The sequence below is a fragment of the Adiantum capillus-veneris genome, chromosome 15 (genome assembly GCF_014529385.1).
Source record: "Adiantum capillus-veneris isolate H3 chromosome 15, ASM1452938v2, whole genome shotgun sequence".
In the NCBI taxonomy this organism is placed as follows: Eukaryota; Viridiplantae; Streptophyta; class Polypodiopsida; order Polypodiales; family Pteridaceae; genus Adiantum; species Adiantum capillus-veneris.
In genome coordinates, this window is record NC_140945.1 from 82,923,649 (window position 1) to 83,212,006 (window position 288,358).

The following is a 288,358-nucleotide window of genomic DNA, read 5'->3' on the forward strand; positions in this document are numbered from 1 at the left end:
TATAGAACCAATTTACATTGTTGTTCACAATCTACAAAATTGACATATACATGTTATCTCCTAATATGCTATATAGAAGTAAGACTAGATAGTCCTAGATAGTGCTAGTTTGACGTTTGCTACTCTAATGTCTTATCACAACCCAACGAGGTATCTATCAGATTGTGCAAAAGAAAATTAAAAAAATGTAAGTTTAAACATACAAATATAAATCAATCTAGCACCTTATATTTGATATACAATAAATTTTAGAGCTTGAAATTATGTAATTACCAAGCCGGGTCAAAAGCTCAAAATGTCCATAAGGGAGTTTAAGCCCTTCTCTTCCCCACAAACTCTTGCGCATATAGTGTGGGATTATGTCCAGTCACTATTCAGATCATACAAAGAAAATGTTATGTTAAAATATAAGATTACAAATACCCAAAACTACTAAACATAGAGACAAATGCAGCAACTGAAAGGAGGGGAGTAATGAGGTGTGCTAGTCTCCACCTAACCATGCTATCTTATTGCCTCCCCCTAGCGTACACACTCCCAACCATGCCGGTGACCTTGCCGGTAGGACTCGTGTACTTACATTACCCACCCCTTAGAGAATTGTTTTTGTCCTTGAAAACAAACTTAGGAAAGCATTTCTTAAGTGCGGAGACATTCTCCCATGTAGAACCTTCTTCAGGTCTATCTAGCCATTTTATCAACACATGTTTCTAGCATGACGTCTGGTGCAAAGCTCATGAGAATCCAAAATCTTTTCAAGTTCATGAGGGATGCTTGGTGGTTCTATAATCTCAACTAACACACTTGTGTCAATGACATTATAACACTCTTTTAGATGAAATGGGAAAATTCCACAACTTTGGGGTTGATTTCAATGCCTATGGATTCCTGTTTCCCATTTGATTTGGGAGAATTTCATTTATTTTGGAACTTGTCTTGAGGACTTGTGTTACATTAGACAAAGAGATAGATTCTCAAGAAAATGGTGGTGTTGAGAAACACCTTTTTTTGTCCCATCCAAAATGGTGGTATTGAGAAACACCTTTTTTTTCTTGTTAATTGATACTTTAGAAAACATACATAGACATGGATAGCAAGAAAAACAATATATGAAAATGAAATGCTATTCAGTTTCTCCTATTAAGCTAGCTTCTGCTTTCTCCACAACATTGGATGGGATTTTAATTGCTTCTGCAAGTCTTCCACCCCTTGGAGTCCATGAGCACACAACTGCATCAACACACTCCCAACGCTTTGGGTCTGCAAGATTGCAACACCATATCTTTTTCCAACAATCCTCATATTGTTCTTGTGGGATTTTTTTCCAATCTTTTGGTGCCTAATATTGAATGAAAACTTTCTTGTAGTTAGGAGATGAGTTGTCTACATCAACATCTGACTCTGCAACTCCTAGCCATACCGGATATTTTGGATCTGCGGGTCTCACAAGACCAAAATTCCCTTTCCCTACATCAATTTGAGTCCTAACAGCTTCCTTTGGCCTTGCACTTTGAGGACCAATGTAAGAAACTAGGAAACTAGGCTACTCTAGATTCTCCTCCCAACCTCCCTTTATAGGGTGGGCTCCTAGCCTCTTGCCCTAGCTAGACGGATCCCCTGTCCACACTGCCTAGCCGGGCCCATGGCCGTAGTCCTTGTGCTTAGCCTAGTTCTTAGGGTTCAGGACCTGTGTCCTAACATTACTTCCCCCTTAAGGAAGAGTTTTCGTCCTCGAAAACACAAGTAGTAACATCTTCTTAAGAATACTAGTGTTCTCTTTATTGACGTCCCATAAGTGAGTCAGTTATCTGTATGACCGATAATTGGTGCAGTGAGGAGGTTCAATGAAACCAAGATGAATATCTTGATTTTCAACATTGTTGTTCGTTTGCAACCACTTGGGTCTAAATGGTAACTCCATTTATAACTCACTTGAGTGTTGTAAAGGAGTAACCACAACTAAGAGTCACTTGGGTCTAAATGGTGACTCCATTTATAACTCACTTGAGTACTGTAAAGGAGTAACCACAACTAAGAGTTGTCCAAAGGCATAACCAGTTTTCAGATCTTCTGAAGGTACTGTAAGAATGCAAGGAAACCTTGGTGTAACTTTCCATGCAGTTGTGAGCCAGATTTCCTACTTGCCTGAGTATCTTGAATAGTCCGTTACATGTTCATCCCTAATGAAGGTTACTTGCCAACATGCTCTGTTAGCACACCTGGTAAGTCCTTGACGTATGAAAGTATTGACACAATCTCCAACCCCACCACAAGAGGTGTTCAAAGTCAAAAATCGTACTTAAGCAAATTCTAGAATAGGGAGAAAATCATCTATTTAGAAATGTGTTGTGTTAACGTATGCTCTTAGAAGATCCTTTAGCACAAGATTACTCTTTGTAATCTTTGTAATCTGCCTATCCCCTTGGATAACTGACAGTACTGAGGTATGTTTTCCTTACGGTTTACAGATAGTCTTCTTAGATGACTGGTAAACGGGAAATCACAGTAGTGTTTAACATTGGTGAAAAATCAATAATGTCGATCTGAAATAACCGTCATGGTTAACTTGAAAAAAAAATCCAGAAATGCCCAAACCGATCCATGACCTCTATTGGTGATTAGTGGATTTAAAAGTAATCTCATAGAGATAGTGCACATAGAGTGCAAAATGCTTCATAAGCAACAACCTGTGGAATATGCATGCCGTTCCAAATCAGCCTTTGCTAAACACTAGGGCCCATAACACCTAGTGTGCATGCATTTAGCAAAAACAGATCCGAACCTATATAACCATGTTGATCCCTGCCTTCAACTTGTGGCAAATGTGATGCACCTAGCACACATTAAAGAGGATTGTAAATAGTTCTAAAAAGAAAGTATATACTTTCAGTTGCAATCTTTTGCAAGCCTTGCTGAAATGTCTGAACCATAATAGAAGGTGAAACAGTGATCACGTCTAGGTACAAACAATGAAACTTTTTCATTTGCTATATGTGTAAACAACCATCTGTAATGTTGTTTAGCAATACTTGTACCTTAATAAGTCATTCTAAGTATCCGACAATTTCTGGCCACGAAATTGCTCCTGATACGTCGTCCTAAAAATGGTCTAGAAAACAGATGTGACCAGCACTTAGGGACTTTGTCGTGACACATATTTGAAATAGGGGTGCCAGTGTCAGTCTCAGAGACTCATATTCGCCACATGTGGAATATGTCTCAACTAAGGATGTCTGAAAAAGAACATCCTACAAGTACAAGATGTACTTGTGTGTGGAGGTAGCTCTTAACACTTTACAACAAGAGTGAGAGGGACCCTCTTTATTATGCTCCACACTGGCTAAACCGAACTCCTTGAGTTCCTAGACCATGTTGTATCCCATGTGACAACATGTGCCAAATTGAACCCTACAAGTAGGTTCGTAACAACATAAGGCAAAAAGATAGATTGGCTACTTGGCCCAAAATACTTTGTGCCGACATGCCCTTGGCATGACTCTGTAACATTCAAGCGTACTTATACGTCTTGAAAAACCAAGCAAAGCATACTAAAAATGGAATAACACCAAATCAATAGATGCATACCTAGAGATTCGAACGTAATGTTCACTTACCCGTATTCAAATGGGGAGGAGCACATCCCCTACCTGAAAAAACAAACAACATTGCACTGGAAAGCTTGGTTGTTGCCTTTGCAATCCAATCTCTTGGAAACGTAGTCAAACCCCTTGATAAGACTCTTTGTAGAAACTGCTCAACTAGCAGATAACGGTAACCAACATAGTTAACTGTGTACAGATTGAGTGGAATCAACTTGAAAAGTGTGTTTGTCTGCTACTGCGTGGTAGATTGTGGGATTATTTCCTTGAAAGTATAACTGGGAGAGATCAATTGTGATCCTCAATGCAGATCAAATTGTGATCCTTAATGCCTATGGGGTGATGTAGCAATCACCTGTCGGGTCTTACCCCAAAACAATATGTCCATAGACAGTCCGTAGTGCTATAGAGAGAGTTGGAGACCCACACAAGTTAACTACCGATCTCTTATGGACAGCCATGCTGTCACAAATGATTGCTGCATCTATACTCCATGGTAGAGAGCAGCTGGTGTGAGTTTAAGATTATCAAAAACTCAACTTGAGTGTCGCACTGAAAACATGTAGTGCAAAAATGACACCCTAAACATCCGTAATGACAAGACTCTTGCTTGTCCATTAATGTCGATGTGTACTTCCGTGGGTATATCTTGAAAACAATCACCCCAAGAATGCCAGTAGTTGGGTCTTACCCTTGTCCGGACATCGGCGCTTAGCCTGTTTGGCTCATAGCCCTTCTGCAAAATAGTGTTCAATCGACGAACCGATGAAGACTAATTTGAGTAGCATCTGAAGCATGTGCTAGCTGTGAGTTAGAGCGCCTTGGCTCAAGCTGACTCACTAGAAGAATATGTATTAAAAGCTTGTTATATTATTCCCTTAAAGAGAGAGAGAGAGAGAGAGAGAGAGAGAGAGAGAGAGAGAGAGAGAGAGAGAGAGAGAAGAAGAACATGCTAGGCTGAGGAACTTTCCTTAAGGTTGTAGAGTGTGTACCCAAGCTGTGTGTCCTGACGCATCTTATGCCTGACTTGCAGCTTATCGTATAAGCATTCCACAATTTGCATGTATAACGCTCTGATCAAGAGAGGCAACAGAAAACACAAGTTAAATTTTGATCATCTACCGTGTAGGGGCGTGATTGTATGAGGATGACTTGAAAGGGGCACATTGCCGTTGAATCTAGTCGAAATTTGAGGTTCTTTTTAGTATTGTTGAGTGTTGATAACAACCAAAAATCCATCCATACTCTGGCCTTGACAGAGTTGCGAGTGTGTTAGCGGAAGCGTAATGCATGAAGCGGTAGAATTGAATTCACGTCACTAGCATGCCTTGCATAAAGGAATGGAAGTCCTTGTAGAGAGTGAAGGATTCCACCATGAGAACCACCTCCATAAGTACCTTGTACAGTTTAGACTGGTAGGGAGTCTAAGAGCTGAGATCCCCTATTTGGCCAATTTTTTCAGGCTTGTGTGCCCTTGCTCGTGATTGCAAGCACCGTGGCACCAGGGAGAAGCCTTGCTTTATGTAAAATTGTCAAAGCACTTTGCCTTACACAACCAACAATATTTTCCAACTGAAATGTATAAACATGGAAAAATAAACAAAACTGAATATGGTCTAACCTGGTCATCCTACTGTAACCAGGTGGCTGGAGATGTCGAAAGAAAAACTCACTCCAAAACGGCTCATAGCCATATCTGTACAGACACCCTCGTATATCCTATACCGTCTGGTACGTGATGAAATAACCTGCAATATGAAATAGCGTGCAAACACATTTCCAATTCCTGCCCAATTTTGGATGTTCATAGTAGATGCCAAACGTGGCCAGCTTCAATGCAAGATGTATAAATTGAAGCCTTGCTTCATAGAACTTTGTCTGGCCTCATTGCCAACAAATGCTATTGACGACAGATTGTCATAGCAAAGAGACTCGACCTGGTTAGCTTGATTACGGTTGTCCTTGACGAGATAAGTTTTTCGTGAGTAAAAACGCGGATAGACTTTCCCTAGGAACCATGTTCGTAGCAAAAAGGAAAATCGAAAATAAATAGCGTCGCCATTTGTAAAAGTGGCAGCCCTGTTGAACACCTTTTCCGCCTGCAACAAGTCGAGCAATATGCGGTGCCTGTCTCGAGTGCAGAGCGTAGCCACAACGCGTCTTACGTGATCGAGTAAAAAATCCAAAGTGCATGTTGCATGACCATGCATGCTAGGCGGTTCATATCCTTGCCGATATACCATGCGGAGGTTTGAGCCTTGCTCGTGCACATAAGAGCTTGTTGTATTCTTAACCATGGTCATATGTGATCCATAGATTTTCATACAATCACATGCAACAAGCTATGAAAACCGCAAGAACATCAAATCTCAAACCTGATAATCATTGTGTGTCCTTAGCCGAGGTCAATCACGTCCTGCAAATTCGCGTGTCACCTCCAAGTGCCTTGCCGAAGACTTTTGAAACAGCCTTTGGCGACCTTTCATGCCGTTGCATGCCCTGCATCCATGGTCCACTTGACGAGGCTCTCGCAGGACGTCTCTGTCCTTGGATTTTGTATTGATCGTGACTATCCTCGATGCACTTTCGTGCAGGAGAACCGAAAAAAGAGTTGATAATAGAAATAAATCTATAGCATAGGAAATTTCTGCAACGCATGGCCGCTTAGCAGGCTTTGCTTGGGTAGCATGCTTCGCATCTGCCCTGGCGGGAGTCCGACCATGGAAAAAAAACCTTCAAGTCCAAAGGGGTTGGCCTACTGTAGATGGCTAACCTCTTAAGATAATGCAAAAAAATAAAATTTAAAAAAATAGAATTTATAACGAAAACCTCTGCTGCTGCAGACGATGGCCGCCTGTGCGAACAAGAAAGTGGAGGCAGGGCACGCTAAAGTCTGCTTTTTGGGGTGCTCCAGAGACGTAAAATCCCTGGCTCGCCGATGCGCTCCCTTCAAGCTCCACCTTGCATGGTTTGGAGGTGGAAAAAAAAACTGCCCCGTCCCGACTTAGGGTTGCTACCCACGGTGCTGAGAGTGCGAGCCTTCCTCCCTGGCTTAGAACGGTAGCACACGAACCAACACACGTCGGCTTCTCCTTCCTCCCCGGCTTGGGACAACAACCCACACAAAATCGCCTCGCTTCTTGCATGCAACATGCAGAGAGAGCTCCCTTGAGAGGCCATGCCTCGGCTGAAGTCGATCGAGAGAGAGAGAGAGAGAGAGAGAGAGAGAGAGAGAGAGAGAGAGAGAGAGAGAGAGAGAGAGAGAGAGAGAGAGAGAGAGAGAGAGAGAGAGAGAGAGAGAGAGAGAGAGAGCGAGAGAGCGAATCATGCCTTGAGAAATCCATCTTCTCCCCGCCATGGCTCCACCCTCCTTCCTCCTCTCCACCTTGCTCTGATACCAGTGTAAGAAACTAGGCAACTAGGCTCCTCTAGATCCTCCTCCCAACCTCCCTTTATAGGGTGGGCTCCTAGCCCCTTGCCCTAGACGAATACCTTGTCCACACTGCCTAGCCCCTTGCCCTAGACGAATACCTTGTCCACACTGCCTAGCCCGGCCCGTGGCCGTAGTCCTTGTGCCTAGCCTAGTTCTTAGGGTTCAGGACCCGTGTCCTGACAACCAACATAGTGATCATTCAATTTTTCATATCCTTAAAAATGATATGTGTCTTCCTCTATCTGTTGCATTCGATGACTCCCTCTAGTCTTTGGCCAAAATGATGTATATTCACCAATTTGTTTAATGGTTGGTTGTTCAAGATCACTAATTATTTTTTGCCAATAAATAATAATTGGCTGCATGTATTTTGTAGAATCGTGCTCCTTTCCCTTTAATAGAGTCCATCTTTTCCAGAATTCAAGCTATGTCTTAATCCCTTGAATAACAAGTAGACTATCCCTCACATAGTCTGCTACTATAGGAACCACATCTAGAAAGCCTACTGGCAATTTTTGTTTCCCTTTATCATCTTTTTTCCACAACTCAATTCCTGACTCCCTCGGATCCAATCAAGTGGTTTGCGGTGAATTTTGTACTGCATTACTGGGATTTCACCTTGCATAAAGAAACAAAATTGAAGTGGCTTAGAGTGTCCAATAAGAGAATCTTGTCCATTACACATGTACCCTTTAAAAAAGGATTTGAAGTCAGGAACTTGCGTCATCAGAAAGGGCGTTGCAGCTCAACTTTCACATTTTTGAAAATATTCCATCAAATGTGGAAAAGTTTAGGTCATTCATGTTCGTAGTCTCTCTGAGAACCTGCTAAACATTGCATCTATGTCCTCATGTGTATGACCCACCATTAAGAATCCCAAATACACAGTTTTGAAGACACCTTTTTCTACTAGCAAGGATAAGTATGCAAATAAATATCGATTCTTATTCTTTCTTGCACAATTATCTAGCTATAGTAGAAGATTCGCAGGCAATTTTTGAAACACGAGAATGGACATGGTATCCACAACACATTGAGAGGAGTCTGATTGTTTGCAAGTTAGAAATCTCTTCATTACATCCTTCAATAGCCAACGGTGGCATTACTGCTGTTGATGCACTCCTCTCACACTCTTTTATCATTCTGTTTTGGTGGTCTAGAGCTATCCTTGAATTCAATGCATTGAACAATGTTACACTGTTGCATGGCATACCATCATGGCATAAATCTCCTAGCCCATGGTTTTTTGTTCTTTCCAAATTCTATAAGCATAATGCAAGGGAACCAATTGTAGCATTCGGATCTGAAGGCCATAGACCATTCAACGAAAAATGACCATACATCCCATGCCCATGCCCATGTGTTATCATACCTGTTAATGATACTTGCAACTGATATGCATTCGCATAGTTTTTTGAGTTCACTCGCAATCTAGGTATAGCTATCTTTTTTTGGTCCATTTTACCATGTATAATGCATAAGTACTTATCCTTTTGCATTTGCGAGAACTTACGCCAAGTGTAGTACACATTTCTATAGCTTTGTTTTTCATCATGTGACGTTCATCCTTCAAACGTGAAATCAGCTCGTCATCCTTTGTTGACTCTAGTTGAGACTTTATCCACCTACACACAATACATTTGGAGAACTCGCTTGTTTTTGACAAGGTCACATTAGCAAACTTTGTATTCCAAACCCTATTGAATGTAGTGCTAGACATTGGCTTGAGACTCATACTCTCAAGTTTTTTATTGACATCATGTAAGATGTCTATTTGCTTGTACGTGTTTGGTATTGCAAGCAAGGTTTCTCTGTACCATCTTCCATAGTTCTACTCTTATGTGGCATTTTCTCTGAGTTTTCATCTACAAAAGAGTGCATCAATGACATTCCCATTTTTGCATGGTTTCTTCCTTTTCTTATGACACCATCAATACCATGCACTGAGCGTCGAACCCCATTTTCAAATTGTTCAAGGTAACGATAAAATGAAGTTTTTGGAACGCCATGAATTTTGTACCAAGCTCTACTATAGACCTCATTGCCATTAAAAGAAAATACATAGAAAATATTTGAAGTTGTTTTGTTCTCACGTCAAGCATTCAATATTGTATCATACACATAGTTGGTTCTATTTTGCAAACTTTGTCCCCAAAATTCATTGCGCATAGCCATGACCTTATCTCTATTGGCATATTGACAACACCTCTTAGAACAACAATCTATGGTTGAAACAAGCTGGATAGATGATAGGGATGCTTGATTGGATCTCTTAGAAGGTTTCGCGGACATTTTTGGCTTCCTATTCATAAAGCAATATTTTCATTTTTTTGAAATAGGCTCTACCAAACAATCTGATTCAATGCATGTATCTTGTGATGCGTCACTAGCATGTAAATCCTCATATTGTAACAACGCTTTTCCATCCATAGTTTTCACTCTCTTGATAGGCCAACAAACCATATTGATGCTACATACATCAGAGTGTGCAGAAATAGTAGCCTCACAAGCATAGGATGTTTCAATACCAATACCAATGTTAACTTCACCTAGCTCACCAAAGTTCACCAAATCAAATGGACACACATACATGACAACCCCTTCGGCTACTACATGTGTTTTGATTTCATCCAAAAGTTGAACCCTCTTATCCTTCCAAACCTCCCTATAGCTCATTCCATCACATTGTGCCTCAAATTCTCCCATTCCTTTGTGAGTCTCAGACATAGAAACCCCTTCGTACCGTATCTCATTCATATGTTGTAGCAACCCAATACTTTATTTCACAATGCTGTGAAAAGCATCTCCCACTGTCAATGCATCCATTGTTGAAAATAGAATAAGTGCTTTCTTTTGAAAAAACAAATCAATTTACACCGATACATTTCTTTCCCCAATAAGCATTACTGAGCAATATGTGTTTGGGTTTGTCTCACATACACTCCCAACGGCAACCTTTTGTGTGGCTACAAACATGCATACTCTATCACCTTGATTAAAATCCATAGCTGCAAGAAGGTTTCAACAAATATTTGTTAAGAAAACCATCACAAAGTCATCTCATTCTGAGTATATATGTAGGTGTTTCATGATGAATACATACACACAAGGCACTATATGTGGTATTTTCATGATGGGTATACATAATCATACGGTCTTAGGGCCATAGGATGCTATATGTAGGTGGTGGATGTTGAGTATGTATTCATCCTATGGCCTTAGGGCCATAGATTTTTTACGTAGGTGTTTTGTGCTGAGTATATATAGATCATATGGACTTTAGTCCATATGATGTTTTATGGAGGTGTTTTGTGTTGAGTAAATATACATCCTATGTCCTAAGGGCCATAGGGTACTATATGTAGTTGTCTCATGACAGGTATATAACATCATGTGGCCTTAGGGCCATAGGATGCTATATGTAGGTGTTTGGCGATGCAATTGTACACATCCTATGGCCTGAGGGCCATAGGGCACTATATGTAGTTGTCTCATGATGGGTATATAACATCCCGTGGCCTTAGGGCCATAGGATGCTATATGTCGGTGTTTGGAAATGCAATTGTACACATCCTATGGTCCGAGGGCCATAGGGCACTATACGTAGTTGTCTCATGATGGGCATATAACATCCTGTGGCCTTAGGGCCATAGGATGCTATATGTAGGTGTTTGGCGATGCAAGTGTACACATCATATGGCGTGAGGGTCATATGATGTGTACACATCATATGGCGTGAGGTCCATAGGGCACTATATGTAGTTATCTCATGATGGGTATATAACATCCTGTGGCCTTAGGGCCATAGAATGCTATATGTAGGTGTTTGGCGATGCAATTGTACACATCCTATGGCATGAGGGTCATAGGGTGCTATATTTAGTTGTCTCATGATGGGCATATAACATCATGTGGCCTTAGGGCCAGAGGATGCTATATGTAGGTGTTTGGTGATGCAAATATACACATCCTATGGCCCTCAGGCCATAGGGCACTATGTGTAGTTGTCTCATGAAGGGAATATAATATCTTGTGGCCTTAGGGGCATAGGATGCTATATGTAGGTGTTTGGTGATGCAGCTATACACAACCTATGGCTTGAGGGCCATAGGGCACTATATGTAGTTGTCTCATGATTGGTATATAACATCATGTGGTCTTAGGGCCATAGGATGCTATATGTAGGTGTTTGGTGATGCAACTATACACATCATATGGCTTGAGGGACATAGGGCACTATGTGTAGTTGTCTCATGATGGTTATATAACATCATGTGGCCTTAGGGCCATAGGATGTTATATATATAGGTGTTTCACGATGCAACTGCACAAATCCTATGGCGTGAGGGCCATAGGGCACTAATGTAGTTGTCTCATGATGGGTATATAACATCATGTGGCCTTAGGCCCATAGGATGCTATATGTAGATGTTTGGTGATGCATATGTACACATTCTATGGCTTAAAGACCATAGGGCACTATATGTAGTTGTCTCATGATGGGTATATAACATCTTATGGCCTTAGGGCCATAGGATGCTATATATAGGTGTTTTGTGCTGAGTTATATAAATCATATGGCCTTTTGTCTATATGATGTTTTATGCAGGTGTTTTGTGTTGAGTAAATATACATTCTATGGCTTGAGGGCCATAGCTAGGGCACTATATGTAGTTGTCTCATGATGGGTATATAGCACCATGTGGCCTTAGGGACACAACGAGTTGTGTTGATATGATTCTATATATACATCATATTTCCTTAGGGCCAAAGGATGCTATATGTAGGTGTCTTGATATGATTATATATATACATCCTATGGCCTTAGGTCCATAGGGACCTATATATAGGTGTTTCATGATGAGTATATGAACATCCTACGGACAAAAGGCCATAGGATGCTATACCTTGATGTTTCTAGCTAAATATATATAGATCTTATGGATTTATGACTACACGGTACTATCTATTCATGTTTTGTGGTGAGCTATATATGCATCCTATGGAATTTGGGCCATAGGGTGCTATATATAGTGATTTCAAAAATCTAGAGCCCGCTAGGACATAAGGGGGTACGTATGAGACACACATATGCCACGTGGTGCATCCACATTGATTGACCATATGCCATGTGGTGTATCCACAACCATTGATTATATATAGAGACCGTGTCTCAAATATCCCTTGGATCCATATGATATGTTTACGTCTTTGACGCATGATCAAATGTTTGATCAAATTGCGTATGTACACCTTTACAAGCCTCTTCACAAATGCGCACCAACACCTTTGCAACCTGTTCTAGTATGTGGCCTCCTCGTTTAAATAATATTTGTATAAAAATATATATGTTGCATGTATGCTCACACTTTCAAAACACGTGCAATTAGTGTGCAATTGCACGTGCAGAAAAAAAGGCAAAAATTATTGATTACCCCAAATTTTTCCAAAATGTGTTTTCAAGTCTCTCGATCAATATTGCACAAAATAATATCGCATTTTTTTTGAGGGAAAATTCTCTAATTTTGAATGCTTTTTAGTGTATTTTTTAGTATGGGATTATGGTCTTAATAGTGGAGTCCTACGGGGCTTTCCAATGGCTTAACCACTATTGAGCTATTAGAAGCTTGATAGGAGCCAGTGTTGTTTTGGTGTTGAATGACCCTCTCTTCTATTCCTTGCAATTAATGGTATTGGAGCCATTGGTATAGTAGCTTGAGTTCCTTTTCTAAAGGGGTAAAGAGGGAGTAGCAACTAGGGCTTGAAGTGCCAAAGTACACCTAAAAGTTGTTAGAATGGCTGACAAAGAGAATGAAATTAATGTTGATAACTTTGATTTTGCTAATGAGCAGGCTACTAATGATGCCCTGATTCTTGTTAACTATCTTGTTTCTAGGCTTCAACAATCCATGGGCAATCCATCCCTCCAAAGTGAAGTGCAATGGCAACTTCGTGCTCATGAGATTCTCCAAGATCCCCACCATGACGAGAGAGCACCTAGGAAGAGTCCTTATGAGACTTCCAAAAGGGGCCTCTCTCTGGTTCGGGAAGAAGAAGGGGATCCATATGAAGGGCCTAAAAATTTGCTCCTAGATGACGCATCTCCTTCTCAAAGGAGAATCCAAGAGCCTCCACCAAAGGAACGAGAAAGAAGTGAGTCTCGTGCCACCTCAGTGGAGATGGCTCAACAAGGACGGCGGGCTAAACGCTCTCCATCACCTCCAAAACAGAGAAGACCATCACATACTTCTCCACACCATACTTCAAAGAGGGATGACAAAAAGCAAGAGAAGAAAAAGGCGAGAAAGAGGACACCCTCTTCTGCATCTTCTTCATCCTCTTTCTCTTATGAAAGTGATGGTGAAGACAAAGAAGATCAAGGCACAAAAAAGGAGAGAAAGATTTCACCTCTACTCCATCTTCCTCAAATTCGTCACCTTTTGGAAGAAAGTGATGGTGCAACCTTTGAACCATAAAAAAGAAGAGACCATAGGAAATCCTATGCCATGTGGAAGAGGTCGTCCAAGCTCAATAAGTTCAAAGAGGGAGGGAAGAGCATCTCTTTTCTTACCTACGATGACACCTTTGGTACTACAGACAAAGTCTTGGCCTTTATCCAACAAATCAATGCGGTGTTTAGAGATGAGGGCCTCACGGAGTCCTCTAAGCTATGCCATGTAGCTATGCACTTTCAAAAGTCCGCCAGACAATGGTGGCCTAGCCTACGAGCTAATGGTGTAGCTCCACGAACATGGAAAGCTTTAAGAGCTTCCATTATGAAGGAGTTTTTGGCCACCTATGCCAAAGACAAAGTACTCACCGAATGGCAAATCTTGAAGCCCTCTCCCTACAAATCCATTCACAGATATGCAGACAAGTTTTGGGACTTACAACTCAAAGTCACTGTCTTCAAGAAGTTGGATTTTGGAGAGCAAAAGCAACAATTTTGTGCAGGCTTAGCTGAAGAAATGGTGGATTATGTCAACTCCCAAAGGCCACACACCATATCGGCGGTTATACACTATACTATGGTGGCTTCTTGAATCAATTTCCTAACGGGGGCTAAAAGAAATTCTACGCCCACAGAAAACAAGGGTTCCAATGAACCTAAGGGGAAGGAAAATTTCCAAAAGTCTCCTAAGGGAAACTCCAACAAAGCTAAAGAGAAGGGAGTTTACAAAGGCAAAAATAAACTCTCTCCTGAAGAGATTGAGCATTATCGCAAGGATAACCGTTGTTTCAAGTGTGGCGAGCAAGGGCATGCGTACCGCACTTGTCCCCAAAAGAACAACCTCCATGAGCCTCCTAGAGCTACCTTGGTTGAAATCCAAGAGGAGGAAACTCACCACAAAGGATCTCCTCTATGCCATGCTTGGGGAAAGGTAAGAGAACATGATGATTTTATCCTCTTTGACCCTAGTTCTACTCATAATTTCATATCCATAGAGTTGGCCACCAAGCTAGGCATACAAGCCTATGAGATGGGAGATGTCCTACCCGACGGTGCTTTCAAGGGGCAAGAAGCTTCAGTCACTCCCTTAATTGAGAAATTGAGGCTCCATGTCCAAAGCTATGTGGACAAAGAGGACTTCTTTATCTCTCCTCTCAATCATGAGGATGTAATCCTCGGGGCACCATGGTTTGATCACATGGCTGCCAATGTTAAATTCCCTGAAAGGAGAATCTCCTTTAGGTTCAGGGAAATGAAGGTGCCATGGGAAGCGTGTGTGAGTGCAAGTGCGAGAACAGAGAGAGAGAGAGAGAGAGAGAGAGAGAGAGAGAGAGAGAGAGAGAGAGAGAGAGAGAGAGAGAGAGAGAGAGAGAGAGACCTGCTTTGGGTGGAGCGCATAGCAACGTTATTCTGTTGTTGCAGTTCCTTATTTTGTTGTATTAAAGAATAAGTGTATACATGGTTAAGTTAGTAGATGGGTTAGTAGTAAGTGGGATGTCCGGCCAGTTTGCCTGAATCCCAACAAACTCCCACTTGAAGGCCAATGCAGCCCAAGTGACTTGGTATGTACAACCATGAAGCAATCTAGTGGCTTCAACGTATACCCATCAACTCACTGCAATGTGTAAACCGCTCCAAAGCTAAGCCTTTCATCAAAGCATATGCTAGGTTGTCTTCATTGTGTACCTTGACCAAATCAATGAGCCTTTTGGTCAAGAAATCTCTCATGAGATGATACCTGACTTCAATGTGTTTTGATTTGGAGTGAAACACGGGATTCCTTGCCAATCCAAGATAACCATACAGCCTCTTTACTTGCATCTGACAATTCTACGTACTGTGCTTCCGTAGTGGAAGACGACGTACAATCTTGAAGACGTGACCTCCAAGATACTGCTGCTCCAGCATATATGAAGACACAGTCAGATGTCGATCTCTTATTGTCGACACAACCCACATAGTCTGCATCCGTATAACCCACGATGGATGCATCACTGTTCCCGAAGCGTAAATACCTGCCGACCATACCTTTGAGGTACCTAAGAATGTGCTTCACTGCTTCCCAATGCTTGCTACCAGGATTTGCCATATATCGGCTCACCACTCCCACTACAAAAGCAATGTCTGGTCTTGTGGCCACCATAGCATACATGAGACTACCCACTGCCAAAGAATATGGTACGTTATCCATTTCATCTCGCTCAGCATCAGATTTGGGTGCATTTTCCTTGTTTGCTGAGTTTCAAGAATGCCTACATTGGGGTACTCAATGCTTTCCCCCCCTGCATATTGAAACGCTGCAAAACTTTCTCAATGTATGTTTCCTGAGATAACTCAAGAATACGACGTTTGCGATCTCTTTTGATTCGCATGCCAAGAAAGTGTGTAGCATCTCCCAAATATTTCATTGCAAAATTATTGCTAAGTGTTTTCTTCAAGTTGGAAATTTCCGCAATGGAATTCCTAGCTATAAGCATGTCATCAACATGCAAAACTAGAATGATCATTGAGCCATCATCTAGCTTTCTGTACAAGCAGTGATCCTCTTCGCTCCCTTTATATCCTTGAGACCTCATACATGCATCAAAATTATGATACCACTACCTTGAAACCTGCTTTAAGCCATAAAGTGCTTTTTTGAGCTTACATACTAGCTCCTCATGAGATGCATTCTCCTGAACAAACCCTTCAGGCTGCTGCATGTAACCATCCTCATAGAGATCCCCGTGAAGAAATGTTGTCTTCACATCCATTTGGACAAGTTCCATGTTCTCAATCACTATAAGACCAAGTACGGTTCTAAGAATTTTCATCTTGACCCCACAGGCGAGAAGATTTCATCAAAATCGACTCCCTTTCGTTGTTTGAACCCTTTGGCTACAAGTCTAGCCTTGTACTTTTGATTTGGATCACCTGAGGTAAATTTTTTCTTGTAAACCCATTTGCAAGGTAAAGCTTTTGCATCATTTGTCAATTCTACCAAGTCCCAAGTGTCATTAGCCAGAATCAAGTTATACTCAGATTGCATAGCCTGCTCCCACTTCACCACACCATCCGCCATCATGGCTTCTTGGTAGCAGCTTGGCTCATCGCAATCGATCAACATGATGTAATTAACACCTGGCACAAAATGCGTAGATGGAAAAGAGACTCTAGTAGACCGTCTTACTCCTTGACCATTGCTATCCACTCCCTCTGGAGCATTGCTAGTGGAAGGTACATCACTAGCCCGCTGAGTTGATTTCACTGTCTCTGAGGCAACATAGTGACTCTCCGAATTTCTATTTCCTTGATAGGTTGTTTATGCATCATTGACTCATTGAAGATCACATCTGAACTATGGAGGACTCAATGAGATTTTGGGTGCCAAAGACGATATCCCATCTCTCCATCTGCACCATATCCAATGAAAATACATTTGTGTGACTTTGGCTCTAACTTCTGTCAAAGTTTTTTAGGCATGTGAGCATAAGCTTCACAACCAAAAACACGTAGATGGTCATAGTGGGCTTATGTTTAGACCATAACTCTTCTGGAATCTCATAATTCAATGGCGTACTAGGCAAACGATTTATAATGTGCAATGTGGTCAATACGGCTTCGGCTCGAAAGCCTTGTGTGAGATTTTCCCTAGAAAGCATGGTTGTGACTCTTTCCAGAATCGTACAATTCATGCGCTCAGCAACTCCATTCTGAGATGGTGTGTATGGTGTAGTAAACTACCTTTTAATCCCCCTTTTAGCAAAAAAATTGTCAAACTTCTTAGAGACATACTCTCCATCGTTGTCACTCCACAACCTCTTGAGTTTCTTGCCTGACTGATTCTCAACGAGTGCTAAAAATTTCTGGAACACAGGAAGAACTTGATCCTTATGTTTCAAAGGATATGCCCACACCTTTTGAGTAGAGTCATCTATGAATTTCACAAAATAGTTGGTCCCCTCTAGAGATTTGGTTGCCATAGAACCACAAACATCACTATGTACTAAATCTAGAGGTTCAACTCGCTTTTGACCCAATGGTAAGTGCACGGACCTAGTCTGTTTTCCATAGATACGGTGCTCACAAACAAGAAAGTCAACATAAGACAAGACAGGTAAGTAGCAAAAACAAGTCAGAGTTCTCATTCCTTTTTGGCTAATATGACCTAGCCGCAATGCCACAAATCAGTAGACGGCAGCTCGGCTATAGATATGTAATCATGACCAACATCTGACACATGCATGGAATACAAGGTACCATGCTTCTGACCTCTCAGTACAACAAGATTACCTTTGTGTACTATCTACGAACCATTGCCAAATGTGGTGTTGTAGCCCAAATCATCAAGCTGACCAATAGAAATCAAGCTTTTAGTCAACTTGGGCACATGTCTGAAATTACATAAAGTAAAGTGCGTGCCATTTCTTAGATGCAATTTGACATTTTCAACACCCTTAATGTCTAGTTCATAAGCATCACCAAGTCTCACTTTGCCACAAGAGTGAGCATAAGTAGAGAACCACTCTCTATGTGGTGTCACATGGAAACTCGCACCAGAATCTACTATCCAATTCTGTGCATACTGCACATATTCTATAACAAGTTGAGCCTCAAAAAGTAGATCTACTATGAAGACCAATACGGCAGAGGTAAGTCGCATAACAACCGCTGGAAGAGTCTATACAATAGGAGCATTTGAGGAATCTAGCACATTGATCTCCTCTAACTTTGCTTTGCCCTTGTTTGAATCATCAGACTTAGAAGTCTCACCGAATTGTTTATACTTCTTGCTTTGCAACCATTTCTTGCAATCCTTCTTCACATGCCCTCTTTTATGGCAGTGATTCTTCACAACCCCGAGACTTACTGCGTGAGCCCCCACGTTCCTTGCTTTTGGCACGACTTTGAGTGCGACCCCTCTGTCTATCACTAGGAACATATGCATCACCATCCTTCTTGCCTTCGAGAGATTTCCTACGAATCTCCTCGGTAAATAGACTCCGGATCCCAAGGGCGTCATAGTACGCTAGACTGGTACCAGGTGCTGAGTTGCTAATCGTAGTATTGATTTCCTCATCGAAGACCAAAACCCTGAGTGGTCAACTGAGTGAAAATGATATTGAACTCAGTAATGTGAGTAGAAATAGTGCCCTCTTCCTTCATACGAAGGTCAAACAGCTTCTTCATCAAGAAAACATTATTAGTGGCACTTTTGTTCTCATAACTGGAACCCAATTTATCCCATACATCTCTAGCAGTTCTTTCTCCAACTATAGTAAAGTACAAAAATTCGGCCAAATGCAAACGGACGGTAGATTTGGCCTTAGCATCAAGTTTCTCCCACTCAACATCTGTATACTTGCCCTCTGGGTGCTCCATGATAGGATCCAGCTGGCCTTTTTGTATAAGAACATCTTGAATCTGCTCTTTCCAGATAGCAAAATTCATCCCATCAAATTTCCGCAATTGCAAATATCCTTTTCACCACTAGATGACATGGCTACAAGCTAAAGATAATATGGCGATAAACATTGGTAATTCTGGAAAACATTTGGCATAGTTTCCCCTGAAAAATTGACAGAATCTCAATCCAAAACTGTCACAAGAGATCAGTAACGTATAAAAAGTAATGCTCTCAGAGCATAAGACATGCGATCAACCACTAACTATTCATAAAAAGTCAAAAGCTAACCCAAGACTGCCAACACAGCGTCAAATGCACCTAGCCCTCTCTATACATGTCCTATGGCGAGGCCACAAAAAAGGGATACTCCATCAACCTGTATCACCAAAAGGATCTCAACATTCGAGAATCCCCCAACTCAAGAAAACCTCACCCTATAGACCCTCACAAAAGGTGATGCAGACAAGAAACCAGCCCAGTCTCAGAAAGGGCCTCCAGACCGAGTCTCAAAAACGTTCAGGACTGCCAAAAACAAGCCAAATCGGCTCCACAAAAGGTACATATGGCAGTTTTCGTAACTCAACGTACACCCACTGTCAACAATACTGCAAGGTGCAGTATACGCGCTCAAATAGGCACCAAACAAAATATGCAAGCAGTAAACAAATCCCTGCGGGGAGTAAACTACTCTCAAAAGAGCTCAAGCACTATCAAAAGTGCCAAAACAATGCATATCTGCATCAAATACTCCCACTAAAATCTGAGCTAATGCTAAACACTACAACCTGTAAGAAACCTGGATGTCCTGTATGTATGCAAGAACCTATGAGGAGATGGATGCCTGAAAAACCCAAGACAATGTCAATGCCAAAAAGTGCTCATAATCATCCCATAAACACCATCTCAAAATCTCATAATAGCCATAAAGCGGCTATATACCATCCCAAAATAGTCTCTGAACAACCTGCACCTATGTCATGTACCTATACCTATATCTGTAGCAAAAGTGGAGTTGAAAAAATACAACTCCTGAAGCATAGCTCTAATGAATCTTTTGATTGCACGAACAGCTTTGAAAGGGGGGTAAAACACGACACCTAATGAAACGCTCTTCGAACTCTGAATTTGCCGATGCCAAAATTGGAAACCTGTTTGCACTTTTGAAAGTGCGTGCGCACGCGGACGTGAAAACGGCAAGCACAAACCTTGCTCTGGTACTAGTTGAAGGTGCCGTGGGAAGCATGTGTGAGTGCAAGTGTGAGAGCAGAGAGAGAGAGAGACACCTGATTTGGGTGGAGTGCACAACAACATTATCCTGTTTGCAGCTCCTTATTCTGTTGTATTAAAGAATAAGTGTATACACGGCTAAGTTAGTAGATGGGTTAGTAGTAAGTGGGATGTCCGGCCAGTTGGCCTGAATCCCAAAAGGAAAAAGATATGTATGTAGATGCTAAGGAAATGGGTGACACCATACCCATTGTACATACACAAGCTTTCAATAATTCAATAAAGAGCTCTATTTCCTTGTACATGATTTTTGTTAAAGACTCTCAAAATAAACCTAATGTTTTAGCAAAAGAAAATATGCACAATAAAAAGGAATTAGAGTTATCCAATTTTCTCAAGGGGTTTCAAGATGTCTTTATTGACAACATCCCTTGTGAGCTACCTCCTAAACAAGGCAATGATGACCATGCAATTGAACTTATTCCAGGAAGTTCACCGCCTAACAAACCTCCTTATAGAGTTTCTCAAGCTCAACAAGAGGATATTATGCGACAAGTGCATGAGTTAGTTGAGAAGGGCACGGTTAGGTGTAGCTCATGTCCATTTTGTTCTCCTGTGCTATTAGTGCAAAAGAAAGACGGCACATATCGTATGTGTGTCGACTATAGAGCACTAAATAGGATCACTATCAAAAATAGTTTTCTCATTCCATGGGTAGAAGAACTATTTCATAAGCTACAAGGGTCCACCTACTTCAGTAGGATTGACCTAAAAAGCAGATATCATCAAATAAGGATAGTTGATCAAGACATTGTAAAGACCGCATATCGCACTACGTTTGGTCTTTACGAATATATAGTCATGCCCTTTGGCTTGACCAATGCACCAGTCACATTCAACCGCTTGATGGAGAAGCTATTCAAGCCTCACCAAACCTTTACTGGAGTGTTCTTTGATGATATCATCATGTACTCTAATTCATTAGACGAACACAAGTAACACCTCTAGGTAATATTTCAAGTTTTAAGAGAGAATAAACTTTATGTTAATCAAAAGAAAAGTGAATTTTTCTTACAAGAGATTCAATATTTAGGTCACATTATCTCTCAAGATGGCATCCAAATGGATCCATCAAAGTTAGAGGTATCTTGAGAGAACCAAGGAATCTTCATGAACTAAGAAGCTTTATAGTTATGTGTGCATACTATAGACGCTTCATAGAAAAGTTCTCATTAATATCAAGACCATTACATGACCTAAAAAAGAAAAATTTTAGGTACTCATGGTCTGCCAAGGAGAACAATGCTTTCAAAAAGCTTAAAGAAAATCTTATCTCTCAACCTGCACTTACACTACCAGATCTCTCAAAGCCATTTGAGGTCCAATGTGATGCTTGTGGTGATTGCCTTGGAGCTGTTTTTCTCCAAGAAGGGCACACCATAAGCTATGAAAGTCAAAGTCTTGACGCAGTTGAGCAAGCTCTAGGTATATATGAAAAGGAACTCCTTGCAGTTCTACATGCCTTAGACTCATGGAAGGACTATTTATTGGGGACTCCTTTCATTTTGCAAACGGATCACCAAAGTCTTAAGTACTTCATGACACAGACCAAGCTCTCCGACAAACAAATGAGGTGGGAAATTTTTGTTTCTCAATTTCATTTTCATTTACTCACATTGCTGGCAAGCATAATCAAGTAGCAGATGCATTGTCAAGACATAGCAACTAGGTTTCCATAGCAACTCACAATAGCAACTTCCATAGCAACTTCCATAGCAACTCACAATGATCTATCTTCTATGATATATGAGTATGCTATTGATCCGGATTTTAGAGATGTTATTTCAGCCCTTGCACTAGGGAAGAAAGAGGAACCATTTACTTTACAAGATGGTTATCTTATCTATGGCAATAGACTATGTGTTACTAAATCACTTTGTGAGAAAGTAATGTATGAATCTCATGCTCCTCCTTATGCGGGGCATAGAGAGATTCAGTCTACCCTAAAGGGGATTGAAACATATTTCTATTGGCCTATCATGAAAGCAAACATACAAGAGTATGTTTCTAGATGTGTGGTATGCCAAAAGACGGAGTCTAATAGAGGGAAGCAACCTGGATTGCTTCAACCTTTTCCAATCCCTAATTCACCATGGGAGAGCATGTCCATAATTTTATCTTTGGATTTCCTAAGTCTATCCATGGGAATATGGGAATATGGACGATAGTAGACAGGTTCAGTAAACAAGCTCATTTTATACCTGTCAAAAAGACTATCAAAGCCCATCAAATGGCAACCCTCTTCATTTCACAAATCTTCAAGTACCATGGCTTGCCAATGTCCATAGTGTCGGATAGAGATCCTAGAATGACCAATAATTTCTGGAAGGGTCTCTTTGAGAATTTAGGAACAAGGCTAAACTTCTCTTCGGCCTATCACCCGCAAACGGATGGCCAAACTAAAATAGCTAACCAATTATCGATTTACTAAAAGCCTATGTAATGGAAGTATACCAAGGATCCCAATGGGAGAAGTACTTACCCTTATTGGAGTATGCCTACAATAACACTATACATACTTCCATGGGAAAAGCACCTTTTGAGGTCATTGAGGGAAGATCAAAAAGTCCCCTGCTACTTAAGGTACACGGGAAGACCTTCGCTGTAGATGAGTATAGCCAAGACCTACAAGAATATTTCCAAAAGATTAAGGATGCTATCTCTATCTCACAGGAAATGAAAAAGGCTGCTTCTGACAAGCAGAGAAGAGCCCAAGCCTTTAAAGAAAATGATTGGGTCTTACTCAAATTTCCCAAGGGTCGATTAAGGCACATGACAGGCAAGAATCCTATGGGACATCAAAAAGCACTATGCTAAGTTAGCAAAGAGGTACTATTGTCCCTTCCAAATTCTTACGCCAATCAATGAGATGGCCTATCAACTCAAGTTGCCCATCCATTGGCTCGTACACAATGATGTTCATGTGAGCCTATTAAAGCCTTACAAAGGAGATCCACCTCAAGAACCAACTATTGAAGACCCACCGGAGATTGCGGACCAAGAAGAGGTGCTATAGCCCGAGTCCATACTCCGACATGAAGACAAGGTACTAAGAGGCGATAAGACTATCCAACAATATCTTATTAAGTTTAAGAATTATCCTTTTGAAGATGCTAGATGGATGCAAGGCATACAATTAAAGGATAACCTAAACCTTGTCAATTCTTACAATGCTTCCCAAGAGTAAGCAAATGTACAAATGTTAAAAATGAACAAAGTTTTGTCTTGTAACACTATCTTTTTCTTTATTGTGCACAAATGTGAAGTAGTATGCATGCTTAGATCAAGTTTGCGGAGACGACGTCTCCCAAACACCAAGTAGATCTTGTCACTCTACTATGAAAGATTGATAGGACTAATGTGCAGACATGCTTGCGGAAGCTTAGGCTCTCAAGTGCCAAATGGACTAGTCATCAATTCTGGAACAATGTCGTAGGGTAACATAGGGATCCTCTACCCGCTAGAAAAAGGACTAATGAATATGCTTTATCTTCTCTACCCCATAGTCGAGGACGACTATGATTTCAAGAGAGAGGTAATGTCCTAAATGATTCTCTCATGTTAAACTGATCATTTAAATATGGGGAAGTTCCAGAATATTGGTTAAGCTAGCAGATCAACCATAGTAGGGATCCAAAGGAGGGAAAATAAGGATCCAAATGGGGGGGGCATCCACAAAAGAGCAATGTGAAAATGAGAGTTTAGTTTCATTAATTAATTAGCGAAATCTCTCACAAAAGGGGAAAGGGGCACATGTCAGAAGGCTATCACTTATGCTGCTTAATTTCCATTGGCTGAGCTTGGGGAGGTCCAACAGGGAGTGAGCATGAGCAAATAGCAAGGGGGGTCAACCAAGAGAGAGAGGAGGAGGATTTTTCAAAGGCATTATTCACTTACACACTCACACAATCTATCTGTGGAGTAAGAAGACTCTCTCTCTCTCTCTTCTCAAGCTTTAATGGAAAGCTTATCACCTACTCCAAGCTTGTGAAAAGGGAGGCCTACACCAACGAATCTTGGCTTTGTGATGTAAATCCAACCAAGAGCCAAGCTTCAAGGCATACTCATCTCCTCTACCATGCTAATTACTAAGCTAATCTATGCTAATATTAGTGATTATGTGATGAGATGTACATCCTTCTTGTAAGACTACTCCTTCTTCCTCTCAATCTACTCTCATATCCCACTAGCTCTCACCATCTTCGAAGGGGTGTGAGGTCTTGGGTATGAGACCATGAGGGAATTGATGTTGTGGTTGGTAAGTGTTTTTCTTAGTGCTTGAAGTTTCCATCTTCATTGCACTAGCTAGTATTGAAGGAACACAAAGAATTGTATTCTAAACTGTCTTTCTTGATGGGAGAATCCATAATACAAAGACTTTTGGAAGGGGGACCGGCTCCATGCAAATTTGGTCCTCAACTGTTGTTAATTTCTAAATTTCTCTCTCTTTTGAAGTATTGTTCATGCTATCTAACTAGGTGTTATACTTTTTTTTGCTCTCTCTACCCAAGCACTCTTGTTATTCTCATTAAGAATCTATTTTAATTAAATGCTCACTATGTTCATGCTATTTAACGCTACACACAAGTTACTAGACCATTAAATGTTACAAATAGTATTTTTCACTAGCATACAGAGCACCCTTGGGGCCCTTGGGGGCTACCCTATGGCCTTTAGGCCTTAGGGTGCCAATATAGAGAAAATAGTGCTTTATATCGGCATAGAGAGCACTCTATGGCTCTGGGGCCATAGGTTGTCAAAAAAATGAGAGTTTCTTGGAAACAATGAGGTCACCTTGTGGACTTGGGGCCATAGGATGTCAATAGAGACCGTAGATCATAGATCACAGCGCATAGAGCACAGAGAGTTTCTTACTAGCATACAGGGAACCCTATGGCCTTCAGGCCACAGGGTGCCAATATAGAGTAAAGAGAGGTTCTTACTAGCATAGAGGGGACCCTATGGCCTTCAGCCCACAAGGTCTCCTCAATATAGAGAAAATAGTTCTTTTTACTGGCATAGAGAGCTATGGCCCTGGGGCCATAGGCTACCAGAAAACCCTCACGAAGGGTTTCTTCAAAACATAGAGGCCACCTTGTGGCCTGGGGGCCATAGTGATGTCAATATAGAGCATAGAGAGGTTCTTACTAGAATGCAGTGGACCCTATGGCCTTCAGGCCACATGATGCCATATGGTTTTTTACTAGCATGTAGAGCACCCTATGACCCTAGGGCCATTGGTTGTCAAAAATCCAATTGAAGGGTTTTTTGCTGGCACATAGAGCACCTATGGCCCTAGGGCCATTGGTTGTCAAAAATCCATCATGAAGGGTTTCTTCAAATTGAAAACATAGAGGGAACCTTGTGGAACATAGAGAGGACCCTATGGACATCACGCCTTAGGGTGCCAATATAGAGAAAATATTTCTTTCTACTGGCATAGAGAGTACTCTATGGCCTTGGGGCCTTAGGTCGCCAAAACCTTGGGGCCATAGGATGTCAATATAGAGCATAGAGCATAAAACATAGAGCATGGAGCATAGAGATCTTCTTACTAGATTGAGGGAACCCTATGGCCTTCAGGCCACAGGGTGCCAATATAGCGTAAACAGAGGCATAGAGGGGACCCTATGGCCTTCAGACCACAAGTTCTCCTCAATATAGAGCAAAAAGTATTTTTCACTGACATAGAGAGCACTTTTGGGGCCCTTGGCGCCAAGCCTATGGCCTTTAGGCCTTAGGGTTCCAATATAGAGCAAATAGTGCTTTACACTAGCATAGAGAGCACTCTATGGCCCTGTTGCCATAGTGTCAAAACAATGGGTGTTTTTTGGAAACAATGAGGGCACCTTGTGGCCTTGGGGCCATAGGAAGTCAATATAGAGCACAGAGATTTTCTTACTAGCATAGAGGGAACCCTATGGCCTTCAGGCCACAGGGTGCCAATATAGAGTAAACAGAGGTTCTTACTTAGCATAGAGGGGACCCTATGGCCGTCATCCCACAAGGTCTCCTCAATATAGAGCAAATAGTTCTTTTTAATGGCATACAGAGAACCCTATGGCCCTGGGGCCATAGGTTTCCAGAAAAACCCTCATGAAGGGTTTCTTCAAAACATAGAGTCCACCTTGTGTCGTGGGGGCCATAGGATGCCAATGTAGAGCATAGAGAGGTTCTTACTAGAATGGAGGGGACCCTATGGCCTTCATGCCACATGATGCCATATGGATTTTTACTGGCATATAGAGCACCCTATGGCCCTAGGGCCATTGGTTGTCAAAAATCCAATCAGGAAGGGTTTCTTCAAATTGAAAACATAGAGGAAACCTTGTGGAACATAGAGGGGACCCTATGGCCTTCAGGCCTTAGGGTGCCAATATAGAGCAAATATTTCTTTATACTTGCATAGAGAGTACTCTATGGCCCTGGGGCCATAGGTTGCCAAAACAATGAGGGCTTTTTGGAAACAATGAGGACACCTTGTGGCCTTGGGGCCATAGGATGTCAATATAGAGCATAGAGCATAGACCATAGAGCATAGACCGTCTAGCATAGACAGCTTTTTACTAGATAGAGGAAACCCTATGGCCTTCAGCCCACAAGGTCTTCTCAATATAGAGAAATAGTAATTTTCACTGGCATACAGAGCACCCTTGGGGCCCTTAGGGCCAACCCTATGGACTTCAGGCTTTAGGGTGCCAATATAGAGAAAATAGTGCTTTATACCGGCATAGAGAGCACTCTATGGCCTTGGGCCATAGATTGTCAAAACAATGAGGATTTTTGGGAAACAATGAGGGCACCTTGTGGCCTTGGGGCCATAGGAAGTCAATATAGATCATAGAGAAAAGAGATTTTCTTACTAGCATAGAGGGAACCCTATGGCCTTCAGGCCACATGGTGCCAATATAGAGTAAACAGAGGTTCTTACTAGCATAGAGGGGACCCTATGGCCTTTAGCCCGCAAGGTCTCATCAATATAGAGAAATAGTGCTTTTTGTTGGCATATAGAGCACCCTATGGCCTTGGGTCCATAGGTTGCCAGAAAACCCTCATGAAGGGTTTCTTCAAAACATAGAGGCCACCTTGTGGCCGGGGGGCCATAGGATGCCAATGTAGAGCATAAAGAGGTTCTTACTGGCATGCAGGGGACTCTATGTACTTCAGGCCACATGATGCCATATGGTGTTGGTGTAGAGGCTCTAAAGGGGGATTTAGGCCATTCAAGGTATACGACTTCAAGGTTACTCTAATGTCATAAGAGAAACTATGATCACAGTACCATAGGGTGGCGTAGGTACACTTGTAGAACCATTTTGTTGGCACCCTTTGGACCTAGGATCACATGGTTTAACATAGAGCGGACTCTATGGCCCTAGGTCCATATGGATGTATTAATATCCATCTTGTCTAAATATATGTCATTCTTTTTACAAAAAATGTCTCACAAAAAATGTCTCAGAAGATAATGTCAAAGTCAGTTGATGCAACAGGATCAACACCAAGATCTTGATATCTAGATTTTCACTTACCAAATGGTGGAAGTGATGAGAAAGTCCACTTGTTCTTTCAAAATAAAGAGAAATTTCCATTCAAGGATTGTGGTATTGTCAAGGAGATAAAGAAAGATTGTTGAGATCTTGAAATGTCTCCATGCCTTGGAGTAAAATTACTCAATTGTGACTCCTACTTGTTGGCGCCTGTGGCCTTCGCTCCAAAATTTGTAAAGGTTAATTATGACGGAGTAAAAATGACAAAAGCAGGGCGGGTGGAGCTTCAAGACGACACTCCAAGTGAAAAATTTATAGAGTTATATATTGAGGGCTTTACAAAACTCAATCAATATTTAGGTAAATTGAGCAGCACAAAGAAGAATAAGCAGCGAAAGAATGAAGACATAGGTAAAGCAAATCAATCTAAGACTTTCAAGGAGAGTCAGACTCCCTCACTTAGAGACAATAGTAGAAATGTGGTCGAAGAAAGTCTTTTAATTATACCCTTACAGACTAAAGAAGCAGGAGATTCTAGTGGATTTGCAACCCTAACAATTGAAACCCCCTCAATGGCAATGGCTGTGGACTCAATATCCTTAGCTGTGCTGGACTCTATTATACAGGCCAAAGAAAAAGATCTTGATAAAGAAGTTGCCAAAACTTCTAAGAGTGGGCTAGATGGATACGTTGGAATTGCACACTATTTTATATTTGGTGTACAATTCACCCAATTGATCCCAGTTGAGAAATTCAACCTTGTACCAGATGGCTATAAATGCAGACCATTGTCAGAAGTGTATGTGAAATATCTCTTGAAGCAATTTGCAGGGCACTCTAGGCCAGTCCCTAGTGCAGCAGAACTGATGCCGTATAACCCAATTACAAAAATGCCTTTACAAACAGCTAAATTTCATGGACACAAGCTATCAACATACCCCTACTAGATTCTAACAGCGGCTAGAGCGTTTTTGCGTAGCAACAACACTAATATGCTTTGAGAAAAGAGTTGTACAAGTTTAGAACTGCAAGGATAGTGGTAGGCACTCCCAAAGAGGTTGATGTTCGGATTTTCAAAATGGAGAACATGGAGAGAATAACAGCAATGAAGCATGGTTGTAGTCAATGGCTTGCATACTCTAAACCAACAAAAGACAAGGCAGTATTTCCTATCGGTCATTCAATTTGAGCACCTTGGGATGTAAGTTCCACTTCCTTATGCTTGTTTTTGTTACAAATATTTCTTGAAATAAAGTTAATTTTCTTTTCTTTATTTTGAAGGCCTTTGTAAATGTGGTGAACATCACATTCAACCATAAATCATTTGCCAACAAAGAAGCACACATGGTCATGTACAACGATGAAATCTATGATCAGCGGGTAAACATCTTGGAGAAGCATCAGACATCAACTGCTCGTGAGTGAAAACCAAGAATAACAACCTTTAGATGCCTAAATGGTTTAGAAGATAATGATGTCAAGCTACTACAATAGGAGCTGACAGAAGAGAAGATCTGCTTAGTGAAGCAACCACATCCAGCGGGCATGCTTAACCTCAATGCACGTGGAGCGAACTTAAGGCAGACCAGGGTTTTTGAGCCTCAAATGTTGATGTCATTTAAAGAGAAAGATACTTCATGGAATGAATGTAAGTCTCATTATAACATTACAGATGAGATTTACAAATCTCTCCACGAGTTGTATGCAATGGCTAAATCTCCCGCTACAAAAAGGAAAGGAGAAAGAGCCGATTCCTTAGATCACTAGGGGATATGTACAGTGGATCATTGCACAAAATAACGGTACTTTTAGTTTGCAATTCATTTTACCATGGAAAATCAAGTGTGCTGAAAAGAATTTGGAAGGCATTGAGTTTCTCTGCAGTGAGAATAGCTCTACAATTTGTGTTGGTGTTTGCATCATAGATGCAACACACAAAAGTCTTACATCTAGTGGTTGGAGTACTACCCAATTTGGTAAATTAATTGATGGAGTATGTAGGGTTGTACATCAACCATCAGAGTTTTTAGTTGCCGGCTTAGTGAAGTATCAGCATGCTGCTTCCCTAGAGAAGGCAAATTCTGAAAAAGCTAAATGGTATGAAATGCATGTTCTACCTTTGAGCTTCTTATTGGGATTTTATACCATCCAAACATGTTCTCTTCACGAAGTAATTTTTGGGGTTTGGGGGTTCTTCAGTCAAGAAGAGCAGTACACCAACTACTCTAGTGTTAAAGAGTCACTATTGGAGCCAATGCATACACTCCGTATCAATGACGACGAGTATGATGCTGTGACCACGTCCAAAGACTTTTTTGTGCGTCATGTAATCAAATGCATATGTGTCAAAGAAGATGATCAAGTAATAGAAATCTTCTCATTATGCTATGGGACTAAAGAGGCACTACAACAACAGAGAAAGGTGATATCATCTGCATGTACTAGTGATCAAATGATACAATTGGAATCTCTTTGCCATTCCATAGTGGAATAAGACCTTGATCTTAGAAGGTGGGCAGGTGTAGATACCATACATAAAGTCAATGATTCCAAGGATTTAGAGGAAGAAGAAATTGAAGAACCATTCGATGCAAGTGCTGAGGCCATTCTAGAAATTCTACAGGAAACAGGTTAAGCTAGCCACCCATGATATTACATTATTGACATTTAGATTATTGTTGTTGTCATTTTATTTTATTTGTCCCATCTCAAATCCACCTATGATGTTAAAAACGTTGATGTTTGGCTTGTTATTTTTCTCAATTTATTTTCTTTGAAAAAATGTGAACTTGTGAGTTTGAGTTTTTTCACAATAAATGGATTAGACTTAAGTGTATGATATTACATGGACATGTTGTGGAAAATAGAATTCTACATATATATATGGTCATAAGAAATATTAGGTACTACTTTAAAGTTAAGTGGTCATATGAGGTTTGGGAAGGACACTCTATGACTTAAGGATCATAGAGTTCTTTGTAGACGTGGAAACCTATGGCCGTAGGGCCACAGAATCCCCCAAAATCAAATGGGATACCCTACAACCTTATGGACGTATGCTGATTACATCAAGTCTCTAGAAGGGCACATAAGTATTTGGGTTACTCTATAGCCTTAGGTCCATAGGGTGTCAACTTATAATCCACCAAAAGCATTTGGCCTACCCTACAATCTTACGGATATAGGGTGATTACATAGAGTCTTTAAAAGGGCACATAAGAATTTGGGCTACTCTACAACCTTAAGTCCATAGGTCGTCAACATAGAATCCCCCAAAAGCATTTGGGCTACCCTACAATTGTACAGATATAAGGTGATTACATAAAGTCTCTAAAAGGGCACATAAGCATTTGGGCTATTCTAGAACGAACATAAGTTATCCAAGAGCATTTGGGATAACCTAAGGCCTTAGGGCCATAGGGTGCGGACATAGTATCTCCACAGGGACACTTAAACCACCCCATGGATGCAAATCACTTAGCTCTCTATGTACACATCTTATAAAATATCACATGACACCCTATGGACTTTAGACCATAGGTTGGTTATTCTATGTCACCTAAAGAATCTTTAAGTGTTTCAAAAAAAAAAAAACTTTGGCCTTACTATCTTGTGTTCATAAACATTAGGGACATATATTGCTTATCTTGTGAACAATTGATGTATGATCATTTTTGGCTGGGTGTAAGTTCTTCTATTGTGAATTCATGGTGTAAGCGTTTGAAATAATTATCTTTGTATTGAACTAACTAGATTAAACATATATTCAACATTTGTTGTAAATGCCAATCATTTGCTTAGATAGTAAACATCGAATAATAAAGTGAAAATGGTTTATGAAGCATTTTTCCTTTGGATTATGTGAAGATCTAGTTCTTTAATTGTAACAAGATTTTATTCAAAGATATAAAGTGCGAGTATTTTGTTCCAAACTATGATTTGTTTTTCTTCTAGATGATGCAGAGAATTGGAATTTATATCTTGAGTTTTTTTCAATAGAGGTAAGCTAGGACTAGTACAATTTTTTAGCTTGTCATGTAGCAATCTAAACATTGTATCAAGGTTTATTGCAAAGAAATGATTGAGTAATGTATGACAATTGTTTAAGTTTGTAAATTGGAAGTAGAAGGCAATGAAAGTTCTAGAACATGTGCAATGCTAGAAGGAGAGTCCAACACAAATATTTTTTCCCCTAGGATTTGAAAATCAAAGTTCATGGTGAGCCGGACCTTCCATCCACCAACAGATCAATGCATTTGTGAATTGAAGTACTTGCAAATTTGATTTAAATGTTTAAATGTTATGTTGACATTTGAAGGCAAAGATCCCTTTAATTGTGTGGCAAAGCAATAGTTGTATGATGTATGATAATGATTCAATTTTTTATATTGGTTGCATATTTACTACAGCATTAACTTACACAGTTTAATAAGATCATAAATACATTGAGATTTTACAAAAAAGTTAACACTTGGATTTTTTCATGACTATCATTGTCTAATTAAGTTGATATATACCACCTATAATTATTTTAATGTGTATATACAGTTGGAGTTTTTCATGACTATTTTATTTTCTTCTTGCTAACATACGCTTGTAGCATATCCTCTAGCACTTGATTAACCCTTTTGGTTTAACCATTTGTTTGTGGATGACAACCATACTAAGATTAAGTGTAGTTTCCAACTTTTGGAACATAGCTCTCCGGAAGTGATTATTGAGCTTGCGATCTCTATCACTAATGATAGTAGTTGGAAGATCATAGAGTCTATATATATATCTCTACCACAAATGGCTTAAGTGGGTCAATGATTGCTAGGATGGGAGAAGTGGCTACAGCTACCTTGAGCTGCTCAAAACTGTCCTATTGGGCTTCTTCCCAATAAAAGGTCTTACCTTTTGCTTTAAGTTTATCCATCATAGGAAAAACAATTTTGACATAATCACAAATATATTGTCAATAAAATCCAGCCATGTCTAAGAAGATTTGAAGTTCCTCAACCCTATTGGGATATGGCCATCGAAGAATGGCAGCGACCTTCTCAGTGTCCATCTTGATGCCAAAATAATAGATCACATGACCGAGGTAATGTATCTCTATTTTAAAGAAATTGAAGTTGATTGGCTTAGCATACAGTGCATGATTTCGTAGCTGTTTGAACACTAATTGAGTGTTCTATGTGTTCATCTTCAATCTTACTATAAATGAGAAAACCACAGCTAATTTTCCAAGATAGGGACATAAGACACCATCCATAAGTGTCATAAATGTATTTGGAGCATTGGTTAAATCAAAAGCATAACCAAAAATTCATAATTATTGAACCGTGTTCTAAAGGCAATCTTAAATATAATTTCAAAAGGATACGCACCTGGTGGTATCCTGAACGAAGATCTATCTTTGTATAATATCTTGCCCCATGGAGGTGATCAAACAACTCATCCACTTGAGGTAGAGGACCAATAGAATTGGCGGTGCCCAAGGCAAAGTGCTAGGTCTAATGAAACCACGGCCAAGGTAGTGAGTCAAATGATGCTCAACCTCCTTAGCCTCACTAACACTCATACAATAAGGTGGTTTAGTCATCGGTTTAGTGCCTGGTAGGAAATCTATGCCATGTTTCACATCACGTGTAGGGGGTAAACCTAGCAATAAATCACTTGAGAATACATCACTATACTCCATGAGTAAGTGAGTCAACTTTTTCCGTGCAAAAGGAGAAAGTAAAGTAGAGTTACATTGGGATGGAGAATCTTGTAATTACTTTAATGTTTGTTTTACAATAGCTGCATGTTGCTCAACATAATTAGAACTGAGAGCAATTTGCTCTTTAAACTTGTGAGCACTTTTCTTTTCATTAAAATTCATTGCACTTTGCATACCATAACTAGAATCCTTAGCACTTTGCTCTTGAGAATTCACAAGACTTAGAGACAAGCAATAACACAAAAAAGATTCATTTATTAAATTTTCTTTATGTAAAATAGAAAGCTCGGTTGTGCATATAAGAGGTGGAAATGGTATATTTTTTTAATCAAGCAAAAGCATATGTTTACCATTTTCCATAAAGGATAAGGAGTTGTGTTGGTAATGATAGCCGATTTTCCAAAATCAAGAAAAAAAAAAGGTTTATCATTCCTCTGCTCGAAGCACGGAAACACCTCCGGAGGGCTTGACAATTCCCCGGTCAATTGGTGAGCCAAAAATTCTCTCTCTCTTTTCCCTACCCCCACCACGGCCCATGTGGCCCAGCTCTGGCGGCACCCCTGGCCATGGCCCGTCACTATCCATCATTAGCCCTGGCTTTCGAAACCACGGCCGCAAGAACCAACCCCAATTAGGGGAGAGCACATTACCAAGAAAAATGATAAAAAGTTATTTTTTTAACATTCACACCCCCTCTATGCTTAACCACCAGCGGGCCACCACCAGTTTGGCCACACTTCCCTCCATTATCACCAAAAGACAGAGGTCTCTCTCTCTCCTACTCCGCTCCTCCAATCCACCACCATCCTTTATCCCTACTCCTGTGTCACCTAGCCCCGCGGGCGCATAAAACAAGTCCTCGCTTGTCTTTCTTCCATTGGCGGGCCGCCATGCATGAACCAGAGTCAATCTCTCTCTCTTGCATTATTTATACACACACACACACTTTCACATTTTTTATTTCCTCTCTCTCTTACCTCTCGCTCGTCCATACTCCTCCGGTGGGCCGCCATACCTTCCCCCTCCCTCTCCCACCTCGTCCACACTGCCTCCACCTCACTCTTCCCTCTTTTTTTCCTCCCATCGGCGGGCCACTGTGCACCCAAGCACAATAATATTCTCTCTCTCTCTCTCTCTCTCTCTCTCTCTCTCTCTATATATATATATATATATATATATATATATATATATATATTTCTCTCTCTATCTTTCTCTCTCTCTCTCTCTCTCTCTCTCCCACCATCCATTTACTCTCTCTCTCGCTCTCTGTGGAGACGGCCCATGCAGGAGCATAATAATATTCTCTCTCTCTCTCTCTCTCTCTCTCTCAACCCAACACCCCCTACTCTCCTCACCCTATTGATTTTACCCCCCTCCCCTCTCGTTCTCTGTCGGCTTGGCCATGCAAGCCCGCTACCCACTCTCTCCCTCTCCCTCTTGATTTTTGTGTAGCCCATGAGGCCTCTCTCTCTCTCTCTCTCTCTCTCTCTCTCTCTCTCTCTCTCTCTCTCTCTCTCTCTCTCTCTCTCTCTCTCTCTCTCTCTCTCTCGCTCGCTCTCGGCCTATGTAGGCGCAAATCACAGGACTGCTCTCTCTCTCTCTCTATAAATACATAGACACACCCACTATGCACACACATACACACACAGCGCACTCTGCCCTTCTCTCTCCCAGCACCTGCTCCGTCCCTCTCTCTCATTCTTGTTCTCTCTCTCTCTCTTTGTTTCCCTGCGCACAAGCACCATTAATATATATATATATATATATATATATATATATATAATAGTCCCTCCTTCCCACACACACCCATTCACACTCACACACACCCACACACAACCCTGAGCCATATGCACACACACTCACAACACTTTTTATATATAAAAAACACTTACACATTACTCACGCACTCACATATATAGCACACACACCTACACGCACAAACTAAACACACCAAACACGCATGCATATACGCACACACACCTACACGCACAAACTAAACACACCGAACACGCATGCATATACGCACACACCGGAAAATTAAAAAAACGAAGGAATCGACACCATCAACAAAAAAGAAGAAGACCGACTCGTGCGCCGTCGACACCAAAATAAGAAAAGGCACCGAAGGCATGCTCCGACCGGTCCCAAAATTGGCGAACACATTATACTGACGCACCAGTGAGGCCCGCTGTTCGCCGGCATCTCGTCCACAATGCCCTCTTCAGTGAAATTCGTAGGTTGTCATCATTTTTCCCCAGTTTCAAACCAAATCTTGTAAAAATCCCAATTTGTAAATTATCACCTCTCTCTAGGTGATGGCCAAAAAGGCCCACCTAGGAGTTTTCATTTTTAAAACTCCCCAAGACAAAGCAAGGGTCCACCATCCAGGACCCACCATCTTGCTTTGTCTCCCCGGATTGGGACCCTAAACCTAATCAGATTACCCTAACCTAAAGCAGCCAACACCTATAAAAAGGCACTGAGAGGTCACTATCAAGGGGGATTGGAGAGATTGGGGGGGGGGGGGGGGGGATTTTATCGGGGGTCAGCACTTGGTAGCATTTTGGTGGGATGGATTGGAAACACTTGCATCACGAGAGAGGGGATTCAGTGTAGATTTTGGGAATGAGCACTATGTGAAGAAGCCATGTCTACACCTTGACTCCAATGGTCGACACACACACACTCACGCTATAAGGAATCTCCGTGTCTGTGAGTCACCTCTAGAGAATGAAGAAGCCATGTCTACACCTTGAATCCAATGGTCGACACACACACACTCACGCTATAAGGAATCTCCGTGTCAGTGAGTCACCTCTAGAGAATGCACTATTAGGCTCACTATCTCTCCCTCTATCTCTCTATCACCATGGTTGCCACCTCGTCAAAAATAAGGTTGCTATAAATATTGCATGAAAATAATTTTCCCTCACACCCCGAGGGTTTTCATCACCTACGTTTCTCTCTCTCTCTCTCTCTCTCTCTCTCTCTCTATCTATCTATCTATCTATCTATCTATCTATCTATCTCTCTCTACGTGTGTAGAGTTTCTGTTATTTCCAATCACCATTGTCTGTGTCCTAGCCGCTCAAAGCTAGGTGGTGCCCCCCTTGTTCGCTTCACCGTGGCCGGCTCCGCGTGCGTCGGCTCTTGGAGTTTTGAGACCATCGAGGTCCTTGTCGCACTTTGCGCTCATCAATAACTACTCCCATCCTAAAACTACATCAACACGGTCCTTGTTCATAACTTGAAAGTCAAAGGTCATCGTATGATATTGAACCATAAGTTGAACACCTTGAACTACCATGTCTCATACTACTTTATCATTTCTAGACGTCTGTTCTACCACATACTTGTGGGACTAGGGAGCCTGTTTAAGCTTCAATTTCTTGACTAGCTTATAGTTCAAGATGTTATGAGCTGCACCATCATCCATTAAAATACAAAAATGTTGTCTGTTAATAGTGCCATGCATGCGAATCAACTCATGGGGGACAAAGGTGGGCTACCACATTGAAGCAGGTACACAACACTTGTGCTTTTCTTCCATATGAAGAACCTCTACAACACAATATTTAGGAGATGATTCTAATGAGGCATTGCACCATGCATGGCCTTTTCTTCGCTTTGCAAAAGAGGACAATCCTTCTTGTTATGCTAGTCCAAAAGACATTTGAAACACAAATTGTGTTTCTTTACACGCTCAAAAATGGCAGTATTGAGAGACCCATGTGGAGTATCTTGTGATTTAGGCTTCTTAGCCTCTTGAGGTCACGAAGAGGTAGAGTATATCTTGTTCCTCTAGGAACATGTTGGAGATCTACCACGCCATTGGCTCTTAGATGCCGACTGCTCTTAGCAAAAGTATTCTTAGAGTAGGGAACATTTCCCTTCCTCTCTTGGTCATCATCATACATTTGGACATGAGAGATGGCTTCTTCCAAAGTTTTTGGATATTGGGTCTTGAAATGAAGACGATAGTCTTTGTCAAGACCCTTATTGAAACCCCGTATCTTTTAGAATTTATCTAGATCTTTTAGTTTTAATATGATTTCGTGATACTTTGAAAGATACTGCGTGAGAGAGAGGTGTGACATGCGGCATGCATCCCATGCTAGCCAATTCTTATCTGCTTCATTGGAGTCCAGAAACTCTTTGGAGAAAGACTTGAAACGTAGAACTATACTGAGGAAGAGCATCTATTGGAAATTTTATCCACCACTTATAGGCCTTGCCTTTAAGAGATAGACTTGTTTCCAGAGTTGTCTTAATATTTGGGGTTGTCTCAGCCTATGAATATCACTCCATTTGTGTAAGAATTTATTGATTGCATCCTTGTTGCGATCACACTCTTTATCCTGAAACTCAAGAATGGTGATATTCTTAAGTAATGCACTACTACCTTTTGCATCTTCTGCCTCATGTGCTCCTTGAATAGTTTGAAGATGAACTCCTTGAATTGTGCGAGCTTGGGTTCCTTGAATTGTGTCAACTTGGGCTCCTTCATCCGTCTGTGAATTCATAAATGTCATAAGTAGCTCAATAAGGTTTATAAAATTTTCATTTAATGCAAAGTTGTTGCGTTTAAGTACGCTTTGGTAATCTTTTAAAGTCTTGAAAGCAGCCATATCTATAAGACCATGATCTCCTAGACCATCATCGTCATGCATATCAGTGTCGACAGTGCCCGTGATTGCCGAATTTTGATGTGCGTGCTCAAAGTCAAAAGTGTGTGTATGTGGGATATCCTTGCCGGCCATGGTACATACACGCTAATGTAGACCAAGAAAAAAAAAATGTCAACTTGTACCTTTTCTAAAGCTTGAAGTCATTGTGTTTTTTATGCTCGGCAATTTTTGTGTTGCATGCGATTGCAAAATTTGTAGCGCTTCATGTCTTGTTCTTTGTATAACACCTGCGTTGATTCTTCACAAAAACTCGTCATTTTTTAGAAGGCTTTTGTTCACTTGTGAATCTTGTTTCTTGAAGAAAAAGGAATTTTGGAACGAAACTCGTCTTTCTCTAAGGAGTGAAAAGGAAGGGTGTGACTACTTCCTTGAAGTTTGTAGCTTTCCCTTCCTTCTAGCTTTCTTAAACAACTCAAGTATGCTATACTTTCTTCTTGTATACAACAAGTCTCAATAGCTTGGATGGTAGGGTGTTGGCCTCTTACCCTCATGGGGTAGGTTCAAGCCTCCTTCAAGCAAGGGTTTAAAAGGGCCTTCCTACGTGCGCATCCAATGGAACCAATAGAGCCTCGGTGTCGTAGATTTTTTGGTTGAGTTTTCCTTGGTCACCCGTCTTAATCGCCCGTGGTGGATGCACTGCTTATGGACTATTCTCATACCAGGCACAAGACATTGTGCATGTCTTCTCTTTTGCTGCTGCACCCATTCTTTATTTATTTCTCCACTTTGGAGCGCATATGCTTGCAGTACTTCTGCATCCGCATCATCATAAAGTCTTCATTGAAGCGCTCATCCCTATTTTCCATGGGAATTTTGCCATGAAGTATGCTAGGACAACTCTCTCTTTTGATTCATTGAGAACTTTTGATCATTTATTTAATATGTAGTGACAAAAAACCTGACTTCTTACCATCCTCATCGAAGATCAATCCACTGCTGCTGACATCGATCGAGGATGGCAAGCCCTCTTGCCTGGGGCAGCTGAACCTAGAAGGTGTCAGTATAGGCATCTTGAAAGGGGTCTCAAGTGGTGACTCGAGAGGGGGTTGCTGTTTGCAGGTGTCTTCATGGGAGTTCGGGCTTCAAAGGGAGGAGTGTCAAGTGTGAGTCCTAGAGGAGTAGCTATTGGTGTATAGAAAGGAGTGCCCAAAAGTTGCACAAAAGTCAGAGTAGAGAGGGACTCCATGGCCAGTGTGGGGGTGAGAAAACAAGGGGGAGTTAAGGATCCTCGACAACTACAAGGCAATGTGGAATGTCAATGGCACCTTCTCCACAGCAGACACCACCTCCACCACTAGAGCATTGATCTCTAGAGGAGTGTGTAGACCGTCTAATCAACATCGAGATCTTGGAGCATGTTGATCACTTCAAAGTATACGGAGACTCTGAAGGAGTGGAACGACATGTCTGTGCACCAATGCCATGGTGGATGTTGTCGTGTTGTGACACGTACATAGTGGGAACGCATGCTACAAGATCTATCTTGTAACTTTTTAGATACATAATTATCTTTCCTATAATGTACATATGCATATTTAAGTATAATAATAAGCCTTCTATCTCATCCTATTATTTTTCTCAAGGGTAACCTATCCTTACTTTACCATCAGAAAATACTATGGGAAAAGCTCAATAGCTCCGCCTCTTTAACTTGGGGCAAAAAGCATTGATTCTTTATTTCTACTATCTCATTATCATCTCACACCCTAGCTAGATCCTATATCTAGGGTAAACTCCAATATATATATATTCTATGTATTTTTTATACTTTTCTTATATTTCTTTTTAAATAGCTACTAGGAGGGAATCAAATCCTAGTGGGACACTAGGTGGCATGATTTCAAAGATACACTTATTTTAATGCATTATTGCAAGCATGATTACAAAACTTTGTCAAGAAGAAATGTCATGCTTTCATATGGAATGAGGTGTCCTTTGGAATTAAATGAAAGTTTAGGCTAAGGGGACCACGGGAAGACTTTTGCTGCCAGAAATGGATCCTATTTTGATGAATTTTTTACACAAGGTTCCAATCCGAATTGGAAAATGATTTTAAAATGAAAATCGTAGCTAATGAGCTGAAGTTTCTTCCCATATTTTTACTTTTTTATTTGGAGCCACGGTTGAGGAGATATGATCAAAATACTGGACCCCAGTCTGCCCACATCATGCACGGACAGCTCATTTCCAACTTTTCCAATTCCTATTCACATTGTCTCCTCTCTTCTTGTGTAAACCCTTGGGGGTTCCCTTCACCTATAAAAGGGGACCTCTTCTTCCTTGAAAAGGAACTCAAGCATTCAAGCCATTGATGAGAGGAATTCTTGATGGAGTGAGTAGTAATGCCTAATTGTACTTAGCCCCATTAACATAAGCCCAAGCCTACACTTTCTCCTAGAGGAAAACTAGCCATTCTTGTACGCTATCCTTGGAAGATCAACTCTAATCAAAGAAGGTGTTGTACTTGGCGTATCAATCAAAGTGGAGTGCTCCCCTCTTCTTCTCTCTCCATCAATAATGGTGCCGAAGGGTTTGTCAAGTAAGATGTGTTCTGCATTGATGTTTTCTTGATTTCTTGTTGTTTTCTTTTTCATCTTTAATCCGACATATATATATGTATATATATATATATATATATATATATATATATATATATATATATATATATATATATATATATATATATATATATATATGTATGTATGTATCTAATCTCATCTCCTTAACCAAACCTATCCCTCTCATTCTTAGTAATTCATCCTCTCTGCAAATTCTAGGTTCTCTTTTCTACAGGTACATCTCTCCCCGCAGTATCCTTATTGCCTACGGACAAGAATAGGGCTTGGGAGGGAAACTTCTCATCTCTTCACTTCTCTCATATCTACATTTCTCACATACTATCCTAGATGAATAACCCACATGATGATCATTTCTATTGCTTTCACTATGTACGATCTATTAGAATTAACGTATGGATTAGTCAAAAAATACACTTTCAACAACGTATAGTGTTTCTCTTTGGCCCAGAAAGGCTTAATGAAATACTTCTATCACCGGATCCCATCATACTACCTCTCATAGACTATAACTTTTCTTTTGACATAAGCGTAGTTATCTTGCTATGAACCAAGAGGATTTGTACACACAATTAATCCCAATCACTAAACAAAACATATATATTATGGTAAGCACAAAACTATAATTCCAAAGAACAATTTGTAGCCTATTTGGTCAGTCAAGATTGAATGCCATCAACTCATCTATTCATTAGGGGAATTTTGAGGTCACTTTTGTGCCCTGTAAGAATATGTAGAGAGAGAATATATACTTTATTTTAAAAATAGTGAAATGTTTGTAAAAAGGTGAGTTTGCGTCCTTTTTACCTCCACCGAAACATGTCATTGTCAAATCTTTCTAGGATCTTTCGTATTCTAAAAAATACTCCCTCCAAAACTAACGAAAACGTCAGTTTTGGCCCAAAATTCAAAATTTTCAAAAGCTGAAACAAACCTTTTCTGTGTCGTCTTCTTCCTCGTATCTGCACAGCTTTTTCCTATAGTACTATCTCTAACAAATACTGTTAATAGAATTCCATGAGGAAGAGAAGAAGCTTATACCATCTACACATTGAGCTAAATGAAGAATATTGTCCAGTGCGCAAGAGAAACAAATTAATGTGCAGAGGTGTCCTCGTCCATATTTGAAGCAATGCGGCAAGATCAAAAAAATCACATTGATCTCTGGACTGATGGAAGATTGTATCCACTGGACCCAATGACAAAGAGCACTCCCCCATTCTCAAATTGTTCATCTTTGATAAAATTTGTGGGTGATGGTCAAAGAGGGTTGCTGGGTTATACACAGAGTCTTGCGGCAGAGAGAGATATTCTTAAGTTAGAAGATCATTTGACCAAACAAATGATAAATACTCTTAAACAACAACTTGAGGAATGTAAAGAGAGCAACGAAAGCTACAAACTCAGCTCAAACAAGCTAGAAGCAAGAATACAATGTTAGGAAACAGACAAAGAGAAAAGAAGTTAAAGAACATTGAAGCCTTGAGACGTGGTGGAGGAGGTTGCAGCAGGAGAATCAAAGCAGCAAGGTATTGTTATTTTATATGATTCTGCTTATGTTAGGTTGTTAATCTTTATGTTAGGTTGTTAATCTTTTTGTTAGGTTATTATGCTTATTTTTGTTAGGTTGTTATGCTTATTTTATATGTTAGGTTGTTAATCTTTTTGTTAAGTTGTATTGTGATTCTGCTCCACATTATTATGCTTATGTTATTGTTATTATGCTATTGTTCTTTATTAAATGATTAATATTCAGTTAACTTTAATTTAGTTTGTTTATTTTGTTGGTGTCATTTGGACAATAATCAGTTAATTTTGTACCTTTTGATTTAGGACTTTGCTACAACCAAACTCTGCATCAAACATGGAAATGGCAGCTAAAAATTATTGTGATGTTTTACCTCTCAAGGTTGCCAAAAAGATTTTCACAGAGAAGAAGTTTAAAAAGGCAAAGGAGCAGTGCATTGAGGGATTTTTGCAGAGCTCTTGCTTGGACAAGGAGGATGTGCAATATACTATGGATAAGGTAGGCATTAGCAAAGATGGTTATAGCAAGCTGTTCAGAAATATGAAGTCAAGGTTAAAGCAATTTAAGGTCAGGTCCTCTTTGCTTCCAAAGCCATCCATTGTGCAGCAGGCAAGGAAAAAGATCAATGAGAGGATAATGGAGATGTTGGGTGAGCCTCACCACATTCATGGTACCTATCATGGTAAAAAGAGGGATCTTCAATTTGACGAGTTCAATAATATTTTCCTTGACTTGAAGACACTTCAGAAGGAAATGATAAGATTCTATGAGCTGGAGCATACAAAAGCAAATGGTGTTGTCAGTTTTGTGATAAAGCTTGATGAATGTGAGATTGTTAAGAACAGAAAAATTGAGAGGATTTCCATAACTTTAATGAATAGAGCATTGAAACCGAAGGATACCAAGTACTTCAGCGTGCAATCGGAGAAGAATGTCTGGTGGCTAGGTGCTTTTGAAGTAGAGAGTGAAGACTTTGATGTTCTGGATTGGGTTTTCCATCAAACAACAATACCCGAAGTCATTAATGCACAAGAATTAGGGGAAGAGCTTGAAGTTGAAGGGTTTGGAAGTTACAGGGTGGAATGGCACATGGGAGGAGACCTTAAAACCCTTAAATGTATGTACAATGTCTCCAAAGGAGCTCTGGCAAAGAGCCCTTGTCTGTATTGTATGGCATCAGCAAAAGAATGTAATCCTGCAAATTGGAACAAAGCACCCAATAGGCATACTCAAGATCCAAACTTCAAAGCAGTTTTAAATATTCCACTTGCTAATGTCCACATATGCACTCTGCATGCTCTTTGCAGAATTGTGGAGAAAATTGTACATCTCTATGTGGGGTTTGCCTAGAAGTTACAGCCAAAAGCAGCTAGAGATGCTGCAATCAAATGTATTGAAACGGTTTTATCAGAAATTGGCCTTCACAGTGGTAAGGTTAAGATTGAAACAGACCTAAAGAGGTCTTCAAATGGAAACAATGTGCCTAGAAAGGTCTCTGTTGGTGGTGTGAAGGCCAGAGCTTTCCTAGGGTTTCATGGCAAACTAGGAAAGGTAAATTCCAAGAAGGGTTCATCCAATGTGAAGTATAACCAGTGGAAAGCTCTCCACAATGCCATCAAAGATCATGGTCTTGAAGGTACATCAAGAAACAAAAAGGCAGAGGTATGGGAATCACTAGACAAAGTATTTTCCTACTGTGATAAGACATCCTGGGGAAAAAATGATATGCCAAATTTCAAGAAAGTGCTCAATAACTTCAGAAGTGCAATGAAAGATGCTTGGGATCAGGAATTCACACATTACATGGTAAGTTTTTTATTCCTTTTTAATATGTACATACTTTTAGTTTGGAAGCATATGATTAATCTCATACGTACTAATTATTGACACACTTTTACTTTGCCAGCATATAATTTACAATCACACTCCTTGGTTTGTAAAGAGATGGGGTTCCCTGTCCATATGGTCTACACAAGGCATGGAGAAATCCCATTATCAAGCAAGAACCAAGTTTTTCAAGCATACAAGACATGGAGGAGGTGCAGTGAAGGCAAACAGCTTGCTTGAGGTTTTCCAATGGTTCTATAGACAAATATGGCATAGAACCAGATCAAAAATGACAAAGAAAGCACTACTGAACTCAGATTTAGCAAATGCCTTACACAGGAACAAGCAGAAAAGACAAAATTCATATAATAGTTCATCTGCAAATGAAAAATTCTTACAATGGCTAGCTACAAGAGAGAGACAAGGTAGAAAGTGGGCCAAAGTACAGGTTTGAGCAAAGTCAGTCTTTTGATGAAGGTACATCAACTTCACCCCTAAACTTCAGAAACTTCTGCTTATTGTAGCCTATCATTTGTCTCTTGAGGTCCCCAGAGTGGGCAAGCACATAGGATGCCATTGTTGCAAAATAACCAGCTCTATAACCAGTAAGGCCAGGGAAGAATCCAAAAATTCTGATGGCTTCCTCCTTTTCCACCAATATTAACTTCTCTAACCCTGGAGGAAGCTGATATGAACCAAAAACCTTTGCAAGTGCTTTAATTGCAAGCATTGGCAGCAATGGTTCTCTTGTAAACTTGTTATGGAATATAATGACAGTCTCTTTGTTGAGCTTCCCAATAAAGTGTCCCAAGCTCTGGTTCCTTCCTAAATTTAAGGGTCTGGAACCCTTCCCCCTACCAAGGAATTTGTCTGTGTCCAGTATTTCAATCTGCAAAAATATGTCTTGGTTAATTGTTCAGCACATTAATAAGACAGGGCAAAATGGTCATTAACATACCTTAGGAGACTCATCCTCCTCAAACAAGGTAGGTTCCCATATATCAATGGATCTAGTTGGCCTTACTTCATAATCTCTGGTCTTTTCCTCTCCCATATGCTCTATTTTAAGCCTTTTCTGGATCTCATTGAACTCCTCTTCAGAAGGTACACCCTGTTGCTCATATCTCAGAACAATGTCCTGCACATGCTTTCCAACACTTGAGCTGTCAATAAAATTTTCTGCCTCTGTGTCCAAGACTGCTAAGGGGCAAGGTGAGTAATCAATAAATCCTATGTCATTAGATCCCCACTCAGCCAAAACTGCCAAAGCATAATCTTCCCTTATATCAAAAAGATGCTGAATGTCATTCAGCAAAACATATTCCTTTTTGTTAACTTTGTATGTGGGAAATGTTGCTATGCAATGCAAAGGATCAACATCTTCATCCTCAATGTCAACATTCTCCACTTTAGTGATGTTTTCTGCTTTAAATTTTGCAATGTCCAGCATCTCAGTGCTTTGTAGCTTCTCTTCCTCTTCATGGAACTCCATCTCTATCTCCTCTTTCTCCTGGTCCTCCTCAGCCTGGGAAATCTGCTTTGGAATCTCTTTGCCCTCTGGTGTTGGGAGTACACTGAAGAAAATGATAAGTCCAAGGTCATAATCTACCAACTGGCAATGCATATTACCATGAAATTTGCAAGGCTTTATGATCTTTTGCCAGTCTGGATGAAGGCTTGACCACTTCTTTGCAATACCTGTCCTTGACAAGCTACCTGCTTTGCATATATCAACAAAATGAACAAGATTGTCAAGCCTGTGATCTCTGATCAATTCTGTATATATCTCTTTCAAGTCACTAATTTGTGTAGAGAAGCCATCCACAAGTGCTTGAAGATCAAAGGCAGCATTAAAAATCTGTTTGACACTTTGAAATCTTGTAAGTTCATTAACTTTGTAAAGAAAAGACATCAGCCTATCATCAACGGTCTCTTGTATATCCTCTGTATCCATTATGACAATCCACAAATGCTCAGCTGAAAAAGAGAAAAGAGAAGTCTATCAAGACATTAACCACCCTTCTTTATATCAAGTCTACAAACAAATTAAAAACATAAAATTGTCAAGCAAATTAGGCGCACAAATTAAGCGTAAGCAAAAAAGAATTACATAAAATTGTGACATGCTATGTTTGTCACTTGCTATGCGAACTTTGAGAAGTTAAGAGAAACTCGTCACTCACTAACAACGCGCACAGAGTGACACTTGGTACGCGATTTCCTATTGCTAGGAAGAGGTTGACGTCCACCAAAATCGTGCACGGGTGTCGCGGTGTGTCGCTTGGAGGGTTGGAGGCTTAAATTCGAAGCCTTGTGAATGACAATAAGCGAATCAACGGGTTGGGTAGGTTCCTTTTATGGCCAAAAACGCCGCCTCGGGCAGTGTGCAAATCGGTTGCCACCTCGAAGTTTGGTCCAATGGCTAGTTTTTATGCGCCTAGGGACTTGCGCCATGCACCCTATATAAACATCCTCAGAGCCCAAACTAAGCGTATTTTGAAGGAGGTTTTGAAGGAGGTCCACAACCCAAAACTTTGAGCGCTTTGAGCGTCACACCGTGCGCGATATTCGTAAGTGAGAAGACATTGCCTCCTTTGTCATTTCGCATACCGAGTTTCAAAGCAATGTGTTCCACTATGTCCACATATGTGATCATGTTTACGATGTGTACCGCAATGTGTGCCATTATTTTCACCATGCGTACAATATGTGTCTCAAGATGTTTAAGAGGTTTTCACCGCTTGGGACTCCCGTCACCCCGTGCGCGAATTTGGTAAGTGGGAGGACTGTGCTCCCTTCGAAATTTCGCGTACGAAGTGTCACCGTATCTGTGTAATGCTCCGTCACCCCGTGCGCGATCACCGTTAGTGTTAGGACATTGGTCCCTTTGTGATTTTGCGTACCGGGTGTAATCGCAATGTGTTCCACTATGTACGGAAATGTGTGCCACTAAATATACATTTTGAAGGAGGTTTTGAAAGAGGAAACTTCGAGCGCTTTGACCGTCACACCGTGCGCGATATTCGTAAGTGAGAAGACTTTGCCTCCTTTGTCATTTCGCTTACCGAGTTTCAAAGCAATGTGTTCCACTATGTCCACATATGTGATCATGTTTACGATGTGTACCGCAATGTGTGCCATTATTTTCACCATGCGTACAATATGTGTCTCAAGATGTTTAAGAGGTTATCACCGCTTGGGACTCCCGTCACCCCGTGCGCGAATTTGGTAAGTGGGAGGACTGTGCTCCCTTCGCAATTTCGCGTACGAAGTGTCACCGTATCTGTGTAATGCTCCATCACCCCGTGCGCGATCACCGTTAGTGTGAGGACATTGGTCCCTTTGTGATTTCGCCTACGGGGTGTCACCGCAATGTGTTCCACTATGTACGGAAATGTGTGCCACTAAATATACATCGTTTACTTTTTTTTACTAATGTTTGTTGTGTAACAATCATTCCTATCCCTTTTGAAGATGGCAAGGACCAAGAAGACTGCAAGGAAGGTTGATAAGCCGGTTGATAAGCCTCTATCCGAAAATGAAGAAGAAGCTCAGCCTAGCAAAGCTTTAGCTGGTACTTCAAAACCAAAGGAGAGCACATCTCAGAGGAAGGACCCTAAACCAAGTACACCTGACCCTCAACCAAGCAAAAGAAAGACTACACATCAGAGGAAAGCTTTCAAGCCAGTGCATCTTAAGCCTCTCCTTACAAAGAGAAAGTTCAAGCAGGGGGTCAAATGTCTAAGAGAGATAAGGAAGGCCATAAAGGCCATCAATCTTGCAATTCCCAAACTGCCCTTCCAAAGACTATGCAGACAAGTTGTAGAGGAGTACAAGATTGACATGAGGTGGACTAGAACTGCATTAGCATGTATCCAGGAGGCTTCTGAGGACTTTATGATTGAGCTTTTCCAAGATGCCTATATCTGTGCAGCTCATGCCCATAGGGTTACTTTGATGGACAAAGACATGATCACCCTCAGGAGGCTGAGATACAGGTTTTCAAGAATGTTGGAGCCTGTCCCTATGCATGATATTAAGGCCTTTAATATTCTCAACATTCCTCCATGGAGGAAGCCCAAGGAGCCTGAAGTAGGAGTAGTTGATATTACTGAAGAAGAGGAAAAGGAAAGGAAAAAGAGAGCAAAGGAAGACAAGGAAATTGCAGAGAGAAAGGAGCTTGACCTGTTGGAACCTCAACTAGTGCCCCTCTTGAGGAGTGTCAATCCTACTGGTTTTGTTGTCGCTCTATTCAGTGAGGAGGATCCTAGGGAGGATTACAATTCACTTGACTCTGAGACCTTGGAAATTCTCAAGGACTGGACCAAGGAGATCAATTCTCCACTCCTTATCACATGCCTCAGGTTGTTTTTGTTTTCCTATGTATTTTTGTTTATAGCAAGAACTCTTTATATAACAATATCTTGTACCAGGTTAATGATGCATACATATGAGCCAGACCTTCAAAAAAAGGTGGAATTTTTAGACCCTTCTATCTCCCACTTTCTTAGGACAGAGACAAATATTAGAGAGCTCACAAAGTGGTTGATTCATGTGGACTTGGAAATCTGTGAAATTTTCTTGATTCCTTATCATGAGAGGTAAGTTTCCTACCTACACCTTGTGAAGAGAATTTACTAATTCATGTTAGAAGGCTAACTGAGGCTTGTTTTTATAGCTCACATTGGAGTTTAATTGCAATTGATATTGTGAAAAGAAAATGCTACTTTGTCAATTCTCTTGCTGGAGTACATGGTCAAGCAAAATTGTAAGTATAGTAGCAGACACATTTTGTAAACCACAAGCAGAACCTCAAGCACATACTTTTAATAAAGAATTTTGGACAGTGTTGCTACAAGATTTATAGAGACACTGGAGAATTGTCCACCCATGCCAAAGATGCTGACTGAAATCCAATTTTCAGTTGTGAAGGTTGGAATTCTTTATGCTTTGTTCACTTCAATGGATTATCCTCAAATAGTTTTTCCCATAAATACATGTAATGAGTTGCAGGTTCCAATCCAGCTTGAAAGCCATTCATGTGGATGGAGGGTAGTGACAAATGCCAAGCTCCTCTTGGACTTCATATACTGCAATGACAATCAGAATATAGAAGTATAGCATATTTCATATTTGCTAGCTGTATTTTTTCTCATTTTATTGTTCCTAAAACTTGCTTTCTATTGCCTTGTATAGATCAACAGAGAGTGCTATAGTGAGAACCATGTATGGTTGACAAGAGCAAAGATTATCAAGTATATGATTGAAGCAAATGGATGACTACAAGAGGTATTTAAAGATGATGATGCTGAAGAGCTAGAAAAGGCAAAGGGGAAAGCAAAACTAGAAAAGGCAAAGGGGAAAGCAAAACTAGAAGAGGCAAAGGGAAAAGCAAAGCTAGAAAAGGCAAAGGGGAAAGCAAAGCTAGAAAAGGCAAAGGGAAGTGAAGAGGAAGAAGAGAGTGGTGAGCAGGAAAAGGCAAGTGAAGAGATGGATGATAAGAGAAAGAGGAAGCAGCCCTCAAGCCCTCCTGTCAAAGAGCCCACAAGAAAATCTCCCAGTACAAAAGATCCCACTGCAAAAGCACCAACCCCTAGGGACAGGAAAACTCCTGGCAAAAAACTATTCTATCTTTTTGTAGCCCACTTGTATCAAGCTTCCCACTTGTATCCAATTGTCTATTCTATAGCCCTTTGTATCAAGCTTGTATCAAGCTTGTATCAAGCTTTTTGCAGCCCACTTGTATCAAGCTTCCCACTTGTATCAAGCTTCCCACTTGTATCCAATTGTCTATTCTATAGCCCACTTGTATCCAATTGTCTATGTAATTGCAAATATTTGAAATTGAATACATTTTGATCACCTTGTTTTAAGACTCTGTTACAAAATCAAATCATTGAAGTAAAATCATTGATGTTTGGAAAAGTTGCATTTCAATAACAAAATAAAGATCCTTTTAGATCTTTATTTCAATAAGATCCTTGCAGGTCATGTGATACAAAACAAGATCCTTGCAGGTCATGTGTTACAAAATTGCATTAAAGGATGTTCAAGGCACCAAATGTACAATGCCATCCAAGATGTCCTTGCACTGTAGCCTCTTTTCATTCCTTTTTGATACCTACAAAAACAGCCCAAGTTAAATAAAGAACCAATAAGAGAACAAGAGACTTTTAGGGATAACAGTTACCTTTCCACCATTTATTTGAAAGCAGAATGTTGTGGGCAGTTCAATTTCATCATTTTGCAGGTCCAATCTCAATTGATGTAAGCTACACATGCCTCTTATCTTTACAATTGACAGATGCTCATTGTTTACCCATATATCAATGTCTTCTATTGGGCTGTCAATGAAGTCCTCCATGTCTTGATCAAGTGGAGTTAGCTGACCACCAACATAGTGCCATCTTCTGTAATAAAATGACATAATGAAGTTTTGTGTCCCTATCATGTATTTGCAAGCAATTGAGCCAGCTTGCACATTACAAGTGAAAATGGCGGCTCCGTAGCTCGCGTAGCAAGTAGATAAGACTCTCTCTCTCTCTCACACTCTCTCTCAGACACAGTCACGGCACTCAAAAACTCACTTTGATTAATAATCTGAATCCCCTTAGGTTACAAAAACTTTGGCTTATATACCTCAGCCTTGGAGGTGAGAACATCTCTAACTAATTACATCAGCAAGTGAAATTACTTCAGAATTACAAGCTGGAAACTCAATTGAGTCCCGTTACTTAATGAATGGCTCAAATCAAAATTAATGTCGGAAAGACATTTATTACAATCAATGGTTACAAAATGATGAGTGTAAGCAAAAATGTGGGTGTGATCCTCTGCTGGCTCAACACTCCCCCCCTCCGCGTTCATGTCGTCCCTGACATGACTTTTATGCTTGGTCAATAAAGTCCTGTCGTCTTGAGCATCTGCAAATGTGATTCGTATCGTAGGTTGCCGATGGTCAAGGTTGGGCCGAATATTTTGCTTTCGTGGGTGAAAAAGCCGGTGTAGAAAGCTTCTTCGAATGTTTGCATGTGGAAGCTAGGCAAAAACATAATCCTTTGGTATAGGAGGTGCAACACTTTTGGAGAAGGCTGCAATGAAAGATCATATATCATATCAGTCACTGTGTCGGCCGTCGATAGTAGACTCGAGGTCGTGGCTTTATCTGGCGCGAACACTTCAATGCAAGCTAAGAGAGTCCTGCAGATTTTCTTGAGCATCTGACACGAAAGGTCAGGAGAGCCAGTAAAGAGCTTGATGGTGCCTATTAGGGTTTTCACCATGTAGGCTTTACCTATTCTCTCTCCTGCCTTTGGTCCTGGCATCCTGGGATAATTAAGCCAATTTGGCTTCTTTTCTGCAATCTTGCCATGCTCTTTCCAGTTTCTAACTCTTGGCACCGGGCAGAAGGTTGCATTCTCCCGAATCTCCTTTGGTGCCTCCACCAAGTAGATGAGGTAGGCTGGGTATTTGTTCAGCCAACCTTTCCTCCATCTAGGTTGTGAATCTACTATCCTCTTTGACTGTTCCTCCTTTGTGATGTCGCCTTCGTAAAGAGCGACATACTGCTCCTCCTCTATTCTCTTTTTCGTCTTTAGCACTTCAAATTTCATCAAAGGGAAAGGCAGGCTGGGTTGCATCCACTCTTCATGGAGCACTTTTGTGTCTAATCCCTGAAGTCTAATGGAGATGAGGAGTCTCCTCTCCCATTCCATTTCCGCCTTGGCACTCTTCTCTGCTGACTTTTCTATTTGGTCATGGAGCCTTTGTTCTTCTTCTTCAGAGATTCCTGAAGTTGAGACCACCTCTTGAGCTGGGGCTGGATCTTCAATTGTGGTTGCCTCTCCAGTTTCTGGTAGCTCTATGGCTGCTCCACCTGATTCTTCGTGTGGTGTCTCTGTCTCTCTTCTTTGTTGCTCTTGTAGATCTTGGAGCTGTTTGCGGAGGGCCTCATTCTCTGTCCGTAGTGTTTGATTTTCTAATGTGAGCCTCTCCTCTGCGGCCAATGATCCCTCCGCAATGTGCAACCTTTGCACTTGCTCTAATCTCAGCTCTCTTTGTAAGCTTCGGACCTGGTCTTCCAAAGCTGGTATGATAACTCCCTCTTGTTCGGTTCCTGCTCTGCTAGCTCTAGGGGTAGTCCTGAGTCTAGTGATTGTTCTTTCTTGGAGCTCAACTCTTTCCCTTAGCTCAATGAGCTCATCCTTGGCTGCCTCCAACTCATCTTCTATCCGCTCCTTTGCTTCCTGTGCACTTGTTACCTCTCTTGAAGCCTCGGCTAGCTGGAGTATCAAGCCGTCTCTCTCGTTTTCCGCATCATAGAGTGATGCTTTATGACTTTCAGATTCAGTCATAGCATTCTCTAATTTCCTCTACAACTCTGCTTCCCTTTGTTTTGCTGTCTCAATCTCTACTTCCTTTGCCCTGGATCTTTCTTTGATCTTGCCTAGCAGTTCATGCACCATGTGCATGTCTTTTTCATCTTCATCTGTCAACTCTAAAGCTCTTTCTGCCACCACCTCCACTGGCTTCGGCTCTTCTAGTACGTTCTGTTCGTCCAGTTTCTCTTCACTTTCTTTTGTACTCTTTGTTTTTTCCTTCGTTCCTCTCCGATCATCTTGTTTTTGTAGGGTGATCCCATAAACTGCCTCAAGGGCCTCTGCTTCAGTGTATCCTATTGCTACCAGATCCTCATAATCATTTCTCTTTTGCTGAACTGGATCTATCTCCTTTTCTTTGGTCTCGGCCTTCGGCTTTTTCAAATCATCTGTGTCCATCTCTATTGTGGTCTCTTCCACGATATTTTTCGTCTTCTTCGGGCTTGGTACATCAGTCATAGAGGGGTATCTGTCCTCAGCTTCCTTGGCTTTCCCCTTGTCGGCTTGCCCGTCTTTCTCTTGAGATTTAGTAGACTCATCTACTTTCCCTTTCCCCTTGTCGTCCTTTTTCAGCTCAGTTTTTAAAAGCTGTACCTCCTCTTCAGTGTATGGCTCGACAGGTTGCTGCTCTAGTATAGCCTCTGACTCCTCATAAGCTTTAATATATTGATCGTATTGATCAACATGTGGCCTGGCTGAGCTAGTTTCGATTTTGGTGGGGTCTGGCACCCACTTTTCTTCAAAGTCACCCTTTAGAGCTCTTTCTGCTCTAAACTACTCCACTAGTCTTTCCATTCTTACCACTTTCTGACTTTTGGTTTGCTTGGGAGCAACCTTCTTCTTTACTTTCTTCATAAGCGGCTCGTCCACCTCCTCTTCAGGTTCTGAAACTATTTCTAGTTTCCGGCGTGCTCTTGTGGACGCCCTCTTGGATACTTCGGGCTGTTCTTCCTCCTCATCGGCTTCTCTAAGCCACTCATTCTGGGAGGGAACCTTTGGCCACTGATCTCTAGCTCCAATAGCTTCATAAGCTATTCTTGTCAGAATTTCCGCTCCTCCTATGTACTTTGGCTTCTCGTTGTACATGGCAATTACTTGCTCGTGGATGTGTTGAGCGTAATTCACCTCTTTTGGCATATTGCTCTTTAATGCCCATGTGATGGTGGTCGCAATGGCATGGGGCGGTGTCGTATACTTTTGCGGTCTTTTACTGCAAACATGGAGAAACTGGTTGTACAGTCAGCAAAGGGTTGCCGCTCTTTGGTCCGCCATATCTCCATACGTTGCATTCTGTTTCTTGGATCCATAGACCTCTATGGCCTCCCTTCTTTCCCTGACAGAGCTCCCTTTGTTGTGCAGCTTCAATGCGTCTGCAATGAGCTGTGGAGTGATCTGTACTTCTACTTTCTCTCCATCCATGGCTGTCAATGTGGCTTTCCCATCCTTCTGAATGGATGTTTCCAACTCGTACACTCTTCTTGTATCCACACCTGATGGTCTCGAGGTGAAGAAACTGTGCAAGTCTGCCCTTTCCAGGTACCTGCTGATGTCTTCTGACCTGCTATAGTCTACCAATTCCTGTGGGATCATCGGTACATCCACCGCTTGCCCTTGAGGATCTCTGAAAGTCCCCTGGTAGATCTTTATTCCCTCTTTCTCCAATACTGCTTCCTCCACCCAAGTTTTGGTTGGCTTGAGGGTTTCTGTTGGAATGTCAAAGGGTTCCGCTTCTGCAAGAGCATCTTTGATTGTCGGTCTTTTTCTCTTCGTTGCCGATAACTTGGCGGAATCCATGGATCCTGTAACTCCAATTTCAGAAGTTAGCGTCTTTTTAGTACTGAAAGCCGAAATGAAGATTTTAACTATCCAAATGACTTGAAAATTGAAACATGAGCTATTCAGGGCCTAAGGATGCAAGGTAGGTGAAAAAATATGCAAAATGGGCTCAAAATCATGCTGGAGACATCATACGCGTATGATGTCTTTTGTGTCAAAATGACTTCATATTGGTTGTGCTTGTAGCTGATAGTGTACTTATGAGTATCATATGCTTGGATTTGAGTTTGGATCCCATTTGGTCAAGTTTTGGCTAGTTTAGTCCAGTTCTGGCTCTTGGAAAAATTTTGAAAGGGAATTAGATTTTATGATCCAAATTGGATAAAACTTGGTGGTTCACTTTCAAATGGCATGTAGATCACTTCTGTTTGGTGGTTGAAACCCTGAGGTGCCAAAATCACATAGTGAGACATCATACGCGTATGATGTCTTTTAGTGTATTTTTGGACCAAATTTCTCTATAAGCTTGGATTTGGCTTTAGATAGGCTTATTCAGTGGATTTATGAAGTTTGGATAGATTTTGGGCTAAAAATGGCTCTGGAGACATCATACGCGTATGATGTCTTTTTCATCAATTTTTCATGGGATTGGTTCTGTGGACTCCCCATGTACTAGTGAAGGACTGTCCCTACTCAAATCTTGGTTTGGACTTGAGTATGTTGGATTTGGGCCAAAAATAGGCTTTATGTGAAGGATTTTCCCTCAATTGGGCTAATGGGGTGATCCACTTGACCAAATGGTTCCAAATTTCATATGTAGCATGTATTAGATATATATAATGGATGTATGATGACAAATGAGCAGTTTTGGCTCTGTAAGTGCAAATAGACATCATACGCGTATGATGTCTTTTGTGTCAAAATGGTGCTTTTTGGTTCCAGATAGCTTATAGATGTGTTAATCAACAATCCTACAAAGTTTCATTGAGTTTGGAGTTATTTTGACAAAATTAGGACCAAAAATCAATTTTATGGCCTAATTTGCGTCTTTTTGGTTTTCCTTGGGTTTTCTAACTCCAATTCTCATGATACTTGGTTCATAGGATGTGATTAACATGTGGAATGAGGCTATGCACTCAAATGTTGAAATAGATGTGAAATTCATGCTGTGAGACATCATACGCGTATGATGTCTTTTCTTGAAATGTTGGTCTTTTTGTGCAAAGAATGCTTTGTGCTAGTGCCCTAAGCCCTGCTAACTAGTTTTCAACTTAAAAAAGTCATCAGTTTAGCTAAAAAGGCCCCTTATAGGCATTTGAGTCTCCGAAGTCGTCTCTTTGCCGTGGGGTTGAATTTCTTCAACTTTTCTTCTCGAGAGTTGCATTTCCAGCTCATTGGATATGTTGTGAAGCCATCTATTTGGTTGAACTTGACTTTGGCTCCCCGTTCTCCATCTTTCTCCATTTGGTTGCCCGAAAGCGTCTTTTTCACCATCGGTAAGTGAATCAGCTTTCTTTTGGGTTTTGCTTGCAAACATAAGTCATCCATGTATATTTGAAGCTGCTTGTGAAGTTTCATTTCATTCGGTCGTCAATTTCAGCCGTTATGCCAAAATGACGCTTTGTGTGTCCGTAGCCGAATCGGTTGTTCCGACCTACTTTTGGTGGTCCAAACCTGGAGATACTCCATGGTTGCATTGTCCTTGATGTGGTTGAACTTCCTGTGAAGTTTCGTGTCGTTTCGACAACTTTTTCCTGTTTGCCTCTTGCAGGCTCTGTTGACCTAGGGTTTTTCTAGTCGTTCTTTCTCGAGCTTTGAGTGTTAGAAACCCATCTTCTATACTAGGGTAACCCACCTATAAGTTCTTGCAAGGTTTGATTAGGCGGTTGTGCCACTACCTAGCATTCTACCGCATTCCCCATCTGCTCTTGTTTCTTGGTTTTGGTCAGTTTTCGCGACAAAAGTTAATGATAAGCATCAAAAGCTTATGGAAACGAGTCTACCTCTCATGTATGGTGTCCTCTGAGCTCTCGTAGCAGTCGTAGAAGGTTGTAGAAGGTTGGATGCTCCTGTGTGCTCTTTGCTCTCTCCAAGAAGGTAATAGTGGAAATGAGCTTGAAAGTGAAGTGAAAAATACTTAACTTCGGACTTCCCGGATCACTTGTTACCAAATTTGACATGTGCTCCTATCTCATCGTGAAATGCACTTTAGGATTTGAAATTTCTCAATTTGGACTCCGTTTGACCTGTTTCTGAGAAATCTGTCCACTTTGCCAAAATTCTGTCATTTCGGGCTTCCCGCAACTTTTCCCGAATTGTACTCAATTCTTACCATGGGTTGCCCTTGTCATTAGCATCATCACCATCTATTCTTTTCTTTTTTCTGATCTCGTTTCACCTGCTTTTTTATTTTTCTTTTACTTTTATTAAGAAAATCATAAAAAATAAAGAAAAATAGCAAATTGAAGCCAAAAAATTCCAAACATACACAATAAATAGCTGGTAACCCTGTGTATATGAATATACACTTATTTGTGATTTCTGGACTTGGATTACCACTTTTTTCCACTTTTTAGCTCCAAACACACTCTTATTTAGTGATATTTACACGTCTAGAGACCCAAATTCATCATTTGATCTCTTCTTGTTGCAAAACAAGGTATATAAGGGCATAAATATTATCAATATCTGCAATCAAACATAAAAATTGCAAAATCATGTAAGACACTGCCCTTGTAATATAATTTTTGTTTTTCTTTGTTTTTGGCGCTTGTAGCTGCTTTGTAACTCCTGTATACCTGTATACCTCCCCCCCCTCCTAGTCTGAGTCCTCCCGGACGACTATGAAGTGTCTGTGGGCGAAGCATTGTAGTTGTTTTGGTCATAAGTTCCCAATGCAATTGTAGAGCGATGATACAACAGTCTTTCCAATAAAGCTGCTCTTTGTTTGATTGAAGGATTGGTGGTCGGGTTTTGGGTTGGTTTTGGCACTTCGGTAGTAGAATCAGTAGATGGATTCTTCTTTATTTTGTTGTTCTTTTTGACAATCCAAATCTGCTTCCGCTTCACTTGTGCTTGCCACAAACTCTTTGCGACCCAAACCTGCTTTGTTCTTTGTGTTGATTTCCTCGACTTGAAATACCTAGGAGTTTCCGTTGATTGTACTGAAGGGAGTTCCTGTTTACAAATCTTTGGGATCCAAATTTTCTTGCTATAGCTTTGTGCCGTCATGAACTTCTTTGGAATCCAGATCTGTTTCACTGTCCTTGATTGTCTGGAATCACTCTGTTGTCTGGTATTGAAGACTCTGTTTTCCACCTTTGTGTTCTCCGGCACAACCTTTTTTGGTCTCCATACCAACTTTGACTCCGTTTTTTTCCAAGGTTGAGCTGTTATATTATTGCTTGTCTTCCTTATCCACTGTTGAGAATTCCTCGTCGAAGAGTAATCCGGTTGTATAGAAACTTTTGGTTGCCATTGCTTCTTCTTTTTCTCTGGTTGCTGTTTACCTTTGTCTTTGGATTCGTCCTTTGGAGTTGGCTCTTCTCCTTTGGTGAACTTAACTGATTGACTTTCACCTTCGTATTTGATAAGCACTGATTTAGAACTCCAGTCAATCATTGCATTGTATTGCTTCTGCCATGGTTGTCCTAGCAATAATGGATGTTGTGTAGCTTGGTCTTCAACCACGTAAAACATATGAGGATACACATACTGGTTAATCTGTATATGTAAAACTGTGCATCCGACAGTTTTGATTGAATTCTCAGAGTAACTCTTTAACTCTTGCTTGGCAGTTTGTAGTTTAGTGTCATTTGTCAATTGTCTATACAAACTGAGTGAAAGTAGGTTAGTTTGAGCTCCTGAATCCAATAGTGCTCTGGCTTTGATTTGGTTGGTTCCTACTTTGCATTCAATGATGGGTTCTTCTTTGTCATTATCCATTTCTGTTATAATGACTGCGTTTATTCGTATTGCTCCTTCATTGCGTTGTTTCTGACGTAGTAGTCTTCTTTTCTCCATTCTTTCCTTCGCCTCGGCTTGCGCTTCCTCCAAAATCATTTTCTTTTTCTGGACACGCAGCTTTTCTTGATGTATTTTGAGAAGCATTTCTTGGGTTAGCGGCAAAAGATACTTTTTCACTCTGCATCCACTAATCCAATTGGGCATTTCTTCTCCGTCTAATGTAGCAAGCTTGACGGCTCCACTTGGTGATAGATCTTTAATCACCATAGGTCCCATCCCTCGCCTTTTAAGCTTCTTAGCATGCTGTTTCAGAGTGTAAACTAGGACATAGTCCCCAACCTTAAACTCTTTAGTCCGCACATGCTTATCAAAAGATTCCTTTTGTCGCCTTTTTTGAGCGTAGATAGAAGCTACTGCTTTTAGGCGAAGCTCGTCTAGCTTTTCCAGGTCATCTATTCTATCAGAAAGCTCGTGTCCTGTCCACTCTAGATCCTTAGCCACCCTTAAGGTTGAAATCAAGAATTCTATTGGTAAGATAGCATTTAGCCCAAAAACCATGTTATATGGGGTCGTTCCTATTGATGTTTTATATGCTACCTTATATGCCCATAATGTTGAATGCAACTTCTGGTCCCAGTCAGTTCTCGACTCAGATACAATCTTCATGAGGACCGTGCATATGGTTTTGTTTGTTGCTTCAGCTTGTCCGTTTGCTTGTGGATGATACGGGGCTGTAAGATAATGAACCATCTCACTATTCTCCCGGTATTGCATGGTTTATTCACTAGGTAGAGCAAGGCTTGGTGATCCGTAAAAAACACAAACTTGTTGGCTAGAAGATAATGCCGAAATTTCTTCATAGCATATATCATTCCTAATCCTTCTCGCTCTGTTGTGGTGTAATTCTTCTCTGCATTGTTGAGCTGTCGACTGGCGTAACAGATAGGAAAATCCATGTTTCCTTCTTCTAGCTGAGCCAGAATGCATCCTATTGCATATGCCGAAGCATCTATATGCATATAAAATATCTTCTCCCAATCTGGTGATTTCAAGACTGGAGCAGTAATGAGTGCCTCTTTCAATTTCTTGAACGATTCCTCACACTCCTCTGTCCATTCAAAGTTCACTATTAGCCTGTAAAGTGGTTGGCCTATTATAGCGTACATGTAAATGAATCGTCTATAATATCCGCAATGTCCCATAAAGCTCTGTACTTGTTTCTCATTGGTTGGTCTAGGCATATCCACTATAACTTTTATCTTCTCTAAATCTGTGGATATTCCGTTTTGTGAGACAATATGTCCCAGAATTCTGCCCTGTCGGACCATAAACACACATTTCTCAGGATTGAGACAAATGCGATATGTCCTACATTTCTCAAATACTTTTCTTAGGTGTTCTAGATGCTCATCTCTCAGAAGAGAATGTACACATAAATCATCCATGTATATTTCTAGAAACAACCTTAAGTATTCTTTGAAAGCATGTGTCATCAGCCTCTGGAAGGTTGCGGGAGCATTGGTTAGACCAAAAGGCATAACCCGATAAGCATAAATTCCCCACTCCGTTGCAAAAGTTGTTTTATGTTGATCTTCCAGTGCTATGGCTAGCTGGTTATATCCTGAAAAACCATCAAGAAAGGAGTATGTTGTTTTCCCTGATACACGCTCTAGAACATGATCAGTTATCGGCAAGGGATAATTGTCCCTGATTGTTGCAGCATTCACTTTCTTTAAGTTGACACACACTCGGAGTTTTCCACTCTTCTTGGGTACTACCACAATCGGAGATACCCAATCGGTGTGTTCAATCTCGTATATGAATTCAGCTTCCATTAGCTTATCTATCTCTTCTTTGATTCGCTTAGCAAATGTATCATTATATGTGTATGGTCTCTGTCTGCTAGGCTTTGCGTCTTGTTTCAGTGGGATTGTGTGTTGGCATATCGATGGGTCAACTCCCTTTAAGTCCTTATAAGACCATGCAAACACATCCCTATACTCTCTGAGAAGACTCAAAAGTCTCTCTTCCTCGCCTGAAGACAAATCTGTGGCTATGTACACCGGTCTAGGTGTCTCACCTGGAGCTGCTAAATCAACTTTTTTTGCATCCTCCGGTCCGTCATAAGATTCGTTCTCCCTTCTCTCTCGAATAGGTTGGGTTAATACCACCTTCCTATCCTCTATTGTGAATTTCCTATAGTGAGAGGGAACATCCATGTTTTCCTTGATTTTGGCGTTTTCGTCCTCTCCACTCTCAAATTCTGTCGTCCAAACTTCTTTCAGAGTTTTCTTGAGCTCTCTGTACTTGTTTCTACGTTCTAACTTGGACTCCGTGTGTTCTCTGTTGCGCTTGTTCTTTTCTGATTTTTCTGTTTCTGTTTTCGTTCCATTCCTTTGAACTTGATTTCTTGAGCCTCTTTTGTCTTTTCGTAAGCTCTTTTGATCATTGCCTCTCATTCTTCCAGAAATCTTGTCCTTAACACAATCTTCCGTCTTTACTAGCATTAGGAATTGATTTTTTCCTCTTATTCTAAGCATCGGATTGGTTCTAACCCCCTTTGTTTTTCTCTTTGCTCTATAGCGTTTCTGGCGTTGTTTAGTTTGGTTCGGAAAATCATAAAATCGGACATCCGTTATAGTTTCTTCGTTTCCGCTTGAATTGTCCGTTGACTCGTTGTCTGCTTCATTTCCCCACTCAGGATGATCGGGAATGTCGTGAAACACCTCCTCTTCATCTTCCTTTTCCAGTGTATCGTTCTTTTCAGTTTCTTTTTCGAGTATCGTTCTCAGCATGAAGTATGGAACCACGTCGTACCCGTCCTTGTCGCAAAATTTCGTTGTGGGACCATCCGGAATTGCACAAACATCTAGGGTTGCTAGAATGTGTGTCCATTCTAATGGTTCAAGTGTGTCCTCTGGAAAGGGTTCTCCTATATAAGTTTCTTCTTCGATAGCCCTTTCTAAAACATATTCTTCTCGCCTCAGACTTCCACATTTCGAGGCTCCACACATCCATAACTCCTTGGGCTTACCTAACCAAGCTGGAAATTTGGATCCCGCCAAAGTAGCTGAATCAAACTCCTCTACCGGTGTTCAGTTCACATCTTTGTAGCTATGGTCTCTCAGGTTCACACGTGTAGTGGTTTCCATATTTCTCAGGTATATGTGATCGTAGCCCCAATCTTGGACCATTTTCAACTGTCTCATGAATGGTCTTCCCAATATGATATCATAGTTATTCTCCTTGCCAAAATCGACAATAGCAAAAGTATGTTCGTATTCAATGCCGCAAGAAGTCACTACGACTTTCTCTAATAACCCCATAGGTTTCTCCATGTGTCCATCTGCTAATTGGAGTTTCAACCTAGTCTTCCTTATTGCTGGTTTCCCCCATTTTTTCCAGATTTCTTTTGTAGCAATGGCTACCCCAGCTCCGCTGTCTAGTATTGCCATTGTGTTCACTCCTTGGAATTCAACTGGTAAGGTTGTATTCCCCTCTTCACCTTCGCAATACTCTCCGACCTTGTTTAAGGGTACAGGCTTAGCGTTCTTTTGTGGTTTACTCAGCTCTTGTATACCCTCTTGTAGTCTCGATGTTGGGTCTTTTATCCCAAATTTCTCCAAACATTTTCCTACAGTGGTCCACATATGTGGTCTTAGCCTCAAAAGCTCAGCTAGAGTGATAGTGCATGTCACTGGTGTTGACAAGATCTCTATCAATCCTTGCGAGTCCATGACTTTTTCTGATGAGATTCTTCGCGAGGGAAGTACTCTAGTCTCGGATTTTTCTTCATACTCTCCTAAGTATGAAGGTAAGGTATTCAGTGAGTGAGGTTTGCTCTCCATTGTTCTAACAGAGCCCCCATCTCCCCAGTAAGATTGCAGATCCAAGTCCACTTGAGATCCTGCCTCAAATTCCACTATGGGAGGATTCCTGATGTCCTTTTCCCAATTTGTCTGATTAGCTTGGCAACTTAGCTCGTTTGCAAAGTTTGCCTCTCTCACTTGTTTCCAAAATTCATTGTAATCCTCATCTCTTCCGTAAGACCTCTGTATGACAGGATGAAAACTCTCTATCTCCTGATCGGTTGTGTTCAATACTATGCGGTCATCCTTGTGTGTATTTTCAGGCTTTTGTGCACTGGGAGTCTTTTCAGCTACCCGTGAAACGATAGTCTCTTGCTGAATTGGGTTTTCCGTTCCACAATTCATTGTTTCTTTTGGTGGTTCTAATAAGGCTTGTGCAGTCTCGATCATTCTCTGGCACATTTCAAGTCTCTGCTTTTTCAATTCCGCGTTTGGGTATGTCATCCACCTCTGTTCTTGTGTTTGGTTGGTCTTTAACCTAGCTTCGTAAGCTCTCATCAGTGCGTCCAATGGTTCGTGTACTTTGTCGACTAGCACTGATCCCCCTGAGCTTAAGCTCGTTGTTTCTTTGATACTCTTTTGTTTCGTTCTTTCCGGGCTCATCTCTCGTTTCCCGTTTTGACTCTCAAGTTTTTCTAATCTATCTTTAGTTCGCTTTAGTTCCTCAGCTAGAATAGCGTCTTCACGTTCTTTTCTCAACTTCATGCGTGCTTTTCTAGCTTTCCATGTGTTTCTTTGACTCCGCGGTCCTTGACTAACCACTTCGGTCGCTAACTTTCCATTCTCAGGTTCTCTAGTGGTTTTCTTAGCTTGAGCTCTAGTAACAACTTGCGTTGGTATCAGAGTTTCATTTTCAGACCCACTGCTGGTAGGAATAGTTTCTAGCATATTCAATGTCGTCTTTTGCACTTTGTTTGGATTCTTTGAACAATCCTCAATGAAATGAGTAACCCCACACTCAGTGCAATAAGCGTTAATTCTAATGATTTTCGTATATGGACAAACATTCATCAGATGGTCACCTCCACACTTGTAACAGGGTCCTAGTGCTGGTCTTGGTCCCATTTGATTCGTCCTTTGTGGATAGGATGGTCTTTGTCCTGTTAACCCTCCATGAGCTATGAACATCAATGTTCTTGCGTCCAAATTGTATCTCTCTTCATCAGAAACACTTGTAACTGTTGGTATTCCAACATTCCCAATCATGCCCCATGGTTTTGGTTGTTTGGGTTCTTCTGGTGGGTAATACACAGTTGGAGACATGTGTGCACTAGATTCTTCATAATAGGCTTGAACAGGCACTAAGGCTTGTTCTTCCTGATTCTCTAATGCCTACTGGTCTTGCTCCTGGTAAAGGTGGTTGTTGTCCCAATACCGGTTGCAGTCTTTCTATCCCCATAGGTCCTGGTACATTTCCCGTTGGGTATCGAGGTACTGGATGTACTTGAGGTGGTGCTAATTGAGCAGGAGGTGCATACTGACGCTCCCTTACATACCCTTTGTTGTAATGGCACTCCTCTGTTGGATGGTTTGTCCATTTTTATTCAATAGCACACCATTTCAGTGTTTTTGGCAATGGTTTTTGGTATGGTGCCATCCTTTTTAGAGCATCTTCTATCATTTGCTCTACATTTGGCATGGTTGTTGTTTGAACATTCTTTTTAGTGGTAGTCTCGCTCGCTACGGAGGAGGAGCTACTTGATGCAAAATCTGTATCCGCTGACACCTCTCCATAAACCGTACAGTTATCCACTAAGTACAATGCCTCTCTCGTTACTTGCTCGAAACTTGTACAAGCTTTCAAGTGCAAGTCCTTCTTGAGAGTGTCGTTTCTCAGTCCCTCAATAAAGAGAACAGATAGTCTGTCATCTTGTGGTCGTTCACGTACTGGACATCTCTCAATGTATTGTTTGAAGCGAAGTGAAGCTTCCTTCACTTTTTCGTGTTCTCTCTGTTTAAAAGCATATATTTGTGAGACCGTATTGTGCTTAATCCCTCGTTTTGAGAATTCCTCAGCAAACTCTTTTAGCAAATGGTCAATGTCATGGAATCCCCCTATGTTCAGTGGTTGAAACCATGTCAATGCCGTAACTTCTAGAGTAAGACCAAATCCCTCGTATTGTGTATGGAAATCTGTTATCTGCTCAGCTCTTAAGACTTGCTTAAAGAGTGACACATGTGCATACGGATCTCCTGAACCACCATACTTCTTTGGCATACACTTCGCTACTTGAGATGGTCTCATACGTCTATGGTCTGCTACCAATCTCATTGCTCCTGTGTCCCGGCTAAAGCTTTCTCTAGCATCATGGACTTCATGGGTTTCCCTTGTCGGTTCCCCTGCCCTGAATCTACTACTAGGAGGTAAATGTGATGGTTCCGCTTCGAACCTTGGACCTGGAGTGGTATATGTGGGGATTGGAACTGCACTACCTCGATTCGTATCCATTGACTCTCTGGAATGTAATGATCCCATTGGTCCGGGCTTCGAGTACTGAGGTTGACTGAAAGAGTCAGCAGCCTGAGTTCTTTGTCCTCCTGTCGTCAATGGGTTTTGCCCTCCATTTGTTGGTGCTGGTCTTTGTGAGCTAGAAGTAACATAATACTGATGTAGTGGTCCCCCAAAGTATGTATATCCTTCTAATTCTTTCTTGCCCATTGTTGAGTATTGCCTCCCATACTTGTCGTAAGCAGCAATTTTCACTTCCGATCCCTCTGTGTAGGTAAAGACATAAAGTCTTTTTTGGTCTGTCAACTCTCCGGTGTAGGGTTCTTCACATCTATAATAGAGATCTTGCTCCCCATTATTATATTTGTATAGCCCCACATAGATGTTATCAGTGTTGATCCTTGTAGTTTCATTCTCTCTTCTTAACCTCGCATCAGGGAAGTTCATTATTGGTGCTTTCTCCTCAAGTTCTTCATCTACTTTGGCTTTGGTGCCCATCAATCCCCACTTGTCCACAATGTTAGGGTTTAGGACTACCAAGTACATGGTACCCTCGTCATCTAGATATCTATCTCCGCTATAGCTCACAGGCACTAAGTCCTTGAACTCACTAGGTCTCTCTTCTATCTTTACACAATAGCGGTCCATTCCATCTTTGTAGATCTTGGCACCTTGCTCATTGTCGTACTGGTATTTTATGAACAATAGCTTCATTGTGGCGGAAGGGTTTGATGATCCTGCTGCCATATTTTCTCTGTTGTTCAGGTTCAAGTGTTCCAAGTGTTCGGTGAAAATCTCGTAAGATCTCTCCGAAGAAGTATCATAAACACTTCCTTCAAAGATCGGCTCTAATGGTTGCACCCAACTTTGGTTTACACTTCCCTCGGTTGATATGACACTTGCTTGTTCCCCTTGTTTTGGTTGGTTATTCTGGAGATTCCTGCCCGATCTCAAATTCATCAATTCCCCTAAAGGACTTTAACTTCTCCGTCTCGGCAATTTGTGTTCCCAAGTTTTTGTGGTCAGAATTGATCCAAACTGATTGATACTTGGTCAATTGTTTAATCTTGTCAGTTGGACAACTTTTGTTTCATCAAGTGAGAATTTTGTTGCAGTTATGCTGAAAAAGACATTATACGCGTATGATGTCTTTTTTCACAGATTTAGACTATTTTGGTTATGCTCACTCTCAGTAGCCCCCTTATGCTCTTTCCACTCACAAAATTCAGTTTGAACTCTGTTTGAGCAAGTTAGGGCTAATTTAGGCTTTTCTTGGCAATTTTCCGCTTTTGACTTGTTTTGGGTCAATTATGATCCAAATGGGATGAAACTTGAAATATAACCTCTAGACAGCTATTACAATGGATCTGTGTTGGCAAAGTATCAAAATATGTCCAAAATTAGGTAAAAGACATCATACGCGTATGATGTCTTTTTCATCAATTTGGGTCAAGACTTGATATTTTTGCTTTCTACAGTGTTTGTAACAATCTTGTCAGGTCAGCTATCAAAAATAAGTAGTGGATGTGCTAAAAGACATTATACACGTATGATGTCTTTTGTCCCAGATTTTGACTATTCTTGGTTTTAAGCCTTCTCCAATGTTTATAATTGAGTTTCAAGTGTTTTTGTCAGGTTTGAATGTAAAAACAAGATCTGAGTCCAAAATTTCCTATTCTTTGCGTTTCTTGGACTCCGACTTGTCTTTTTGGGTTTCTTTGAGTGTTAATGCTCTTGTTTTAAGTTGAAATTAGGATATAACCCCCCTTTTGAACACTCTGGTAAAGTCAAAATTTTTGTTTTGGTCTCTGTTTGGTCATTTAGACATCATACGCGTATGATGTCTAAAGTTGCAGATTTCCAGTTTTTTGGCACAAAATCCTTCCTAAAGCTTTCTCAAGTGCTCAGCAACTCCCAGATACACAGAAAATTTCTCTGGCTTTTGTTTATTGCAAGTTTCACTACTAACTCGACGGTTTAGTGATCTAACATGCAATCAATCATATCAAGCAAATACTCCAATGATTACTAGCTCCAGATCAGGATCAAATGAAGTCCTACCTAAGCTATTCCTAATCATAAAATGGGTTTGGTAATTGTGATTTTAAAGAGATCCACTGCCACTCACGGACTAGCAAATTCTTCTTCTATCAACAACTACTCAACACCAACAAAATAACAAACAAATCTAAGCTAATCTAAAAATACTGTCAACACGGAAGACCCAGGAATACCCCACTTCCTAGTTATCTCTCGAGATCTTCTCCACCACTCCTAGATCTTTTCTAACTAAAGTATACAAAGTAGTTTATCGACTCACCTCGTAGGATTAGTCTAAGGTCACCTACTTAGGGCTCTCGTCCCCGGCAGCGGCGCCAAATGTTAAGGCGGTTACGCCGCTAGCGAAAGCTAAATAGCGAGAACTCAACCAACAACAGAATTTGTCAGACGAGAACGGAGCTTGACCCGCAGGCGCATGGAAACAACTAGGTGGGTGTCAAATCACCTACTCGACCTTCTAATGACCATCACTACTAAGGAAATCAAATCTAAGTTCTAAAATACGCAAGTGACTGAAATCCTTACTACGAACGAATGCTATATGAAACAGGATCTAGAATCATTGAATCGATCTCAAACTCAACGGGAAGTCTATACACTAGGTAAGAACAACACCCTAAAGACTTGAACTGCAAAATCAACCTATAACCACTCTGTGCGACAAACGCGCATGAAGACAGGCCGAAAAATACAGGTGATCGAAACTTGACCCCGATGGTACCAATGTGTAGCTCTACTCGTTGTGGTTCTATAGATATACTGCACACTCCATTCTGACACACGAGTTGGAAGAAAACTCACACCGAAGCTCGTAGGAACTTACCACACATAGAAGCCGATAGCGCGCACTCTTGGTATCTGTGCATAGCTCTCGCCGTTGCTAACACAATGGCGGTGTCGCTTCTCCAATGGCGGCTCCATAGCTCGCGTAGCAAGTAGATAAGACTCTCTCTCTCTCTCTCTCACTCTCTCTCAGACACAGTCACGGCGCTCAAAAACTCACTTGAATCCCCTTAGGTTACAAAAACTTTGGCTTATATACCTCAGCCTTGGAGGTGAGAACATCTCTAACTAATTACATCAGCGAGTGAAATTACTTCGGAATTACAAGCTGGAAACTCAATTGAGTCCCATTACTTAATGAATGGCTCAAATCAAAATTAATGTCGGAAAGACATTTATTACAATCAATGGTTACAAAATGATGAGTGTGAGCAAAAATGTGGGTGTGATCCTCTGCTGGCTCAACAGAACCTCGAGAGAAGAAATTAACTTTACTACGGATCAGGAAGAGAGATATCGGGCGAAACTGCAAGACAAAGCACATATTTGGATGTAAGGAGCTCCCAAGAGTGTAAGTCTGAGGAAGGAGGATTGTATTCTCGATCGGCGTGTGGAGGACATAGGCTATATTCCATAACCTTTTCCTGAAGAAATGTTCGAACCATTTGGATGGTAGCAAATTCTTGGCACTCTGGATGTGTGTGTGAATGAGGTGACATTAACAAAATTATGTGACAAAAAAAGTTATGACTTGAAGTTGTAGATTGTAGACGCATAAGGGACGAAATATCCATCATAGACCTTAGTGAGAGCGATGACGAAGTATTCCAAGATTCCCAAGACAAGCCGTTGGAGAAGACGCTCAGGATGAACGCTCCAATTGCTCTGATCATGGCATCAAATGCAAGGAGCTACAAGCAACCTTTCACAAGTTTCCAAACAAGAAACCATGACGACAACGAAGTTATCAAAAAGACGTACTAACAAACTAAATCAAGGAAAAGAAAAACCCATGCCTTTGTTAGTAGAAAAAATGCAATACTTAAAGCTGCTAGGAGAAATCAATTGTCATAAAGACAAGATCTTGAGAAAATGCAAGAAACATATCTCAACAAGAGGAGGAGATCCGATCATGAAAAACAAACCAAAACCAAAATCCGAAAACACCTCTGAGAAATCAATGAATATGTCCAAACGAAACGCAAACAAAAATACAAAGAATTGAAATGAACATTGAAAGAAGTGTGGACTATAAAGACTGAGATTGAAGAAGAATCTGATGATAAATTCGACGTGCCATCCCACTACAAGAAATGCACAATCCAAGACAAAAAAAATTGAAATGCCAGAACAAAACCCTAAAGAACCAGGAACCTCATACGATGGGCCGAAAAAAGCTAAGTGTATAGACCTAGCTGAACCAAGAGAGGAACCAAAACCAACATATATTGCCACAGATCTTACGGAAGAAGAAGAGCAGTTGTTGATAGCAACGCTCCGACAATATAGAGACGTGTTTGCCTAGACTTGCAAGGATTGTAAGGGAATAGATTTAGAAATGTGTCAGCACACAATAACCCTCAAGAGTGATGCCAAAGCTCGCAAATAAGGCCCCTACACATTCAACGAGACATTTGCCAAAAGAATTAAGGAAGAGATAGACAAACTCAAAGATGCAAAATTCATCTACAAGATTGAACATACTGATTGGGGATCTCCTATTGTGGTACTACCCAAGAAAAATAGGAAGTTAAGAGTCTGTGTGAATCTCAAATAGGTAAATTCAGCCACCATTAGAGACAACTATCCCTACCAATAACAGATCATGTGATCGAAAGAGTTGCAGGCAAAGAAGCATATAGTTTTTTGGATGGGCTTTCTGGCTATAGATAATCAGTTAACCATAAAACGAGAAGACCAACATAAGATGGCTTTTGCAATTGAATGGGACATATTCGCATACAGAGTGATGCCATTTGGCGTGACCAATGCACTAGCCACCTTTTCCAGAGATTGATGAGTCATGCATTCAAAGAATATCTCAGACAATTCTTGGAGATTTACATGGATGATTTGTGTGTCCACTTTCAAACAAGAAATGAGCACATAGAAAACCTAAATAAAGCCTTTGAGAATTGAAAATCTTATTGTATATGTTTAAACCCAAATAAGTGTGTCTTCATGATAAGGCAAGGTAAGATTGTGGGGCACATTGTGTCCAAAAATGGGATTTCTACCGATCATGATAAAATACAAGTGATTGTGGCACTTCCGAGACCAACCAAAGTAAAAGAGGTACAAGCTTTTATAAGACACTGCGGATATTATTGACGATTCATATACATGTACGTCATTATAGCTAAACCTCTTTACGCTCTCATCACCAAGTTCGAGTGGACAAAATAATGTGAAAAGACTTTTCAAAAATTGAAGCAAGAATTAATTATGCTCCAATATTGCATGCCCTTGATTGGAATAAGATCTTTCACGTCCATATAGATGCCTTAGCCTATGCCATAGGATGCATATTAGCACAACCGAGAGAGAACAACATGGATTTGCCCATTTTTTACTCAAGCAGACAGGTAAACAAGACAGAAAAGAACTATACCACTACGAAAAGGGAAGGTTTGGGAATGATCTATGTTGTTAAGAAGTTTAGACAATACCTATTTGCGAACATTTTTTTTTTTTTGTAGATTACCAGGCATTACTGCACTTAGTAAACAAACCTTGCAATACAGGAAGGATCGTTCGTTGGTTCATCATATTGCTTGAGTTTGATTTCACAATGGTTGTCAAGAAAGGAACAACGTATCAAAGAGTAGATCACCTTTCAAGGCTGCTCCATGGAGAATCACCCATAGGTATTGATGTGACGACCTTCAAGATTCCTATCTGTTCAACATTGAAATGGTTCCAAGTTGGAGTGAAGAAGTTATTCCTCTGCTCACCATAGGATCATTACAAATAGAGAGGCAGCCGTCGATTATTCATCAGACCAGAACTCTACAGCTTTTGGCTGGACGACTTTACAAGAAAGGAATCGCAATATCATGAGACTATGTATAGGATTGAGCAAGCAAAAGCAATACATAAGACTTACTCACATACAAAACACGGGGTTTCATCATAGGAAAGCACAAACATTCCAAATCCTGATGAGACTTGGGGTCTATCAGCCACACATGGGACGAATCGTCCATGATTACATAAAATCATGTGAAACATGTAAAAAACAACCACCAGTGGAGCACGCAACACTCTTTAGACTAATGGCAGCTCCCAAATGGGGTGTTGGCATTGTGGAGTATTTACAAAACAAAATGACCTTGGGGGGACTATCTAAGGCACAACTTAAAACCTTTGAAGAACAAACAAGACACTATGTGCTAATTTCAAATCAGCTATACAAAAAGGAAAAGACGATCAATTGCGACTATGTGCCACTGAAGGTGATATTACTCCATTCTAGAACAAGCACATGCAGACCAGTGGACATTTCTCTCTTGACAAAATAGCCAAGTTGATACTTCATGCGAGGATATGGTGGACAACCTTGATCTCAAATGCAAAAATGTATGTAAAATGGTGTGATGAGTGCCAACTCACTAAGACACCCATGCGTAGAGACAAAATGCCATTACAACCAATTATGGGAGCTCGAGCTTTTGCCAAGTGGGGCATCAATTTTGTGGGCCATATAATGCCGCCCGCATATCGCACACATGCTCAATATATTATAGTCACAACGGACTATTTGAACAAATGGGTAGAAGCCAAAGCAACATAGAGGAATGACGCACGCACGACAACACATTTTTTATTTGAAAACATTTTTACCAAATACGGCCTACCCATTGAGATAGTAAGTGATCGGGGAACACACTTTTTGAACACTTTCATTGAGATTTTGTTAGATGAATTCATGGTGATCCATAAAAAATCTTTCCCCTATCACCCCCAAGCTAACAAATAAGCGCAGAGTACAAATAAAATATTATGCACAGTGTTGACTAAAATCATTAGTGACTCAAGAAATGATTGGGATCTAAAATTGCACTCAGCATTGTGGGCATAGAGGATAGCATATAAAACATCCATTGAAACCACCCCATTTAATCCTGTGTTCAAAATAAATGTTGTACTATCTATGGAATTCTTGATACCAACCCTCCGAGTTGCAACCCAACTAGGTTGGATGGGGCACAAACTCTCAGAAAGATCAGACATCTTAGAACAATTAAATGAAACACACTTAAAGGAAATCGCAGGGATCTAAGCGCACAAACGACAAATGAAGTCTTGCCATGACCACCACATCATAAGCAAGGAGTTTCAGAAAGGGGATTACACACTTGTTTATAACCTGAAGCAACAATCCAAGAAACTCAAAAAGCGAAGGAAGGGACCATTTGTGATTCATGATATATCACAAAGCAATGCCATCAAACTTGCAACATTATCATGAGAGGAAATGCCTAATTGGATAAGTGTATGCAGGTTAAAAGAATACCTTATTCCTCTGACACCAGAAGAGTTAGCAACAAGGATTGATGCAGCCAATGAGAGGAAACGACAAATTACTGCTAGCTATTCAATCACATGCAAAAGAGGAGGCCAAATTGCAAATATTAAAGTGAAAAGAACAAGACAACTACAAAGCATCAAGGACGCATCCTCCTCAAATTGCATACCTTCAAACGGAGCCTACATGGTTAGGTGGAATAGATTTACATTTTTTTCTTCAACTTCTTGATGGTTCCACCGAGCGTGCAATAGTGGACACTGGAGCACAAGCAAATGTCATCAACTAAACATTTTAAAAAATGACAAGGGAATCTCTAATGCCAAATACTATAGAGTTCAAGGTGGCTAATCAAGGAACAACGAACAGCCTGGGTCACGTCAATTTATTAATAAATGTTGATGAAAATACTTATCCTCATCAATTTCATGTAGTCGTGGATACCAACCTTAATGAGGCAGTGATTATAGGAGTGCCGTGGATGCACACATATAAAGCCACACCAAATTGGCATGATGATACCTTACAACTCATGTTAGATGACACATCCTTTGCCACCCCATTCGCATAGATAGATCACCTATGGGAACTATAGACATGTAGTAGTGTTAGTGTGTATACGCGCTTCACCAGGGGCACTTTTCTCCCACTGGGTTTTTCCCCCTGGACATCTGGTGTGAAAGGACACCTTATCTCTTACGGTCTCATATAAGCTTTGTAGCTCTGAGTTTGTATATACTCTACTATTCTAATACAGAGAGATAGACTACAGAGATCTCGTACGCAAGCTCTCTGTCTTCTCCTTCTCCATCTTCTTCCTACTCTGAGTTGCTATCTTCCTTCTATTTCCTGTTTCATCATCTTCAACAATTGGTATCAGAGCAAGGTGATTTCCAGAGACTACTTGCATTTTCGCGTCCGCGCGCGCAATCGCAGTTTTCAGGCAGTTTTCAAAAAATTTGCTCGTGGGAGCATCCTCGACGTTCCGGGAGTATTCTGATTAGGTGACCTGGGGTTTTAGCCCCCTTTGAAGCCGTTCGAGCCCTCATAATTTTGTTCTGAGCAGCGTAGCAGAAGTTACTTTTCAGAGGTGTTTAGATCAAGAGGGTGTGCTTTTTGACAGATTTTCTTCAGGTAAACAGTTCTTTTGGGAAGCAGCTTGTCTTAGCTTTGTGCTGAGATTTTGTGTAGAGTTTTGCTTGCAGTGGAGAGGAGATTTGTGAATCTCTTGGAGGTTCTTTTGCTCTCTTGTGTGCATCCACAGTATGGCTCAATCTACGGAGAGAGATTTTTGGTGCGTTTACATCCGAAGACAAATTGGATGGTACCAACTATTCTCTTTGGTCTTTTATGGCCAAAAATGTTTTGGTTGGTAAAGGATTGTGGGATTATGTATCTGGAGATGAAGTTCGTCCAGGTAGCATTGCACCTGCCACGCCTGGTCGTGGTGCAGCTGTTGGTGCAGAACCCTCACAAGTCACTCCAGAGCAAAAGAAATGGGATACTAAAGATGCACAAGCTATGGCTGTGATTGCCTTAACCATAAAGAGGACAATCACACCACATATCAGATCTTGCAGAACTTCTGAGGATGCTTGGAACACTCTGCAAGCTATGTTTGGAGGAAGAAACGCTACAAGAATAGAGTTTTTGAAGAAACAACTTGACAAAATACAGATGGACGAAGGTGACGATATCGTCGAGCATCTTACAAAAATCAGGGATCTTAAAGAGCAATTGCTTAGCATTGATGAAGTGATTCCAAAGAAGGACTTGGTTTCCAAAACACTCAATTCACTACCACCATCTTATTTGACTTTTCAGACTTCTTTGACTCTGTCTTTGCGAGCTAATCCTGAGCCTCTTCGTTTTGAAGAGTTAGTGGCTTTGCTATTGCAGGAGGATCAATCAAGTAAGAACAAGTCTTTACAAGTGGATGGTATGGATCATGCTCTTGTTGTACATAACAAAAACAAGGGTAAAGAGAGTGCTCATCACTCCAAGTCTGGTGCAGGACAGTCTTCAGAGAAGTCTAAAGGTGATTCCGACAAGTCCAAGAAGAAAGGTAAATGTCACTACTGCAAGAAACCTGGTCACTACATTAGTGAGTGTAAAAAGTGAATTGCTAAAGAAAAGAAGAAAGAGTCAAGTTTGGTTGTTTCAGCTTCTGGTGATTCTTCTACAGCTAAAGAAGAGTCTGCAAACTTTGTGCAGGATTCTTATGCTTTCTTAGTATATTCAGATTTTTTTGCTTACAGTGTTGACGAGACACAAATGATTTGGTACTTTGATAGTGGTGCATCCAGGCATATTACTTCCAGGAAGGATTTGTTTTGTTCATTGGATGCAGCTCCAGCAGGAAAGAAGGTGACATGTGCAAATAATGCTTCTTATCCAATCAAAGGCGTTGGTAAGATTTTGATTACCATTTCAGATGGTTCAGATTTATGCTTGCCAGATGTCTTATATGTTCCAGGGATCAAGAAGAATTTGTTGTCTGTATCCTCTCTTGCAAAAAATGGTCTTCGGGTCATTTTTGAGGATGACAGATATGTTGTACGAGATTGAGAGAATGGTTATTCTCTTATCACTACAGGTACGTTGGAAAATGAACTATTTGTGCTAGATCGTTATGAAAAGTAGATTCAGGTATGTATTGCAGAAACAAAGACTCAGGCCATGCAGGATGCTGAGTTGTGGCATGCTAGATTTGGGCATGTTAGTTATGGCAGTTTGATGACTTTACAACGTCATAATATGGTGCATGATTTGTCTTTATTGGAGATGCCACCAAGACATGTATGTGAAGGTTGCGTTCTTGGAAAGATGCACAGATTTGCATTTTCGCAGGATGGTTCAGTTAGAGGGACACGAAAGTTGCAGCTTGTACACAGTGATGTATGTGGTCCTATGAGGACGCCATCTATAGGAAACAGCCTTTATTTTGTGACCTTCATTGATGACTTTTCCAGGTTTTGTTGGGTGTATCCACTCAAAGCAAAGTCAGATGTGTTTGCAGTTTTTCAACATTATGTCACCATGGTTGAAAATGAAACAGGTTGCAAAGTACAGACTCTTCGTACCGATCGAGGAGGTGAATACATGTCAGGTGCATTTAAGGATTTTTTGGGAAAGAAAGGCATTAAACACCGATGCACTATGCCATACACACCACAATAGAATGGTGTTGCAGAAAGGAAGAACAGGTCTTTAATGGAGACGGCTAGATGTATGCTCAAGGTTAAGAGTTTGCCTCATAAGCTATGGATGGAGGCAGTTGCTTGTGTAGCACATGTTTTGAACAGGTGTCCTACTCGTGCCTTGAAGACCATTACTCCATATGAAGCTTGGTATGACAGAAAACCTTCAGTCAATTATCTTCGTGTTTTTGGTTGTCTTGCTTATGCTCACATCCCTCAGCAATTACATGGGAAACTTGATGATAAGGCAATCAAATGTATATTTGTGGGGTACAGTAGTGGAAGTAAAGGTTATAGACTTTACAATCCTGGTACAAACAAGATTTTTGAAAGTCGTGATATAATTTTTGCAGAAACTACTGCTCAACCTATGGTTGCTTTTGATGTACCTCATATGCAGACACATGATGTATTTGAAGGTTTGCTTCCTTCTTTTGTGGAGAATCAAGAATCACAACAGGTTGATAATCTTGATCAATCTTTTGATCAGCATGTGACACCTCATGATGTAGAGGAAATTGTGCGTGAAGAGCAAGAAGTTCTCAGGGAAGAAAGAACCTTGCTTAAATGGATTCAGAAAACTTTGCAGGATAGCAAGTTGGATGCACTGTTGCCACGAAAAACACGTGCTGGTACTACTTTTGGCAGAGAGCAAGTAGATTTGGCTTGCTTTAGCACTCTTTGTGATGCAGATGAGCCTCATTCATTTGAACAAGCTTTAGAGTGTGTTCAGTGGAAAGATGCTATGCAGCAAGAAATTGATTCTATTCATAAGAATCATACATGGGATCTAGTGGACTTGCCTACAGGTAAAAAGCCTATTGGTACAAAGTGGGTTTTTAAGGTAAAAAGGAAACAAGATGGTATTGTTGACAGGTACAAAGCAAGGCTTGTGGCAAAAGGCTATGCGCAACAGAAAGGCATAGATTATGATGAAACCTTTGCTCCTACTTCTCGTGCGTCCACAGTTAGATCACTAGTTGCAATTGCTGCTCATCATGGTTGGAAAGTGCATCAGTTGGATATCAAAACTGCTTTTTTGAATGGTGATTTGCAGGAAGAAGTTTATGTAAGTCAACCAAGTGGTTTTGTTGTAAAAGGTCAAGAGCAAAAGGTATGTAGATTGCGTAAATGTTTGTATGGTCTCAAATAGTCTCCAAGAGCATGGTATGAGAAGATACATACTTATTTGATTGGCCAGGGATTTCAGAATAGTCCAACAGAAAGTACTTTGTATGTAAAAAAGAGAGATGGAGTTCTCATTATGCTAACACTTTATGTGGATGATATGCTTCTTACAGGAAATACTGCAGATGAAATTGAAGCGTTTAAAGATGCTTTGAGAAAAACCTTTGAGATGTCTGATCTTGGTTTGCTACATTATTACTTGGGTATTCAGTTTGTGCAATCAAAGGATGGCATATACATGTTGCAGGCAAAATATTTGCATAAAATTTTGGACAAGTTTGGTATGCAAAATTGTAAACCAATCTCTACACCCATAGAAATTGGATCAAAGTTGAGCATGCACGATGCTGGAGAACCTTTTGATGTACATAATTATGCAGCAGCGGTTGGTTGCTTGATATATTTGGTAGGCAACACTCATCCAGACATTCAATTTGGGGTTTCACAAGCAAGCAGATTTATGCACAGCCCAGGTATGCATCATTGGCAGGCAGTGAAGCACATACTTCGTTACCTTTCAGGTACCCCTAATCTTTCCATGTTCTTTCCAAGGGGGGATATGTATGGAAATCACAGTTCTATGCAGCTTCTTGGTTACAGCGATTCAGATTGGGCTGGTGATTTTGACACACGACATTCCACAAGTGGGAATTGTTTTTTCTTGGGAAATGCATGTATATCTTGGCTAAGCAAGAAGCAACCCACAGTGGCTACATCAACTTGTGAAGCTGAGTACAGGGCAGCTTTCACGGCAACAGTTGATTGTGTATGGATACGCAGGTTATTGGCAGATCTTTGTGAGTGTCAACAGGCACCCACTACCATTTTCACTGACAGTCAGAGTGCTATGGCAGTTGCAAGGAATCCAGTATTTCATGCAAGAACAAAGCACATAGAGGTTCACTACCACTATGTTAGGGAAAGGCTACATGCAGGGGAGATCACACTAACTTACTATCCTACACAGAATAACATTGCAGATCTATTTACGAAGGCATTATCACGAGAAAAGTTTGAAGCTTTCCGAAAAGCTTTGGGCTTGCTCTCATACACATGATGATCTGCTACCTTGTACGGATTCACACTATCACTACAGGGGGGATTTGTAGACATGTAGTAGTGTTAGTGTGTATACGCGCTTCACCAGGGGCACTTTTCTCCCACTGGGTTTTTCCTCCTGAACATCTGGTGTGAAAGGACACCTTATCTCTTAGGGTCTCATATAAGCTTTGTAGCTCTGAGTTTGTATATACTCTATTATTCTAATACAGAGAGATAGACTACAAAGATCTCGTACGCAAGCTCTGTGTCTTCTCCTTCTCCATCTTCTTCCTACTCTGAGTTGCTATCTTCCTTCTATTTCCTGTTTCATCATCTTCAATAGGAACCTCTTCTACCAACACCATGTTCTGCAAAGGCGATCAGGAAAATATGGGTTGAAAAATCCATTATGCAAGCCCATCCAAAGAAAATATGGATATCCAAAAGACGTTGTACTGAAATTCAACCCACGCCAATCCACTCAACTTCAACAAACCCAAACAGAAAAATCTACAACTTTCGTTAAGACCACAAAGCCATTTCAACCAAACCATCAACAACCCACAAAAGTCACTTGGAACTGGAGACCAAAACCAACTCGCCATAACTCACAGCCTTCAAACTGCACATCAAAGAATTTTTAGTGGCGTCCAAAAAAGAGCCATCAATCTAAACAAGATGCAGTGTCACAACTACGAGGTTTCACCGTCAAAGACAAGGTGTGTCTTTTTCAACTTCTTTTGTTTAACCACGAAGCTTCAAACCAACCTCACCATCAACATCCCCTAAACATACAGTTCAAAACCCACATCTTGCACCGCATTTTGTTACCCCATGCATATCTTCCATTCGCATCCTAGAGCCATAGTATACAGCTATGCATAAACACTTACTTTGTACCCATGCACCTTGACACATGTTCGTCCGGGACGACTCACTATGGAAAGGGGGGAGACTAGCAGCAAGATGATCATCATTCTATATATATTATTTTCTTGTTATTTATTTTCTTCTCAAATTTTCACAGCTTTTAAGCTCTTAGCATCCATAATAATGAGTGTAGAAGGCGAGGACAGTCCTAGCAAGCAGGAGCTGTCTCCTAGAAAGCCAAACAGTGGATCAGTCACACATCAGTAATTACCATGGCGGTTACTACAGTAACTTCTAGAAAGCTATAAATAGGACCCATTACATTGTAATCGGGCTTCTTACTTCTTAGTTCTCTCGGCTTTAGCTTTCAAGTATTTTCCAAGCTACAATCTCTTCGCCTGTAACTTCACCTTGTAATCATATGAGCTTCAATCTGTTACACCTTGTACTAATTGTTCCTGAACTATGAATGTGAAACTGCAAACACTTTTCCAGTTGTCCAGTCTGCTTCTCATTTCAGTATACTATTTCAGTTCAGATAACTATTTCAGTCCAGTCTCGACTTTGTATTTCAGTTTCACTGACTGAACTGACGACTTACCAGTAGTTTTAAATTCTTATACATGTGGGTTGAAGCTGGATATACCTCTAGTGAGTGTCTACATGTATGTATATAGGCAATCCTTCTAACTTGCCATGAACCCACAACAGTCTATCAAATAGGGCCTCATGATCCATGATAGCCAAAATCTATCAATCTAGGTCAAATTTGGTGTATAGGAGGTCTATATGCAAGTGCACTGGATATGGTGCATAATGTCTCGATCAAAAATTAGTCAACGAATTAAATCATGCTCTAATCATATACATGTGTGTGATCAACGGCTAAAATCATGCTATGTCAAGATCTCGTGTGTGAATGGGCTCTAACTAGCATAATCTATTACCATATACATGTGGTAGTGATGTGTGTGAACACACTAGGACCGCCGGGGCACTTTTTCCCTCTTTAGGAGGTTTTTTCCCACGTGCATTGTATATACGCCCATCACTCTAGGGCTATCGATCTTTCCATTGCACACTAAGTAACACACTCTCTATTGTGTGCCTTGAGCTTCCTTTGTCTTCTACAAGCTGTGTGTGTTTCTCTGCAACCCTACTTCCAACAATTGGTATCATAGCAGATCACGTCCTCCCGGGCTTAGTCGCCAGCTGCTCCAGCAAACGCCTACTCACTTTCTCCGATTTCAGTGAGCTTTAGCAAGCGTTCGCAGGTCGACAAATATTTTGGGGAAGCTCGTAGACCTCGGTCTGCTCAGAATTTTGATTTGGGCTCATTTCGGCCTCCGTTTCTACTACAGGCAGTACTGCATAGGCTATTTCGTCATTTTGTGCAGAATTTTTGTCAGTGCCGTTTTCTGCATAACAAGTGCCTTATAGTCTTCTACGGTTTGTGCTATATAGCATAGGTTGTTCCCACTCCGTTTCTCCTATTTTCAGGCAGTTTTCACATCAGGTGCAGCATTTACCATGGCTGACAACAACAACACATATGTGTTCAAGATGTGTTGTTGAGGACAGGTTGGATGGGGAAAACTACCCGATGTGGGCTTATATGATGCAACATGTTCTTGTGTCAAAGGGTGTCTGGAACATTGTGCAGGGCATTGATGTACGTCCTGGTTCTGAGGATGTAGGTGATGTTGAGGATGTTGGAGGTCTTGCTGCAAGGATTGCAACTATTAGAGTTGTTTTGCCTACGCCAGAACAAGCTCGTTGGGATGTTAAGGATGCGTAGGCTCATGCATTGATTGCGTTGTCTGTGAAGCGCACCATTGTTCCTCACATCCGTTCAACAAAATCTGCAAAACAGGCTTGGGATATTCTAGCAGGTCTTTATGCAACCGCAATGAGGCTAAAATTGCTTTGCTGCGTAAAGAGCTGGAGTCGAAGATTATGCATGAGGAAGATGATATGGACACTTTCCTTGCTAGTGTCAAGGATATCAATGAGCAACTTATTTCTGCAGGTGAAGTTATTTCAGACAGTTCCCTTCTGCAGATTGTTCTTAATGCCTTACCAGATTCTTACCAGACTTTTGCTAGTACTTGGAGACTTATGACCCAAGGAAATCCAGAAGTTATCAAGTTTGATGCATTATGCACATTGCTATTGCAAGAGTCACTTTCCAGAAAAAACAGGACTAGACAGCGTGCAGTTGATTAGGCTTTTATTTCTTCTCAAAGGAAGGGTGGTAACAGCAATGCAGCCACTTCTTATGGTTCTGCTGCGAGTGGTAAAAATTCTATTCCTAATGCTTCTGCTGGCAGCAATTCGTCTGGAAATTCTGGTGATAAGGGCAAAAAGAAGATGCGTTGCCATTATTGTAAAGCCAATGATCACTTGATCAAGTCGTGTCCTAAGTTGAAGGCCAAAGAGGCTAAGAAGAAAGAGGGTGGTTCCACTGCAAATGCTGGTTCCACTACAAATGCAGCCATTGTTGAGTCTTTTGTGAAAGGAGACTGTGTTGCTGATGTTGATGCAGAATGGGCCTTTAGCGCAGAGTGCACTTACAATCTTGCTGTCCACGATGCATGCTTGTCAGTTGCTGCAGATTCACATGTGTGGTATTTCGACAGTGGTGCTACAAAGCACATTACCTCACGTCGTGAATTGTTTACCTCTCTCGAGTCTGTCCCTCATGGGAATTCAGTCACTTGTGCCAACAACGCCTCTTATCCAGTTCATGGAGTTGGAAAGATTGTGCTCACTGCTGCTAATGGCAGTTCTTTTACACTTGTTGATGCACTATATGTACCTAGGATCAAGAAGAATCTCTTGTCTGTATCCGCACTTGCTACACTTGGACTTGTTGTCAAATTTGTGCATGACAGATGTACAGTTCATGATCTCAGTTTTGATGATGAAATTGTTGCATCTGGCCTTTTGTGCTGTGGGCTGTATAAGCTCACTTTGTATAAAAAGTGTGGACAAAATTTTGCAAATGCTGTTGCAGATTCAAGGGCTATTTCAGATGCAAAACTTTGGCATGCACGTTTTGGTCATTTGAATTTTGCTAGTTTGCTGCGTTTGCAGAAATCTGATATGGTTGCTTCTTTGCCGCCTCTTGAAGCACCTATCAAACATGTTTATGAAGGCTGTATTCTGGGTAAAATGCAGCGTTCTAAGTTTCCAAAGGATGGTTCAGTTAGGGCCACATGCAGGCTGCAGCTTGTGCATAGTGATGTTTGTGGGCCCATGCAAACTCCGTCCTTGGGCAATTACCTGTACTTCATGACTTTCATTGATGATTACTCCAGGCATGCATGGGTATTTCCGCCTAAAGCGAAGTCCGAAGTTTATATGTGCTTCAAACAATTTCTGGCTATGGCTGAAAATGTCTCGAAATGTACTATGGGCACTCTCCGTTCCGATCGAGGGGGGGAGTATATGTCTCATGAATTTAATGCATTTCTGGCTAGTCGTGGGATAAAACACCAATGTACAGTGCCTTATACACCTCAGAAAATGGTGTTGCTGAGAGGAAAAATAGGTCACTGACGGAAATGGCACAATGTATGGTCAAAAGTCAAGCTTTGCCGCATTTTTTTTTGCTTGAAGCCATCATGTGTGCCACTTATGCACTTAACAGGTGTCCTACGAAAGCTTTTCAGTCTATTAATCCATATGAAGCATGGCATGATAGAAAGCCTTCTATTGAGCACATGCGTGTTTTTGGCTGTTTGGCATATGCTTTGCTGCCACAAGTACTGCAGCGCAGAAAATTGGATGATAAGGCTGTCAAATGTATTTTTGTTGGTTACAGTGCTGAAAGAAAAGGTTACAGGTTGTATCATCCACAAACAAAACGTATTATGGTTTCTCAGGATGTAGTGTTTGTGGAAGATTTTGTTCAGCCCTTGCTGTCATGTACTAGAGACAGTAATGTAAGCTCACGAGACATTTATGACACTTTGTTGCCTCTTTTCAGTGGTGAAAATACGAATGTAAGTTTCAATGAGGCAAATGTACAGCCTATGGGGGTTTCTGAAAATGTTCTAGATCAGCCTATTACTGATGCAGATGTACATGATGTACTTGATGAGGAAAGGGCTGAAAATGAGCAGACTAGAGGTATGCCAAAATGGCTGGTGCACACTTTGTGTGACAGTAAATTGGATACACCTTTGTCTAGTCGTACTCGTTCAGGCTCTCGCCATGCATCTTATGCATCAGATTGTTATGCTTTGGCTGTGTCTAGCTTACATGATGTTGAGGAGCCTCTGTCTTTTGATGAAGCACAGAAATTCAGAAAATTGGGTGGCTGCCATGCAATCAGAAAATGATGCACTTATAGAGAATGACACATGGACTTTATGTGATTTGCCTCTTGGCAAAAAGGCCATTGGTACGAAGTGGGTTTACAAGTTGAAACGCAAACCGGATGGTGAGATCGATCGCCATAAGGCTCGACTTGTTGCAAAGGGTTATGCACAGCAAAAAGACATAGATTATGAAGAGACTTTTGCTCCCACTTGTCGTATGACTACTGTGCGTTTTCTATGTGCATTGGCAGCTCATTTTGGTTGGGATGTACATCAATCAGACATTGTTACTGCTTTCTTGAATGGTGACATATTTGAGGAAGTTTATGTAACGCAGCCTCGCGGTTTTGTCATAAAAGGACAAGAGGACAAAGTGTGCAAATGTAAGAAGGCTTTGTATGGGTTGAAGCAATCTCCTCGTGCTTGGTATGAGAAAGCTGACACTCATTTGGTCAAACAAGGCTTTCGTAATAGTCCAACAGAAAGCACATTGTATGTAAAGCGTGAGGGTGATGCACTTCTCATTGTGGTTCTTTATGTTGATGAATTGCTTATCACTGGACCAAATGAGAGACATATTGTTGAATTTAAGGCTGATTTGAATGCTACTTTCAAGATGAAAGATTTGGGGCTCTTGCATCATTACTTGGGTATACAGTTTAAGCAGTGTGATGGTGGTATTGCCTTGTGTCAAAAAAGTTACATAGAGACATTGCTATGTGAGTTTGGACTTGAGGATTGCAAACCTATTGCCACTCCCATAGAGACAAGTTTGAAGTTGAGTCTACATGATGCTGGCGATCTTGCTGATGTCACTCTTTATCAAACTGTTGTTGGCTGCCTCATTTATGTATGCAACACGAGGCCGGATATTCAGTTTGCAGTCTCATAGGTCAGCAGATTTATGCATAGCCCAGGGTCTATGCATTGGCAGGCTGTCAAGAGGATTTTCCGCTACCTTAGTGGCACTTTACATCTTGGCTTGTTTTATCCCAAGGGGGGATCATTGCCGCCAAACTTACATGCTTTCTCGGACTCAGATTGGGCTGGTTGTTTTGACACGCGAGTGTGCACAAGTGGTTTTTGTTTCATGCTTGGCAGTTCATGTATATCATGGTTTAGCAAGAAGCAACCTACTGTGGTCACTTCGAGTTGTGAGGATGAGTACAGGGCAGTCTTCACATCTACGGTTGAGTGTGTATGGCTCAGACGCCTTATGGTTGATTTGGGTGTTGGACAAGACACTGCCAACACTATCTACACTGACAGTTAGAGCGCATTGGCAGTTGAGGAACCCAGTTTTTCATGCTCGCACAAAGCACATTGAGGTGCATTACCACTATGTCAGGGAGAGGCTCTCAGCAGGAGAGATCAGCTTGGCTTATGTGCCAACACAGGACAACCTTGCAGATGTTTTCACAAAGGCATTGTCTTTTGAGAAGCTTGAAGCTTTCCGCAAAGCTTTGGGCTTACTCTCCTTTGTGGACTGATCGTGTTCTTAGGGCATGGCACTTCCCTTTACTCATGTGCCAGCTCTTGTTCACTGCATCACTCCAGGGGGGGTTTGTTACCATATACATGTGGTAGTGATGTGTGTGAACACACTAGGACCGCCGGGGCATTTTTTCCCTCTTTAGGAGGTTTTTTCCCCCGTGCATTGTATATACGCCCATCACTCTAGGGCTATCGATCTTTCCATTGCACACTAAGGAACACACTCTCTATTGTGTTCCTTGAGCTTCCTTTGTCTTCTCCAAGCTGTGTGTGTTTCTCTGCAACCCTAATTCCAACATAATCTGGCAATCTCAAGGCCACAAACAAAGCTCTATAGCAACTCGAGCGTGGAATCTGCTATCAAATCAGGCCAAAATAGAATAATGCGTGTGAACAGCTCTAAAGTTGGTCAATTGGTCCAATGTAGACCAAAATCAAAATTCATGTTAAAAGAAGGTCTTTGCGTGCAATCTGGCTCAAATCTTATCAAATCTGGTAAATCAGACTCTTCGGGCGTATCTACGGGAAGATCTTTGCTATTGATGAATATAATGTTGGAATTAGGGTTGCAGAGAAACACACACAGCTTGGAGAAGACGAAGGAAGCTCAAGGCACACAATAGAGAGTGTGTCACTTAGTGTGCAATGGAAAGATAGATAGCCCTAGAGTGATGGGCGTATATACAATGCACGGGGGAAAAAACCTCCTAAAGAGGGAAAAAATGCCCCGGCGGTCCTAGTGTGTTCACACACATCACTACCACATGTATATGGTAACAAATCCCCCCTGGAGTGATGCGGTGAACGAGAGCTGGCACATGAGTAAAGGGAAGTGCCATGCCCTGAGGACAGGATTAGTCCACAAAGGGGAGTAAGCCCAAAGCTTTGCGGAAAGCTTCAAGCTTCTCACGAGACAATGCCTTTGTGAAAAGATCTGCAAGGTTGTCCTGTGTTGGCACATAAGCCAAGCTGATCTCTCCTGCTGAGAGCCTCTCCCTGACATAGTGGTAATGCACCTCAATGTGCTTTGTGCGAGCATGAAAAACTGGGTTCCTCGCAACTGCCAATGCACTCTGACTGTCAGTGTAGATAGTGTTGGCAGTGTCCTGTCCAACACCCAAGTCAGCCATAAGGCGTCTGAGCCATACACACTCAACTGTAGCTGTGAAGACTGCCCTGTACTCAGCCTCACGACTCGAAGTGGCCACAGTAGGTTGCTTCTTGCTCAACCATGATATACATGAACTGCCAAGCATGAAACAAAAACCACTTGTGGACACTCGCGTGTCAAAACAACCAGCCCAATCTGAGTCCGAAAAAGCATGTAAGTCTGGCGGAAATGATCCCCCCTTGGGATAAAACAATCCAAGATGTAAAGTGCCACTAAGGTAGCGGAAAATCCTCTTGACAGCCTGCCAATGCTTAGACCCTGGGCTATGCATAAATCTGCTGACCTGCGAGACTGCAAACTGAATATCTGGCCTCGTGTTGCATACATAAATGAGGCAACCAACAGCAGTTTGGTAAAGAGTGACATCAGCAGGATCGCCAGCATCATGTAGACTCAACTTCAAACCTGTTTCCATGGGAGTGGCAATAGGTTTGCAATCCTCAAGTCCAAACTTACATAGCAATGTCTCTATGTAACTTTTCTGACACAAGGCAATACCACCATCACACTGCTTAAACTGTATACCCAAGTAATGATGCAACAGCCCCAAATCTTTCATCTTGAAAGTAGCATTCAAATCAGCCTTAAATTCAGCAATATGTCTCTCATTTGGTCCAGTGATCAGCAAATCATCAACATAAAGAACCACAATGAGAAATACATCATCCTCACGCTTTACATACAATGTGCTTTCTGTTGGACTGTTACGAAAGCCTCGTTTAACCAAATGAGTGTCAGCTTTCTCATACCAAGCACGAGGAGATTGCTTCAACCCATACAAAGCCTTCTTACATTTGCACACTTTGTCCTCTTGTCCTTTTATGACAAAACCGCGAGGCTGCGTTACATAAACTTCCTCAAATATGTCACCATTCAAGAAAGCAGTAACAATGTCTGATTGATGTACATCCCAACCAAAATGAGCTGCCACTGCACATAGAAAACGCACAGTAGTCATACGACAAGTGGGAGCAAAAGTCTCTTCATAATCTATGCCTTTTTGTTGTGCATAACCCTTTGCAACAAGTCGAGCCTTATGGTGATCGATCTCACCATCCGGCTTGCGTTTCAACTTGTAAACCCACTTCGTACCAATGGCCTTTTTGCCAAGAGGCAAATCACATAAAGTCCATGTGTCATTCTCTATAAGTGCATCATATTCTGATTTCATGGCAGCAATCCAATTTTCTGAATTCTGTGCTTCATCAAAAGACAGAGGCTCCTCAACATCATGTAAACTAGACACAGCCAAAGCATAACAATCTGATGCATAAGATGCATGGCGAGAGCCTGAACGAGTACGACTAGATAAAGGTGCATCCAATTTACTGTCACGCAAAGTGTGCACCAGCCAGTTTGGCATACCTCTAGCCTGCTCATTTTCAGCCCTTTCCTCATCAAGTACATCATGTACATCTGCATCAGTAATAGGCTGTTCTAAAACATTTTCAGAAACCCCCATAGGCTGTACATTTGCCTCATTGGAACTTACATTCGTATTTCCACCACTGAAAAGAGGCAACAAAGTGTCATAAATGTCCTGTGAGCTTACATTACTGTCTCTAGTACATGACAGCAAGGGCTGAACAAAATCTTCCACAAACACTACATCCCGTGAAACCAGAATACGTTTTGTTTGCGGATGATACAACCTGTAACCTTTGCTTTCAGCACTATAACCAACAAAAATACATTTGACAGCCTTATCATCCAATTTTCTGCGCTGCACTTGTGGCACCAAAGCATATGCCAAACAGCCAAAAACACGCATGTGCTCAATAGAAGGTTTTCTATCATGCCATGCTTCATATGGAGTAATAGACTGCAAAGCTTTCGTAGGACACCTGTTAAGTACATAAGTGGCACACATGATGGCCTCAAGCCAAAAAGAATGCGGCAAAGCTTGACTTTTGACCATACATCGTGCCATTTCCGTTAGTGACCTGTTTTTCCTCTCAGCAACACCATTTTGCTAAGGTGTATAAGGCACTGTACAATGGTGTTTTATCCCACGACTAGCCAGAAATGCATTAAATTCATGAGACATATACTCCCCCCCTCGATCGGAACGGAGGGTGCCCATAGTACATTTTGAGACATTTTCAGCCATAGCCAAAAATTGTTTGAAGCACATAAAAACTTCGGACTTCGCTTTAAGCGGAAATACCCACGCATGCCTGGAGTAATCATCAATGAAAGTCACGAAGTACAGGTAATTGCCCAAGGACGGAGTTTGCATGGGCCCACAAACATCACTATGCACAAGCTGCAACCTGCATGTGCCCCTAACTGAACCATCCTTTGGAAACTTAGAACGCTGCATTTTACCCAGAATACAGCCTTCACAAACATGTTTGATAGGTGCTTCAAGAGGCGGCAAAGAAGCAACCATATCAGATTTCTGCAAACGCAGCAAACTGGCAAAATTCAGATGACCAAAATGTGCATGCCAAAGTTTTGCATCTGAAATAGCCCTTGAATCTGCAACAGCATTTGCAAAATTTTGTCCACACTTGTCATACAAAGTGAGCTTATACAGCCCACGGCACAAAAGCCCAGATGCAACAATTTCATCACCAAAATTGAGATCATGAACTGTACATCTGTCATCCACAAATTTGACTACAAGTCCAAGTCTAGCAAGTGCGGATACAGACAAGAGATTCTTCTTGATCCCAGGTACATAAAGTGCATCAACAAGTGTGAAGGAACTGCCATTAGCAGCAGTGAGCACAATCTTTCCAACTCCCTGAACTGGATAAGAGGCGTTGTTGGCACAAGTGACTGAATTCCCATGAGGGACAGACTCGAGAGAGGTAAACAATTCACGATGTGAGGTAATGTTCTTTGTAGCACCACTGTCGAAATACCACACATGTGAATCTGCAGCAACTGACAAGCATGCATCATGGACAGCAGGATTGTAAGTGCACTCTGCGCTAAAAGCCCATTCTGCATCAACATCAGCATCACAATCTCCTTTCACAGAAGACTCAACAATGGCTGCATTTGTAGTGGACCCAACATTTGTAGTGGAACCACCCTCTTTCTTCTTAGCCTCTTTGGCCTTCAACTTAGGACACGACTTGATCAAGTGATCATTGGCTTTACAATAATGGCAACGCATCTTCTTTTTGCCCTTATCACCAGAATTGCCAGACGAAGTGCTGCCAGCAGAAGCATTAGGAACAGAATTTTTGCCACTCGCAGCAGAACCATAAGAAGTGGCTGCATTACTGTTACCGCCCTTTCTTTGAGAAGCAATAAAAGCCTGTTCAACTGCACGCTGCATAGTCCTGTTTTTTCTAGAAAGTGACTCTTGCAACAGCAATGTGCATAATGCATCAAACTTGACAACTTCAGGATTTCCTTGGGTCATCAGTCTCCAAGTACTAGCAAAAGTTTGGTAGGAATCTGGTAAGGCATCAAGAACAGTCTGCACAAGGGAACTGTCAGAAATGACTTCACCTGCAGAAATGAGTTGCTCATTGATATCCTTGACACTAGCAAGGAAAGTGTCCATATCATCTTCCTCATGCATAATCTTCGACTCTAGCTCTTTACGCAGCAAAGCAATTTTAGCCTCATTGCGGCTTGCATAAAGACCTGCTAGAATATCCCAAGCCTGTTTTGCAGATTTTGCTGAACGGATGTGAGGAATAATGGTGCGCTTCACAGACAACGCAATCAATGCATGAGCCTGCGCATCCTTAACATCCCAACGAGCTTGTTCTGCCATAGGCAAAACAACTCTAACAGCTGCAATCCTTGCAGCAAGACCTGCAACATCCTCAATATCGCCTACATCTTCAGAACCAGGACGTACATCAATGCCCTGCACAATGTTCCATACACCTTTTGACACAAGAACATGTTGCATCATATAAGCCCACATAGGGTAGTTGTCCCCATCCAACCTGTCCTCAGCAGCAAACATCTTAAACACATCTGGGTTGTTGTTGTCAGCCATGGTAAATGCTGCACCTGATGTGAAAACTGCCCGAAAATAGGAGAAATGGAGCGGGAACAACTTGTGCTATATAGCACAAACCGTAGAAGACTATAAGGCACCTGTTATGCAGAAAACGGCACTGACAGAAAATTTGCACAAAATGACGAAATAGCCTGTGCAGTACTGCCCGTAGTGGAAACGGAGGCCGAAATGAGCCCAAATCAAAATTCTGAGCAGATCGAGCTCTTCGAGCTCGCCCAAAATATTTGTCGACCTGCGAACGCTTGCCAAAGCTCACTGAAATCAGAGAAAGTGAGCAGGCGTGTGCTGGAGCAGCTGGCGACTAAGCCCGGGAAGACGTGACCTGCTCTGATACCAATTGTTGGAATTAGGGTTGCAGAGAAACACACACAGCTTGGAGAAGACGAAGGAAGCTCAAGGCACACAATAGAGAGTGTGTTACTTAGTGTGCAATGGAAAGATAGATAGCCCTAGAGTGATGGGCGTATATACAATGCACGGGGGAAAAAACCTCCTAAAGAGGGAAAAAATGCCCCGGCGGTCCTAGTGTGTTCACACACATCACTACCACATGTATATGGTAACATATAACCAAGACTTAAAAGAATATTTTCAAAAGATTAAAGAAGTTATATTTATCTCTCAGCAAAAGCAAAAGGCTGTTGCTAATAAGCACAGAAGAGCCTTAACCTTCCAGCAAGATGATTGGGTCTTGCTAAAATTTCCTAAAGCTTGTCTAATGCATACCTTGGGGACACCAAAAGTATTATGCTAAACTAGAAAAAAGATATAATGGTCCCTTTCAAATTCTTAAGCCAATCAATGAGATAGCTTATCAATTGAAGTTGCTCAATCATTGGCTCATACACAATGCCTTCCATGTGAGCTTACTTAAGCCTTACAAAGGAAAGCCACCTCAAGAAGCTGTCATTGAAGATCCTCCAAAATTTGAAGGTCAAGAAGGCGTACTCCAACTCGAGTCAATCCTACAACATGAAGACAAGGTCTTGCGAGATGGTAATATTATCAGATGGTATCTTATTAAATTCAAAAATTATCCTTTTGAAGATGCTAGGTGGATGCAAGGAATCCAACTTATGGATAATGCGCATCTTGTCAAGGCTTACAATGACTCGCTTGAGTAAGCACATGTAAATGTATATAATGTATAAAGTTTTTATCTTATATGACTCTGTTTCTCGTATTGTGCACAAAATTTAAGGTATGCATGCATGTTTGTGGTGACTACATCTCCCAAGCACCAAGTAGACCTTGTCAATCTACTTCGGAGTATTGATATGGACTATATAGTAGACATGATTGCGGCAGCTAAGTCTCCCAAGCACCAAATGGACTAGTCATCTACTTTGGGAAGATGTCACTGGGTAAAATGGATCCTCTACCCACCACTAGGAAACCATGTACTAATGACTATGCTTTATCTTTCCTACCTCAGTGTTGAGGACGACTATGATTTCAAGGGAGAGGTAATTTCATAAAATTTAATATCTAACTTTCTGAAATGATTTTCTCATCTTAAATTGGCCATTTAAAATGGGAGGATAATGAGAACAAGAGTTAGAATATTAACATGTGTTGCTAGGCTTATCTCAATAGGGGACCAAGAGGAGAGATAGTTTACCAAAGAACAATGTGAACCCAATGAAGCTTGAAATGACCTTAGGGTAAGCTTCATCAAGCCTCCAAAAGGATGGTACTAGATTCCATTGGGCTTAGCATTAATTGAAAAGTCTAATGCCAACTCTAGGTATTTTAGACTACCTAAAATGTTTTCTAAGGTTACCATGAGACCCCAAGTGGGCAAGTGGCACTCCTTACTTGCAAGGGGCAAGCCCTAGATGTAGGGATATGAGAGAGAACACACACACACACACACACACACACACACACACACACACACACACACACACACACACACAAGAGAAGTCACCTATTTCATATAAGGCATAAAGACACATGTCAGGCTCCCAACCATGTTACCCTCAACCAAGCTTGAATCCTATTGGCTAGCCAACTTAAAAAACCAATGAGAATTAAGATTCATTAGAACAAGCTTAAATCTCATTGGATAGCCCACAAAAAGAACCAATAAGAATTGAGCCCCACATAAGCTATCCTTGATCCCATAGGATAGCCTACTAGGGGAACCAATGAGAATTGAGCATCCGATGACCTAGCTTCAATGTCATTGGATAGCTCACCTTGAGAGACAATAAGAATTTAGCTCCATTTAATTAAATAATTAAGCCCTCTTCTCAAAGAGGGAATGAAGGACACTTTGTCACAATGCTAACCCTCTTTTCTATTTTATGAAGAAATCCTTTCATTGGCTAGCCCCTAGCAAGGACCAATAGCCTTCAAGCATGCCTTTTGGAAGAGGGGTCGAGCGGTGGCGGGGGGCTTTCTCTTGCACTTGAAGCTCTTAAATCTCTCCTTCTCATGGGACAAGGAAGGGAGAATCCTACACCATCAACAAATTGACCATGGAATGCAAATCCAAGCAAGTGCCAAGCTTACAAGCATTCTCATCTCCTTCACCATCTCCATTACTATGCTCTGCTATGGTTTATGAGTGAACTAATGTGAAGGGGGGACCGACTCCAAGTAAATCCAATCCTCAATTGTTGTCGGTTTTAATCTCCTTAATGAAATACTCTCTTTTTTTCATGTAATTCCATTGCGGTTAATGGAACTAGCCTAATTCCATCACATCAAAGTATTCTTAAAAGTTCAAGAAAAGATCGTCAAAACAAATAGAAATAGAGTGAAGAATTAAAAAAAAAAACACAACAATTGAACCTTGATGGATTTGAAATACATCAAAGTAAATCACTCATTATGGGAAAAAAATCAGGTAAAAACAATATCTTAACTATATAAATTTCAACAGCTTTATTAAACCATTTATAAAACTAAACAATTTATATATATATATATATATATATATATATATATATATATATATATATACATGAATAATAATATTTGTATTTTATTTTAAATATAGTTACTTTGAGAGAAAAATATTTGGAACATCTTTATAGGCTTTTAACTTACTCATGAAAAATAAGCCAAAAAATAGAAAGAGAGAGAACACAAATAAAGAAACAACAACAAGTCGCAAAAGCAGCTAAACAAAGGCGACAATTTTCAATAAAATTAATGAAAATCAAAAGATCATAAGTTAAATCTTCACAAAATATAGAACATATTGGTATGTTGTATATTAATAACAAAATAATAGCAATAATTCATATTTTAAATAATAAAAAATAGATGGATTAAATATTATATTATAAAATGGAACATAAGAAGATATAAATTCAAACTCTCCAAGGATAGACATGAAACAAAAAAAAAGAGAATAGAAGATCAAAAGAAGAAATATGCCTCTCCATAGATCATATTATAGCAAGCATTACCAATGTTGATCATCCTTCTCTATTGCCTATTCAACAACACAATGTAGCTCAACATACTTTGGGAATATTAAGCAAGTATAAGTTTTTCTCTGCCATGATGATTTGGAAAGATGAAACAAAATGCTTTTCAAAACGTAAAAAGAGTAAACATTGCTGCAATAATGGCAAAATAGTTCTAGAAAAACTCTCGGAACCTCCTCGAGAACTCAAAGAGCTCCTTGAGTCATGTAATTCAAAAAGTATAAATTTTCAAGAGAATATTCACTCTGATAATAGAATTTTGGCTTTTGCATCTATTGCAGCAAATATTGATGACAGTCTCACAGGAAAAGAAGTTTTTAATTTTAGAATACATGGACCCATATATCGAATTGGTATTTATTACCAAATGAAAAAGATGGAATTCAACAGCCGAAGAAGTATGCTCAACTATATGTTTACGACACAGAACGTGAGCTAGAAAATTAAGTAAAGGGAAATGACCAAAATAGATACAACAATTGCTCTTAGTTTGCAAAAAATGATGCATGTTTGCAATCCATATGCAAAATGTTTCAATGCATTCGGAGAACATTTGAATCAAAATACTAACATTGATGTCAAGTTAGTAATTTATGAGTCCAACAAAGTAGCAAAGCAATATGGAGTACTAATTAAGAGAATCACAAATCTAAATAGCTCTTATATGCCATTAAGCTATGTTTTGATTTTACCTAAAGGAAATCAAGGTTGGCATTTGAATATGCCAAAACATATCCAAAATACATCCAAACACAAGAAGAAGAAAGAAAAGAAGTTACAAATTGCAGATCAGAGAAGATACATGCATGCCTGTTAAGAAGAGGTAGGCGTCTTCAACAATATTTAGTAGACACTATAGGAGCATTGAAGAATCCATACTAGTTTGGTCAAAAAATAATCAATCGAATCTAAGAAGTGGAGTATATCAAGGACTTTCCAATTTGGTGAGTACAATGGATTCTTCAATCAAAATTAATGGAAACACTACATGAAGAAGGATAATTTTACCATCGAGTTCCCAAAGTGGTCCGCGTTTTATGCATCAACTTTACCAAGATGCAATGGAGATTGTTAGATCCAGTGGTAAACTAAATTTGTTTATAATGTTCACATGTAATCCCAAATGGAAGGAAATTCAAGATGCTTTGCTTTCAAACTAAAAACCTAATGATTGATCGGATTTAACTACAAGAGGTTTTCACAAAAAGCATAATGAATTAATGACTTCTTTGACAAAGCAACATATTTTTGGCAAAGTCAAGTGTCATGTATGTTATTGAGTTTCAAAAGAGAGTTTTACTCCATTTTCATATTCTTCTAATCTTAGCAAAGAAAAGCAAACCAAGCAATATTGAACACTATGACATATTGGTATGTGCGGAGATTCCAGACAAAGAAAAGTTTCCTAAACTTTATAATATTGTCTGTCGCTGCAATATACATGGTCCATGTGGAGATTTTAATAAAAATGCATCTTGCATGCAAAATGGTAAATGCATTCACCATTATCCAAGAAAATAAATGAATCCACTACATTGGATGGTGATGGATATCCAATATATATTGATAATGGAAAATCAATACAAGCTAAAGAAGGAAAGTTAGATACTAGATGGATTGTTCCTTATATTCCATTTTTTACTATGAAATTTAATGTACATATAGATTCAACCATATCGGCAATAAAATACCTCTACAAATATGTATATAAAGGTCATGACAGAGCAACAATGTATTTATAAGCAGTCAATAATCGTCAACAAACGAAAAATGATGAAGTTGATGAAATAAAAAATTACTTGAATGCAAGATATGTATTTGCGTCAGAGACATGTTGGAGAATTCTTCAATATAAAATTCATGAAAAAAAGCTAGACATACAACAGTTACATGTATCTCAAATTTGTAAAAAATTCTAACTATAATAAATCTTATATCTTTCAAATTTTTAATTTCTTAATAGGTCCATTTAGAGAATCAAAACCATGTATATTTTCAAGACAATGATGATTTGAGGTAAATTATTGAAAAGAAAAAAAAAAGACAACTCTTACAGAATGGTTTGAATGTAATAAAAAAACAAAGAAGCGCAAAATTTTTTATGCCTTGATTTTTTGAAAAAGTGGGTTTGGAATAACACATTGCGTAAGTGGACAGAACAGAAAAAAGGACTATCAATTGGTAGAATGTATTATATTTCCCCATTAGCAGGCGATCAATATTTTTTGAGAGTGCTATTAACAAAATGCAATCATTGCAAGCCATTTGATGAATTAAAAACCTTTGACGATCAATTCTATGCAGCCTATAACGGAGCATGTGTTGCAAGAGGTCTTTTGGAAAGCGATGAAGAATGGACAATTTTCATGGAAGAAGCTTCTTTACATCAAACAAGATTACAACTACGTGATCTATTTGCGACATTCCTTATTTTTTGTGATCCAATTTCTCCACTTTCATTGTAGAAAATTTTCTCAAAGGATCATCCAAAGACATATAATTTTTTTTCAAAAACAATGTCTCAAGCAAAGAGATTTACTCATCATTAGCACAAAACAAAGATCTGGTAGAAATTAATAATATACTTAGACTACATGAAAAAAGTTTAAAAGATTTTTCACACATTTAAGAACTACTCTTTATAGCATCAATAATAAAATATTTCTATAGTTAGCGATCACGTTAAGATATAAATTAAAACTTCCAAACTATTATAAAGTTTATATGTTCAACCATATATAAACAAGCATGCCCATACCTATAGAAGATGAAGCATCCTTAGATTCAGATAGCTTATTACAAGAAGAAATAAGCTTTGAGAAATCATTTGAAGAAGCAATGGCAAACAAAATGGAGGAAAATCTAATTATTTGTCAACAAAATGCATACAAAAACATAATGGAATCCATTTCACAAGAAGAACCAAAGATTTTCTTTTTAGATGATCCTGGTGGGACTGGAAAAACATATATATACAACTGTATTTTGAAGCGATTCTGAGGACATGAAAAAATTGCATTGGCTTGCGCTTCATCTGGAATTGGAGCATTACTATTGTCAAAAGGAAGAATAGTTCATTCACGTTTCAGAATTCCAATGGATTTGACTCCAACAAGTACTTGAAATATAAAAATTACTAGTGCACTAGCAAATTTGATTCGAAAGACAAGTTTAATTATTTGGGATGAAGCTCCAATGACTCATAGATCATTTGCATTTGAAGCACTTGATAGGACTTTTAGAGATTTGATGTTAAATAGCAAACCTTTCGGAGGAAATACCATTCTTTCAGGTGGAGATTTTTGATGAATATTGCCAGTTGTACCAAAAGGAAGTAGAACAGGTATTGTCAATGCATAACTATATTGCAGATCTCCATTATGGAATAATATAGAGATTTTAAAGCTAAGGGAAGACATGAAGTTAAAGTAAGATACCTGTTTACAAAATAAAAGATATGCGGAATGGATTCTTGCTATTGGTAATGGAAAAATAGGCGACACTGATTAAATTGATGAAAAAATGTTAATTGAAAGAATTAAAAATATTGATATCTTGGCTATACAAAGGTACAATTAATATTGAAAGTTTACAATATTATCATTAGAAAATACTACTTATAAAAATCAACTATATAACAATCATTTTTTTCTTTCAAATATATTCTTGCACCAAGAATCGGTGAAGCTCATAAAGTAAATTTGATGTCTGTGAATTTCATGGAAGGAGATGTAGTGGAATATCTTAGTGTTGATTCAGTATCGAAACAAGATGAGAACACAAACCTTATTACAAATGAGTATCTGAATAGCTTATATCTTGAAGGAGGATATCCACCTCATAAATTGCACTTGAAAAAGAATGCACTTATGATATTATTGAGAAATATAAATCCCCAAAGAGGTTTATGCAATGGAACGTGCATGATTTGTAAAAATCTCGTCAAAAGAGTTCTTGAAGTTGAAATCATTACAGGAACTCACATTGGAGACAATGTTTTTTTGCCAAGAATAACATTCATTCCAAATTCAATGACTTTATCATTTGAAATGAGATGAAGGCAATTTCGTATACAACTGGCTTTTGCAATGACAAAAAATAAATCCCTAGGACAAAGTATATTCAATTTGGGAATATATTTATCAACACCGGTAGTTAGCCATGGACAACTATATGTTGCATTATCAGGGGCAAATTCTTTAAAATCCATAAGAATTTGCTTGAAAGTTGACAAAGAATATACCAAAAAACACACAACCATTGTTGTCTATGAAAAAATATTAGTATAAAAATTTATTTTGATATCCATTAAAAATATTAAATAACAAAATAATAAAATAAACATTGAATATTGATAGCATTAAAAGAAAGTTCATGAAATGCATGCTGATTTCAAACAATGTTAGCAAGAGATGAGCTACAGATAGTGTCAAGCTCAGATTTCAAAGAATTTTGAATTGAAAGGAGAAGCATAAAGCAATCATTTACCTCAAGAAAAAATCACCTATACTTGCAAGTAGAAGGCATGGCATAATGTAGAAGTTGAATATAAACAAGAAATTCATCTTGATACCTACACTTGAAAGTTGTTCAAAATTAATTTTGTTTTGTAGTGCTATATGTATTTAAAAATTCGCTACTTTTGAAAACACAACATAAATCATATATTTAACAAACATTGCATACATTATCTTCTATTAATGTCTCTTCTTCCATCTCATCTAGAAGACTGGTTTACACCATAGCGCGTGTGCTTAAAACCCCTCATCTTTACCGCTAGGCCAACTTCCCTTGACGTGCTCTCAAGCTGAATTTCAAGTCCTTTGTATAACTCGGTCCTTTGCAGTATACCACACGCAAATTGACCAGGTCGAAGGAGAGCGTGCACATTGAAATTGACTAAATAGGCAACACAAGAATAGACGACGCTCCTGTCGTCGTCGTCGTCGTCTTCCGTGGCTCCTGTTCACGACCGGACAATGCACATTCTGCGCTCTTAGGGTTTTCGGCCTGCATTGTCTGCTTCAGAAATCGTCGCCATCGCATCTCTTTTTCTCTTCTTTCTTGCCCGCTGTCAGCTAACATTGTGAAGATCTCCTGTACGAAATATACATCAAAGCAGAAACCCGCGCAGATCAAGTACAAACTTGTTAGTCCAGAGACCGCTGGATTGATTTCAAGTAAGCATAAGATCAGCTCGTTTGTTTGAGCTCGTGAGTACTCTCTACAGAAATGCTTTTAGGCGTCCATCGATAATGTTTTTATTATAACTTGGCTGCCCGATTAAAATGGCTATGGCTAGGACTTATGCTACCCCGGGCTTCACTCAATGATTTAGCTAAAATAATACCAACGACAGCTTGGAGCTATCACCATGTCAAAGCTTGGACTCCCAGGCGTTGCAGGAATGCTGGTAGCTCCAGCTGTCAAAGAGAATAATGGATCATGCCATTGCAGCTCGCATGGACTTCTTGCTTATGGGGCTGGCAGCAGCATTGTCATTGTAGATGTGCGTTCAATGCAGTTGGTGACGGTGCTTCCCATGCCCTCTCCAGGTACCACAGCCTTTCAGCCAGCTCCTTTTGTCACATCAGTACAATGGACCCCTGAAGGTTTGCAACGTGATCTTACTCAAGAGTCTCCAACAGCACATCTGCGCCTGGCGGTGGGGGATAAGCAAGGCCGTATTGCAATATGGAATGTTGGTACTGGAGAGATCAGCACATGGCTTGGCTTAGAAGCAGAAAGAGGTAAGCTAGGAATACAAGCTATGTGCTGGGTCTATGGCCAACCATGGTCTTTGATTGCTGTACATGGCTCTTCATTGATTTCATTATGGGACATGAATACTGGACGGTCTATATGGAGACTAGATGCTACGCCTGAAGCTCTTGGCTGTGTGAAGTGCGATCCATTTGATGCAAGACAAGTGTGTGTCATAGGCTCAAAGGGCCTTGTATTATCTCTTCACATTGCTGGAATGTCAGAACTAGATGTTATAGTCAAACGCTATCAACTTAATGTTGCAGAGGAGCGGGGAAACGTACCCACTTCTGGTAAAGGCAGTGCAGGATCAACTGACAGGGACTCAGGAAAGGATGGAGGGGGTGTTACTGCTGCAGGCTCTTCTGCAATTGTAAATCCAATCTCAGCACCTTTGGTGGGCAATAACATTAAGTGTCTGTTTTCCACCACCAGTAGAGGGATACTATACATCATGTTTTCCAGGGAGTTCTTTGTGTTCGACTTACAGTTTGGGACAATGCTTTCCAGTGCTGGTCTACCTAGAGGGTGTGGGAAACTTTTGGAGCTTGTAGCAGTCGATGGGGATGTTTTATACTGTGCACACATGGATGGAAGGCTTACTGCTTGGAGAAAAAAAGGGTGCACTTTTCTCTTATATCTCTGAATCTTGTGTTGTTGAGATGGGGGTCTCTTTGGGTACAGCTTCTTGCTATTTGTAGTGTCCTTCTGAACAGAAATGTATATACAATTGTTTTGTAACATTACCACAAAGTTGATTGGAATTTTGGTTTGCTATGTACTGCTTCTGATGGATTGCCTTGGAGTCTATTAAATCTAAGAATCAGGGAAGAATGCTTTGTTTAAGAAGACACTGATCTTGTTCTCCTATCTATAATTGATGGATTTTGACTCACACTATCCCATGGTAGGATGTTCTTGGAAACGTCCTTCGATCATGTACCGCCCACCGAATGGTTACAGGTAGCCGATGTGCAAGTGAACCTACAAATGGGGAGAGAGAGAGAGAGAGAGAGAGAGAGAGAGAGAGAGAGAGAGAGAGAGAGAGAGAGAGAGAGAGAGAGAGAGAGAGAGAGAGAAGACACTAGTGAGAGAAATATGCTAGAGAGAGGAATTGCTTCACACACACACACACACGCTAGAGAGATAGTGTGCCCCAAATGCTTACTGCTATGCCAATCATTGATATTCGCAAAGGTACAGAGGGGGGGGGGGGGTTGCATATAAAGGGACAATAAAAAAATGCTCTATCTCCAGCTAGAACCCACAACTTGGAAAAATGGACCAAACTCCTAATAAAATGTGTAAAGTCACTTTAGTGACACATGCCCACATTTAATATAGGAAAACTGCAAAATACTAGAGACTCTTATCCCGGGAAACCCTAAGAGCAGGGGTCTTGCCTCATGCCAATATATAGGGTCGGCAATACCGCGGAATGCACCGTTGAGCAAGTACGTCACCTTAGGTATGGCAGGGCATAGCCACAAAACAACCCTCTCTCCTTGATCTGCTCCTTGGAGATATTGGAGTCACCACCGGATAGGAATCTAAAAGTCTAATAAAAGGGCGCCATTCTTTGGGCCATTGCATCTAGAGAACTCCACTACTTTGTGTCGACTCCTCTCTCTCTCTCTCTCTCTCTCTCTCTCTCTCTCTATATATATATATATATATATCTACTAACATAATATGGTGGAAGGGGGAGCCCTTTACACGTGTCGTTATCTGCGACCTGAAGGCTAAAGTCCAAAACTAAAAAAAGCCCCTTTGCCCGCGAAAGAGGGAGAGAGGGGGAGAGAGAGAGGCCGCCGAAGGCGGGCGGCCGTACTAGTGTCTATATATATATATATATATATATATATATATATATATATATATATATATATATATATATATCTATATATATATATATATATATATATATATATATATATATGTATATGGAGAGAGAGAGAGAGAGATAGATGTGGTTGTTGCAAACCAGTCCATTGCTTGGATGTGCAAGCTTGTTACAGACTGGCATGCCTACATTGAGAGACAAATTGTTCTTCCTTTGCATCAGGGCTTGTGGGTGTGTTTCGACCCTAATTGTAGAGACCGATTGTTGCGTAGCTTGGGACTCTAGTGTTTGATGTTGCAAGGACAGGCTATCATACTTGTCACATCAGATTGGAGTTTCGGAGTGAGGTGCCTCTTGATCAACAACTAGATGCATATCAAGGTGGAAAGGTACGTAGTGTTTGATATATGTTCGTTGTTACAAGATACATGTGGTAGTGATGTGTGTGAACACACTTAGGATCGTCGGGACATTGTTTTCTCTCACTAGGAGGTTTTTTCCCGCGTCCATTGTATCTACGCCCATCACTCTAGGGCTATCTTATCTTTCCATTGGACACTAAGTAATATACTCTCTGTTGTGTGCCTTGAGCTTGCTTCGCCTAATTCCAACAATTGGTATCAGAGCTGGTTGCGTCCTCCCGTGGTTAGTCGCCAGCAGCTCCAGCACACGCTTACTCACTTTTTTCGATTTCTGTGAGCTTTGGTGAGCGTCAATAGGTCGACAAATACTTTGGGCTAGCTCGTAGAGCTTGGTTAACTCAGAATTTTCATTTGGACTCATTTGGGCCTCCGTTTCCACTATAGGCAGTACTACGCAAGCTATTTCGTCATTTTGTGCAAGATTTCTGTCAGTGCCATATTGTGCATAACAGGTCCCTTACAGTCTTCTACGTTTTGTGCTATATAGCAAGTGTTGTTCCCGCTTCATTTCTCCTCTTTTCGGGCAGTTTTCACATCGGGTGGAGGCATTCGCCATGGTTGACAACAACACAGATGTGTTCAAGATGTTTGTTGTTGAGGACATGTTGGATGGGAACAATTATCCTATGTGGGCTTACATGATGCAACATGTCCTTGTGTGAAAGGGCATTTGGAACATTGTGCAGGGCATTGATGTATGTCCTAGTTCTGTGGATATAGGCGATGTTGAGGTTGTTGCAGGTATTGCTACAAGGATTGTTAATGTTAGAACTGTTTTGCCAACAACTGAGTAAGCTGGTTGGGATGTAAGTGATGCCCAGGATTATGCAATGATCACATTGTCTGTGAATTGCACTATTACTCCTCACATTCGTTCATCAAAATCTGCAAAACAGGCTAGGGATATTCTTAAAAAAGTCTAAAATCTAGAATATTTGAAGAGGTTTATAATATACTCATAAGTATCACTCCATAAATGGTAAAACTACAAACAAAGACTGACTGCCATAAACTATAAAATTTGAGGCTTTTAAGGGATTGTTCAGTATTGTGGACCACTTTAGATATCCAACACTGAACAATTAGAATTGAACAACACATGCAAAGCTTGAATTACCTCTTAAATGTTACCTTTTTTAGAGAAAAACAATGAACTCTAAAACTTCAGATTACGAAGTAGATGACAGATGATAGTCTCATCAAAATAACAAGATGATAGTTTGTGTGTATTGAGTTTAATAAGGGTCCACAGGCGCCTAAAACATAGTCACAGGGGACGCCCTTTTTCGGGCTTCCCGTCCCCACTCGTCGTCCTGCCCTCTTTTTTACACTTAAAATCCATTGGAGTCTCGTCCCCCGTTCCCTGTCCCGGAATGCGTCCCTTGTGACTATGGCCTAAAAGCCCAAATAGGAGCACTAACATAACCGGTTGCCCAAAACCCTCCCTTAAAGCCCAACAACAAAACAAAATAAAAACCAAAAGAAAAAAAACTTATTGTACAATACAATCTGTACATACTACATACGGACCACCGTAAAGTACACCATACGGTATAGTACGGATTAGTATGTTAAATATATCCAACCTTGATGCACATTGGCAGCTTATTAGAGTGGTGGGCTCTTCAAAGAGGTGCTTCTGTGTTGACCCTGTTTTTACTCCGTGCTTCGTAGTCACGCGACCTCTTGTGTCTTCTGGCGGCAGAGTCTTCTCTTGTTGGCGCTGGCAACTCCTTCCTTTGAGTGAGGGCATCGGATGCTTTTATAGCTCCTTGGCCACGGCAAGAATAGCTGAGCGGAGGCTGCCCGCGTAGAGATCGTGGCAGAAATTTATTTTTTGTTTTTTTGTTTTTTTTTGCTGTTCTACCTGAAATAGGGAGAGAGAATTCGCTGGCTGGTTTAGTTGCTTTATTTTCTAGGTGACTGCCCACTTATTAAGTGGGCGGCCGACATATTTTAAAATTGGCCCGAACCTCCCCAAAAACTCAATAAAACCTTATAAGTTAAAAACAATGCTTTTCACAGCACTGCCCAGGCATCCCTGGATGTAACCACATGCACAAATGCAATGCAGACACAGATTCCTCACGGGAAAGCGTCTGCTCTTCCCGGAAAACTTGTCAAAATATTCCACTTTTTAAAGAAAAGCTTCTCAGAACCCATCTTTATTCTTGTGCTTGCGTCTTTACGCGTATTCCTCTTTCCGGTTCGGATTTCCTGCCAGACCAATGAGATTCCCTTTCTGATGCTCCCGTCACCCCATCACGTGACGCATCAGGAATACTCGTTTCCCGGTCTCTCCTACCGAACTAATGGTAAAACCCCTTTGCGATGCTTAATGTCACCCATCATATGACGCATCAAAGTTTTCCGTTCTTGATGGCTTTTAATAATTCCAGTAGATCTACAGCTCCTAACCTTACGGTTCAAGTGCACATCTTTAAATATCCTAATTCAATACAAAGAAATTACTTGAGAAAATAAGAAAATAAGAAAATTGGCATTTAGCAACATCCCTTTGGCTTCTAAACAGTTGTCCTCAACTGTAGTGCTTGTACATATCCTTCCAAAATCTCGGGATAGGCTCGGTCATCCACTGAGCATCTAGAGTAGAATAATTCTTAAACTTTACCAAATACTTCCGTGTAATCTTCCCGGACTTAAGTGGTTGTTCCTGATGATGAATGATCTACTCTGGTTGTAGTATTTCTTCCGTTTCCTCAACCTCAGGAGGTTCCTTGTAAGGTGTAGCGGAAGTGAATGCTGAACTTTGCTCAAGATGAGTGCTCCGAATTGTGCTCAAGGGTTCCTTTTACTTACGGAAAGGAGAGCATTCCGTTCCTTTAATTAGAGAGTGCGAGTGATCACAAACAAAGTAGATAAACACTGTGAATGAAGGTACTGAGACTGAGAGATAGAGAGAGAAGAATACGACACCAGTTCTCCGAAGGCCCCACTCTCTATGGCGAGAGCGGTCTACTATTGATTGCACAAATCTCTACAATGCTTGGACTTGCCGACGATGTTGACGACGATGAGGGCGACGATGAGACGGGCTGAAATACGAAAACGCTAAGGGCTGAAATCTGCAAATCTTGTATCTGCTGAATTCTGACTCTATGTCACGGACGATGTCGATGGCGATGATGCAACGACGACGCGCTAAAAACGCAGATGCTGAAATCTGCGTTTTCCGGGCTGAATCTGCAAACTACGTTGGATCTGACCGTGCGGTGAGGATCTGCGGCAGGAAGGTGAGATCTGTGAGGTTTGGGACTTGTTCTGCGGGATCTGACTGCTGAAAACTAAAAACGCTGGTGCTAACTGAGGTTCTGTCGCGATGAATCTGCAAAACACTGAGTTGCTCTGCTGATCCAAAAACGCTAGGCTGAATTCTGTCTTGCTGATGCAAATCTGCTAACGCTAGGGCTGAATTTCGTCTTGATGCAAAAACGCTAGGGGATCTGTTGTTCTGCTACTGCTGGGGCTTATTTGCCATGCAAAAACGCTAGGCTTGGTTCTTGATGAAAAACGCTAGGTCTGCAGGTTGCAAAACGCTAGGTTTGGCTGGGGGGATGTGGCTGAGAAGGTGCCTGTTGAACCTTGGTTCCTGCTGCCTCTTCTGCCAAATTGTGCTAGCGCTAGGTTTTTTATACTTGGCTATCAAAATTGCCCTACCTACTTCCCAACAAAAGTCACTTAAAAATAATAAGTGAAAATTGGCTAAAATAGGAAAAATAGGTCTATGCACTGTAAAAATGCTCCTGATGGGTTCTGACTGTAATCTGATGATCATGCTGCGTGCATCCAGAGGATATGTGTCTACTCAAAGTGTCTGGACATGCACGGTCTGCGAACAGACTCACAAAAGTGCTAGAACACTTCCTAATCTAGGCTGACTAAACCGAACCGAACCGAACCCATGTCATGAAGTAGCTTGTCCACGTACACATAGGGTTAGATGTGCACGTGACATCCCCTCCTTTTCAAAGTGAGGTATTGGTACCGAATTGTATGGCGTCGAGGGAGATCGCCAACAATGTCTAGAATCCTATGAAGGACTCTTCGTCGGCCCACTCTGATGCGTGGGGCATGCGATACTTGAACTTCATAAAGGTCTGCAACGCTTGCTTCTTTGGGCCACGCCGAAAGCGACAGTCATCTGTGGCTCCTTCAATGCTTCAACTTCGTCTAGAGTCACGCGTCTACCTTCTTCAAGAATCTCCGAGGATGAAAATTTTTGAAACTACTTCCAACACAAAAACATGAACATACCCATTCCATGTAAAGTGACTGGAAAAACTCTAGTCTTTCGAAAAGACAATGCATGCAATATGAACAAAGTGACGGAGTGCCAAACCGTTCATCAAACACACGCAAACAATGGGGTCCAAGGTAGCTAGGTACGTAGTGTTCGGTACAAATTCGGTACGTAAGGTACGTAATACAGAATAGATTGAGTTCTTAGGTACGTAAAAATTCGTCCTTTTTTTTTCAAAAAGCCTAAAACTGAGAGTATTTCATACCTTTACTTATGTATTCACCAAGACTTCAAATAAAGACTAGAGTCCATGACTCTAACCGAATAGTGAAAACACAAAGTTGATCAATGTCTACAGCCAAACAGTGTCAAATGTCTCATGTCATGGTCTCATAAACTTAAGGGCTTCAAAAAAAAGTACATGATGATAATCTAAGACTGAAGTATGAAGTCCTAACTCTAATAAGTTTTGCAAACCTCACAATGTACGATTTTTTTTCTTTGGAAAAAAGCATCTGTACGGATCCCTATCCATACGTACGGATCTGTACTGTACGACTGTACCGTACGTTGTTCGGTATGCAACCTTGATGGGGTCGAATCTTGACTTTCTGATCTGAATCAATCAAGTGTGGCAAATTAGAATGGACATGCCGATGCTTAAAGCTCAATCCTTCTTGTGCTCTGTCGGATACTGTGTCATGCCAAGGAAGAGACATGGAATGTGAATTCCTTGGGTGCAAACATTTCATCTTTTCATGAGAGTTCCGCATACATCCGTGCTCATTCATGAGTGAATCGTGTTCATCGTACCATATGGCATGCCTGTGAAAAGGGATCACATAAGGACGGTGACTAAAATACAGGAAAGCATCACGAATGAAACACTCGAACAATGCGTGCTGACTAATCAATCGAACACATAATACTTCCTACGGGGTTCTTTGGAACTTGACTCGAGAGCCAAGATCGGTTCTTCGTAATCGATGGAATCCGCAATGAGGTTAGCTTCACTAGAAAAAGTATCAACTAAACCATCATCCTTGTGAACAATTGCATTGTTGTGATGCAAATCATCATGCTTATCATTATCATTCAAATCATGTGTGTTGTGCTTTGGAGAAGACAAGATTGAGAGAGTCTCTTTCTCCCGAATCTCTTTAAGCTGCGCTTGCGTATTAGAAAAGAGTCGGAACAATGCGGCTTTCCTTTCGTTGTGCTCACGCTCTATGGCTGCCATTCTTTCTTCGTTTTCACGAGCTATGGCTACCATGATTTCTTTGTGTTCGCGGGCTATTTCTGCTTTTCTTTCTGCTCTTCTTGCTTCGCGTTCCAACTTCTTGTCCATCATCATCTTGTCGAAAGCCTCCATAGGAGTTAGTGCAATCCTTGGCATAGATGGGGAAGGAGGAGGGTCGGAAAAACCTCCTGGTGGGGAAAACTCTTCTTCGCCACTCCCATGCTCACCACCTCCATGCGAAGTATCCATTCCGCTTTGGGTGATGACCATCCACTGAAGTCTTGGGTTCTTAAGTTCACGAGGAACTTGGGTTCTTGTGGGTCTTGGGTTCTTGGGGTCTTGAGGTTCTTGAGTTCTTGAGGTTCTTGAGGGTCTTGAGGTTCTTTCGCTTGTACTTTGTGTTAGAGAAGGATCTTCTCTTACCCAAGCTCTTTTCTTTCCTGTGGGCGCACCCCTTGGCGGCCTTGCGCTCACACCAAGGTTGCTTTTTTCCACCTCACGTCGATTGGCCGGCCGCTAAGTGCACGGTCCGCTCTCAATGAGTGAAAAGAGGCACAAGGGGAGGCTGGACAAGCCCTTCTTTCTTGGGTTACCTGTCACTCTTCAAAAACACGATAGATCTGTGCTAGAGAAATTCTAGCCATATGGTCTGCTTGATTGTTTTCTTGACTGGAATATAGTGAGCTTGCTTGCTAAATCTGTCCCCGATGGTCCAGATCGCATCATTTCCAGTTTGAGTCTTTGGGAGATCCATAATAAAATCCATGGCAATACTCTCCCAGGTTTGATCAAGCATAGGTAAAGGTTGGAGTAACCCAGGCGTCCTATGCCGATCACCCAGGCGTCCTATGCCGATCATACTTTACTTTTTGGCAAACCAAACATTCCCTGACATATTGATCAATGTCTGCTTTAAGGCTTGGCCAAAGAAATATCTTTCCAAGGCTAAGGTCGTAGGGAGAATTCCCCGATGACCCGCATCTGGTGAAGCATGTGCTTCTTCCATGATTTTCTTTCTCAATGGTTCTGCGATGCAAATTGCTTGGTGGTGATAGAGGTAACCATCCCGAATAGAATAGGGATACTCATCCTCTCCGTTCTGTAACTTATTCCAAGTGGAGGAGAAGTCTGGGCCATTCGGAAACAACTCTGGAAGTGATTCCAATTCTTGGTGATACACAGAAGTAACTGCGTTCACCCTAGGCCGTATAGACAATGCGTCTGCAGCCACATTCTTACTCCCAGCCGTATGGAGGATTTGGAAGTGAAACATGGACAAAAAGTTGGCCCATCTCATTTTCTTCCCGGATAATTTCCGTTGCGTAAGAAAATACCGCAAACTCTAGTGATCGGTTATGATCACAAAATCCGCTCCTAGAAGATAATGCTTCCAGGTGGACAAGGCGTGGATCATAGCCATAAGTTCCTTCTTGTAGATCGAGGCATGCAATTCTGCATCCTTAAGTCGTCTACTTTCATAAGCCACTGCATGGGCTTCTTGGTTAAGCACTACACCGATGCAATCACTTGAAGCATCGCAGTGAACCTCGAATGGTTTCCTTAAGTCTGGCACGACTATCAAAATAGGTGCATGGCTTACTAGGTACTTTAGCCTACCAAAGGTACCTTGTTGTCTCGTTCCCCACCTGAAAGGGATCTTTTTTCTTGTTAGGTCATGAAGTGGTCCTGCTACTTGAGCAAAGCCTCGAATAAACCTTTGATAGTAAGAACACAATCCCAAAAAACTTCTTACATCATGTACCGTAGTGGGAGTTGGCCAATCTTGCACGACTTAGATCTTTGCGATCCATTTTCACTTGGTTGTGTGAGATTATATGGCCGAGATAGTGTATCTCAATGAGGAAGAACTCACTCTTCTTTGCATTCACACGCAATTCATGCTTTCACAATTCCTGAAACATTGTATCCAAGTGCTTTCGATGTTCCTCCTCGGTCTTTGAAAAGACGAGTATGTCATCAAAGAACACTCCTATGAAAGCTCGGTGTGGGCTGAAAATTCGATCCATCATTCGATTGAATGTGGCAGGAGCATTGGTCAAGCCAAACGGCATTACCAAAAATTCATAAAGTTCAAAAGTTGTGCGAAAGGCAGTCTTATGGACATCTTCAGGGGCTATGCGTATTTGATGATACCCGCTTTTTAAGTCAATACAACTAAAGATGCTTGCTCCCTGCAACTTATCGAGAATATCATCAATCCGGGGTATTGGAAAGCGATTCTTGATAGTGATCTTGTTTAGAGATCGATAATGTATGCACATTCGAAACGTGGCGTCTTTCTTCTGCACCACTAGAACTGGAGAGCAGTACGGCGAACTACTTGGTCGTACTAGACCTTTTTCCAGAAGCTCGTTGACTTGCTTCAAAATTTCCTCTTGCTGAGCAAGACTAACCTGATAAGGGGGTAGGTTTGGGGGAGAGCTACCTGGTACGAGATCAATGCGATGATCTTCCAGACGTTCCGGAGGTAGCTTGTTTGGTAGAATATCCGTGAAACAATCTTTATACTTTTCAAGAAATTGAAAACGTTTAATTTCCAAACTAGAGAGCAAACCCTCATTAGTTTTATCTCTTTCACGTGCAAAAATCAAGTAAGCAGAAACTCACTTCTTTATTTCCTTCTTAATGGAGATATGGCTTACAATAGGGAATAGCCAATCCCCTGCATCATCAAAAATTTTAATATTCTTACCCTCATGCTAAAAAACGAGGGTCTTTTTTACATAATCTGGGACCGGTTGCATATGGTAATGCCATGGCATATCCAAGATGATATCACATCCCTCGATAGGTGCCATCGAAAAGCATTCGCGGTCCTTGTATTCACCAATCCGGAGATTGAGTTGTCCTTGCACGGGAATTGCATTGGTGGTCAACCCCTCAAATGCCGATTCGGAAGTGACCGGAGTTCCAAGCTAAGCCGGTGTAAGGCCAAGTGTTCTGCAGTTTCCAGTGAGATGAAGTTGTCCGTCGGTTATTCACAGATCCCCAGCCTTTAAGGAGCTGGCGCTTCCCTTTCTCGGTTTTTGTATTCCCTTGCACATCAAGAATGGAATTCAAGCTCGGTGGAGCGGGTTCCTTCTTCGATTGTTCCTTCTTCAAAGATGCTTGTTCCTGCCGTTGCTGCCGAACAGGGTAGTTGAAACGAACGCGGAGATAGGATCTCCCGGCCACACGGACTTCCTACAGATACACACCGGACAAACCACCCGACCATATCCACCATCCGGCAGCTCCCCCGTGTTGGGGCCAGCGTCCGAGGACGTAGGTGTGCACCTGTAAGATTGGGCGTCCCATACCACCCGGCCTCACCTCCTCGAGGTGACCTCGTGCACTCCTAGCCTCGCGGGCTAACCATTGGCACTCTGCCAGTGGGGTCGATAACTGTAAATGAGGCCTTGGCCTCCCTTTTATAATAATGGCCGGCCACACTGGCCGGGTTCACACTACGTCCGCCCGGACATTGGACGCCCATCCCGACGGTATCTGGACTAGATACCTCTCCTGTGAGCGGGACATAACATACTTCCCCTGTAAGAACCATTGATGTCCTCATCAATGAAGTGGGGATACTGAGCCTTAAAAGCTCTAACAGGTTCCCAAGTAGCAAACCGTTTAGATTGACCCTTCCATTTAATTAAGTACTCGTCATAAGCCTTTTGGTGCGAATGACGGGTACGATGATCTAAAACTGCTTCTGGTTCTCGAGGAATATACTGAGTTTGCATATCTTGCCATACATTTTCCTCGATAGGCACCACAACGTCGGCTTCGCCCAATTTCACTTTAAGGCGGCTAACATGAAACACTGGATGTACACTAACATCCGAAGGAAGAGCTAGTTTGTAGGCAACTTGGCCAATCTTCTTTGTGATCAAGAACGGACCACAATATCTAGCTGAAAGCTTATAATGCTTTCCTATCGCATAGTCTTGGAATCCTTGGGTATCTTCAGAGAAACCCATTGTCCCACATCTAGAGTCCGTGGAGACCTCTTTTGATTGGCATAAGTAGTGACTCGATCACGAGCCGTTCTTATACTATCCTTAGCCAATTCGAGCATTTCTTGCATGTCATACAGGAAATCACGAGCTTGGTGTTCCTTGACTTTCTCTAAGCCAATAGCAATTGGGGATTTAGGCTCAAATCCATACATCAACATGAATGGGCTAAATCCAGTAGTAGAATGCTTGCTACTATTATAGGCAAACTCTAACTGTGGAAGATACCTTTCCCAATCAAATTGCCTGTGAGAGACATAGGCTCTCAACATGTCCTCTAAGTTCTAACGTCTGATTCATCCTCTCAGTTTGTCCGTCGGACTCAGGATGGTCAGAAGACGACATACTCAACTTCGTCTGAAGATGAGCGAACACATCTCGCCAAAAACGGCAAGTGAACTTAGTATCTCGATCATCACTGACAATATCCTCTGGGAGACCATACAACTTATACAGCTGATCGACAAATAAAACCGCCAACTCATGGCTTTTTACTGTCGACTTCGTTGGTATAAACTTCACCATTTTTGTGAGTCTATCGACCACAACCCAAATAGCGTCATTGCCCCCACTAGTATTTGGCAAATCAACGATGAAGTCCATGGAAATACTTTGCAACTTGGCATCTAGAATTTCCAATGGGTGTAGCAGGCCAGCTTTCCTAAGGCGCTCTGCCTTATTGACCTGACACTGAGCGCATCTCTTCACATAGCTCTCTATGTAAGAGGGCATTCTTGGCCAATAGAAATATCGCTTGACCAAAGCCAAAGTTCTCTGGATGCCTGGGTGCCTAGCGCTAGGAACATCGTGGCATTCGCACAAAATCTTTTGTCGAATCTCATCGATTTCCGGCACGTAGACTTTACCATTTCTAAACAATAGTCCACCTCTAATGGAATATTGTCGCTGTCTCGTCTCTCCAGCACGACTCACTTGGGTCTCCGGACCACCCAAGCTTGTATGCGAGTCATGCCCCGCTTCGACCTCGTTCCATAACTTGCCAAAATGGCCATCAGAACGACATAGCCCTCGGAGAGAGAGATAGAAATCCGTCGAGATTTCAGCCATAGACAAGGCATTGACCTCAGGAATCTTGCTGAGCGCATCGGCAACTCGATTGTTGGATCCTTTTCTATTACGGATCTCAAAGTCAAACTATTGCATAAGCTCAACCCATCTAGCCTTCCGGCCTCTGAGATCACCCTGATCACAGATATAGTGCAAGGAATGATGATCTGTCCATGCAACAAACGTAGAGCCATACAAGTAGTGCCGCCATTTTCTCAAGGCGTGGACTGCGGCGTAAAGCTCCTTCTCGTACGTTGGATAACGCATCTCAGCATCAGAAAGCTTCTTACTTTCAAACGCAACAGGATGTCCATCCTGGTATAATGCCGCACTAATAGCATAATCGCTAGCATCCGTTTCAACCACAAACGGTTTGCTAGGATCCATAATGTGCAATATTGGCGTAGTAGTCACCAAGTGCTTTAGTGTCCGAAAGCTCTCGTCGAGACGCTCATTCCAGACAATAGGGGGATTACCTTTACGATGAGGACCCAAATTCTTCGGCCCTTTCACCCCTCCTTTTAAAAGTTGCATAAGCGGAGCAGCAACTTTAGAGTAATCCTTGATAAATTTGCGAAAGAATCCAGTAAAGCCTAAAAAGGACTTTACTTGGCGTACATTCTTCAGAATGGGCCAATTTCGCACTTTATCTAACTTTTCAGGGTCGACGTGAATTCCATCGCGAGTAATGATGTGACCCAAGTACAGAAGCTCTTTTTTAAAGAATTTACACTTCGAAGCCTTAGCGTAAAGCTTCTCAGTTCTCAGTACTTCGAGAACAGTGCGTATATGCACTAGGTGCTCAAACAAGCTTCGACTGTAGATCAAGATATCATCGAGAAATACAACAACGAAGTTGCCTAAAAATGGTCTCAACAGATCATTCATCATCTGCTGGAGCATTGGTCAAACCAAAAGGCAAGACCAAAAACTCATAGTGACCATAACGCGTATGGAAGCTTGTCTTAGGAACATCTTCCAGTTTGATCCATATCTAATGATAGCCTGATCGTAGGTCTATCTTCGTAAAATACAACGCTCCATGGAGCCGATCTATTAGATCGTCCATACGCGGGAGCGGATACTTTTTCTTGACAGTGAGCTTATTCAACCCCTTGTAATCCACGTAGAAGCGCAGTGTTATCCTTCTTTCGAGAAAGTAGCACTGGCGCTTCCCACGGGGATTTGCTAGGCTGAACAAAACCCTTGTCGAGAATCCTTTAGCTATCGCTGAATCTTGTCCTCGGTTTTACTAAACCGATAGGGTTGCTTTGAGAAGGGCTGACTTCTGGCCACCAACTCAATGTCATGATCGACTCCTCTCGTAGGCGGCAAGCCAGGAGGTAGATCATCAGGAAAAACATCCTTGAAATCAGTCATGATTTCTCGGATAAGATTGGATTCATCAGAATCCCCAAGTTCAACAGAAGAACATGAAACATTTTTACGAAATTGAGTGACAGAAGTACCAAGCACTAATGAATCAACCAAGCAGATGGTACACATTGATAAAAGTCAACATCAGGAGACTTTATTTCTTTATACATTTCCAAAGCAGTAACAACTGGTATTGCAAAACCATTATTTACAGACTTCTGATTACAAAGCGATACAGATACATGAGGCATGTTCTGCTTAACAAAAACAAGAGAGTGATGTACATAGTCTATATACAATGAGTCTTGTTTATCATAAAACCATGGAATTCCTAAAATAACATCTGCTCTGTTCAGGGGCATGATGTGGAAGTCCAGGTTCTCTTTGTAATCAGCCAGGTTCTCTTTGTAATCAGCCATGATGTGGAAGTCCAGGTTTTGATTACAAAGCGATACAGATACATGAGGCATGTTCTGCTTAACAAAAACAAGAGAGTGATGTACATAGTCTATATACAATGAGTCTTGTTTATCATAAAACCATGGAATTCCTAAAATAACATCCGCTCTGTCCAGGCGCATGATGTGGAAGTCCAGGTTCTCTTTGTAATCAGCCAGCTCGAGCGACAAGTCTGGAACCATCTGATTCCATACATCCGTATCCACGCCACGAGCCATCTTCACGCGATACTCATGGTCATTGTCCTGCGTCCGCAAGTTCAGTTTCTGCACCAAGTTTGCATCCACAAAATTGTGTGAGCTTCCATTATCAAGGAGTACGGTCACGTCGTGACCATTGATAATGGAGAAGATCGTGCTTATCAAACACTTTGGTGCTAAAAGTACAGTTAATGCATGAACTGTGCGCTAAGTGATGGATTTCAACTTGAACAACATCAGAGTTACCTGAGATCTCGTGAAATTGAACCGAAGGACGGTCTTGCGGTTTCTGCATCTTCTTCTTCTTAGGGCAATCCTTGATTTGGTGACCCGTCTGGCCACATCCGAAGCAAGCCCCCTTCTTCACTGCATCAGCAACTGAAGCATTTCTGGCTTTCTTCTTTTTCTGAGAAGATCTCGGCGGTGATTTGGACTTATGCTGGAATCGGGGTCGCTTCCTCGAAGCACCCTCACCGGATTGATTGTCTGCAGTTCTTTTCTTCTCATAATTTGCTCCATTTATCAAATGGAACTCCTGGCCTTGGCCACTGCATCCTCGACATCAGTCGGGGCTTTGTCCTTGATTAAGGCCCAACGGTAATCTTCATGTAACCCCAGCAAGTACATGTGCACGGCGTGTGTGGAATCCACCTTGCAGAAGGTGAGCACCTCTTTGAAAGCTGTCGTATACTTATCAAAAGACAGAGTTTTCATCGAAAGACTCTGCAGTTTGGCGCAAGCTTTCAAAGGGTCCATTTTGGCGAAATCCCTCTTGAATTTCACGCAAAAATCAACCCACGTCGTAGGCTTCTCTGTCATGTCACGCCACCAGGTAAGCGCCTTGCTGCGCAGATAGAGAGGAATCGTTTGAATCCTCCGTTCATCATGCTCCCCATGGAGATCAAAGTATGTGGTCCACTGGTGCAGCCAGTTATTTACGGCCAATTCCGTACACTCCTCTTCACCGGAGAAATTTGTAGTTTTGTACGGAATTGTAGCAGTCGGACCACCTTGCGAACGCCCAAAAGCAGCAATCTGTGTCCGCAAATGCTGGAGATGGGTTTCGCCCTCGGAAATACGCGCAGTCGTTGACTGAGCCATATTTTCGAGAGTAGAAAGTCGGGAACTGAGCCCCTGTATGACCCCTTCGAGAGAGGCTAAGTGAAGGTTCGTCTGAACATTCGCGTTTTCCAGAGCGGTAACACGCTGGTCGAAACTCTGGAAAGTAGTTGTAATCCATGTATAGAGAGCATGTGTGAATGGAATTTGGATGTTACCTGGCACGTCGTCACGCTGCACATCAGAGCTGGAGGAATCCATGGCGAAGTGCGTGAAAAACTGAAAAATTCACGCAAAACTGAGCGTGTTCTACACTTTTCGATCGCGAAAAGTCGAAGTTTGAAGAGCTCTACGCGTCGGCGTGAGCGTCGGAACGCGAGCAGGTGATGGCGGGAGCGCGAGCAGGTGAGAGAGAGGAGGCGCGAGAGAGAAGCAAAAGACTCGAGAAAATGAGTTCTTTGTAAACTTTGAAGTCTCTGTAAGTGAATTTTTTAAAAAAAACTCAGGTTTCAGACCCTAGCTTAAAAAACTCAAAATGTCCCGGCCCTTTTAAAATAAAAGGGACATTTACATAATCTCCTAAGTAGAGGAAAAAACTCAACGTAGAGCTTCCAGCGTAACCTGCAAAAAATCGCACGCAGAGAGAGAGAGAGGAATAGACGCGCGGAAAAAAAAAGCTCGTGCCCCCTTGTGTTTGGCACGCGAACGACACACGCTGCCCTCCCTCTCCTCCTGCGGAACACATGCTGGCTCCTCCCTCCGCTTCAGAGAAAAAAATTCAGCAGCGCTGAATGTCCAGAGAGGTACTCTCTCTCTCTCTCTAGCGTTGAATGTCCAGAGAGGTACTCTCTCTCTCTCTCTCTCTCTCTCTCTCTCTCTCTCTCTCTCTCTCTCTCTATGCTTCGCACAGAGAGACTTACAGAGATGACTTACAGAGAGATGTAAAAGTATTTCATATGCTGAATTTCAATACAAAAACAACAAATTAAAGGTAAATACACTGATTTTCATCGAAAACCAGTAGATTCAATAAAAAATCCTCTGATTTTCAGCACTCCCCCCTCTTAAATCACTGAATTTTATCAAAAATCAGCGAGCAGTCTGTTAAATTTCACCTGCAAACATCCTCGAGAAGAAAAATGATTAATTAAATAACTATTTCATCAAAAATTGCATGAAACAAGGACTATCCGCCTCGAACCTATCCGTAGGTGTGCACACAGTCCCTCATGTAGCCAAGCCGGCTCTGATACCATGAAACGAACGCGGAGATAGGATCTCCCGACCACATGGACCACCTACAGATACACGCCGGACAAACCACCCGACCATAGCCACCATCCGGCAGCTCCCCCGTGCTGGGGCCAGCGTCCGAGGACGCAGGCGTTGTGAGCGGGATGGAAACACACAGAACGCCTCTATAATGACCCGACACACACTCTTGGGAAGATACACACACACACTATGGGGCACCACTCTGCTTACACAACCCACCTGGTCGAGACAGGGAACACACCTATGGAGTGAGAGGAGAGAGACTACCCATTTACCCACTCCACACAGAGGGAGACACACACACACACACCCCCAAAAAACTCACCTCAAAAGAGGAGAATTTCTGATGTTTAGACACAATTGAGCTTGGGCCAACATCAATGGGGCAAATAGCTCACACAATATAGGTAAAATATGCCAGATACAATCACAAATTGGAGCAGAAGCTTTGCTCATAGGAGAAACTTACACAGCCAAAACAACAGAAAAACAGTGAGGAATTTGGCAAAATGGACAGCGCCATCGCGTCCGGAACGGCCCAAAACCCCAATCTACAATGTCAAAGTGCTCAAATCCGACCTCGGATGAGCAGTTTACGGCCAAAACAAGCTCTAGAATGAGCCAAAACACAGTTGCGGCTGTTCCTCCTCTTCTCTCCACTCTTTTTCTGGTCTTCTCTCTGTTTTTTCAGTTCCCACACTTAGCTTTATTACTTGGGCACCCTTGGCCTTTTAGTTGACCTCAAATGGACCTCGAACATGCCAAAAACTGACCTCGCAGTGCATAGTTGTCACCCTGCTGCATCCTCCGCACATCTGGCACTCAGCTTTTTTTCAATAATGCATTCCGCCACCACGTGAAGTGGCCCCAAAAGATGGTCCTCATGATGACCTTTCTGCATAATTATCACAAGAAAACACCCACGTTGTGTCCGTACTTATCCACGTGCAACTATTAACCCCATTCGACCTCCTGACGCCACTAGATGCCATCTGACGCACCTGCTTATCTCATGTCGTCGGCCCGCGGATAGCTTCCTCGAGAAGTATTACGCGCTATCAACTCCTCATTATTATAGAAAAAACACAATGGTACTGGTGATAGTGAAAATCGATGCACTATGTACATGCTGTCCTACGTGTACACATGTGGACCCCACGTAACCACCTGGCTCTGGAAAATGAGCAATTCCTTATTTGATGCACCATGCATGTGTATGTACATATGCGCAATCCCTTGCTCCAAAAAACTCCTGACAGCGTGCACCTGTAAGACCGGGCGTCCCATACCACCACCCGGCCTCACCTCCTCGAGGTGACCTCGCGCACTCCTAGCCTCGCGGGCTAACCACTGGCACTCTGCTAGTGGGGTCGATAACTGTAAATGAGGCCTTGGCCTCCCTTTTATAATAATGGCCAGCCACAGTGGTCGGGTTCACACTACGTCTGCCCGGACACTGGACGCCGATCCCGACGCTATTTGGACTAGATCCCCTCTCCTGTGAGCGGGACATAACAGCAGTCGGGCTTCATGTCCTTTTTCACCACAGTAGAAGCACCTTCCTTGTTCTTTGAAGGTTTGTACTTGGTTCGGCGTGAGATACTTAAGCCGTTTTCCGGTATCCTCTGGCTTCTTAGGCTCATCCGGGTTCTCTGGGGAACGCTTTTTACCTTGGTTGCCATGGTCATCATAGACCGCTCTTTGCCTTGCACGGTATGTTCTATGTTCCATCCATATGGGGGTACCAGTGGAATGTAAATCCTCGGCAATGATTGCCGACTCCATTATCCTCTGAAGGGTGTCATGTAGGTACACCCTCATGCTCTTCTGAAGCGGTGGTTGAAGACCTGCTTCAAACTTTCGCATCTTTTCCTGGTTGGAAATCTTCATAAAAGGTGTAACTTTCAAAAGAACCGACTGTCAACATAAGCCGTGCCTTTCTCTTGTTCCTTGTGGGCGAGCCGGTCCCATTCCTTCCGAATGTCCTTCTCGAAATGAGGTGGAAGAAATTGTTCATAGAATTCAGCCCAGTTGAATTGAGCCCAGGTTCTGGCTTGAGTACCTTCCAGAATTTTGGCTAGCCACCAGTTGCTTGCAGTCTCCTTGAGATGCATCCCAACATGACGCAACTTGGATTCTTTAGTGAAGTTTCCGTTGACAAAAGCAACTTCAAACTGCCTAATGAAAGACAGTGCCTTGGAGATATCCCTCTGTCCTGTGTAGTTATCAAACTTCACATCCTTGTCACTGGATTTGAAAATCCGCATCTTGCAGTGACGTCTGCGGTTATCCCTCTTGAATTGGGGCTTCTCTTTAGTAGTTTGTAGGGAAGTAGTAGGAGTTTTCTTCTTGGGAGAAGATTTAGATACTGTATGAGGAGTACATGTAGTAGTATAGTGAGGAGAGTATGATGGAGAAGAGAGAGAGATATCCTTGCTTTCGTTAAGCAGAGAAAGTTCTTTTTCCTGGCCCTTGCTCTTGGAAGGCCGTTTGTCCTGATCCGGAGATCCCTTTTGCGTTTCGGCACCTCTTTCCGCATCATCCACCTACGGGTTACTTCCATTTATAGGATTTTCCTGACGCCCATCGGCATCCGTTCCTTGCGGCTTCTTGATTCCGTCCAAAGCCTTTTGGACAACTGGCAACGAAATGAGTTGTTTCAATTCCGCGAGTTGGGCTTGCACTTGCTGAAGTTCGTCGTCAGCGGTTCTTCCGTGGCTTGTCATGGTTCTTCCCATTCCTTCTCGGAATCGTCCTTCTTTGCAGAGAGAGAGAGAGAGGAATCCGAGCTTTGATACCACTGTCACAAACGGGAGTGCACACGAATAATCAACAAGATGAAATAAATAATCTTTCAACGAAACTGAGTTGAAAGACAAGTTTGACACAGTATTTGGGACTAGAAGATGGGCTGGTCCCCCCCCTTAGAGAGAATCCTTTATTATGGAGAATCTTTTTACAAGCACAAGAATTGGAAAAAACCCCTCCGTTCTAATTCTCTGACTCGATGGTCGTTCCTTCCCGTAAGGGAAATCCGAGAGGCGAGCTCTCAATCCTTTTTCCGTCTGTACTCGGAGTTGAGACTCCGTAGACAATTTCCGAATTTCGTCCCCGGAATTCCCAAGCATAGGCCGAAGCCTTCCCGCTTCTCCTTCACGATGAAGTACCTGCAAACACACATACAAACACGGGACAACAATTCGTATGGCGAATCCACAATAGATACTTGTCGCTTTTGCGCGGGAGAAGCGACGTCCGTGCTTCGTAGACATGCGATCTCTTGTGTCTTCTGGCGGCAGAGTCTTCTCTTGCTGGCGCTGGCAATTCCTTCCTCTGAGTGAGGGCATGGGATGCTTTTATAGCTCCTTGGCCACGGTAAGAATAGCTGAGCGGAGGCTGCCCACGTAGAGATCGTGGCGGTTTTTTTTTTTTTTTTTGCTGTTCTACGCGAATTAGGGAGAGAGAATTTGCTGGCTGGTTTGGTTGCTTTATTTTCTAGGTGGCTGCCCACTTTTATTAAGTGGGTAGCCGGCATATTTTAAAATTGGTCTGAACCTGCCCAAAAACTCAATAAAACCTTATAAGTTGAAAACAATGCTTTTCACAGCACTTCCCAGGCGTCCTTGGATGCAACCACACACACAATTGAAATGTAGACATAGATTACTCACGGGAAAGCGTCCGTTCTTCCCGGAAAACTTGTTAAAATATTTCGCTTTTTTAAGAAAAGCTCCTCAGAACCCATCTTTATTCTTGTGCTTGCGTCTTTACGCGTTTTCCTCTTTCCGTTCGGATTTCCTGTCAGACCAACGAGATATTCCCTTTTCTGATGCTCCCGTCACCCCATCACGTGATCATCAGGAATACTCGTTTTCCGGTCTCTCCTACCGAACTAACGGTAAAACCCCTTCGCGATGCTTAATGTCACCCATCTTATGACGCATCAGAGTTTTCCGTTCCTAATGGCTTTTAATAATTCCAGTAGATCTACAGTTCCTAACCTTACGGTTCAAGTGCACATCTTTAAATATCCTAATTTCAATAAAAAGAAATTACTCGAGAAAATAAGAAAATAAGAAAAAGTCCATTTAGCAACACGAAGTGTTGGGCTAGGGTGGATCGACGAGACTAGCATTCATCTTGGTAGCATTGATAATTACACTAGTAATGAGGGAGAGACAGTGAGAGAATGTAGACTCAAAACATGATTAACTTGATTAGTCATAGACTAGCAAGATGTATACAATGGAATTGAGTTGAGGGTGTAGAGAGTTGGAAATGTGTACAAGAAACTAGCTACTTATATAGTATTTGCTAGTGGCTAGATGCACCTCTCAAGGGTCACAGATACCTTTTTCCAAGAGTCAAGGGGCAACTCTCCAATGGTCAAGAGTGGCTCCATAAAATGTGGAAAAGCTATGTTAATTGGGATGGCATTTGGACTCTTGTGCAACTCATTTGCCACGTGTGCTAAGCCGTGTGCCCTGACATGCTTATATGCTTACTGGACTGCTTACTGCACAAGAGACGGTTCTTACACCAGCTGTTGACGTTTAGGCCAAAGGCCACAAACCCAACAGAACTCCCCTTGGACTTTGGACTAGACAAGTGTAACTACAAAGAACTCAATTCACACGAAGTCCAGACCACACAGGTTGTAACGATTCTTTGAGCTATGGTGCCACAAAGGCTAGAGACGCCTCTCCTCGAACATGAGTCTCCTAGGACCAAGCTATCCACCAAAATGAACCTTACGGTTCAAGTGCACATCTTTAAATATCCTAATTTCAATAAAAAGAAATTACTCGAGAAAATAAGAAAAAGTCCATTTAGCAACACCAAGTGTTGGGCTAGGGCGGATCGACGAGACTAGCATTTATTTTGGTAGCATTGATAATTACACTAGTAATGAGAGAGAGAGTGAGAGAATGTAGACTCAAAACATGATTAACTTGATTAGTCATAGACTAGCAAGATGCATACAATGGAATTGAATTGAGGGTGTAGAGAGTTGGAAATATGTACAAGAAACTAGCTACTTATATAGTATTTACTAGTGGCTAGATGCACCTCTCAAGGGTCACAAGTACCTTTTCCCAAGAGTCAAAGGGGCAACTCTCCAAAGGTCAAGAGTGGCTCCATAAAGTGTGGAAAAGCCATGCTGATTGGGATGGCATTTGGACTCTTGTGCAACTCATCTGCCACGTGTGCTAAGCCGTGTGCCCTCACATGCTTACATGCTTACTGGACTGCTTACTGCACAAGAGATGGTTCTTACGCCAGCTGTTGACGTTTAGGCCAAAGGCCACAAACCCAACAGAACTCCCCTTGGACTTTGGACTAAACAAGTGTAACTTGCAAAGAACTCAATTTACACGAAGTCCAGACCACACAGGTTGTAACGATTCTTTGAGCTATGGTGCCACAAAGGCTAGAGACGCCTCTCCTCGAACATGAGTCTCCTAGGACCAAGCTATCCACCAAGATGACTCTTGGTTGGGGCTCACCCATATTTTGCCTACAAGTCGCCACTTTCACTGCCAAGTCGCAGGCTTCTGGCTTCATATTCATCTCTTCTACGGTGCTGCTCTTTGGATGTTGTTGCTGCTACGTGTTTTAACCTTTGAGCAATCCTTTGCTTAGTGTCCGAGCTTTATACACTCATAGCATTTCTTGATATCTTTATTTGATGAAGACCTAGATGCAATGCTTGAGAAAGAAACACTAGATGCAATGCAGTTTGATGTGCTCCTCCCCTTGAAGACGACCTTCTCGTCTCTCTCATAGTGCCTTCTAGGGGTCTTGGTGATTGGGTGTAATCCCAATGCCAATGTCTTGACTCCTTACAAGCACAAAAAGTGCAATGTGGCCCAACTGTCGAATACTTTCTGTTGGTGATCCCACCTTGACTTTATGCCGTTATTGGGTTCACTTCCTAGTATCCACCAACTTGCTAAGTGCGACGGGGGGACATACATGACCTGGGACTGGGCCTAGACATCCTCTTACCATACAAATTCAAGTGTCAACCAACTTCCCGTCTGCGGGTGAAACTACCGTTCACATTGGCCATACAATGTCTGACCATAAAAAGAGGGTCTAAAAAATAAAACAAAAATCATTGGAAAGAAACCAACAACTAAAGTTAGCAGTTGCCACGTCCTCCTGACATAGTTAACAGTTGCCACGTCCTCGTGACACACCCTAGCTGTCGATGTTTATGCCAAAGGCCACAAACCAACACCAAGGTTTGGGGCAAGTGCTCTCTCGGGGTGGAACTCCGCCACTCCCGTCTCGTGTGTCATGTGTCTCTTTCAGTTCAGTTGTTATTTGAAGTGCTTAAAGTTGTTCAATCTGTTCTTTTCTGTTGGCACGTGGTGCCGGTCCCGTTTCAGTGGTATCAGAGCTTCAAGCTTGTGCTGTTTTGAAAGTATACCGGTCCTACCAAAGAGCAGCCGGAGCAAGCTGTGGCTTCTAACTTCTACAGGATATCTTCGTGTCCTGACCCCGGACTTATTAGCCACTTCTACCCTTACTCCATCGCGCATTGGGTGCGCGTAGGGATACTCCCGGATGGAGTACTAAGAAATAATGTTCGAGAATGCTTGCACGTACTCATGGCCCGGACCCCCGGTCCCGTTTCAGTGGTATCAAAGCTTCAAGCTTGTGCTGTTTTGAAAGTATACCGGTCCTACCAAAGAGCAGCCGGAGCAAGCTGTGGCTTCTAACTTCTACAGGATATCTTCGTGTCCTGACCCCGGACTTATTAGCCACTTCTACCCTTACTCCATCGCGCATTGGGTGCGCGTAGGGATACTCCCGGATGGAGTACTAAGAAATAATGTTCGAGAATGCTTGCACGTACTCATGGCCCGGACCCTTGTGGTTACTTACAAGGGGAGTATTGAATGTTTGAAAGTGCCATTTTTACTCATAGCCCGGACTATTGAATTTACGAGGGGAGTATTGTTGTTGTTACTCATGGCCTGGACGTGAATGGTTATTTACGGGGGGGGGAGTATTAAGAAGTCTGAGCAGTGGTTGCTCTCAGCACCTCCAAGTGATGCAGTCTGCGGTATGGGGAGCGTTTGGTTGTAAAAGGTCTCTATATCTCATGGCTTGTCCCTGTTTAGGTTATTTGTGGGAGGAGTGATGAGGGAGTTGTTGAACAGCTCATGGCCCAGACTTGGATGGTTATTTGTAGGGGGAGTGTTCATCGACGGCTTTTTGTTCCATGTCCTGAAACATGCATATGTGATCATTTGTCTTGCTTTGTGATGTGCCAACCACGGAATATTCCTAATTGGATGAGATTGCTTGGGTAGGTAATTTTAGTGCATCAAGACACCCGTTAGAGATCAACGTGGTCTAGGTGTGATGGCTAATTTTACTGCGCCGGAATATTAAGAGCTCCGATCTGGAATGAGAATATACTCCTTATTAGATGAGATTCTTTGGGAAGTCAACGACCCATGATATCAAGAGCTCTAATCTAGAATGAGAAAACTGATTGTCCCTCGAAATGACCAAATTTTTGAGTTAACTTCAGTTGTTTTTCAGATATACGGTAATCGTGGACGTACTCTTCTTTCAAGAAAGGAGGGATGTCTCAAACTGTTGACGTGGCAAGCCATTGAAGACCGGAGCCAACTTGCAGATCTCGATCGAGGGGCCTAAACCCTAAGAAGTAGCAGCACAAGAATTTTTACCAACTTGCAAAGTCTTGCCAAGTGGCCTCTTTTTCAAAGAGAAGTTCCCATCAACTTATGGGACCCCGTTTGATAGGACCCAAGGGACCTAAAGAGATTAAATAAAGCAGATCGTGCACACACAACACACACTCACTTTCCTACGTGAAGACCTGATGATGTGGCAGCTGTACGGACGCGCGTGATTGCGTTGCTGATGTGGCATACTGTACGGATTTCCGCGTTTTACGTTGACGATTGTTGACGTGGCAGGTGCACGGATTTCTGTGAAAAACGCTGGCAGCTTTGGGCGTCACCTTTTGGGACCAGAAGTTGCACAAGCAGCATTGAAGGTACTGTTGCTAATCGCTCCAAGAGAATGCATCAAATTTGAGGATAAAGGCATAAACTGCTGGTATCCAAATGATTTTCCAACTCTAAAGTGCTCCATCCTCGAGGAAAGAGTCAGAAACTTGCACCTCCAATCATATACCACGTGCCAGAATCTCCAAGCTACTACGGGAAGTCCAAAGAATGGGACGATCGAGGCTATTGAGAAATCAACTGTCCGAAGAACCAATTAACTACACCAACCACCACATACAATGATGAACTGCAAAGGGTATCTGAAGGAACCTTATCGGAATTCGGATCTTCATCTGTCTGAAACATTTCTCGAGAAAGTATTATCCCACTTTCAGAGTGAATTGAGAACAAACATCCAGCAGAAAGAAACACACTCCAATATTGAGAGTGTAGCTAATACAACAAGATCAAGAGACCCTGCACCCAAGCTCTTTAAGAGAAGAACAAGGTGCTATAGAAATGCACTGTCAATCCTGTCTGATTCACATGGAACCATTAGAGCTGAAAGGGAGTAGTCTGTACAAACCTACTCTTAAGATGGCTCCACATCCCCCTAAGAAGGGAGAGCGCCTGAACCGTGGATAACTGCTATAACTCTCCAACAATCTCTACCTTTGTAATTGGATCACCCTAGGTAGGTGAATTTGAAAGAAAATATACTTGTGGAACAAATCTGGGAGGATCGAGAAGACCATCTCCCCAGCTGCAAAGAATGCCATGGCTAATTGTAAGTGGTTCTTAGTTCAAGAAGGACCACTATCAACCTGTATGAAATAACATGCCAGTTTAAGGATAAGGAAAGTAGGTGTGTCTTGAATTGTACAGTCTCAAGGGATCAATATGGAAGACAAGGCATAGGAACTACTGTTGGAGTGCTCTAAGAAGAGCAACCGTCACACCACAAATCCGAAAGACAAAGCAACCACCGAAATGGCTAAAGAGGAACATCCGTTAAGATACTCAGTGCACTGTGGGCTGAAGCACACCATCCAAAGGCACAAGAAATGGACAAGGAGGCCAAGGACTAAAAGACACTGTGCATGGTACTCCACTGAATGGAGCACCGGAAGTCGATTGAAGATAATAACCTAGAAGCCCCCCTTTGAAAGAGAAGTATCATTTTGAGGTAACAAACTGATTCAACCCCACGTCGGAAGAGCGCAAACGCTCATTGAAAGCTCCAGAGCTAAAGCCGAGAGCTTCCTTTGTATTGAATAGCAAACCTTGAAGCTCAAGGAACTCGAGACTCAAAGAGAATCACACCATCGGTAAACTCAGACTGATAAGAATAGGAAGACCTAAAAGGTCGTCACCTGAGGATCATGTTTGCCAAAGAAGTCGTCGGGGTCCAAAAAAAGAACCTAGCTACTCAAGCAAACTCCCTGAGTATGTCTGCCAAGATCAAACGTGGAGGTACAATTGAATACAATATGCTAGACTGCATACAGAGTTAGAAGAGCACATGTACTTCAACTGTTGTAACTTGCTTCCTTAAATCTTCATCAAAACTGTCCCTTCCACTTATGCTAAAGAGAACATATCCACAAATGAATTGTGCAATCAATATCCAATACACAACATTACACCAATACTCAAAGATTGAGTAAAGAAACCGGTTCGAGGAACAAGCCCGTGAAGAATGCTGGGGCTGATCTGTAACATGCCAAAAAGCTAGGTAAAACCTGTAATGGAAGAACCTGCTATACTTGCCAGTCGTGACTAAATCTCCACGCGAAGGATTGCCCCCAAGGTTGGAGTTCTTCAAAGGGATGTATGGAAAAGCATCCAAATGTTGCTGACTGCGGGAGTAGGAACTAGATGTCCCCACTAATTGTCGACACTACGTGCAAACCTATCATCCAAAGGATTGCGACAAGTCTATTGTTGAACACCAAGAAAACCGTCCATAAAAGGTTGCAAACTTGTCCCATAACTGGTCCTGATAAGCTCACAAGAGATTGTAAACCTGTCCAACAATTGGTAGTAGGTACTGACAACCTCACAAGAGGACAACAAAGGAATGACCAAATCTGTAGGGCCACACTACCACCGGGGAAGGAGAGAACATGGACATAGGAGAAATCCATGCTCTAACAAAAACTCCTCGAACGGTTGTCATTGTTGGCTAAGCACCTTGCACCACATGCTCCACCCCTAAACCTCATCCAATGTGAAGCTGAATGATGGAGCAAGAAGTGGTGCTACCCTTTGCCTGTCAAAGCCAAGTCCAACACATGCACTATAATCCACAATTTGGTACAAAAGTGAAACTGAATCATCAACTTGCTACCCATCAGATAGGTAGTTCCGTCGACAATTCCAAGAAAGACGTGCATTTGCAAAAGGCATAACAAATCTCTCAATCCATCTCCTCGAAGAAAACACAGGCATAGAAACTTGCTCCATAAGTGTTGAAGAAGATCCTACTGCTGTCCAAACACTTCCCTCTGTAGAAGCTGGAAATGAATAGCTCTTCCTCTGGATACAACCACATGCTTGCTCCCCTTGCGGGAAGGCACAACAAGATATTCCATCGGAGGAAACCAAGGCAATCGAGCATTGCTACACATCGTGAAACGTCCATCCGGTTCCCCTCGGTGAAGAGACAAGGATAAAGGCGGGGAAGTTGTAGACAAGGATTCAAGGCCTCCGCATATCCAAATTAGCTCAAACTGGAGAAAAAACAGGGAAACACAGCAAGCTTCTTCTTTCTCAATCAAGTCCAAAATGGCACCGGATCAGCGGAATGCGAGCATCCAAGGTGGTGGTGTCACCAAGGACTCTTATACCATGTCAATGGTGGCAACGGAAGATGCAATGAAGACAAGAATTGGCTCGTAATCCGGTGACACCTCGGCTCTGATCTAGAACGCTTGCAATGCCACATACATGAACAAGGCACACCTGTGGAGAAGAGAGTGATGGTAGCGTTGGCTGTAGCAGGTAGTAGCGTTGAGTTTCTTTTGCACAGAGAGAGAGAGAGAGAGAGAGAGAGAGAGAGAGAGAGAGAGAGAGAGAGAGAGAGAGAGAGAGAGAGGTTTCCAACGCAGAGGTGTTGTGTGTAACAATTGAGAGACTAGAGTACACTAAAAAATTGAAGTATATCTTATGTATGGTTTTTAGAGTACATAGGGTGTGTTCACACATTGAGTTAGTGCTCATTTCAACATCAATAGGAACAAAATCTTCAGCTAATGGTTGATTAGTGGCTGGTTGTTCATGCTGAAATTTGACCCTTTTTGTCAAGATCACTTTGTGTAGCATTATTTAGCAACTTTGCCTCATTAAACACTACATCTCGGCTGCGTACTCTCTTCCTGTTTGGAGATAACCAAATTTTATAGCCATCTCTCCCTCATGTCCATATCCCATGAAGATGCCCTTGATGGATTTCATGTCAAGTTTGGTCCGTAGTTCTACAGGTACATGCACAAAGGCCTCAGCCAAAGACACGCAAATGGTCGTATGAAGCAGGTTTGTGAGACTAAACCTCTTCAGGAATACCATTCTTCAAAGCATGATTTGGAGAGCGATTGCATGCATGAACTGTAGTTTAAAGAGCCTCTCCCCAAAACTTTTGTGGGAGATTAGCTGTTGACAACATGCATCTGACTCTTTCACAAAGTGTGCGATTATATCGTTCAACCACGTCATTTGATGCAGGGTTATGAGGAGCTATCAACTCCCTCTTAATGCCATGCATCTCACAAAACTTGTTGAACTCATTAGAGACATACTCCCACCCATTATCTATTCTAATTTCTTTCAACTTAAGCCCTTTTTGCATGGTAACAAAAGCATGAAGCCGTTTGAAAGCATCCAACACTTCATTTTTTCCCTTTAACACATACACCCATGGGTTTTTACTAAAATCATCAATGAAAGTAGCAAAGTATTGTGCACCCCCATATGAACTCACATGCATAGTTCATACATTAGAGTATACAAAATCAAGAGCATTAGACTTCTTAGCGACACCAGAGTAATAAGAAGACTTCACATGTTTTCCATATATCAATCATAACAAAAGTTGAGACCAGGACCGTTTACATTAAATCTCCCTAAAGAGGAGAGAACTTGAAGGCCTTTTTGGCTCATATGGCCAAGTCTTTTGTGCCAAAGTTCCATTTGAGAATGGACTTCCGCTACAACCAAAAACTTGCCGGGCAATGCTTTGCAATATAAATAATATGAAGTTCCCTTCTTGCTGTCTTTTACAATCAGCATAGAACCCTTGTGTACTTTCCAAGATCCACCACCAAAAGTAGTGAAATAACCTTTCGCATCCGACTGCCCAATAGATAACAAACTTTTCTTAATGCCAGGGACATATCGTACATCCTGCAAAACCAGCTCTTATATCTGATTTTTGCTTGTAATCATTTGGAGCCCAAAGGGCACTTACTGCAAACAATTGGTGAGTTCCGAGGCTAGATGCCTATGCCATATCAATATCACTTATCGGAGCCCAAAAATTGCAAATTTGGGCTCCTTGTATGCACTTGGATCTTCCCCATTTTTGCTTCAATTTAGGGTCCATATGCCGAGTTAGCATATGTTTGCATCATTTACACATTGAATTTGGTTTGTATCTATTGCCTTGGAGCTTTCCTTTGAGATCCAAGACGTGCAGGGAGGTGGAGTACTTGATTCTAGTGCTTAGAGCCGAGTCCCACTGTCATTTAGTGAGATTAGTAGGATGAGTACTATGGTTGGTTGGAAAGATGTCCCGCATTGGTTCACTTTTTAGAAATGCTTTAACCTCATGCATAGTTGTTACCCAAGTAGACCTTGCCTAGGCAACCAAGTGTATGAAGAAAATGGCTCCAAAGAGGGAGTAACATGAAAAGAGGCACCGTTGTCCACTATCCAAGATTGAGACAGCCCATCATGAGCTGAAAGTAAAGCATCAATCACTTCCCTTTTGGTGATGTACATATCACCTGCTGCTGCCATAACATCTCCATTAATGCATGAGGCCACAACAAGCACTTCTTTAGTGTCCGGAAGTTCTTCAATGACCACACTAGATACTACATTTTCTTTAGCAACTTCTTTTGAGGAAGAGCTATCATCATCTTTCTTATCATCCTTTGTTTTCTTTCCCTGCTGTTTCTTTCTTTCTTTCTTGTAGTATCAACAATTGGGATTTTTGTGTCCTTTGCGCCCACATTGATAACAAGTCACATCCTGTTGTTTTTCCTTGCTTCTACTCCTGCTTTTGCCTTTATTGGCTGCATTCCCCCTCTTTTCGGATCTACCTCTAACTTGATAAGTTGAGCCACTTCTTTCACCACTAGACTTCCTCCTGATCTCTTCATTCAGGATAGAGCCTCGAACACCGTCAAAGGTTAAAGCAGGGTTGTTGCTAAGTGAAACAACCAAAGAGTCCCAGCTATTAGGTAAAGTCATCAACAAGAAAATAGCCTTCAATTTATCATTAAAGTCTGGCAGACCCAAATCCACCAACTGACTCAAAATCCCTGTGAAAGCACTCAAATGCTCGGATGCTGGCTTCGAACTCTTTGTTTACAAGTTTACGCATAAGATGCACTTGATTCACAGGAGTTGTATTTTCATAAGTGTCTTTTAGCTTATTCTATATAGCATAAGCCGTATCAAGACGCTAAATGTCTGTAAGTACATCATCAGATAACCATTTTAATGTATGCAATGGCCTTCTTATTGAGTCTAGCCCAATCCTCATTTGGCATGGTTACAGGGTTAGTTTCCAAGAGCGCATCATCGCAATCTTTGAGAAACTAAATGCCTTCCATTCTGTCCTTCCATAGATCAAAGCCAGTGCCATCCTACCTCTTGATTTCAAGGAGGGATTTACTATCACCTCTACTGGAAGCATTAGAAGAAACAAATGCTATAATTTACGACGGCATATAACCAGCCAAATATTCAGCCAAGGACTTCCAAATTTTCGAGCAACTTAGAGAGTAAGGATCACTACCATTGTGCCAAATACATGTACAGTACCAAAAGTGATAATTTTTAGTAGAGAAGCTGAAATTTCAGCATACAAAACATGCATACAATGGTAGCGAGTGACTCCCACTTCAACAATATCACCAAAAATGCATTTGCAACAGTCCCAGATCTCCAAATGATCTCTAGAACAGCTGCAACATGAATATTCAACAATATAATAACTCGATGAGAGTTGCCTGACGCATGTACTTCATACATAAGAATGTGTATTGATTCCTGATACACGAAACAACAATAATTCTTTGCAATCTCTCCACAATCTCTCAAGTAGGAGGTAAAACCACAATTTACCATACTAAATTTTGCATTAGCAATGTCCCCAAAATGTATGACACGCATCAATTTTGCCAAAATTCAAAAATTTCAACAAAACCGGCAAAATTCTTGCATCAAATACCGAAATCCACAATTTCAGCAAAAGCCCCAAAATTTCTCTAATGAGTCTGGCCCAATTACATTCATACTTATCCCTTAAGCAAAATACGAGCAATTTTTGCAAAATTTTAGCAAATTTTGCAAAAAGCCCCAGATTTTTCGGGTTTGAATGTGCACAAATGTCAATGAAATTGACTCAGCCAAGTAAAATTTCACTTGTACATGAAAAGCCCCAAATATGTGAAGGTTTTATGCACAAAATCTGCAATTTTTGACGCAGATTCTGCTATCGTGGAAGAACAACGCTGAGGCTGAAATTTTTCTTGTGTGAATTGAGGTGTGACTTATCCTGTGTGAAAAGGCTTGGGCTGATTTAGTCCAAAGGCCACCCGCTTGGGCAGCGTTTTGCTTTTTCGCCGGCTCCTCTGTGTGTGGAAGCGCGCAAACCTATGCTGTGATACTAGTTTGATGGTAGCGCTGGTTGTAGGAAGTGGTAGCGCTGAGTTTCTTTTGCGGTGAACATGAGAGAGAGAGATTTTGAATGTAGAGGTTTTGCGTGTACCGATTGAGAGTACACTAAGAAAATGAAAGTATATCTTATGCATGGTTTTTAGAGTACATAGGGTGTGTTCACACCTTGAGTTATGTACAGAAAGAGAGAGCAGAGAGCCTTTACACACCCAACAGAGAGATCACTAAATTCGAAAGAGACGGGACATGAGAGAGAGAGAGAGAGAGAGAGAGAGAGAGAGAGAGAGAGAGAGAGAGAGAGAGAGAGAGAGAGAGAGAGATATGAAATGAAATGAAATGAAATGTTATATTAACGTCTTCAAAAGGCCAAAGTGACCTATGAGACCAGAAAGTTACAATGTGGTGGATCTTATACAAAGTCAGAGTAACAAAATAACAACATAACAAAACAAAAAATACTATGGGATCCTAGACTGGTCGATGTGAACTAAGCAAAATGGGCGGCTGGCTGGGATAGCTAAATCACAGGAGATCTAGCATCGGGTGTTGGCGGATCTCATCAATCTCCTCCATGGTCAGTAGTCTGACTGGGCGTCGTGCATGCCTAGCCAGAGTGCTCCGAATCTTCTGATGAAGCCTCCGTCGATGCTATGTAGTCCTCCGCAGTTGTGGGCGCCTAGATTTCCCTAGCTCAACCGCTCGGTCGATCAATGTGCCTCTGGTGTGAGACGAAAGTGAGCTCTGTTGTGGGAGTAGCTCCTGCGGTTGTCCAGTGTGTGCTCTAAAGAAATTTGTGATCCATCTCTGAGAGAGAGAGAGAGAGAGAGAGAGAGAGAGAGAGAGAGAGAGAGAGAGAGAGAGAGAGAGAGATGAAATGTTATATTAACGTCTTCAAAAGGCCAGAATGACCTATGAGACCAAGTTGGTACAAAAGTGGTGAATCTGTTACAATGTCTGGGTACCTTAGTACTAAAGTACTAAGTGTGAAAAGTGTGAAAGTGTGAAAATAAATGTGAAAAACTAAATACAAAGTATTAAATAAACTTCTTAGGAGCATTCTAGGTGTCTTGCTAGAATGCTTCTAATCCTTTGTTGTAGTCTCCTCCGGTGAAGTGTGCTTCTGCATCTTGGTCGTGGTCGTCTCGATTTCCTAAGCTCAGTCGCTCTGTCAATTAGGGTGCCTTTGGTATGAATGTGGGTACTCCTTTGTGCTGGCTGTTGGCCTCTTGCTTCTCCTTCCACTCCTGCTTCTCTCGATCCGAAGAAATCTGTGATCTACCTCTGAGGCTGTAGTGCTCTTTGTCTTCTCATTAGATTATCCCTGTGCCGATGTAGTTCCAGTAGGTACAAGCCTAAGCATCTTTGATCTTGGTATTGCATGATTCTATCTAGAGGTCCAAAGCCTTCTTTAAAGAGGCAATGAAAACGCCCCCGTATCTCATAGTATACTGTGCAGTGGCACATATAGTGTAATTCTGTCTCCGGCTCCATTCCGCATAACTTGCAAATTCTGCTCTCAGGTGGGATTCCCCTAAATCTGCCAAATTCAATTTCCAACTGGTGTGAGGATGTACGAATCTGACCAATAGCACATCTCAAACCATGAGACAGGTGGGTATCCATGTAACTCGGGCGAATCACAAATCCATCTTCAGATAGTTGTAGGAAGTTTTCTTTGTAGTCGGCCATCTTCGTGCCCAATTCTTGTGTAGGGTCTACCCATGTCCTCTTAGTATCCAACTGTATAAAATCCTGTCGGATGATTTTATTAATCTCCGTTCGTGTAATTGCCAGTGATGGAGCCTCAAGAGAGTATTGGAAGGGGGGTAATCTTTCCATACTGAACCCGTGTCTCTGAAACCACGAGGACAGTTGCGCATACCAGCATGATGTATCCCCTTTCATTGCTAATTGTCGAGAGGATTCAAGGGCCAGTCTAGTATATCGGCAATTATTTGTATCCCTCAAACCATGTATAAAGGACACTGATCTGGTAAGAGCTTCAATTTCTATCGGAGGGGCCGCTAGTTCCGCTCGGGTAATCGCGTGTGGTACGGAGGCCTTGGCTTTAATCATTCGGGAAATCATAGATACCAAAGGTCTCTCCATTGACTTCCAATTATCCTGATCCACAGATGGTCCCCAAATCTGGACCCCATAAAGCATAGCCGAAGCCACCACAGTATCAGAGAGAGAGAGAGAGAGAGAGAAATGAAATGAAATGTTATATTAACGTCTTCAAAAGGCCAAAATGACCTATGAGACCAATCAGTTACAAAATAGTGAATCTAATACCATGTCTGGGTACAAAAGAACTAGAAAAGAACTAGAAGTGGAACAAAATACTACTACTACTACTACAATCTAAAACTACGTGGGTGTAGCAGTAGTAGTAGCAGTAGAGAGAGAGAGAGAGAGAGAGAGAGAGAGAGAGAGAGAGAGAGAGAGAGAGAGAGAGAGAGAGAGAGAGATCTGGGAAAGGCTCTCTGTGCTGATAACAAGCTGCTCATACAAGTGACCAAGGGTGGTCCAGCATAGATTTGACATGCCCAATGGATAGACTTGAGGTAGACACAACTGCGACTACTACTGACACTGCAAGTTGCTCCTGACACGAGACCTCTCGCAACAATTGGGAAACCACTCAGCAAGCACGACGACGGCAAGTATAGATCTCCTCTTAGCAAAGGTAGGAATGCCCTAAGATCACAGGATCTAGCGCTGCCGCTCCGGGTGGATGGGAAAAGACTGCAACAGTTGTGGAAGGGCAATAGAGTGCTTGATTGGCTGCCCCTCCTGCTGCACATCCTCCCATCTTCTGCTTGCGGTGGGCTGCCCAAAAACGCTGACTGAGGAGCTGCCCAAAAACACTAAACTGCTTCCCTATTGCCTACTGGTTGCTGGCCTCAAATGGCTGCCCACTCCTGGGTGCCCCCCTACTGGGGCTGATCTGCATACACTTATATAGGGGAAAAACAAAACTGCCGGACCCATCCCTTATCCCCCACGGCCTATAATAAATCTCATAAATGGGAAAAAAGGAAGAGGAAGAGGCTACTGGCCCTAAGGGCCCTGGGAAGCCACTAGACTGCAAGGGAAAAATGTACCCTTTGGCACGAGGAGCCTATATGGCTATGGAACTGAGCCAATACCTGAGCTAAACATGGCTAGACACAACCCGACATGAGAAAGCAACCTCACACTGGCTGGACACAGCCACAAAACAACCCCCACTCCCTAACACCTGTCCCTAGGAGAAACCGGGACCGATTGGACGAATCCAGAGAGATGCCTAAACTCTAACATAGACATGGAAGACGCCTTGTGCAAACTCTCACCATGGAGGACATCGACATGATCATGCACTAACCAATGTGAGCCATCTCCAGATTTTGATACACACACATCCACCCTTTTTTATCTGTTCTCTGAGATACACCACCACCTTATGCCTATGTACCGCTCAGGCCCTTGATACCCACCTTTTACAACTCTAGTAGTTCTTTTCTTTCTTTTATCCAAACCTTGTATCTTTCACCATGATGTAACTCTTTGGTCTCACAGGTCATTTTGGCCTATAGAAGACATTAATATAACATTTTATTTCATTTCTTCGGATGATGCATCTTGAATATTTCTTCACTTAATATTTCCATCCATGATATCCTAGTCATTCTTCGGATGATGCATGTTGAATATTTCCTCTCACTTATGGGTCCATCTATTCTGATAATTTGTAAAGGCTTATGATTCCTTAGCTATGGATGATTTAGCACAACAAGAGGTATTTATTTTAAATTTTGACTGGAGCTTAAGAGTGTGTGCACTGTGGACCAGGATAAAATGTTATGTGCATACTGGGTGGTCATGTATAGTAGGGTTTGTTCGGGCCTAGTTGGGTGTAAGGTAGGAAAGCGTAAGACTCTTGAAAAGATTTGGGATGATCATCCAATATGGCGCCCATGCCTAGATAGCGGACAATGACCCATTTAAGTACGACTGGACAAATATGTCGATTGGCTTATATCATGTAAACTTTTGCAGAGGAAAGCATGATGGAGGACCGAGGTTCAGAGTCTGAGTCCTAACGGATATTTTGAAAGCTAAGCACATGGAAAGGAAGGAAAAAGAAGGCAGAGGTCTGTCTGGAAGGCTCCTTTGGAGTGGGAGGTTTGTTAGGAGTAAAGCAGTCATTGACTATATCTTTTTAGAGTGTCCTCTACGTGGCTTGGGCCTAGAATTGTCTTTTGTATTTTGGTTACAAGCTTTTTTTGTATTGTCTTACCTTTGCGCTTTATGTTTGGGTCTTAAAGCCTTGAGGTATTTGTAATAGAAAGATATTTTTGTTAGATATAGAATAGTAGAAGGGTCAAATGCAAAAAATGGAGTGCTACATAAATTCCATGATGGAGTTTCATACTTCAATCTAAGGTGCATGAAGGTGGAATGTGCTGACCAAGAATGCGTTCTGCTCATAAGCGTCACTAGTTCATTTCTATGAAAATCTTGAAACCTCTCAGTACTGCTGCCTCTTAAAGTGTTTTGCGTTTTGTTTTTTCTTTTTTTTCCCCTTGTTGCCTGCCTTGAAGGCGGGGGGGCGGGTGGGGTTTGTTGTTGAAACCTTTGTTGTACCTTGAGCAAATTCTTACTTCAAAAATTTGCAGAATTCAACAGGTTTATTCACTTTGCTTCACGGATGTACTGCTACCTGCGTCGGGGACATCTGTGCCTGCCCCTGCAGTCCTCTGTGTTGTGAATTGCTCATTTCAGATACTTTTTAAAAGTTCTGGAAGCAACACAAAGGACTCCTCTTCTTCATCAGTACAATTGCTGGCATCATCGGAGCCTGGTTCTGTACCTTTAGTCGCAACTACCACTCAAGGTGCTAGAAAAAATAGCCATGTTGATTCAAAATTAAAGAATGAGATCGATTCTTTTTGTGAGACAAGGATTTTGTCGCTCTCGGATGATGGGAGACTATGGCATTGGTCTGTCCTGTCTGGCTGTGTTAATGAGAGTTCTTTGCAAAGCATGCATATGAAGGCAACGATTGAAAGCTGCCCATCTTTGAGAAGTGGTGAAAACAGAGATGGTGAGATGGGTAGCCAAGAAATGTTTCCAGCAAAGATTGATTCAAACTCTTCCGCTCTAACTTTCAAGGTAAGGCAATGAAAAGAATCAATGATTTTGGTTTTGGCTTTCCCTCACATTTCCTATGGTTTCAAAATATAATCTAGTAAATACTTTCTTTATTCGATGTTAAGCTAGGGTAATTTCTCTAAGCTGTTGTGTTTGTCACCAGCTAATGCTGACGGGTCAATTGAGCCTTTTACCATCATCAATCACTACGTTGGCTGTTCCGGTGCCTTCCATGTTGGCCATTTCACCAGGTAAAAAATAGGGATAGCTTTGGATGTTGGGCAACACAAACGGCGGAACAGCTTATCTTTTGGTTTGTCTCTACAGGCGGTGGCAATGGGCCGGCGGCTTCAGTGCCCTTGGTTGCTTTAGCCACTCAAGGTGGGACTATAGAGCTTGTTGATGCTATGTCTAATTCCATAACAAGTTCATTCCTAATTCACAGCAGTTCAGTGCGTGGCTTACGTTGGCTTGGTAACTCTCGGCTTGTCTCCTTCTCCTACACAGAGGTATATAAACTGTTGTTGAGCTTATTATTACAATCGTATTCAGGTTAATTCCATTGTGCCATCTAGGTACTCTGTCAATGTCTGGACTCCAGGTCGTTTCTTTTTTTGTTTATGTTTAGAATGTTGAACAGGGATATTTTTTTTTAATTGCTACAACCCAAATCCTTGTAGACAAACAATTTGCATTTATACATGCCGTACATTACCTTGAATTTTACATTTTTTTCCTAAAGATGAATTTTGGTTGAAAGTATGTTGTTGTTATGCAAAAATTTCGACCTTAATTGTGTGCGTGCGAGTTATCTTTCAAGGAATGCCTTCTTTTTCTGTCAATAGTGCCAGGTGTTTTGACTTTCTTGATTGCACAGCAAATTTCCTTAATGAAACTAGCTGGGGTTGTATCTGCATTATCCCACATCAGAATGCAAAAAGAGCAATATTCTGACCCGGTGAGATGGTAAATTTCTTTTGCTGCATGCAGCCAAAAAGCAAGTCATTTCTTGTCGCTGCTGTAGGTGGATTTTACCCTAAACAGCTAAATTTGCAATACATGGTTGGGTACAAAATCAATCGAAAGCAGTCAGATTAGCAGCATAGAAGGATAAGTTTATGTGTCAACTTACCCTTCAAGGTCTTTTTTCCTTGAAATTTTGTAGTTTTCATAGCCAATACCACTTTTAAAAACAGAAAAAAAGAACAAACGAAAGTAATTTGTAGTGCCTTTTAGAAATCTTGCTCTTAAAGTATGAAGAGCTTTTTGTAGGAAGCTGAGACTGGTTTTGACATTTTATTTGTGACACTTGGCTATAGACGAGCACATATTCCAAAGCTTATTGTGCAATTAGTCTTTGATGGCTTTGAAAAAGGACTTTCATCTGTTTTATGCAAGCAAGTCTTTAATTTCCCAAGGGATGTTTGAGAGTTGATTCATTTATTTTGTTGCAGATAAAGGGGAAAGGTGGTGGATTTGTGAACGTCCTTGCTGTCACATGTGTAAGAAGTGGACAAAGCAAACCATTCCGAATGTTGCAAAAACCTGAAAGGGCTCCTGTAAGAGCTCTTCGAACATCTCCCTCTGGCAGGTTCTATTCTCCTTCAAAACAGTCTTTTATGAGTGAGGACGTATCTAGGAAGCTTGGGTACATATAATTTTAATGAGTATGCTATTATAGCTAGAAGTCAAACTCATCGAGGTGAAATGTTACTTGGGGCATCCTTGTCCTTTTGTTCTCAACGTTTGAGTTTACCGAGCAGAAGGTGAGGAATTGGTGTATTTTTTTGGAACCTCCATTTTTTCTGCACAGCCTACAGTCCATTGTAGCTCCTTGCCAATTTTGCTTGTGCAATGTCTCAATATTATCTTTAAAAACCGAAATGTTTTTGATGATATGTAGCTGGACTGATGTATGCATTGTCCTCAATGGTTGGTGCTTGTGTTGAAACTTTTTCATGATCTTCATAAAACAACATACATTTGCAAGAGGCGCAAGATTTCAGGGAGCTTCATGCTCAAGGAGCAGCAGCAATACTGCTTTGGCGATGATGGCACATTTAGAGAACCGGGTATAACCCTTTAAACTGATTTGACTCTATGTCCACAGAGCGCTTTTCCCATTCAGGGGCACTTGTCTTCTTTTGCTCCTACTCCTTAGTGCAAGGGGAGAACACCTGCAAACAAATACTTTTAGATTAAACAATATAAACATGAAAAGCATCACCTGTTGAGACTTAGAACTCGAAAAGGAACTCCTCAGAAGAGAAATGTGTAGAAAGAACCTTATCCTCCAATCCTACACACTGGAAAGGCGTGTTTTTAGGTTCCTTCTCGCATATCAACCCCGTCTATGTTATCTATGGGGATGAAAGCAGAGAAAAAGGTAACTTGTCTTGATGGACAATTCTCCAGAAAGCACTTGTTTGTGGTAAACCTCTCATGTAGTCCTGGCCGCATCTGGCTGTCTCATCCTCTCTGAACGTTTGATGGACTAGTATCAGTATCTAGTCATCTCATTCACATAGTACTGTTGATGCACTAGGATCACATGCACAAATCATATTCACATCTTTGTCCCAATGGAGACCTCAAACATAAACTGTGAGTCCAATGAATCATTGACCCATCACATCCAGATCTCTAGCACATGTCAAGATGCACTAAATTCATCATATCAATCATCAATATCACCATTTCAAGTGACTAGAGACAAAATGCGTTAGTCAACGCATTTCACCTCACCTACTCAAACAAACACACATTTGCAAGAGTGCATTGATGAATCAGATGCTAGCATGCAAAGAAGTTTCTAGCGAGAATATTGTCAGCATATAGTATATATGATTTATCAAAAAGACAAAACGGTTTCATTTCCAATCTAATCCATGTCTATCTGCCATGGCGAATGGAGTAACTCCCCTTATGCAAGAGGCACTGCATCATACTCGACTGCTGAATACCTAAGAGCTCTACGCAAAGAAGCTCCACATATTTGAAGATTCAAAGAGAAGATCTTTCTCTTCCGAGGTGTATCTCCCAAGGCACCCTCCAATCCAAACCTCCAAGAACTCCACAGCTCCTATGAGTAGAAGTCTGGATGATCTCTTTATGAATCTTTTCGGAAAGTCCTTGCAATAGTGCAACTCTTCAAAAGATTTTGTTATGAGCATGTCTTGAGCTAGAAGAGAGCAAGAGGAGGTGCTCATGATATACAAGAGCTTGAAACTTGATCACGACTTTAAGCTTGATTACAAGACTTAATACTTAAGAGAACATGATTACAAAACTCGCATCACAATGCTAGAGTACAAGACAAGACTTGATTACAAGAACAAGGTTCTTACTCAAGCTTCTAGAACTTTCTAGATTCTTCTAGCCACTTCTAGAATTTTTTTGATATTTCTAGATTCTTCTAGATGTTTCTTGAAGCTTTGAGGTTTCCTCAATCTTGTAGAACTTTCTAGATTCTTCTAGCTATCTCTAGAATCTTCTAGATTCTTCTAGAACTTTGTAGAGCTCTTCCAAGAGCTCGCATCCGTGACAATACCCCCTCCTTTAGCGACGAGTTCCACGAGGAGCAGTTGTCCCTCTTGATGTGTAATGTTTAGCAAAAGTGAATGATGGTGAATGCTTAGGATGAGTGCTGAGTTCTACCCAAGGTTCCTTTTATTGAAGGGGAGAGAGAGCCCCCCTTTTACTTAACAAGGGTTGTGCAAAGACCAAAACAAAAGAGAGTGGAAACTGTGAGTGTAAGTGTTGAGAGAGAGAGAGAGAGAGAGAGAGAGAGAGAGAGAGAGAGAGAGAGAGAGAGAGAGAGAAATGAAATGAAATGATATATTAACGCCTACAAAAGGCCAAAATGACCTATGAGACCAACTGATTACAATGATGAGTCTAGTACCAAGTCTAGGTACAAACAAAGAAAACTACAAACAAAGAACTGATAGGAGTGCTACCGACTCCTATGGGTGGCTAGTAGGCTGAGCAATGGTATCATGCCATAAGGGTACAAAGTGGGGATAAGTGTCACCATGATACAATATAGCAGTAGCATGAAGCCTATCCTGATCGACACTCTGGGTGTCGTGCTAGAATCCTGTGGATCCTCTGCCGCAATCTCCGCCGGTGTTGCGTGGCTCCCCTCCTCATTCGCGGTCGTCTCGATCTCCCTAACTCTATAGCTCGATCAATGAGAGTACCGCTGGTGTGTGGAGAGAGAGAGAGAGAGAGAGAGAGAGAGAGAGAGAGAGAGAGAGAGAGAGAGAGAGAGAGAGAGGATATACACCAGATGGGGTTCACCCCCTCTCTATTGCTAGAGAGGTATTTTCTTTAGATTGCACAAATGCTGGTACAATGGTACTAGATGGTGAGATGCTTGACGATGCTTGCGGAGGATGATCGGCTGAAAATGCAAAACGCTAAGGATGCTGCTTGGAATCTTCACTGGGATGAGGCTATGGCTGATCCGCTATCGCTGTGGACGGTGATGGGCTGAAAACTGAAAACTCTGGTGATGCTTATGGGCTGAATTCTGAAAATGCTGATGGTGCTGCAGCTGAACTATGCCCATGACGAGGCTAGGGCTGAGTGCTGAAGACACTGCCTTGGCTGAAAACGCTAATGGCTGAATCCAAAAACACTGAGGTCGCTGATGCAAAAAACATTGGTACTGCTGGGAGAAAACGCTGGAGATGAGGCTGATGCTACGGGTACTTGCCTCTTCTGCCCTTCACTAGCGCCCATAGGGCTGCCTAAATAGGTGCGCTTCAGCTTGGTCAAGTAGCTCTAGATTCAGCCCCTCGATTTATCAGAAGCCCAAAAGTCACTTAAAATTAAATGCACGTATAAGAGGTGGTTCCCACGCGGTGAGGCGAGGTTCGCATGCCTAAGGGCTTACGGGGGGCTCACATGCGGTGGATTGCTTATGCTTGGTGCTAACTGCTTATGCTAGGTGCTAATGGGTTGTGCAATTAGAGGGTATGCAACTACTTTGCCTGGACATGCACGTCTTGCGTATAGGCTCACAAGGGTGCCAGAACACTTCCTAGGTTGAACTAAACCCTAGAAGTAGGAGTTACAGCTTGTCCAGACTATACATGCACATAAGGTGAGATGTGCACATGACATCCCCCCTTTTCAAGGTGAGGTACTGGTATGGAGCTGCATGGCTTTCTTGTAGTCTGCCAACAACTCAAGGTAATCTGTGAAGAAATTTTCGTCAACCCACACTGCCTCGTGGGTTCCGCGATCCTTGAACTTCAAAAAGTAATGTCGTGCTTGTTTCTTTGAGCCATGGTGAAAATGATACACCAAAATCTGTTCTAGCTCCATGACTTCGGCTTTGTCTATGATCTCGGGTTCCTCCTCTTCAGAATGTCCTTTGGGGGATCTCGTTGAAACAACTTCAACCAAGAAACATGGAAAACGTTGTGCATTGACCATGAGTTTAGCTAACCGCAATTTCATGGACACATCATTTATCTTTTTAATGACTGGAAATGGATCATACATTCAAAAAGAAAATTTTTGGACACTTCTTTCCTACTTGCTTAAGACAGTGCTTCATGATCCTAAGATAGACCCAATCCCCTTCCTTGATAGTAACATCCTGACGATACTTATTAGCCTGCCATGCATAAGATTTCTCAGCCTTGCTTAGCGGAAGCTTCACACTCTCAGTAATCTCGTCCAAGGACTGGCTCTCAGCATTGGCATCAGGCAACTGACTGACCGATCTAGTCAACAAGGATTGGAATGGCCGCCCAAATGCTGCCTCATACGGAGTTCTACTTATGGCACTGAAATATGAGTATTCAAAATTGCTTGAACTAGCGGGAGATACTGCTCTCAATGAGACTGTTGATCATGCACATATGACTTTAAAACATCGAAAGCCAATTGATTGTAGATCTCAGTTTGACCATTGGACTGTGGATGAAATGCGGATGAAAAATTCAACTAAGTGTCAAAATTTTCAAAGAGTGCTTGCCAAAAATGTGACGTAAACTTTACATCTCTATGTGACACAATCGACTTCAGCAAACCACAAAGGGGATACCTGTGCTTAATGAACAAACGTGCTACATCTTGTGCTGCGACTGTCCCCTTACAAAGAATTATCATGCAAAACTTGCTAAAACGATCAACGATCGTTAAAGATTGTGTATTCCGTGAATGCAAACTAGGTGGAAGACTCGTCACAAAATCCATGGAGATGCCCAGAAATGGGTCCTGCTGCTTATCCCTAAGGGCTTTTACTTTTTGACATAAACACATCTTTTCGCATTTTAGACGAATAAAAGAATCTTTCTATTTTCTCTAAAGTGGTATTCATGCCTCTATGTCAACCCGTGAGTACATCATATGTGCATTGTGCAATATGGCTTGCCTAAGGGAAGGTAACCCACAAAGACGGTGACGAAATTACAAAAGACCCTCTCGAATGAGATAGTTGCTAGGCCTCTGGAAAGCAAGAGTATATAGCCAATGCGTACCAAACTCGGAATCTGCATACTGATTCTTCGAGCTGTCAAAAGAGACTCCTTGAATGGAGACTACTGAACTTGACTCAAGAGCCAAGATCTAGCCTTTGCGACTTAAAGCATGTGCAACAGGGTTAGCTTTAGCAGGAACATATTCATTCAATCAAACCACCAAATTGCTCAAAAAACTGAGAACAACGTGCGGGTCCGTGTTGCCTGGCGGTCACTCCAATGTGCAGTAGGCATAGACTGGAGCTACTTGAGAGCTTGATGATCCGTACGAACAATAAACTCTCTACCATACAAAAAATGCTTTCAATGCTTTAGACGATGAATGAAAGAGAGAAGTTTCTTATCATACACAAAATAATTCTTTTCTGCACTGTTTAACTTCCTATTGAGAAATGCAACTAGACGACTATGCTGTTGAAGCACAACTCCTATGGCGACGTTGCTCGCATCTGTATATACCTCAAAGGGATCATCTCGAGAGGCAAGGATGAGACACGAAGCCTCAGTCCACTGCGACCTTGAGAGCTTCAAAAGCCTCAATGACTGCCTGGGGCAAAACAACACGCTTATGGCGAGTTTTCACCCCTTTCAAAACATCAGTCATTGGTGCGGCAATGCTTGCAAAATTTTCTATATGCAAACTAAATGCCTGACACATACCTAAATGGGAACGCACATCATATGCTGTTCTGGGCAAATCCCAATTACGAAGCTGTTCTACCTTTGCGGGGTCGAGCCTGGCATCGTCTCTGCAGAAATGATATAGCCCAGATAAGTAACCTCACTTAGAAGAAATTCCGACTTCTTAGCTGCAATGTGGCTAAAACCTTCTCTACATTCCGTTCATGCTATTCCCATGATGCAGAAAAAATGAGAATGTCATCTAGAAAAATAAACACACATACGCCGATCATGTCACCAAGATGACCTACCATGAGATGGTTGAACATACCCACGCCATGTGTCAATCCAAAAGGCATAACAACATACTCCCATTGCCTTCGCTCGGTGCGGAAGGCAGTCTTGTAGATGTTTCCCTTGAATACTTTGCTGAATACCTTTGCGCCATTGATTCTATCAAGCTTATACTTGATGCGAGGCATTGGAAGCTTTTTCTTGATGATCATTTTGTTGAGTGCCTTGTAATCTACACACAAACGAGAAGATTCATCGTTCTTGCGGACAAACAAAATAGGAGCAACAAAAGGACTTACACCAGGACGTATGAATCCCTTGGTTACTAACTCAGTGAGTTGCCGTTCTAACTCTTCTTCTTGAGACATGTTTAAGCAGTAGGGAGCCTTGTTGACGGGGTGTGCTCCTTCCATGAGTTCAATGCGATGATCCTTCGAATGCTCGAGAGGGAGACGGGGAGAAGATCATCTTGCAAGAAGCGATGCTCATACTTCTTAAACAAATCAGAGTACCGTTTTGGAGTCTTGAGGTCTTGCGTCGCTGGAGTGGCATAAATGAATGGTGCCTGAGCTCCTCGTCGTAGCTCACGCTTAGCCTACACATGAGAAATGAGAGGAAAAGAGTGGAGGCCTTGCTCGCCGTGAATGACCATGGGAGAGGCACCTTCCGGAGCGAGAGTCAATGTGTTTTCTTTCCAACTAATTTGTGGATCGTGCTCACGAAACCATTGGATGCCAAAAATCATATCACATCCTGTGTGTCACAAACTGGTGACTTGGCTAACCTTGGACACACACACAACCACTGAAATGCACCGAAAAGGCTGACATGTGGCAGTTGTACGGACCTGCAGATTACGCTGACTGCTGACGAGGGCATCTCCGCAAAACGCGCTGACCTGCTGACGTGGCAGTGCGTATGAATTTCCGAAAATAACGTTGGCTGTTTTTTTATGGCAGCTTTTGGGCAAATTGCTTTTGATATTAAAAAGCTTTTGAATTTAGAGATTTTGGGGCTCTACTTTTGGGGCATCCCTTGTACCTTTAAATAAGTGGGCAAGGCCTCACTTCTCAGAGCATTTAACGGCAGATTTTGAGAGTGAGCACCTGCCCGCTCTCTTGTACTTTGAACACAGATTAATACAAAAAGAAATACCGAATGGGGCGCCAGTCTTTGGGGCCAATATCTCTAGGCACGGAACTACTCCGGGCAGTGTCAATTTTGTGAACTGTTTTGAAGTGAATCTCTGTTGTGTCGCGGTAGAATCTTGACTTGGGGTGGGTCCAAGTTTGTTACACTGTGAGAGGAGAAACAACAAACCTTTGGCGGCAAGATGCCTGTTGAACATAGACTAATACACCAGCAAGCCCATTCTTGCGTGATAAAAGAGTGCATGCCGGAAGCGAATTCAGACACTCCATAGGAGCCGCTGAAGTAGCTTCTAATCGAGCCCTCTTTACAAGAGAATCACTAACCACATCATGCATAATGCCAGAGTCAAACAAGATCACAATACGTTGACCATTCACATGACCATAACACTTAAAGAGAGATTCATCATGATGCTCATCAGAAACTTGTGGTGTACTACTTGGGTCAATTAAGACACTGACAGAAGATGTGGGTTTTGTGGGTGTTTTTTTTTTCCGAGAAAAAGATCCTTCTATTAGTTAATGAAACTGCCCATAGGGCTACAACCACCTCTTCAAGAGAAGGCTACAACAACCATGATGGGGAGACTCTCCCAATGAAAAAACAACATATGTACCATGAGGCTAAATCAAGAAATGGGAGGAGGGAAAAGCCACACAGGTGGACGGTAGTGCCATCTGAGTACACCGTGGACCATGCTGAAAAAAGGCCCAGGACGCCAGAGTCGACGGAAAGCCTCTCAGAGCTCCCACATGCGGTCAGAGCTGCCCTAGAGTCTCTCGAGCTGTCCTTTGAGAGTGTGGATCAGGTCTAGTCAAAGATCACGAACAGTCTCTGCTAGTGGTATAGGGCAAGCCTCAAAGATGCGGAAGCAGCGGGCCCGCCAGATGAACCAGAGTGTCAGGACACTGATGAGCTCCCAACACTCCTCTCTCTCACTGCACCACTCATGTGGAGTAAGCTCTGTGGCAGGCTGGAGTGTAGGTCGCCTCCCCTGCATCACTATCATCCTACTGGTGGAAGATAGCTCAAACTAACTGAAGTGCCGGGCCCATGTGTCACGTGACACATCCCAACCCTATGTGTCCGTGGACAAGCTACACCACAACAGGGTTCAGTCAGTTCAGTCAGTTTAGATTAGCAATGATTTGGCACTTTTGTGAGTCTATTCGTAGACCGTGCATGTCCAGTCACTTAGCATAGATGCATATCCTCCGGTTGCACACAGCATGATCATCGGAATTCCCATCAGAATCCATTAGCATCAGTTAGGGGAATTTTCCAGTGCATTTAGCCTATTTTCCTATTTATTGGGATTTTCACTTATTATTTTTAAGTGACTTTCCTACAAAAGTAAGTAGGGCAATTTTGCTAATTTAATATATAAGCAAACCCAAGTTAGCACTTTCTGGCAGAAGAGGCAGGAGGAGCTTCCCGCTCAACAGGCAACTTCTCAACAGTACCCCCCATCGCCATACCTCCCACTCCTCTTGGCGTTTTTGTCCAGAATCAGCCATCGCCAGATCAGCCCATTTCCTGGCGTTTGTGACCCCTTCAGGCAGCCCCCAAATCCCAGCGTTCTTGGGATTGCAAAGCATCAACAGAATCAGCGTTTTGATATCAGCAATTTCAGCGAAGCTAGCGTTTTTGCCTTGCTGCAGCGTTTTGACTTTCAGCCCCAACCTGCCGCAGATACACAGCATTTTCAGCCTTTAGCAAGTTAGCAGATACATCCCAGATCGGTTGCAAAAGTTCCCCCATCTTTAGCCCAAGAAAACACAGCCAAAACAGTCATTTTCAACCACCGAAACAATCCCGAAATTCAGCGATTAGAAGATCTCAGATTTCAGCCACCAAGTCGTCGTCGTCATCACCGTCGTCGTCATCGGCATAGTTCCATTGCATTTGCATTGTACACCTTTGTGCAATCAAAGTAGACCACTCTCGCCGACAAGAGTGGGGCCTTCGGAGGAGGGTTTTACAAACCTCTCGGTGTCGTATCTCTTCTCTCTCCTTCTCTCAGTCTCATTCATTTGCACGCGCAATATTCACTCACTTTGTTCGTGACCATAGCACTCTACAAGACGGAAAGCTCTCTTTTTCCCTAAGAACTAAAAGGAACCTTGAGCAATAAAGATCACTAATCTTGAGAAAATACAACATTCATTCCGCACCACCTAACATTGGTATCAGAGCTTTGGAAGTGTTCTGCATTACTCAAGGAAAGAACCACAAGAACCACAAGAATTTTTTTTTGCTTGTTGCGATCGCATGAACCCAAGTTTACTTGGGCGTGGCGATTCCTAATCGTGTTTTGTTGAATAGTGACACGAATCCCAAGAAAGAAGGGCTTGTCCAGCCTCCCCATTGTGTCTCTTTTCACTCATTGAGAGCGGACCGTGCACTTAGCGGCCGGCCAATCGACGTGAGGTGGGAAAAAGCAACCTTGGTGTGAGCGCAAGGCCGCCAAGGGGTGCGCCCGCAGAAAAGGGTAGAACTCGGGTGAAGAGAAGATCCTTCTCCAACGCGATTTGCAAGCGAAAGAAAACCTCAAGAACCTCAAGAAACAAGACCCCCAAGAACCCAAGTTCCTCGTGAACTTTAGAACCCAAGACCCTCAAGAACCCAAGTTCCTCGTGAACTTAAGAACACAAGAACCCACAATTGCAGAATGGTCATCACTCGAAGCGGAATGGATACTTCGCTTGGAGGTGATGAGCATGAGAGAGGCGAAGAAGAATTTTCCCCACCAGGAGGTTTTTTAGACCCTCCCCCTTTTCCATCTACGACAAAGATTGCACTAACTCCTATGGAGGAGTTGGACCAAGAAAGAGAAGCATAAAGAAAAGCCTACGAAGAAGACATGGCAGCCATTGAGTGTAAGTACCAAGAAAGAATGCCAGCCATAGCGCGAGAGAGCAAAGCCAGACAAGCAGAATTTGATCGCCAGAACAAAGCCCTCAAAGAAAAGAGCGAACACCACAACAAAGAGTTTTGGCGACTCTATTCTCAAGTTCAGGCACAGATGCAAGAGATTTGGGGAAAAGAGACTCTCTCAGTCTCTTCTTCTCCAAAGCATGACCCATTGGATTTGCATGATTGTGTGAAACATGATGATGATTTGATTGACAATGACTTGCATGATGATTTGATTGACCATGATAAGCATGATGATTTGGATGACAAAGATAAGCATGATGATTTGAATGATATTGCTAAGCATGATGATTTGGATGCCAATGAAAAGCATGATGATTTGCAGGATCAAGATGTGATTTCTCACAAGCATGATGAATTGCATGAAGAAGATGTGATTGTTAACCAGGATGATGTGTTAGTCGATGCTCTTTCTAGCAAAGCTAACCTCGTTGTAGATTCGAGCAGTCACGAAGATCCTATCTTGGCTTTCGAGTCGAGGTGCAAAGAACCCTCACAGGACGATTCGGTCATTTAGGACGAACCGATCTTGGCTCTCGAGCCTTGGTCCAAAGAACCATCACACGAAGTATTGTGTGTTCGCATGATTGATACGCATGCATTGTTCGAGTGTTTCATTCGTGAAGGTTTCCTGTATTTTAGTCAACATCGTTATGTGATCCCTTTTCCTAGGCATGACATATTGTATGTTGAGCACGTTTCTCTCATGGCTCGAGAGGTGTGAGCCACTCAACTGGTACTACCTCTGAGATGTCCTGGCACATGCTCTGCACCGCTCTCATGCCCTGTAGCTGAAAGCCTTGCAACTCCTCTGACAAGCTTGAAAACCGTAACCAGTCACCTAAAGAGCGTGCTGGACCCGCTGCCATGGGACCCCAGGAAACATGAGGCCGACTACCAACCAAGTGGCGTCTCTGAGTGCTAACCATGGGGTTCAAAACAAGGGTCTGTCTCAGGCACACCTCCGTTCAAGTAGACTGACACTGCTCGAGGCCTCGCCCCAAATGCTCCCAAGATCGAAGCAAACTCACAGCGAAGCGGTCCTCCAGTCTCCTGCTCAAGCCAACTCTGCGCATCTCTGTGAAGATCTATCTGGTCGAAGGTCGCCAGGGGCCTCCAGCCTGAGGCACCCTAGCACGAAGCCGCTGTAGCAAGAACTCCTTCCAGGGCTCCTCACCTGGAAGAAGTCCTCTGATGATGAACTTCCCAAGAAGGGCTTTGCTTTGCTGTGCTGGGTCTATGATCCCAAGCCCTCCCTAAGAACATGGGAGTGTGATGACCTGCAGAGCCACTTTGGCCCGGGCTATCTAGGTGTCACGCCCTGACCAAAGGAAGTTCCTGATCAGCCTCTCTACCTGGCTGATACAAGAACTTGAGAAGATCCAACAAGAAGTGATGTGGTTGGCCACTACAACTCTGCCTGCCAGAGAAAGTCATGCGGAGCTCCAATGCAACAACTTTCTCCTGATAGACAAGAGGAGGGGAGCAATCTGCTGCTCGGGAAACAAGTCCAAACCAACCTGACAGCCCAAGTATCGAACTGCAGTCCCTGGGAGAATCCACCTGAAACCCTCACCTCGCATCCAATCGGGTACAGGAGCACTACCAACCAAGAAAGCCACTGTCTTTCTCCAGTTGATCAGTGCGCGAGATGCACAACAGAAGGTCTCTAGAGCTTGCTCACACCTGTGAAGGTTTGCCTCTTGGCCATCCAAGTACAATGCTGAGTCGTCTGCAAACTTAGCGTCCAGGTGCAAACTTAGCGTCCAGGAGCTCATCTCCTCGAATAGGAAGCGCTAAGCCACGTAAACCAACTTGCTGTGACACCAAAAACCTGCTCATCGCCTCAACATAGAACAGAAAGAGGAAGGGGGCAAGAGGGCACCCTGTCTGACCGAACGTGTGAGCATGAAACGATCATCTCTACCTCCTGACAAAAGTACCTGACTGTGTGCCCGTCTGTACAAAGCTGACACCCCTTGATCCAAGCATCTGAGAAGCCCATCCTGCGTAGAGTGCCCTCCAGAAAGTCCCAGTCAACTCAATCGTAGGCTGTAAGGTGCAGTGGAATGAATGTTGTATTTTCTCAAGATTAGTGATCTTTACTGCTCAAGGTTCCTTTTAGTTCTTTAGGGAAAGAGAGAGCTTTCCGTCTTATGGAGAGTGCTATGATCACGAACAAAGTGAATGGATTGTACGTGCAAGTGAATGAGATTGAGAGAAGGAGAGAGAAGAGATACGACACCCGAGAGGTTGTAAAACCCTCCTCCGAAGGCCCCACTCTCGTCGGCGAGAGTGGCCTATTCTTTGATTGCACAAAGGTGTACAATGCGTATGCAATGAACTGATGCAATGGGACTATGCCGATGACGAGGACGGTGATGACGACGACTCGATGGCTGAAATCTGTAGGCTTCTAATCGCTGAATTCGGGGACTGATTCGGTGGCTGAAAATGACTGTTTTGGCTGTGTTTTTATGGCTGAAAATGGGGGATCAATCTGCAACCTTCTTGAGGTGGTCCTGCTACTGTGTCATGGCTGAAACTGTGTGGATCTGCTGTAGACAAAGGCTGAAAGCAAAAACGCTGGCTGGATGTGTCTTCTTACAAAAATGCTAGGCTGATTTACACCTGCTGCGAATCTGCCCCAAAAACGCTGAGGTATGCTGGTGGTATAGCGGTAGTAAAACGCTAATGCTGGGCTGTTTTGTCGTGAGAAAACCGCCAGGAAAGAGGTTCTCGGCGATGGTCTGCTGTGGGGGAGAAACGCCAAGGGAGGTTTGTGTCGATGGCGATGCTGATGCTTGGAAACGCCAAGGGATGGGGAAGTATGGCGCTAGGGGGTCATAGGGGGGGGGGTACTGCTGAGAAGTTACCTGCTGAGCGGGAAGCTCCTTCTGCCTCTTCTGCCAGAAAGTGTGAACTTTGGTTTGCTTATATATTAACTTAGCAAAATTGCCCTACCTACTTTTGTAGGAAAGTCACTTAAAAATAATAAGTGAAAATCCCAATAAATAGGAAAATAGGCTAAATGCACTAGAAAATTCCCCTAATTGATGCTAATGGATTCTGATAGGAATTCCGATGATCATGCTGTGTGCAACCGGAGGATATGCATCTATGCTAAGTGATTGGGCATGCACGGTACTCACAAAAGTGCCAGATCACTGCTAATCTAAACTAATGGACTGACTGAACCCTGCTGTGGTGTAGCTTGTCCACGGACACATAGGGTTGGGATGTGTCACGTGACATCCCCTCCTTTTCAAAGTGAGGTATTGGTACCGAACTGTATGGCGTCGAGGGAGATCGCCAACAGCATCCGAAATCCTGGAAGGGACTCTTCGCCGGCCCACTCTGATATGTGGGTCGAACTTCATAAAGGTGTGCAGCGCTTGCCTCTTTGGGCCGCGCCGAAAGTGACTCAAAGTCTTTAGAATCTCCTTTCTTGCTTCAACTTCGTCTCGAGTCCTGCGTCTTTCGTCTTCAAGAATCTCCATGGCTCAAAATTCCTGAAACCATCTCGAACACAAAACCATAAACATACCCATACCATGTAAAGTGAAGGAAAAAAATCGTGTCGTCTCTAAAGACTGTGTATGCAATGTGGATGAACATAGAGACGGAGTGACAACCCGTTCATCAAACGCATGCAAACAATGAGATCGAATCTTTTCTGTTTGATCGAAATCAATCAACTGTGGAAAATCACAATGGAAAGCCCATGCTTGGTGCTCATACTATCATGTGCTCGTTCGGAAACTGTGTCATGCCAAGGAAGGGACAGGGAATGTGACTTCCTGACATATAAACTTTTCAGCTTTTCATGAACAATCCGCATACATTCGTGCTCATCCATGAGAGAAACGTGCTCAACATACAGTATGTCATGCCTAGGAAAAGGGATCACATAACGATGCTGACTAAAATATAGGAAACCTTCACGAATGAAACACTCGAACAATGCGTGCGTATCAATCATGCGAACACATAATACTTCCTGTGATGGTTCTTTGGACCAAGGCTTGAGAGCCAAGATCTCTTCTTCGGGATCTATCGAATCGTCTTTTGGGGGATCTGTGGACCTCAACTCGAAAGCCAAGATCGATTCTTGGTGATTGATTGAATCTACAACGAGGTTAGCGTCGCTAGAAAAAGCATCAACTAACACATCATCCTTGTGAACAATTACATTATCTTCATGCAACTCATCATGCTTGTGAGAAATCACATCTTGATCATGCAAATCATCATGCTCGTGAGAAATCACATCTTGATCATGCAAATCATCATGCTTGTCATTGGCATCCAAATCATCATGCTTAGCAATATCATTCAAATCATCATGGTTATCTTTGTCATCCAAATCATCATCATGCTTCACACAATCATGCAAATCTTGTGTATCATGCTTTGGAGAAGAAGAGACTGAGAGAGTCTCCTTTTCCCGAATCTCTTGCATCGGTGTCGGCACTTGAGAAAAGAGTCGCAACATCTCTTGCATTCGTGCTTTGTTCTCGCGATAAAATTCTGCTTGTCTTGCTTTGTTCTCTCGATCAAATTCTGCTTCTCTTGCTTTGGCTTCCAAGCGTGCTTGCTCGTTCTCACGCGCTATGGCTGCCATTCTTTCTTGGTACTTACGCTCGATGGCTGCAATTCTTTCTTCCCTTTCTAACTTCTTGTCCATCATCCTCTTGTCGAAAGCCTCCATAGGAGTTAGTGCAATCCTTGTCGTAGATGGAAAAGGTGGATGGTCGGGAAAACCTCCCGGTGGGGAAAATTCTTCTTCGCCTCTCTCATGCTCATCACCTCCAAGCAAAGTATCCATTCCGCTTCGAGTGATGACCATTCTGCAATCGTGGGTTCTTGTGGGTCTTGGGTCCTTAAGTCTACGAGGAACTTGGGTTCTTGCGGGTCTTGAGGTTCTTCAGGTCCTTGATTCGTGAGAATCTTGGGTTCTTGAGGTTCTTGATTCTTGAGGGTCCTAGGTTCTTGGGGTTCTTGAGGTTTTCTTTCGCTTGCACATCGCGTTGGAGAAGGATCTTCTCTTCACCCGAGTTCTACCCTTTTCTGTGGGCGCATCCCTTGGCGGCCTTGCGCTCACACCAAGGTTGCTTTTTCCCATCTCACGTCGATTGGCCGGCCGCTAAGTGCACGGTCCGCTCTCAATGAGTGAAAAGAGACACAAGGGGAGGCTGGACAAGCCCTTCTTTCTTGGGATTCCTGTCACTCTTCAACAAAACACGATTAGGAATCGCCACGCCCAAGTAAACTTAGGTTCGTGCGATCGCAACAAGCAAAAAAAATTTCTTGTGGTTCTTGTGGTTCTTTCCTTGAGTAATGCAGAACTCTTCCAAAGCTCTGATACCAATGTAAGGTGCAGCGGAATGAATGTTGTATTTTCTCAAGATTAGTGATCTTTACTGCTCAAGGTTCCTTTTAGTTCTTTAGGGAAAGAGAGAGCTTTCTGTCTTATGGAGAGTGCTATGATCACGAACAAAGTGAATGGATTGTACGTGCAAGTGAATGAGACTGAGAGAAGGAGAGAGAAGAGATACGACACCCGAGAGGTTGTAAAACCCTCCTCCGAAGGCCCCACTCTCGTCGGCGAGAGTGGTCTATTCTTTGATTGCACAAAGGTGTACAATGCGTATGCAATGGACTGATGCAATGGGACTATGCCGATGACGACGACGGTGATGACGATGATTCGATGGCTGAAATCTGTAGGCTTCTAATCGCTGAATTCGGGGACTGATTCGGTGGCTCAAAATGACTGTTTTGGCTGCGTTTTTATGGCTGAAAATGGGGGATCAATCTGCAACCTTCTTGGGGTGGTCCTGCTATTGTGTCATGGCTGAAACTGTGTGGATCTGCTGTAGATAAATGCTGAAAGCAAAAACGCTGGCTGGATGTGTCTTCTTACAAAAACGCTAGGCTGATTTACACCTGCTGCGAATCTGCCCCAAAAACGCTGAGGTATGCTGGTGATATAGCGTTAGTAAAACGCTAATGCTGGGCTGTTTTGTCGTGAGAAAACCGCCAGGAAAGAGGTTCTCGACGATGGTCTGCTGTGGGGGAGAAACGCCAAGGGATGGGGAAGTATGGCGCTAGGGGGTCATAGGGGGGGGGTTACTGCTGAGAAGTTGCCTGTTGAGCAAGAAGCTCCTGCTGCCTCTTCTGCCAGAAAGTGTGAACTTTGGTTTGCTTATATATTAACTTAGCAAAATTGCCCTACCTACTTTTGTAGGAAAGTCACTTAAAAATAATAAGTGAAAATCCCAATAAATAGGAAAATAGGCTAAATGCACTGGAAAATTCCCCTAACTGATGCTAATGGGAATTTTGATGATCATGCTGTGTGCAACCGGAGGATATGCATCTATGCTAAGTGACTGGGCATGCACGGTCTACGAATAGACTCACAAAAGTGCCAGATCACTGCTAATCTAAACTGATGGACTGACTGAACCCTGTTGTGGTGTAGCTTGTCCACGGACACTTAGGGTTGGGATGTGTCACGTGACATAGGCCTTCTCAAAATCGAGAAGAAGAATCACCAGATCCTCACTACGGAGCCGCGCTAGGGCTGAAGCCTCCCAAAAAGTAAAGATGTTGTCAAGGATACTACGCTACTTGCGAAACGTGCCCGAGTCCCATGTATAAGGCTCTCTAGAAGTGGCTGAATCCTCAAACTCAGAGCCTTGGCAAGAATTTTGTAGGCTGAGTTGAGGATGGCGATGGGGCGCCAATGTCAAATCTCGTCCAAGGAGCCACCCTCCTTGGGAATGAGGTAGATCAGGCCCTCACTCATGCTGTCAGGCATCTCTCTTGTTTGCAAGATGTACTAAAAAGCACTACAGAGATCTGGGCCAAGCAAGTTCCAGTACTCCAAGAAAAAAACTGGGAGTCAAGCCATCCTCACCTGGACAGCTACCACGGGGGAGTGCACTAAGAGCCGTGTGCAACTCCTCAAGCTGAAGTGGCAGCTCAAGCCTCTGACGCATCTCCTCAGTCACAAGACAAGGCATCTGTGCGCACACTTGCTCTCTGCATGCATCCTGCCGCTCTGACTGGGGCTCTGCAGACAGTAACTCACGGTAAAAGTCAGTAGCAACTGCACGCATGTCCTCTGGCTCAGAAGCAACTGACCCGTCGGACCTCCTCAACTGACTGACCTTGGCATGCGTATGCCGAGGTCCCACTACCTCAAAGAAAGCACCAGTCACTCTGTCACCCACGTGTGTCCATTGAGATGCCTGTCGATGGAAAGCAAATTCATGGCGCCGCTCCTCTGTGCTAACAAGCTCCCGACGAGCCTGCTGTAATTGCTCCTCCAACGAAGGAATGTCTGGATGCTGCTCCTGCATCCTCTGCAAGGAAGCAACGCCCGTCGGAGACGCTGCTCCTTCTCTCTCGCTGCAGCGAGGCGAGCCAAAGACTCCTGGAGAAAGAAACGACTAAGCTGAGCTAGTCGTGAGGCCACTCTGTCAGCAGGAGAATCCTATATGTCTAGGTTCTCTGTCCAAAGAGCCTCCACACGCTCTCAGAGTGCAGAGTCCAGCAAGACCCTTTCAGGGATGCGAAGCATCATGCTTCCCCTCCTCTGCCTATCTGCCAATGTGAGGATCACTGGTGCATGGTCCGAGAAGGAAGTCCCTGCTAGAATGCCAACTGTCCCACTCAAGTCACAGAAGTGGTCACTAGTGTAGAAGTTATCTATCCGCGATAGATTCACTCTTTCCACTGTGCGGTCCGAACGGAAGAAGGCTAGGCTGTCTGGGGGCCTCACAAAGCTAGAGTGCTGCCACACATTCGAAACCCTCAGAGTCATACAAAACCTCTCCCAAGCTGCCAGCTCAACTCCATGCACAGTAGCATGGCTACCACCAATCTTGTCAGAGGGGTCCTCCAACATGTTGAAGTCACCCCCTATGCACCACTACTCTGCCTGCGGCAGAGACTCAACAATCTGTGACCAAAACTCTACTCGTGCACTCGCCACATTGGGCGCATAGATGTTCAGGGAGCCCACAAGGCAACCCTGACCTGCATAGTGATTGACTGAGCCTGCCTTGCACAATAATCCCTCTGTCCACAATGGCCTGCTGCTGCAAAGAATCCGCAATAGTCATACATACCCCACCTTGGATGCCTCCAGGTTCAAAAGCAGCTGACTAAAAAGTATCATATCGTCCACGCAAAAGCTGACCACATCGTCTAATGCGGCTCTCACACAGATGATGCTCCTGTAGCATAAAGAGGTCAATCTCTCCTCCCACAAGGCATCGCTGAAGCTCCTGACGCAGTCGGCCCCTCTGACGCTGAAACTAGGGCCCACCTAATCCCTGCACGTTCCATGAGACGATCCTCATGGGGAGCGAGAGAGAACAGATACTGCCGTAGCAGCTAAACGTGCTATTTTCGAGGCTGGCTTGGATGGGGAGTAATCCGCATCCGAGCATCCTCTAGATAGGCGTGACTGCAAAGAGTGCGTGGCCCAAGCCCAAGTAGACCGAGCCATGTGTAAAGCAACCTCCTCTGTCCAGGAGTCCTCATGAATGTGTACATAGCATGGCTGGCACTGCGTATTAGTAAAGAAATGAACCACAATGTGTCTACATCCTGCTGCATCTGGAGGGGTCATAGTAAACTTGGTCAATGGCCAAAGAGTCTGAAGCATGTCTATAACTCCTAGATCTCCCATGTGGTGAGAGAACTCTAGGGCCTGTGTCTGTAGCCACTCCAACACTGAGTCGAGAGTCCACTCAGTCTGGTCCTTGCTGCAACAAAGGGTAAAAGAGAAGCCAACCGCTGAGTCCAAGGCCTCTACCCCCCTAGCTGCAAGAAACAGAACATGAAGCTTGAAGCAGGCTGCCTCAAAGTCTGATGAGGTGTCGCTGAGAAAGCGTGTCAAGTTGTAGACAAAGAAGTCCCATCGACGCCGAATGTCTAAGCTCGTCAGACCACGAGGGACTGCTGCAAACGGAGACGTCTGTACCAGAAGAGGGGGTCGCAAGAAAGGCTGTCCCTCTCTCGCCAAGCGACTCGTGGCAAAGGCGCTGCCAAGAGATCTCCTAGCAGCCGAGGATGCCCCTTGGGCGATTGTGGGACTCAAGGGGCGACTGTGGGACTGGAGCGGGGGGGGGGGTTGTAGGAGCATGGGGAGGTGGGCGAGTTGCCCACCTCTGCAAGAAGGCGGGCCTTGAGAAGATCACGCAGCTCTCCTTTGCTGGGTCTGGTGCCGAGAATCTTGTAGATGACGGAGGTCGCCTGGAGGCGCTCCACCTCTGCTGTGAGGCTTGTTTGCTCTGTCGGTGAAAGAGCAGGTCGGATGGTGGCTGTGCAGGGTCGAGCGAGGGGGCTTCTGAGGAGTTCCTCTGGGACGGAGCATGAGCTTCCATGTGTGTCTGCTGCTGTGTAGGAAAAGCGGGGGGGGGGGGGGGGGGGGGGGGGGGGAGGCGCGTGAAGACAAACACTTGAGAACTCGGCGAGTGAAGTCCCAACTAGAAATCTAGTGCAGGGCTGAACAATTGAGGCCTTCGGGGGAGGGGCTAAAGGTGCGCAAAGGTGGAGGCGAGTGGAGATGGAGGTCACTGTGTGCGGGGGCAACGAACGAGAGCGGGCAGTGAATGTGTGTGCGGGCAGCGAACAAGCAGTGGGGGGGGGGTGTGGGGGAGCGGGCTGGCTGGGCGCAGGCAGAGCAGCGCGGGATTGGGATAGCGTGCAGGCAGGGATAGGCGGGAGGCAGCGCGCAGGCGTGGGGACAAGAGAACGATGGCGGGGGGGCGGGAGCAGGCGAGTGGGGCGTGCGGGAGCAGTAGCAGCGAGCCTTCCCTCTGGCAACTAGGTTTGTGGGTGCTTTTGTGGAACAATCTCTTTACATATGACCCTTAGCATGACATTTTATACATCTTCCTTCCTTTCCATAAACGGTTTGTTCTTCAAAACTAAACCATCCTGCTACTTTCCTTGAGTAGATTTTTCCTCAGGTGTCAACTTAGATTATATATTAAGTTTTAGCCTTTCCTTTATTATCACTGTGAGGTGAAGAGCTCTGTGCATTAGATGTAGAGGAAGATTGAGAAGAAGAAGAATTACCGTTATACTTACCATTATTTCTTACCATTCTGTTGGGTCTGAGGGTTCTGCGAGGTACTTTGAGATGACTTATTCTCCTTAGGTTTACCTTTGTTGTGCTTCATTTCTTGTGCGAGAGCTATCGCCACTGCGGCGTTGTAGTCCGCAGGGTTGAAGACTTTACACATCGAATTTTATGCACTCATCCAACCCAAAAAGAAAAGACTCCCTGCGTTCTGCATCAGATTTACGCAATTGAATGCCAATCTGCAAAATACGGCTAGAAAAAGACATAACAGGATTGCCACTTTGCTTAAGTCTTCGCCAATCTTCCTTTAACTGATCAAGGTACTGCGGTGGCATAAAACGAGCCTTGAGACATCCGCATCATGCTTTGGATGTTGAGCCAACTGTGCCTCTTGCTAGTCTTGATACCAATTAATGTCATCATCCGCTAGATACATGGCAACAATCAAGACTTTAGTGTTGCTGGTTTTCTTGCTAGTCACAATGTAAGCATTAAATTGATGCAACCAAGAATGAATCACAAAAGCATCCATCTTGCCATCATACTTACTGAACGTCAACTTCTCAGTGACTGGATTGTTGGAGTCGTCGTCTCTACCTGTGCTACGTGATGATCCGCCGGCCTCCTTGAGTGGCTTGCTCTTTGGGGAGAGTACTTGCAGGATCAACTCTTTCATGCAATGGTGCCGTTGCGCCTCTCGCTCTATTTCCATAGGAGCCCACTTTTCTTCAGCCGCTATGCGTTGAGCTTCATGTGCTCACTCACGCGAGCTAACAGCCTCCGTTCTTCCCATTCTTTATCAATGGGGGTTTGCGGAGCCTCTTATTGTAGCACTATCTCCATCATGGACTTCATCAAAATCTCCATAGCATTTGGTGTAATCCGTGGCGTAGATGGGGATGGAGGAGAATCTGGAAACAATGCTTTTGGTGTAGGGACTTCTTCTTCTCTAATTCCACTCTCATCACTTTCACGCAAGGTATCCATTCCGCTTCTGATGATGACCATGCACTGAGTACTTGGGTGCTTGTGATACTTGGGTTCTTGTGTACTTGGGTACTTGGATGCTTGGGTACTTGGGTACTTGGGGGTTTTGGTACTTGGTACTGCTTGCAATTTACGTTCAAGAAGGCTTTCCTCTTACCCAAGCTCAACTCCTTCCTGTGGGTGCACCCCTTGGTGGCCTTGTGCTCACAACAAGGTTTCTTTTTTCCACGTCACGTCGATTGGCCTGCCGCTAAGTGCAAGGTCTACTCTTAATGAGTGTTAAGAGGAACGAGGGGAGGTTGGACAAGCCCTTCTTTTCTGGGTTACCTGTCACTCTTCAAAAACACCGATTAGGGATCAACACGTCCAAGTGGTCTTGGGTTACGTGTGATCACAACAAGCGAAAAAAATTCTTGTGGTTCTTTATGATTCTTTCCTTGAGTGACAATATCGAACATTGCCAAAGAGCTCTGATACGAATGTAATGTGCACCGGAAGTGAATGATGGTGAATACTCAACATTAATTGGTATTAGGCCTGACAAGAGGCATAGATGACCGAGCACCTTGATCATGCTGCGGATGGCGAGCCACTGTCTTTCAGTTGGGTTGACTTCCAAGACAAGCTCAAGGCTCGTTTTATGCCACTACAGTATCTTGATCGGTTGAAAGAGGGGCCTCAAGCATAATGGAACTCTCGTTATGTCTTCTTCCAACCTTATTTTGCAGATTTGCATTCAATTGAGTAATTTCGGATGAGGATCGCAAGGAGGCTTTACTTTTTGGTTTGGACGAGTCATAGTTACCCGGAATGGTGAATGGCAACATGCATGAAATGTCATTCCCTGTTTCGAATACTCACGTCTGAGACATAGAATGGGAATCCGGAACAAGAAATTGGGATGAGAACAGGGACTTGGAAATGGTTATTTCTTGTAACTATGGGACGAGTACATCAAATACAATGTGCAAGTCTTCAACTCTACGGACTACAACGCCGCCGTTAAGGTAACTTTGGCACAATAAATGAAGCACAACAAAGGAAAGCCTAAGGAGAATAAGTCATCTCAAAGTACCCCGTAGAGCTCTTAGAACCGACAGAATGATAAGAACAACGGTAATTCTTTCTCACCTAAATCACAAAATTTTTAAATTTCACAGTGATAAGAAAGGAAAGGATAAAACTCAGGAAAGCCCTAAGTTGAAACCTGATGAAAAATCTGCTAAAGGAATAGTAGGAGGATGGTGAAGTCTTGAAGAATGAAGCGTTTATGGAAAAGAAGGAAGATGTTTTCAGTTCCACACTAAAGATCACATGAAAAGAGACTGTCCTAAGAAAGCACCCACAAAAGAACCCACATCTACTGTTAGTGTCCTGATTGAGCCAAGCAGTGTGTTGGGCCCAAGTTTCTGATGAGCATCCAGATGAGTCTCTCATTAAGTGTTATGGTCATGTGATCAACGTATTGCGATTTTGTTAGACTCTGGTAGTGTGCATGATGTGGTTAGTGATTCTCTTGTGAAGAGGGCACACTTAGAAGCTACTCTAGCAACTCCTCTCGAGGTATCTGGATTCTCTCCTAACATGAGCTCTTTAATCATGTAGGAATGTCCAAATGTGCTAGTCTTTCTGCAACAAGTAGTTCGCCGCAAGTTTGTTGTTTCTCCTCTCGCGGGATGTGATATGATTTTCAACATTAAGTGGTTTCATGAGCATGATTCACAAATTAGTTGGAAAGAAAACACTCTAACTCTCTTCCCAAAGGGTGTCCTCTCGGGGTCATTTGTGGTGAGCAGGGCATCCATTCTTTGTATCTTCTCTCTCATGTACAAGCTAAGCGCGAACTAAGACGAGGAGCTCAAGCGACATTCATTTATGCCACTCCAGTGGCTCAAGACCTCAAGACTTGAGCATGGTATTAAGGTTTGTTTAAGAAGTATGAACATCTCTTCTTGCAGGATGACCTCTCTCCCACCTTGTCTCTCTCCTGAGCGTCCGGAGGATCATCGCATCGAACCCATGGAAGGAGCGTAGCCCGTGAACAAGGCTTCCTACTACTTGAATTAATCTCAAGAAGAGCAGTTAGAGCGACAACTAACCGAGCTGGTGCCTAGGGGATTCATACAACCTACTGTAAGTCCTTTTGCTGCTTCTATTTTGTTTGTGTCCGCAAGAAAGATGAGTCTTCTCGTTTGCGTGTAGATTATAGGGTACTCAATAAGATGACAATCAAGAACAAGTTTCAGATGCCTCGCATTGAGTATATCCTCAATAGGCTCAATCATAGTAACAGGGGATGGAGGGGACGGCTCCTAGAGATGGTGGACGCCTGTGTCTGGGACGAGGACGAGTGAGGATGTGCTGGGACGGGGCTGTCAGCTCGGGTGGCAGCCTGAACGTCCTGGGGACGACCGGTCAACGCTCAAGATTTTTCATAATTGAAAAAATGACTGTTTCCAACAATCAGTTTCTCTCCAACAACCATATTTTTAAACTTTGAAGCTTTCAAGCCCCAAGGGTTGTACCCCCATGGCTATAAAAGCCACCCTTGTGTGGCATATACTTTTCATTTTGTATCCATCTCGATTCTTGTACCATCGATGTTTAATTAGCATATTTGCGTCTATATAACTCATGTTCTTTGGTCTATTTAGTATAAATTTGTGGTCAAAGTGACGTTCTTGTGTGTGGCATGTGTAGGTCAAAAAATACCAAAAAAACTCTTTTTTTTAACCTTTTCGATCTCCGTCTCCGTTCCCTAGCTTTTGTCGTCCCGTCCCCGTTTCCGACTCAGACCCGCTGTTCCATGTTATTATTGGCTCAATGGAGCTAAGGTTTTTAGAAAAGTCGATCTCAAGAGGTGGATATCATTAGGTAAGGGTCTTCAAGGGCAACAGTCTTCAAGGGCAACATCTACTGATAGCCGTTTTTCAGCTCTCCGTATTTGCCATAGTAAGCAACCTCACCCAAACAAAATCACTTTACACTATGGCTATTCTCACCTGTTCATATGTACACATGTGTATTTGTTATGCAACCTATTATTCTATGAAAGAAACCTCAACTAGCTAGTTATCTAGTTAGGGGAGACAAAAAATATATAGATAAATATTATGGCCAAGTGTGTACATAATATTTCACCCTAATTTTAGTATAAATATAGTGTATGTTTATATAAGTATTTTACAAATTATTTTTCTTGTACATACATATGTATACTTGTATGGAATGATTGCAAATAATAATACTAAAATGGCTATAACTTAGCCTTGGTGGAACTGAAGCTAATACAAATCACAAAAACTAGTTTTATTTGTGTGGGTATATTTTTCACTATTGTGATTTTTTCCTTTCTAAAATTATTTTCTTTCACTCTCAACTATTAAAACACAAAAAATATTCATCTTTTTATGGTAGGTTTATAATGAGAGAGGTATTTTTTTAAGTTGACCTCTTTATATTCTTTCTATCTATATTGTTTTTTATTTTATTTTATTTTCACATGTACATATTTTTAGACCTCTCACTTATATCATGAGCTCAACAATATCTTCATTTATAGACCCACAAAATAAGATCAAGGATATGTGGCATGCATGCATGTATTATGAAGGGCTCACTCTTGGAGACATTCAAAAAAATGATCCAAATAGAGATGCCACAAAGACTTTTGTGCAATAGAAGAAGAAAGTCGGTTTTGTAGAATTTTTAGCATCATGCTACAGCTTTAGAAGCCAAGCTCAGTCTTTTGAAAAGGAGCTTTTGAGTGAAATCTCATTAGCTTATGGGTATGCATCTGTTGTCCTTGTGTGATTAACAAGGGAGTTTTATGCCACTGTAAGAGAGTGATTATTTAATAGAGAGTAGGAAATCTTTATTTCTGCTACCAATTAAGTACAACATTTTGCTGAATCAAGGAGATGGATTTGGAGTAAGCATGGCTACCTTGTTTCTTTTTCAACATGAAGTCATAGAGAAGAATGATGTGTAAGTCTCTTGGTGTTCTTTTTACTTAAGTTCTTGATAGTTTGTTTGTGGTGTGTTGTTGATTTGACCAGAAATCTCACATGTTATAAGAGAGTGACATGGTGGAGAGCTCTCCCCTAGCATAAAGATAGTGATTGGGATGGTTTGTCTTGTGATGTGTTGTGGTGTGTTTTACTTGAGCTATATTGAACAAAATGCTAATCTCACTTTGTTTGGTCACGACTGCTTTGTGAGTAGGTATTAGTGCAATAAGCATTTCTTCTCAATCCTCTCTCTCTCTCTCTCTCCCTTCTTTGTGTATATACCAAGTTTGCTTGATCATAGTCTTTATGTTTCAAAGCAGCCCAAGTACTCTCTCTCTCTCTCTCTCTCTCTACACGTCCTAGTTCGCATCCAAAACTAGGTGGTGTCCCAAATTTGTGTAGGGTTTGGTTGTGAGTTTGGGTGTGTTTGTATATTGATTTTTCAAATCCCCAACCCAATTGAGGAACATAGGAGCCTAAAAGGGTGTTTTAAGATTACTACTCTCCTTGTTGCTTGTTCTGGACCGCGTCAATTTTGGTGCCTGCACTTAGGAGAGCTATGTGTGTTGTTGTTTCAATATCGCATGAATGCTTAGCATAATCAAGTAGTTGTATGAATGACGAAAACTGTACGATCGATTTGTTTCCATTACAAGACAAAGGGTGCATATCATTGTTAGTACTATATTACAGTTTCAACGAGTAATTTATAGAATTTTGGGTTTCCTTAAGGTGACCAAAATAAATGCTATAGAAAATCCTTTTATTTTGCCCCTCATTAGGTACGATCTTAGTTTGAACATATATATCTTTGTTCTATTTTAAGCATTAGGTTATACATAGACCATGGATGTTTCAGAAATAGAGATTTGTTTCTTTTCACTTGATACCACATATTATGATAAATATTGCATTCAGTAAAAAGATACATTTTTAACAACGTATGGTGTTTATGTTTGGGGTTGAAAGAACAAGAGAAATTCTTGCATCTTTACAACCCTTCATTCTACTTGTCATCAACTACTACACTTCTTTTGATGTACATATATTCATTTTATTTTTATTTTAAAATGAAGTGTAGCTTAGCAAAATAATGTGTGTTTGTTGTTTATGTGTCCAATTTTGTTACAAAAACAAAAAACGATAATTTGTTCTAACAAGAAACGTGTGTGCAATGAAAGCTCAATTCTTAGAGATCTAATTCTATTATCGATTGAGTTGCAGGAGCAGATAGTGAGGCGTATCGCTCATAACAAAAGGGTGATGAACTTAAAACGAAAGGTTTTATATATAGATTCCATTTTTCTTTTGTTGCTTGGTAATAAAGAAGACCGTGCTTTCATCGAAATAGTATATGTCTTAAAATTGGTAATAGAGTGAAATTTGTTTCACGGTGAAATCTACTCGCTAAACACCAAATTTTACTCTATTTATCAATCTTAAAGCACACACTATTTAGATGAAAGCACGGTCTTCCTTATTATCAAGCAACAAGAGGAAAATGAAATTTACTTTTAAAATCTTTCGTTTTAAATTCATCACCTTCTTGTTATAAGGCAGACGTCTCACTACCTCTTCTGTAATTCAATCGGTAATAGGATTAGATCTTTAAGAATTGAGATTTCACTACACACACATTTCTTGTTAGAACAAATTATCGTTTTTTGTTTTTGTAACAAATTTGGACAAAGAAACAACAAACACACACTATTTCGTTGGATTGTACTTCATTTTAAAATAAAATGAATACATGTACATAAAAAAAAGTGTAGTAGTTGATGAGAGATAGAATGAAAGGTTGTGGAGATGCAAAAATTTCTTATGTTCTTTCAGTCCCAAACATAAACATCATATGTTGTTAAAAATGTATCTTTTTACTCAATATAATATTTATCATAATATGTGGTGTTAAGTGAAAAAAATAAATCATATTCTTTGACCATTATCCATGGTCTATGCATGACCTAATGCTTAAAATAGAACAAAGATATATATGTCCAAACTAAGATCGTACTTAATGAGAGGCAAAATAAAAGGATTTACTGAAGCATTTATTTCGGCCAACTTAAGGGGACTCAAAATTGTACGAATTACTCTTTGAAACTTTAATTTAGTATTAACAATGATATACATCCTTTGCCTTGCAATGTGAACAAATGGATCATATAAGTTTTTGTGATTTATACAACCTACTTGATTATTCTAAGCATTTATGCAATAGTGAAACAACAATAGACGCCAAGCCCTCCTCAATGGGAATATCAAAATTGACATGGTCCGGGGCGGACAATAAGGAGAGTGGCCTTGAAGTACCCTTTTAGGCTCCCGTGCTGCTCAATCGGGTTGGCGTTTGGAAAAAATAACAAACAAAAACACCCAAAGGCACAACCAAGCCCTACACAAATTTGAGGCATCACTTAGTTTTGGATGCGAACTAAGACGCGCAGAGAGAGAGAGAGAGAGAGAGAGAGAGAGAGAGAGAATATTGCACTAATACTTGCTCACGAAGCAACCATGGCCATTAAAAGTGAGATTAGTATTTTGTTCAACATAACTTGAGTAAAATATACCACAACGCATCATAAGACAAACCATCTCAATTTCTATCTTAAGGCCAAGGGAGTCCTCTTTACCTTGTCACCCTCTTACAACATGTGGGATTCATGGCCAAATCAATAACATCGCACTACAAACAAGGTATCAAGAACTTAAGTAAAAAAAACACAAAGAGCACATCATTGTTCTTCATGACTTCATGTTGAATGAGAGACAATTTAACCATGCTTAGTCCAAATCTACCTGCTTGATTCAACAAAATGTAGTTCTTAAATTGGTAGGAGAGATGAAGCTTTTCTGCTCTTTATTGAACGATTACTTTCTCTTACAATGGTTTAAAACTCCTTTGTTAATCATACCCCTAAGAGGAACACATGCATGCGCATGAGATAATGAGATTTCACTCAAAAGCTCTTTCTCAAGAGATTGAGCTTGGCTACTAAAGCTATAGCATGGTGCTTTTGTTTATGACTTGTATCTCTTTGTGTTAGCTACACTCTTCTTTTATAGCATTTTTTAATTTAAGGACTAGGATTACTTGTCTAACTGTGATTAAGTTAAAGTTTTAGTATTTTATCTATTTTCTTGCTTAGAATTATTAGGTGGTGGGGATAGCGAGATAAAAGAGAGAGGAGAGCAATGAAGGTGATAGGACTTTACATAGTAGGGTTAATGTTTGTAGATTAATAGAGTTAGGTTGCTTTTAATTGATTTATAAATGGATTTGGATATTTACAATGAGAGTATCTATATAAGATACAAATAAGAAAGATAAATGCTTAACAAGTAAGAAAAAGATGGATTTTTTACAATGTTGATCTTCCAAGAAGCTTGAGTAGGTTAATTTTTGACGGTTCTTGACTTTTCTTGGGAGCTAAGGTGATTGAAGCTGAGTAAGCCATCACCATGATGCCGTTCTTTAAAAGAAGAAGTTGAAATTTTGTGGATTTTTAAAAAGAAATTAACAATTTGGAGGAGAAAAAATGAGACTAAGAGGTCAATTTTGAAATAGAAGTGTGTAAGAGGCACGCGCTCTTCATGGTTTCTCTTATTCTTCAAGGTTAAGGAGAAGGTGAGTATGATACAGACAAGAGAGGTGAAAGAGATATGAATGATGAGTGGAGAAGTCTGTGTGAAACTGGGAAACCTCCGAACGACGTAGACGGGATGTCTGGGGAGCGTTTGGTTGTATGCTTTAACCTCCTACAACACATGGTACGGTCTGGGGAGCATTTGGTTGTACCAGTCCTCTGAACTCATAGCCTGGACCTTTTTTAGGTTATTTGCTGGGGGAGTGATGAGGTAGTCGTTTAGTAGCTTCATACCGCAGACCGTCTATCTCGAGGTAGTGCTCAACGGCGCTGTTCGTTGTGTCTTGTAACATACATATGTGAGCATTTGTGTTGCATTGTGATATGCCAACCACTGAATATTCCTTATTGAATGAGATACTTCCGGGAAATCAATGACAGGATATCAAGAGCTCCGATTTGGAATGAGACTCCTTATTGGATGAGATACTTCTGGGAACTCAACGACCTAGGATATCAAGAGTTCCAATCTGGAATGAGACTCCGTATTGGATGAGAAGAAGTATTGGATGAGATTCTTCTGGGGAACCAACGACCCAGGAAATCAAGAGCTCCGATTTGGAATGAGAAAACTGATTGTCCCTTGGAATGTCCCCCGGAATAACCCTCGGAAATTTTTGAGCTAACTTGAGTTGTTTTGTAGATATGCTATAATCACGGACGATTACTTTCTTTTAAGAAGGGGGGATGTCATAAATTGCTGACGTTTCAAGCCACTGAAGAACGGAGCCAACTTGCAGATCCCGACCGAGGAGCCTAAACCCTAGAAGAAGCAGAATAAGTTGAAGTTCTCACCAACTTAAAGATCCTCGCCGAGTGGGACAATTAAAGAGTTACCAATTTATAGGTTCCCGTCCGCCGATGGGGCCTATATTGAGATAAAGCTGGACCCACACACACAGAAGCTTTTGCGTAGCAAATTGTTGATGACGTGGCAGCTGCAATATGGACCTCCTGCAAATTCTGGTGTACGGATTTCCGCAATATGTGCTGTCTGCTTTTGATGGCTAGCTTTTGAGGATTTGATGCTTTTGAGTTTATTGCTTTTCATGTAACTGATTTTGAGGCCAAGGGCCTTTAAATACGTGCAGAGGGCTCAGTCTCTGGCATGGCACGCTTCAGTACGAAGGTGGAGAGGGTGGAGTACCGGCATTGTACGGAGTTCAAGCAATATAAAGAAATACCGAAAGGGGCGCCAAGGTTTGAGACCAGTGCTCTCTCAGGGTGGAATTCCCTCACTCCCCTTCTTGTAGCGTACATCTCTTTTGCAGTTCAATTGTTATTTGAAGTGCTAAAGTTGTTCAGTGTGTTCTTTTTCCGTTGGCACGTGGTGCGTGTCTCATGACAATTATGGCCATGGTTAGCTTCGCGTAGCTCTTGGATATGACGTTGAAGCTCTTGCACCACGAGACTTTAGGAGTGCGGTTGCTCCGCTTGTAATCTTGCATTGCTCTCGTGTAGCTCTTGAATTTGTTGTTGTAAGTTTTGCAAGGCGTACACTACACCTTCAAGATTCTAGATGTTTCTAGAATGTTCCAAACTCTTCTAGAATCTACTATAGCCTTCTAGAATATTCGAGAACTTTCTAGAAACCTTCTAGATGCTTCTAGAATTTCCTAGAATTCTTCAAGGAGCTCGCATCCATGACAAATTCTACAATCCTTTTTTGAATTTGTCAAGTAGCCACCCAACTTGCTTCTATTGCACACATCAACAGATGTATTGTGTTCAATTTCTGATCTGTACCTTTTTAAAAAGTTCTTGCCCATTGCAACTTTTCCACTTGCACAAACCAAGAGATTTTGCTAATATCCCTCTGATTATCGGTTCAAAAAGTTCATACAACACTACAACTTTTCAAGAGATTTTGACAATCTCTTTTACCACATCTTCCAAAATACCAAATACGTTTGTGCCTTGGCTTTTTTTCGCTTTTTTGTTTTCTGCTTCTTGTCTTCCCCCTTGGTTAGGTACTCTACATACTTTCAAAAGTTTAGCAACCACTGCTTTTTTGTCTACCATTGACGTTGAAGTACATCTTGCCGAGTTTTGAATTGCTTTCCCTTGGGTGTCCGTCAGTGTGGTAACTTTTCAAAAAGCTTTTGTTGCCACACTCTCTCTATCCTCATACCACTCCTCTTCTACTTCTTTTCCTCAATGATGAGGTGTTGCTTCCTAGTTGATTGCTGCAGGTTTGAATTGGATTACTTTGAGAAGCACAATCATCTGAGCTCATATACTAATTGAACCGGCAAGCCACTGAACCATTCCAACAATGCCGAACTGAATCAAAACAGCCAAGCTTTTGAACTTGAAAGAGAGAGAGAGAGCATCACCCAGTAGAAAAGAGACTCAGATTGGTGGAGTTCCACTCCCAAAAGCATTGCCCCCTCAACTAGTCGCCCCATACGGCATTTCTTTACTTCCATAAGACTGAAGTTGATGTTTACAAATTAGAAGAGCCACACTCTCTCTAAGTCATTATAGAGTCCATGTCCACTGGGTTCATTATGGCTGAGTCTGCCCTGCATTTCTGGGGTTATTAGTATGCAATGATGTATGCTGGTGTGTGTCTGTGTGGGAGTAGTCAGTAGTATGAATGCTGGAGCTGATGGTTATATTGACTTGTGGATGACTATCATGGGTCTATACCTTGCACTTTCCTTATAAAGGTGAAACTTGACTTATTTGGTTTCATCTAGGTGTATCTTATTAAGGACACTCAAATGGGTAACAACACCATCTAGAATTAGGCTTTTTCAGTCTCACTACCTGAACTAATATGTGAACCAGCTGCAAGGCCTGTTGGTCAACCTCTTAAGGGCTGTATTGCGATAGTGAAAATTGACGACATAAATTCTTGAGAAGAGTATTGAAGTTGTCTCAGATTTCTGTGGCACAGTAGCAAGATACACATTTTGTAAATGATATGCATTCATCAGTGATGATATCCATGAGAAGAAAAAACAGGGGTATAGTCTGGACTTTTTCTTACATTTATCAACCCCATAGTATCCGACTGTCAAGGGTTTATTGGGAACAGACTATATTGAGTTATGGACTGCCCATTAAGAATTGTGAATGTGAATAAATGAGTCAAATTCTGAATAGTAATTCGGGCTATGCTGCATGCACCACTGTCTGTTCTTGAGCAATGATGTATCTCATACAGTGTCACATGATGTAACTCATACACAGTGTCACATGATGTCTGCAGATATTTACTCATCTTGTTTCGCGAAGCTCCAGCCGAAGTGTGGGCCATGACTAAAAATCCCCAGATGGTAAGATTTTTATCTTCCTGGTTCTTGGAAGAATGAATGCACAGAAGTTCAAGCTTTTCAAGTTAAAGAAGTATTCTGAACGTAAATGGGTGCATAAATTTGTACTGCTGAGAAAGTACTTCAAATAACAGAATGATCTACTGAAGGTGCAGGATGAAAAGCAGCTTGCCAAAGACTTTAAATACATATAAGCAGGTCACAAGTGGTTTGCATTGCGTTATTAGATGAAACACCTTAAGCATGTGCAATGTGACACGTGCCATGTTGGTGTTTTTCCAGGATGAAACATCAGCGTGGCAAGTGTATGAGAATGCCTGCTGTTTGAGAGGAAGACGAGTTCTCCAAATACTTCAAAATACATATTCCATGATTGAAATATTCTACAATTGATCACATTGATGCTTATGGAGTTGGTGCCAAAACTGCATAAATTTGTTTTGCACTGATAAATAAGGTTGACTACCAATCCTCTGCCCTATGATAAATCTGAATTTAAGGAGCAGGCAATTATGGAGATTATGGGCTGGAGACATGCATAGGACGTGGTTTTCAAAATGATCTAAAATCACATCTTTGTGATTGGAATTTCAATGGGCACAAGCATCTGTGCGCATATCACTGGTGCCATTAAAGGTTTCAAAGTGACTGCTAAACTACCCCTTTTTCTATCTTTGGGAGGACTCAAAGGCGGTAGGCTGTCATTCAGACAGGGCCAAGAAAAGCAGGACAAAAGCACACCTGGGGCCTTTCATATGCCGGCAAGGCCAAGTCATTTGGCATTTTGATGGAATCAAAAGCCTTCAGCAAAGGTGGATAAAAGCTTTGATGCTGCTTTCTTAGATTGCATCCTGAGAATCTCCAAGTTGCTTTTGGAGTCAGATCTTGCAGTTTTACATTTTCTCAAAGAGTTCATTTCTGTAGTGCATGAGCCCTTTTCTATTTGAACTTGAAGACGTGCTTGCACGTGCCGACTGCTTAGTTCATGTCTAAAGAGATATAGGCAATGGAAGCTTAAAACTGGCCTTTGCAAAACAAAGGGGCACTAAAAAACAAACACTCAGTGACATTCTAAATCGAAGGATTTTGCATTTTCTATTTTTTGGATGGTTTAATTGTAATCTGTCAAGTCTGATCCAGAAGGAGCCGTTTTCCTCTATAGGAGGATGCCTGGTTCAAGGTGGCTCTTAACAATTTGTGTTATAGATTAGTATTTACACCTGCGACTTAGCTTAGGGTATCTTGGGCGTTCATCAACATTTTTCCAGTGTTTAACAAGAGGTTTGTGCAAAATTTCTGCAATGATGCAGCTTCGTTCATTAGCCCTTCCTTTCACTGTAATGGAATGGGCTCTTCCTCCCGCACCAAAGGTTGATACTTCCTTGCAAACATCATCATCATGGAGAACTTCACTTTTCTACAAGGATCGTCCAACCATAGCTTCAACAATTGCAGCTGCAAATGCCCCCTCCCCTGCACCTACTCGTGTGCCTGAGCCAGGTAATTTTGAACCTCTTTGTTAAACACCTTGTTGAAATTTAAAAAAGGAAAACAATTTTACATATAATAAGCCTTTGGTTTGGACTATCTTGTTACCAATCTAGGCATTTTTTTAAAGGTACAGGCTCTGGGAAAAATACGGAGGCCATTCAGGAAGATTTAACGGAAAGTTTTGCATTTGCTCTCGTTAATGGATCACTAGGTGTCTTTGAAATGCATGGAAGAAGGGTTCGTGATTTCAGGTTAATAATGCAACTGCCTTTTTGCCATTATTCTTTTTGTTCTGTTACAACATGAGAGCCTTCCATCTAAACGAATGTGACATTGTTTCACACAGACCGAAATGGCCTTCAGCGACGTTTGTCTCAGCAGATGTGCTTGTTACCGCCATGGCATATCGAACTCCTCATGTGGTAATGTACAAAACCCCTAACTTTTTTTCTGCCTTTGGTCTGGTGCAAATGAGTCAAAGTTGTCTAGTGTTAAGAAAGCCTTGATTTTCCAGGGATCTTCTAAAGAGGTCAGATGGGAAATTTTGCAGGTCATGGGGGATCGTTCAGGAAACATAAGATGGTGGGATGTTACTTCTGGACTTTCTTCAACTTTCAACAGTCATCGAGGTGGGGTTCGAAGAATTAAATTTGCTCCGGTTGTTGTAGGAGATCAGACAAGGGGTCGAGTTGCAGTCCTCTTTAATGATCATACATATGCTATATATGATTTGGTAAGTTTTCACTGCTGCAGTATGGCATTGGATGGCCCTTGCCAATCTTTTTCATTTGTCTTTGCCATGCTGCATGACTCCATTTCTACTTTGTTCATTTAGGAATTGTTACCTTTGTTCTGTACCCACAGACAGCTCACATCAAGAAAATCTTATTGCAAGTTTTGGTCTCATAGGTCATTTTTTCCTTTTGAACGTGCTCTGTGTAATGTTTTGCGTTCCTTCTTTCTTTCTTGGCTTGTACTATATTTGAGTACTACCACCATGGCATGTGTGGGTTTTGACATTTGAATGGTTTCTTCTGAAGGCTGTGACAGGTGTTTGAAGACTCTAGTCTATTATCGTGCACATTGTTGACCAAAGTCCTTAACATGCATGTGCACGCATACAGAGGCAGGCTTAGGCAAAAATTTAATGCCTTACTGTTTCATACTGATGTTCTTTGAAAGAGCATTTCACTTCTATCTGGAATGTGATTCCTAGATTTTATTTTTGGCATTCAAAGTACAATTATAATTAGAGGGGGAAAATACAGGTGGTATTTTGTACATTGACTTCAGCCTTCTTTTGTGATCCTGCAGAATACACAGGATCCTCTAAAAAACGCTATTGTTCAGTCTCAGCTTGGAGGTGTTTTGGTGTTGGAACTTGATTGGTTTCCTTTACGCCTTGATGAAAGTGAATCACCGCTTCTATGCATTGCTGGAGCAGACAGCAGTTTTCGTCTTCTCGAGGTTAATACGTATGTGCGTAATAATATTTTTGCATCTGGACTAGTTGGGATTTGGTCTAATTCTGTTAGTGATAGATTGCAATGTTGCTTGCTTTTTATCTTCATTTGTGCATGTAGCAGTGAGGGGAAGGCTCTTTAGTATCATTGGTTGATTGGCCAGTATGAATCATGAATTCAATTTAAAATACAGAGTGGAAGAATGGGGCACCAATGGGGCACCATTACCCTTGATCAGCTGAACAGAAGTATAGTTTTTCAGATAACATGGCTCTCCTCCATGTGATACGATTGTTTTGGTTTCTTGTCCACTTACAGGAGAAAGTGAAAAGATGAATTTCAATTTATGTGCAAGTAAGGCCAATTTGACCTATGTTGGGCTTATAAAAGTACCGATTTCCATATTGCATTTTGTAGTGGAATAAAATACTGACTGTACTTCAAAACGGATGCCAATGTGTGAACTAAGGATAGTTCCATGATGGTATCGTCAGTACCTCTCCATTGCAATGCATACGTAGCTGGACAAGCACATCTGACGATTTCTATGCTCACTGTAGGGAACATGTGGAATCAGGTGTAGCACAAAATGATAGCCTCTTCTAGTATAGGATGGTGGGGAGTGCATTTCACAAAAACTTTTTTCGACATGTTCCTTTTACTGTTGAGTTATACATTGGGCTGAATGACTACAAAAGTGACAGGAGGACTCAAGTATGGAAAAAGCAAACAGGTCCAGTAGTTAAGGTTGATGAGAACAGCAGTGCAAAAGAACCACCCTGGTGGCTAGTAATGCCACTGAATAGCTACACGAATGCAGATTATGCAGCGAATGTGGACAACAGAAGGTGTATGACAAGCTATGCCTTTACATTTTCTGGTGCTACAATTTCATGGTGATCTTGTTTGCAAGATTGTACGTCTCAATCTACCATGAAAGGGAAGTATGTTGCTAGCTTAGATGCAACAGGGAATCCATATGGCTTAGTCCTCTAATGGGAGGTTTGGACATCAATGTAGAGGTTTATCTTTGCATTGTGACAGTCAAAAGTGCTATGCAGCTAGCATGGAATTTAATTGTTTCAAGAAAAGACGAGGCACATTGACGTGAGGTATCACTTCATTTGTGAGGTGCTTAAGGACAAGTGCATAGAGCTTGTCAAAATTCTCGTGGATGATAACATGATAGCCCACATTGTTTAGTGTGTATGGAAGACTCTATGCTCACAGGTTTTGAGTAGCTAAGCCTTGCACTATTCTAAACACACGGGCTACAGTTTGATTGGAGCTCATCCATTCGCTTTGCAACATTTTGGGAGGTGTCCATTAGTTCATCATGCGCCCAATGGCAGCATTTCCAATCTCAACATTATGAGGTCAGAGTCCGATCATTCCCAAGTCCTTTGCCAACTACACATGCGTCCTTGCCTCCAAAGCAAATGCACAATTATTTTGTACCATTCAATTATCACATCACACCTTTCATCAGTTCCCAATGCTTCTTGCCAAGATTCACCATAAATCGGTTAACGACTCCCAGTGCAAAAGCAATGTTTGGACAAGTCTTGATCACGGCATACATGAAATAACCAACATCAGATGCATAAAGAATCTTGGCTCAACAGATTTGGGATAATCCTGGCTGTCATCCACTCCATGCTTCTTTGGAAATGCCACCATCGAATGCCTCAAATGTCAGAGTAACATAATGAAATGAAGTGACAAAATGATGGAATACAAATACTGTGAAATCCTAAGCCGGTAGGTGTGAACAAAGCAGCTAGTCGGGATAGCTAAACCACAAATCACAAGAGATCTAGCATTGGTCGCTCGCGGATCTCATCAATCTCCTCCACGGTCAGTAGTTTGACTGGCCTCAGTCGATGCTGTGTACTCCTCAGCAGTCGTGGGTGTCTGGATCTCCCCAATTCAGTCGCTCGGTTGATCAGTGTGCCTCTGGTGTGAGGCGATGAGATCTGTTGTGGTAGTAACTCCTCCGGGTGTCCAATGTCTGCTCTAAAGAAGTCTGTGATGGGTCTCTGATTGGCTAGCCTCTCCTTTGAGCAGGCTCTCTCTGTGTCTGCGCAGTTTGAGCAGAAACAAACCCAGGCATCTCTGATCCTTGTACCCCATGACTTTGAAGAGTGGTCCGAAGCCCTCTCTGAACAAGTAGTGGAAGCGGCCTCGTATCTCGTAGAGAGAGAGAGAGAGAGAGAGAGAGAGAGAGAGAGAGAGAGAGAGAGAGATATGAAATGAAATGTTATATTAACGTCTTCAAAAGGCCAAAGTGCCCTATGAGACGAGAAAGTTACAATGTGGTGGATCTGATACAAAGTCAGAGTAACAAGATGACAAAAATGAAATGACAAATGTCACAATAAAATACTATGGAATCCTAAACTACTAGGTGTGAACTAAGCAGCTAGCTGGGATAGCTAGATCACAAGAGATCCAACATCGGTCGCTGGCGGATCTCATCAATCTCCTCCATGGTCAGTAGTCTGACCGAGCGGCGTGCATGTCGAGCCAAAGTGATCCGAATCCTCTGATGCAGCCTCCGCCGATGCTGTGTAGTCCTCCGCAGTCGTGGGCGTCTGGATCTCCCAAGCTCAGTCGCTCGGTCGATCAGTGTGCCTCTGCTGTGAGACGACGAGCTCTGCTGTGTTAGTAACTCCTCCGGGTGTCCAGTGGCAGCTCTAAAGAAATTTGTGATCTGTCTCTAAGACTGGCTAGCCTCTCCTCTCATCAGGCTCTCTCTGTGTCTGCGTAGCTCAAGCAAAAACAAACCCAAGCATCTCTGATCCTCGTACTGCATGACTTTGGAGAATGGTCCAAAGCCCTCTCTGAACAAGCAATGGAAGCGGCCTCGTATCTCGTAGTACACGGGGCAGTGGCATGTGTAGTGCAACTCTGTCTCAGGCTCGATGTCACACAGGGGGCATGTCCTGGCCTCTGCTGGTACTCCGCTGTATCTCCCAGTCTCGATCCGCAGCTGGTGTGAAGATGTGCGTATCTGGCCGATAGCACATCGTACCCCATGAGACAAGTGGGTGTCCATGTATCTGGGCCTCATCACAAAACCATCAACCGTAAGCTGGAGGAGATGCTCTCTGTAGAAAGCCATCTTCGTGCCCAACTCCTGTGCTTGCTGTATCCGTGTCCTCTTGGTGTCTAACTGAGTCAAGTCCTGGCGGATGAGCCTGGTGATCTCGGACTGTGTAAGAGTCAGAGAGGGTGCATCCAGTGAGTACTGGAAGGGAGGCAATCTGTCTATGCTGAACCCATGCGCCTGAAACCATGATGTCATCTCCCCATACCAGCATGCTGTATCTCCCTGCATGGCTAACTGTCGAGAGGACTCAAGTGCAAGGCGGGAATATCTGTCTCTGGGAAGTTCCCACATGCGGTGTATGAAGGAGACAGATCTGGTGAGTGCCTCAACCACTAGTGGGGGGGCCGCTAGCTCTGCTCGAACAATAGCACGTGGTACTGAGGCCTTGGCTCTAATGAGCCGCGAGATCATAGAGACCAGAGGCTTCTCCATGTCCCCCCATCCATCACTGCGGCCTGTCCTCCTGTGATGATCCAATGAAGGTCCCCAAATCTCAGCTCCATAAAGCAATGCAGAAGCCACGAGAGTGTCAAAGAGCCAGAGCTTCGTCCGAGGCTCCTGAAACTGAACCTGTGAACACATCCTTTCCAATCTACCCAATGCTGCATGGGCTCTGGTCAGTGTAGTCTCTGCTGCCCTCCTCAATGAGAATGCTGGCCCACTAAAAACCCCTCCGAGGTAAGTGTACGCATCTGTATACTCCACAGTCTCTTGGCCGTATGTGAATGCTGGGGTTGACCTCCTGATCCACTGTGGGGTGGTATTAAATACCATGACCTTGGTTTTACCAAGGTTGACGGACAAACCACTTTCCTGGGCAAACCTATTCAAAGCATCCAAGTGACGTTGCATCCCCTCTGGAGAGTCGGAGATCAACACAATATCATCAGCATATAACAATAATGGAATCCATGTCCCTGCCAGCTGTGCACCTCTATCACCATCTCTCTCAATGTAGTCAGAAACCTCTATCACTATTGACCTGTATAATGCCATGACCCCCCAAATGAGCTCTGTGGGTACTCCCATCTGCTGTAATCTGCGCATCAATCTAGCTCTAGGCATTGTGTCAAATGCTTTGCGGAAATCCACAAAGCTACAATAGATCCGTCTCCCATGCGATCTACCCTCCTCAATGATGGCTCTGAGTGTCAAGATATGGTCAAGAGTAGAAAAACCCCTCCTGAACCCTGCTTGCCCGGCTACCTGTATCCCCTCCCTCTCTGCCCATCTACTCAGTTGCTGCTCAAGAATAGATGCGTACAACCGTGCCAGTTTGTGTCCAATCATGATAGTGCGATAATTCCCAGGCTCCATAGCGTCTCCCGACTTGAAGATAGGTACAATAGTAGATAGGCTCCAAGTATCAGGCAAGCCCTCACACATGGCACGGTTAGACATCATTGCTAGAAGCTCTGCTAGTAGATCTTTGGCATGCGTGAAATGCTCAGCCACTAAACCATCGTGATTGTATGCTCTCCTAGTTCTCATCCTGTCAATGGCCTTCCGCACCATCTCCGCGGTGAAAAAAGCACATGTGTGTTGGCATGGATCGAGAGGGTCGGGAAGGGGGGGCTGCTCAGGAACTGTGTACAGAGATGATGCGTACTGACCCCAGTCCTCTGTAGAAGTGATGGCGGGGGGGGGGGAGAGTGCTCTTGAAAAAGCCGCCATGCCTCACGTGAGTCCTGACTCAAGAATAGCTGATATAGATCCTGCTCTAGCCGAGCCAAAAATGCCCTCTTCTTCCGCCGCACTAGGCATCGGAAGTCAATCTGTGACTGTCTGTGAGTGATGTCCCCCAAAAGCACCTCCCTCTGAAGTCTAGCTCTAGTGTCCCGGCATTCCTCATCATACCAACTGTTCTGGGGCATGCTCCCCGAACGGCGTCTCTGCTCAGGCTGGGTATGTGGGTATGCCTCTGCTGCTGCATCATGTAGTGTCTGTGTCAATATAGTAGTAAGCTCCTCCAGAGGTCGCCCTGGCTCCTCTGTGCATAGGCGTCTGTAGATCCCATCTATGTATATAGAGTTTGTCTCCCGCGTGAAGGTGTAGCGAGTAGGGGCTGCTGTCCGTAGCCTGTGTGCTACACTAAACTGAAAAGAGATGGTCATTGACACAAGAGCACGATCCACTGCCACACCAACAGGTCTGGGTCCAACCGTGAGATCCTGGATACTAGAGATGAGGCTCGGCTGTGCCATGACATAATCCACTGTGCTAGCTCCATGTCTGTGTTGAAAGTATGTAAAACCCCCTGAAGCGGGAAATCTCTGTAGGCCATTCAAGATGGCCAATCCATGTGCAGTCCCCATGTCTATCAAGTGTGGTCCATACTCAGTGTGTTCTCCATCTTGTGATAGTCTGGATAGGCCTGTCTCTGTGGCATCCAGCTCTCTCAGCATCTCCTTTGAAGTATCATAAAATACTGTCTGATGATGGGCAGTCCTAGCATTGAAATCCCCTAGAATGATTATGTCACCATCTCTAGAGAACTCCCATATGTCATCATCCAAAATAGAGAAAGGGGACTGTCCTCTTGGTGGTGCATACATTGACGTGCTCGGGGGAAAGTAGCGAATAGCAATGTAAAGATATCTGTCTGTCTCTGCTCTCAGTCTCACCCACATGTACCTAGCTTGCTCATCTCTGTGGGCTCTATGTATCAATGGATGCAACTCCTCCCTGAATAACACTGCCACTCCTCCTGATCCCCGCCCTCTGTGTTTTGATCGTGTCTCCTGTCTATAGGCAGTCTCCCATCTATATCCACTAATGTGAGGCATAGATTGCCCAGGGGCCTGATGTGTCTCAGAGTAGAAGACGATGTCTCTTCCCCTGAAACTATCCTCAAAAGCGCCCACATCAAGTCGCATAGATCCATTACAATTCCACGTGGCAACTTTGAGTGTGGTCCCATGGGTCTCGCACCGTCATGTGGAGTGCCGCTCTACAATCACAACCCGGCCATCTCTGTAGAAGGCCATCTTTCCCTTCTCCCTTGCCGCTTGAATCTTTGGCATTATGCCCGTTTTCTGTAGTGTAGGACGCTTCTTCAAGAAGTCCTTCTTTGCCTCCATGGATGGGAAACGGATGATTAAAGCTGTCCCTTTTGAAGTCTCCCCATTGCCTTGTGTCTTCTTCCCCACCCTCCATGCCTTTGTATGAGTAGCCTCACTACCCATCATGCAGAGAAGTTCTTCAACTTCCCCTTCCACATCATCTCGGTCTTTTAGACCGGTTACTCTTATATGCAAAGCTCTAGTTTTCCTTCACTGTTCTTCCTCTAGAGTCATGTTGATGATTGTAGGAGTGGGGACAGATGCGGTCTCTTTCCCTTTGCCTTTCTTAGCGACTTCTATCCACTTCTCGGCCTCATCCGCCTTCTTTTGCGTCTTCGTGATCACATCCATCCACGAAGACGTCTTTACCATCTTTTGTTTCTCCTCCTCTTTGATCATCCATACCCGCTCTTTGATGACCTTGATTTCCTCTACTACCGAAGGCTGGAATTCCCCCTCCTCTAGTCCACTGCTCGCTCTATCCGCAAGTTCTCGCTTGAGAGCTGAGACCTCTTCTTTAAGTGCTTTGGATTCCGCCTTAAGTGCTTGTAGCTCTGCGTGCAGGTCCTCTTTCTCTTTCTTCCACTGCGCGCCTTCGCTGAGAAACATTTGAAGAAGGTTGGCCTTCTCTTTCCACCATCCCTCCATATCTGCTTTCCAGTCTTTCATCTCCCTCTCCATTTGTGTAATCCGCTTGTTTGTAAGCACAAAGGTTGCCTTCGGATGGGGCTTACACACCGGCGAAGCAGTCATGACCTCCATCAAAAAATAATACAATCTGCACTTTTGCCAAGTCAACCCACTATGTCCACATCACACAAACATCCTTGTCCTGCATAATGTATACATAGGGTTTCCCCAAATCAATCATACATTCTTGATGTTTGCTTTTCTGATTTTCTGCAGAGTTTTTGTCAAAGTTGTTTTGCCTTTTGTAAACTTGGAGGTTGTTGCACTTTCTTTCGAAAAATCTCCAACTAAAAACTGAAAATTTTTCCTGTTTTTTTTCCCCGTCACTCTGATTTTCTGGTTTGGGGGGGGGGGGGGGGGGGGGGCAATGCAGGCAGCAGCAGTTGCAGCAGCGCGAGGGGCAGCAGCGCGAGCAGTTTCAAGTTCTCCCAGGTGCGAGAGAGAGAGAGAGAGAGAGAGAGAGAGAGAGAGAGAGAGAGAGAGAGAGAGAGAGAGAGAGAGAGAGAGAGAGAGAGAGAGAGAGAGAGAGAGAGAGAGAGAGAGAGAGAGAGAGAGAGAGAGAGAGAGAGAGAGAGAGAGAGAGAGATGAAATGAAATGAAATGAAATGTTATATTAACGTCTTCAAAAGGCCAAAGTGACCTATGAGACCAGAAAGTTACAATGTGGTGGATGTGATACAAAGTCAGAGTAACAAACTAACAACATAACAAAACAAAACAAAAAAATACTATGGGATCCTAGATTGGTCGATGTGAACTAAGCAAAAGGGACAACTAGCCGGGATAGCTAAATCACAGGAGATCTAGCATTGGGCGCTAGCGGATCTCATCAATCTCCTCCATGGTCAGTGGTCTGACCGGGCGTCGTGCATGGCTGGCCAGAGTGCTCCGAATCTTCTGATGAAGCCTTCGTCGATGCTGTGTAATCCTCCGCAGTCGTGGGCGCTTGGATTTCCCCAGCTCACTCGCTCGGTCGATCAGTGTGCCTCTGGTGTGAGACGAAAGTGAGCTCTGCTGTGGTAGTAGCTCCTGCGGCGGCTGTCCAGTGTCTGCTCTAAAGAAATATGTGATCCGTCTCTGAGACTGGCTAGCCTCTCCACTCATCACGCTATCTCTATGTCTACGCAGCTTGAGCAAGAACAAACCCAAGCATAGAGAGAGAGAGAGAGATGAAATGAAATGATATATTAACGTCTTCAAAAGGCCAAAATGACCTATGAGACCATCAAATACAAAGTGGTGAATCTAATACAATGTCTGAAGTACAAGTACAAAAGGTACTGAAAGTAAAATGTGAAAAATGAAAATGAAGTGTGAAATGTGAAATGTAGAATAGGCCCTCAATGACACTCTGGGTGTCGTGCTAGGATGCCTCTGATCCTCTGCTGGAGTCTCCGTCAATGGAGTGTGCTCCTGTGTCTCGATCGTGGTTGTCTCGATCTCCCGAGCTCAGTCGCCCTGTCAATGAGGGTGCCTCTGGTATGAATGTGGGTACAACTCTGTGCTGGTGGTTGGTCTCCTAGCTCCCTCGATCCAAAGAAATCTGTGATCTGTCTCTGTGACTGTCGTACTCCATGTCTCCTTAGCAGACTATCTCTATGTCGATGTAGCTCAAGCAGATATAAGCCAAGGCATCTCTGATCGTGATACCTCATGACTCTATCTAGGGGTCCAAAACCCTCCCTGAATAAGCAATGGAAGCGCCCTCGTATCTCATAATACACAGTGCAGTGGCATATGTAGTGTAGCTCTGTCTCTGGCTCTCTATCGCATAGTTGGCATATCCTATACTCCGGTGGTATCCCTCTGAATCTACCCGTCTCAATCTCCAGCTGGTGTGAGGATGTGCGAATCTGACCAATAGCACATCGTAGACCATGAGACAAATGAGTGTCCATGTAGCTTGGACGAATCACAAACCCATCTCCCGAAAGTTGGAGAAGATGCTCTTTGTAGAAAGCCATCTTCGTGCCAAACTACTGCATCGGCTCTACCCATGTCCTCCTGGTGTCCAGCTGTATAAGATCCCGACGAATGAGTCTAGTGATCTCCGTTCGTGTGACTGGCAGTGAGGGTGCTTACCAAGCATCGCTTTATCCAATTCTTTCCTCATATCTCCATACATAGAATTCTTATAACTCTCTGCGTTTGCGTACATCTCTTTCCTGATATCATCTCTCATAAAGTTGAGCTCTGATTTAATCATCACTTGAACCCTCTCCATCATTAAATCATCCTGGACTCTGACGGTTTTCCCTGCGTGTAGAGAGCTTGGCGAGAGTACACTATCTCTGTTCCTCCGTTTGAATGTTGCTTTCATTTTTTGTGGGTGATGAAGCTACCTGTATCACCATCCCCAGCTGGTTGGTCCATCCAAGAGAGAAGAACAGAGCGAGCAGAGAGAGAGAGAGAGAGAGAGAGAGAGAGAGAGAGAGAGAGAGAGAGAGAGAGAGAGAGAGAGAGAGAGAGAGAGAGAGAGAGAGAGAGAGAGAGATGAAATGAAATGTTATATTAACGTCTTCAAAAGGCCAAAATGACCTATGAGACCAGAAAGTTACAATGCGGTGTATCTGATACAAGGTCAGATTAACAAAATAAATTAAACTAGGATAACAAAATATAAATATAAATACTGCGGGATCCTAAACTAAGCAGTACAATGTGAAGACAATATGGGAGGGGAGTAGAGATCCATCTTCATCTGCACTCTGGACGACGAAAGAGTATGGCTTGAATCTTTTTCCATAGCCTCCTTCGAAATTGTGTAGCTCCTCTCCTCCCTCGGGGTCGTCTAGATCTCCCTAGCTCCAAAGCTCGGTCTATGAGAATGCCAGTAGTGCGGGTAGATCTCTCCACCATCGCTGGTTGCTCCTCTGTCTGTTCTTCTGGGTGTATAGTATCTAGTGTAAAGAAATCTGTGATCTGTCTCTGGGGATGTCTCTCTTCATCTCTCCTCAGTAAAGTTTCTCTATGCTTGTGTAACTCAAGTAGATAAAGCCCAAGACATCTTTGATCCTCATAACTCATGACCCTAGATAGAGGCCCAAAACCTTCTCTGAATAGACAGTGAAAACGACCTCGTATCTCATAGTACACCGTGCAATGACATATGTAATGTACTTTTGTCTCTGGCTCTAGATGGCATAAGCAGCATATTTTGTTATTTGCTGGTGTCCCTCTGAATCTGCCAGTCTCAATCTCGAGCTGATGTGAGGACGTGCGTATCTGGCCAATGGCACAACGTAAACCATGCGAAAGATGCGTGTCCATGTAGCTAGGTCGAATTACAAACCCATCCCCCGTGAGGTAGAGAAGATGCTCTCTATAGACAGCCATCTTTGTGCCCAACTCTTGTAATGGCTGTATCCATGTCCTCCTCGTGTCCAACTGGATCAAATCCTGACGGATGAGTCTATTAATCTCTACCCGTGTCAGAGACCTCAAGGGTGCTTGAAGAGAGTATTGAAAAGGAGGCAACCTGTCCATGGTGAAACCATGTGTGTGAAACCATGATGTCATCTGAGCATACCAGCATGATGTATCCCCGTTAAGAGCTAATTGTCTGGAGGACTCTAGAGCCACCCTGGCATATCTGTCTCTGGTAGTATCCCACAGACTGTGTACAAAGGAGACTGATCTTGTGAGCGCCTCAATCTCCATAGGGGGGGCAGCTAATTCCGCTCGAATGATATCATGCGGTACAGAAACGTTGGCTCTAATCAGCCGAGAGATCATAGATACCAGGGGCTTCTCCATACACCTCCACCCATCCTGGCCTATAGAAGGTCCCCAAACCTGCACCCCATATAACATAGTAGAAGCAACCAAAGTATCAAAGAGCCATAACTTTGTCCTAGGTTCCTGGAACTGAACCTGTGAACACATCCTCTCCATTCCTCCCAGAGCCGCACCAGCTCTAGTTAGTCTAGTCTCTGCTGCTCTTCTCAAGGAAAATCTCGGCCCAGTAAAGACTACCCCCAGGTAAGTGTATCTGATGCTCTCCTTAGTGAAAACACTGGTCCACCGAAGACTATCCCAAGATAAGTATATGCTTTTGTGTACTCCACCGTCTCCTGGCCATACGTAATTGTGGGTGCCGACCTCCTGACCCACTGTGGTGTGGTGTTGATTGACAGATAATTCATTGCCACGAGCAAATGTATGCACAACATCCAAATGACGCTGCATCCCCTCTGGAGAGTCAGAAATCAGCACAATATCATCAACGTATAGTAACAACGGAATCCATGTCCCTGCTAGGTGACCCCCCTGCCCCCCTGATGCTCTACATAGTCCGAAAACTCATCCACATACATCCCAAAAAGAGTCGGGGACAGGGGGCATCCGTGCTTTACTCCAATAGTGGAGTGGACCATGTCAGACATTCCCTGAGTGGTGCGTACCCGCCCCATCACTTTCCTGTATAGAGCGAGAATACCCCATATCAGCTCTTTAGGCACACCCATGTCCTGTAGTTTGCGTATAAGTCTGGCTCTCGGCACTGTGTCAAAAGCTTTGCGGAAATCCACAAAGCTACAATAGATCCTCTTGCCATGGTGTCTACCCTCCTCAATAATAGCTTTGAGTGTCAGAATTTGGTCAAGAGTGGAGAAACCTCTCTTGAAACCTGCTTGCTCTGGTGCTCTTATGCCCTCTTGCTCTGCCCATCTACTCAACTCCCGCTCAAGAACGGATGCATACAACCTAGCTAATGTGTGACCAACGATGATGGTGCGATAATTCGCGGGAATCATAGGATCTCCTGACTTGAAAATAGGCACAATCGTAGATATACTCCAAGTCTCCGGGAAGCCTTCATACATGGCTCGATTAAACATCATAGCCAGGAGCTCTGCAAGCATACCTCTGGCATGGATGAAGTGCTTTGCTACCAGACCATCATGATCATGTGCTCTCCTTGTCTTCATCCTGTCAATGGCTTTCCTTACCCTCTCGGCAGTAAAGAAAGAATATGTCTCCGGGCATGTCTCTAGTGGGTCCGCTAGAGGTGGTTGCCCTGATGCTGTGCAGAGAGATGTGGCATATTCCCCCCATGTCTCAGTGGAGGTGACCGTTGGTGGTGGTGAATGCTCATGGAATAGCTTCCATGCGTCGCCCGAGTCCTGACTTAAAAATATTTGATACAGATCCCGCTCTAGCTGAGATAGATAAGCCCTTTTCTTTCGTCGCACTAGGCGGCGAAAGATAAGCCGTGAATGTCTATGTGTGGTAATACCCATGAGCATTTCCCTCTGTAATTTGATCCTCGTCTCTCTACACTCCTCATCATACCAATTGTTCTGGGGCACGCTCCGAGATCGTCTTCGTGTGGGCTGGTTGTGGGGATATGCCTCTCATGCTACATCATGGATCGTCTCTATTAGTATCTGGGTGAGTTCATCTAGTGGCCGTCCCGGCTCCTGGGTGCATAGCTGCTTGTATATCTCATCCATATACAGAGAATCTGTCTCCCTCACGAAGGTATACCGAGTGTGTGTGGAGACCTCTCCTAATGGAGCTGTGCTGAATTGAAAGGTGAGGGTGAAAGACAAGATAGCATGATCAACTGCTACCCCAACTGGCCTAGTACCCACCACGAAATCTTGAAAGAATGGAATGAGACGTTGCTGGGCCATAACATAATCCACTGTGCTGGCACCATGTCGGTGTGGAAAGCAAGTAAAACCTCCAGCTGTTGAAAATCTTTGTAGGCCATTCACAATGGTGAATCTATATGCGGTTCCCATATCTATTAAGTATCTGCCATATTCAGTGTATTCCTTATCTTGTGATAGTCTGGATAGACCCATCTCTGTGAGGTCCAGCTCCCTAAGCATCTCCTTGGAAGTATCATAAAATATTGTCTGGTGGTGGGCAGTCTTAGCATTGAAATCCCCTAGTATGATAATGTTACCATCCTTGGAAAACTCCCATATATCATTATCCAAAATAGCAAAGGGGGATTGTCCTCTAGTTGATGCATATACTGACGTACTAGGAGGAAAGTAAACAAATAGCAATGTAGAGGTATTTGCCCGTCTCTGCCCTGAGCGTCACCCACATGTACCTAGCCTGTTCATCGTTGCGTGCTATATGTATCAGTGGCTGCAACTCCTTCTGAATAGAACTGCCACTCCCCCTGACCCCCGTCCTCGATGCTCCAATCTGGTCTCCTGTCTGCAGGCTGTCTCCCATCTATATCCGCTCACCTGTGGCATGGATTGCCCAGGTGCTTGATGATTTCGAAACTGTTTTTTGCCGTTTTTTAGGGTTTTGCCACTGTTTTTTACTGTTTTTTAGGGTTTATAATATGTGTTTCTGTTTTTTAGAGTTGCAAAGCTGATTTTCTCTGTTTTTAAGGGTTTCATAAGCGTTTCTTACTATTCTTTAGAGTTTCTTGATTTTCTTGGTCGTTTAGTCTCTCTCTCTCTCTCTCTCTCTCTCTCTCTCTCTCTCAAGGTCTCCCTCCATTGGGCTACCCATTGACCCCCTTTCACATGGCCTCTCCAGTGGCTATAGCCCGCCTCCCTCTCAACATGAAGTTCTCGATTACCAACAAGCGGATATCAACACTTGAAGTTGAAGTGAAGGAGTGGAAGAAAGAGACGGAGGCAACCTTTCTTCAAAAGATGGAGGAATGGAAAGAGGAGAAGAAGAACCCATGCGAAAGATTTCTCGCGTTGAAGAGCAAGCGGCTTCACAAGAAGCCACAATCCGAACTCTCCAAGGTGAACTTCTTGCAGCAAAAAGTGGGGTCGAAGAAGGCGAAATTCAGCCATCCATGATGGAAGAATTGAATACCATGAAAGAAGAAATACGGGTTATCAAGGAAGATGAGGAGAAGAAGTCATGGGCTGCGGTCATCTCCGCAACACAAAAGAAAGTAGAAGAGGCAGAAAAATGGATTGAGGTCACCAAGAAAGGGAAAGGTAAGGAAGCTCCTTGTACACCCACTCTTATTAACATGACCCTCGAAGAGGAACAAAGGAGGAGGATGCGGGCTCTACATGTGAGGGTAACCGGCCTCAAGGACATAAACAATGTGGAAAAAGAGGTCACAATCCTCACATCCATGATGGGGGTGAACAGGCCTTCACACACAAAGGCATGGAGAGTGGGCAAGAAGAGTGGTGGCTCGGGAGAATCTTCAAAAGCGAGCTCTCATACTACGCTTCCCCTCCTTGGAAGAGAAGAAGAAATTCCTGAAAAAGAGGCCTACTCTCAAGAAAACATGTATTTTCCTCAGTGATAATCTTACTCTCTCACAGCTTGCGCATATGAGAGAGGTAATGGCCGAGATTACGGCGGCGAGGGAGAAGGGAAAGACGGCCTTTACAGAGATGGTCGGGTGGTGATTGTAGAGCGGCACTCTACATGACGGTGTGAGACCTATGGGACCACACTGAAGATGGCTACTTGGAATTGTAATGGATCTATGAGGTTGGACGTTGGTGCCTTTTAGGACAGTTTCAGAGAGAGGGACATTGTTTTCTTCTTAGAGACTCATCAGGCTCCTAGACAGCTTATGCCACATGTGGTGGGATACAGATGGGAGATGGCCCACAAGATAGTCGCGAGATGTGAGCATGGGAGTAGAGGTTCAGGAGGAGTAGCAGTGCTATTTAGGGAGGAGTTACAGCCACTACTACATATTGTACGGAGAGATAATCATGCTAAATACATGTGGGTGAGGTTGAGAGCTGACACAGGCCTATTTCTATACATTGCCATATGTTACTCCCTCCCCCCCGAGTACGTCATTAGATGCTGCACCCAGAGGACAGTCGCCTTTCTCTATACTAGATAATGATATATGGGAGTTTTCTAGGGATGGTGATATCATCCTCCTAGGGGACTTCAATGCCCGAACGGGCAACTCTCAGACAGTCTTCTACGACACTTCAGATGAGATGCATAGAGAGTTGGATGTGGGTGACTTGGGGCTTGACAGATGCTCACATGATAGAGAGCAGACGGAGTATGGGAGATACCTCACGGAGATGACGACCACACATGGGTTAGCCATAATTAATAGCTTACATCGATTTCCTGGAGCAGCCGGTTTGACATGCTTTCCACACGGACATGGGGCCAGTACAGTGGACTATGTTATGGCACATCCAAGCTTTATTCCTTGTATTCAGGATTTGATAGTGGGAGCCAGACCAGTGGGCGTAGCACTGGATCACGCTCTTTTGACATTGTCCGTTTCATTTTAGTATAGGACATCCTAGACATCAGGAGGTAGGTCACACACCCATTATACATTTACACGAGAGACTGGCTCGGTTTATACAGAGGAGATCTATAGCCTTCTATGCACAACTAGTCCTGGTCTCTCTGTGGAGGAGTGTACCACTTTATTGATTGAGACATTGCATGGTGCAGCATCAGAGGCATACCCACACACTCAGCCGGGTCGGAGGCGACATTCAGGGAGCATGCTCCAGAATAGTTGGTATGATGAGGAGTGCAGAGAGATGAGAGCCCAGCTCCAGAGAGATCTTCTTTTAGGAGTCATCACTTACAGACAATCTCGGATTGCTTCCAGGTGCCTAGTGCGACGGAAGAAACGAGCTTATTTGGCCCAGATGGAGCGAGACTTGTATCAGTTGTTCTCGAATAGAGACTCGGGAGAGGCATGGCGATTCTTTCATGAGCACTCCCCTCCCTCTCCTGATGTGTGGGGCCAGTATGTGACATCGTTATATACAGTTTCTGGACAGGACCCCCTTCCAGATCCTACAGAGCCATGCCCACCTACCAGCACCTTCTTTACCACTGAGATGGTAAAGAGAGCCATTGACAGGATGAGAACCAGCAGGGCATATGATCATGATGGTCTAGTAGTAGAGCACTTTATCCATGCTAGAGATATGCTGGTAGAGGTACTTGCATTGTTGTTCAATTGTGCCATGTGTGAGGGGTTACGTGAGACTTGGAGGTTGTCAACTATTGTGCCTATTTTCAAGGCAGGTGATCCTACAGAGCCTGGGAATTACCGTACTATTATGGTTGGGCACACATTGGCACGGTTGTATGCATCCATTCTTGAGCAGCAATTGAGCAATTGGGTAGAGGGTGAGGGTGTACGAGCAAAGGGCCAAGCCGGTTTTAGGAGGGGTTTCTCGACTCTTGAACATATTCTGACACTCAAAGCAATCATTGAGGAGGGCAGGTCACATGGGAGAGGGATTTATTGTAGCTTTGTGGATTTCCGCAAAGCATTTGACATGGTACCGAGAGCTCGATTAATGCGCAGGTTGCAGGAGATGGGGTGCCCATAGTGTTGATTTGGGGGATTATGGCTCTATACAAATCGGTGATGGGACATGTACGCACCCCGGAGGGGATATTTGATTTAGTTCACTCCACCATTGGGGTGAAACAGGGTTGCCCATTGTCTCCTACTCTATTTGTTATGTATGTTGATGAGATGTCTGATTACATTGACAAAGAGGGTGATAGAGGTGCCTAGCTGGCAGGGACGTGGATCCCATTGTTGTTATATGCTGATGATATTGTGTTGATCTCCGACTCACTAGAGGGTATGCAGCAACAAATGGATGCATTACACAGTTTTGTAGAGGATAGTGGATTGTCTGTAAACCTTGGTAAAACTAAGGTTATGGTGTTTAACACCACACCACAGTGGATCAGGAGATCAACACCGACTTTCACATATGGTCAGGAGATTGTAGAGTATACAGATGCATACTCTTACCTTGGGGTTGTCTTCACTGGGCCGAGGTTTTCTTTGGGGAGAGCAGCAGAGATCAGATTGACTAGAGTTTATGCGGCTTTGGGAGGCTTGGAGAGAATGTGTTCGCAGGTTCAGTTCCAGGAACCTCGGACAAAATTATGGCTCTTTGATACTTTAGTAGCCTCATCTATGTTGTATGCGGTGCATATATGGGGACCTTCTGTAGGCCAAGATGGTTGGAGACGTATGGAGAGGCCCTTGGTATCTATGATCTCTCGACTGATCAAAGCCAAGGCCTCCATACCCCACGCTTTCATTCAAGCAGAGCTAGCTGCCCCTCCTATGGAGATTGAGGCGCTTACCAGATCAGTCTCCTTTGTGCACAGCTTGTGGGATACTACTAGAGACAGATATGCTAGATTGGCCCTTGAGTCTTCCAGATAGTTAGCTCTTCAGGGGGACACTTCATGCTGGTATGCACAGATGACATCATGGTTTCAGATGCATGGCTTCACCATGGACAGGCTGCCCCCTTTCCAGTACTCTCTTCAGACACCCTCGATGTCTCTTACACGGATGGAGATTACTAGACTCATTTGTTAGAACCTGATCCTGCTGGATACCAGGAGGACATGGATAGAGCCGCCAGAGGGGTTGGGCACGAAGATGGCTTTCTATAGAGAGCATCTTCTCCACCTCACAGAAGATGGGTTTGTGATTCAACCCAGCTACATGGATATACAAATGTCTCATGGTTTGCGGTGTGCCATTGGTCAGTGTAACAGACTTGGACACTCCAAGTCAAGAATCAACCGCGAGAGCACCAAATAACCACTTCAAAACAGTTCACAGTTCACAATAGATTTGCACTGGCCCGGCGGAGTTCTGTACCTAGAGATATTGGCCCCAAAGATTGGCGCCCTTGTTGGTATTTCTTTTTGAATTAATCTGAGTTCAAAGTACAAGAGTGGTTGGGTCTCACTCTCAGACTCTGCGTCCAGATGCTCTGCAGAGTGTGAGCCCAAACCACGTATTTATTTACGAGGGATGCCAAAAGTAGAGCCCCAAAAGCTTAAAATCAAAAGCCTAAAAAATAAAGCAAAGGCTCTTTCTCTCACAAGCTCTCTTGAGCTTCTAAAAAAAATAAAGCAAAGGAGTTCTCTCTCTCTCTCTCTCTCTCTCTCTCTCTCTCTCTCTCTCTCTCTCTTTGAAATTGCGTAGAATAAAAGCAGTGCTTTTCCCAGCGCAAAATCTGGAAATCTGTCGTAGAGTCCCATGAAACGCGCCACAAAACCCGGGATCTGCCGTACGGTGCCACGTCATCACTAGGTTGTTTTCTCCCTGCTGCCTTTTAGGGTTAGGGTTAGGGTTAGCATTTCAACAGTAGTTAGGGTTTGGCAAAAATTAGGGTTAGGGTTTCTGGCAGCAGAATTAGGGTTTGCAGGTTTTAGGGTTTCTGCAGACAGGTAGGCACGTCAGCACTTTGTAACATACCCTCTTGAAAGCATTGTAATCGCCCTCGATTACGCTTGCAAAACAAATAGAGGCCATAAACCGTCTAAGCAGACACTGACTGTTAGCACCTACGTACTAGGAACACACATCTAGCACAATTACCAATCGACCGTCACATCACACGACATCACAAGACATCACTCGACATCACAGAACATCACATGACATTCAACATTCATTCGGATCTTAGACCATGATTAATCGGCAATGTAGCTAGCAATCGCATCTACATCCAGTCGGGACCTCATCGATGTTTGATTGACTAACTCCTATTGCAACCATGTCTATTCGAGATCAATTAGACCAAAATGCTGCAGTCATTTCGTCTATTAGTTCCTGCACTTAAAAAGAAGTCCGGAACAAATCAGTATCATATTCAAGAATTCCATTTCATAAAGTCATATAGCAGAATACTGTCAGCTCTTAGTATCCTTGAAGCTCAAAGAGACATCAGTGACTCTAGTATCAAATTCGAGGCATCTGTTGACAAAGGAGTGGAGTAACTCCCCTCTTGTGCATCCCACTGCACTAGATGTCCGGCCAAGGTGAATTCTTGAGATTTCTGCAAAGCCTCGCGGACCTTGGCAAAAGCCATGTCTAAGTCGCGCGTATACTCATCCGCTTCAAAAATCTTATCTTTCGTGCTTAGAAAGGGTGGAACCTTTGCAGCACTTTCAACAATCTCAAATGGCGCCTTACCCCGTCGAAGAGTGTATCGTGTTATTGTAGGCAAATTCCACCAAAGGTAAGTACTTTTCCCATTGAGTCTTCTGATCCGAGATATAAGACTTCAATAAATCTAAAACAAGTGAATTGGCAATCTCAGATTGCCCTCAGTTTGTGGGTGGAACGATGATAAGAGCTGCAACTGCTTGCCAATGTTCTCCCAAATTGCCTTCCAAAACAAACTCATAAATTTGGGGTCCCTATCGGAGACAATCGTCTCAGGCATGCCATGTAATCTGAAGATGTGGGCCACAAACAATCTCGCTAAGTGAACCGGCTTGACTGTTTTCTTCATTGGAATGAAATGAGCCTGTTTGCTAAATCTGTCAATAACAGTTCAGATACCATCGTGACCACTCTGTGTTCTCGGGAGATCAAAAATGAAATCCATTGCAATACTTTCCCAAGCACGGGTGGGTATGGGTAAAGGCTGTAACAATCCCTGTGCTTTATGCCTGTCAAACTTGACCTTCTGGCATACCAAGCAACTGCGCACAAACTCTACCACATCCTTTTTGAGTCTTGGCCAAAAGAAGTATCTCTCTATCCCTTTCAGGGTGGTAGCAATGTCGCGGTGACCCGTAAAAGGTGGACAGTGGCATTCGGTCTTAACTTTTTCCCTCAATGGCTGTGTAACGCACAACATGGTTTTTCTCCTCAAGTAGCCATCCCGAATGGAATATCCTGCTACTGTCTCCCCATCCCGTATCCGTGTGAAAACGTCTGTAAAATTTGTATTTGTGGCATACTGGTCGACCATATCCTCGAACCTCCTATGATGTATCGCGGCAATAGCCAGAACCAACGGCTTTCGAGACAAAGCATCTGCCACCACATTCTTCCATCCCTGAACATGGACAATCTCGAAGTGAAACTATGACAAGATGTTCGCCCACTGCATCTGCTTTTCCGATAGCTGCTTCTGTGACAAGAAGTAGCGCAAACTCTGATGGTCTGTATATCGTGCAACTCGTATATCGCGTTCATACTCTTGAGTTAGCCAAGAAGAAATAAAAAGCTTCTTAAATTTCAGCCATTTAACCGGCGTAGTCTTGTTTAAAAGAAGCGTAGACCACCAAGTTCGAGCATTCCCCTTAAAATAAGAGGCATCTCTCCGAATCTTAGAGTGCTCTGAGTAGCGTCCTCCCGCGAAAGCGATGTCAAAGTGCAGTATAAAAGACAAAGTCTTCGAGGCATCTTTATTTCCCGAAAACGTGTCAAATTTAGTTGACTGTCCACCTTTCTTAAACTCTTGGACTTTCTTGCCTTTGTCTTCCAGAAAGTCATAGTGGTTGGCTTTATAAAAATTCTTCTTGTTTGCATAAAAATTGCTGTCATCAGAGTCTGAGCTGTCTGTAGACGAGTCCTCTGGAGAACTCTCACTCACTGGGCGAGATTTATACTTCTTTGTCTTTTTCTTGCCCTTTCCGAGGCGTTGTTTCTTGGTTCGCTTTTTGCCTTTTCTGTCTTCTTCGCTCGAGTCAGAAGAGCTAGAAGAACTGTTAAGAAGAAGAAGAAGAAGAAGAACTGGGTACTCCTTCAAATTGAACAGGCTTCTTCTGTTTCTTTGCCTTATAAAATGTCGACTCACGACCCAAATAACCCGGGAAGTCAGTGCCTTTCTTCTGGTTTTTGCCGTGCTTTTTAGCTTTGTTCTGCGCGTCAAAAAGCTGAGCAATCCGTGCATCAACCACCTCTACTACTTCCTTCTCTGAATATTTCTTGTGAGCAGAAGGTTTCTTGAGAGCGGGTTTCGGGGGTGGTGTTGTGGTTTTCTGCCATTGCTCGTGCACTTCGTGAAAAGAAGTCTCGCTCATATATTTTGCAAATTTTGGGTCCTTCACAAAATTGAGCATCATCTTTGTTGCATCGCCGATCAATTGACGACTCTCCATCTCTCGTCGCTCCGCCTGAGTAGGCCGAGGCGGTCCATACTCTCTGCTGGAATCTACGTTGTGATCCCTTGCCGCATCTTCAGATGCAGAGGGAGTCGACCGATCCTTGCGTGAAGCCATAGGTGCCGCGGAAAAAATTTCTGGGATCGGATTTCCCGTAGAAGAGAAATCGGCCGTGCTCTGATACCACTGTAACAGACTTGGACACTCCAAGTCAAGAATCAACCGCGACAACGCCAAATAACCACTTCAAAACAGTTCACAATAGATTTGCACTGGCCTGGCGGAGTTCCGTGCCTAGAGTTATTGGCCCCAAAGACTAGCGCCCCTTTCGGTATTTCTTTTTGAATTAATCTGAGTTCAAAGTACAAGAGTGGTTGGGTCTCACTGCCAGATTATGTGTCCAGAATCCAGATGCTCTGCAGAGTGAGCCCAAACCACGTATTTATTTACAAGGGATGCCAAAAGCAGAGCCCCAAAAGCTTAAAATCAAAAGCTTGAAAAATGAAGCAAAGGCTCTTTCTCTCACAAGCTCTCTTGAGCTTCTAAGAAAATAAAGCAAAGGAGTTCTCTCTCTCTCTCTCTCTCTCTCTCTCTCTCTCTCTCTCTCTCTCATTCTTCTCAGTAGGCGCGCATTATTCTCCACGGATGCGTGCGGCATTGGGCAATCTAACAGAAGCTTCATACGTAGACGATCAGGCTTCTAACCGCCTTCTGACTGGCAGGTTAATCGCAGCTCCAGGGTTGCAGAAACGCAGAGGGAGCAAAAGCTGGCGGTCAGATACGGAGGCGAAAACAATGCAGATAGAGAAATCATACGTGTAGACGGCGACAAGAGCTCATGGGCGGCATCATCACACGCGTAGGCGGCAACATCATTCACTCAGGATTCAGCGACGTGCGAAATGGTAAGTGAGCTCGAGACATCTCTTGAACGACAAAGCATGGAAGCAATCTCCCCTACACAAGACCTTGCACAGGACACGGAAGCCATCAATGTCTCACTTGTTTGCAAGTCGCGAGCAAAGGCAATCTTCATGCTCACGAACAAGCGGATGGCGCAGATGGAGAGGGAAATGAAGGAGTGGAAAACAGAGATGGAAGGATGGTGGAAGGAGAAGGCCAACCTCCTTCAGATGGTCTTCAATGAAGGCGCACAGTGGAAGAAGGAGAAAGAGAGCCTTAACGTAGAAATACAGACACTCAAAGAAGAAGTCTTAGCCCTCAAACAGGATAACCCAAACGCCGAGATACGGACACTCAAAAATCCCTTAAACAGGAGCTTGCTGATAGAGTAAGCAGTGGGCTGGAGGAAGGCGAATTTCAGCCCTCGGTAATAGATGAAATCAAGGAACAGGTAAGGATGATCACAGAGGAAGAGAAACTGAGTGTGGCAAAGACATCTTCATGGGCGGAGATGATAACAAGGACACAGAAAAAGGCGGACGAGGCCGAAAAATGGATTGAGGTCGCGAAGAAAGGGAAAGGTCAAGAAACTCCTTGTACACCGACGCTTATCAACATGACCCTCGAAGAGGAACAAAGAAGGCGGATGCGAGCACTACCATATGAGAGTGACCGGGCTCAAGGACATAAATAATGTGGAGAAAGAGGTCACAAGCCTTACATCCATGATGAGGATGGAGAAACCTTTGCACACAAAGGCATGGAGGGTACGTAAGAAAAGTGATGGCGCGGGAGAATCTTCAAAAGGGAGAGCTCTCATACTACGCTTCCACTCGTTGGAAGAGAAGAAGGAATTCTTGAGGAAGAGGCCTACTCTCAAAAAGATAGGTATTTTCCTCGGGGATGACCTGACTCTCTCACAGCTCGCACACATAAGAGAGGTAATGCCAGAGATTACAGCGGCAAGGGAGAAGGGAAAGATAGCCTTTTACAGAGATGGACGGGTGGTGATTTTAGAGCGACGCACTGCATGACGGTACGAGACCTATGGGACCACACTGAAGATGGTTACCTGGAATTGTAATGGGTCTATGAGGCTGTACGTGGGTGCATTTGAGGACAGTTTCAAAGACAAGGATATTGTATTCTTCTCAAAGATTCATCAAGCCCCTGGACAGGTAATGCCACATTTGATGGGTTATAGATGGGAGACAGCACACATGACAAATGCGAGATCTCAGCATGGGAGTAGAGGTTCAGGAGGAGTAGCAGTGCTATTTAGAGAGGAACTATTACTGCATATTGTACGAAGAGATGATCATGCTAGATATATGTGGGTGAGACTGAGAGCTGACACAGGTCGATTCCTATATATTGCCATATGCTACTTTCCTCGCAGTACATCCATGTACGCTGCATCCAGAGGGTAGTCACCTTTCTCTATTCTAGATGATGACATATGGGAGTTTTCTAGGGATGGTGATATCATTCTCCTAGGGGACTTCAATGCTTGAACGGGCAACTCGCAGATAGTCTTCTACGACACTTCAGATGAGATGCTCAGAGAGATGGATGTGGGTGAGCTGGGACTGGACAGATGCTCAGACGATAGAGAGCAGACGGAGTATGGAAGATACCTCATGGAAATGACGACTACACATGGATTAGCCATACCTAATGGCTTAAAACGATTTCCCGAAGTAGCCGGTTTCACATGCTTTCCACACAGACATGGGACCAGTAGAGTGGATTATGTTATGACAACCAAGCTTTGTCCCCTGCATTTAGGATTTCACAGTGGGAGCCAGGCCAGTGGGCATAGCAGTAGATCATGCTCTATTGACACTGTCCGTTAAATTTCAGTATAGTACAACCATGACACCAGGAGGCAGGCCACACACCCGCTATACATTTACACCAGAGACTGATTTTGTTTATACAGAGGAGATTTGGGACCGTCTATTGGAAGGCACAGCTGGCACAAATGGTACAGGCCTCTCAGTGGAGGAGTGCACCAATATACTGAGTGAGACACTGCATGGGGCTGCATCAGTGGCATACCCACACACTCAGCCGGGTAAGAGACGACATTCTGGGAGCATGCCCCAGAATAGTTGGTATGATGAAGAATGCAGAGAGATGAGAGCCCAGCTTCAGAGGGATCTTCTGTTAGGAGTCATCACTTACAGACAGTCTCGGATTGCTTTCCGACGCCTTGTGCGACGGAAGAAGCCAGCTTACCTAGCTCAGATGGAGCGAGACTTATATCAGATGTTCTTGAGTAGGGACTCAAGAGAGGCATGGCGACTCTTCCATGAGCACTCTCCTCCCCCAGTGATTACTTCACCTGATGTGTGGGGCCAATATGCGACATCATTATATACGGTTCCGGGACAGGAACCCCTTCCAGACCCTACCAAGCCTTGCCCAGCTACGAGCACTTTCTTTACACCTGAGATGGTACGAAGGGCCATCGACAGGATGAGGACCGGGAAGGCATATGATCATGCCGGTCTAGTAGCGGAGCACTTTATACATGCCAAGAATATGTTGATGGAGGTTCTCGCAGTGTTGTTCAATCGTGCCACGTGTGAGGTGTTACCTAAGACCTGGAGGTTGTCTAATATTGTGCCTATCTTCAAGGCTGGTGATCCTACAGAGCCTGGGAATTACCGCACTATTATGGTTGGACGCACATTGGCATGATTGTATGCATCTATTCTGGAGCAACACTTGAGTAGCTGGGCAGAGGGCGAGGGTGTACGAGCAAAGGGTCAGGCTGGCTTCAGGAGGGGTTTCTCCACTCTTGATCATATTCTGACACTCAGGGCCATCGTTGAGGAGGGCAGAGCACATGGGAGACGGATCTATTGTGGCTTTGTGGATTTTCGCAAAGCATTTGACATGGTACCAAGGGCTCGATTGATGCGCAGACTGCAAGAGATGGGGGTGGTCATAGAGGTAATTTGGGGCTAATGGCTTTGTACAGATCAGTGGTGGGACATGTACGCACTCCAGAAGGGGTATCTGATTTAGTTCACTCTACTATTGGAGTGAAACAGGGTTGCCCATTGTCTCCTACTTTATTTGGTATGTATGTTGATGAGGTGTCTGATTACATTGACAGTGACAAGGGTGCCCAGCTGGCAGAGACGTGGATCCCATTGTTGCTTTATGCTGATGATATTGTACTGATATCTGACTCACCAGAAGGTATGCAACGACATTTGGATGCACTACGCAGTTTTGCAGAGGATAGTGGACTGGGTGTAAACCTAGGTAAAACAAAGGTTATGGTGTTTAACACCACACCGCAATGGGTCACGAGATCAATACCTACTTTCAAATATGGTCAGGAGATTGTGGAGTATACAGATGCATACACTTACCTGGGGGTAGTCTCACTGGGCCGAGATTTTCTTTGAGAAGAGCAGCAGAGACTAGTCTAACTAGAGCCGGTGCAGAGCGGCTCTGGGAGGAATGGAGAGGATGTGTTCACAGGTTCAGTTCCAGGAACCTAGGACAAAGTGATGGCTCTTTGATACTTTGGTTGCCTCTACTATGTTATATGGGGTGCAGGTTTGCGGACCTTCTATAGGCCAGGATGGGTGGAGGCGTATGGAGAAGCCCTTGGTATCTATGATCTCTCGGCTGATTAGAGCCAAGGTTTCTGTACCGCATGATATCATTCGAGCGGAATTAGCTGCCCCCCCTATGGAGATTGAGGCGCTCACTAGATCAGTCTCCTTTGTACACAGTCTGTGGGATACTACCAGAGACAGATATGCCAGGGTGGCTCTAGAGTCCTCTAGACAATTAGCTCTTAACGGGGATACATCATGCTGGTATGCTCAGATGACATCATGGTTTCAGACACATGGTTTCACCATGGACAGGTTGCCTCCTTTTCAATACTCTCTTCAAGCACCCTTGAGGTCTTTGACACAGGTAGAGATTAATAGACTCATCCGTCAGGATTTGATCCAGCTGGACACGAGGAGGACATGGATAGATCCGTTACAAGAGTTGGGCACAAAGATGGCTTTCTATAGAGAGCATCTTCTCCACCTCACGGGGGATGGGTTTGTGATTCCACCTAGCTATATGGACACGCATCTTTCGCATGGTTTGCGTTGTGCCATTGGCCAGATACGCACGTCCTCACATCAGCTCGAGATTGAGACTGGCAGATTCAAAGGGACACCAGCAGATAACAGAATATGCCGCTTATGCCATCTAGAGCCATAGATAGAAGTACATTACATATGTCATTGCACAGTGTACTATGAGATACGAGGTCATTTTGACTGTCTATTTAGAGCAGGTTTTGGGCCTCTATCTAGGGTCATGAGTTATGAGGATCAAAGATGTCTTGGGCTTTATCTACTTGAGTTACACAAGCATAGAGAAACCTTACTGAGGAGAGTTGGAGAGAGACATCCCCAGAGACAGATCACAGATTTGTTTACACTAGATATTGTACACCCAGAAGAACAGACAGAAGAGCAACCAGCGACGTTGGAGAGGTCTACCCGCACTACTGGCATTCTCATAGACCGAGCATTGGAGCTAGGGAGATCTAGACGACCCCGAGGGAGGAGAGGAGCTACACAATTTCGAAGGAGGCTATGGCAAAGGATTCAAGCCATACTCTTTCGCCGTCCAGAGTGCAGATGAAGATGGATCTCTACTCCCCTCCCATATTGTCTTCACATTGTACTGTTTAGTTTAGGATCCCGTAGTATTTATATTTTGTTATCCTAGTTTAATTTATTTTGGTAATCTAACTTTGTATCAGATACATCGCATTGTAACTTTTTGGTCTCATAGGTCACTTTGAAGACGTTAATATAACATTTCATTTCATTTCATTTCATTTCTCTCTCTCTCTCTCTCTCTCTCTCTCTCTCTCTCTCTCTCTTTGTGAAATTGCGTAGAATAAAAGCACTGCTTTTCCTAGCGCAAAATCCGGAAATCTACCATACAATCCCGTGAAACGCACCGCAAAATCCAGGATCTGCTGTACGGTGTGACGTCATCACTGGGCTGTTTTCTCCCTGCTGCCTTTTAGGGTTAGGGTTAGGTTTAGGGATTCAGCAGCAGTTAGGGTTTGGCAAAAATTAGGGTTAGGGTTTCTGGCAGCAGAATTAGGGTTTGCAGGTTTTAGGGTTTCTGCAGACAGGTAGCCACGTCATCACTTTGTGACAGTCAGATACGCACATCCTGACATCAGCTAGAGATTGAGATTGGTAGATTCAGAGGGATACGAGCAGACAGCAGGATACGCTGCTTATGCCAGCTACAGCCAGAGACAGAGCTATATTCCATATGTCATTGCACAGTGTGCTATGAAATTCGGGGCCGATTCCACTGCTTATTCAGAGAGCGTGTCAGTCCTTTCTTTAGGGTCATGAGGTATGAGGATCAGAGATCTCTTGGGCTATATCTACTTGAATTACACAGAGATAGAGACACTTTACCGGGAAGAGCTAGAGAGCGACAGTCCCAGAGACGAATTACTGGTTTCTTTTCACTAGATATGGGACAGCTAGAGGAGCAGCCATCACTGCAGAGCTCGGCCCACACTCATTTGACCACTACCGGCACTCTCATCGGCCGAGCACTGGAGCTACGGAAATCCAGACGACCACGATTGAGGAGAGGGGCTACACAACATGGACGGAGACTACAGCAGAGGATTCGAGCCATACTATCTCGACATCCAGAGTGCAGATGAGGATGGATTCTAGTAGTAGTAGTATTTTGTTCTAGTCTTTTTGTACCCAGACATGGTATCAGATTCACAATTTTGTAACAGTTTGGTCTCATAGGTTATTTTGGCCTTTTGAAGACGTTAATATAACATTTCATTTATCTACCCTTCTCTCTCTACGCTTTCCAACTCTCTCTCTCTCTCTCTCTCTCTCTCTCTCTCTCTCTCTCTCTCTCTCTCAGCCTAGACCTTCTTCTCTCTCTCTACGCTGCAAAAAGTTCCCCACCGTCTCTCTCTATGGAAAGCACGGGTTGGGGGGGGGGGGGGGGGGGGGGGGGGCAGCGAGGGCATGGGAGCCGGGCAGGTCTGCGGGAACAGGGCACGGCACAGAGCAGGGAGTGGGAGCATGCGCGCGAGCAGGCAGCAGGGACAGAATGTCCATGTTGACCTATGAGATCAGAGAGTGATACAAGGTCTGTATAAAAAGAAAGAAAGAAACTAACTAAACAGAAACACTACTAGAGTTGTAAAAGGTGGGTGTCGAGGTTGAGAGGTACATACACAAAAAGTGGGTGTGTATTTGAGAGAACACGTACAAAATGGTGGATATGTGTATCAGAATCCGGAGATGGCTCACATCGGTCGCTGCATGGTTGTGTTGATGTCCTCCTTTCCCTTCATTTTTCTAAACCTGACCTTCCCTTACTTGAGAAGGACCCAATCTTCTTAAGCTAGAAGTTGCGTTTATGCTTGTCCGTTGCTCACTTATGCCTCATGAGACTATTGCAAAGCCTCCTTAGCCTTAGCAAAAGATGTAGCAAGATCCTCAACAAAATGATCTGCTTGAAATATCTTCTCCTTTGTGATACAAGATCGGTGGAGCCTTTCTGCCACTGTCTATTATGTGAGCCATGGTGTTGCAGGCAAACTCAACCAATGGCGAATACATTTCCCATGCAGATTCATGGTTGCAAGACATAGCTTGAAAAAGTCATACTGAATTGTTTATCTCTGACTGGCGATTGGTATGCAAATGAATTTTGAAATGACGAAGGAATTTTGAGTGTTGTACCCAAATTCTCATAAATGCCCACCAAAATAAGCCAATCATCCTGGGGTGTCCATCTGACACATTGGACTCTGGCATCCCATGATATTTAAAGCAATTAATAACCTGGCCATATGGTTGGCTTTGATTGTCTTCTTCACAATATTGGCGTGGTTACTTTTGAGCATTTTTGGCAATCAAAAGCCTCTTAAGGTTTCATCCAAGAAAGGAGACTTCATAGGAAACATTGTGCCTAAAGAAGACAATACAATTTGCATGCATATCCTCCTCATCATTATTGAATGAAATGATATATCCGTCTTGTGTCTGAAAGCTTTCAATTCTGTGAGGATAAGTTTCAAAGTTACACTCGCATAACTGATCATAAAACATGACCAAAAATTTCTGAGTTGAAACTGTATAGGTTAAATTCTTTTTGCTGCGAATGGGCATTGGTGCACACCAGTTTCTGGCAAGTTTCTCATATATTTGGGATGATTGATGTGACTGTAAAGGAAAAATTCTATCTGATGTTGTGACATTTTTTCTGGAAGCAATCATGCCACTACATAAAAGAGTGAGACACAATTATCTGTTGGTGATATTGTTAATGGAAACTTTTAAGCTGCCCTCTCAGTAGTCTATTGATGTTTATTGGTCCCTTTCATCTAATGAGTGAGTATTGTTAGCAGATCGGCTGGATCAAAGTCTGGTTCAGGGTCTCAAAGGAAGGCTGCCACAATTGAGCATTTTCGACCAATTCCATTGTGTTCTCCTGCTTTACTCCCCTTACCTCATGCTTTGGTATGGAGTGCAAGCTGCATAGTAATTCGATTCTCTGCCAGAGATAAGAACAAGTTTTCTTTCCTTTTTTATTTTTATTTTCAGGCATTGCGCATGCTTCTGCAGCTTGGGGTGCAGCCTTCATGGTTTAGTGATCATTTCTGTCAAGTTTCAAACATGACATCTGAAAGGGTTGATGTCGATCTTAGGAATTACATGCTTCAGACGTCACTCCCAAGATTAGGAGAAGTGGTTGTTGCAGAGCTTTTGCTAAAGGCATTGGAACCATACCGCAAAGCAGGCAGGTGGCCTTTTATGGGCATCATTTCTTTCTTTACTTCTCGTTTTCAATGTGGATCTGTGTGTAGGACATTGTTTAGAACCTTCCACGTGTGGCAGGACAACTGCTTGATCTAGAGAGAGCATGCACATACGCTGCTTTGGCTACGAAAAGCTGTACATTGCGATTCGCATTTGCTGCTGCTCACTTTGGAGACTATGCCGAAGCTGCATTCTGGTTGCAATTGCCCCATTCACTCTCTCTTTTGTGCAAAGGTTCAAGTGGGCCTTCTGCTTTCTGGGAGAGCACTAAAGCTACATCACCTGAGACAGGAACTCGATCTGCTAGAAAACCTGGTATGGAAGCAGCATCAGTGTCTGCCAGACGTGACAATGATTTATCTGTAAATTCATCAATTCCTACATCCTTTGCAACTGAAAACCAGTCAGACTTGTCGTTGGTAAAGTTTGTTTTTCTCATTTTCTGTACTTACGTATGCTAAAATGAGGAATTTTTCGTTGTGATTTGTGCATTATGTTTAGGGTTGACATTCAATGTTGAATGCAGCCGGTGCAGTGGGGACTGGAAATAGTTCCCAACGATCAGGCTTTAGTAAGTGCAGCAGCTCGTGAACGTATACTGTGGCATGAGAAATTGCAAGGACCAGAGGCTGTTCAAAAACGTGTACATGAGTGAGTTTTCCAAAGTGTCCTTTTGCAAACTCGATTTGTGTGATTGTGATCTCACTACAGAAACTAGAAATCTCTTATATTGAATATTGGTGTGTTTCACAGAAATGTTTCATAGGTTTCCACTCTTTTCTTTGAAAAATCTCTGTTGACATTTTTGGCTGTTTGTAGGCTAGTCTCTATAGGAGATTTTGAGGCTGCTGTGACTTTGCTACTTTCCTCCTCACCTGATAGTGCAAATTTTTATGTGGATGCTCTTCGAGCTGTTTCTTTAGCATCTGCAGTCTCTCCAGCGCTACATGAACTGGCTGTGAAGGTGATTTGATGTGAACAATTTTCATTGCTGTGTCATGCATGAAAACTATGTAATCAATCACTCAGCCAGAGCACACATCTTTGTTTTTGCAAGATATTCTTACGGTATGGCTTTGTTAGAATGTGTTGACAGGTTGTGGCAGCTAATCTTGTTGCAACAGAAAACTCTCTTTCTGGAACGCATCTGCTTTGTGCAGTTGGATGCTATCAAGAGGCTTGTACCCAAGTATGTTCTGGCCAGTTAGATTTGTTAACCGGAGCTTGAATGTTTTGAAGAATTTCAGGCTCTCATTTAATCCATCGTTGCACTTCTTTTTGTGTATCTGCTCCCAGCTCCAAGATACAGGTCGTTGGGTTGATGCTGCAACTCTAGCAGCTGCACATCTTCAAGGAACTGATTACTCAAGGTATGAAACCAGTTTGTGAATCGAGATAACCTTGTGCTTTTTTCTGGCTGGTTGAGATATACAGTGCTTGTTTTATCTTTTGCAAACAATCCCAAGACTAATTGCTTCAGGAGCTCTTGTGATATGCCCCCCCCCAAAGAAACAGATCCTCCAATAGTTAAGAAAACTTCCCAATGGGCTATAACCTGTCCCTGCAAGAGAGGCTACATCAAAATGTACGGAGACTCTCCCAACAAAAAGGTAAGATATGTACAATGATGGCTAAATCAGGATATGCAAGGAGGAAACAACCACACTGGTGGACGGTACTGCCATCTAGGCGTGCCAAAAACCATGGTGAAGAAGGGCCCTAGTCGCCAAAGTCATAGGAAGGCCTGGCTGCCCCGAACTCTCTCAACCTGGTCCCTGAGTGTATGGATCAGCTCCGGCTAGATGTCACGTGCAGTCTCCACTGGTGGGACGGGTCGGAGGCTTGAAGATGCAGAAGCAGCGGGCTCTCTAGATGAAACGCAGTGTGAAGCTGCAGATGAGCTCCCAACAACACTCTCTATCTCTGCTCTACTCTTGAGGTACAAGCTCTGTGGTGGGCTGGGGTGTAGGCTGGCCCTCGTGTATCACGATCATCCTGCTGACTGAAACCATCTCAAAGCGAAGTGCTGGGCCCGTGAGTGTGGACCAAGCTGCAGCACCCCAAGTGAACTGGCTAGCTATAGAAAGTGTAGGCATCAGCTAAAGAATCCAAAGCCAAACCTACTATGGCATGGGGCAGTCCCACAGACAGTGGCATTGGGTCTCAAGTGGGTAGTCATACCAGGTGCTTTTGGCTACTATGTCGTACATCACGTCTTGTTGGATTTTCTTGAGTTATTGCATCAACTAATTGGAGAGGCTGAATCCTGATCAAGAACTTTCTATGGTCAGACAAAGGCACAGTCTGCTCGGGCCAAAGTTTCTTGGCAGGTCATTACTTTACCTTGCTCTCACGGAGGGTGGGGAGCATCCACCCAGCACGGCAGAGTAGAGCCCTCCTTGGGAAGCTCGTTGTCAGAGGTCTCCTACCAGGGGAGGAGCCCTCAGAAGGAGCTGTTGCTTCACCAGATTCATACCCCGGTTCCACGGTCAGTCAGCCGATGGAGCCCTTCCACTCATCAGGCTAAAGTTTCTTGGCAGGTCATTACTTTACCTTGCTCTCAGGAGGGTTTGGGAGCATCCACCCAGCACGGCAGAGTAGAGCCCTCCTTGGGAAGCTCATTGTCAGAGGTCTCCTACCAGGGGAGGAGCCCTCAAAGGAGCTGTTGCTTCACCAGATTCATACCCCGGTTCCACAATCAGTCAGCCCATGGAGCCCTTCCACTCACTAGATTTTCACAGAGTTGTACAGAGTGGGCCTGAGCAGTAGACGGGAGGACCGGTTTGCTATGAGCCAGGTTCGGTCTTGAGAGCAGCTTCAGAGTGGCCTTGCGCAGCACAAGCCCATGTGCATTGAGGAGCACTTGAGGCAGCCACTTACATGGAAACCTATGGTCAGCACACAGCAAGGTTACAAGGTTGGTGGCCGACTCATGTCTCTTGGGGTCCCATGGCAGAGGGTCCAACCCGCACTTTTCGGGACTGGCTGAAGTTTACAGCACTTCCAGAAGAGATTTAAAGCCTTCAGCTGTGAGACATGAGGGGGGTGCAAAGCATGTGTGTGGATATTGTAGAGGCTATACCAGTAGAGTGGCACACCCCTCTTGAGCCGGCAGCTCCCCACTGGATGGGGGCTTTCACTCGACTAGCAGTCCTCATTGTAGTTAGGGATTGCTCAAACACAAGGTCTTGCATGTTGTTTGAGGTTTAGAGAGAGTCGTCTCCACGGAGTCACTACCGAGAAACCAGAGGTGGCCGAGTGTCTCTTTCACCAGATCCGAATGGTGAGCATCGGTGGGAGGATTTGTGTGATAGACCCTCACCCATCAGTTCTTGAGTCATGACGCTCGCGGTTATGGGCTTGGGAAAGCCGCCCTCTGGTGCGAGTGCAGTGTGACCCGAGGCAATGGTCTTGGCGGGAACCCCTTACTTCAGCCGATCACTGGGGACCCCCTTCTTCCAGTACAGTGTACACAACCCAGCCGGGAGGCCAGTTCCTGAAAGCGAGGAGAGAGGCTCGTCCTGCTGCAGTGGATCATTGACAGGAGGAGGTTCTCACGACCAAGTTTTTGGCCGATTTTTGGGGGCACTCGTGGGATAGCAGACAGGAGAGTCACCATGTTCTAGTGGCTAGTTTTCCATCGAGCTACTGCAATTGGGAATTGGTTGGTGCACGGTAGTCTCTCTGTGGTATGTGCTACCTATGGCTACAACCCCCTTGCCAGCAAGAGGAAGCCGTGCCGAACTCCAGTTGACCAATTTCCACCTGATGGCAAGGAAGAGAGGAGCTGTCTGCTGGTTTGGTGACAGATCAAACCAACTTGGTAGCCCAAGTATTGAGTTGGTGCCCCTGAAGGTATCCATCATCCACCTCAAGCCCTCTCCAGGCGACCAATTGGGCGTGAGAGCACTACTAACTTAGAAAACCACTGTCTTCCACGAGTTAATCAATGTTTCCGACGCACAATAGAACACCTAAAGAGACTGCTCACATCTGTGCAAGTTGGCCTCTTGGCACTCTACAAATAAGCCCGAGTCATTAGCAAACTCAAGGTCCAAAAGCTCATCCTTAAAAATAGGTAATTGTAGTCGACGCAAACCAACCTCTTGTAAGGTCAGAAATCTGCTCATTGCCTAAGCATAGAAAAGGAACAGGAAAGAGGCAAGAGGGCAGCTCTTTTGTAGAGTCCATGTGAGCATGAATCGCTCCCTCTTGAACCTCTTCCCCTTGCCAACAACACGTGACTGTGCGCACGCCTATAGAGAGCTGACACTCCCTTAATCCACGCCTCTGAAATGCCCATCCGACGCATAGTACCCTTAAGTAAGCAATAGTCAACTCAGTCATACGCTTTCTCAAAGTCAAGAGGAAGCACCACAAGATCCTTGTTGGGTGTAAAGTCCTTCTTCTCTCCCCTTCATAAACTCACACTACGTACACAGGGTGTGAACGCACCCTATGTACTCTAGAATCATACATAATATATACTTCAATTTTTTAAGTGTACTATCGTTTTAGTACACGCAACATACCCTGCGTACGTTTTCTCTCTCTCTCAAAAGAACTAAGGGACTCGTTTTTGCTGACGACCTAGTTCTGCTTGCTGATTCACGTGGATGCCTACGAACGAGCCTTGATAAGGTAAGTGAATGGGCCAAGACCTGGGGCATGACTTTTGGAATTGATAAGTGGTCACGGTGTTCCACAGAGACCTCAGAATCTCTTTATGAGGATCTTTCTTCTACCGAGCGAGATGGTTGCAGTGGGTGAGCCTTATAAATACCTTGGCATATATCCTTACCATGCATGGGACAAGTGGGACGCACTCGTGCATGGCGTTGGAATCCTATAAGTCGGCCTACTATGAACAAACTATGCACAGTGTGTGAGAGAGGGAAGAAGAATGTGCCCGAGTTGGCGTCCAAGAGGGGCTTCACATATAGGTCGAAAGTGGAAAGAGGTCGAGGTGTCGAGCAAAGAAACACATGCTGAAAAGGGAGTGTGCCACTTGGATGCAATGCAAGAAAATGCTAAATGAAGCACTGAGGAGCTGTACGAGCCAGAGAAAGCCCAATTTTTTTGTTTTTTTGGTTAAAGCCTCCCCTATAAGAGGGAGTTCTCACAAATGTAAGGGCTTTTGCCATTTTGGCGATTGGCCGGTGTATGCTGTAGGAAGGAGGCTGTTGAGCGGAGTTCTTGCGAAGCCAGGAAGGTTGCCTGTTGATGTGTTGAGCTCGGCGATGCGTGCGTCGGCTTGGAGCTATGTTTGTATATGGTTGTTCTTTGTGAATTGAAGTCATCATTGCTGTGCAATTGTGTCCGCTCACCCTTTCCCCTTCTCTTCTCTGCTTGAATGCGTGCATTTCCGGGCGTCTGTCGGCAGGTGTGCCCCTTCCGAAGTCGGTTGTGCAAAGAGAGATTGAGAGAGGGTGTGTGAGTGGAAGCCAGTGAATCCAGCATGGCGTGATCATTGGGCTTGTTTGGTGTATTGCAACGCGTGTATGTGTATGGTCGTGTGCAAACCGTGGTTTGCTTGTGAGTTGTGTTGTGTTTGAAGGTGAACTCTAGTGGATTGGGGTGCTTTGTATATTTTGAGCTATAGAGAGGCGCTTGTTTGTGTTCCGGGTGTGTTCCTCTTTCCAACGCCAAGGCAAGTGTAACAGACTTGGACACTCCAAGTCAAGAATCAACCGCGACAGCACCAAATAACCGCTTCAAAACAATTCACAGATCACAATAGATTTGCACTGGCCTTGCGGAGTTCTGTGCCTAGAGATATTGGCCCCAAAGATTGGCGCCCCTTTCGGTATTTCTTTTTATATTAATCAGATCAAAGTACAAGAGAGTGGCCAGGGTTTCACTCTCAGACTCTGCGTCCAGATGCTCTGAGAAGTGAGGCCCTCACCACTAGTTTAAAGGTTACAAGGGATGCCTAAGAGCAGAGCCCCAAAAGCTTTTAAAATAAAAAGCATCAGTTCTCTCTCTCTAGAGTGCCTTTTCTCTTTTTTTTATAAGAAAAACAAAATTCGCGTCGCTCATCATTTTTTTTTTTAATAATAAAAATTCAGCCTCTGTGATTTTCGGAAATTAGGGTTTCTCGCAGAAATTAGGGTTTGCAGGAATTTTAGGGTTTTTGACAGAAATTAGGGTTTTTGCTGTCTGTCACTTCATCACTTTGTGACATACCCCCCTCTTGAAAGCATTGTAATCGACCACGATTACGCCTGCAAAATCGACAAAAGCCATAAACCGTCTTAGCAGACACTGACTGTTAGTACCTACGTACTAGGAACACACATCTAGCACATGTACAAAATCGACAGTCACATCACACGACATCACAGGACATGCCATCACAGGACATCACATGACATTCAACATTCATTCAGATCTTAGACCATGATTTATCGGCAATGTAGCTAGCAATCACATCTAGGTCCAATCGGGACCTCATCGATGTCCGATTGACTAACCCCTATTGCAACCATGTCTATTCGAGATCAATCAGACCAAAATGCTGTAGTCATTTTGGGTATCAGTTCCTGCACTCACAAGAAGTCAAGAACAAATTAGTATCATTATCAGGAATTCCATTTCATAGTGTCATCCGACAGAATACTGTCAGCTCTCAGTATCCCTGAAGCTCAAAGAGACATCAGTGACTTTAGTATCAAAAGCAAGGCATCTGTTGACAAAGGAGCGGAGTAACTCCCCTCTTGTGCATCCCACTGCACCATATCTTCGGCCAAGCTGAATTTCTGGGTTCCGTTTGGAGTAGACTATGCTAAACCAAAACATCGAGGTAAAGTTTCACAATCCGAGGAGTATCTGCTAGGTCCTCCTCCTTCATCCACTTCGCATCAAATGCAGGAAAGTTCTTGAACTTAACCAAGAACCGCCTTCGGACTTTACCTTTCTTTGTATCGATATGTGCCAAAATCTGTTCAGGAACAAGGATCTCCTCCTTTTCTTCCACTTCGGGTTGCTCATCAGGCTCCCCATCATCAGGCACATCACCCTTAACAGGTTTCAAGAGACTCACATGCAATGCATTGTGAATCCTCCAAGTATCTGGCAGTTTCAATCGGAAGGAGACATCATTTATCTTGTTAGTGATCTGGAAAGGTCCGTAGTATCGCATATTAAGCTTTTGAAAAAGCCTCTCCTTTCCCTTTTTCTTTCATAGGCGTGCCTTCTCAAAACGTAAGAGCACCCAATCATCCTCCTTCAATTTCAAGTCGCGACGATGGCGATCCGCTGCCTTTTTCTGTCGTTCTTGAGACTCCTACAAAGTCTCGCGAACCTTGGCAATAGCCGTATCCAAATCTCGCGAATATTCATCCCCTGTCGAAGAGTGTATCGTGTTATTGTAGGCAAATTCCACCAAAGGTAAGTTCTTTTCCCATTGAGTCTTCTGATCCGAGATACAAGACTTCAATAAATCTAAAACCACTGAATTGGCAATCTCAGATTGCCCGTCAGTCTGTAAGTGGAACGATGACGAGAACTGCAACTGCGTGCCAATGTTCTCCCAAATTGCCTTCCAAAACGATTGTCTCTTTCCGAGACAATCGTCTCAGACGTGCCATGTAATCGGAAAATCATCGTGATCATTCTGTGTTCTCGAGAGATAAAAAATGAAATCCATTTCAATACTTTCCTAGGGGCGGGTGGATATGGGTAAAAGGGTGTAACAATCCCTGTGTCTTATGCTTGTCAAACTTGACCTTCTGGCATACTACACACAACTCTTCCACGTCCTTTTTGAGTCATGGCCAAAAGAAGTATCTCTCTATCCCTTTCATGGTGGTAGCAATTCCGCGGTGACCCGTAAAAGGTGGACAGTGGCATTCAGTCATAACCTTATCCCTCAATGGTTGTGTAACGCACAACATAGTCTTTCTCATCAAGTAGCCTTCCCGAAGGGAGAATCCCGCTACTGTCTCCCCATCCCGTATCCATGTGAAAATATCTGCAAAATCTGTATCTGTGGCATACTGATTGACCATATCCTCGAAGCTCCTATGATGTATCGCGGAAATAGCCAGAACCAACGGTTTCCGAGACAAAGCATCTGCCACCACATTCTTCTGTCCCTGCACATGGACAATCTGGAAGTGGAACTGTGACAAGATGTTCGCCCACCGCATCTGCTTTTCTGAAAGCTTCTTCTGTGACAAGAAGTAGCGCAAACTCTGATGGTCTGTAAAGACAGTAAAATCCGCTCCGAGTAGGTAATGCCGCCACTAAGTAAGAGCATGGATAACCGCCAAAAGCTCTTTCTCATAGATTTGTGCTGTCATCTCCGGCCTAGAGAAAAAACGGCTCTCGTAAGCTATGACATGGCCTTCTTGCATCAAGACCGCACCCAGACTACGACCACAAGCATCACAATATACTTCAAATGACTTCTGCAGGTCCGGCAAAGTCAAAATAGGTCCCGTAGTCAATTTTGCTTTCAATGTCCGAAAGGCAGTCACCTCTATGGGTCCCCACGAAAAAGGTACTCCTTTCTGTGTCAAGGTATGCAAAGGGGAAGCAACCTCTGCAAACTTTCGTATGAACCGCCTGTAGTACGAACACAGTCCTAAGATGCTTCTAACTTCATGGACATTTCTCAAATCGGGCCAATCACGGATAGTCTCTATCTTGGCCGGGTCCATTTGCACTCCCGCTGCTAACACAATGTGTCCCAAAAAGTATATCTCTGGTAGGAAAAATTCACTTTTCTTTGCATTAATCACTAACGTGTGATCTCATAATGCCTGAAAGACTTGAAGCAAATGATCTCTGTGTTCTGCCTCATTCTTGGAGAAAACAATGATGTCGTCAAAGAAAGTGCCAACAAATAGCCTGTACTCTCGAAAAATCATGTCCATCATCCGGTTAAATGTCGCAAGAGCATTGGTTAAGCCAAAAGGCATCACCAAAAACTCAAATAACCCAAAAGTCGTCCGAAAAGCTGTCCTGTAGACATCTCTCGGCACTATCGTGATCTGATGATATCCACTCTTCAAGTCAATCCTCCTCAGGAGTAAGCCTGGGTCGTGTATCCTTTTTCTCTGGGTTGCTCTTTTTCTTTCTACTTTCATTCCCAGAAGTCTGTTCGGCTCGTTGTGTCATGGCCTTATCTGTGGGGTAGGTCAAACTGCCAGAGTGAATGGCAAAGCCCCGCTTCGCATGACTCATCAACTCCTAAATAGAAGTTGACTTCTATTCCAAGCAGTGATCTCGGATCTCTATAGGTAGACCCAAGGTAAACTGCTCAATCTGTTCTTTGAACGAGATCTTCTTGAATGAAGAGGCGGGTAGAAAAGAGCTCCAGAATCTTTCACAATAAGCATTGATTGTGTCTTCCTTGGTCATCCGAAGATGGTTCCAAGCAGCTCGTACATCTCATTCATATTCTTGCGTTAACCAAGAAGAAATAAAAAGCTTCTTAAATTTCAGCCATTTAACTGGCGCAATCTTGTTTAAAAGAAGCGTGGACCACCAAGTACGAGCATTCCTCTTAAAGTAAGAGGCAGCTCTCCGAATCTTGGAGTGCTCTGAATAGCGTCCTCCCGCGAAAGCGATGTCAAACTGCTGTATAAAAGACAGCCTTCGAAGCATCTGAGTATCCTGAAAAAGTATCAAACTTGATCGAGTGGCCACCTTCCTTAAACTCTCGGACTTTCTTGCTTTTATCTTCCAGAAAGTCATACTGGTTGGCTTTGTAAAAATTCTTCTTGTTCGCATAAAAGTTTCCGTTGTCTGAATCTGCACTGTCCGTAGACGAGTCCTCTGTAGAAGTGTCACTCACTGGGCAAGACTTAGACTTCCTTGCCTTTTTCTTGCCCTTTCGGAAGCGTTGTTTCTTGCTTCGCTTTTTGCTTTTCCTATCTTCTTCGCTCGAGTCTGAAGAGCTAGAAGAATTGTCAGAAGAAGAAGAAGAAGAACTGGGTAGGTCTTCAAACTTGACGCGCTTCTTCAATTTCTTTGCCTTGTCAAATGTGGACCGACGACCCAAATATCCCGGGAAGTCAGTGCCTTTCTTCTGCTTTTTGCCGTGCTTTTTGCCTTTCTTTTGCACGTTGAAAAGCTGAGCAATCCGTGCATCAACCACGTTCTCCAGTTCCTTCTCCGTATATTTCTTGGAGGCAGGAGGTTTCTTGAGAGCGGGTTTCGGGAGTGGTGTTGTGGTTCTTTGCCACTCCATCTGTACCTCTTCCAAAGAGGTCTGGTTCATATATTTTGCCATCTTCGGGTCCTTGGCAAAATTGAGCATCATCTTTGTTGCATCGCCAATCAATTGACGACGCTCCATCTCTCTTTGCTCCGCCTGAGTAGGCCGAGGTGGGCCATACTCTCTATCTTAATCTTTGTTGTGATCCCAGCCCGCATCTCCAGATGTAGAGATGCAAAGGGAGTCGACTGATCATTGCCTGAAGCCATAGGTGCCGCGGAAAAAAAAATTTGGGGATCGGATTTCCCGTAGAAGAGAAATTGGCTGTGCTCTAATACCACTGTAACAGACTTGGACACTCCAAGTCAAGAATCAACCGTGACAGCACCAGATAACCACTTCAAAACAATTCACAAATCACAATAGATTTGCACTGGCCTGGCGGAGTTCCGTGCCTAGAGATATTGGCCCCAAAGACTGGCGCCCCTTTCGGTATTTCTTTTTATATTAATCAGATCAAAGTACAAGAGAGTGGCTAGGGTTTCACTCTCAGACTCTCCGTCCAGATGCTCTGAGAAGTGAGGTCCTCACCACTAATTTAAAGGTTACAAGGGATGCCCAAAAGCAGAGCCCCAAAAGCTTTTAAAATAAAAATCATCAATTCTCTCTCTCTCTCAGAGAGCCTTTTCTCTTTTAAAAAAAAAATAAAAAAAAATCGCGTCGCTCATCATTTTTTTATTTTTTATTTTTAAAAATTCAGCCTCCGCGATTTCCGGAAATTAGGGTTTCTGGTAGAAATTAGGGTTTCTGCTGTCTGCCACTTCATCACTTTGTGACAGCAAGACTCAATTCATGTGGGAAATTTGAGACTCAACGTTATTCTTCCACAACAACAATTATGCAGTACATGCGTCGGCAACTATCATCGAGTTATTATATTGCTGAATATTCATGTTGCAGCTGTTCTAGAGATCATTTGTAGATCTCAGACTATTGGAAATGCATTTTTGGTGATATTGCTGAAGTGGGAGTCACTCGTTGGCAATGTATGCGAGTTTTGAATGCTAATTTTTTAGTTTCTCTACTAAAAATCATCACTTTTACTATTGTACATGTATTTGGACACAAAAATATTGATCCTTGCTCTCTAACTTGCTTGGAAATTCGATTGTTTTTGGCTGAATATTCAGGTGGTTATTTGCTGTCGTAAGTTACAGCATTTGTGTCTTTAGTGTATTGCTAAATTATGGCCGCTAATGCTTCGAGTAGTAGTGACACTAAATCCCTTCTTGAAATCAAGAGGTTTGATGGCACTGGCTTTGATATGTGGAAGGGCAGAATGGAAGGCAATTTGTTGGCGATGATGCCCTCTTGGAAACTAAGCATGTAACCATGCCAGATGAGGAGTGTGCTAGACTCAATAAGAAGGCCATTGCATACATATGGTTGTGTTTGATGATGTACTTACAGACATTAAGCGTCTTGATACAGCTTATGCTATATGGGATAAGCTAAAGAACACCTATGAAAATACAACTCCTGTGAATCAAGTGCACCTTATGCGTAAACTTGTGAACATGGAGTTGGATGAGTCGAAGCCAGAATTTGAGCATTTGAGTGCTTTCACAAGGATTTTGAGTCAGTTGGTGGATTCGGGTTTGCCAAACTTTAGTGATAAATTGAAGGCTATCTTCTTTTTTTTTTTCCGAGAAAAAGATCCTTCTATTAGTTAATGAAAACTGCTCGTAGGGCTACAACCACCTCTACAAGAGAGGACTACAACAAACATGATGGGGAGACTCTCCCAATGAAAGAACAACATATATACAATGAGTCTAAATCAAGAGATGGGAGGAGGGAAGAGCCACATAGGTGGTCGGTAGTGCCATCTGAGCACACCCTCGACACTGGTGAAGAAAGGCTCAGGGCTCCAGAGTCGAAGGAAAGCCTCGCGGCGCCCCCGCATGCGGTCGGAGCTGCCCTGTAGTCCCTCTTGCTGTCCTTTGAGAGTATGGATCAACTCTAGCCAAAAGTCACGAACAGTCTCTGCTGGTGGCAGAGAGCGTGCCTCAAAAATGCGGAAACAGCGGTCCCGCCAGATGAACCAGAGTGTTAGGCCACTGATGAGCTCCCAACACTCCTCTCTCTCACTGCACCACTCCTGAGGAGTAAGCTCTGTAGCAGGCTGGAGTGTAGGTCGCTCCCCCTGTATCACTATCATCCTGCTGGTGGAAGAGAGCTCAAACTGAAGTGCCGGGCCCGTGAGAGTGGACCAAGCCGCTGCCCCCCAAGTGTACTGTCTAGCCGTGGAGAGAGTAGGCATCAGCCGAAGAACTCGTAGCCACACCTGCTGGGCTGAGGGACAGTCCCAAAGACAATGACACTGACTCTCCACCAACTGGTCACAGGTTGCACATGCGGCCGAGAGACCACTATGCACAAGCCAGCTCCCTACTGCTGTAGCTCTGTGTGCAACCAGCCACTGAAAAAAAGTGTCACGCCTCGGCTGTCTGGAGTCCCACAGCCTCTGCCAAAAGGCTGCCAAGAACTCAACTGAGGCCCTCCTCCTGCCAATGACGTGCTGCAGCTGGGAGGGCCTCTCTCTGTGCTGCCAGTATATGACGTCCAAGCCGAACAGTGTACTGAAAGAAGGGGACTCCTGGGTGGTCTGCAGAAGAAAAGGGGTCCCTCCATAGCCACTCACCAGGATCCCACTGTACTCGTGCCAGTGGACAGCACTCCCAAGCCCAAAGCCTCCGGTGACCAGTCTCAAGAGCTGCTGGGTCAGGGTCTATGACGCAAGTCCTCCCACAGATGCCCACAACTCGGATCCTTTGAAAACAGCACTCTGCTACCTGCGGGGCCTCTACTGCAACTCGCTGTAATCGTCCCCCACCCTGAAGCTCGAAGAATAGGCCTGGGACTGTCTCTGAGCAGGCCCTGACTAAAATGAGAACCTCCAGTCGTGTGAAGGCTCCCATCCACTGGGGTGCTACTGGCTCGAGAGGCGTGAGCCACTCAGCTGGAACTGACGCTGAGACGTCTTGACACATGCTCTGCACCCCTCTCATGCCCTGTAGCTGGTAACCTTGTACCTCCTTTGTCAAACCTGTGAACTCTAGCCAGTCACCTAGAGAGCGCGCTGGACCTGCTGCCATGGGACCCCAAGAAACATGCGGTCGACTACCAACCTAGTGGCCTCTCTGAGTGCTAACCATGGGGTTCCAGACGAGGGGCTGCCGTAGGCGCTCCTCCGTGCACATCGGCTGTCGCTGCTCTAGGCCACGCCGTAAGAGCTCCCAAGAACGAAGCAAACTCACAGCGAAGGGGTCCTCCAGTCTCCTGCTCAAACCAACTCGGCGCATCTCTGTGAAGATCCATCTGGTCGAAGGTTGCCAAGGGCCTCCTGACTGAGGCACCCTGGCACGAAGCCTCTGCAACAAGAACTCCTTCCAGGGCTCCTCACCTGGAAGAAGTCCTCTGACTATGAACTTCCCTAGAAGAGCTTTGCTCTGCTGTGCTGGATCAATGATCCCAAGCCCTCCCTGAGAACAAGGAAGCGTGATGACCGACCAAGCCACCTTGGCTCGGGCCATCTGAGTGTCACGTCCTGACCAAAGGAAGTTCCTGATCAGCCTCTCTACTTGGTTGATACAAGAACTCGAGAAGATCCAGCAAGGAGTGATGTACCACATAGTCACCAACAACACCTGGTTGGTAACTACTACTCTACCAGCCAACGGCAGACGTGCTGAGCTCCAATGTAACAGATTTCTCCTGATGGACAGGAGAAGAGGACCAATCTGTTGCTCGGGAGACAAGTCCAAACCAACCTGACAACTCAAGTATCGAACTGCAGTCCCTAGGGGAATCCACCTGAAACCCTCTCCTGGCATCCAATCTGGCATAGGAGCACTACCAACCGAGAAAGCCACTGTCTTTCTCCAGTTGATCAGTTCGCCCGATGCACTACAGAAGGTCTCCAGAGCCTGCTCACATCTGTGAAGATTGGCCTCCTGGCCATCTAAGTACAAGGCAGCGTCCAGTAGCTCCTCTCTCCGAATAGGGAGTGCTAAGCCCCTCAGACCAACCTACTCTGACACCAAAAATCTGCTCATCGCCTCCGCATAGAACAGAAAGAGAAAGGGGGCCATAGGACAGCCCTGTCTGACCGAGCGTGTGAGCATGAAGTGCTCACCTCTCCCCCCTGCCAAAAGCACCTGACTGTGAGCCTGTCTGTACAAAGCTGACACCCCTCTGATCCAAGCATCTGAGAAGCCCATCCTGTGAAGAGTGCCCTCTAGAAAGTCCCAGTCAACTCGGTCGTAGGCCTTCTCAAAATCGAGAAGAAGAATCACCACGGAGCCGTGGCAAAGCAGAAGCCTCCCAAAAAGTAAAGATGTTGTCAAGGATACTGCGTTCCTTGACAAAACCTGTCCGAGTCCCATTTATAAGGCTCTCTAAAAGTGGTTGAATCCTCAAACTCAGAGCCTTGGCAAGAATTTTGTAGGCTGAGTTGAGGATGGTGATGGGGCGCCACTGTCGAATCTCATCCAAGGAGCCACCCTCCTTGGGAATGAGGTAGATCAGGCCCTCACTCATGCTGTCCGACATCACTCCTGTGTGCAAAATGTACTGAAAAGCACTACAAAGATCTGGGCCAAGCAGGTCCTAGTACTTTAAGAAGAAGCTAGGAGTCAACCCATCCTCTCCTAGACAGCTACCACGAGGGAGGGCCCTCAGAGCTGTGTGCAGCTCTTCAAGATGAAGTGGCATCTCTAGCCTCTGGCGCATCTCCTCTGTCACAAGACAAGGCATCTGTGCCCAAACCTGCTCCCTGCATGCATCTTGCCGCTCTGACTGAGGCTTAGCCGACAGTAACTCACGGTAAAAGTCAGTAGCGACTGCACGCATATCCTCGGGCTCACAAGCAACTGACCCATCGGGCCTCCTCAACTGACTGACCTTGGCATGCGAGTGTCGAGGCCCCACTGTCTCAAAAAAGCACCAGTCACTCTTTCACCCACCTGAGTCTACTGAGATGCCTGTCGGTGGAAGGCAAACTCATGATGCCTCTCCTCTGTGCTAGCAAGCTCCTGTGGAGCCTGCTGTAACTGCTCCTCCAACCAAGGACTGTCTGGGTGCTGCTCCTGCAGCCTCTGTAGTGAAGCAATGCCCCGTTTGAGTCGCTGCTCCGCCTCTCTCGTTGCAACCCGACGAGCTAGAGACTCCTGAAGAAAAAAGTGGCTAAGCTGAGCTAGGCCTGAGGCCACTCTGTCTGCTGGTGAATCCTGTCTGTCCATGCCCTCTGTCCAGAGAGCCTCTACCCTCTCTCTGAGTGCTGAGTCCAACAAGACCCTCTCTGGGATGTGGAGCATCGTGCTTCCACTCCTTTGCCTGTTTGTCACTGTGAGGATCATTGGTGCATGGTCCGAGAAGGAAGTCCCTGCGAGGATGCCCACGGAACCCCCCATGTCACTGAAGTGGTCACTAGTGTAGAAGCGATCTATGCGCGATAGATTCACTCCTCCCACTCTGCGGTCCGATCTAGAAAAGGTAAGACTGTTGGGGGCCTCACAAAACCAGAGTGCTGCCATGTATCCGAGACCCTCAAAGTCATACAAAACCTCTGCCAAGCTGCCAACTCGACTCCATGCACGGTAGCATGGTTGCCACCAATCCTGTCAGAAGGGTCCTCCAACATGTTGAAATCCCCTCGTATACACCAATGATCGACCTGTGGCAAAGACTCAACAATCTGTGACCAAAACTCTGCACGAGCACTGGCCACATTGGGCGCATAGATGTTCAGGAAGCCCACCAGGCCACCCTGAACCTGCATAGTAATCCACTGAGCCCTGCCTGGCACAATAATCCCTCTGCCCACAATGGCCTGCTACACCCCTCCCTGGATGCCTCCAGGTCCAAAAGCAGCTGACCAAAAAGTATCATAACGTCCACGCAAAATCTGACCACAACGCCGAATGCGGCTCTCACACAGATGGTGCTCCTGAAGCATGAGGAGATCAATCTCTCCTCCCACAAGGCAACGCTGAAGCTCCTGACGCAATCGGCCCCGCTGTCGTTGAAACTGGGGCCCACCTAGTCCCTGCACGTTCCATGAGACGATCCTCATGGGGAGCGAGAGAGAACAGATGTTGCTGCAGCAGTAAGACGGGCTATCTTCGAGGCAGGCTTGGATGGGGAGTAATCCGCATCCCAGCGTCCTCTAGATAGGCGTGACTGCAGTGAGTGCCTAGCCCAAGCCCAAGCAGAGCGAGCCGTACGCAACGCAACCTCCTTTGTCCAGGAGTCCTCATGAATGTATACATAGCAAGGCAAACACTGCGTATCAGGAAAGAAGTACACCACAATGTGCCTACATCCTGGTGAGTCTGGGGGTGTCACCGCAAACTTGGCCAATGGCCACCAAGTCTGCAGCATATCTGTGACTCCAAGTTCTCCCATGTGGTGAGAGAACTCTAAGATCCGTGTATGTAGCCATCCCACCACTGAGTCAAGGGACCAGTCTGTATCGGCCCTACCACAGAGGGGGAAGGAGAAACCAACTGTTGAGTTCAAGGACTCTGTCCCCCTAGCGGCGAGGAACAGAACATGGACCCTGAAACAGGCTGCCTCATGGTCTGCTGCGGAATCACCGAGAAAACGAGTAAACCTGTAGTCGAAGAAGTCCCAGCGGCGTCTCATGTCAATGCTCGTCACACCACGAGGGATGGCTGCAAGGGAGGATGTCTGAATCTGCAGAGGGGGCCACAAGAAGGGCTGACCCTCTCGCGCTAGGCGACTCGTGGCAAAGGCGCTGCCAAGAGATCTCCTAGCAGCGGGAGAGGGACCAGTCTTCTGAGCCGACTAAGGAACTGGAGCAGGAGGGGGGGGGAGAGGGAGTTGGGGAGAGTGGAGGAGAAGAGGGGCGGGATGGGGCGACAGAGGTAGAGGGGCGAGGTGGAGATGTGACGGGAGCATAAGGCGGGGAGGATGAGGCAAAGGGGGGAAACTCTGTGGGGGGGGGGGGGGGGGGGCGGTTTTCGAGGGAGAAGCGGAGGTGGAGGCTGGCGTAGGGATCTCCTCCTGCTCGAGAGGACCAAAACGGTTCCTCGTGGGAACCCACTGCTGCTGAGTAGGCACCTGCGGGCCACTTTGAGTGCCACTCTGAGTGCCAGGCTGACGCTGTGGCCCCTGGCGTCGGCGGCCACGGGCCTGCTGCCACCCCTCCTCCGCTAGAGCCCTAGGCTCGGAGGGTGGTTCTGCATCTGTACGCTGTGCCATTGGCTGTGGCTACGGGCCAGCCCTGGCAGGCTGGGGCTGAGGCTGTGGTGCAGGTCGTGGCTTCTTCCGTGGACAGGCCTTCGCTAGATGGCCCATCTGTCGACTAATGAAGCACTGGTTCGAGAGACCCGATTACTCCACACTCTGTCGAAACCAACCCCACTAACCCGAGGTAAAGGATAACCTTTGGGAGAGTGTGGGTATCTCTGACCAAAACTCGAACTGAGGGAATGCCAGCCGCCTTGGCAGCTACTGATGCTGCCGTGCGAGGTGTCTCCAGGATAGTCCCAATGGCGGAACCGATCCTGGAAAGAAGTGGTAGGTACTCTCTTCGTAAACCCGGAAAGCAGACTGAGATGGGGATGTCTGCCTCCTCTACTAGAACATCCGAAGCTGGGTCAAAACCATGTCGCCACTGTCGAAAGTGGGCAGGTGAGACTCGGATGGCCAGTGGACTCATAGCTATGACCTTGGACGCCATCTCGGAGGACTCAAACGCGATCTGATAGTACCCCCGTCCGAAATCTGGACATCCAAAATCTTTCCCACCTCTGCGAGAAGGCGGGCCTGGAGAAGGTCTCGCAGCTCTCCTCTGCTAGGTCGGGTGCCGAGAATCTTGCAGATGACCGAGGTCGCCTGCAATCGCTCTACCTCGGCGGCAAGGCTCGCTTGCTCTGTAGGTGAGAGAGAAAATCAAATGGTGGGCTCAGTGGGGTCGGGCGAGGGGGCTTCTGGCGAGTCCCTCTGTGGCGAAGCTGGAGCCTCTATCTGTGTCTACTGCTGTGGCGTAAGAAGAGGACGACGACGGGAGGATGCTGCAAAAGGGCGCGTCAACACTGCTGAAACAAATGCTGAAGGTGCCGAATTTGTTGGGAGTAACTGAGGCGGATGGCCCAAATTGACGAGCGAACGGGCCGAGTCGGGGGGGGGGGGGGGGGGGGGCGATAAAACGGGCTGAGGCAAGCGGGCCAGCGGCGAGAGAGCTGGGGCTGAGGGCGTGCGGCGGCAACAAGGGCTGATGGCGGGTGGACGGGTTGGGACAGGGCAGCGCGAGGGGGGGGGCAGCGAGGGCTGAGTGCAGGCGGCAGGGGAAAGGCGAGCGGGGGGTAGTGGGGGCTGAGGGTAGCGAGAGGGAGGCAGCTGGCAGCACGTTGGGGGGGGGGGGACTGGGCAGCGATGGCGATAGCGCAGCGAGGGTGGGTGCACAGCAGCAGCGAGCGTGCGCGTTTGCTGAAGGCTATCTTCTTGTTAATGACTTTGCCTGATAGTTGGGAATCTTTGGTTGTTTCACTTAGCAACAACCCTGCTTTAACCTTTGATGGTGTTCAAGGCTCTATCCTGAATGAAGAAATTGGGAGGAAGTCTAGTGGTGAAAGCAGTGGCTCAGCTTATAAGTTAGAGGCAGATCCGAAAAGAGAGGAAATGCAACCAATAAAGGCAAAAGTAGGAGTAGAAGCAAGGGAAAACAATAGGACATGACTTGCTATCAATGTGGGCGCGAAGGGCACAAAAAGCCCAATTGCCGATACTACAAGAAAGAGCAAGAAAGAAAGAAACAGTAGGGAACGAAAATGAAGGATGCCAAGAAAGATGATGACAATTGTTCCTCAAAAGAAGTTGCGAAAGAAAATGCTACATCTAGTGTGGTCATTGAAGAGCTTCTTGACACTGAATAAGTGCTTGTGTATTGATGGAAATATTATGGCAGCAGCAGGTGACCTGCATATCACCAAAAGGGAAGTGATTGATGCTTTACTTTCAAATCATGATGGGCTGTCCCAATTTTGTAAAGTGGAAAATAGTGACTCTTTTCATGTTATTCCCTCTTTGGAGTCGTTTTCTTCATACACTGCAGGTTGCCTATGCAAGGTCTACTTGGGAAACAACTATGCATGTGAGATAGAGGGTGTTGGCACCATCCATTTGGCTCTTGAAAATGGCCAAGAGCTGATTTTGCAGGATGTACGATATGTCCCTGGCATAAAAAAGAAAAGCTTGCTATTTGTGGGGCAGCTTGATGCAAAAGGTTACGTATGATGGTGGGTCTTGGAAAGTACACAAGGGTCTATATGCTGATTGTAAAAGGTAGCAAGAAGGGTACTTTGTATTATTTGTATTGCAAAGCATTACCTCGCAAGTTTTTGGTTGTAGTGGAAGTCCATTCTCATTGGAGCTTTGACACAAGACTTGGCCATATGAGCTAGAAAAGCCTATAGATTCTCTTCTCTTTATGGAGATTTGATGTGAAGGCCTTGGTCTCGACTTTTAGAATGATGTGGAAACAATGTGAAGTCTTCTCATACTTTGATAAAGCTAAGAAGTCTAATGCTCTTGATTTGGTACACTTTGATGTATGCACTATGCCTGTTAGTTCATATGAGGGTGCATAGTTCTTTGCTATTTTCATTGATGATTTTAGTAGAAAGTCATGGGTGTATGTGTTAAAGGGGAAAAATGAAGTGTTGGATGCCTTCACTCAGGTACACGCTCTGTTGCAAAAGAAAAAGTGGGACACCTCTATAGCTTTATAGCCCAAAAGCGTTAAAACTCAAACCTCAACACCAAAAAGTATACCAAAACCACTCTTAGTAAACCCCAACCAAAACGCCTATGCTCCCTTGGGAATTTAGAAGCACAAGTCCACCCAAAGGACCATAGCAAATATAAGAAAAACCATGGTAAAGCACGGATTTACAGCACACACGGACCAATGTATATAAAGACAAAGGGCCTCCCCCTTTCACAATTGAACATCACAAACCCACAATTTCAACATCAACTTCACAAGTCATAGATACATGTCCTCCCAATCTGTCTACACAATTTTCCACTAGGCTACCATAGCCATAACCGTGCAGAGCACAACTCCAATTGCGGCACTTTAAAGCTCAGAAGAAAGCTGAAAAAATGATTCGCGAGAAAGGAGAAGATGATCAAAATTGATTCTACATGTCGCTATGTGCAAAATTGACGCGAATAGAGAGCTGTCCCGGTACGACTACACGTAGAGAAGGTAAGGCGAGAGAAAAAAAAATGCATCCAAAAGCATCAAGAAGGCACAACAAGATTAAACCTGCAAATTTCTGAACTTTGGTTGAGTTTTTTAAGTTTTTACATAAGTTTTAGTGCTATACAAGTCTCACTTTTAAAAATTCACTAACGGGCACATAGAATAATCTGACAGCTGGCGCTACACTAACAACTTGCCATGCATGTACATGTGCTTGCTAAAGAAAGCTAAAAAATCCACAAAAAGAAAGCCCCCACACACTCTTGACATCTGGTGTCATGTCCATATGTACAAACCTACAAAAAACAGGGTGTTGAAAATACGCCCAATATAGTTTGCCACACCCCGGCTTGCTAGATCATTCATGATCAGCAGCAAAAAAGAGATCTTGTAAACCGATAAGGGAGTTACCCTTCTTAATGTCTTTGTCTTTCACCTTCTCATTTGCCTTTGCTTGAGTGTTCTTCAAGACCTGCTCATAATGCTCAAAAGCTAGCAACCTGTCTAATTGTACTCATTGCAAATATAGAAGCCTCTTCTTGTGCATCATTAGCCTCATCTTGAAGGTTTAGCATCAACTTCAAAGATGGTATCTCCACCTCAATAGGAAGTAAAGCCTCTTTGCCAAAAACTCGATGGAAGGAAGAGAAACGAGTACCTGATTTGATGGCAAGAATGTAAGCCCATAGAGCACAAGGTAGCTCTAAATCCCTCCCGAGTGTTCACATTATTTCTTGTCATCTTTGTAGGCATGCTTATGAGTTCTCCATTAAGCCTCTGATTCATTCCATTGCATTGGGGATAATTTGGAGTAGTAAACCTATGATGCACATGAAGCTTCTCACATAGATAATCCACTAGCTCTCCCTTGAAACTTGGACCCTTGTCAAAAAGTAACTTCAATGGCATGCCAAATTCGCAGCAAATATCTTTATATACAAATTGGGAAACTTACTCGTGATTTGCTGAACAGCTTCGGCTTTGGCCCACGTGGATAGATAGTCAACAACAGTAAGTATGTAACATTTGCCTCTAGTTTTCATAGCTAGAGGACCTATTGCATCAATACCTTACTTCTCAAACACATCATAAGCCACAATGGTACCTCTAATTTCTGATTTGAGAACCCTCTTTTGTCATGCTGTGGCACTCTTTACAAGACTTGTACCAATGATGAACATCACGTTGAATTCTTGGCCACACATACCCTTCCTGCAAGACTTTATGCAAAGTGACCACCACAAGAACCCTCATGATTTTCCTCTCAAATTCTGAGGCACTTTTCTCATCACAAGATCAACTCCTTTCATATACAGGCATCATCAAGCAACGCATACCTTTTGGCACGACGAAGGAAGGCATACTTCTTTGACTTCTCCAACTTTGATGGAAGCATACCTGTTTGTAGAAAATGTTCTTCTCTCTCCAAAGCTTCTGTTCTCAAATAAAGAGGAGAATCAGTCCTTATCACATACAATTGGCCAATTGAAGCTTGTTCTGAACCATGTGTTTCTTCATTTTAAGACCTATCCACATGCCTTTAAACTCCGAGCTTCAAAACGCTTAAGTAGATTCTTCACTTGAAAACACATATTTTTCAGCCTTGGATTCTTACTTTGCCACATCCCAAGCACTTGCTTAACCACCAAAAGAGTATCACCTCTTACCCTCACACGATGGATGCCAAGCTCAAGGCAAAGGTTGAGTCCTTTCTCCAAAGTAGCATACTCAGCCTCATTGTTGCTTTGTGCCGTAAGCTTCAAACTCCTTTGAGTTACCAAAGCATCTTGAGGATCATAAATTACAACACCTCTTGAAGCTTCACCATGCGCTTTCTTGTAAAAGCCATCAAAAAACAATAGATAGGCATTGTCTATGTCAGGAGCTTCCATGTGTTGCTTCTTCACCGCGTCCTGCTTAATAAGAAGAGGGCTTTCCATATAAGTAAACAATCCAGCCAATATAGCCCTTGTACTCTCCTCAACAATAAATGGAAATTGGAATTCCTATAGCTCCACAATCCGCTTCATGAGCCTCTTTGACAAAGTTGGGATATTCACCAATTGAGGTAGAAGAGTGTAGCTAGTGAGAAATGTAAATGGTTTGGGGAGAAGGTAGTGCCTCAACCTTCTACATGCATAAATCACACTCACCACGATGAGCTCCACCTCAGTAAGCCTCTTTCTATCTCTAGCTTCACCCCGCTAACACAATAGATAGGCTTCATGTAGTGGGAGTTATTACCTTGTTGAAGAAGCATAGCTTCAATAGCATCCTCACCTATGATGGGTTCACCTAAAACTCCTTATCTCAATTAGGAGCTTGCATAGTAGGAAGAGAACCAAGAACCTCTTTGATACCTTGAAAAACCTCTTCACATTCATTTGTGCATTGTAGAGGATCCAACCTTGCTACTTGCTGTAGAGGATAAAGAAGTTGAGTGGACAAAGGAATGAATCTTGACATATACTTCACCTTTTGAATAAAGGTAGCAAGTTGTTCTGTATCCTTAGGTGATGGGAGGAGCACCAAAGCGTACGGGCTGAGCTCCTTCTTTGATTGGAATGTGGATTTCCTCTCCTTTGAAGCCTCTAATTTCCTCATAAGAAGTGATGAATAAATTGAGAAATTGTTGTATCATATCTAAGTACTCACCCTTCTCATGACCAATCAAGTCGGGCGACAACATACCTTGTATCAGCTCTTGTTCGACTCTATGTTGAACTTTGGGCTGCATCAACTGTTCAATTTGTTCATAAGGACCAAAGATATCCTCGTTCTCCATAAGACAAGGAAGATTTTGTTTCTTATCATGCTTTTCTTAAAGAAACAAGGAGGAAACATCTAGATCACTATCGCTGCTATCTTCCACCTCAGTGCCATCATCCCCATTGTCTTCTTCTTCACTTGAGTACTCTTCTTCATCACTTTGATCATAAAAATCATTATCCAAAGATGGCTTGCTAGCCATGTCAAACCTCTTCGTGTCACCTCCTCTATTGTAGAGAGTGATGGTACCATGTCCCGAATCCTGTATAGCTTTGATTGCCTGTAACCATGGTCTTCCAAGGACGACAGGGAAATCACCAATACCCACGGGCATAACATGACAATTGACGAACACTTTAACATCAAATACATCCACCTCCAAGTCCTTTATAACTCCCAAGCATTTCACCCTTGAATGGTTGGCAAGCTTTATACGAAAACCTGAATTCTTCACCATGTTGAGTCCCAACTTCGATACACAAGCTTGAGTAATAACGCATACGTGTGCACCTCCATCAATATACGCCTCTCCAATGCACTTCCTCTTATGCCATGCATCCATAGTAGGGCATATATCAGGTAGCTTATTAATAGACAGGACTCTTATAGACCCCCTTGCAGTGACCCGGATATGCATGAGCTACATGTCACAGACATTCTTTCAAGTTATCTCGGTGGGAGTGTGTATTATCAATGTTCTAACCCATTGCCTGGGTCCACCTTAACTTGTGACTACTCATGGGTGGCCATCCTAAATGCACTGTTCTACATATCTTGAGTTTAAAGAGGGAAATTTTTTTTGAGACTAGAAATTATTAAGAACACTGAAGAAAAGGATACAAGCCCTGTTTGAACTGAGTTGTGACAGAAATGCTTTCCGTGACAAGACATGTGATTTGTCCTTGGCATAAGAGCTTTCCTACTACTTGATCTTGTTGTGAATTGGGAGTGTCCACATAGGTGTAGAAACTCTATGTGGGTTCCACCCTCAGAAGAAATTTCTGGCGAGTTAACTGTATAAGAGAGACCTGGAGGACACCATGGAAAGCGTTTCGGCAGGTTTGGAGGACGAAGGACATGGGAGTTTCAGTGTCAACACATCACCATTCATTTCAAATTGAAGGTTTTGAGGCTTTCCAAAACCCACTAGGAGCGTTTGGGTCGCACGTATCTCTTTGCTCTGTCATTATATTGAACCGTTATCTTTGCTCAACGGTGAAATGCTTTGGCCCTGAAACATATTGTAGTGATGTTTGTCAGCCATGAGACTTCTTGCAAGCACTCCTAAAATCTTTAATCCTCTATTCCATGCATGCAGGGATGGTTGATAAACTCAATTCAGTTTGTTAAGTCTTTAAGGTGACATACAAAAAGGTTTCCTATTAGCTCTTTCAATTGTTCAATTCTGTTAGCAAACATTTGAGGGAATGTTCTCAAATTTGGCTCTCCTGAGTCACTCTTTGCAACAAGATACCTTCTCTTTGCTAGTGATTCCTTGGGCATTCAGAACTGTCTGTACAAGTTGTTTCCCCGTGTAGTGCTCCAACATCCCATCTAGCTGAACATACTTATCATGTCCTCTCCACCCTCATCAAAGTTTGTACACCAGTACTTTTGTGGGTGTCTTAATTACAATAGATTGATTTTCCTTCCTTAAACAAGCTTATAGGCATGCATTATGAGGGGTGCTGCATTTTGTGTTGTGCTATCCTTGTATCAGTTAATCAATAGACCACAGTCCCTCTTAGTATTGATTCAAAGATATTCAGCAGAGAGAAGAAAATAGAAATATGTGTCTTGATGCAGATGTAGACAGCACTGAAGCAACGTATGGGTACTGTTTTAGAGTGTCGTCTCTATAGTGCAAAACAAGCTGTATCTAGAATACGTGGAGTACTTCGAGCTTCTTGAATGTTCTTTTTTTCAAAAAATTATGAAAAGCTAACGATTTTGGTGCCAAATTTTAATCCACCTGCAAGCAGGAGGATTTTTACAACACTTAATAGGCCTCAAAATATGACACTATTTACTGCAGCTAGCTCAACAGATATCGTTATTTTTCAGAGTCTTGCTGCGGTGGGCAGATTATGTTCTTCATAATGAGAGAAATCTATGGCGGTAAGCTAACCTCATTTAAACTTCTGCTCTGACATATAGTTGCTAATGTTGAGATGAGTTTCTTATCCATACTGCATTATCTGGCAGAGCAATGATACTGTATGTGGCAGCTGGTGCTTTAGCAGATGCATTAGCTGCACTTCGAGATGCCAAACAACCTGACTCAGCTGCGATGTTTCTCTTGGCTTGTCATGAGTTCAAATCACTGGCTTTATCTCAAAGCTCAGAGGCCTTTGAAAAAGAAGACTCAAGGAGCAATCACATTGAAGAGAGAGAGGAGAATTGGCTCGACTTGCCGGGAGACCTGAATCACAAGGAGGAGGAAATGCGGGCAGTGTGTGAATTCTATGGTCAGTACCAAATTGCTCTCTCACATTCATGCACTGGAGTTGCTCCTGTACTTTACTGAGACGCAGCCCAAATTAACGCATAAAAGCCTGATATTAGTCCAAGCTTGAACTGCCAGTGCTCGTAATGCGAGCATTAATCTAACCAATTAAAAGGGCTGTCGTAATGTATAGCACAGGGGCAGACCTACTTGAGCCTCGAACATTTAGTACCTTTGGGACTGCAATAAGGTTTTGCGTTACTGCCTCTATGCTACCATTAACTAAATCTCAAGTCACAAAAGCCATTCCATTACAAATCAGCATTCATTTTGCTCACAACTTTTGTACCACATTTTGGCCCTGTAAGGGAGCTCCACCTCAGATGGAGACCCCAGCCCTACAAAATAATTAACCCCCAGTGCTGCAAAAAAGTAGAGAATCTCGGCGGAGCAAATTTCTGTGTATATGGAAGAGGTACAGAGAAAACTTTTAGGGGATCCGTTCCCTCTAGGAACATAGCCCTGCTACTGAAAATATGTATGGGCTTGGTTGTAAGAAGTGCAATAATTCTGCTCAAACACTAGTTTGCTACCCTTGAATTTTGTACCATTTCAATAGACTGGATGTTGGAAGTTATGTATTGACCTCTTATATTGTTTGTTTTCAAAACTGAGAGTTTAACTTAGGTGTTAAAATGTCATAGAAGTTCACATGGGTTTTTGTCCTGTCGAACCAAGATTGTCTGAAAACATTGGGTAGCACAAGCTTGATACAGAGATTCTGATTCCATCGACCCCTAGAATCATAGAATCCTCCTACCCTCATTTTTCTCTCTCTCATATACAAAGACAGCATTCAACGAAGTGCCTAAACACTCTGCAAGCTTGCTTTGAATTACCCACAAAAACACCAACTATTTCTTACATGCTTGATCAAGAATATATATGACAAACTTCAGCCAAACAAAAAAACGAAAGACTCATGATTCTGCCTGTCAATGTGGAAGACCTCGCCTCTAAGCATAAAAAAATATTCTTAGTGGGTGCAAGGACAAATGGCAGCCCATTGACTGCTGGTTGTCCCTTGTAAAGCACCCTACAATAGATTCGAACAGACAAACAAGAGGCACAATTTCTTGATAGCCGGAAGCATTTGATACGATAAGATATGTTTCTCAAAGCCAATTGCCAGCAACCTCAGATGAAGAAGCAGCCTGCTACAGAATATGGGATCTGTGGTGCGTGGAATTGTCGACCACAGATTTATTTGGGAAAGCTTTTGTACTAGCCTTTCATTATTTCAAGCAAATGATGGTAGATGGGCTGCTACAAAATATCTCAATAAATGCGAGCCAGCTACATACATGTTGTCATCTTGGAAAAAAAACAAAAACAAAAGTGTCCATGTATCACAGCGTTCTGCTCATGTAGCATGAAGTGAAAGGCACCCATGACCTTGCTTGTGTATCACTCCCTTTCACCAGAAATTTCTTGATGAGCTTCTGTCCGAGATGTCTTCACTTGGAATATGTTGATTGGATGATATGCCAACATAGTTGTGGCAAGGAAGCCCTGGTTTGTTTTCACCACACGCATAGGTCAGAATTTTCTTATAGATGCAATCGCCTAACCTTGCACCCCGAAGGTCTATGGCCTTAGCAAAGAAATTGACATGGGTGAGAGAATGCATGATATGATTGCTAGTAAGCAGCTGTTGAAGGAACATGTTATACTTGACAGTGCATTGATCAATGTCTTTCCAAATATGGCGCCTTTATGAAAGCCAAAAAAAATTCTTGATGAGCTTCTTGTATGTATTGTCGTCTCTTGCAACACGTGGATTGCTGCTTTATACATGGCATTTTCTTCAACTATTTCTGCATGCAAGGAGTAGGAGGATTTGTTTTGAGGCAAATTGGTTCATGCTTGCATTTCAAGTTGTAGGACTGGCTCAAGTCCTGTAATCAACGATGCATTGCTGGGCATGTATAATCTTTAGTGATGCTGAAAATGCTTCCAAAAGGGCTCACAAGCATTGTTGTGACATGGAATATACCATTATCAATGCTTGTGCACAGAGTGGGCACTCCAAGGGTGCCTTTCATTATTTCAAGCCAATGGGTTGCTACCAAATATCTCAATATATGCGAGCCATTTACATACATGCAATCGCCTACGCTTGCACCTTTAAGGTGTGTGCCCTTTATCCAAGAAGTTGACTATGTGATTGCTAGTCAGTAGTCGTTGAAGAAACATGTTATGCTTGGCAATGCGTTGACCAATTTTTTTTCAAATATAGTGCCTTTACGAAAGCAAAAAAAGTTCTTGATGGGCTTTGTGTCTACATTATTGTCTCTTGGAATAGGTTGATTGCAGGATATGCCGAACATGGGTATGACAAGGATGCTCTTATGCTTTTTTTACCAAATGCAAAGGAAAGGCCTCCCTCTCTATCTACAATCACTCTAGTTTAAATGGGAAACTTGGTTTTTGCTCTTAAATTGATAGCTCTCATTGTTTGGGCAAATGTGGGTGTCTCGCCAATTGCATCGTTCTGCCACTTCTGCATGTCATACAGAGAGTGCTGCACCACGAGGTTCCTCAATGAGATGAAACTCTCTAAAAGTGAGCTAGCTCGATTTGCTCTCTGTAGTGAAGCGAACCACTCCGGCATGTCATACACATAGACACCATGAATTTCCTTAGTGCGATGGACCTCTCTAAAGTGAACCATCTGGAATGGCTCTATGAAGTGAACCTTCAGAATTTCTTATGATTTCCAAACATGACTCATCCTTCGTCCACCCTTGTATGTCATACATAGAGAGTTGTATGCCATGAAGTTCAGCTTGCAAATTGGAAGGTTGTCTTTGCTCTTGCATTGATAGCTTTGACCGTTGGCCAATTGCATTCTTCTTCCAAATGTGGCATGTCATACATAGAGAGCCATACAACACGAACCTCTCAAGTGAGGTGTGGCTCTCCTTTTCGTAGGACGGGATCTTCTTCGCAAAGATTCAGATCCTTGAAAACTTCTTCTCGGGTTTTGGGAAAAAATCAAACACTATTATATGTATGCATTTGTGGGCGTCCTTGCTTTAGCTCAAAGCTAACACCCCACTTTTTGTGGGAAAATAAGAAACACTCACAACTCTTCATAGTATGGGCATAAGTCAAAGCCAAAAGAGTGCTCAATTTGACAAAAAACAACACATTTGTTAGGTGGACCCCATTCTACACAAGGTAAAAAAAACTTTGGACAATGAGCCTATTTTTTCGTAAACATCAATGAGTTATTGGACATTGTAGGCCAAAAGAAGATAAATTGGACATAGATTGAAGTACAAAGAGGGTGCATTTTTTGCATTCTATTGACCTATCATCAGTATTTCTATGTGCACACTGATCATTATCTTTATAAAGGCTTCCACCTTACACAATTTGGTTCCTTACTCTCATATTTAGATATAGAAAGCATCAGAAGCATCAGAACATGTCTTCGTAAGACAATTTGGGGCACACCTATGAAGTATAATAATTGTACAGATGAAAAAACTGGCTTCCACAATGTGGCCTTCTATATGGCATATAAACTTATCAAGTTGGCACCAAATTGTTCAGTGAGATCCTTGGATAGCTTGCCCTCAAAGGCTCAGACCATACTCCTCGTGCAGCTTCGACGTTGAGAAGCAAAAACGTAACAATGTCGGGTACTCTGAAGGTGTTGCCAATAAGAACCAGAGAAAGTTAGTTTTTTAGCTTGAAAACTGGCCTGCATGTGCATAGAGATTTCTCTAACATGCATACAATACATGTATTGCATATAGATAAGGTGAAGTAGCACAGTACCTTTCTGTGCAGCCTTAACTGTAAGGGGGCCACTTTTAGAGAGAGATTCATAATCTGTAGGTGCAGATTTCGGCACAGGTGAAGGAGTCATTTGAACAGACTCTGCAGGCTCGTCGAACACTCTCTCGGACCTCTGAGAGGGTGTTGTCCTCTTGGAGGGAGTGCTCATTTTTGCCTGCAGTGAAGATCAAATGACAGGGAGATTGTGCTAAGAACACAGAGGCGAAGTAGCAAGGCGTAGGGTCTGATGCAAGAATCTGAGTCTGAAAGCAATGCAAGAAGAGTCTCAAAGGTTCTGTAGAGGACAACTTTGAGGAGATTGGCGGAGGCCACAACTTTACATTAATGCACTTTTCGAAAGTATGAGAGGCCACATGTGGGCTGTAATTATCTCCGTATATATTAGCTATATACGCATGTACAACTTGCATGCTTTTAGAATAACATAATACCCTTGAAAACATATTTTTCCTCTCTCTCCATTTTTAAATTTGAAAAACACTCAAGTTGCCTCCTCCTATGGGCTATTAGTGGCACCACCAAAAGGTACCAAAAGTGGTACCACCTATACATGCCATCACCCTTATAAAACAAACGTTGGCAATTATGAAGTCACATGTGTAGATATGTCACCAAAAATTCTTCAAAGCGTATGTTACAATGCTTACTTGAAGGCAATCATCAACATGACCAATGATGGTAGACCTCGCATCCAGATTTATGAGCAATCAATCATTTTGTACATCAAATAGAAAACTTGTTGATGCAACTCAATCAATAGTTTTAAAAAGGCAACTACCAAGTCCAGAGATGAATAGAAATACAATGCGAGAAAAGAGTGTACAAAAATCAAGGCCAATCTTTGTTGACCCTGGTGAGACTCTTGAAGATGACTGCCACAAACCAGAGTTTGTTACTAGCAGTACACCAATTTACACTATACCATATAGCAAGCAAAATGCTACTACCTCTCCAAGTCTCTTGCTAGAGAAGAAGGTGCCTAAAATAATATGGGCAATTAGACGAACAAAGCCTGGTAGAAAAATGACTTGTTTTGGTATTCTGCGTGGAGATAAAGTACATTGTGGCAGGTTCATAAACAAAAATACTGATAATGTGCAAAATGGTGTTCATGCACCGTGCTATTAGGAAAGAAGAAAATATCTAGCTATGGGTGCCAGACCAGGTGGAATTGTGGAAGGGTTTGTATGATTTTGCAATGATAGTAACACTCATTCTAGAATATTGATGAGATTATTATTGGACCTTTTGGACTAGCCCTAGGGATGTGGATTGTGGATGAGAAAACCTGACGACTTTCATGGGAGGTTGAGATGCTGCAGAAAAAGGAATTTGTGCTGCAAGGTGAAAATGCGGCAGCACAACCGAACAATCGCACTATTGGGCAATGTGGAACACCATGGAAGCATGTTAGATGGAGGTCAAAACTAGCCAAAGACTTAAATGAGAGGATAGAATTGGGCCGAAGCATGCAAAGGCTGCACTAACAAAAGTTGAGTTGTTCCAAGGATTAGGCGAGGCTAGAGTTTCAACATAGCATCGGCCTTACAAGCCAAGATCTATTGTCCTCTTTGGATTTGCCATTTTTTTGGATTCCCTCCAATTGACTGGAGTTCTGATAGCTTATGTTACTTAATCAAGTACAAACTTATATTGTAGTAGTGATCACCTTCAAGGCAATTTGTGTTAGAATTCTATTTACTTTTTCTCGAAAAAATGAAATGCTCTATTTTTACACTCGGTGTATGGATTTGCCCGAGAATGATGTGCACTAGTCACTTAGTGTGTACATAGGAGCAAAGGCCTTTTGTTGTATGTTGTATTCACCAAGTTCTTTTTTGGTACCAAATGGCCGGAATTTAGAATGTGCATGTTCTTTGGGAGAGGATGTACATTGCTCATAACATTTCATTACTTGTATGGGCTTTTGTTGCATGTCGTATTGACCTAAGGTTTTTTGCTACTACTAATAACAAGGCTTTATGAAAGAAGCTTGTATCATCTCTTATCAGTTGAGACATGCAAACCAAACATAGGTACACTCTCAACCTAATGAGAGGGAAGATGAAAAATAACAAATAGGATGCAACATAAATATTTGTAGGTTTTTTCTAGATGTGAAGTATAGCAAAGAGGATGGAAACAAATAGACTTCCCATATGGTATGGTGGTTATCCATAGTGTCCATGGATAGCCAGTAGTCATGTATGGTACAATGGGTTTTCTTCTCACTTCAGATTAGAACATGTGTTTATTTTGGGTTTGTAACAGGGGTTTGTTAGCTAGTGACATTATTTCTAGGTCTACATTAGTCATAAGTAACATTAGAGATGAAAAATAACAAATAGGATGCAACATAAATATTTGTAGGTGTTTTCTAGATGTGAAGTATAGCAAAGAGGATGCAAACAAATAGACTTCCCATATGGTATGGTGGTTATCCATAGTGTCCATGTATAGTCAGTAGTCATGTATGGTACAGTGGGTTTTCTTCTCACTTGAGATTAGAACATGCCTTTATTTTGGGTTTGTAACAAGGGTTTGTTAGCTAATGATATTATTTCCAGGTCTACATTAGTATTTTGAAGGGGGCTTATGGTGGGGTGGCTATTTATACTTGTTACAATAGGAAACATATAACACTATGATACAATCAGCGAGCTCCAAGAGACAACATCTCAAACGAAAAGCTCATCAAGAACTTCTCATGCTTTTGTGAAGGTACCACATTTGACAGACACACTAACCAATGTCCCCTAAGTATGTGTTTTTCTGGAGTAATGTGCTATTGAAAAGGTCAGTGTGTATCAGACAGACTTGTGCAAATCCTTCTTCTAAGCACAAGCTTTTAAAGTAGTCATAAAAGAAACAATGCCTCGTCATGTTTTTCTTGCCCATGTGTGCTTGTACAAAGCTCAATGTGTATCTGCCAACGAGCTTGTATGAGTTTTTCTTTTGAATACAAGCTTTATATTGGTCAAAAATGAAAAAAACTCCTCATGCTTTTCCTATCCATACATGACTTGTATAGGGAACCTTACAAATCCAAGGGGCATTGTTGGGGTAGATGGGTTTGCGAGGTGAGGCGGGTCTGCATCAAGCTACTCAATGCTCACTGTGGAAAATAAGAGAGACAAGATACACGACACCAAGCAAAAAGCACTCACCAATATGTACTCAACATGCCTTTGCTAGAGCCTTAACAATAGGTGGATGCCCTCCTTCGCTTTCCCAATTACCTTCTCAATTGTATGCGGTAGTAAGAGCCAATTTGAGGTCCAAATGAGCAAAGAGCTCGTGAGCTTCATTTTCATTCGACTCTCCTCTATTAGCAGTGGTTCTACCAACACAACCATTCCTAGAAACTACATCTTCGAGTAAAAGTTTTCATACAAAACTTGTAGCCTTTGTACGGAAAGCTCTCCCTTCAACCCGATTAGTGAGAGCTTCTCTAGAAAGAACAATATACCCCATCTGCCAAACCCCCACTTGCATTGTAATCAAATCTACTACCCACTTGTAATGCATAGTTAATGGATAAGTATGATATAATCCATCTCAATGACGTACATTAGAATACTGCTCACATACTAAACAAGTCTCCACAAACTGAGAAACATCTATGTAACATTTTATGCACTAGTAACTTGTGTGTAGCGGAAAATGATAACATAGTGAGCATTTCATTAAGAACAAGTTCCTAATGAGCATAGAGAGAGTACTTAGTTTGAGAAAGCAACATAGAAATTTACACCTAGTGTCCCTAGCCTCAGTCCCAAGACCTCAGACACCTTCAAAAATGGTGAGAGCTAGCAAGGAATGAGGAAAGATTAAGAGGAAGAAGATGTATTTACGAGAAATAAGTATTCTCCTCACATACTCATTCTAATAGCATAGCTTAGCTTAGTAATTAGCATGGTAGAGGAGATGAGCATGCCATTTAAGCTTGGCTCTTAGTTGGATTTGCATTCCATAGTCAGGAGTTGTTGGTGTAGGCCTCTACTTCTCAATGCTTGGAGAAGGAGATGGAGTTCTTGCTCAACACATTAAGTTGTGTGTGTCTGTGTAGAAAAGTGAGTTAGACTAAAAATACCAACTCTCTCTCTACTTGGTTGACCCCTCTTCCAAAAAGCTGTTGTTGGCTTCTCATTGGCCCCTGCAAAGCTTAGCTAGTAACAATTTAGAAGCATAATTGATAGCCTTGTGACATGTGTCTCCCTTTCTCCTTTTGTGAGAGCTTAAGGTAATTAAATGATTTATTTACACTCTCATTGGACCTTTTAATCTTCTGGCCAATAGGAATCAAGAAAGCCATTGGGCTGTTGGCTGCTCATTGGACCCCTTGGTAGACTGTCCAATAGTCTTCTAGGGCGCTCAATTTCTATTGGTTCTTTTATCAAACATTTTTAGATTGTTTAGACTAATTTTACTCTAGCTTAATTCTCATTGGTCCACCTCTATGTCCATCCAATAGGATTTGAGGGGAGACTGGGGGCAATCGGGATAGGAGCATGCCATGTGTCCATTCTTCCCTTTGGGGAGAGCTTGGGAGTGTGTGCGTGTGTGTGTTTCTCTCTCATCCCATCTCATTAGGGCTCGCCCCCTCCTTCCTAGGCATGTGGGAAGACTTTTTAGCCTTCCCATAACCGTCCAATTTTCCCACCTTTGGCCATTGGACTTTTTAGTTAATTTTTGTAACTTTAGACTATGGAAGTCTTAATGAAGCTGAACATTAGGTCTTTTAAGCTCCATTGATGCACATTGCTCTTTCGCAGACTGTCCCCCTTTGGATCCCTGTTGAGATTGGTGGTAGCCTTACCAATATTCTAGATTTTACTCCCCTAGTACCTCCCCATATTAAATTATCAGTTTAACATGAGAAAATCATTTGGGAGAATTAGATATTAGTTTTTATGAATTACCTCTCCCTTGAAATCATAGTTGTCCTTGACTATGAGGTAGAGAAAATAAAGGCTAGTCATTAGTCCATTTGCTAGTGGGTAGAGGATGCCTATTTTACCCTACGACACCGTTCCCGAATGGATGACTAGTCCATTTGGTTCTTAAGAGCCTTAGCTACCACAATCATGTGTACACATTAGTGCCTATCTAGGGAATCATTGTAAGCATTGACAAGGTTTAGGTTATCCTTTAATTGTATGCCTTGCATCCATCTAGCGTCTTCAAAAGGATAATTTTTAAACTTGATAAGATATTGTCGGATAGTCTTACGGCCTCTCAATACCTTGTCTTCATGTTGGATAATGGACTCGGGTTGCAACACCTCTTTGTGGTCCTTGATCTTTGGTGGGTCTTCAATGATTGCTTCTTGAGGTGGCTCTCCTTTGTATGGCTTTAGTAGGCTCACATGGAACGCATTGTGTATGAGCCAATGGTTGGGCAACTTGAGCTGATAGGCCATCTCATTGATTGGCCTAAGAATATGAAAGGGACCATAGTACCTTTTTGCTAACTTAGCATAGTATTTTTGGTGTCCTGTAGGATTCTTGCTCGATGTGTGCCTTAATCGAGTCTTGGGAAACTTAAGCAAGACCCAATCATTTTTTTTAAAGGCTAGAGCTCTTCTACGCTTATCAGTACCATCCTTTTTCCTTTGTTGAGAGATGGAAATAGAATCCTTAATCTTTTGGAAATATTCTTGTAGGTCTGGCTATATTCATGTGCAGAGAAGATCTTCCCATGTACCTTGAGTAGCATGGGACTTTTTGATCCTCCCTCAATCACCTCTAAAGGTGCTTTTCCCGTGGAAGTAGGTATAGTCTTATTGTAAGCATACTCCACTAAAGGTAAGTACTTCTCCCATTAGGATCTTTAATCTACTTTTGTGACATAAGATTTTAGTAAATCAAGAATTTTTAGGTTAGCTATTTCACTTTGGCTATCCGTTTGCGGGTGATAGGCCGAAGGGAAGTTTAGCCTTTTATCTAAATTCTCAAAGAGACCCTTCCAAGAATTACTGGTCATTCTAGGATCTCTATCTGACACTATGAACATTGGCAAGCCGTGGTACTTGAAGATTTGTGATATAAAGAGGGTTGCCATTTGATGGGCCTTGATAGTCTTTTTGACAGGTATAAAATGTGCTTGTTTGCTAAACATGTCCACTCTCGTCCATATTCTTGTATTCCCATGGATAGACTTGGGCAATCCAAAGATAAAATCCATGGATATGCTCTCCCATGGTGAATTAGGGATTGGCAAAGGTTGAAGCAATCCAGGTTGCTTCCCTCTATCAAACTTCGTCTTTTGGTATACCACACATTTTGAAACATACTCTTGTATGTTTGCTTTCATGGCAGGCCAATAGAAGTATGTTTCTGTCCCTTTTAGGGTAGATTGAATCCCTCTATGCCCTGCATAAGGGGATTTATACATTACTTTATCACATAGTGAGTTAGTAATGCATAGCTTGTTGCCATAGAGAAGATAACCATCTTGTAAGGTAAATGGTTCTTCCTTCTTCCCTAGTGCAAGGGCTAAAATCAGATCTTTAAAATTGGGATCGATACCATGCTCATCTATCATAGAAGATAGATCATTGTGGGTTGCTATGGATACCGCATTTACTCTTGATTGTCTTGAGAGTGCATTGGCTACTTGATTATGTTTTCCAGCAATGTGAAGCAATATGAAAATGAAATTGCGAAAGGAAATTTGCCCACCTCATTTGTTTGTCGGAGAGCTTGGTCTACATCATGAAGTAATTAAGGCTTTGGTGATCCGTTTGCAGAATAAAAGGAGTCCCCAATAAATAGTGCTTCCACAAGTCTAGAGCATGTAGAACTGCTAAGAGTTACTTCTCATATATACCTAGAGCTTGCTCAACAGGGTCGAGCCTTTGACTTTCATACGCTATGGCGTGCCCTTCTTGGAGAAAAACAGCTTCAAGGCAATCACCACAAGCATCACATTGGACCTCAACGTGTTTTGAGAGATCCGACAGTGTAAGCACAGGTTGCGAGATAAGATTCTCTATAAGCTATTATCCTTGGTGGACCATATATACCTAACGTTTTTCTTTGCTAGGTCATGTAATGGTCTCGATAGCATCCATAATTCAGAATCTGCTAACCAATCTTCAAGGTCTTCAATACCTGTGAATGTGGGGCCAAAGCTTGGCTCCATCATCTCTGATACCTTCAAACACAACCGCCAAATATTTTGACCATCCACCAACTGCTTTTTGGCTTTCAAACACCTCTTTAACCTTCAAATCGGAGCATCACCGCTCCTCATTGGGGGCACAAGAATATGGATAGGGAGAAAGGGGAACACACCTGGAATCCAAACAATGTGCCTCTCTATAGCCCAAGATAATCGCTACATCCCAATCCACTAGAGTTCACCTTCAAAACTCACATAATTGACAACCGACCACACCGGATTTTGCCCGTTATGACCTTTACATAGCACACACCGCTCTCTCTTTCTCTCTCACACACACTGAGGCCCGCGGAGGCACACACATCTCGAACATTGGAACCATACAATTGGAACAAAGAAAAAGGAAGAAGGTGGGAAAGGGGAAAAAATTGGCACAAGAAACTGGTATTCTTAGCTTCAATTGGGACCAAAAACCACCTACAAACATCCATGAAACCTTGATCACATTCGGCTCGGCATGTCAACCTCGAGCAACAAGAAAATTGGTCACTTCGGCCTCACCGTTGTGTGTCTCTCCTCGTTGAAACCACGCCAAGAAAAAGACTCCTTGATGGCACCTATGTTGGATCCAAAACGACCCAAGCCCTTCTTCTTCTCCACCACCAGGAGATCCACCTTCCTCCTAGCCTTGTCCTTCCTCGGTAGCTCCTCGTTGAGCCCCATCTTGCCCAAGATGAAGAACCCCCAAGTGCAAATGTTTTTGCCCCTTATTGGGCGTGGCCCCAATCCCCTTCTATTTTTGTCCAATGGCTTCTAATTTTAGCCTTCTTTCCTGTATGTGAAGCCATGGTTGTTATTTTCGGCTTGAGCTTGGCTTAGCCCCCAAGGCACGTGAGCATCTTCTCCTAAGAGGGGCACTAACGGCGCCGTCGGTGCTCACTCTTTAGCCCTCAAAAATGTTTGCCCATATGGACGTGTGAACGAGCCCACACAACCCTGTCGCATCAGCATTATGTCGCCGCCCAGAATGCGTCCTGGACACCACAGTGCCACCAAGGTTGCTTGGCTTTGCCCGAATGCACCAAAACCAACTACCACTACCGCCAGCAGGCAGCGCCCGTAGCGCGCTCCATAGACAAGGGAGCTCAAGGTCCACGAGGGCCTCTCTCTTGAGATACTCCCTAACTACACCACGTTCTACACTTTATAGGCCACACATCTCATTGATGTTGCTGCATATGGGACCATGTCGATGCCACGTGGCAACTTTACAAGGGATCACCCCCAAGGGCCTTCAAAGATCCTTTAAAAACTTTATCTCAACAAAAGTTTCCCTGCACATTCCATCACATCGCAATTTGATGCCCAAGGATCGGATGACCGAGATGTAAAAAACCAATGGAAACTCCAGTCCCTGACTGCAATTCATCAAGCCCTGGTTGCCTTTTGACCTTCCCGGGCTTGGCAACTAATGCCACGAAAACGAAAAAAAATCTCCCCAACCCCAACCGGTTGGTAATCGTCACCAAACTTCAATAGTTTCCATCTTCTCGGTTTGGACTCTATTTGAGACTCCGTCACTTTTAGTCTGTTCCATACACCACATAGAATGCGTACAATCCCTAACAAAGATTCAAAAACAATAGAGGGCACATCTAGGGAGGCGACCAACCCGGCATAAACTTGGCCGGTGGCAAAACTTCGACTGACCATATCTTGTCATCCGAGACTCGGATCACCGATCTGAAAAGACCAGTATACTCCATAATCAGGAACTAAACACCCCTTGGTTGAAACTGTCTCTAACCACCTGGCACCATCTTCCGTGTCCATTTGAGATCTGCAAACACCTTCAACTTTGAACAGCCCTATCTTTCTCTCACTAGCTCCGTTTGATGAGCCATGTGGACCTTCTCCTTGAGCACTTCAAGCTCTACATTCCCAAGCCATAAACCATCACCTTGAACCTGCTTCACCTGCCACCCTATCTGGCCATCTTGCAGCCTCCCTTTTTGGTCTAAAAACCCACATAAAGCATACATCTCCGTTTCCACCTGTCTGCCCAAGCTCTTCCCATATGCCCTAGCCCTCTGCCATCCATCTATAAGCATACACATCACTGCATGTGCGCTCTGCTTGGGTCAACACACTTTGGCTGCACTAGCGCCTTCTAAGATTATAAGTGTTTAGTTCTAGATAGATGACCTATTGGATGAGCTAGCACAATCATTGGCTTTAGAAACTCCCTCACTTCCACCTATCTATTTTCTCAAGAAGCCAATGTGTTGTACCACATTTTTTGTAATCTCGGAACCACAGTTTCCCCTCTCATCTCCCCCTTTTTTTATTCTTGAAAGAAATTGTGCTATATCTAACTGTAATTGCAAATCTTATTGCAAAAGAATTTGTGAAACTTGTATGTGTGTGTGTGCGAGAGAGAGAGAGAGAGAGAGAGAGAGAGAGAGAGAGAGAGAGAGAGAGAGAGAGAGAGAGAGAGAGAGAGAGAGAGAGAGAGAGAGAGAGAGGTTTGAACATCAAGTAGCATAGCATTGTATTCCATCACGTACTATTATCAAATTGAGAAAAAGTTACAAGGCTTAAGTCACAAGCATCGTCGACATCAAGCACACCAACCATATAATCTACTTTATCAATATTTGAGCATTTTGAAGCTATCTCCCCATTCCATATCATCGTCATTGTCAACTTTTGCAGCAATAAATTCATGGGTTTGGAGGAAACCATAGTGCTTTTGCACTAGTCTTGTTGCAATGTTTACTCGCTTATGGATAAGTCTTATGTTGCAAAAAAATACACAAAATCAGTAGCCCGTTTAGGATGAAGCTGAAATGAGCTGGATGTGTTTATACAGCTATTCTAGGTTGGTACTTAGAACTAAAGATGTCAGGTTAGAAGACTCAATGATTATCAAAAAAAATACTGGAGCTGAAATAGGAAACACTAGAACTGAAAGATGAAACACTGGAACTGAAAGACAAGATACTGTTAAGGAAACTGGACTAGGATTACATTTCAAATATGGAGAATACAATGGAAAGAAATTGATATTGTAGGTGCTAGCTTCATCATTACAGAAGAAAGAGAGCGCACCAAAATGATTACAAGAGCACAAGTGGCTCCAAACATAGACTAATGAAGAGTTTAAAGAGTCAAAAGCTATACAAAAGGAGTAATGGGTCCTATTTATAGGCTATTGAACTGGTCTCTGACTAGAGAAGGTTGTGGATTTTCTTTTCTAGTGCTTCCTTCTCCCTCATGTGTTGCTGTTCTTGTATTTGAATAGCGAGGTTTTTGGCTACCCAACTGGTCTTCTCCTCCCTTAGCTTCTTCAGCTCCTCCTTTGCTTGCTGAAGTTTTTGTTGCAGTGTTGCGGTGGCACTAGAGCTAGAGGTTTGATCCTCCATCATTTGACCAACGGCTCTTACTATTGTGCTCCATCCCGATTGTATATCTATTGCACATCCTTGAGTGATTGTATCTAGTTTTGTGTTGTCCGTTTCATAGGTTGTCACTAGGGATGGATATTGCAAAGAAGCTCTATCTGGTTTCTTTATCACTAGTCTTCCCTTAAAAGGTGATGTCTGCAACCTGTATAGTTGATGTAGTTCGACAATTGCCATGCTATTGGACTCTAGTACAGAGCTATTGCATGAAGCCTGGTTAGCTTCTGCAGTTCTATTGGCTTCAATTTGTTGGCTAGAAATGTTAATGTGATCAGCCTGTGTCTATGTTTCTTGTGTGTGTTGCTCGGTGGTGGTCTCTGTATTGACTAGTTTTTGAGTCCATGCTTTAAGTCCATGTATTAAATCCAATGTTCTAGGATTTCTAGCAACATAACCAGCATTTGTGTCAGTAACTGAGCACTTCTCACCGACTAACTCTTTGCCCTTGCCAAAACCAATATCTATGTCGGTAGCTAGGCATTTATCTCCCACTATTTGCCCTTGCCTTTGTCCCCAAAAGGTGTTGATGAGATTTCTTTTCTCTATGATTCAGTTTGTTGTTAATCAGCTCTATCATACCTAGTTTCCTCATCAAATGAATCTAAATTGATTGTACTGACTTTGGAAGCATTAAACTTGTCCCATATTGTGTTGATAATGACAAGTACTGCAAATTGACTTGCCTAGTAGATTAATTGCAAGTCGTACCAAGCTTTAAAGAGGCTTGTGGATTTAGCCTTGACAATTTGTTGCGTGACTATAGAACAAAAACTGTGCAATGTTGATATTAGGTTTTGGTTCTAATATTTTAGCTAGTAGCATTGTGAAAAGTTTTTTCAGACCAGTTTGTGTGATTGTTCTTCTGCCTGATAGTCTCAGCAATAAATCTGGATACTGCTGTATGTTCCAGTGCTACCACTATAAGAACCTGAGCCCCATCTTTTCTCTTCTTTCTAGCATGATCTTCTTCTTTCAGATACTAGATGACGTCCTCAACGGCTGCTGGTGTAGCTTTTTGGTCATTAGGGAGTTTGAAAATGCGGGCTAGTTCACTAGTAGTTAGTTCTAATGTGCGACAGTGAATCACTATAGTACGTTTTTTTAACCTTGTATGTATTTAGCATCTATTGCCTGATTTGCCCATCGAAAGGAAATGTTGCGGCTTCCTTAATCACCTCTAAACCCCATAGTTTGAGCTATTTTTACTCACTTTCTTGGAATACATACTTAGCTAATTTGCTGTGTGGTATGAGACCTAGAGAGTCCTTAGGGCTCTATGTACGAGCCTGCATTTTGTCCATGAGCTCCTTCATATACTATGACGTTTTCTTTCTGTCCATTAACGACTCAAATGAAGAAGTATCGATTGAATAAGACTTGTTATTGATGTCATGAATAAGTTGTTGAAGGAATAGTGTGGCGTATTGGGTGTGGTTACGGTTGAATGAGTTAAGCTCTGTGAGGGCAAACCAGGTAGCTATGGGGCGAACACAGTCCCTGGAGGTGGAGAATCACATGGTGCCAAGGGTTGTAAGTAGATTGTGGATGGGCAAACCCGTTGTATAGTTATACTTATCCTTGCCACCATGAATGCTGCAGTAATTGACCGCCCTTGATCTCTATGATCCACTTGTGACATGTCAAACATACATTCGCTTGTCCGTTTAATCATTACTAGAGAGATTATCTTCGGGATTTTTTTCATTCTCCACTTGCAGCTGGCTGAGACTTTAAATGGTTTATTTGTTTTGGACTAGACTGATTGGTTGATTGGTGTTGGTTCCTTCAATGAACTGATTGGATGAATTGTTGAGTATTTCATTGGTACTGGTTCCCTTACTAAACTTACTTAAAACAAGTCTAGTAGTTCCCTTTTCTAGCTTTGGTTCTAGAATCCCTTCCGTTCTAGAATAGTAGAGCATAATCTTGGACCCATTGTACACTCCTGGCAACAATAGACCCAAAAAATCTCTAAGTCTCACTATTCCGTTTGAAAATATCCAATCCACATCATAGGGCCCTGACCATGCTATTTTCAGATTTGATTTCTTTGGTCCCAGTTTAGACTGGTAAAGGTAAACTAGGTCACCTCTTTGGAATTCTCTTGCCTTGATCATACTATGATACCACTTCTTTCTCCTTTTCTATACCACTTCTTGTTCCAACATAGCCCTCTATTGGATCTCATCTAGATGTAATAGACGATCTAGTCATTCCTTTAGATTCTTATTGAAATCCATCTCATAATCAACTGCCAGTCTTTACTTGGAATCACAAATTCCATGGGTACAACTGCTTTTGTGACATAAACCAGTTTAAATGGAGTCATGCCCGTCGTGACTTTGTAATCGTTTGGAAAGCCCATAACTTGTCTGAAGTTTGGTATCCCAATGGTGTGGTTCCTTCTGAACAATTTATGTGAGAATAGATTTGATGGTTTTAGTACTACTTTCAACCTTACCATTGCATTTGGGATAATATGGCGTTGACTTTCCATGTTTGAATGAAAACATTCCCATGAGAATTTCCATCATATCATTAATGAAATGAGTACCCTGGTCTAACACTATCTCAATAGGAAAACCATATCTATATATGATATTTTCATAGAGGAATGAACCACTTTGTGATCTGCCATCCTTATTCTGAATGAAGCTAGCTTCATCTTGGTTATGGCGAGCTTCTGTCAAAGATGCTCGCCAAGAATATTTACTCCTGCTTCCCCATCCATAATAACACCAAAAAATGGTTACCATTGTTTTTGGAGCTTGTAGTCTATTTGGATTACTAGAACCTCATCATCTCTAATAGCCGCAAAATCCATTGTTGTGGCCTTTGCTTCAACTTTTCTCTTCTGTCTGACAAATTTGGCAGCCTCAGGTAATGTATGTTGAATGTCATCCAACTCGATAATTAATTTCTGAATCCAATCACAAACCTTGACATATATCTGATCCTGTTCATTGCCCAAGCTCTTGTTGCTCGAACCAGAAGACTTCTCCCCTTCAAAAAAATTTTAGTTCCATTCTACTGGTTTACTTGTAGTTGCTGGCTGGGTCTGTGAAGAATCCACCTGATTCTTTCCTAGGCGTGTATGTCTAGCCTCGACCAAGTCTGCCCTAACTTGCCTTGATTCTTCTCTGAAGCTTTGTATTGTAGAAATCATAAACTCATCTAGTCCATCTGCTGCCTTCTCCAATTTTGATTCTGAAGGCTGAGCTGGTATTTTGTGAATGGTACGAGCATGTAAACTTTCTAGTTTTTCTAGAATCTTCCTTGATAGATCTTCAATGGTTTTTGATGCAAGCTCCCTGTTCTTGCCATTTATTTACTATCTTTTCTTTAATCTTTGCTTTCCACACTTTCTTTTGTTGTGTCCACTTTTTGGCTTCAGTAGTTTGACTATCTTCCTCAGTAGGGATTTCTTCAATCACTATTTTACTTCTTATGACTACTCTTATGGGTAATGGTTCTAGAAATGTTTGGTCAGCTACCTCTAGCTTTGGTAAATCTAGACACACCGAGTTGCAAAGTGGCCATAGTTTTCACTAGTATAGCAGCTCATGTTTCTTTTAGAAAAATCTCCCTTGCCTCTACCCATTCTAGTTCCATTCTGGTAGCATCTCTTGCCTCCTCCATTGCTTGTAGCGGCTTCATTTTCCATAGCCCCATTGGCTCCATTTTCCTTGGGAGCTTCTAGATTCATGAGGGCATTCATTGACATGTATTTTTCTTTCTTGAAGTGATGAATCCAAATTCCACAATTGATCTAGACATGACCAAAGTCTTTGCAATATGTACATTGGGAACACTCATTTGACATGTGGTCCTTTGACCTACACTTAGAACACCATGTTTTTGTTTTCCTCACTGAAGTTCTTGTTTTGGCAATTTTCTTAGACATTTCGTCAATCTTCTTGGTCCAAGCCCCTTTCTTTATTTTACTCTTTTCGTGTGCCTCACTTGAACTGGAGTTGATCTTGATTTTGAACTCTCTTCAGTAGATGATTCATCATCACTAGACTGTCTTCTTCTATGCGCGTTTTCTTTTTTTTTGCCTACTGTTCTAACTTCAGTGCTTACTATAGCAAGTCATTGAATCCCCTTGTTGGTGCTGGTACTTCTTGCTCACAATCCATTCAGGAACCAAGCTCTCATCCTTTTCTCTAACGGAGGTTCTTGAATTTTTTTGGTTAGTTCTTTTATCTTTTCCACATAACTTATGATCCTTGCTTGATCTTATCTAGCTCACACAAAATATCTTCATCTCCCCTATTGTCTAAGTATTTCAGTTTGAAAGCTATAATGAGTTTGTGATATGATCTGAGCGGGTAGGCTTGGTAACGGTAATACCATTTCCTAGTTGCATCCTTCAGTGTTTGCGAAAAGTATTCCCCCTATTCATCTTTGTCTATGTCTTTTAGTTTAAAATACTGCTCAAAGACTTGTATGTGAACATCGGGGTTATCCTTATTTCCCCCTTTAAATAGAGGAAATGAAATTTTCAAATCAGTGGAATGTTCCTTGGTCTTGTTGATTCGGGTTTTACATAATGGTTTCTTTCGTGACTTCTTCTTGTCGTAATGAGTAGTGTCAGCCTCACAATACTATATTTCCATCTTTATCCTTGTCTCTTCAATTAATATCTTGGTCCCCTTGTGTAGTGAGTGATGATTTTCTCTGCTCCTAGCACTCTCACCAATATTCTTTTGAATTTTGGATCCTTGAGTTCTATTTTGTTTAGCAGCTCTATCAGCTCGTCGACACATGGAATATCACCTTTCTCTGTTGTTGTAGTGCCTCTTTAGTCCCATAGCCTAATGAGAAGATGTCTATTACTTTATCATCTTCTTTGACACATATGCATTTGATTGCACGAGGCACAAAAAAGGGTTTGGCCGTGGTCACAGCATCATACTCGTCGTCACTGATGCAGAGAGTATGCATTGGCTCCAACAACGACTCTTTAACACTAGAGTAGTTGGTGTACTGCTCTCCTTGACTGAAGAACACCCAAACCCCAAAAATTACTTCGTGAAGAGCACATGTTTGGATGGTATAAGATCCCATTAAGAATCTGAAAGGTTTTCAGAATTTGCCTTCTCTAGGGAAGTAGCATGCTGATACTTCAATTAGCCGGCAACTAAAAACTCTGATGGTTGATGTACAGCCCCACATACTCCATCAATTACTTTACCAAATGGGGTAGTACTCCAACCACTAGATGTAGGACTTTTGTGTGTTGCATCTATGATGTAAACACCAACACAAATTGTAGAGCTATTCTCAATGTAGAGAAACTCAATGCCTTCCAAATTCTTTTCAGCACACTTGATTGTCCATAGGTAAAATGAATTGCAAACTAGAAGTGCCGTTATTTTGTGCAATGATCCATTGTACATATCCCCTAGTGATCTCAGGAATTGGCTCTTTCTCCTTTCCTTTTTGTAGCGGGAGATTTAGCCATTGCGTACAACTCGTGGAGAGATTTGTAAATATCATTTGTAATGTTATAATGAGACTTACATTCATTACATGAAGTAACTGCTATTGCTGATGGATCTGTCTCTTTAAATTCCATCAACATTTGAGGCTCAAAAACCCTGGTCTGCCTTAAGTTCGCTCCACGTGCATTGAGGTTAAGCATGCCCGCTTGATGTGGTTGCTTCACTAAGCAGATCTTCTCTTCTGTCAGCTCCTATTGTAGTAGCTTGACATCATTATCTTCTAAACCATCTTGGAATCACAAATTCCATGGTACAACTGCTTTTGTGACATAAACCAGTTTAAATGGAGTCATGCACGTCGTGACTTTGTAATGGTTTGGAAAGCACATAACTTGTCTGAAGTTTGGTATCCCAATGGTGTGGTTCCCTTTGAACAATTTATGTGAGAATAGATTTGATTGTTTTAGTACTACTTTCAACCTTACAATTGCATTTGGGATAATATGGCGTTGACTTTCCGTGTTTAAATGAAAACATTCCCATGAGAATTTCCATCATATCATTAATGAAATGATTACCCTCGTGTAACACTATCTGAATAGGAAAACCATATCTATATATGATATTTTCATAGAGGAATGAAGCAGTTGACTTGATAGTGTTATCTGGTGGGGCTTTTGCCTCCACCCATTTGCTGAAATAGCAGGTAGCCATAATGATATAATTGTTCTTTTTGGGAGTTACCTTTTTGAATGGTCCTGTGAAGTCATGTCCCCATTTCATAAATATTCCCAATGGGGTAACTAGAGTTAGTGATGTCATGTCAACTGCTATAGGTCTACTCATCCTTTGGCAGATGTCACAAGTCATACAAAATGTTTTGACTAGCCATCATGGAATGCCACCATAATCTTGCTTGAAGGATTTTCTTGTATATGATGTCAACTGAAAAACGACCTCCGACATCACCATTATGTGCTTTAGTGATAACTTGCATGCATACTTACTAAGGTACACAATGCCAAAGTACTCCATCAATTCCAAATCTATAAAGTGCTCCTGCAATTATGGTGAACTTATGACTTTAGATGATCAGTGCATTTTTCTTGTTTTTAGGCCAATCTTTTGGGAATTTCCTAGTTAAAGGAAATCATATACTTCTTGCCATTCTGGGGCTGGCTCTTCCTCAGTTGTGCTTTGCAAATGGAATGCAATTTTGTCTAGCATCATATCTGTAAATGGAAATGGAAAGGGTTCTTTTATAGTCTGGCATTCAGTTTCCTATAATCGACACACACTCTAAGCTTTCCGTTCTTCCTTGGGACTACCACTATAGGAAATAACGAGTCGTTGCTTGCTACCTTTGTGGTGGATCATGCCTTAAGAAAATTATCAATCTTCTCTTTGACCTTCTTTGCATAATTAGGATTCATTTTGTATCTTTACAATCTTACTGGTTTGGCATCAAGTTTCAGTGGTATGTGGTGCTCGGATACTTCTAGATCCACTCCCTTTAGATCTATATGTTCTCAAGAAAATACATCTTTATACTTATTGAACAATGCTTTCTCTTTTTCCTTGATCTCCGGCTTCAGATGTTTGTTGATTTCAATAATTCTTGGTTCCTCTCTAAGCCAAGATTTCATTATTCAAGTTCTTGATCGTCTGGAAGCAACCAATTTGGCCCACCTCCTTTTCTCTTAGCCAATGATTCAGATTCCTTGTATGTTTAAATGCCCACACCATAATCATTAAATGGGTTTTGGACATCGAGGAGATCATTTTAAAGATTTTGTTGTGGTACTACTAGAATTTTATCATTCACCTCTGAATGATCGATTGAGCTAATCTCTGCTCTTTCATTGATCTTTCGTGTTGTAGATTGGTCTGGTTCTTGACCTTCTATCTGAACTAATCTCTCCCTAGCATTTACTTCAATGAACTCATTGGGGTATTGTTGTTTTTGTCGTTCCGTGTGTTGGTTTTTCATTAGCACCATGCTGAGGTCAAAATTTTTTAAAGGGAAAATATTCATGGAGGCTTACATCCTTTTGATCTTTTTTGTACCATGCTTCTTACAAAAGCTCTTCTAGTCTTAATGCTTTCCTCCAAGATCTTGTGTTATCTGTCTTGACTTGGATTCTCCTATGGAGCCTTAAATAGTCAATGTATGGTTTGCATAATCATGTATAGCCCTAAAAGTTTTGAGCCATGGTCTTCCCAATAACATTCCATAAGCCCCTTGCACATCCAACACTAAGAAACTGGTTTTGAATTTCTCTTCACCACCCTTATCTATATGTTTTCAATGATACTAGTGGCCTAGACCACTTTGTGATCTGCCATCCTTATTCTGAATGAAGCTAGCTTCATCTTGGTTATGGCGAGCTTCTGTCAAAGATGCTCGCCAAGAATATTTACTCCTGCTTCCCCATCCATAATAACACCAAAAAATGGTTACCATTGTTTTTGGAGCTTGTAGTCTATTTGGATTACTAGAACCTCATCATCTCTAATAGCCGCAAAATCCATTGTTGTGGCCTTTGCTTCAACTTTTCTCTTCTGTCTGACAAATTTGGCAGCCTCAGGTAATGTATGTTGAATGTCATCCAACTCGATAATTAATTTCTGAATCCAATCACAAACCTTGACATATATCTGATCCTGTTCATTGCCCAAGCTCTTGTTGCTCGAACCAGAAGACTTATCCCCTTCAAAAAAATTTTAGTTCCATTCTACTGGTTTACTTGTAGTTGCTGGCTGGGTCTGTGAAGAATCCACCTGATTCTTTCCTAGGCGTGTATGTCTAGCCTCGACCAAGTCTGCCCTAACTTGCCTTGATTCTTCTCTGAAGCTTTGTATTGTAGAAATCAAAAACTCATCTAGTCCATCTGCTGCCTTCTCCAATTTTGATTCTGAAGCCTGAGCTGGTATTTTGTGAATGGTACGAGCATGTAAACTTTCTAGTTTTTCTAGAATCTTCCTTGATAGATCTTCAATGGTTTTTACTGCAAGCTCCTTGTTCTTGCCATTTATTTACTATCTTTTCTTTAATCTTTTCTTTCCACACTTTCTTTTGTTGTGTCCACTTTTTGGCTTCAGTAGTTTGACTATCTTCCTCAGTAGGGATTTCTTCAATCACTATTTTGCTTCTTATGACTACTCTTATGGGTAATGGTTCTAGAAATTTTTGGTCAGCTACCTCTAGCTTTGGTAAATCTGGACACACCGAGTTGCAAAGTGGCCATAGTTTTCACTAGTATAGCAGTTCATGTTTCTTTTAGAAAAAACTCCCCTGCCTCTACCCATTCTAGTTCCATTCTGGTAGCATCTCTTGCCTCCTCCATTGCTTGTAGTGGCTTCATTTTCCATAGCCCCATTGGCTCCATTTTCCTTAGGAGCTTCTAGATTCATGAGGGCATTCATTGACATGTATTTTTCTTTCTTGAAGTGATGAATCCAAATTCCACAATTGATCTAGACATGACCAAAGTCTTTGCAATATGTACATTGGGAACACTCATTTGACATGTGGTCCTTTGACCTACACTTAGAACACCATGTTTTTGTTTTCCTCACTGAAGTTCTTGTTTTGGCAATTTTCTTAGACATTTCGTCAATCTTCTTGGTCCAAGCCCCTTTCTTTATTTTACTCTTTTCGTGTGCCTCACTTGAACTGGAGTTGATCTTGATTTTGAACTCTCTTCAGTAGATGATTCATCATCACTAGACTGTCTTCTTCTATGCGCGTTTTCTTTTTTTTGCCTACTGTTCTAACTTCAGTGCTTACTATAGCAAGTCATTGAATCCCCTTGTTGGTGCTGGTACTTCTTGCTCACAATCCATTCAGGAACCAAGCTCTCATCCTTTTCTCTAACGGAGGTTCTTGAATTTTTTTGGTTAGTTCTTTTATCTTTTCCACATAACTTATGATCGACAACTTGCCTTGCTTGATCTTATCTAGCTCACACAAAATATCTTCATCTCCCCTATTGTCTAAGTATTTCAGTTTGAAAGCTATAATGAGTTTGTGATATGATCTGAGCCGGTAGGCTTGGTAACGGTAATACCATTTCCTAGCTGCATCCTTCAGTGTTTGCGAAAAGTATTCCCCCTATTCATCTTTGTCTATGTCTTTTAGTTCAGAATACTACTCAAAGACTTGTATGTGAACATCAAGGTTATCCTTATTTCCCCCTTTAAATAGAGGAAATGAAATTTTCAAATCAGTGGAATGTTCCTTGGTCTTGTTGATTCGGGTTTTACATAATGGTTTCTTTCATGACTTCTTCTTGTCGTAATGAGTAGTGTCAGCCTCACAATACTATATTTCCATCTTTATCCTTGTCTCTTCAATTAATTTCTTGGTCCCCTTGTGTAGTGAGTGATGATTTTCTCTGCTCCTATCACTCTCATCAGTATTCTTTTGACTTTTGGATCCTTGAGTTCTATTTTGTTGAGCAGCTCTATCAGCTCGTCGACACATGGAATGCCTAGAATACTATGACTCCCTTGATTCCTCAGTAGTACCCCCTCCTGGAGAGACCTTAGTCTCATTCGGAGGTTGTGGATCAGTTTTAGGGCCTACTTCATTCTCCTCTGGAATTGGATTAAACCTCTCTTGATTTGTAAAATGAGTGGCTGATTGACAACCTCTAGTACTTGTTCTGGGTTGCATTGTGTACATACAATAGCTCTAATACCAGTTGGGATATAGTTCGCCTGTCTCAGAGATTTTAAGCTTAGACCATCGTCATCCCCAAATTGGAATGAGCTGGATGCGTCCAAACAGCTATTCCAGGCTAGTACTTTGAACTAAAGATGTCACCTTAGAAGAATCAATGATTACTAGAAATCAATACTGGAGCTAAAATAGGAAACACCAGAATCGCAAGATGAAATAGCGGAACTGAAAGAAAAGATAATGTTAAGGAAACTAAACTGGGATTGTATTTCATATATGCAAAATACATTAGAAAGAAATTGATAACCAAGGGCTAGTTTTATCATTACAGAAGAGAGAGAGAGTGTGAACCAAAATGATTACAAGAGCACAAGTGGCTCCGGACATAGACTAGTGAAGATTCTAAAGAGTCAAAATCTACACAAAGCGAGTAATGGTCCTATTTATAGGCTGTTGAAGACTCACTTATTGTGCACTATCAGTTACTGTGGTAACTTGCTGGTTACTACTCCTAGAAGCTTCCTTCGCCTATCAGTCTAGCTTAGGGTCGATTCCCACCTAGAGAAGTTGGTTTTGGTTTTTGGTATGCATAAAGTTGAATGACGACCCCCAATTTCTCTCGCAGATTCCCCTTGATGTTGCAAATGATAAAACCCTTATTGCAATGTATCAAAACTTCACCTTCTTGCCATACTGCTTCCAACATAGAGGGACACTTTTTTTGGAAATGGCATCTATATGCCATGGATCCCAAAACATACCTATTTTGTTAGCATAATCAACTCTGTGATGGAAAGCTATCTTTTCATCCTCCTATCCCAAGAGTTTGCAGCACACTGTTTCAAAGACGGTCATGACTTCTTTGGTGGTCATCTATTGATGCGTTTGGAATTTAGGATCCAATGTAGATTTTGCACCATGCAGTAGTGTATGCAATTACACCCATCACTTGTTGGTAGCTATGATTATGGCATCTTTGTTATTTGCACCAAAGCCAACATGCTCTCTTACTTTGTGTAAGGTTTTTGAGATATAACAATAAATTCGTCGAAATATGAAAGAGTCTTTGTTAAAGAATTACAAAATATCCACAAATGGTTTTTCTAGAGTCACAATAATCACTACATTATGCCTAAAAACTAGAGAGTTCACGCACATGTTGTAGATTCATCTTGATAGCTAGAATATAGCTCAGGGTATCCACAACACCTCTATACTCTCGAAAAACACCTTAAAAAACACACTTCTCACTAGCAGACCACCGATTGCCCAATTTCCACTACTCACACACTCCACAAATCCACCACACAGCGCACACCTGCTGCCACAGTTTGTCTCCACTCTTACACACAAAACACCGTGGGTCTTACACACACACACACACACACACACAGACACACACACACACACACACACACACACACACACACACACACACACACACACACACACACAACCGCTCAATCTCACTCTCTCACACAAAACACCGTGGGTCTGGGGGGGACACACACATCCACACTGTCGGCGTCGAGGGGAAACATGAAAGCAGGAGAAAGAGAAGGGGGGAAGGGGAAACAACAACAAGACGTGGAAACAATGGCTTGATTGCACTTCAAAAAGAATGTACAAAGACTTGCACTGCCATATCCATGGCCATTTTCAAGAAAAAGTTACAAAGGGCTTAGCTTGTCGGAGAACTCCACATTGCAGATTTCAAACGGCCCAAAAAAGCCCCTAATTTGATTAAAATTTGACCTTTATAGTGGGGGGCCTTCAATTTTGGAAACTACCCTTTTATTGGCCCATCTGGCATCTCATTTAAGCATCTTGGGAGGAGGTAACCGCTTCTCGATTCATCTACTCTCTTTCTCTCTCTTTTGCACTTGAGGGGGGGTTCAATAACGACATTGCTATTGCCCCTAGGCATTTTTTTATTTTTATAAATTTTCCTTCTCTATTTCACCCTTGGGAAGGCCTATTTTACACTACTCCTTTGACTCTTCCTTGACCACCTTTGTCCACCTCCTCCTGCCTCTTCTCTCTTCCTCGTTTCTCATTTGCCCTTTTGATCCGGACACCTTACCCTTGCCTTTGTTTGGTCTTTCTTTGAAATGGGCCCTTTGCTTTGCACTTGCCGCGGCTTGGCCTTGCCTTCACCTCTGCTGGCCCTTGCTCGGCCGGCCTTGGAATGGGCCCCTTTGCTTTGCCTTGTACACCTAGTGGCCCTCGGGCTCTTTCTCCCTCTTTCTAGTGGGACTGCCCCCTTGATCATGCACCGAGGAAGGAGGGGGCATTAGCGATGTCGCTATTCCCCCTCCTTGTTTCACCTTCCAACAATGGCCTTCAAGGGCCAGTGCGGGAAGGATTGCTTTGCAAGGCACTGCCATGTCATCGGCCAGCACCGGGTTCCCCCGCCAGCGTGCATCATCTACGACCACTGCCGTGCCGTCTTCGACCACCCCAAAACCGCCTGCGCCATTACGCTTGCCCGACAACATCAACCTGCAGCGCGCCTGAGGGCCTGCCATCGCCACGGGGTGAGGGAGCTCCCCTCTCTCCCCCTTTGTGTACTAAGTCAAATTCATGGCCAAGTCTATAAGGCATGGGCGCCTGGCCTGCTCCCTTGCATATGGGGCATATGCTATGCCACATGGAAGCTGCCCGTGAGGCTTCTCCAAGGACCCCCTTTCCCATGAGAGGATTGTCAAAAAATTCCCATTGTATACCAATTTTCTGGGTCCTCCTTGGCCAGGCTCCCATTGTTTGCTTTCGGACCCGATCTCCAAGTAGCTGTAAAGATCCATTGAAACTCCCCGCTTCTTTCTTCAAACTAGAGAGAGAGAGAGAGAGAGAGAGAGAGAGAGAGAGAGAGAGAGAGAGAGAGAGAGAGAGAGAGAGAGAGAGAGAGAGAGAGAGACAATGAAATGAAATGACAAAAATCACCAAAAGGCCAAAATGATTTATGAGACCAACCTAATACAATATTGGTGGATCTAATACAATGTCTAGGTACAACATAAAGAAAAAATAAGTAAACTAAAAGACTAAATAATCATCATGATCATCATCAATGCTAGAGAGGTAGAGAATTAGGATTAGAATTTAAGATATGTATAGCTTTTGGATTAGGGATTAAATCTAGGGTTAGGATTAGGATTTATGTTTAGGATTAAGTTTTTATATTTAGGCCTAGCTATAAGACTATGATTTACATCTAAGGCTAGGATCAGGGATTAGATTTAGAGTTATATGTAGGTTTTAAATTAGACAGAAGGTAGAGATAGAAGATATAGAATAGAGGGAGTAATAGTAGATAAATCTCCTATTTCTCTATCCACCCTATCTCTCTAGTCTCTACCCTCTCTCTATCATATTGCACTCAACATACCCCTCTCTACCTCCCTATAGAGGGATAATTAGGTGTAGGTAGAGAGAGGGATGATTAGGTATCTAGCTCCCTCAAGAGTAATTGCTGAAATTGGAGCTAGTGTTTTGTGGTGTATGCAGTGGGAGAATCCTCCCAATACTGTAGAAGGATCTGAAGTTTGTAGGCAATTTTGCATCCAATAACACTATAGACTTTGGAAATGGCTTGTGCACAAACCACACATTTTAGCTTGCAAATAGATTGCATGTAGCTTCCATGGGCTTAGTTAGGTAGAGAGAGGGATGATTAGGTATCTCACATGTGAAAACAATTGCAGGAAAGTCATTTTTGAAGTTTGTTGCGTCTTTTGCATCTCAAAAACGACCACCAGTGCATTATCTGGTGGGTCTTGAAAGCCTACCAACATTCATGAGCTTAAGATGGTTACAAAATTCCTTGAAAAGCGCACAATAGTGTGGCAAATAGATGACTGAGGAGGAGTGAGAGTACTGACAATGATGCATCCGCAAGGTATACTTATAATCCTAGACGTGTGACATGTTTTTTATATTGACAACCACTCATTATTGTTGTTGGTTGTAGTATAAGTCATACACGACATAATGGTGCAAAGGTCCTCATTTTAGGGTACAATGGATTGGCAAATAATATTTCACACAAGATTGTGGAGTCATGGAAAAATTCAAACAATTAAGCAGAGGAGGTGGCATGACGTTGTCGAGAAATTTGTGGTCTTGCCAAGAAAGCACCGGGCTTATGGCTGTGAGAGTTTGTGAGAGAACTCAACAAAAACTATATGAAGGAGTTAAACCATAGATGCCATGAAGACTAGGGTTTGGAAAGAAGTGCAATCAAAGAAGACTCACTCTTTCTCTCTTGCACTCACACACACAAAGAAAGAACACAAAAGAGAATGTCAAAACAATACGAAAATGAAAACATCAAGGCTATGGTCATATCGTATCATGGGTAATATGAAAGGGTTCATTAGGGGAATTTTGAGGTCATTTTTGTGCCTTTTAGCGTGTAGAGAGAGAGTGGTCTCAACCAATGGTTGAAGAGCTTCCGTTATGGAACCTCTATTTTTGAAAACTCACAAAAAAAGCAAATATTCTATCTTTACCGCAACTTTGAGCTGGTAAATAGCAATGTAAACAAGTAAAAGTGCAAAGGCATTCAATAGCCGTCGCTTTTAGAAAGACGTACTTCTCATATTATATTGTTTTCATTTTGCACGTCGTCATCATAAAACAACGTTTGGATTCTATCTCATGATCTTTTCCAGATTTGAACCATTTTTTGCACATTCTGCTTATTCTTCTCTTGAACTCAGACTAGACTTCTCTGCTCATTTCTTTTTTCACCATGGAATCTTCATCACGATCAAAACGACCAAGAACTTCCATTGAAGCCATTGTCACTTACAACACGACTGATCAAAATGGAGAATGGATTCCAATAACTATACACAAAGGAACGTGGATACTGATGCAACAGAACAAGAGAATAAAGTCTTCCACCAAAAACTCTTTCTTGGCGGGATGGAAGGGCATTGTTAAAGAATCCAGCTTTGGCGACAACAAAAAATCAATCAAAGAGGTGCTGGTGCAGCATGTGTACATGCATAAAGATCTGCATATTAACTCAGAGGGTTCTGCTTTGCCATTACATAGACCAAACTGTAAGTCTCTTAACTTAAATTCTTATTTGTAATGCATGTTGTATAAGGTTATTTGTTGTACAGATTTGTATCCTTCAAACATTATGGAATGGCAGCCAATAGAATGTGTTATAAATATTCTGGATGTGTGTCATGGATCAATTGGTGAAGAAATATACAAGGGAAGGACTAAGGGTTCATTGGCAGAGAATGGAATATTCTTCTTTGACCATTATTATGTTCCACCTAGAAGGACTGGAGAACTTGGAGCCACAACTAAGCTAGACTTGCCTGATTTCAAAAGTGGAGAATGGTCACTCCCTAGCTCAAATACAATTGAGGGCTACAGGTGCAAACTGTTTTGTGAGATTCAAAAGTGTTTGAAAGCAAACATAGCAAGCAAACAGAGTAGAATTTCTATATTCATGCCCATTACAGTTTTTGTAGACTTCTTCTCTAATGCTGAAGTCAGAAAATCTAGAACAATGTTTTCAGTGAAGACTTTAGACTCAGCAAATGTACTTGAATTTGTGGATGAGGGTTGGAACACCAAAGAAGCGACACCGCCATTGTGTTAGCAACGGCGAGAGCTACGCACAGATACCAAGAGTGCGCGCTATCGGCTTCTATGTGTGGTAAGTTCCTATGAGCTTCGGTGTGAGTTTTCTTCCAACTCGTGTGTCGGAATGGAGTGTGCAGCATATCTATAGAACCACAACGAGTAGAGCTACACATTGGTACCATCGGGGTCAAGTTTCGATCACCTGTATTTTTCGGCCTGTCTTCATATGCGTTTGCCGCACGGAGTGGTTATAGGTTGATTTTGCAGTTCAAGTCTTTAGGGTGTTGTTCTTACCTAGTGTATAGACTTCCCGTTGAGTTTGAGATCGATTCAATGATTCTAGATCCTGTTTCGTATAGCATTCGTTCGTAGTAAGGATTTCAGTCACTTGCGTATTTTAGAACTTAGATTTGATTTCCTTGGTAGTGATGGTCATTAGAAGGTCGAGTAGGTGGTTTGACACCCACCTAGTTGTTTCCATGCACCTGCGGGTCAAGCTCCGTCCTCGTCTGACAAATTCTGTTGTTGGTTGAGTTCTCGCTATTTAGCTTCCGCTAGCGGCGTAACCGCCTTAACAGGTTCATTCAACATCTCTATAACTATGATCTTTGACACTAATTTTTGTAGTGATTTCCTTGTGTCTTAAGTAGATATAGTCATATCCCCAATCTTGTACCATTTTGAGTTGCTGCATAAACGGTCTGCCCAATATGATATCGAAGTTGCTGGTCTTGTCAAAATTCATTATGGCAAAGGTGTGTTCAATCGCAATTCCATAAGAGGATACAATGATTTGTTGTAATATTCCAATCAGTTTCTCCATGTATCCATCTACTAATTACACTTTCATTGGAGTTTTTCTTAGAGCAGACTTTCCCCATTTTACCCACATTGCCTTGGCTGCTATGGGGATTCCAACCCCGCTATCCAATATAGCCATGGTCTTGACCCCTTCGTATTCCACATGCAAGGTTGTATTTCCCTCTTCCCCCTCACATTAGTCTCCAACTTTGTTTACATATACAGGTTTTGCCTAGGCTATTCTGGTGTTTGGGAGTTTGATTCTTTTGACAAGTTCAGTTGTCAAGGGACTTTCAGCCCTAGTTTCTCTAAATTTTCTCCCACCTCTTTCCAAAGATGCACTCTACTTTGCAGCAACTCGAATAGAGTTAACATACATTGTATGGGAGATGACATCAACTCATGAAGAGTCTTAGTATCCATCATTTTAGGATCAGATTTCCATTGGGATGTACGCAAGGTTTTTAGAGTCCCAAGTTTGCTGTCCTCTAATACCTCTGTCCCTACATCACCATATAGTGATCGAATATTGCCAGGGGTAGAGCTTATGGTCTAAGTTTATCTCAGGGATATTATTTGATTTAAGAGTTGCACTTCCATCTTTTTTGTTTTTGATGTCTTCCCATAGATCTTGTGGCCACTGCTCTTCCACTTCCAGAATTGGCATCACTGCTTGTTGTCCGTCTGTGGTGTTGGCTACTTCCCTCATGTATAATGGTGTCTCAACGTTCCTTGTCTTTGTTTTCAATATCATGGTTTGTGATTTCTTGGATCGTCTTGTGGATTAGGACTTTCGTCTTTGGAGCGTCTGGAACTTGTGGTTCCATAAGGGCTTGGGCTGCTTGGATAAGCTCTTTTCACATCAATAACCTCTTTTTTCCATACCCTGGATGGGGATATGTCAACCATCTATGCTCTTGGGTTTGACTGGATTGTAATGTGTCTTTGAAAGCCTTCAAAATGGCTTCTAGAGGCCCTAAATACTTTTCCACCAACACTGACCCTCCTAAAGATATTTCAGATGGTTTTTTGACATTTGCTTTTATGTTATGGTTTCGTTCCAAATTCAACGGCTCTCTCGTTTGCTGTAGTTTGGTTTCTAAGGATGATTTCTCTTTCATTATTTTGTTTTTTATCTTGTCCCTTTTTGCCTTCCAAGATTTTTTGGGGTTTCTAACAGACAAGCTTTCTATTTCAATTTGCTAGGACGAAGCATTTTTGGCTCCCACGGGCTTATTTCTTTTTGCTTCATGAGCTTGTGCTCCGGTCACCGCTTTGACCAGGATGGTGGGTTTTGTTTTTGATCCACTTGAGCTAGGCATGATTTTGATTTTGTTTAAGGGGTCTTTCCCTTTGTTATCTGGGTTTTTGGACTTTGGGGAACCAAATGGTTAACTGCGCATCCTTCACAATATCCAACGATCTTGATGCACTCTCCCTTGTGCAAACAGCTTCTTGCCCAATGATCACCTCCACACTCATAGCAAGGTCCTATTGGTGGTGGAGAAGCTTGAGGAGCTCCCATAGGTGGTGCTATTCTATGAGGATATCCCCTCGGTTTGTAGTTTTGTTTTGCTATGAACATGAGCATATTTTCATCAATGAGGTAATGGATTTTTGTGGGTTGTGCTATAGAAGATGGTTCGACCATTTCTTCAGAATCTATCCAGGGGGTTTTCTCTCCTGTTGTATAAAGAATGTTGTCTATCCCTCTCTCATAGGTGTTGTCGGACTCTTCAAAGTAAGTGGCCATCGCCATCATTCTTTGATCCATTGGCACCTCTATTGGTTGCAAAATTCTCACCATAGCCATGTTTTCTTGTGATAAGGGAGGTTATTGTCCCAACATTGGTTGAGGTTTTTCTCCCCCGTGGACTACCTTATTTTTCCCTATTGGGTATCTTAGAGGTGGTTGAAATTGTTGCACTCCCTAAGGCCCATAATGTCTTTCCCTAACATAGTTTTTGTTATAGAAACACTCATGGATCTCATGATTTGTCCATTTTTTCTTGATAGCACACCACTTCAATATACACGATATATTTTCTCCTGGTCTTGATTGCATGTCGCACTAGTGAGTAGGATGATCTCCTCCACAAGGGTCACATTTCTGTGGCGTTGGTTGTAAGTTTGGGTTCGGTCTGTTACCTTGGTTCATCCTTCTGATCACTTTCTCGATCATTTGATCAATGTTTGGCACAGTTGGGCTTTGCCCCCCCAGTTTCAATGTGGATTCACTAGCGGTCAAAGAGGCACTACTTGTCCCTTGGTCAGTGTCCTCAGATACCTCCTTGTATGCCTTGCAGTTGTCTACTAGCTACAATGCTTCCTTAGTGACTTTCTCAAAGGTAACATGTGCCTTGAAGTGCAGATGCTTTTTTAGGGTTTCATTTTGCAATCCTTCTATGAAACGAACATATAGTCTCTCATCTTGAGGTAGTTCTCGAGAAGGACATCTTTTGATATACTGCTTGAATCAAAGTGAGGCCTCCTTCACCTTTTCCTTCTCCTTTTGCCTAAATGCATATATTTGGGAGATAGTATTATGCTTGATTCCTCTCTTTGAGAACTCCTCCAAAAATTCTCTTAGAAGTTGTTCTATATTCAGGAATTCTCGACTATGTAATGGTTGGAACCAGGTCAAATCCGTTCCTTCCAAAGTCATTCCAAATCCTTCATATTGAATTTGGAAATTCGTCACTTGCTCCGCCCTCAACACTTGTTTGAAATCAAAACATGTGCATATGGATCCTTCAACTTATTATACTTCTTTGGCACACACTTGGCTACTTGAGATGGTCACATGCGTCTTGCCTTGGCCACCATTCTAACCATTCCCGGTCCTCCTGATAGAGTCTCTCTTACTTTGTATTCTCTCCTTGGTGCTACAGACAGTGTCCTCTCTTCTGCTTGTTCATCTAATCATATTGTTTGGTCTTGTGTAAACATATCAGGCACTTCACCACCCCCCTATGAGCATTTAGTGAAACTCTAGAGCCCAAGGATCTCATGGGATCTGCATTAGAAAATCATTAGTGATCAACTAGATTTTCCATTCTTGTTTTTATTGGACTTATATATTTCTTGTCTAGTTTGAGACACCGAGGGTCTTAACTTGCTTAGGCTTTACATAATATTGATGGACTGGTCCACCAAAATATGTGTAATGTTCGAACTCCTTGCAATCTATAGGAGAGTATTTGAGGCCATACTTATCCATTATGACCATTTGAATGTCCTCCCCTCGGTGTATGTAAATACATACGGCCTCTTCTGGTCCATCAACTCCTCTATGCGAGGTTCATCACATCTATAATGGATTATTTGTTCTCCATTATTGTATTTATACAACCCCACATAAGAGTTTTTTGTATTGACCCATTATGTCTCATTTATGCGCCTGAGCATAACATTTTTTGTCCAGCTTGGGTGGTTCATCTACTAATTCCTCATCCACCTTGTCCTTGGTGCCAATCAATCCCCATTTGTCCAGAATGAAGGGGTTGTGCACAACTAGATACATCATTCCTTCTTGGTCAAAGTATCTCTCCCCATCATAGTCTACATGTACAAGGTTTCTGAACTTGCTTGGTTTACTCTCCAACTTAACACAGTAGCGGTGTCGTGCTGTGACACATACATAGCGGGAACGAATGCTACAAGATCTATCTTGCAACTTTTTAGATACTTAAGTATATTTCCTATAATGTACATATACATATCTAAGGTATAATAATAAACTTTCTATACCATCCTATTATTTATCGTAAGGGTAGCATACTCTTACTTTACCATTAGAAAGTACTATGGGAAAAAGCGTCAATAGCTCCGCCTCTTTAACTTGGGACAAAAAGCATTGATTCTTTATTTCTACTGTCTCATTATTATATTCTATATCTAGAGTAACTTTCAATATATATATACATTCTATGTATTGTTCATATTTTTCATATATATATTTTTAATAGCTACTAGGAAGGAATCAAATCCTAGTGGGACACTAGCTCGCATGATTTTCAAAGATACACCTATTTTAATGCATTATTGCAAGCATGATTACAAAACTTTGTCAAAGAGCAATGTCATGCTTTCATATTGCATGAGCTGTCCATTGGAATCAAATGAAAGTCTATGCTAAGGGGACCACAAGAAGACTTTTACTGCAAAAAATGTACCCTATTTTGATGAATTTTTTACACAAGGTTCTAGTCCCAATTGGAAAACGTATATAAAATGGGAGTTGTAGCTTATGAACTGAATTCTCTGTCTCTGTTTTTACTTTTTTATTTGGAGCCATGGTTGGGGAGATATGATCAAAATACTGGATCCCAATCTGCCCATATCATGCAGGGACAACTCATTTTAAACTTTGCCAGTTCCTCTTCACACTGGCTCTTCTCTTTCTTGTGTAACCCTTGGGGGTTCCCTTCACCTATAAAAGGAGACCTCTTCTTCCTTGTAAACCATTCATGAGATGAATTCAAGAGGGAGTGAGAGTAGTAATGCCTAATTATACTTAGCAATAAACATAAGCCTAAGCCTACAGTCACTCCTAGAGGAAGACTAGCCAATCTTGTAAGCTATCCTTGGAAGATAATCTCTAATCAAAGAAGGACTCAAACTTGGTGTATCAATTAAGTCTTGAAGTCTTTCCTCTTCTTCTCTCTCCATAAAAAATGGTGGATAACTCCCGAAGGGTTTGCTAAGTAAGATGTGTTCTACTATGATATTTTATTGATTTCTTGGTGTTTTCTTTTTCATCTCCAATCCAACATATGTCTTTAATTTCATCTCACTCTCTAACCAAACCTATCTCTCTCACTCTTAGAAATCCATTCTCTCTACAATTTCTAAGTTCTCCTTGCTACAGGTACATCTCTCCCCGCAGTATCCTTATTGCCTACGGGCAAGAATAGGGCTTGGGAGGGAAGTTCTCTTTCCTTCACTTCTCTCATATCTACATTTTGCACATACTAGAGTTATCCTAGATGAATAATCCACATGATGTGAATTTCTATCGCTTCCACTTTGTGCGATTTATTACAATTAACGTATGGATTAGCCGTCAAATACACTTTTAACAACGTATTGGGTTTCTCTTTGGCCCAGAAAGGCTCAATGAAATACTTCTTTCATTGGATCCCATCATACTACCTCTTATAGACTATAACGTTTCTTTTGTAAGTGTAGTTATCTTCTATGAGCCAAGAGGATTTGTACACACAATTAATCTCAATCACTAGACAAAACATATATATTATGGTAAGCACAAAACTACAATTCCAAAGAACAATTCGTAGCCTGTTTGGTCAGCAAAGATTGAACACCATTAACTCATCTATTAACCCTTTCATTACCCATGATACGATATGACCACAACCTTGATGTTTTCATCTTCGTGCTATTTTGATATTCTCTTTTGTGTTCTTTGTTTGTGTGTGTGAGTGCAAGAGAGAAAGAGTGGGGCTTCTTTGATTGCACCTCCTTCCAAACCCTGAACTTTATGGCATCTATGGTTTAACTCCTTCATATAGTTTTTGGAGTTCTCTCACAAACTCTCACAGCCAAAAGCCCGGTGCTTTCCTGGCAAGACCGCAAACTTCTCGATAGTGGTCCATACCATCCTTATAGATTTTTGCTTTTAACTCAAATGCAATAGCTTGACATCAGTTGCCCGCTGTGAAGGACATGCCCCGCTTGAGGTTCCCTCTTTGAAACTCACCTTGTTAATTCCTTTAGCCATTATAGTATAGGATCTTTTTAATGAAGTATCAGATAGAATCTCCTCTACAATGGTCTTTAGTGGATACTATGGCCCTTGATTCACACTCTCTTATGTTGAATTGTTTCTTACTTGGTCTTTTATGTTGGGGTTTCTATTCTGGTACAATCTTCCAGATCATAAATACATGAAGAAATGATTTGCAAAACCCTAACCTTGTTATTTCATTGATTGTTTCCTGTTATTCAGTTTTGAATTGCTCGGCATGCCACACGTTCCCGCACTTGTAGTGTACAAAATACTTGATGGCTATGAGTTTACAGCCGCTCGGTTAGCCAAGGCCCAAAGTTGATTGAATTTATTTTTACTCTCTCCAATCACAATTCTCCTTATAATTCCTTCATTTTAAGTTCAAATTCAGTTTTAAAAAGTCCACAAGGGTTCTGGTGACTATCCTTAGCCTTGGTCCACAGTCCTGGAATAAATCTGTCTCAAAGGAACATGGATCGCGATCCATGTATCTTGGTGCAATTTTGGAAAAATTTTGCTTTTCCATCTTGCCCTTGGTCTATTGGTCCCAAGTAGATGCTTTTTATGGGGTTTGAGTTTCACTTGGGTGATCAAACGCTATTCACTTGGTCTTTGTTGGAACTTTGTTTGTCCAGACTGTTTCTACCTTTTTTGACCCCTTTATGAGTTTCTTTCCACTTCCTTACTTTGGAACTTTTGTTCAGTATGAATGAACTCCTTATTGGCCCAAGTTTTGTGCAAAATTTTAATATAGGTATATGGATCGCGATCCCTGTTTGGAAGCCACATGGAGTTTTGATGATACCATTGGGATCAACAAATTTAATAGGTCCTATGGTATCAAGGATTTTTGATTTGACTCATTTTTTATCAGCCAAAAGTGAATTCTTGAGTCTGTTTTGGCGGTTTTCAAATATATAATGTGTTTGGCCTTTTATCCCTCTCCTTTCATCTTTTCTTCTCTTGATCCTTTGAGAAATGTACTCCATACTGTATCAGCTATCCATTGGGCGGTGTTTTGTCAAATCTGTTGAATAAGTACATGGATCGTGTTGGAATTAGGGTTGCAGAGAAACACACACAGCTTGGAGAAGACGAAGGCAGCTCAAGGCACACAATAGAGAGTGTACTACTTAGTGTGCAATGGAAAGATAGATAGCCCTAGAGTGATTGGCGTATATACAATGCACGGGGGAAAAAACCTCCTAAAGAGGGAAAAAATGCCCCGGTGGTCCTAGTGTGTTCACACACATCACTACCACATGTATATGGTAACAAATCCCCCCATGGAGTGATGCGGTGAACGAGAGCTGGCACATGAGTAAAGGGAAGTGCCATGCCCTGATGACAGGATCAGTCCACAAAGGGGAGTAAGCCCAAAGCATTGCGGAAAGCTTCAAGCTTCTCACGAGACAATGCCTTTGTGAAAAGATCTGCAAGGTTGTCTTGTGTTGGCACATAAGGCAAGGTGATATCTCCTGCTGAGAGCCTCTCCCTAACATAGTGGTAATGCACCTCAATGTGCTTTGTGCGAGCATGAAAAACTGGGTTCCTTGCAACTGCCAATGCGCTCTGACTGTCAGTGTAGATAGTGTTGGCAGTGTCCTGTCCAACACCCAATTTGTGAATGCGTCTGAGCCATACACACTCAACCGCAGCTGTGAAGACTTCCCTGTACTCAACCTCACAACTCGAACTGGCCACAGTAGGTTGCTTCTTGCTCAACCATGATATGCATGAACTGCCAAGCATGAAACAAAAACCACTTGTGGACACAATCGTGTCAAAACAACCAGCCCAATCTGAGTCCGAAAAAGCATGTAAGTTTGGCGGCAATGATCCCCCCTTGGGATCAAACAAGCCAAGATGTAAAGTGGCACTAAGGTAGCAGAAAATCCTCTTGATAGCCTGCCAATGCTTAGACCCTGGGCTATGCATAAATCTGCTGACCTGTGAGACTGCAAATTGAATATCCGGCCTCGTGTTGCATACATAAATGAGGCAGCCAACAGCAGTTTGGTAAAGAGTGACATCAGTAGGGTCACCAGCATCATGTAGACTCAACTTCAAACTTGTTTCCATGGGAGTGGCAATAGGTTTGCAATCCTCAAGTCCAAACTTACATAGCAATGTCTCTATGTAACTTTTCTGACACAAGGCAATACCACCATCACACTGCTTAAACGGTATACCCAAGTAATGATGCAACAGCCCCAAATCTTTCATATTGAAAGTAGCATTCAAATCAGCCTTAAATTCAGCAATATGTCTCTCATTTGGTCCAGTGATCAGCAAATCATCGACATAAAGAACCACAATGAGAAGTACATCACCCTCACGCTTTACATACAATGTGCTTTCTGTTGGACTGTTACGAAAGCCTTGTTTGACCAAATGAGTGTGAGCTTTCTCATACCAAGCACGAGCATATTGCTTCAACCCATACAAAGCCTTGTTACATTTGCACACTTTGTCCTCTTGTCCTTTTATGACAAAACCGCGAGGCTGCGTTACATAAACTTCCTCAAATATGTCACCATTCAAGAAAGAAGCAACAATGTCTGATTGATGTACATCCCAACGAAAATGAGTTGCCAATGCACATAGAAAACGCACAGTAGTCATACGACAAGTGGGAGCAAAAGTCTCTTCATAATCTATGCCTTTTTGCTGTGCATAACCCTTTGCAACAAGTCGAGCCTTATGGCGATCGATCTCACCATCCGGTTTGCGTTTCAACTTGTAAACCCACTTTGTACCAATGGCCTTTTTGCCAGGAGGCAAATCACATAAATGGAGCGGGAATAACCTGTGCTATATAGCACAAACCGTAGAAGACTATAAGGCACCTGTTATGCAGAAAACGACACTGACAGAAATTCCGCACAAAATGACAAAATAGCCTGTGCAGTACTGCCTATAGTGGAAACGGAGGCCGAAATGAGTCCAAATCAAAATTCTAAGCAGACCAAGCTCTGCAAGCTTGCCCAAAATATTTGTCGATCTGGGAACGCTCCCCAAAGCTCACTGAAATCGGAGAAAGTGAGCAAGCGTGTGCTGGAGCAGCTGGCGACTAACCTCGGGAGGACGTGACCTGCTCTGATACAAATTGTTGGAATTAGGGTTGCAGAGAAACACACACAGCTTGGAGAAGACGAAGGAAGCTCAAGGCACACAGTAGAGAGTGTATTACTTAGTGTGCAATGGAAAGATAGATAGCCCTAGAGTGATGGGCGTATATACAATGCACGGGGGAAAAAACCTCCTAAAGAGGGAAAAAATGCCCCGACGGTCCTAGTGTGTTCACACACATCACTACCACATGTATATGGTAACAGATCGCAATCCATGTTTGGCATCTATTTGGCATGAAAGTTGGTCAATATTCGTACATATGTTAAGATGACCCTACTCCCTTAATCTTTTTGAATTTGGATCACTTATACTCACCCCAAGCCAAGATTTTGTGTCTCCTTTGCAATTTTTGGCAATCAAGAAGGAATATTATTATTTTTAATCAATTCTTTATACTTTTTTGCTAAGGTCTCTTTTGGAAAAGTTGTTGTTAGCGGGTCGCCGTGGACGGACGTCTGCAGCATAGCTTTCTAGCACTAACCAAATGTCAATACTCAGGGAAAGTGACTCGGATGGGGCACGTAGACTCTATGAGATCGTCAATCTCACGAAGTGAACCTTAACAAGAAAACACACTAGCTCATCAAGCAAACCAACACTCAATGATCGGGGAAATCTGCCTATGTCCTTCTCACAACTCTAGGTTATCACGCCATTTTGGCACTCGAACGGACTCGAAATGCAACGAAACTTTAGGAGGAGGTCTATGACACCTAGGGGCACTATCCTAGCAAGTTTGCTCGCAATCCGACAAGGTACCAAAATCATGATCCATCATGAAAAAGGTCTTAAAAACTGCAAGAGAACATGCCAAAAATGTCGTCCTATAGTCTAAGAACACTCTCCTATGGTCAAAACAACTAAAAATAGCTCACAGACGCGTAGTCGCAAACTGTAGCAAAACTGACAATGCTTACACTTAATTTAAAGAGAAAAGAGAGAGGAACACAATGCAAGTTTCGGATTTGAAAACGGATTACCCAATCATTAGAAAAGTCAATTACAATGTTGGAGCAGCTCGTAGCTTGAGAGTACGTACAGTAAAGCTCTTTTCTTCTCTCAAGATAAGCACCCTTTTCACATTAAAGTTATTGACCTTTATACCTAGAGCATTCTAATTGGATAGTGGCTACCTCACACGGACCTTTACAAATATCATTACATCATTACAACTCAGGGATTGATCCACTACTCTGTGATCAGGATTTACACAGAGTATTACTACACTAGCTCGGCAAAATAATAGACTACAAATGTGGTGTCCGAATATGTGTCTGACCAGTTGGGCACCCGTTTGATCTGTCCTCAAACATTCTCCCCTTCCTAATCCGTGTCGTCCCTTGACACGACCTTGTGCAGTCTTGTCTTAGGCTTGTCTTCAGCTTTGTCTTCAAGGTTGTACTTCAGCTTGGGAAGTGCTTTGTCGTTGATGACGCTCTCCCCTTCCTTGAGTGATTCATAACTGTCGTGTTGTTGATACTTGATTTGAGTGTGATTGTTGAGTTAACTTTTCTTCTTGTTGCGCATTCTCCTCTTTGTTGCCAGTCTTGGCCGACGGGAAGATATATGTTGATGTGTCTGAGCTTGTAGAACTGAACCTCTTTGGGACGTGGACTTTATGATGGATTTGCTTTCAAGGTCCACTAGAATTTGAGTTGTCTGCAATAGGTCACTGATGTTGAAACACTGCGTGAGCTACTTTTGATTGTTGTGGATCACTCTCTTACGGAAGTTGTCATTGCTTGTCATTGTAGGCCATTCTTTGACTTGCCATTGTTTGATGGAGCTTTGTTGTGGACCTTGGAGATAAAAGATTCTCTTGATAAGCATATGCAAATCTGCAGTTTTTGCTCCAAGTCATTGTCAATTGATTTGGGTAGACATTTCCTTATTGTTGATGTAGAAGAAATATATACAAGAAGTCGAGGATGAGGGTTTCTAGATTAGGGTCTTAAAACCTCGATGATCAAAGGGAAAAAAAAACCTGGTGGGAAAAAAGTGCATGTGGTATACACTCTTATTATTGGAGTTGAGCATTTGGACTTGAAGTACCTGTCATGCAATGTGAGTGCTTGGGAGAAACAAAGGAAGAGTGCCTAATGCAAGTGCCAATTATGGGACACTCTATATGCATATGGAAAATTGTCAAACAAAAGCATGTAGTGTAAGAGATGGAGTTGATGGGTGCTTCAAGGAACAAATGTAGCACATGTGACATCAAAGGATGTCTCAATAGCTTCCACGTTTCCAAGAAGGATTTTCAATGTAGAAGCTTCTCCACTCATACCTTACGGTGCTGAGTGCATGAGTGTATTTTGGACTTCCTCTTTCACTTACCACTATACTACAATGACTGCAACTCTTATGCTCCCCTATACTAGCGTGAGCGACACAACATAATTATACTCAACTCTTCCAGCTTGAATAGTACCTAGAATAACTAAGACGCTTAGACCACAGAGAATATTATATAAAGGTTTGGGACTAACGCCTCGCTCATTTAGTGGCTTAGTTGTCCGACTCTGACTTTTATGCCATGTATTTTTAATGGAGACTTGGACTTACTTGTTCAAGGCCAGAAACCCAATTCCATAAGTTCTTGAAACTTAGGTCTCTTCCATTGTGTTGGTCTTTGGATGCCACAATTTTGTCGAGTAGGTTGGCATATTTTGGCTCCTTTTGACTTGCTTGTTGTATGTTGATACTTCTTTATAAAACAAGTCCTTCAGCTCTGATAGGGCTTGATGTAGCCTTTGCGTTAATTTCCATGAGATGTGTGGGTTCTCTGTGATTGAGTTTTCACTAGCAATTTTGGAACCCATCTTGTTTTTGGTCCTTGTGTGACCGTCTTTGGCATTTTATCTTCTTCTATAATTTGATGGACACTAGGCTTCGGTATCCACATCTGATGATTTCCGTTGTAAAAGCCTTGCTTTTGTAATTGATGACAAGGTATCCATCTGTAAATTGCAGCAGCCTTGGTTGTAATTGGCTTCTATTGGCTTTTGGTTGTCATTGATTGATTTGGGGTAGAAGCTTGTGATGCCTGAGTTCTCTTTGTTGTTCCAGATTGAGCTACAATTTGTGGTAACCATATTTGTGTGTTACCTTCATAAAATCCTTGTGCTTTGAGTAGCTTAACTGGAATCATTCGCTACCTCACTTGTCTTTCTTGGGTACTTTGACTAGCGTCGGACTTTCGTACCCAAACTTGTCGCATTTCTTGCTCAGTAGGTCTTTTCTTCTGCCTTTTGTGGTTTTTTTTTCTCCTATTTGAGTTGTTTGTCTTGCGTTTATAGCGCATCTTGTTCTTTGTAGAACACGTTGGTTGAGGTGGGTAGGTCCACGCGATTACTTTAGGCTTTTTGGCCCAAAAATTAGTGTTTCCTTGGAAGTAGCCCTGAGCAATGATTGACTCATTTGATGCTAGCCACCCTATCACCTTTTGTTGATGTTGAACTTGTGCTTCATGTATCCAACCTGGGTCTTTGACTTTGATGTGCTCTTTGGATACCAACACTTGGTTGACATTATTTGACTTCGTCCTAAAGATTTGATGTGATGGAAACTTTGGTTGAATAGATTTTTTGTCTCGGTTTCCATTGCATTGTCGATGGTTTGGCTCTTGATGTAGAGGCTCCGTGGGAAGTTTGATGGAAGCTCGTTGAAGGTAAAGTTGTCTTGCGAGGTTGATATACTTCAATGTTTACCTTTGCTTTACCTTTTTCCATGATGGTTGGTTGCTCCTTTTTGGCATTGACTTGAGGTGCTTTTGGGATTTTTGATGGTGTCATTGCTGAAGCTTTTCCCTGTGGTTGAAAGAAGATGTTCCTCCAACTTTCTGTCAGGATCACACTCTCTTTGATATGATGGGAGTCAATTATGTGGAAAGTATCCTTGTACTCCCCAGTACTCAACTTGAGTATAGCTTCTACCACTCTGAAGCTAGGAATCGGAATTTTTGAACTTGTGTACGCGATGTCCTCTAGCTCGATGATTGGTGGCTTTCCCATCATGATCCACATTCCATAAGTCATTATATTCTTTGTTGCTTTTGGATCTATCATAGCTGAACATGTGATTTTGAGTCATGTTTCTCCGCAATTGCTAAATTTGATCATCGTATGAGACAATCAATCTTCTTCCTTGTCCCTGTTCTTCTTTTGATCTTGCATTTTTTGAACATTTGACGTTGAATTTGGAAAGTTTTTTCCTTCATCTGCTTTCATTTGCACTTTTTCTGGAGTCGGCTTCTTTAAAACAGCTTTTGTCGATTCTTCAGGTATGTCAATAATGACATATTCTCGTTGTTGGTCTGCTTCCTTCATGTGCACTTTGGCATCATGCTCCATGACATAGCTATCTGTTTCACCTTTTCTACTTTCACACTCACAAACTTCATTAGCTTCCTTCAACACCTTTATCGTAAATGCGGGAGTTATATCATAACATTCCTCATCACAGAATTTATTCAGGGTCACCTCATTCACACACACATCAAGAGTGGCCAATATTTGATCCTATCCAAAGGGTTCAAATAAATCCTCTGGGAATGGCTCTGGTACATATGCCTCATCTTCTACTGAACGCTCTAGGATGCAATCTTCCTTTCTAAGACTTACGCTCTCAGGAGCTTCGTACATCCAAATATACGCTTTGCTTTCTAAATCAATTGTGGAGTTTAAGTCTTCCCCTGGGGTACGCACTACATCTCTATAACTATGATCTTTGACATTGATTTTTGCTGTGACCTCTTTGTGTCTCAAGTAGATATAGTTATAGCCCCAGTCTTGTACCATTTTGAGCTGACGCATGAATGGTCTGGCCAATATGATATCAAAGTTGCTGCTCTTGTCAAAATTCATTATGGCAAAGGTATGCTCATACTCTATGCCACACGAGGATACAATGATTTGTTCTAATATTCCTATTGGTTTCTCCACGTATCCATCCGCTAATTGCGGTTTCATTCGAGTATTCCTAAGAGCAAGATTTCCCCAATTTTTCCATATTTCTTTGGTTGCAATGGCAATTCCTGCCCCACTATCTAATATAGCAATCGTCTTTACTCCTTTGTACTCAAGTGGTAAGGTGGTGTTTCCTTCTTCTCCTTCACAGTAGTCACCCACCTTATTTACTGGTACTGGCTTTGTGTGTGGTTTCTTAGGCAAGGTGTCATCCATGTTTTCATATGCAAGTTGGTCATGTGAAGAGATTTTCAGCCCCATGTTTTCTAGGTATTTTCCCATTTGGCCCCATAGATGTGGTCTAATTTTTAGTAGCTCTGAGAGATAAAGTGTACATTGTATAGGAGAAGACATCAATTCATGCAAGCTCTTGGTATCCATCATTTTTGGTGTGGCTTTCCATTGAGAAGGTACCATTTTAACCTCCGATTTTGTTTCAAGTTCTCCTATGAAAGATGGCAACGTCTCTAGGGAGCGTGGTTTACTCTCTTCAGATGTGACAGACCCAACATCCCCATATAGAGATCTAATATCCCCCAGGAAAAATTCGTGATCCATGTTTATCTCAGGAATAGGTGCTGACTGTAAGGTAGCACTACCATCTTTTTGGTTTCTGATTGATTCCCACAAGGATTGTGGCCACAATTCTTCTACCTCCGAAATATGCATCACTGCTTGTGAGTCCACCCCATCTGTGGTATTGGCTACTTCCCGTGTATCTCCTGGCTCTTCCTCTTTGTTTACAATACCATGACTTTTTGATTCCCCGTGTATCTCCTGGCTCTTCCTCTTTGTTTACAATCCATGACTTTTTGATTCCTGGATTTTTTTACTGACTAGCACCTCCGTTTTTGGAGCATCTGGAATTGGTTCCATAAGAGCTTGGGCCTTTTGCATGATCTCCTTGCACATTTGCAACCTCTCTTTTTCATACCCTGGATGAGAGTACGTTAGACATCTATACTCTTGGGTTTGGTTGGGTTTTAGCCTAGCTTCATAAGCTTTCAAGATCGCATCCAAAGGTTCAAACACTTTGTCGACCAAGACTGAACCTCCTGAGTTAGTCTTTGACTCTTTAGGTCCCTTTGTGTTTTTGTTCCTTTCTTGCTCTTGTCTAAGCTGCTCTCTTGTTTGATTCAGTTCAATTTCCAAAGCCGCTTTCTCCTTCAACCTCTTCAATTTCATTTTGTCTCGTCTGCCTTTCCATAATCTTCTTTCGAAGGTTCTCAGTGATTTGTTCTCAAATTCTGTTTGAATAGGCAATGTGGCTTCTTCAGCTGGTTTGTTTTTGGCAGCTTCTTGAGCTTGAGCTCGAGTTATCACGTTTAAAGGAATGGCGGTTCTACCTCGGATCCGCTTGAAGAAGGCATCACGCCTACAATATTCATTGTTGCTTTCCCTTTGTAGTCTGGATTTTTAGCACAATGTTGGCGTGGATGGTCTATACCACAACGTTCACAAAATACAAATTCAATTTGTGGACCCTTGTTTGGACAACTTTGTGCCCAATGATCACCTCCACACTCATAGCATGGACCTTCTTGTTTTACAGCTGATGATCCAGCTAATGGTTGTTCTTGCCTTGTGAGGATGCTCTTTGAACCATACTCCCGTGAATGATTGGCTATGAACATGAGCGTATTCGCATCCATGGAGTACTGGTTTCTCATGGGTTGTGGCATATGCATTGGTTGAGCGTAGTTGACTATCACTCTCCCATCATTCAAAAGTGGTGGTTGTTGCCCTAGCACACGTTGTGGATTTGGATGAGTGTTACACCACGGAGTGGGGTGATCCCCTCCACAAGTATTGCATATCCTCAATTGAGGATGTCGTATATTTAGGTTTTGCTTGTAGCCTTGGTTTATTCTTCTAATCACCCCCACGACCACTTGATCAATGATTGGTTCCCAAGGAGTTTGAATATCTTGCTTTGTGGTGGGTTCGCTCTTTGGAGAAGAGGCACTACTAGTCGTGTTGTCTGTATCTTCAGTCACCTCTCTGTAGGCCTTGTAATTATCAACTAGATATAGAGCTTCTCTAATGACTTGGTTTAACGTTGCACATCCTTTCAAATGTAGGTCCTTTTTGAGAGATTCATTCCTCAAGCCCTCTATGAAGAGAACTGATAATCTCTCATCTTGCGGTAACTCTTTCATAGGACATCTATCAATGTATTGATTGAAGCGAACCAAAGCTTCCTTCACTCTTTCATTCGCTTTTTGTTTGAAAGCGTACATTTGTGACACTGTGTTATGTTTGATTCCCCTTTTTGAGAATTCCTCTACAAACTCTTGTAAGAGTTGTGCTATGTTTGGAAAAGCATCTCTATTTAGTGGTTGGAACCAAGTCAAGGCTGTTCCTTCTAATGTCAACCCAAATCCCTCATACTGAGTATGGAAATTTGCAATCTGTTCAGCTCTCAAAACCTGTTTGAAGAGTGAGACATGAGCATATGGGTCCTTCGACCCATCGTATTTTCTCTTGACACATTGATCCACTTGATATGGTCTTAATCATTGTGGTTCAGTCACCAGTCTAACCAATTCGTGGTCTCTTGGAAAAATATCTCTCACTCTCTCCTCTCGTCTTGGAGAGAATCCTGGTGGAATCCTCTCTGATGTGTACTCTGGCATCGTTTTTGGCTGAAAGTAAGTAGAGATTACCCTTGTATGTATATCTCTCAAGGTCAATGGGATCAACAAGTTTGTACTCACGTCCATACTTATCTACCATCAAAACTTGCACTCCGTGGGCATCTGTATATGTGAATGCATAGAGGTTCTTATGGGTGGTCAACTCTCTAGCATAGGGCTCTACACACTTGTAAAAGATATATGGATCCCCGTTTGTGAGTCTATACAAGCCCTCATAAGTGTAATCTGTAAGGACTCTCATGGATTCATTGGCTTTGATGAATCTCACGTTCGGTTTGTTGATCAGAGGATGCCCCTCCTCTATGTATTCTCTCAATCCCTCTGTTGAAGGCATTGCATCGTTTTCTTGTCTTTGACTGGAGTAGAGAACCATGGTGGTGGATGATTTGTCATGGTCAAGACTCACTCAAATTTCTCAAGATAGTACTTGACAAGCCCAACTTGGCTTAGTGCAATTTATCCCTTTTTGCCCCTAGTAAGGTCTCTCAAGAGTCAAGATTTTGTGACTTTTTTGGTTTCTGGAAACTGGTCTTGGGGTACCGTAAAAGTTTGGATTTAGGAAACCTGGAAGAACCCGCAAGCTTTCTTCCTAGCTATACCTACTCAATTTGGAGTTGTCTATCAAAAGTTAGAGCACTTCTAGTGAACTGCTACACTTGAAACAACACTCAAAACAATCTCAGGACTAGAACACACGAACTTTGGCTTGTATCTTGGTCTCCAAAAGGTATTTTTAGCTCAAACTTGAGATTTGGGATGTACTCAAGTATGTCTATAAGATCACCAAATCAGATACCCCCACTATACTGAGAGGTACATGGATCGCGATGCATGTTCCCAGTCAATTTTTTCCTCCAAATTTTCTCAGATTTTGACTGTGTGTAGACAAGGTCATATGCAAGCTATATACCAATTTTCAGCAAATTCTGAGGTTAAGGTACATGGATCACGATCCATGTTCAACCACATTTGGACTTGATCTCTTGGCAGCTTGTTCTTGACTATGTCCACAAGCTAAATCTCAAATCTTTTTGGATTTGGACTTGGTTTGGTAGGTCAAATGGCTAGCACTAGGTCTGCACTGCAATTTTCTATATGTCACCTGTTTTTCTCCCTTTTGACCCAAATTTGCTCAATTTTTTCCAAAACTGGACTTGGGAATATGTTTCCTTGTGTATGCACTACTGATCTAGAAAGTTTTAGGTCAAGCTGTCACTATGGGAACATGGTTCGCGATCCATGTTTGGAGCCCAAATTGACTTTTTCTGGTACCATTAGAATCAACATGATTAGTAGGTCCTATGGTGTCAAAATTTTTTAAAATTGATCTCTGGATTGAAAGTTAGGTTAGTTTTGGCACTTTGTAAGAATGCTTGACAGTTCTGTGCTTTTGGACAGGTTTTTGATATCCAAATTCACTTTTGAAAAGACCACTAGATTCCTTGTGATGTCCTCTAGCTATGGTCCAATTTTGGTATCAATCTGTGACAAAGGAACATGGATCACGATCCATGTACCTATGTGTCCGATTGCACTGAAACTTGACACTCGGGTTGCTCTTGGCTCACTTGCCCTTGGCTCACTGATCACTGCTATGTGGTTTTTGTGTGATTTGGACTTATTTAGGCCAGGAAAAATTCAATCCCTAGGTCTGTTTTAGGGTTTTCACCTTGAACAATGTATGGCACTTTTGATGATTTTTTGAAATTTTTTTTGATAAATTTCTTGGGGACTTTTGTTTACAATGGTCTATGCTACAGGCGGGAAAAGTTTTTTTTTCAAAAAAATTTCATAGGTACATGGATCGCGATCCATGTTCCTCCACTTTTGGATCTGAATTTTTGGTGTGCTGATAGCTGGTGATGTTCGTAGCTTGCTCACCAAGAATTTTTGGATTTGGATCAGTTTTGCCCAACAAAAATTGACTTTTACAGTTTGCTGTGACAGTGAATTGTTTTTGGCTCTTTTCATCACTTTTTGTAACTTTTTTGCATATGGTTCTTTTGGGAAAGTTGTTTGTCTATGTGTCAGCTATCCATTGCTCAAATCTCAGCCAAAAAAATTTCAATTTTTTTCATGAGGTACATGGATTGCGATCCATGTATGACCACATTTTGACATGAAACTTGGTCAGCTTGAAGTTCATGTTATGGTGATACTCTTCCCCAAATCTTTTTGAATTTGGACAAATTTTTCCTAGTCAAAAGTGAGTTTTTCTGTCTGCCCTACGGTTTTGGACTAGTTTTTGTATTTGGCTATTTTGACCAACTTTTTTCAATTTTTTGACATGGCTTTGGCAAAGTTGTTCCAAATGATATCAAGGATGCACTTGTCAAATATCAGCCCCAAATGTCAAAAGGTATATGGATCACGATCTATGTTTGGTAGCATTTTTTTAATGAATTTTGTTCTACAGGTTCTCTATGCCCTATAGAATCCAAATCTCACCCCTTTTTGAATTTGGATCCCAAAATCTTAAGATTTGTTCAATTTTGTGTATGAATCCCTGTTTTGGCTGTTTTTCCCCTAATAGTCAATTCTGATGTTCTTTTTGATTTTTTCTTTCAAGAAAACTTGATCGAGCAGTTTCCCAATGATGTACACTGTAACTAGTCACTTTTCACCAAAAATGGTTTTTTGGGGTACATGGATCGCGATCCATGTTCCTCCACAGATTCTAGCCAAACTTTCTAGATTACTTCTAGAGAGTATGTTGATGCCCTTGATCCACAAATTTTTGAATTTGGATCACTTTTGAGGTCTCTACCATCAATTTTTTACAATTTCAGAGTTATGATCATTTCGGCCAAAATATGGTTTTCACCCTTTTTTCCCTCATCTTTTAGCCCAAATTTGATGGTGGTAGTTTCTACTTACCCTACTCCTAAGTACGGAAATGAAACACGAAACAAAAACAAATTGTACGGTACAAAATAAAGTCGATACGAAAACTCTGAAAGCATAGAGAAAATTGGAGAATGAAATGCTTTTGGCTATCTCACTCACAACCCTGTTTACTTCTCAAGAATAGTTCTAGCAAGTCTTCGACTTCTAGACTCTATCAAGCACTAAACCCTGTGTCTAGCTGCTTCACTGCTAAGGTGTAAATGGAATGGAGAGACAAATATTTAAAAAAAGACGTTCTAAATAAGCACTAGGTCACTCCTCATCTAAGGATCATATCCCCGGCAACGGCGCCAATGTTAGCGGGTCGCCGCGACCGACGTCTGCAGCATAGCTTTCTAGCACTAAAAGAATGGAAATACTCAGGGAAAGTGACTCGGATGGGACAAGGAGACTCTATGAGATCGTCAATCTCACGAAGTGAACCTTAACAAGCAAACACACTAGTTCATCAAGCAAACCAACACTCAATGATCGGGGAAATCTGCCTATGTCCTTTTTCACAACTCTAGGTCATCATGCCATTTCGGCACTCGAACAGACTTGAAATGCAACGAAACTTTAGGAGGAGGTCTAGGACACCTAGGGGCACTATCCTAGCAAGTCTGGTTGCAATCCGACAAGGTACCAAAATCATGATCCATCATGAAAAAGGTCTTAAAAACTGCAACAAAACATGCCAGAAACGCCGTCCTATGGTCTAAGAACACTCTCCTATGGCCAAAACGACTAAAACAGTGATTTAAGCACTTAAATCGGCAATTAAGACTCACAGTCGCATAGTCGCAAACCACATCAAAACTGACAATGCTTACACTTAATATAAAGAGCAAAGAGAGAGGAACACAATGCAAGTTTCAGATTTGAAAACGGATTACCCAATCATTAGAAAAGTCAATTACAAGGTTGGAGCAGCTTGTAGCTTGAGCGTACGTACAACAGAGCTCTTTTCTTCTCTCAAGATAAGCCCCCTTTTCACATTAAAGTTAATGACCTTTACACCTAGGGCATTTTAAATGGCCAATGGCCGGCTCACACGTACCACTGACAGAGTAGTCTCTACTAAGCACTAAACCTATGTCTAGCTGCTTTACTGTCTAGCTGTTGGAATGGGTGTCAAAATCTTTGGAAAGGATTTTTTTGTATAACTAGGTCACTCACCACCTAAGGATTGACTTCCTCGGCAATGACACCAATGTTAACGGGTCGCCGCAATGGACGTCTGTAGCATAGCTATCTGGCACTAACATAATGTCAATACACAGGGTAGCGACTTGGGATGGGGCATGAAGACTCAATGAGGTTGTCAATCTCAAAGAAGCGAACCTAAAGATCTGTTCATGCATCTACAATAGCAAATCAATCACTTCCTAGTAAAAAAATAAGCCTATGTCCAGTCTCACCGCTCTAGGTCTCATCACACCTTTTCGGCATCCAAATGGATTCGGAATGCAACGGAACTTAAGGAGGGGTATTACAACACTTAAATGCATAACCCTACCAAGCTTTGTAGTCATCTAGGAAGGTAAAAAAGTCACGATCCATCCCAAAAAAATGTATAGAAAACTCAAACAGAACTACACGAAAAGGTTCCCTTCAGGCTTAGAAACACTCTTCCAAGGCAAAACATAAAAAAATAACCATTTTGAGCCCTCAAATCAACACATGTAGCTCACAGACAAGACATTGCAAACCACAATAGAATGGAGAATGATTACACTTAGATTAAAGAGCAAGAGACAAGGATCACAATGTGCTATTCGGAATCAAATTCTGATTACCAAACAAAGAGAAAGGTTGATTACAAATTGTAGCTGAAGTGTAGCTCTGAGTCGACGTCCCAAAACTCTCTAAAGATAATGATAACCTCACTTTGAAAACTAAAGGTTTTGACAAAAAGGCTTGGGACCCTTTTCCATGGTCATTGGATATTTTCAAGGCTTTGTGGGTTTTATAGCATAACATAAGGACTAAAGAACTTTATGATTACATTTCTTGACTCATCACTCTATGATTACAAGGTTTCCTCCGAAACGCGCAAAAAAGATAGAATATAGGGGTTGTGACGTGTTGCCATCTTCCTTGGTTGCGCTTTTGCTATTTTTCTTCAAACAAATAGGGACAGAGGTTACCATTGAGATAGATGCTCACTGGCATCCACAACCAGATTCAGTCGAATGAGAATTTAGACTTCCCATGCAAGATAGGGAAATATTAGGTACTTAGAGATCATGATTGTCACCACTCCCTAGAGTAGAGGTCACACCCAAGGATTCAGAGATGAGTTTGTCTAGAGTGACTCCTACAATGATACTTGAGACACCCCGAGATCAGCCAAATCCTACCTTAGAGGATGTTCATGAGAGTAGCACTACCTATGAGCGACCTAGGACATATCAATTCTATAGCTCATCACAGAGACCTATAGACATAAGGCCATTTACGTGCCTTGCATGATGACATAGACTAACCATTAGCTAGTGATAATACACTTGTTTGAATTGAGAGTGACAGTACACATGATGGTTTATCCCAGGGTTGGCTCACATATAGACAATCGCTAGAGGCACATAGATTTTATAGAGGACATAGATAGATTTGGGTCCTTGGACCATAGACCATGGCACATCCTCATCGATCTCCTATAGTTTCTTTGACCACACCCACACTATCGAGATCTAGACCATGTTTATGACCTAAAGAGATGCCTACCCTATGATGAGTGCCAACACAAGCTAGTTTCCTATAATTTCTTTGACCACACCCACACTATCGAGATCTAGACCATGTTGATGACCTAAAGAGATGCCTACCCCATGACGAGTGCCAACACAAGCTAGACATTCACAACCATAGGTGAGGTGAGCTTGACTACATTTAGTGCAATACTATGGACATTGAAGATCTATCTACCAAAGAGCTGACCCCCTATCACACCACTATAGGTTGAAATGAGCCATAGATCACCAGGGGTTTCCATTGACCATGCTGTTGACTTAGAGCTAGGCAAGAGTCATCCATTGAGGGATCTTGAGCCACACAGTTCGTTGCCCACACAGTCACAGGATGATGTCATCCCTAGACCCATTAGTTGTGCTACAGATTCTACCATCCACATGGAGCTAGGTGCTAGCCATTCGATGACTATTAGATAGAGAGCTAGGAGATTCCAGGTTTTATTGTTTGGAGAGAGTTCTTTTATCCCTCCTAGTTGTATTAGACCCTTGACTTGTGTAGATTGACCATGGTGCACTAGACACATGCATGTATACTAGAGTCACTTTTTTCCCTTTTTTCTCTCTAGGCATCTAGGTATGAGACCTTAGTATACGATTTCTTTTTATTTGTATTTAGTTGATAAAATCTCATTTCTATATTGACACACTTTTCTTGGTGTGGTAGTGTTTTGTTATGATTTTGCAGCATAGATGGACTTCAACTTTCACACAACATGGATAGATCGAGCTTCAACATCACATGTTTTCTTCCACAGCTCTTGAGGAGACACATACCATACCTCCAAGTGTACTACTTCCTATGATTCATGTTGATGGACATTTATATTTGCTTATTGTGGTTTTTTATGGTTTGATTGAGTGCATTTATTTATGTTTTGTTATTAACCATTAAAGATGTATAAATTTGTCTCTGCTTTAGTTGGTTGACTTTGAATTTAGTCTTATCTATGAGCCTTGAGATTAGGAGGCTGTGACTTTAGGTTAAATAATTTACTTGACTGTAGCAAAATGATTTGAATGTTTGAGACCTTAGGAGTGTTTTAGGCATAGAGAGGCTTGCTCACTTAAACAATAAAGAACACTAGTGAGAATACAAAGGCAATAGAATAAAAAAACCAAAGTGTCATAAATGTAAAATCTTAAGCTGGAAGAGTAATCCCGGCTTGATTTGGTACTTCACTCAGATGTATTGCCTATTACCATATACATGTGGTAGTGATGTGTGTGACACACTTAGGACCTCCAGGGCATTTTTTCCCTCACTAGGAGGTTTTTCCCCTCGTGCATTGTATATACGTCCATCATTCTAGGGCTATATATCTTTCCATTGCACACTAAGTAATACACTCTCGGTTGTGTGCCTTGAGCTTCCTTTGTCTTCTCCAAGCTGTGTGTATTTTCCTACAACCCTAATTCCAACAATTGGTATCAGAGCAGGTTGCATCCTCCTGGGTTTAGTCACCAACACTTGAGCTCATGCCTCCTCACTTTCTCCGATATTAGTGAGATTTAGCGAGCATTCACGAGTCAACAAAATTTTGGGTGTGCTCAAAGAGCTTAGTGTGCTCAGATTTCTGATTCGGGCTCATTTTGGCCTCCGTTTCCACTACAGGCAGTACTATACAGGCTATTTCGTCATTTTGTGCAAAATTTTTGTCAGTGCTATTTTTTGCATAACAAGTCCCTTACAATCTTCTACGGTTTGTGCTATATAGCACGTATTTTTCCTGCTTCATTTCTCCTCTATTTGGGTAGTTTTCACATCAGGTGCAACATTTACCATGGCTGACAACAACACAGATGTGTTCAAGATGTTTGCTACCGAGGACAGATTGGATGGAAAAAATTACCCTATGTGGGCTTATATGATGCAACATGTTCTTGTGTCGAAGGGCGTTTGGAAAATTGTGCAAGGCATTGATGTACATCCTGGTTTTGAGGATGTAGGCAATGTTGAGGATGTTGCAGGTCTTGCTGCAAGGATTGCTACTGTTAGAGTTGTTTTGCCTACAATTGAGCAAGCTTGTTGGGATGTAAAAGATGAGCAGGCTCATGCATTGATTGTGCTGTCTGTGAAGGCACTATTACTCCTCACATTCGTTCAACAAAATAATCTGTCAAAACAGGCTTGGGATATTCTGGTTGGTCTTTATGCAAGTCACAATGAGGCTAAAATTTCGGGGGGTTCACCGTTCCATATCCCCATATATAATGTGCATTCGCGGGGTATTAAAAAAACCCAAGAATTAACATGTTTGAATGAATAAATTTTTTGCATTTTATAACCCCTCTTTTCGAACTCACGTTATACATTAACATGATTACATAGTGCACCCCCCGATTCTAAAATTGCATTGCTATGTAAAGAGCTCGAATCGAAGATTATGCATGAGTATAAGGTATGCAAATGTAACAAATCTTTGTATGGGTTGAAGCAATCTCCTCGTTCTTGGAATGAGAAGGCTGACACTCATTTGGTCAAACGAGGCTTTCGTAACAGTCCAACAAAAAGCACATTGTATGTAAAGCGTGAGGGTGATGTGCTTCTCATTGTGGTTCTTTATGTACATGATTTATTGATCATTGGACCAATTAAGAGACATATTGCTGAATTTAAGGCTGATTTGAATGCTACGTTCAAGATGAAAGATATGGGACTATCGCATCATTACTTGGGTATACTGTTTAAGAAGTGTGATGGTGTTATTGCCTTGTGTTAGAAACGTTACATAGACACATTGCTATGTAAGTTTTGGACTTGAGGATTGCAAACCTATTGACACTCCCATGGAAATAGCTTTGAAATTGAGTCTTCATGATGCTGGTGATCCTGCAGATGTCACTCTTTACCAAAATATTGTTGGATGCCTCATTTATGTATGCAACATGAGGTCGGATATTTAGTTTGCAGTCTCACAAGTCAGAAGATTTATGCAAAGCCCAGGGTCTAAGCATTGGTAGACTATCAAGAGTATTTTTTGCTACTTGAGTGGCAATTTACATCTTGGCTTGTTTTATCCCAAGGGGGAATCATTACCGCCATACTTACATGCTTTTTCGGACTCAGATTGGGCTGGTTGTTTTGACACGCGAGTGTCCACAAGTGGTTTTTGTTTCATGCTTGGTAGTTCATGTATATCATGGTTGAGTAAGAAGCAACCTACTGTGGCCACTTCTACTTGTGAGGCTGAATACAGGGAAGTCTTCACAGCTATGGTTGAGTGTGTATGGCTCAAACACTTTATGGCTGATTTGGGTGTTGGATATGACACTGCCAACATAGCTGATTTATGCATAGCCCAAGGTCTAAGCATTGGCACGCTGTCAAGAGGATTTTTTTCTACTTGAGTGGCACTTTACATCTTAGCTTGTTTTATCCCAAGGGGGGATCATTGCCGCGAGAATTACATGCTTTTTTGGACTCAATTTGGGCTGGTTGTTTTGACACACGAGTGTCCACAAGTGGTTTTTATTTCATGCTTAGCAGTTCATGTATATCATGGCCGAGCAAGAAGAAACCTACTGTGGCCACTTCTAGTTGTCAGGCTGAGTACAGAGTTGTCTTCATAGCTACATTTGAGTGTGTATGGCTCGGACACTTTATGGCTGATTTGGGTGTTGGACATGACACTGCCAACACTATCTACAATGACAGCCAGAGCGCATTGGTAGTTGCAAAGAACCCAGTTTTTCATGCTTGCACAAAGCACATTGAGGTACATTACCACTTATGTCAGGGAGAGGCTCTCAGTAGGAGAGATATGCTTGGCTTATGTGCCAATACATGACAACCTTGCAAATATTTTCACAAAGACATTGTCTCGTGAGAAGTTCAAAGCTTTCTGCAAAGCTTTGGGCTTACTCCGCTTTGTGGATTGATCATGTCCTCAAGGCATGGCACTTCCCTTAACTTATGTGCTTGCTGTCATTCACCACATTGAGGACATGGAACTTCCCTTTACTTATGTGCTTGCTTTCATTCACCACATCAGTCCAAGGGGGATTTGTTACCATATACATGTGGTAGTGATGTGTGTGAACGCACTTAGGACCACCGGTGCATTTTTCGCCCACTAGGAGGTTTTTCCCCCGTGCATTGTATATACACCCATCATTCTAGGGCTATCCATCTTTCCATTGCACACTAAGTAATACACTCTCAGTTGTGTGCCTTGAGCTTCCTTTGTCTTCTCCAAGTTGTGTGTGTTTTCCTGCAATTCCAACATTGCCTATGGTACTAGAGCCCTAGAGTTCCTAATGTAGGTGCTTTTCTTTGAGAAGCAAACAACCCCGGGCATACAAAATAAACACACATGTCAAATGATTTTGAATCCATGTGAGAAAAAAAAAGAATGAAAAAAAGAGAAAAAAGAAAAGAAAGAAAAATGACAGAAAAAGACTTCCCTTGAGCTTCAAGAGAAAAATTCAAGCTTTTAATTGGACTTGTGAAAGCTAGCTATCTAATCAAAGTTGAAAGGCACAAATAGGGAATCTTGCATTTAGATATTCTTCCCAACTTAGCTAGTACTAGAGTGAGTGTTTTAACCCTTAGTCATCGAACTAATCGATAGACTTATCCATAAGCCAAAAACACTTGATTGATTAATTTTAGCAAAGTGGAGCATTTCATAATTATTTGCATTCACTCATTTCCAAATGTGCTTTACATTTCCCTTATCATTTATTGCCATATACTTCAACTTGCTACCTCATCAACGTTTTTCTTTTGCAGGCACATCCTTCATTGAACGATTACCATGACATGGCTTTGTTAGGGATGACAAATCTTAGGAAGGGGGGGAAACGTTAACACCATCCAACATCATCAATCATTTACCTCTTCTTTATGATCATATTTTTCATTTTATTATGTATATTTTCACAAGCACTTCACGAGTTCCAGATTGTATCTGTTATTTTACTTTACGAGCCTTGGACGGCCGGCCATTTGTTTTTGAAACCCTATGCATATAAGTGAATTGTAGATCATGTGAAAGAGGGAGATATCATTTGGTGAGAAAACCTAGAGTAGAGAAGAAGAAGAAAGAGGCTATGGAGGTGGAGGCTTAGAGCCACATGTACTTTCTTTATAAACCGGTTAAGCATGCAATGAAGTTGAGTCCTATTGCTTATCTTTTTGCTTTTCTTTCAAGTTGTGTATTAGTGTCTTGATTTTTTTGTATTAATAACTAATCGCCCTCTAATTTCTTGATTTTTTATTGTGTGTTTGATTATAGTATTGTGTACATGATTAGATTAGTGTGTAGATTAGGATTTGAGCATGCATTGCTCTAATCATCACCCCATGAGCTTGGGTGAGTTCATGATTAGGATGTGCTTACACGCGTTGGTAGGGAATGCAATGAAGAGCAATGTGTGATTAGCATAAGGTTTAGCATGTGTACAATACTAATCCCTTCCATTAGGTCTCTCTTCTCTCTAATCTAGATGGACCCTCATGATTTCCCCACTCTTATCTTACTCATTACTCTCACACACTCACCCATGTGTGATGCTTCCATGCCCTAGCCGGGTTGCTACCATCCACGGATTGATGATTTTGTTGATCTGCTGGAGCTATGCTACAAAAGAGCCAACTGTGGCCCTATGTGTGGTCATTGGGACCCTTTAATCCAAGGATCCCATCAGTGTTGGCACTAAAAATTATGGTTGACTTAGTGAGTCTACCATTCTCGTCCCATCGAGAGAGTCTTTCCATTTGTAGTCTTATTTTTGATACAGTAGGTCTAAACATGCCTGGAATTATATAATACTGATGAAGTGGGCCTCTATATCTCTCAAGATCCTTACTATCTACTATCAAATATCTCTCATCCTGTCAAATATCTTTGCCCATACTTATCAAGCATAATTACATGTGTATCTTTGGCTTCTATGTATGTAAAGTCTTGTGCTCTAACAACTCTCCAATGTAGGGATCATTACACGTGTAAAAGAGCATTTTCTCACCATTATTGTACTTGTACAACCCCACATGATTGTTGTCCATGTTTACCTGGTTTGTCTTGTTTACTCACCTTAGCTTCACATTTGGAATTTCCAACTTAGGCAACTTATCCTCAAGATCTACGTCAAAGAAAAGGAGGAATCATCAATTAAACCAACCCTCCTAAATACATATAAGTGTCCCATAAGTGGCACTTGCATTAAGCACTCTTCTTTTGCACTCCCAGGCAACCACCTTCAATGAACACATTGTCAGGAGTTTTTTTGAGCAAGGGATTGCGCATATGTACATACACATGCATGGTGCATCGAATAAAGGATTACCCAATTTCCATAGCCAGGTGGTTACGTGGGGCCCACGTGTGTACAGGTAGGACAGGGTGTACATAGTGCAGTGATTTTCACTATTATCAGTACTAGTGTGTTTTTCCTACAATAAGGAGGAGTTGGTAGCGCGTAAAACTTCTCGAGGAAGCTATCCGCGGGCCGATGACATGAGGTAAGCAGGTGCGTTAGATGGCATCGAGTGGCGTCAGGAGGCCGAACGGGGTCAATATTTGCACGTGGATGAATACGGACACAAAGTGGGTGTTTTCTTGTGATACTTATGCAGAAAGGTCATCATGAGGATCACTTTTTGGGGCCACTTCACGTGGTTGCGGGATGCATTATTGGGAAAAACTGAGTGCCAGGTGTGCGGATGATGCAAAAAGGTGACAACTATGCACTGCGAGGTCAGTTTTGGCCTGTTCGGGGTCCGTTTGAGGTCAAAAGGCCACGGATGCCCAACTAATAAAGCTAAGTGTGGGAACTGAAAAAACAGAGAGAAGACCATAAAAAATGTGGAGAAGAGAGGAGGAACAGCTGCAGGTGTGTTTTTGCTCATTTTGGAGCTTGTTTTGGCTGTAAACTGCTCATCCGAGGTTGGATTTGAGCACTTTGACATTGTAGACTGGGGTTTTGGGCCATTCCGGACGCGATGGTGCTGTCCATTTTGCCAAATTTCTCACTCTTTTCCTGCTGTTTTTCTGTGTAAATTTCTCCTATGAGCGAAGTTTCTGCTCTAGTTTGTGATTGTATCTGGCTTCTTTTACCCATATTGTGTGAGCTATTTGCCCCATTGGTGTTGGCCCAAGCTCAATTGTATATAAACATCAGAAATTCTCCTCTTTTGAGCTGAGTTTTTTGGGTGTGTGTGTGTGTGTGTGTGTGTGGAGTGGGCAAGTGGATAGTCTCTCTCCTCTCACTCCAGAGGTGTGTTCCCTGTCTCGGCCAGGTGTGTTGTGTAAGCCGAGTGGTGCCCCATAGTGTGTGTGTATATCCTTCCAAGAGTGTGTGTCGGGTCATTATAGAGGCGCTGTGTGTGTTTTCATCCCGCTCACAACGTGCTCAAATTCCAAGTGCTTAACTCAAATAAGATCACATACCAAAGGAACTTTTTTTCACTAGGTTGTTATACAATTTTGACTCTAGTATAGAAACACCCCCCACCATCCTCTTGCATAGATTCTTTTTAAATTGTACAATGGTAATAAGGAGGCCTCATACAGGTGCTCAATGGCAAAAGAATAAAAGTGGGGACTTTTAATGGGAAACAAATGAATAGCCACAATCGTAAGCTAGATAAGAGCTAAAAGATGCACTTAAGTACCAAACATTTCATACATTGGTAAAGAAGGTACAAAAGTCAAGAATTCTTGACCTAGCAGTTACACTAAGCCATTGTGAAGCCACAAAAATTATCATGGCTTAGTTTGGATCAAAAATTAAAAAAAGTGTCCAAGAAGGTATCACTAGATCTAGATACCAGTAAATCAAGCAAAGAAAAGTATTTCAAATATTGACCATTTTTTTTAGTATCATGACACTAATCTTTTGGGCTCGATTGGGGATTTTTCCTAATATGAGTTTTTTCCTCGTATGAGGTTTGAACACATTAAATAATATTCCTTCATATCATTTGGGGCTAGTTTAGGCACAAGGGTACTACACAAGGTTAGAAATGTATAAAGAGTCTTTTAGATAAAAAATTGCCACTTAGGGTAACTTCTAATTTTCAAGT

At 42.5% G+C, this 288,358-nt stretch overlaps 1 protein-coding gene across 3 annotated transcripts; it reads left to right on the forward strand.

Annotated features, from left to right (window-relative positions):
* Positions 1-97,361: 97,361 nt before the first annotated feature.
* On the forward strand, positions 97,362-227,812 carry LOC147440975 (uncharacterized). Of its 3 annotated transcripts, XM_086482760.1 has the most exons (21): positions 97,364-98,892; positions 135,062-135,557; positions 135,700-135,787; positions 135,864-136,045; positions 136,991-137,127; positions 169,007-169,073; positions 170,381-170,570; positions 170,689-170,812; positions 170,908-170,983; positions 171,112-171,294; positions 171,876-172,040; positions 179,262-179,320; positions 201,087-201,198; positions 201,283-201,478; positions 201,577-201,917; positions 202,025-202,149; positions 202,318-202,462; positions 202,595-202,687; positions 202,795-202,868; positions 226,794-226,847; positions 226,935-227,812. In XM_086482760.1, the coding sequence occupies exons 1-21, from the start codon at positions 97,883-97,885 to the stop codon at positions 227,254-227,256; spliced, it is 4,239 nt and encodes a 1,412-aa protein (XP_086338886.1). In that variant the 5' UTR covers positions 97,364-97,882; the 3' UTR covers positions 227,257-227,812. The 3 variants fall into 3 exon arrangements, 2 of the variants coding, with proteins under 2 accessions (XP_086338886.1, XP_086338887.1); XM_086482761.1 differs by lacking the exon at positions 179,262-179,320 and having other exon boundaries at positions 97,365-98,892; positions 170,695-170,812; positions 171,876-172,036; XR_015184296.1 differs by lacking the exons at positions 226,794-226,847; positions 226,935-227,812 and having other exon boundaries at positions 97,362-98,892; positions 202,582-202,687.
* Positions 227,813-288,358: the final 60,546 nt, after the last annotated feature.

Coding starts and splice junctions, on each gene's coding strand:
- LOC147440975 (XM_086482760.1), top strand. CDS start 97,883: ATGTCAAAGCTTGGACTCCCAGGCGTTGCAGGAATGCTGGTAGCTCCA. Junction 170,984..171,111: donor CATATCGAACTCCTCATGTG/GTAATGTACAAA, acceptor GAAATTTTGCAG/GTCATGGGGGATCGTTCAGG. Junction 201,918..202,024: donor ACCAGTCAGACTTGTCGTTG/GTAAAGTTTGTT, acceptor TGTTGAATGCAG/CCGGTGCAGTGGGGACTGGA.